Consider the following 283463-nt stretch of genomic DNA (forward strand, 5'->3'; position numbering starts at 1 on the left):
CTGCATTTGAATGGCTGCTGTTGAGAAACATTATCTGAACTAGTTACTGAGGTCCTTGAGTTACAGCTGAACCTTGCTCATTTATGAGAAAATGCCTTTTATCTGCAAATAATGTTCCACACCTCTCCCTGCCCCTTCACACTTTTGCACAATTGTTTATCTCTGGAAGGTTACTGCATTTCCCCATGGCACAATGGAAGAGCTATTTTCCTTCACAATGCATGCTCTTTGTTTCACATGAAAATATCAACAAGGAAAGTGGAAAATCACGGCCTTTGTCATTCTATTTATTCTGGAAACCCTGATTTAATTTCAAAGGAAAGTAAGTTTTCCTTGAGGTGCAGATCCCATCCATAGTCAATAGCACCTAAGCTTCACCTTTCTACAAAGCAGCAGCACCCTGTCCGACTGAGACTATCCCCCACATTCCCTTTTGCTTCCTCCGTTGCTTCCAGCCTGGCACCTCACCTTCCCTATGGCTCTGAGATCATCATGGGGAAGGAGCAGGACCTGAAAAAAACATCTCCTTCAGTTCTGAAGTGTCAGTAGAAGCGTCTTTGCTCTGACAGGATGCTTTGCTTGATCTCCCACTTTATTTCCTGGTTTTGTGCAGTGTGAATTACAGTCATATAACCTTTACCTTCCTCCTCTGAGGGGGTGGCAAAAGGCCCGGGGCTCTCTGTGTGGTTTACTACACTGTAATGTTGATAGTTTGAAAGTCTGTGAAACTTCTTCACAGGAAAGATAACTCTCCTCAGTCACACAGTTTAAAATAGAGGCCAGCTCTCTACGGCTTATGATGTAGAACTAGCAAACTGCACTATTTGTGTTTAAAAAAGTAGTAGTAAATTAATTTAATCATGGGTTTCTGTACATTGTTTTTTGTCCCAGCCAGTAAATTAAAAATATCAAGACAGTTGGCTTGAAATCTCCTACGAAGCAGCCCACAGTATTCCGTAAATAGCCCCACAAAAATACTTGCATTGTAGGTTTTTGGTGACACAGAAAAAGAAGCAAAACTTCTCATGCTTTTTAAGGCTGGAAATTTCAGATGACTGAAGAGCATAACACTCAGAATGCTCCAGGCTTTTATTATCTATATTAATAAAATTCATTCAAACAGCTCAATTTCTGCTGCACAATCTGATCAGAATGTGACCAGCGCTCAGTAAACTAAGAGGAGCTCACTGGGTCCTGGTCCCGTGGTACTTGGCACTCAGCCTGAAAGGTGGGCAGCCAAAAGGCATCAACAGATAAAGGGAAAGGCTGGCAAACAGGATGTGCCCCATGCTGTGGTCTGGAAATGGTATGGAGGGTTAGTCAGAAGTGTTGTTTTCTTTTTAATTGCAGAAAGTATAGGACTAACCTAACACCCACTGACAGGGAGACTGCGAAACGGAGCACAACCACACGGCACAGGTTGCCCACAAAGGATGAAGCGAGTGCCCGTGGGATAGGCGGTTGGATGTATCACTGGAAAATTACCTGGGAAAGAGCTCCTTGCGTCACGGCAGTTAAACGAGAGCAACCAGTTCACGCTTGGCCTGGCACGAGGCGCACTTGTACACATCCTCTCTCCTCTTCCATCACCTCCTGGGGATGTGCCCTTCTGCTCTGGCCACGAGGATGCCAGGACCTGCAGTGGGGAATAGTCTCAGTAACACTCCTCTTCCCCGACCCAAGGCAAACCCCTGGAGAGGCGATGGGACCTGGGTGACCCAAGGGTTGTGGTCCCCTTGGGTGCTGAGGGGTGAGGCTTCCTGGGGGCTGGGTGCATGGAGATCCCACTGCAGGAGAGGTGCCAGGTGGGAGATAAACCAGGTGGGATTTGGAGGCACCCTCAAGGGTCTCAAAGGATACAGGGGTGCAGGGGCTGGTGCCTTCCTGGGGCTGTGGAGGCAGGGACAGATCGCAGCACCTCTCTCCAGCACCCGCAGAAACACCCTCCTGGAGACACACAGTCCTCAGCGTGGCAGTGAGCCCGAGGACACATCTGCCACACCTGAACAATTCAAGCGATGGGAACAACTTCTCCCTTAACATTTGTAACATAAGAAAATGGTTTTTTATAAAAGAACCTATTCATCTGAATTATTTTCCCTCCTCCTCTCGCTCATTTGCGGATATGAACTATAATCCTAGGGTTTAGCTGAAAGTTTGCAATGCAAAAAATCACAGACTGCTGAGATTTTCTTATGCCTGCAATGGATTCTAGTAAGGAAAAGAAATCAACATTGAAAGCAAGGCATAGCAATTAATGTTTGGATGCACGCTCATTATTAGCTCTCTACAGTAGGCAAGGCAGAACTGTGGCGATGCCATGAGCTGGAAAGCATTGCTAATACAGCAGAACACTAGACAAGTGGCTGCCTCAGCAGAGGGCGAGGTTGCTGTGTACGCCATGTAAAAAGGCAGTAATAAGAGGTGTGCGATTCATGTAGAAATACTGAATTGCTACAAGCAGCATGAAGATTACACGCTATTACGTGAAAGAACATTAGAGCAGTAAAATGATTTTGAGGAACTGGCTCTGCGCCAGCTTGTTAGCAAGAGATAAAATAGCTTTTCAGAGATTTGCACAAAGATGGAGAGAGAAGGGGAAAGACTGCCAAAAGAAGACTCAGAACAATCTGTGGGAAGAGGCTCCTCCACCACCAGTAAAAGGTGCGAAAAGGCAGAAGGGAGGTCAGCACCAACAAGAAGAGAGAGAGATGCACTGCGTGGGGATCGACGCACCTCAAATTGCCTTCAAAATGGAGACTTTGGCACAGGCTAATACTCCATTTTATTCAAGTTCTAAGACAGTGAAAACAAAACCGAACCTGTTGTCTTATCAGTCCTCATACAGACAGTTCCTTTTATCTGTCTTCATAGCACACTGTTCATTCTGTGTTCAGTCTCTCTTGCTGGTTTCTTAGACAAACTGTTCAGTCATCCAGGAATCGATTTAGTGATCTCAATTGCAACACTCAGTGGAGGAGAAAACAAGTTTGCAGGCTGAACATCATCCCTCCAGGAAGTTTTCAGTCCTACTCTGGTGCCTGGGGAAAGGCATTTAGGATTTTTTTTTTTTTCCTGTAGAACTGAGAACAATAATAATGTTAAATTCTTAAGCAGAAGTAATTGATATGGCAGTGGAGACAGCTTCTCTCTTTATAAAAAAGAGGTCTCCCTTCTCCAGGTGTGCATGAATAGATGTGGGCACGTTGTAAAGATTTCATCACTTATATAGATACACATATCTACATTGTAGATGCAATAGAGATAAAACACATATCTAGAACAGGTATGATAATATAGTATCACATAGAGTTGAAGGTATTTCAAGAGACTGACCCATCCACCTATTTTCTGACTTATTTTGGCCCAGAAGAACCGCAGCTCCCGCAGAACATCAGAGGCTTCTCAGAGAACAGAGACCTGACTTTGCAGGGTGATTTCTAACTAAAGCTGCACCACTTACTTGCTATTGCAACAACCAACCAACCAACCACTTTAGCAAGTTGGAAGAGGAGTAAATCAATGAAGCGTTTGCCCCTGCCTGAGGAGTCTCCGAAGAGCTGATATACATGATCTTCCCGACACGCGTTCCTCAGTTCCCTGAGGGGGACACCAGTAGCGAAACGGGACCGAATCAGGCCGCCACCCTCCCTGCCCCTCACCGGCTCCGGGGCCCGCAGGGCTGAAGCCGGGGCCGGGGCCGGGGCCGGGCGGCTCCCCCCGCAGCACCGCCCCGCGGGCGGAGACAGGCGCCGGTGCAGCTCCGCTCCCTCAGAGGGAGGTGGCGGCGCGGGCGGGGCGGGGCGGTCCGATCACCTCAGCGGGAGCGGCCGTGGGGGACTCGTTCGATCGCTCGCCGCCGCCGCAGGTGCCTCCTGCCTGCGAATCGCGGCGAGCCCCCGAGGGCTGGCTGGCTGGCAGGGGGGCTCCCGGGCTCCCTCCGTCGCGGGGACAGTCGGCGGGCGCGGCGGCGGTGGCGGCGGCGGCTCCACCACCTGTGGCGGCGGGATGGCGGAGCTCGACATCACCCCGGCGGCCGTGCTGGGCTTCCTGCGGGAGCGCGGCGGGCGGGTGCGCAACACCGAGCTGGTGAGCACCTTCCGGCCGCTGCTGGAGGCCGGCGGGGACGCGGCGGCGCGGGCGGAGCGGCGGGAGCGGTTCAAGGCGGCGGTGAACGCTGTGGCCGTGGTGAAGGAGCGCGACGGCACCAAGTTCGTCGTCCTGCGGCGGGAGCTGCGCCCTGCCCCGCCGCCGGGGGACGATGGCGGCGCCCCCGTTCCGGCCCCCGACCCCGTCCCCATCCCCGACCCCGTCTCCGTCCCCATCCCCGACCCCGTCCCCGACCTCGACCCTGTCCCCGTTCTCGACCCCGTCTCCATCCCCGTCCCCATCCCTGACCCCGTCCCCACCGGGCGGCTCTCGCCGGCGCCCCCCGAGGAGGTACCGTCGCCGCGGGCCGTGTCCGAGCTGCGGGGCCTCTTCCAGGGGGGCGGTGGTGGGGTGCCCCTGCCCGCCGGCGGGGGGGGGTCCCGGCGGGAGCCGCCCTCCAAGCCCTGCATGCTGCCGGTGCGCTGCGTGCTGCCCTCCACTGCCACCACCACCGCCGTGGGGCCGCCTGAGGAGCTGGGGTCCCCCTTGTCACCCCCACAGCCAGAGGAGGAGGCCGGGTCCCGCTCGCCCGGCCTGCGGCGGGGGCCCAAGAACCATCGGGCCAGTGAGGAGATGGCGGCGGTGCCCCTGGAGGAGGCCGAGCACCAGTGGCTGGTGATGGTGGCTGGTGGGCAGTGGACCCAGCAGCTCCACGGGCTGCTGCTGAGCGACGCCAGCCTGGCAGCCCGGAGGGACTTCATCTCAGGCTTTACCGCCCTGCACTGGGCCGCCAAGAGCGGCAACTGCGACATGGTGACAGATCTCATCAGAGTGGCTGAAAAGGGGGGAGTCCACGTCAACGTGGATGCCAGGTCACACAGCGGCTACACGGCACTCCACCTAGCTGCCATCCATGGCCAGGAGAAGATCATCACCATGCTGGTCTACAGCTACCATGCCAAGACCGACCTGAGGGACTACAGCGGGAAGAAGCCACACCACTACTTAAAGGAAGGGACCTCTTCTGCAGTCAGGCGTTTGCTGGGGGACCCCAGCCTTTCCCACAACGTGGAGCCCTCCGTGCCCATCAAGAAGTCTACAAAGCTTGCGGCTTCAATCTTGAGCTCCACTAGCACTTTCCTAGGGGTTATATCTGATGACATGGCTTTCTATGATCTCACCAAAGGTTTAAGGAAGCCCTCGTCCTTAAACAAGCTCCTGGCTGCCACAACGGGCCCGAGGAGGAAGCCAAAGACCAGAGGGGGCTTCCCTTCGTATTCCTCCCTCTCCGAGGTGACGGAGGAAGAGGAAGAGGAGGTCGTCGTGAAACGCAGACCTGTTTCTGAGCTGTTCTTTGGCCACTAGACTCTGCCTTCTTGGGATCAAAATTGTTCAATAATGTGACTGGGGCTCTCGATTTTCTCGTGCAGAAGCAGCTTGGATTTCTTCTCTCCATGTCTGTCTTTTTGGAGGTTTAACTAAATCAGTGACAGGATCTGGCTCCAAAGGCCACAGGAGGAGAAGCAGCTCAGACATCTGTGGAAAGGGAGCTGCCCAGGGAGTGTGCGTACCATCATGCCGATGTATTGGTGGAGACCGCAAACTTTATACTTCACAGTTGAAAAACTAAAACAACCTCTGTGTGTATAGACAGGTTAAATCTTTAAGGTACAGCCTTCTTGATCTGTGTTCCTTGGCTGGACAGCAAAAGTAAGGTAAAGAATTGCATATTCTACACTGTGAACAGCAAGCTGGTAGCTGGCTACTTTACCATGGCTTGTTATATAGCAGGCTTAAATTATTAGAGGAAAGATGCATAGTTTTGTATGATGTTTCTGATTATTTTGGTAACAGAAGAGGAATATTTCTATTTAAAAATATTGTGTACTTTTTCAATACAAAGTTTCTCGCTATCAGAAATACTAACATGACAATCTCAATTGTTGCCTAATGCATTTTATTGAGTGAACAGGTTTAAAAAAAATTAAAAAATCAACCCTTAGCACTCAAGTCACCATGACCTGTCTACCTCAGTTTGAAAGCTAGGTTAGCATTTTTAATTTTTTTGTTCTCTTCCTGAAAGACTTTTTGACCAGGTGGTACTAACCACGTGTCTTGATACTGTGAACATTTAAACTTGACTATAGTTCAATCACTTAATCTGAATAAAAACCTTGTTGATATTTGATAGTGAAAAACTGAACTGAAAAACTGGGAATTGGATCCTGCAGAGTTTCTGAGCAGCCAACTGGAAACAAAGTTAGGCTTGTATATTTGATTCTTTTTATTTAAAACTTGGCCTTTGATTTTGAGCTATTTACAATAAATATTTATAAAAATTGGGCTTTATGTTATGTTAGGTGTTTGATGATGGAATGTCTGCATGACCTCTTAAAGCAATGTTTATCTCAACAGCATGAATCATTGACCTAAAACTAACTCTTCTTCTTCTTCTTTTATATTATAAACATAATTGTTCTATATACAGAACTACACGTAGCTCCAAAAAGCATGCTAACTGCAGGTTAAGTAATACATTTGCAGTGAGATTATTATTTTTTTAATTACTATTTGGGTAAAGTTAATGTGAAGAGGCAGAGCTAAGACCAGAAACTGTCTGACTCCTGGGGCCAGTCTGCTAAACCATCACGCATCACGTTTTCTCTAAAAATGTATCTAAAACACCTGTATAATTCAGAGGTGAGGACGGTGATGGCAATACTGCGCTTGCTCTGCTTTTCAGCCCCATCAGGTATTTCAGTTTCTGTACTGAAACACTGGTTTGCATTCTTTGCCTTTCTTTCCAAGTCAGTGACTTCAGGAATGTTTTTTTTTTCAGCCTTGAATTAAGCCTAGCACTTCTAATTGGCTGTAATTGGCTTCTCCCAAATGCTCGGCAAGGAATGCTGTAGGACTGTGCTGAAGGTGGAGGCACTGCCATCTTTGACTCTAAAATGTTCCCCCTGGAGTTGGTGACTTTTGTTGCGAGCGTAATCGCCGATTGCAGAGGGGTCTGATCCACCTGCTCTCGGAAGAGACTGGATTATTCTGCACCAGTCTGCTTCCGTATTGAACTAATTAAGTTGTTAAGCAAACGTTAATGATCAAGCACCTCATGACTTCTATATCTGGAGTAGGGTTTAAAAAAAAAAAAAATCCTATTTGCTCTATCGCTGTTGGTGTGACCATTGACCAGTGTGGTCATTTGAAACCTTGGTTTGTGCTGCATTGTGTCAGCTTGCAGAGTTCCAGGAAAAAAAGTCTGTCACTCTGTTTTTAAAAGTCTTTCCAACTTTATTGACATTAAACATTTTTTTTTTTTCCTGCATTTTCTGAAACCACAGAAGCATGCGTGTGTGTTCGCGTCATGTCTGAGGTGCTGGCAGGACTGATGTTGCCTGGTAAAAGCATTCCGTCTCTGTGTGAATTGGAAACACTCTCCGGTTTGACCCGGCCTTATTGGGAAGTTTGTTCATTAGTTATGGATATACGCTTGATACCTGTTCAAATTACATAGCTGAATTTTTAGTGCTGATTCTGAGTTAAGCCTACTTGAGTCGGAGGCAAGGTTCAAGGATGGAGTGTTTTCTGTTTAAAAAAAGCCAACCGACCAGCCTGTAAAGCATGGCTATGACTTCACCATACGGAAAGTAGGGAGAAGGTTTGCGTTGCTCCTGTATTGTTGTGTCTAAGGAAGAGTAAGAAGTCACAGCTGAGATAAGACTTCATTGCAACATGTATCATCAAGGAAATCCTGCGCTACTCCTTCCTCGGAGGCATCACGGTGATGAGCTAGTGTGACAGAAAAATGCCCAGCAACAACAACCAAGCCCTTGTCCTTCCACCCTTCCCCCGGGGAGGTGCTCGGAGGCTTGGTGGGAAGGTTGCGACACCAAGGTGGGGAGCTCATGAGGTTGGGTGCTGTGGGTGGGGTGGGCCAGGTTGTGCCAACAAGTTTGTGCAGTGACTCAGCTCATTCCTCCGCCTTGTTGAGCAGATGAAAGAAAAGATAGTATTTAGGCAGGCTGTGATTACTATACCCAGTGCTCTATGACTTCAGGGGCAAAGAAACGCTGAGAGGCACTGTAAATGCACTGCCGTAATCTCACAAAAACACAGACTGCCTCCGGTTTGAAGTAAAACCAGTCTCTTAGCCTTTCTGGGCTTTGCTTTTGTATACTGCCGCTTACGCTGCGGAAGGGATGCTGTAGGACAATCATGGGAGCATTTTCCAGGCAGAGACTAAGGCTGGGACTGTGGTATAAATCCCTCAGCTTGATAGATTCTCCTTAGTTTCACTTTGTCAAGCCCAAATCCAGCTGAACGCAATAGGATTTTCACATGAACCAATGAGAGCCGTGAAGTTTAGCCGAGATGCTTTCACAAGTACGCAACCGACAGAGCCGAGAGGACTGCGGCTCCCGTGAGCACCCCGGCCCCGGGCTAGAGGCTGCGCGGCAGCGTGCACCACGGCTGGGCCAGCAGCCGTTGGAACCTCTGGCCCAGCCCAGAGCTGGGAGCTGCCTTCCGCACCATCAAAGCTGATTGCAGGAGAGGATAAAAACAAAACCCCCTACCCTCCTGGGCTGCGCTCCTGCCGTGGAGATGGCTTAGTGGTGGGGGACGGCGAGAGGTGGCAAGTGCAGATAAACAGGACCGGGGCTTGGGGTTGCAATTTGCCTTGGTTACTAGCCTGCCTGCTTGCCATGTCTCCATTTTCCTGCTATAAAATGGAGATAATTGCCTTGGTCGCTTCTTTAAAGCACACAGTTAGTACTGATATTCCAAATTGAAATCAAGATAATTTTTTTTAGACCTGTAGGCAGCACGAGCAGCGTCATCCACAACCTGTGAATGCTGCGCATTCAGTGGAGCGCCTACGCAAATAAAACTCGCTCGGAGTTTAGTTTAGCAGCATCAGAGATCAGCAAAGCTAATGTTTATCTGACCCTGGCTCAGTCCGTCTTTCTAAAGATAACTCGTTTCATCCATTCCTCAGGACATTTTGTTCTAAGGAATATCAGCTCAAAAACCTGCACTGAAGAGCTTTGCAAACAAGCTTCAAGCCACGTTTGTACAAAGAGACAGACTTTGTCCTCCCGGATGCGGCTGTTTGCGCAGCGTGAGGCAGTGCCGCCGTGGTCAGGCTCAAACAGACTTTTGGCCGTCTCGGTTCCCCTGCGAGTGCCGCGCAGAAACACCTGTTCTACCAGCGCCCCGCGAAACGCTGCTCCTGTGCTGCAAAGGAGGCTTTACGAGATTTCGGCTTCATCGCAAGCCCAAGGTCTGGCAGAAGGGTGGCAGAATAACTCCAACAGCCCAAGGGGAGTTGCACCCACCAGCTGAAGGCAGAGGAGGCCTTTTGCAGCAGTCCCCTAATTCCCCATTGCTCGTCCCTTCTCCTCCCGCTCTGCACGTTTCCACCATGACCTACATTCCTTGGACGCATTTGCTCCTGATTTGCATGTTAATTTGAGTAAAATGGCAACGTGGCAGTTTTTGCTCTTTCCACTGATTTGCACCAATGGGACCCCCCCCAAATTCAGCGGCTGTTAACAGGGACTTGGCCGGCACGTAGCATGGACACGAACAGCACGGTGCTTGTTTGCTGCGGGGGGACAACAGGGACGGGGCAGATCAAAAGCTCTGCATCGTAATGAGGGACATTCATTTCCTATTCCAGTTCCAAGGTTTATTTCACTAATTTATAAGACAAAGCAAAGCATTAATCACATCTAGTCCTTATGCTGGGCTCAGCTTCTGTCACTGACCACAAGCAGTGTCTTAATGCTTGTCTGCAGCCAGGAAAATACCATATAACACCCAGGGACTATTTTTTATCCCCAGGAGGAAGAGCTACGGCCAAAGAGATGCTTCCTCCTCCCTACTTCCCATCTCGTCTTCCCTCTCTGGTCGTTACAGCTGGAGAAACCCGTAACGAGCTGGGAGAGCCACAGCGTGACAGCTGCTGTATCAGCTGAACAGCCGTGACCACGTGCACAACCCTGAACCCAACCGTCACCAACCGCTGGTGGTTGAACCACGGTGGCTGGTCACCTACTGCTCCTTTCCGAGTCAACCGCCAGAAAATCCTTTCAGCTCAGTACATTCAGTCTGGGTTTGGGTTTTGTTTTTTTTTTTTAATTATTACTGTGATGAAAAAAAGCTCTGATCTTAAATTAAAACAATAATCTGCCTCTAAGCCCAAGCAAAATAGATCTATACTGTTAACATTAGCACAACTTTAGTATGTCATCTTCCCTTTCTGTGAACAAAAAACTATGGATGCGTGCAACAAAAACAGATGCTGGCAGCGTTCAGCTTTCCCTTCCTAGGTAGGACTTCAGGTATTAGCCCCAGGTAAAGTGTTAATCTTCTTCATCTGAGAGTACAAGTTTCCAGCCAAAGCCAAACCACCTTTTCCCGGGAGGAATTCCTTTCATCCTGTTTCCTTCCTCCAGCTCCACCCCCATCACCTTGAGACTCTCCAGACGAGGTAGGAGACCCCAGCAGAGAAGCGCAGCGGGCACTGCGGGCTCCCTGCTGACACACACCAAATAACCTTCATTTTCAGTGCGTAAAACACAATGCCCCAGTGCACAACAAGTCCTTGACACAAGGTCGTGGTATCGGGGGGCCGGGCCCTCGCTCCCCAGTGTGACTCCAGGCACCACACTTGTCCTCACCTACTGCCGAAAGCGTCCCGACACCGGGGTGCTCCAGGGAGCGGGGGGCTCTCTGCAGCCCCCGCTGCTCGAAATGCTCTCGCAGAGACCGCAGCCCACGAGCTTTTGCCCCATAAACAGTGTTTTTAAAGAGTGGGCAGATGTGGAGGGGAACACATGGAAACACACGGCATGGCACAGAAACACCGAGATGTTTAGGCTCCCGTGGGGCTCGTGCGGAGCACGGTGGTGGTGAGGCGTCACCCGTGCGCTGCGGGGTTGCTGCCGTTCCCTCTGCCAAAGGCAGCACTGCTGGCTGACCTGTGTCCTGCCTGCAGGAGATGGGCTCAGCACGGCCCCGCCAGTAAGATCCACCGATACTGTCACGACGACACACTGCAGTGGTACCAACAGACTTTCTCACCGCATTTTTTTGTTGTAGTTTCTTCCACCGCTCTCCTGCGGTAGTTTTCTCCTTTGCAGCAAAGCACGACAGCTCCGCTCCGGGCTCGGGTCAGCTCCGGCTGGACCAGCTCGCTGCTCTCCAAGCGGCCGGCTGTCCGTGTGCCTCTGCTCTCTGTTACAGACTCTTGCCCGTCAGTGAGAATCACTCAGATCTCTTTTTCTCCTACCACCGGCTCCTGCTTCCCTCTGCGACGTGGGGCGACACGGCCCTCGTGCCCAGGAGCAGCTGAACCCCGGGAAGGGCTGCTGAGCCAGCGGCCATCCCAGCAGGAGCTGTGCCGGGGCAGGGACCTCAGGAGGGATTGCTTCACAAGTGGTTCCTTCCTGAGGAGTTTGGGGTGTTCTCGTTCTTACGTCATGGGCTGAAGGCCATTAGAAAGACGCCTGCTTGTTTATGCACATTTTTTAGAAGTGTCTCGTATTCTCTAAATCAAGACTATCAGCTCAGCCCATATTTTCTCTCTGTGGATTTATCCATGAGATGAGTCAGCTTCAAGGCTCATGTGACATTTAAGAGTCTCCCCGATAACCTTTAGTGCCTCCATTTAGCAGCAAAATTCACGTGCTGCTTCTTGAGTGCGTTTTGTGAAACCCAGAGGTTGCATGATGCCTACAGCCTGATTATTCTTTAATGTATACGTGGGCTCCCTTCAGGCGGAGAAGATTAGCTTTGCAATGCTGCTCGGAGTTTATTTTTAAAATTTTATTCAGATGGTTGCCATGAATTCCCAAAGCAGAGAGAACATCTTTCTACTTATTAAATGCAGCTCTCAGAAGCAGCGAACAGATCTGTTGCAGAGTACATTTACACTGACCCCTGCACTCCTCCGTTTCTCAGTCAGCTCCACATGCGAAAGTCCCACAGTGTAACGCCCCAGTGAAGAACACGAGGCATGGGTTTAAAAAAAAAAAAGAATTAAAATCCTTCAGTTTAGTGCCTGAGACGCTGAAACAGCAGCTCCTGATCCAGCAGCGACTCCCACACATTGCAGTGGGTGTTAAATCAAATTCTAAATGAGCTGCTGCTTCTCAAAGCCCCGCCGTTGCTGCCAAGACACCGTCAGACAGGGATGAGGCACTGTCTGCCTCCACTGACCGCTCGCTCCGTCCCACACCTGGACGCTTGCTCATCGCTCTGGCTCCAGGCAATAAAAGGGATCTTTTCGTCCTGAAATCAGGCCCACCTGCTTTTGCTTAGCAGAACATAAGCTACCGCAGTTTCTTCCCCCAAGCTGCTCGTGCGTCGATGGCCAAACGAGTTACAGAGATTGTTCCTGGAATCCCACCAGCCTCCCCGCAGCCGGCACCCCGCGGGGCAGAGCCGGGCTCCCGCGTTTTGCCTATTTATTTCACCTTCTCTTTCTCATTGGCACTATTATTTTGCTTTCTCCTGGACGTAGCTGGAATTAATTCACACAGACAGCTCACCGCAGGTCTGCGACAACAGTCCTCTCATGGTGGTGGGGTCACATACCTTCTACCTGGGATGTGAAGAAAGCATTAGGCTTGCAGGCTGCAACCGGGAGACTCCGAACCGTTCCTGTTCCCGCTGGGGCAGCCGCGGGGGTTTCCTGCCCGCCCTCCCCCGAGGATCAGGTAGCAGGGAGCTCCTTCATTCCTCACATTCCCCCACCACGCACGCTGGACTTTGCCTAAGCAGCAGCTCAGCAGGTCTCAGCACCGGTGAACTGCCAAGTCCCTGAAGCCCCTGGAAGCCAACAGCAGCGGCTGGGAAGAAGAGCAGAGCGTCACGGCTTCCCCGGTCAGAGGCAACTCCGTATCATCGCTGGAGAAGTCACAAATGGAAGGCTCGTGAGAAGTGGTGTTAACAGTAATAACGTACAAGCACTGCACAGGGTTTCAGTTCCATAATCCTTACATTTGCAAGATTTGCTTCCCCAAGATGACCAGTTGTTGCTATTTACAGCTCAGGTGTTCAATTTGTCTTCTGCCTGTGCAGGGTCACAAAAACCTGTCTGGAGCAGCGTGGGATCACAGTGTTGTAGAAAGGTGCTCTGCAGTTCTGGCCATCTTGGTTTCTGTGCTCCAAGAGGCAGGAAGGGAGGGCAGAGAGACGGGGAGCTGCGTCAGCAGCGATGGCAGAGGCGTGCGGGTACGTGGGGTTTTGTTCTCACTGTTGGTGCAAGAACCTGTGGAAGGAGGCACCACGGCTGGAGAAGGGAGAGCTTGGGACAGCAGTAGGAAATCTGTTTATGGAGCTTTTCAGGCAGCTTAGGCTGGAATATGAAGTCTTCTCGTGTTACTCCCCAGAATAAAATTAAGGGAGTATCAGCTAAACTGCATGACGTTCTCCTGCAGGTAACGGCTGTGATTTTGAGCAACCAAAGAGCCTTTCGCCAGTCTCAGAGGTACACAGGGCTGCTCCTAGCTATTAAAAAGGACTCTCTGTGAAGCTCTTAAGATGGGAGCAGATTAAATCCTTATTTGCACATCAGACCGTGATTTTAAAAGCCCACATCTAAGTACGTCAGTGTGCCAGGAACGCTGCACGTGACTTGGGTCCAGTGTGAACTACCACCGTTACCTTGGGCTTGGCCCCGGTAACAAACTGATGAAAAATGATCAGTATCAAAACCGAGACCCACCTGACAATCCAGACCTGCTGGTGCTTTGGAAAGGGGGTTTCTGCTCGCCAGCAAGGAGGTTTCGATGTCACCGCTGCATCCGTTTTTCACCTTGCCTGAAATTCACAGTTCTAACAAAGTAACAAGGAGCAAAGATATGTGACTTTTTTTGAAAATAGAGTAAAAGTTATTTCTAATTGTTACTCTTTGAAGCATACTGGAGAATGCCAGTGTGGTAGGAGCAGCAACCATCCTCCCCGTGACATAAAAGACCAAAAAAGATAAGAGAAACTAAACAGGCCAGACCCATTCTTCCGCTTACAGGCAAGCATTAGCTTCAATTATCAAACATTTATTCCCAATCAGGTGGATTTTCCTCAAACAGGAATAGTAATAATAGGGTGCAACTTCAAGTCAGGCTTCTCACATAATGCGAACAGCTCATTTAACATAGCTCATATTTTTTAAGTTCTCCATTGATTCCGTTAGCATCACTTCTGTTATTTTAAAGACCATTTTCCTAAGGCAGCTTTCAGATTTAGGTATTAACAGCCTGTATTTATGGCCTTTGAGGACCACTGAGCAGATCTACTCACAGGACGTACAGCGTCTGGCCGTTTTCCCCCAGATATTAAGGCAATAACCGGAGTACACAGGGCAGCCTGGTCACTGCACTCCTGGCCTTACTTGTGTCCAGTGAAACAGTGTGTTCAGCATTAAGCTTTTTTGTTCAGATCACTGGAACAAAACGTTAATATTCACAAAACTACATTTTGCTATATACTATGTTATATATTTACCGATACTTGGTACACATCATAAAACTTCTGATGCCAAGCCTTTGGAGCCTTACTCAGGGTACTGTGTGGTTTCTCTTGAAACGCGATACGAGTACTTCTGCATAAATATGCAAACTTAGAACAGAACAATGCTTCTTTGTTGGAGTCTGGAGAGCACCTGATGATGCACTCCTTTATTCTGAAGACAAGTACAGAGCAGCTGACAGCCTCCGAGTCTGGCAAGCTGTTTGTGCTTTACTGCACCGCCGTGTACCTCCCAGGCCACTTCTCAGTTTGCTCGCAGGGAAGTGCAGCACGCTGTACCCAAATCGGTGCCCTCTTTCAGCAGGCAGAGTGTTGGCAAGTTATCCTTAACAAACCTCGCTTGGGCGTACAGTGGTCTCCTTTCCGTACACAGTCATTTCTCGATCACATCAGTCGTGCTGCCCGGTGGGCAAACTCAGATGAAGAATGCGATCTGAAGTAAAACGAACCCAAACCATCAGTTTAAACCCACGTCGACTCCCCATCCTGTGGTTATTGAGAGCTCACGGAATCCCAAAGGAGAAGATGCCTCAGGAGCAGGACGGTTTCTCTCAGTGGTGATGATACTTACTGCAGTCAGGACACGCACCGCTGGTAAAACATTTCCTCGTGTAGCCTGCCATCACGGAACAATGAACATCTATTTTGCCCATGGAAGAAACCTGCGTTCGATTAGTGGCTGCCTTATTCATGGTCTAGGTATGTAGCTCAGATGGAATCTTCCTCTCACTGAACACTTAAAAACAAATAAACAAAACACACTCAAATTTTAAATACAGCAACATCGCTGGTTTGACTCAACACACAACATTAGTCTAAAAGATTTTTGCCGAGGGATTTATATAAAGCCTCGTTGAAACCGAATAATTTCCTCTGCTCGTCCCACCTACCTCACTCTGCCGCAGAGCTTTCCCCCCACGTTCAGCACTTCTTCGGCATGCTGACAACTGAAAACTACCTAAAAACAAACCCCTGGAGGTGCTGCTTGCAAAAGGAACATTTTAAAAGCATAGCGAGGACTTTGCAAATGACTGTGCAGGAGTAAGTTCAGAGTTTATCGTTCCCCAAAGCATTCATTTAAGCTGGCTTCATCACTGACCAGGTCTGTTGGATGCCAATGAGAACCACCCTTTTTTCTGCCCCCCTAAGACCTGCTACTGATCAGCCTACCGGGATTATGCAGAGCCAGGAAAGACCCATGGATGGCAACTGCCAAGAAAGGAAATAATTATTTTCTTCCATTACAGTGTATTTTTACTGTGTCATACATATAAACAGTAGAATCGAGTGCAGGAGTTTCACTGAAATGGTCCGTAACATTTCCTATGGCTTTGTGCAGTCTCCAATTCAAATTTGCACACCCACATCATTTTTCATTTCAAACACTGAAGCCACCCACATGAGGAAAATATTTCTATCGTTCTTTTATTGAGATTATGTCAATCTGGAAACAGATGGACAGACAACAAGAAGGGGAAATACACGCCAAGTTAATAGGAGCAACGCATCCTATCAGTCATCTCCAAATTGCAGTCAGCTACACATCTAAGATGCTGTCAGTTGGCCCGTCCAAAGGGGAAGGCACGTCCAGCGTGTGCCGAGAGCATCCCCAGAGCAGCTAAGCACTTGTCAGTACTGTGGCACTAACGGGATCGCAAGGATTCACCAAACAGAGCGCGTGGGGATTTCCAGGGAAACGTCCCAAATTACGACGTGTAAAAACGGATGGTCTGTTGGTGGGTGTTAGAGGGGGATGCTTTTCTCAAGATTTTCTAATTGTTCTTCAGAAAATTTAATCTGCTCTTCGAGGTCCTTCTGCTCAATCAGCAAGGAGGTCTTGACTTGAACAAAGCGTCGGTAGTCCTGGAGCTGCTGATCGGTCAGGTATTTGGCAAGGATCCCGGAGACCACTCTTTCCCTGCGATCTAGGTTCTCTTTCAGGTCCTTTGCATCTTCCCGCTGTCTAGACAAGAGCTTGTGCCGTTCGTTCAGCGATTGCTAATAGGACAAAAAAACAAAGCAGCATGCTATGAAAACTCATAATTCCTGGCAGACTCTAGATCTTCATTTGGAAGCCACAGTCGATTTAGTTTAATTACTTCCTCTTGTGGGCTTTGTGTTCCACATGAGTTTTTTCTCGATTGAATTACTCGTTCTTGTGGCTTGTAAGGTAAAGACACCCAGTAAACCCCAGCAAGGCTCACTTCTTCCATGCTGCCCTCAGGAAAAAAATCAATATACTTGACAGTCTGGTAATTTTAGAGTATCCTGTATTTGTCTTCATTCAATTAGAAGCTCTTTAAGGCACATATCTCTGTATTTTGCGAGTCACATGTAGTCAGAGCGCCAATGTCATATTCAAAAGATAGTGTGACTTCTATTAGAAAGTACACGCGATAAAGTAACTTCGATGCAGACAGTAACTGTTCATCAAAAGCTTCTTTTTAACAAACCCACGAGAATCAAGCCTTGCCTGTTCTACAGGATTTTAATACCTTTCGCATTTTAGCTAATTCTCTTTCAGCTGTAATGATTTTCACAGGGATAGCACTGCTGGGCAACATCCGGTTTCAGGACAGCGTCCATAAATATACCATGGAGCAACGGTCACCAGCGACACCCTAAAAATGGAGTGTTGCTGGTTTTGCTAACACTGGGGCCATTGCAGCCACTGGGAGACCGTTGTAAAAATGCTGGCACGTAACCCAGTCTTTATTGAGCATGTTATTCAAATTTTTGAATAAATTATTTTAATGTTTTTAATATGAAGAGTATAAGCATAACACTAAAGAAAGAGCAGCCCCCCTGCCAACCACAAAGCCAAAGTCAGCGTGAAATACTGCTCAAAATTATTCGTGTTAACACGACTGACATTTTGGAGCGGGTAGATCCTGATTCTCCGTATCACACTGCACGGCAGGACTCTCTTAGTGCCCTTCTGCACGTGAGCTACGATAAACCTCTAGAGCTACAGGTCGGCAGCCACACAGCTCCAGGAAATCCCAGTTTTTCTAACTCTGTGCTTTTCTAATTTCCAAATGACAGATAACAGCAGGTATTGTATTGATAAAAACCTATCTAAAAGCAATAAGGACAGCAGGAAAGCATGATTCCTGGGATCAGTTTGGCTTGTCTTCTCTAGCAAAAAAAAAAGCATATTTCAGACTTGAAAAGATTTCCTGGTGAAATGAGACAATTCCTAATTTTCCAGCAAAACTGGCTAGTTGAGTTAAAGTAGTTAAGACAAATGAAATAGGATTTCAAAGGCAGTAATTACTGCATTGAAATTACCAGTGGGGGAAAAAAAAAAATAACGAAGGGAAAAGCCCTGTGGAGCAGAGGCGTGGAGCTGTTCCACAGGGAGCAGCCCGAGGGTGTCGGACCCTCGCAGGGAGCACCCCGTGCAGAGCTCACCCTGCACTTCGGTTCTCCAGCACAGAAACCAGGGTGCTCCCCAAAGGTCCGCTCTGCGGAGACACAGCCCGTCGCGTGGCACTAAACGCTGGGCGGGATTCGTGAATATTTTACAACTTTTGTTTCGAGCCGTCAGACAAATGAGGTGAGCACAGCCCCACCTGGAAAGAAGCGAACAAAGCAAATTAAATACCCTGCTCGCTTCTCACTCACCTTCTCCTCAGCATCCGTATTGCCATCGATCCTCCTCATGGCATTTTGGACTCGGGCGAGGCGGCTGGACAGGCAGAGCAAGAGGCTCACAACCTTCTCCAGGTCCCCGATGAACATCATGTACCGCTCAAACTCGTTGGGCTTGCAGACGTCCCGCACCGTCGCCTCCAGCTCCTCGCCTCGCTGGGCGCACTCCCTGGCTTCAGAGAGGATGAGCTCCCTCTCCTCCCACAGGGTCTGCAGCTTCGACCGGAGGCTGGAGATGAGTTCCAGCTGCAAAGGGGGGGGAAAAAAAAAAATCACAGAAAGCTGTTATTGCCAAAGAGAATCTGCATCATTTCTATTGTGTGGATTTTCCTCACCTTGTCTTCGCTAAATTCTGGACTTTTAAAATAATTGTAAGCTCTGGGAAAGAAAAAAGGGAAAAAAAGTAAAGATTTCCTAAGCTGCACTTAATTCTCATACTCTGAAAAGCAAATTGCTGGTAATCACCTTAACTGGTGATATAATCCCTAGCTCAGAGAGCTTCCACTCAGTCAGAGTGAACTGCAATAAAGATTACAACGTGATTACACGCAGTTATGCTCTAAGACATGAACATGAAGTCACAGATCCATTACCAAGCTTTACAAGAACCGACTGGAATTTCATTTATAATATACGCAGAAGTCGTCAGTCCCACGGGTGATTCGAGCAAGCCGCAGCGCCTGGGTAGCAAAGCAAGCGGGGGAGGCTGTTTGATACGGAAACGTTGATAGGGAAAAAGGCTCCGAGAGCGGAGCGGGAGAAGAACCCCATCAGCATCTTCGGAAATCAGCCGGCGGCACCGTGACCAGGAGCGGCAGTTGGACGGTGGGTAATGGGGAATGTCACCGCACGCGCAGCGGGAGGAAGATTGTCATTACCTGGGATGGAGCACGGCCAGCTTTCTACAGGAAAAAAATAATCTAATTCTTCAAAGCTACGTACTGCCCTTCCAAGCTGCCGTATTTCTATCGTAGTCCAGCCATGTCCCAGCCACCCCTATTCCCTGCACGTACGGAAGTTACCAGGGCACTGCAGCGTGCAGTTCTGCTGCCAGTTCTCTCAGAGTGAAAAACATTTCTCATTTAGGCTGCCAGCTGTAATGAATTTTACAGATTTTGAGACCAGATTTGAGTGTTAAATTGTGAGTCAGCTGCTGCACAGGAGCTGGCCTTGCAAGGAAATGCATAGCCAGGATAGAGCCCATCCCCATGACCTGCTGAAGATAACTGTGTGGGAGGAGAGATCTGAATCAAACCAGGCAGGGCTTAAATACCGCTTGTGATCAATATGCCAGTTTGCCAGGACTTCCCCTACTGGAAAAAATGGATTGAAAGTTATCTGCGAAACGTTATCACTGGGATAAAATTTTAACAAATAAAAATATCCACAGTAATATTTGTGTGACATAACAACTTCTCTGTCGTGGTGAAGAAACAGCAGTTCCTCTGATGGTCATCTACATACTTTCTTAGACGTGATGTCATCCAGGTCATTTGTGCTGTCTCTGCTCCTGTTCAGGACTCGGCTTCCCTTCGAGGTAGGATCTTCGCTCCTTTGCTTGGCACCGTGTTCAGATTCAGGATGTTCTTCTGTTGCGTCTTTACTGCTTTTCCCACTATTGGAACAGAAAATAAATACCCATGGCAAACACAAGTTTTGTTCTCAAATATTATGTTCATAGATTAATCCATCTTGACTTCAGATTCACTCTCCTCTCTTCTCACAGCAGCAATTTTTCTAATTTTTTGACAGATACAGAGCAAAAGATTTGCAGCCCAGGTTTGTCACAGCCTGTTTTAGTAAGGTACCATTGAACCACATTTCTTCTGTCATATACCCACAGCCTCAGGTATTTCTTGACATATGAATCAGAAAGCTAAAATATTTTGCTAATGAAACAAAAATAAAAAAACATGCTCAAGTCATCTTACTACTAGTATGACATTCATAGTCTAAAATAGCTTAAAATACTAGGTAATTGGTTTTGTCTACTTACTCATTCTCCTGCACATGCCGTATGTCTCCCTTTTTTCTGTGTGATTTATCCAGCATGGAAATGTTAATGGGAAACAGACCCTCCATCAGGTCTAGAACAGTTTTTCTAGCAGGATGAGGCATGAGAATATCAACCAGAGAACTGTCTTTGGCAATGATCTCCATAGCTAGCTCTTCGTATCGCTGGTCTTCAGGAGACTGCAGTCTCCTTCGGGGAGGATCTGTCTCTCTCTCGGGGAGAATATCATCTCGGGTACTGTGCATGGACGTGTCCTTTGCAACTAAACCTTGGGCTGTGGCTCTGTCTCCGTGGTGAGGCTGAGCTAACGCCGTGTGGCAGGACGTTACTCGCTCCTGAGGAGCTGCAGGCTGCTGCTCTGGACACTTCATTAGAGCATTGCCATTCAGAGATGTACTTCTGCATTCCTCCTCCACCTGAGCATCTTCCTTGCTTCCGCTTCTTGGGATAGGAATAGAGGTTTCAGGAGTCAGCTCCTTACTATCCTCACAACATGCACGTCCAGTTATGTCGTTGTCTTTGTATTCATGATTCTTGCATCCATCTTTCTCGGGATCACAGAAACTATGAGAAAACAGACACTTTTTATTTCAGACACTTCCTCTAAAACAGACATTTTTGCAGAGTGTTTAAGCAGCTACAGGTAATTGTCATTATCTTTCCAGCTTCCTCTTTTTATTAAAGTTTTTAAAATTCAGGTTCCTTAATACCTATTTGCTTGGGAAAAAAGAGAGTATATAAAATGTGTAGCTGCACCCCTCTATGTGATTTGAATCCCCATTCAATTTCTCATTTCCTAATTACGACCCACACACATGTTTCCTGAAATAAGCCTGTGGTAAAGCGTGCCTGGAAACGCCACGCTGATGGTATTTCAGAAATGGATGACAAGCGCGCAGCCATCCCCCCAGCCTTCCTGAGCACCGTGCCAACGGGACGAGACGCTGGCAGGGACAGGGGTTTGCTGAGACCTTTCTCAGGCCACATCTGGGCACCACCTGGCAGTAACGGAGGAGGATGATTTGCATTTTGCATTTTCCTCCACCAGCCCTCTTGCAAGAGAGCAAATCTTTACTGTCTTGTTCCGTACACCTTCTTATTTCGATAGCGAGAATGTTTCAGCCCAAGAGTGAGAACCGGTTTGATGCTGTCACCGTCTCCTGTGCGTCACTTCTCAGTCCTTCTTAGAGAAGACGTCTAGTGCTTCCTTCTCTTTAGGCAAACCCAAGGCCAGCACAGAGGAAAGGCTGTTCATCTGAGGCTTCTGTTTTGAAATGGCCATTAGACTTAAGTAAAAGTTTTATTAAATCCTTTCAGTTAACCATTTTGCGATCAAACTTCTACCTCTGAGTTGGCCAATGCATGTCTGACCCAGTGCTTTGAGTTTTCTGATGCATCACTTCAGAAGAAACGTTGATGGAAAAAGCTACTTACAGAATAAGTAGACATGTAATTTAAAAATACACTTTGGGACAGAATTTGCAAGAATATAGGGGCACTGTTGAAAAAGTATGCATAGAACATCCTCTGCAGTCACTGATGTTCATATATACATCCATGTAACTGCTTGTGAAAGTAGTCGGTGCATCTGCATATAGAAATATTATTGTACTAATTGTGACTGAGTGAACAAACCTATTTTCTCCTCTAGCAATATTTTTTCAGAACCTAGCAGCATTATGAGGGGACAGTAGAGAGGAAAGCGAGAGGGATTAGATGGAAAGAAGATTTATAAGCCCCAATTTAACTATGTTACCCTGACATATGAGCTTCAATGTCGTAGGCACAAAGCAAAAATTTCCTCCCTGAAAACAGGTATAGAGAGTTCACTGCAGGTTTTGTCCGCTCCTTTCTCTAAGGTCCCATGTAAAAACGACGCTGCTGGAAGAGAACCGGTCCTTCCCTCCCCTAACGGTACTAATGAACCCTGTCTATGGATGGTGTGAATCCTTCCACGCTGTATGTGGAGAGATGAAGGTTGGCATTTTCTCTTCTGGAGGAGACCAGGGCAGTGGAGAGCGATGAAGAGACTCAACGTCTAACGGCGGAGGCTGCAGTACCCCCAGTGAAGATACACAGAGCAGCTTCAAGAAAATACCAGCAGATTTTGTTGTGCTAGGAAAGCTTCCACGTGCTTGGACCTTTGTATTTAATCCCACGAGCCCCACACTGTTTCCTGACGCAGACGTGGGGCTCTGTGGAGAGCGTGGATGGTTTGCAGCTGAGCTGCGCTGACCCAGCTCAGGCAGGCGCTGCCGAGACACAAAGCTTTTCACGTGGCCAGCCTGAGCTGTGGCTCAGCGATGAAAGGCTTACTGTTTCTGAAATGCCATCTTCTCCCATAACTTCCCTTCTTCCAGGTCTGCAGACCCTCTGCCTGTCGGCTTTAACACAGCCTTTTTAGCAGTTCATCAAAAAAGAGAAGTCAGCTTGGCAAAGGGAAATTCAGTCATAGATAGTGACTAACAGCGTCACTTAGATACAGTTGTTATGTGCACCTTTTCACTGCAATTAAAAACAAAAACTTCATTTGACCTTGTCTTGAACCACCTGGTTCTGGTGATTGAGTGACACCCTCAGTGCTGGAAAAGCCTTTCCATCGAAAAGGTACTAAAAATGCCCCCGGTAAAACACCACGGCATCGCAGTGTGATGCTGTACTGCGATACCTGCGTTAATGTGATGATGATGCAGTATTGTGATCACGGACTGACAAACATTTCTGGAATGATAGATGATGAAAAGAAGAGATACAGACACCCAAGAAAATCACTGCAAACATTGCCGGGTCTTATTCTTACTCATTCTGAGCAAAACAAACCATCTGCAGCAGTTATCGTGGAAAATGGACATCATCAGCGGAAACTGCCTCAAAATTGTCTTGTGCAATTGGATGGATGCAAAATACGCATAAGAATGTCCTCAAGCTTTTTTTTCACTAACCCACGGACACTGTTGTGTGGGCAACGATCACAGCTCGCTCTTCCTGCTGGTCCCAGTTGGAACTTTTATTTCAGTAATTACTACGGCACGCGCACCCAGTTTAGCCTGGATTTTCTACCACGGCTCAGCAGCACTTCGTTGTGGAGGAAAACAAAGAAGAAAAAGTGAGACACAACTAACAGAATGAAACCTGTACTTACAGTTCTTTCCCAAAGATGATCATCTAAATTAATTACTAATGAAACCAGTTCTGGATTCTCATCTTTTCATTACTTAGTACCTATTACAGAGCTATGATCACATACGTCTCTGATGTTCCTGTTCTGTCCACAACTTCCAGTGACCTGCTAAGCCTCTTAACTAAACTAGGAAATTCAAGAAAAACTTCAAAATCTTACTAAAAATACTAAAATATCTAAGATAATCAAGCCTCCAGAAACCATTGGGATCTTTGGAAATTCTATTACTACACAAGTGTCAGCGTCGCTGCCTTGTTGAGACAAAGTTCAGATCTTCTTCTCCCCAACGCTCCTCAAACAAGCAAAACAAACAGGGAGAGTTAACATACAAACTTTCTAGTTAGCTATGCGTAAACGGCCCAGTATTTTCTTTCCTTTAAAGAGTCACACCAAAAGCCCCTGTTACGCCACTCTGCGCACACACATTTTCCACACCCGAGCTGTCGCAGATGCCGTTTTCGCCGGAGCTCAGCTGAGGGAGCTGTGCTCTCAGATATCCGAAGGAGAGCGGCTGCCGCAGGGAGAGCGGCTCAGGTACGCTCTGCGCTTTCTGCTTTTGCTCCACGCAGTAGTTATGATTTTTAAAGACTGTCCCAAAATGAAACAACTAGCGTAGCGGATGAAGATTCCCATACGGCTAACGAGGGATCCCAGGAGACGAGGGCAGAAGCAGACAGCCGCGGCTGCCGCTGGAGTTCACGCGGCTTGGACGTAGGCTCGACCTAGGCGCAGCCTTACCTGGGGGTACCGAGGCAGCTCTCGCAACGCCGCGACGGTGCCGCTGCCCCACCGGCACATCTGGAAGTGTCCTGGAAATGAAAACAGCACACTGGGACAAGCAGCATTTTCAGGCTAGGCAGCGGTTTAGTTTGACTCCCACATCTGTTATCCCCAGAAACAGAAGCCAACAGTAGATCTCTGAGCAGGTACACAAGGGTTTCATTTCTGAGTGTGTCTAGTTCCTTTTATTAGTGAAAAGGCTATTATGCTCTTCCTAGGTAGCATCCATCTCTTTTTTCCTAGAAAACCAAAGAACAGCTAGCAACAAAATACATACTCCACTCTCGCTGACTCCCACAACAATTCAGAAAGCAGGCAGCGCTCATGGAAGTTTGTCAGCCTCTGCAGTTGGGTAATTTTCGTAATATGTTAGATTAGTTATTTTCTAACCCTTTTATCTTCTTTATTCTCCTTGACAACAACATTGACAGCTACCATCCTTCAAATTCAGGAGCCAAAAAGGTTGGTCATTTATAAAAATCTCTCTACCATAACCCTTTCTGGGACAGCGCTCTAACGCAGCTGCCGTAGTTAACAGCGGTGACTGCTGAAACGCGAGCAGCAGCACCCCGCGTGCAGCACGTGCTCTCCGCAACCGTGATGTCCAAGCGCAGACCCCGCGCGCACCCCTCCGCAGCTCTGGAAGGGACCCTCAGGCGCCGGGCGATGGCCAGCCCTCGAGCAGAGCCTACGGCGCTTGCAGAGCGTGTCCCCTGGGGCAGACACTCCTCAGCTCCCCTGTCTTTACCTCCGCACTTGCCCAATGACAACAAGCGACTCTGCCCAAACCCACTATGCGTTTCAGTCAGCTCTTCCGAAGTCTCCGTTCTTATGCAATTCTTAAAACTTTTCACATTAAAGAGCACCTCGTTTGTCTGCAATACTTTCTTACAAAATACTTTTCAGGAATAATGAATTGTCACCATTAAACAGAAATACGTAACATGTTAAAACTGGTAGCACTTCTTTCAGAAGTCCCCCAAATTATTTCTCCTGCACACTGCAAAGCAAACCATGCATTTTGCTTTGAAACAGCTACACAGCACTTCCCATAGATTAACCAAATGTGGCTTTCCCCCCGCTTCTGTCATCTCCCTACTACACGCTCAAAAAATAAAGTCCTAATTCCTCGATTGTCATGTTCAGCAGTTTTTCCTGTGAATAGTCCCACAGTTCTCTAAAGCAGTCATGAGTTGGATTCAAACCATAATTATTATCTTAGTATCGTTCTTACCTGTGTGGAAGGAGGAGTCGATCTGGATCTCTCAGGAGCTCTCCCAGATGCAGGATCACCCACCTGCGGGAGACTTTCAGCGGACACACACTTGCCGGCGCAGCTCCCGCCCGCTTCGCTGGGAGACGGGTCGTGCTTCGCGGTGGCTGTGCCAGCAGCAGCGGAGCTGGGATCGCACCTGCTGGCCACGCTCAGCGGGGGAACAAAAGCCAAAGGAGGAAAAACATCTGGCGATTTTTCTTTAGAGAGAACTTGGCAGGAAACCTCATTGTTTTGCACCTTCCTGCCCCCGTTTGGATTGGGAGCCTTGCCAGGAGGCCATTTGGGATGCGACAGCCTCGTCTGCAGGGGCGGCTTATGCAGCGGGAGGTGTTGTGAACTACCTGGTCTTTGATTAATCTTTCGTTCCATGTATTCGATAAGCGCAATATGCTGGATTTGTTTCAGCTCCGTCCTGGAGATACTTGAATTGGAAAGTGCCCTCCCTCTGTTTTCCAGCGTCTTTCTCCTAGCTGCCACTGTATCCTGCTCAGCGATTTCATCCCTGACTTGACTCCATGAAACTTCCTTATCTGCCAGCTGATCGAGTTTCTCAGGCTCCGAATAACACAGTTTCTTTTGCTCCTTTGCTACCCTTTTCCTTCGCCCTATTTGACCTATTTGTGGCCTCTTAATTTCTTCATCTCTGCTGACACTTTCCAAGGATTCTAGGTGACAAGGGGAACAAGGAACAGGTTTGGCATCCTCGCTTGCACTGGATAATGAGAAAGACCTAAGGTGTTCGATTGAAGGCCTTTTAGAGGGTTTCTGTCTCAGTCTAATGGGCAAACTCATCTGTAAGTCTTTTCTTTTAAAGGATGTTTCTCTCAGAACCCTTTTTTGAGCCACTTTAAGTTTCTCTCTATAGTCGTTCTTGAAACTCTCATCTGTGGATGAAACAGGACTGCCGAGAGTGAGATCTTCAGCCTCAAGCAGGTCATCAGCAATGCACCGATGGCGGTGGTCGGTCCTTTGAAGCTGATTGCCTTCCCTTTGTATCTCTAGGCACCGCGCTGAGGCAGAGTAGCTGCTTGCTGGAAATTCCTTTGGTGAGCTCCTTGAGTCCTCCTGACATTGGGTGAGCTTGTTGGGGTGCAGGATATCGGTGGTTTTCCCCCCAGAAAGATAGTAAAGCATCGGAGTCGTCTGCCTGGTTATTTGTTCAGCAGCAAGATCATCCCGAAACTGTCTGAAGAGCTGTTTTTGAAAGTCAGGTTGATATCTCTGAACAGGAGGTTCCTCTTGTTCTACATGCGTGCTAAGGTCAGGACTGCTGTTATTAGCCTGTTTGTCTTTTTGGACTTCATGTAAAAACTGAGATGTGGAATCTTCCTTTGGTCTGAAAAAAGACATTTGGGTAGTATTATCACAGCATTGCTCGTTTGCCTGCTCCGACTCCTCACAGTGAGAGCGCTCCACTTCTACAGTATCGTAGCTGCAGGACAGGGATGGTCTCTGCGTTTTGGTTTGCTGATTCAGGAACGGTTCCCTAACATCACTCCCAATTTTTCCTTCAGAGTCATAGCACTGATTTTCATCGGTACAACTGTTCAGCTTCCTGGAAGCATTTTTAATTAGAAGAGCATTCTCCGTGTATTTTAGGTCACGACTGTCCTCAAACACATCTTGATCCAAGTCTGAACGCACCTCGGCACGGAGCGGGCACTGTTGGCTGGGTTCTGGCGCTGCGCTTTGCAGATCTGCTCCTCTCAAAGTTGGCTTACGCACACCGCAGGGATGCTGTTTATCTTCTCGCGTATCATTAACAGTGCCAGGGCTGGTACGCACTGCGTGATAGGACCGGGAGTTCATCTCTTCAGGAATTTTGTAAGCATGACTTGAATTATAAGCAGAAAGTATTTTAGGGACATTAGCCACAGAGTCAGTCTTTAAATATTCCTGAAAAATGAATGAAGAAGGTCTGCTGAAAATGTGTGGATTGCTTCTCTTTAGAGGTTGCTGGGGTGGGCTCCACTCTCCATTTTCCTCTGTCTTTAACCCCTGAATTTTTGATGTAGATACCTCATTTGTAGAATCAGACTTATTTTCCAGAGTCTTTCTCCTAGCAGCCACTATATCTTGCTCAGTAATTTCATCCCCATGTTGACTCCGCAGTACATCCCTATCCGCTTGGTGACTGTCCTGCACACAAGGAGCTGGCTGCACACTACGCTCACCGTGACCTCCAGAGTTGTGTCTCCCTCTTGAGTTTTCAAAGTGTCGAGTGACTTTATAGCTATCGAGCCGCGTGGGAGGAGAAGGTGGAGGTGCAGCCAGAGGCTGATTCGAAGTCCCTCGGGTAGGAGTGCTTCCACAGCGTTCAGCGAGGCTGGTGCTGTGCGAGTGATTATGGATGCTCAGGTCTGGTGCCTTGTACGGATGCAGGCATCTGAGGTCAGTTGCTGCACTGAGATTATAAATACCTCTTACATATTCTGAGTCCATGTACGGTACCTGCTCTGGGGGCAAGCAGCAGTTTCCACCATAGCACGAGGGGGTGGGATACTCTGGAACATTTGATCCCCCTGAGAAAGAGCTGTAAGCAGAGTCTACTCTTCCAGGGAGGTGCAAGAGATGGTCTACACTGCTGATCGACTTCACCGGCGAAAGACGATTACCATTTTTAGGAGAGGTCACAGGCTCTAACAGCTCTCCAATTCTGCCACCTTGCCTGTGAGTCCATCTTTCTATCTCATTCCCGGATGAAGCCATGTTGTAGCATTTCCGGAAATCAAAGTCTGATTAAACAACGTCCACAAATCAGTTGTTAGAAAAAGCACATTTTTCTCTGTTGCCACATTCCAATAATATCTAGAGGATCCTAAGAAGAAAGAGAAACATGTGAAAAAGACTCAGTGGGAGGATTCTGATTGCGCCTGGGGAGATCAGGCAGCGAGCATTGCACACGTACTCAAGATGAGAACCTGAAAATAGTATTTAGAGCAGCCAGAAGTTTCTGGCTTCAGTAATTATCAGGACCTTGGAACGATCATTTCCTCCATCGCAAACAGAGCAACTAAGTCTTTAATAACAAGAGTTCTCTAGATCTTCATTACATCTAAAAGACTATACATACAATTAGAAGATGCCCTCTCATTATGATTGCAAAATATCAAGGGCCAGAGTCAAAACTAGTTTCTGAATCTGCCTAGAAATAAATCCGAGAGGTTGAAAATCCCAGCTCAGATGCTGCCTAATCCTGGAGGTGCTGAAATACAACACGCACCTGGCTGGTTGAAGTTTCAAAGCGACTCAGAGTTGTGCTTCCAAAACCGCTCACAACTGCGGATCGGTGCCTCGCTCTCATTTGTACGGATCTAAGCAGCACGCGGGGCTGCAACTACACGACTGCAATGACATCACACAAAGCGTGCCCCAAACCCCACCAGTGCCTCCACGTTTCCTTTCAGAAAATCTCAGAGAGATATGAACACACGGACAGTCGGTTGGACACATCAGTGCCCCATGGATAACTGTACCAAACAAGCAGTGCACAGATTAACCCAGAAGAATTACCAAATAGGAAGAAATCATGATTATAATCAGTCTTATCAGGCTTCTCCCCACTCCTTAAAGGCTTATGTTGTTTCTTAAAGAAGCAAGAACCAAATCACACTTTATTGTATGAACATAATAAAAATGGTCTGTCGTTTAAATGAGCTTCCATGCCATGTCCATCCATGCTCAAAAAAGCACATCTTGGAAAACCTCTCCCAGAGGCTTATAGAAAGTGGCTTGATGAGAGATTGATAAGAGTATCTCGATGAGAGATTCTGCTGTCAGTAACAAATCACAGATTTTTAAAAGACAGCCAAATATTTTTATGGCTGATGCTAAGAACTCCCCCGCAAACGTACCAAATGTAGTAGAAAAAAGCACCAGCTTAGAGTTCATGTACGACAAATACACAATGTTTGCAGAGTCTAGAAAACAGCCTGTGATTATCGGCAGCACTTGACGCTCGCTCTGAGTGTTACACACGATGCAGGTTTAGTTTAACAAATGCAATCTCTACAGGCAGCCCGCTTCACGGGCCAAGAGAAGACACGGAGGAGATGGTCGCACTAACAGCGTGACCCCCTCACCCACCTTGGCCAGCTCTGAACCCCTGACACACTCACCGGCAGCACGAGCCCCTAATAAGTGACCTTGTTTAGTAATTCTCACTTAAACCAGTTCTAAAGACTTATTAGTCATTAGAAGAAAGCAAACAAACAGCCCTGAAAACCTTCGGTGACAAGCTGCTCCAGTGACACACCTTCTGAGGAGATGCAAACCGTTTCCAAATCCTACCAGAATATTACATGGCTGATTTCTTCAAAAGCATCGAACTCGCTAGACCTTAATCTGCCATTCCCAATGCTGCGCTTCTGCCGCGGGGCTTCATAGAGCTGGTAGAAAGAGAGGTTTCAGGGGTCACATTGCTGTTTAATCAAAAAACTTCACATTCCTGCCTTGTTTCAAAGACGGTCCTGGTATCATTCATTTTGAGCCAAAGGAAGAGAAGGATAGGAGCCAAAATACACAAGTTAATCTACGAAGGAAACTTGGACCGGTGGGGCACAGAAAATGAACTAACTAGTTTCTGGGAAAGGAAAACGGCATAACACTGCGCAGTGGGGATTTCTGCTGGGCTTTTTTTGAAATTTCAGTAAGAAACCGACTCAAGGACGCCTGGAGAAGTTCTCTCTCTTTAGAGATGATCTAAAATGCAGCTGTGAAATTTAATTGTCTATCCCTGAGTAACAGGGTCACATAGGAAACACAAAGCATCAATGGTTGATGACGGCATTCCCCATCCTTTTCACCGTGGCGTACCGAAGAATTTAAAAAAATAAAACCCTTTGCTATCTGGTGAAAGGAAAACCTTGGATTTTGTGAAGCTACAGAGAAAGAAAAGCAGCCGAGAGAACAATTGCCCTGACACTAAGCAGAATCAGACTGTACCACAGTTGCGATCACACCGGTGTTCGTTAAACGACCAGACTGGAAACCTGGAACCCGCAGCGACTGCTGGGTCTCGCTGAGCTGCACAAGGCTTGGTGGTCTCTGGAGGTGCTGGGAGCTGCACAGGATCAAACCCCGTGGGAGCCACATTCCACAAGAGAACCAGAAGGCAGATACTGTCATTCTTATCTCCTTTTTTTTTTTTTTAATAAAAATTTTATTCCAGTGGATCTTCTCCAAGCAGCTCCGCTACTCGACTGGTGCTATTAATAGACCGGGCCAAGTCTGTCTGGGATGGGCTGGCACTGTTCCACTGAAGTTAACGGAGCCACCTTGATTTACAATGAGAATTTGGCTCTAACTTTTCACACTTACACGTAGAATCTAAATAAAAGTTGTGCTCCGGTTCATGTGTATCAATGCAAGTACTCTCTTGGTTTCCTATACCAGTGTTTCCCAAAACGTCTTTTCCCCCATTATTTCAAGCTTCCTGTTTGGGATTTACAGCGAGGTCAGCAACATAGTGTGAAGAATTTTTGCCTCAGGTTTTTATGATGATGCCAGAAATAATAGGAAATACACTTGCAGTACCTAGAAGACTGAGGGCAGAACATCGGACTTGGAAACAGCAGCAGCAAGCCCCGAGTCCCTCTTTGCGCCGGGTGCAGGAGGACACTGCAGCTCGTAGGACATTCGTGCCCTCCTGCACAGTCTCTCCGTCGCCTGTCTGAAGCCACCTCCAGCCCTTCAATCTGCTCCATGGAGAAGTGCCAGATAAGCAGGAGGACTTTTTGCCCCCACTGGGTGCCCTCCGGTCCCGCTCTTGCCACGGCTCGCGTTTTGCATACCTGTTTTGCTTAAGATCAAGTTTGCAATTTCACATCCTTGAAGTGACAGAAAGATTTTAAGAACTGAAGTAATACACTTAAGAACAGTAACACACTCTTCTCCAGAAGTCTCTGCTAAAATTTAAGTAATACGATAACGACACACATCTTTGGGAAAATCTATCCTGTTTCTTTGGGGAAGATGTTTCCTAAACCCTGGAAGCAGAATTGTTGATCTCCATGTGTTTAAAGAACTGTGTGAAAACTGCCTTCTCTTTCACATGGAAAAGAAAAACATTAATATACGTAAAACTCAGCTGCCATTAACGATGATGTCGTCGTTCTCCTCAGCCGGTACGTAGGGGAGCACCCTCATGGTCTACACTGTCTCTGGGTCTTAGAAATGCCCTGGTGAGGCTGTAACACAACGGGCGCATTCCAGACAGGCTCACAGTATTTTCATTGTGAACTTCTGTAAGCAAAGAGAAAAACGTTAGGGTAAAAGTATTTGAGAACTAAGAACACCAGAAGATGAAGGAAAGCATATTAACAGTGTGTCACTCCATGCCCAAGGAAGAAATAAAGCCACTAACAACATACTAAGATCCAAAGTTTTGCTTTTGTGTTTTGTTTTTTGGTTTTGTTTGTTTGGTTGTGTTTTTTTGGGTTTTTGTTGTTGTTTTTTTTTAAAGGCTAATGACTTCCGTCCGCTTATTTATTATATCCAGTACTACCTAGGAAAACCCACACAGGGCACAGCCCTCTATGCAAAGCAGTTTGCAAAAATAAACCACGCATTCCTTGCTCTATAGAGCTGACGGACTAGACAGATGAGATGAACAACAGCATGGAAGAGGAACAGGGACGGGACTTGCCTGATGCTTCACAGCAGGCTGATGGCCACGGAAGAACAAAACCCAGATGACACAGGACGCTGTGTGCACTAGGCTGGGCTGTCTCTGGGCTAAGACAATGATGTCTTACGTCTCAAAACAAGATTTGTTCCAAGTTTCCACCATAATAATAATAAATAAAATAGTAGTGGCAAGGCAGTGCCAGGAAATTCACGTCACAGCCCATGCTGTACGTTTCCTCAGCTCGGGTACCAGTGCTCACACTAAAACTTCTTCACCCAAACATTTATCAAAGCCAGCCCCCGAGCATTCAGTGCAGGTTTGAGTCCTGCTGAAGCCTCCAGTCCCTCACAGCCCGCTGTTAAAATACCAGTCATCACCTCAACCTCTTAATTCTAGGGAAAGGTGGTTTGTATTGCACAACTTGAATTCCTTGCAACCATCTTAGCAGGTCAAAGCCTCATGTCTCCAGCAAATTAACTCTGTACAGAGAAAACTCAGCGACTCCAGGCTGCAGTCAATTAACAAGTTACGCATCTTTTAAGGGCAAGCTTTCTTCTGCCTCCAGCTTGTTCATATTTGGCCTCATTAGATTGTATTAGGTGCTGCTCATTAATCCCCAACTCACCTGCAGTTACATACGATGCTCGCCCAAACAGTGTCACCCATCTGAAACGCAGGTATGTTCCTTACCAAGTCTCTGGTTTCTCCTCAGCAGCCCAGGACAAACCGCCCCCGGCACTGAACACAGCCACGCAGTACGTTTGTCTACTTGTGCAGTTCCCTTAAAATTTCCCAACACAATCTTTCCTTCAGAGAAGCAAGAACTAGCATTTTCCTTCATAAACACAAGCAGAGTTCAAACCTTTTGAGACCGGGCTGGTGGTGTTTATGGGTGAGGAATTGTAACTTTGGAAAACCAAGCAGGATTTCTCCTCCAAAGCACTCTGGAGACGAAGGCAACACCCCGCTAACATGTTGGCATATTTCTGTAAAAGTGCCCTTTTTGGACAAATGGTTCCATGGAAATAAAGGGGGAAAACACAGCTATTAATCCGTATCAAACTACAACACGCAACCGTTCTTTCTCCAAGCAGTGAGCATAAGTGTGGGAAATGCAAAGCAAACACCGTGACCGACCAACCTACCAATATTATGTCATGTACATGTCTGTGAATGACCTGTTTCTTATCAAAGGGTAAACACCTGATGTAAATATTAGCTGAAATTCTTCAGATTCCAATCAGTTGCACAATCTGCGGCACTGACCCATCTGCTTCACAGACCATGGGATCTAGTTGCTACCCAAAATAGCATCGGCGAGACTCTCGCTTTAGCAGGCAGTCTTACTGGCCGTCCCAGGGAAGCCTGGAGAGCCCCAGATCCTGGGGAAGGCAAGCGCAGAGTCGCTGGTATCACAGGCACCTTCGGCACGTCATCGCTCGGTGATCTAGCACCGGTTCCCAGATCTCCACCCACGTCTTCCTGGACAGAAATCTAGGCACATGCACAACATGGCTGCATTCTCAGTGACTGTATCTCTGAGACATGAGATGTCTGGAAATGAGAGCTGCTCCTTTGACCAGACTGAAATATCCAGAAATTCCAGACAAATGTCTGAAGTCTTCAAATTCCATCACTTTCATGTGACTGTTGAAAGGGTGACAGAAATGGGAGGATACAACACCCAGGGAAGTGGCTGGCTGACCATCTTTGTGCCCATCATCTCTGAAAGTCACTGGTTTTCTCTTAGCTGCTTCTTTTTTCCTTCCCCCCCCCTTTTTTTAAAAAAAATCAAAACATTCCCTTTATTTTTTTCTAGCTTATAATCAACAATTTTGTCCCCTAGGACTTTCAGCTTTAGGTTTCAAGCAGGAAGGCAAACGTATCAGATGACATCTCCTTTAGATGACTGGAAAACACACGTTCTGCTAATCCGTATTTTTCTTGCAAAGATTTCTGAAGACTCTAAAAACCAGATTTCTCATTTAGTGCGATTCCAGAACTACCATACAGGTAACGGTTGCCAAGGATATCGTACATCAAAACCCAAGGACAAACTTTAAGTTTGGCTTATGCAGCCCAGTGGGAGACTTACCCTGCTACTGAGAGCCAGGGAAAGTCGAAGTGTCAGACATTCTCAAAACAGAGCCTACGTGGGATTTCCATGAGGTTTATGCCTTGTGTGCACAGAAATAAATTTCACCATACTTTGAGGAATATAAACATTTCCAGTAAAAAACATAAATATAGGCTTAAAGCTTTCTGGAGCTATGAAAGCGTCTTGAATAATTTAGAGGAGGATTAAAATAATAATGCATCTCAATATCCCCCTTTTTTTGGGGGGGGGGAAGATGGGGATAAATCTTCAAAACTTCCTTACCCGGCTGTGCCTAGCTCTTGAGAGAAGGAAGAGATTCCTCCTGACCAGCGTGGGAGCTTTGCTGGAGCCACCACACCAGAACTGGTCCGTCCTACACCTTCCCCAGTCATTTCCCATACAGCGATGGCATCTCACTGCTGGACACGAACGTTTGGCATTTCAATAACGTGCACACTTGGCTGGTGAAAAGCTGTGGCCCAAATGAAATGCGTTTGGACCCGAGAACCATGGTCCGATCTCTGGCCGAGGATTTAATGAGGAAGATCAGGTTTGGCAAGTCTTCACAGCCCTGCGAGAGACCTTTTCTGAGCACCCAACAGAGTCTGACCTTTTAATTAGAGCAGTCACCCGCCACATACTTCTCCATTGTCCTTGAATTCCCTGACTTCCCTTATTCAGCCTCAAAAATTTCTCTTGGCTTCCATCATCATTACTCCCTAATCTACTAAACACCAAACACTTAGTTTTGTTTCTACCTCTGAAAGCACGTCTCACAAAATGCTTTTGCCAGAATCACAGCTTCATCCCAAACATATGCATTTCTTTCCAATTGTTTCCATTTCATCCCTTCTTACTTCATCACAATTTTCCTTCTTTCTTTTTTAAATCTAATCAAGTTCATTCGATGCCATAAATTTACAATCCATACTGCTTTTACAGGCTATAAGAACAGACGCAAAAATATCCAAGGGCATTAAAGAATTACAGACTCTGAAGAACTCAAAATTTCAGAAAGAGAAAAAACCTAATGTCTTTAGAATTAGTGTATATAATCCAGTCCCCAGAAGAAAATTCAAAGTAAAAAGTCTTCATCGGTCTCCAACCTCTCCCAACAAGTTTCGGAAGAAGCTTCTCTTTAAGGACAGAAAACTACTTTCCACCCCCCCACTTGACTCAGGACAAATAGAGAGGCAAGAAATCCCAAAGAGACCAGAGTCAGAGCACTGCTTTCCCCCCACGGATAAACCATCATATTTCAAGAGATAGCAAGGAAAAAGAGATCCGATTTCCAGGAACAGGGCAAGCTGCAGCATGAGCTCGTGCTCACGGACCAGTGGTAAGAGCAGCCTCAGAAGATGTTTTCTCATTTCTACCTTGCTGACTGCTTGCCAGCAAGGCTGTCCAAGAAACTTCAGAGAAAAATAAAATTTTCATAGTCCCCCTGACCTGCTGCTGACTGCACCACGCTTCCCACAGCTCAGGCATCAAGTCGAGCCCACAAGAGAAGAAACTGGCCACAAAATAGGTGAAAACCGGGCTGCTCATTCAACATCGCCTTCCACAGACACGTGGTTTGACTCCAGAATAACTAACAGTAAGAGCTGGTAGTACTCCGTGCATGACAGTTTTAGAAATATGTCCATTATTAACAGCCTGTAATTAGAAAAAGCCAAGCGTGTATAACAGACAGCTCCAGCAATTGCCACACATCCCCAACCAAATGCATTCACAGCGTTCTATGGATCGAATTTGCCTTTCCCGGGCTTTGTTAGAGCTCTGGGAGAGCTAACTCGCTCTCAAATTCTGAGTGAGAGTTGGCTGGCTGGGAAATGCCATAAAGTCACCTTATCTTTTGAAGAATAGTGGTGTTCTGGCAGCTGTACAGGCTTTCTGCTGTTATAATATAAAACTATTCTCAGAAGCGTAACGGATGGCTCTGTAACTGCAGACACAAAAAAAGCCCCACGGACTCCAATTCCTCTGTGCTGTAATTACGTTTTCCACAGACAAAACTGCCGTGAGGACAAACATTGCTGCTGCGGCTCCAGCTTTAGGCCAGATGGATCCGGAGGCACCGGAGCAGGCAAGGGACAGCGTCCAGTGCGCACTTAATCAAGTAGGACTATATATATTATTTATGTATATATGTGTGTGTGTATGTTTGGATTGTGGCCTTTAGATGTAATAAAGACGGATTAAACAATTCATTCTCTGCTCCTTAAATGTAATGACAAGGTTTCTGCTGAACTTGAGCTTTAGAGCACGTGCTATGAACTTCATGAACGACACAGAAACACTCCCGGTCCCGTCGCTACATTCCCAAGGTCATTCCCATCTAGGCATTACCTACACCGTTGGGCAGAGGATCCTACCAGATCTTCCCAGAGCGGAGGGACGGCATGGCCAAGCTGGCTCGCCCAGATTCTCCCCCAGAACAGGAGAGCACAGTCATCAGCTTGCGCTAATTGGAAAACTTCGTAACACCAAACACCGGCCAGGAGGAGACTGAGCACGTGAGAAAAACAGACAAGGAGAGAAAGAAAGCAGAGATGGGGCAAGGGGGCTTCACACGCCAAAACAACCTCCTTGTACCTCAGAGGTTATCTTACAAACCTTAATCGTACACTGTCACTACCAGTAGTAGTATTTGCCTTACCACAAAATCGGTTTAAAGATGGGAACAGAACCCGGCACTCTTGCCTCCTAAGCACTTCTCCTTACTACAACTGATTTTTTTTAAATAACTTACTACCCTCAATACAGCTTCTAACTTTTCCACTCTTTCACAGCACATTGCCAGTCTAACATGTAACTAGCAAACAACATTAGCACTTCCATTTTCTTACATACAAATTGAGGATTATGAATTCATATTAATTAATTTAGTATTTTAAAAGCCATTAGCTCTTTAACTTTCTTATTTCGACATAAGAGACAGAAACTATTCCTTTCCCAAGGATGTCTGCTTTCAGTCTAATTCCTCCAGATGTTAAACATAACCGTGCCTGCCTTTGGGCTGAGGGAGACAGTAACGTAATACTCAGTTACTGCAGAACATTCCACTGGAATAAGGGAAACCCACCAAATATATACAAGACATAATATTTTAGACCGGTCCATTCCTCTGGCAGGTATTGCATTCGAGTATTTTCCCATATCTTTCATTTGGGCAGAATTTATAAGCATTTATTCTTAATCTCACTAAACATTACCATCGCTGGGTTCCGTAACAACCAGTGAGACACTGCAGTGGCAGTTAAAACCAATCTGGACGTATCTATGAGTCCTAGCAGTGCCGGTGTAACGCAGCGGTGCAAGTCGCTCAGAATCAGGGGCAGAGATTTAACACCCGCGCTGCAAACAGCATTCAGACACGCTGCAAACCTGAGAGGAGGCGCTGGAGGAAAAAGTTTGGGGAAAATGAGATGTATTTTGTTCTGGGAAAAGGCAGTGCTTACAGCAATGCCGAGAGACGGTAACAGAGCAGCTAAGGCCAGGGCAGTTATTCCTCCTCTGACAACAGGCGAGTTATCCAGAGAGAAGTGAGGTTTCATTTAGAGGATCGCCTGGTTAGCATACAAACGAGAGACGGAGCGATTCCCTGTCCGTAGTCCCTACCCAAAGGGAACGGTGTGAGTTTTTCCAGCTACGGCTTTTGCTCTTAACCCGTTCTACAGCATCTTCCCCTTCCAGCTCCCCAGTCGGTCACCTCTACCCCGCGTTTCATCGGCAGCCTCGCCACTTCAACGTGCCCACGCTGGAGGATCGTTCAGTGCGTTTGTACCAAGGTAACTATTTTCTGTGTAAAAATGTCTAACTGCCAGACCTCTTACCTCATCTATTTAACACGGACTGAGATTTTATTTATTCTGCAACAAAATACCTAATCTGCACGCCCACGGATAGAGCAGAGCTCCTGTGTTTGTACTGGGCTGATGGTCATACCAGAGGTGACGCAGACCGTCCATGTCCATGGGAGGCTGGTCCCTTACGCGTTATAATTTGCATTTTAAAGAGAAATTTTCTGATATAAATTCAGTTCTGCCCTCGTTCAATTATGTGGTTACTTTCACGCATTTCCCTATAAAAATGTCATCTTTCACACGCAGATACAGAGGACAAGCCCTGAAGTCCAGGCTGCCTCGAGTAATCGCATGTGCCTAAGGCTGCTTTCAACCCTAGGTTAAACATTTCAAAACGCGGTTTTAATATTTCCCAAGACTATCCCGCTCCTTCCTCTGTTTTCCTGCTGCCTGTTACAGAAACTGCCCCCGGACGGGAGCAGACGGACTTTGGCAGCGGATGCTCCCAAGAAACCCGAGAGCCGAGTCAGTCCTTGGCAGGGAGAAGGGACGGACAGGACACCCAACACCGCCACGCTTCGTTTCCCGACGTTACGCTCCCTTCTCCTGCCACCCCGGGCGGGTGATGCCTGGGTCGGGATGCGCTCTGGCATCGCCATACGGCTCTAACCATCCTCTTCCTGCGCAGCCCGCGGCTCTGCCCTCCCCGCCCTGCAGAGGTGGTGCTGAGCACGGACCCTGCACCTCCCGTTCCGCCAAGCCCTGCAAACCGCCTGCGAACTGCTGCCGCGATGCCCGCGAGCACCCGACCCGCGTAACACCGCACAGACTCTGCGTTAAGCCCCGTGAGGTCCGAGGACCTGTGCGGCATCCTCCAGCTGCTGGGACGTGCGTCAGGGGCCGCTCTCTGGACGAAAGACAATCTGCTTGTAAGGAGAGACTAGCGAGGCCATGCACAGCGTAGTATGGACACGGACGCTGCGGCCCCTCAGGTCTGCACCCCGGGCTTCACCGAATCGCTCTCCCTCCACAAACGCGCTTATCCGGAGATTAAGGAGCAGTTACTTAGAGCGCGGATCAGCAGAACCACTGTTCCTACCAGCTTTACAGCAAACAAGATACGAGCACCACGGAGTGACCAGAATGTTATTTTCATTCTTATCTTGCACAAAGCAAATATACAGATAGGCATCACAGCAACTCTTGAATTAGAGAGACGTTATGTACCAGATTCAGCTGTCTAAAATACACACACGCACACTGAAACGATGTTTGGCTTAGTTACCTCTGGAGACCCGAAGGCACGTTCACAGTAAGTATAGCTAACGTCAATGTTCTATCTCCACTTTTCTCTTTAGAGAACAAAAGCTGATGCTTCGATTCCACGTTCCAGCTACGTCCGCAGAAAAGGTCTGAAAGTCAGTGGAAAAGAACTTCTACACATCAGACCCTGAAGTGTTTTCAGTGCAACTCGCACACGTCGGAGGCGATTTCCCCGATCTCACCTGGCCCCACCACGCGGCCGGGACGTCTCGGAGGCAGCGGGCGGCTCCACGCACAGCACCGGCGTCAAACCTGCACGAGTGACTTTCACACACAAACCCTCCGCCTCGCCGGTGGAAACTGCCCTTTGGTTTATTGCATTCCGCCGCGCACGGCGTTACAGTGGCGGTGGAAAGGAAGAAAAGCAAACAGCGGGCTCGGCTATTTCATTATCTCACCAGTCAATTATTAACGACGGTGCTTTTTCTGCCCAGTCGCTGGGCAGCGACCATGACTCCTGCGTGGGCACAACTGAAAAATTCCATGAAGATGCTGCCGAGGCCACGGCGGAGCGAGCAGGCGAGGCCCTCGCCCCCCGGGACCCAGCACACCGCCCTCCTCCGCATCGCTCCGGACGGCATCGCCAGAGCAGCATCCTTCTCCCCGCCGCGCCTTGTCCCATCTGTCCCCAGCCCGGGGTCGTAGCGCACCGGCCAAGAGCCCTCGCTCCGGGGCAGCTGAGAAGCGCTCCTAGACAAAAGCCAGTTAAATCCAACTGAAAGCAGCCAGATTTAATCCAACAGCAAGGTTAGATCTGATTTTCTTACAAAGCTATGTACTGCTTTCAGAGAGGGAGACAAAAAGGTTCTACAGTGAAAGCGAATACAGTTCAAGGAAACACCGAAGCTATGTTTGATACACTGCAGGTTTTTTGGTGGGCTTTGGGGGTTTTGGGGTTGGGTTTTTTTTAAGTGTTTCGTTCACAAAAACAGCACAGAAGACACACAGATCGAGGCTTTCATCTATTTTCTGTGACTCTGAATCAACTCAAGCCTCCACAATAAATTCTTTCCTGCCTCCAAATATGTGTGATGGAGCTTGATACAACATTTTATAATATCCTTATCCGTTGAGATGAATTCCCTCTAGTTTCCAGCTGGGCTTAAAAAATAAGCCGATTTTATGCCACTATTTTTTTCCTCAAACTAAGCTGCCAACAGGATAATGCCATGCAGGCAACAGCTCTCTGATTTGTTCTGATGTATTGTCTCTCAAAGGAAAACTGGGGATTCCTTCCACGCTTTCCTACAAAAATAATCCGCTCGCTGGTGGCTATGTTCAGTTTTTCCATGGTGGCAAGGAGCAAACTATTGCTCAGTGGGTCACAGATTCAGCCTTTGGGTTTTGCCTGGCTCCACCGCGCTCTCTAGCCGGGCGGTGCCAAAGCCACCGCAGAGAGTCCAGAATCTGTCCCTGGTTTACGAGGACGGGGATCGTTTTGTCGGGAAAATCTCAACTCCACATCTCCTGTGCGGGAGGAGGATACAGGAGCCTCTGGAAAACAGCTCACTGGTGACTCATTTAACCCGTGTTTGAGGTTTTTCTGCGAGCAACCCTCCGGGTTCCTCTCCAAAATCCTGTACACAAACAGGCCATCCCTATGGCTTATTTTTTTCACCAGCACATAATGTGATCAGTAACTCCCAGGTATAGAGAAGGCTCCCGGGAAGTTACTCAGTAACGAACTCGGTGTTTAGTCACCGCATTAAATACTGTTTTCACAGAGCAGTGACTCGGTATCTGATCAAGTGTTCTGCAACAGGAGGCGAGGGGACCGTTTCCAATGGGCCAAGAAACGAGAAAAAAAAATAAAAATCATGCGCTGCACGATGCCAGCTTGGAAGGAAAAGACAAACCCGAGCAGCTCCGCCTGCCAGGCCAGGAGCAAAGCTCTCGTTTGGGGCCGGAGCTGGCGACGCTGGTCCTGCCTCCTCCGCACGGAGGTTTTGTGCCGGTTTTTTGTAACGGTAAGTTTTGTGCAGGTACGTCAAGATGACCGGTTTGTTGAAGCGCTGCAGACAGAACACTGCCCTTAGTCCTACATGAACAACAAAGGTTCAAACGTGAGAAAATACCGAAAGCTGAAGTCATCATTTTCCCCCCTCCGCCCCAGAGATGCTCTAACTCCGGCCCCCCCGGGCGCAGCGGGACTGAGCCGAGCTCAACAGCGAGGCTAGTAACTTCGGAGAGTTTGGCTTAACGCAGAGACTTGCCACAGATCTTTGCAAGGTTTGGCCTTTGTATTAGGATAAGATTTTTATACTTTTTTTTTTTTTTTTTAAGCCATTTGAACACATCAAGGTTTAGTGTCCAGACTTTTCCAGACACAACTTCTGTCTCCTGACCGCTCTGGACAAGAACTGTACAGACGCTGAAGTTCAAGGGCCCTTAAATGAAGTGTCTCTTGTACGTAAACGGGGGACAAGCAACGCTCTCCTTGCCGCACTTGTCAGGACAAATCCATTAAAAACTGCGAGACTCCCAGCAGCAAACGGAGCTTCCCTCCCAACCCGAGGGCGCTGAAACCCTCTGAGGGTGCAGAGTGTCAGCAGCGGCTCGGAGAAAATCACTTGAAACTTTGCAAAACAGCGCAAAAGCCTGAGGCAAATGGCCTTGTCAGCACAGTATCGCGTAACCTGGAGCTCTAAACCAGCAGAAGTGTCACTAGTAACTCGCGATAATACACAGTCTTTTGCACACAATAACAGCATTCACCAATTATGAAATTATTTCAAGTATAAATCACAGGCCTCCAAATGCTCCTCCTATATTATAAACCAGTTAGCCTTGTAAGGAAGTTATTAAACGTTATATAGGGTCCACAGCTCTAATGATTCCTATCTCACAAAGGCAAATTGTTCCGAGGCTGGATTCAGCTGCGTTACGACCGGGGAGGGCTGTGCGGCCACGCTCGCCGCCTGAAACCACAAGTGTGCAAAACCCTGGGCACGGCTAATAGTGAGCAGGGCTAATAGTGAGCAGGGCTAATAATAACAGAGAGCAGGGCTAGAGCTCCTCCCGGCCCCAGCGGCCCCAGGAAATCCATGTTTTCCAAGTGTTAACAATAAAACCTTCCCGCTGCCTTTGGATGAAGCACTGCAGATTTGGGCTCAACAATTGCCCTTTGCTGCGTCCTCAGGCTCAAGCCCAGCGCAGCTGCCGAGCGGCACGGCGCAGTCCTGGGAGACGGGGGTTACCCGCAGCCCTGCCCTGGATGCGGTAATATCTCTAACGACTAACAACGACTGAACGAGATGTGACGGAGAGACCCCGAAAGAGAGGATTCACAGCTGCTCCTGGCAATTAAAAATGCGACACTACGTTAGAGTCAGAACACGACAGCACCGAGGCAGACACCTTCCTCTCGCGGCAGCCACGAGCACGCTGGCCATTCATTCCCCATCGCTAGGGAGTAACTAAAGTATTCTCGGGAGATCTACGAGTCATGAGAACGCATGCTGAGGTTTGTTATCTATAAACTTACATGGTAACAATAACAAACAGGGCCAAGAGTAAAAACAATCAAAGGATTTTGTAAAAACAACAGAGCTGAGGTTCATTTTTTGTCCTTGGGTTCCTAAATATTTAGAGTGCATTTACATTATGTTTTCAAAGTCTTCTTCACAACCAGAAACATTGATATACACGGTGGATTTCTTAACTGAGAGCTAAGACTTTCAGGGAATCTTTGAATTTTTACAGCTAATGCTTCCAGAGATGCACAAAATCTCATAATACTCACGATAGAGATGGCAGTAGTTGCCATCAGTACGCCTGTCACTTCCGAACACTGCCACAGTCACTGCACAAAATCGCTTGGAAGTAGAAAAGCAATAATTAGGATTACGGGCCCAAACTTGCCTGTTAATGCTGCTTTAAAAATCTTCTGCTTAATCGTTAGGACGCGTTCTGCGCTTGTGTGCAGCTCCCGAAGGCAAGGACCTGGAACTGGCTAAAATGCAGCAAACATCAGCCATCAGCAGCCACCACGGGAGATAATCTGCTCACCAGCATCTCGCGTTCTGCCGCTGCCCTTTCAGCTCTAACTGTGCCGTACCAACGCCACGAAAACATTTACAGAATAAACACAAGGTTAAAATAATTTCTCGTGGCTGTGACAGCCCCGAATCCACCCGATCGGTCCCTGGTTACTGGGGTGAGCCCCTTCGGGCAGCAGGACAGCGGGAAAGCCAGAGCTGCCTCGGTGGGAACGAGCTGCGGGCAGGGCTGAGCGGAGCCCCCTCGCATCTATCTGCCTGCCCGGCCTTTTTTACTGGGTGTTGGAGAGCGAAATCCAAAGGGGAAGCAACACAAACAGCAAATGCTGCCCATAAACCCCCCCATCGCCCAGCGGGCTATTACCTTTCCATGGTTTTTTCATTACTTGGCGTCAGCTGGGATGCAGATGGCTGCTCGGAGTTACTGGCTTCACAAACTAGGTCAATGGTGGCACAGATATAAAGTAAAAATAAAAATCCTGGGGTTTACCCACCAAACCCATCCAAGTAACAGCAGCCTAACAGGTAAAATAATATTCCTGAGAGATCTCATCAATCCCAGACATCACAGATGTGGCTGCCCTACCTAGTAACCACACTAGCTAGCAGGGCAGAGGACTGAGACAGTGTTATTGCAGACACAGAATCCCTATTTTTTTCACTAGAATCCAATAATTCCTACAGGAGTTAATCCTTTTGCATGACACTGCAGCAGACAATCAATATTTTTTAGCATTTCCTATTAGTTCGTTAATTGTTTGGCAATGGTTTACAGAAGAAAGGTAACACAAAGCCAGTACTATTGTTCTAAGTCGTACCGACGTACCGTGGATCAAAGGTCCCCGCGTTCCTCCAGTCCCTGAGCTGACACAAAACGTCCTGCAGCCAAAGCAGGTTACAGAAGTTCCCTTTGCTCACGCTCCTTTTGAAGCTGGTTTCCCCATTCACAGCAACACAAGCAGTTGCACGGAGCAGGGTTTTCTGCGGCACTGCGGAGCAGAAACCAGCAGCTCTGCTCTTGCCAAGAATTACCTTAAATTGGTATTGCTGCCAGATAGCACAGCCACGCTTTTACTCACATCAGTCCTCCCTGGGAGTTTTGACCGAGTAAGGTTACAGGATTTGTCCCTGATAAAATATATAATTGTAGATCCTTAAGTGAGCAGTCAAATCATATTTGAAAGCCTCATTAGAAAAATAAAACAATATTTAGCCAAACAAGGTTTCCAGCTGAAACCACCTTGTAAGCACATTTAAATCCTCTACCACCAGCGTCTGAGCTCTTTGAACCCATAGAAAAATCTTTTGGGAATGCCACGCGCCGTGTCACACAACAGCGGGGCATTTTAGTGTCTGAACCAAGGGGCTGTGCCAGCCTGGATAAGTGGGTTTAATTTTCCTGCTTAATATTGTTTCTCAAACCAGCTGAACTTCATTTTGTGCAGCTCATAGATCACCAGTGATCCCTGGGCCCCCGCGTGGAATCTGCTGGAGCCATGTAAGTGGAAACGCAGCTGAGTCAATGTTGGTGCTGAAAGGGGAGATGCTGCCCTCACCCCGTCCCGTCCCCGCCCTGGACCCAGCTGAGCCGGTTCGGTTTGCTAAACCTGGCCGGGGCTGCTCTGGGGTTTTATTCCGTTTTCTGACGGTTCATTGAGCTGAAGGAGTTCACAGAGGAACTGGGTGAACAAGGAGAGGCGGCTGCCGGGCATGAGGCCCGGTGCCATCCCGGCACCAGGGGCCGCACCACAGACATCCATCCCAAGGCACCTCATGCTCTCAGCGCCGCACCGAGCGTCCCGCGATATAAAAAGGGGTCTGGGTGCCAGGCACAGAAAGCATCAGGGCCTGTCCCTCCGTCCTGCCATGGCCCCAGCTGATGGCAGCGGGTGTGCGGTACCCGAGATACGAGCGCGTGTCCGGCGTCGGCCAGCAACCAGACCCCGAGAAATCCGCTTTGAGCCTGGGTCCGATTCCACTCAAATCGATGGCAGAACTCCTTCTTTGTCCAGGTTAAACGAAAGGGCATTCCAAAAACAAACGGGGCATTCTGTTTCAGCAACGTGTCACTCGTCAGAAGACGCACGCTTTCTTTTTTCACAGATAATTATAAAACTGGAATTGAAATGAGACTCGTCACTACACGAACAGAAGGGTTGGGGAATCACACTTGTAGCTAAGTATTAAGGAGCAGCGCAGGATGCTCGTAAACAGCCCCCAGGGAGACGGTGACCCGTTTGTTTATCTTTTAAGCCTTGTAAAATGTGAGAGAAGAAGGAGAGGGCTCCCGTGGGCTGCTGCCTGCTTTTGCCATGGGGTAGTGCTCCTCTGCTGCACTTCAACCCAAACGAGCGGCGAGCGCTCCCGGCGCTGTGTCGATCCAGCTACGGGCTCTCCGCTTTCCCTCCCAACGCTCGACTACAATGGTGCCTTTGTTACGGGGAGGCTCAATAAATAATGTGGCCATTGGATGGCATGAAGAAAAGGAGCGTCACGCGATTAAGTTCCAGGTACGGAGCGGGGCAGAGCTCCCGGATAAACCAACGTACGGCGAAGGAAGCCGCGGGCTCTGCCAGCAGCTTGGTCCGGCAGCGTGCGGGGGTTTTCAGGCAAAAATTACAGGGGGTCAACAGAGATAAAGAACGTGAAGGTCTGGGCAGTAAGTACAGTTCAGAGCAATGACTGATAACAGGTATTTCTTTCTCATATGCTTTTGTTTACTGCAGTGGAGCTTGTAAATGTATAAAGCCAGCAGGATCTGAACTAATGGCTCTTAAATGTAGCTTCTGAAAAAAATCTGCCTGTCTCACAGCGCAACTTGAGCGCGTATTTTCACAAGTAAAAGCAATATTATTCTAATAATCAAGCACTAAAAAAGAGTTTCAGAGTTCTCCAGGCAAACCCGGCTCATTAATCACATAACTTCACATTTGGCAAGCATTCATTTGGCCAGTAGTCTGGAAATGCCAGTTAATAATTTAAATTCTGGAGTCTCCCTGAGCTTCAGAAGGCATTAGGATGACAGAATAATATACAAAGCCATTTTACATTTAAGATTACTATTTTAGGAAGCATACATTTTCTTTTCTATGAACCCTTTCTGCTAATAAGGACCTAAATCTGCAAGCTACGCACAATGGAAATTTCACAACAGCTTTTGTGAGAGTTTTCACTATGGAAAAAAACCTCAGGAACAAGCTTCAAGATGTTTTTCATGTGCTAAAGTTATAAGAAGTTATTAACAGAAAACAGGAAGCACAGAAGGCCTCTGTTCTGGAAATTCCTATAAGTGGATATACAGGACACGACAACTGGTCTCTGCTTTTGAAATCTGATTTTCTATATTAAAAGAAACAATTTTCCTAGGTACGCAACGTGAAATTCTGTGATCCTCATCTAATGACTGACAATTCACTAACAAACCCCACGAACCAGGAAAGGGTTTCTTTTTTATTTAATATGATCAAATCTTTCTTGTTTTACCAGTCTGTTTTATATAATTTAGGCAAAATTACTTGCAATATATAAAAAAAAAATATAAAAAGGTGCTCTGAACTCAACGCTTCTCAGCTGTAGAGCTGACAGAAGATATTCAAAGGACAGATTTGGGGCTACACAGTGATTTAGCCACGTTCATGCAGTAAGTCAACGGCAAAAGTGGGAAGAGAAGTGTTCTATTTCCCAGTTGCCTGCTCTGTCGCCCAGACCAGATTTCCCGCGTTGGACCGTCGTGCCACAGGCAAGCTTCACGGGTGCGTTCCCAGAGGTGGGCTCTGGTGATGGTCTCAGGTCCTTACGCCCAAGAGACCCGAGGGCGCACGCGCAGGCTCACATCCATTAGCGTGCCAGGAGAGGCACCTCTGAACCGCCGCAGAAGGGATGCCAAACCCCATGCCGCTCACCACGGGCCCTACTGTGGATTTGTCTCCCCTACCTTAGCGCGTGAGATCTGCCGTGCGGAAAAGGAGAGCGGCTGGTGTGAAAGGAAGGGCAGGGAGGGACCGACACGTCCCGGAGCCGCTCTCACCCGTGGAATTCCGAGCTCGGTTATGGTTCTGCATCCACATCTCAGCCCTCGCTGGAGAACACCACGTGGCAGAAACAGCAGCTGAGCTTCCCCAGGAACAGATGCTGCTTACGGAGAAAGTCAAATTCTCTGGTTAGACAACTTATTTCAGTCAAGAGTTTGCAGGGAATTCTCATGAGATTGGGACTAGAAACTCAAAATTTCACACCGGTAGAAGCGTCAGAGCTGTGAACCTTGCCAGCCGAGGTCTGCCGGGAACAGCTTTCTGGCGTTGTCCCATCATAGATATTTTCAGTTTGAGAACTGAATCAGTTAAGTTGCTTCAGTTCACATCAAAATCACTTTTTCAGCTTTTCTACAAAAAACTTCAAAGTACAATTTATTGTTTTCTGCCAAGTAAAAAGTTCCAATTCCACCCAAAATTAAACATTTCATTTCAAGGTATGCGGGACATGTAAAACCATCAAAGAACCACCAAACTGCGGATATGGTCAGCAGCGTAACGGAACAGCACGGAGCCTGCAAGGGCTGCAAAATGCATCTGAGAGCGGGATACTTTCTCGGGCAGTTAACTCCTGCTGAGGTCTCCTAGCAGCCCCAGACGTAGCTAAAGCAGCGGTCACCACGAGGACAGCGCTCCTACCCCTGTGATCTTACAATTCAGTTGGCTCAGAGCTTGTTCTGCAAATGGTCTTCAGCAGCAGGGACGGGGGAAGGAATAAACGGAGGGAGGCCGGGACAGGTGCAAACCACACACTTGCCACAAGCAGAAGGACCACGCTACGCCGGGATTAGACAAAAAATACAAATCGTATGAACTCATCCGACCTCCAGCGGGAAGGATCCTTGAATGTAGAAATCTCTCAGCTACGTGGAATACGTGCGTACGGCCGTCGTGGGGAATCGGCACGGACAAACTCCTTTCTGCCTCCACGAAACATTCCTGAGACGAGCCAAGCTGTTACTGCGCGAGATTCACCGTCAGCACTCGAGGGAGCGGAGGATTTCAGCCCTGCGAGATCCCGGGGCATCGCATCGCTGCTGCTTTGAGCATGCCGAAGCGGGGTGGGCACCACGGTCTAGGACTTGTGTAAATCTCCTAAATCAGATCTCGTGGTACTGGGAATATTGTTCCCTTAAAAGGTTTGACTGGGTGAAGAGCAGAATGGGGCAGTTTGGAGAACTGAGACGTTGGTCATGTCTCAGGACAACGCTGACAGTGCTGGTTACATACAAGCAGCTTTACATCGCTGATGCTTGCAATTCCGCACTATATGGTATGAAGTCAAGGCAGCCTTGAGTCTTCAACAAACGGTCCCGTAAAAATGGCTTGTGATATTTTAGATACCAGAAAATTCCACTTTAGCAATAAATACGCAACGTGATGTGACGATTTCGAAGACAGAACAGTCAAACCCCAGAGATTAGCGTTACGGTGATTAGTCACAGAAGTACGACAAACCCCTGGGTCAAACCTTCACATTTTACAGGCTCTAAGATTATCACAAAACCCAGCTCAAAGAGTATGTTTACTATCTAAATCATTTGTTTTACAACTCATAGAAAGTTTGTTGAGAATTTTAAAATAAATGCTTATTTGTAATTTTATATTAGTAACTTTTTTCAGAAAACAAAACCAAAAGCCTTGCTGATTTATATTTATTATCATTAAAAAAATTAACGAATCCTGCTTCAAACTAGGATTGAAATTTTATTAGATACAGGCTCAGTGGACAGCACAATGCATAATTACTCCTGGACAGATGAATAGCAAAAAGATTATTTTCAAATTCTGATCACATTCCTTCCCTGTTGTTGAAGCCTGTATAGCAACAGGGACAGGTGCAGAAAAGTCCATGATCCAAGAAATAATCTTTTATAGCTCCACACATGGAATGCTGCCCCAAGAATAAACTCCCAAAGAGAAGAGATGTCATTTCACACTCGGGATGAAAAATAAATAGGTTCGTGTATTCTAGAAAGGTCCTGTGCGTATCAGCATTGCTTCACGTTTCCTGCTGTAGGGACTTGTTGTGACAAATGTTTATCCATTTGCCTGGGATGTTCCAGCTGGAGATATGTTTATGGGGTTTGGGTCATCTTTTTTTTTTTTTTTTAAATTGTCAGCTGAAGTGTCCCAGCTGTTTAAGAACAGGTCTCAGGGCAATACATTGTCTTCTCAAGGTTAAAAATATTCTGACAATCCTTTATGAAACAAAGCAGAGTTCAGACTAAAAATCTGGCAAGGAACAGCTGTTGCACCAAGTACTTGGGTTTGATTTATCTGTGAAAGCCAAGTAATCTAAATTTGGGACCAAATTGAAATCCCTGAACAATCGCTTTGCATAATTTCAGTAGAGGCTCGATGTATTAACATTTCCATGCAGTCAATCCGCAGCTTCCAGGGTTATTCTTGGAATTTCTTTTGGAATTGCAGCATCACCCACAGCTAGTGAAACCAGAGCATCGCTCCGCTCGCAGTTCTGCGCTGCTCGGGTCACGGTCAGGCGGAGCAAAGGAATCGCCACATTCCGAGAAGAGTTAGAATCGGGTGGAACGTAGTAGAGTAAAAGTGCGTTGAGGTTGGACTGGTAGGGAAAATGATGGATGAGGTCATCCTAGCAAGGAGGCTTGAAATAGGAGCCAGCAAAGGAAGTTAACTGGGGGACACCAAAAAAACTTTCCCAAAACCAGAAGTGCTGATTTGGAGGAGGATGAAGAGGAAGACAAAGATCAGATGGGAAACTGGGGGAGTTTGGACTGGTTCGGCAAAGAGATTGGGGCGTGGAAGTAAGCGAGTGACGAGAGGAGCTGCAGCAGGAGCCAGGAGAACGGGGCTGTTTGGGCAAAGAGAAATGGACAAAATCTGAAAGCCCAAGATACAAAATGAAATTAAACTCATAAACATGAGTATTAAGTACTCTTGGCTCAACGAGAGGAACAGCATTCTTGCTACATAAGTTGGAGTCTTTGTTCAAAAGGCCAAAACTGAGCTGGTCATTACTGAAAACTATCACCGCAGTCCAAGACCTCACCCCGGCGCAGGGACAGCCCAGCTTCGACAGCCGAAGCAGGTACAGCTCCTCCTCAGATTGCCCGAGGCTGACAGACTTCGCTCCCGGACATTGAACGGCCTGGTTAAAGCAGCTGCAGGACTGTGTTTATCTGAGGGCTGGTGGAAGCTGGTCACGTCACAGAAAACAGGAAAAAAGGCAAATAAAATGCCTGTCAAAAGAGGGTAAGAGGAAGGAGACAGCATCTGGTTGGCTTAACTTTGATTTGACCTTGTCTGTTGTTGACAAGTCCACGTTTTGAAATAGTCTGTTAACTTACAGTTGCTTGTGATCCGTTCATTTGATTATTTACGTCCACTCACTTTGCACATTTTCTGCACTTCATTCGTTGTATGAAGATTGTCCAAGCTCAAACACTTTGAATACTTCCAAACTACTGTACAGGAACACGGATTCTCAGACCGCTTTCTTTCATCCCTCATTGTTCTGTGAGTCCTTCCAGCATCAGAGACGTGAAGTCTTCGGGGACAGCAAAAGGCTCACGGTAGATCCCCCCGCTAACCATGCAGGTCGCCTAACGCGGCTCTGGCACACAAGCAGCACGTGTTTTACCCTGACCCCAACACCGCCCCGAACTCACCGCAGCTCTGGCAGGAAGGCAGGGCTGCTTGTATTTATAGAACGATGCATTTCTGAGAGAGCAAGTACAGGCACTCCGTTAATTTGCATATGAAAAAATTATACATCCTATTGAGACATATAGTCTACACCCATACACGCACACAGAGCAAAAAATGTAAATTGTGTGTCATCTGTGCTGATGCACAGGGCTGTACTGGGGGCATCATTTTCTAAACGTCTGGTTCCCATTCTGGCTTGGTGTGCCTTGTACAGCCATAGGAAGAGGAACCCCCCTGAATCAGCAGGAGCATCCTCCTCAGTGTTGGTGCAACTGATTTCACTTCCCGTCACGCTGTCAGATGTTCATTCTCACGCCTTAGCACCCAGCATCATTCAACACCAAAAACTAAAACCACGTTGAGCCATAAAATCATCACCCTCTTGATAGCAAAGGATCTTCTAGGTCACCAGAAAACACGCTTGTCAGATTGCTTACGGAATATTTAAGTACATTTATTCACTCTTAAAGATGTACATAATTTGACATAATGTTACGTTCTGCTGCTATCCTTTAAAAAGTTTTTTCAAGGCCCACTGAAGTAAATGGCACCTTTACATTGATTTTATTGCTTGTTATCAGACCCAAACAAACGGGCAGGAAATATCCAAAGCAATTAATCTTTTGCATACCCTTGAGATAAATACATCCCTTGTTTAAAGAAAGTTTACATTTGCCGTCTCTTGTTTGAGTGTGCAAATGATACACTGAAAAAAAAAGGGGGGGGGGGGGGGGGACAAAAAGCTGTGCCGAAAGGCAGCAGGGTGGCACCCAGGGGAGCCCAGTGCTGCTGGAGTCAGCCCTGGGCACCGCGGTCTGCTCTGCCCTGCGCTCGGCCAACGCTTCCAGCGCAAGCAGTGGAAATTTGGAGCTCCAGAATATTCTGCACGACACTGCAGAAACACTGAGCCGACATTGCAAGACCAAAGAGATGAAAACCCAGGTAACAGAAATCAGAGGGAATTTTTCAAAGAATAAAGTTTACGAGATATATTCAAATTTGGCATCAATGATATTTCTAACACAGTTTTTCCTTTGTAAATAACTTCTGAAGAAATTAAAACTTCATTTGAATAACCGAGGCAAACATTATAAACAAAGAGGACCTAACTCTGATTAGTTCTTTTTCCCCTCTTCCCTTTGCTTTTTGTTCACTCTGTATTAAAATTCTACACATATGAAATTAGGTTAAAAGAACCCTCACAGAACTCCTATTCCACTTCTGCATCAGCCCCACCCTGCAATTACTTTACAAATCCATTTTCACTGGTTTATGGCAGCGAGTCTCCTGCCCGGTCAGCACAGCGGGCTCAGCCAGCACCAGCTCTGAGCTCCGAACTGGAAGCTCTTGGAGATTCCAGTATGTCGAGGACAGAATTCTCAGACATTTAAGTTACTACAACAAATCAAAGTGTGTGTATTTTTCAGAGATTTATTAATTGGCCAGACTTGGGAAGATTTTCAGAGAGAACAACAAAAAGCACATCCCTCATGCAAATTCATGCAAAACAAAATTTAGTTCCTTTCTCCAAAGCGTGGGAAACAAAGTTGTTCAGTGACAGGTCAGAAGTACTGAAAATAGGCAAGACATTTTTCTCCCTAAGCTTCTGTCGTGGTTTAACCTGGCAGTCGGCTAAAACAACCCCACAGCTGTTCACTCACTGTCCCCCCAAGAGCGGGATGGGGGAGAGAACTGGGGAAAAAAAAAAAAAGGTAAAACTCACAAGGTGAGATAAAAACAGTTTAATAGGACAGAAAGGAAGGGAATAATACTAATAATTATTATTAATAAAATCACATACAAAACAGGTGAAGCACAGCACAATTTCTCACCACCTGGAGCTGATGCTCAGCTAGTTCCTGAGCCGTGCCACCTCCCGGCCACCCCCCAGCTATATATGACGCCATATGGTATGGAATATCCCTTTGGGTAGTGAGGTCAGCTGTCCTGGCCGTGCCCCTTCCCAGCTCCTTGGGCACCCCCAGCCTACTCGTTGGCAGGGCAGTACGAGAGGCTGAAAAGTCCTCAACCGCTTGGCAACAACTAAAATATTCGTGTGTTATCAATATTATTCTCATCCTCAATCCAAACCACAGCACTATACCTGCTGGTAGGGATAAAATTAACTCTATCCCTGCCGAAACCAGGACAACTTCTTCTTAGAAATACAGGATTCGGTTTGTCCACATTTTCCCAAAGTTCTGGGCAAAACAAACACCCAGAATGCAAATTCTCAGATGAAAATCTCTGGCAAAGTCAGCATGAGGAAATGAGTGTGTCAGAGCTGGAGGTACGAGCACCTGGCAGCACACGGCTATCCGGGCGGGAGCTCCAGCCGCCTCCTGACGGTCCTTCCGCTGGACGCTGGGATGAGGTTTCCCGTTCCCACAGCTCACCCTGGACCGTGCGTGCGGCCAGCGGGACCCTGGCAGCCCTGCGTAGCCCTGTCAGCACGGATCTGGCCCCTCGCAGGCCTGGACTTGCACCTTAGCACTAAAGAAGGCCAAACAAGAGACAGTACCAGAGCGTACAAACCCCTCTGGGGCAAATTCATAAATAAATACATTTGCATATTCTCTCACCATTTGTAAATGGCTGGAAAATATTATGTGATTCCCTCCCACACACACTTGAAAATACTCTTCTGTCCCCTCCCCTCGTTATTTGACCTGGATTTCTGTTTTCTAAATGCACATTCACATTGTTTTTCAAGTTTTAACCTTAATATTTTCTCACTAATGTTCACACTTAGGTGCATACCATTTGGAGATGTTTCTCTTTTTTAAATACATCACTTCACAAACATTTTGCAAAACACTGAATACTCTAGAGTTAAGTTTGGAATTCTTTAGAATACACTTCTTCACTGAAATACATTCAGCTTCTACCTGCCACTGCTTCATTCTTGACATTAAATGCTGCTAAGGAGACCTTTCTTTCTGAGAAGAATCCTATTAACAGGTCTCTGCACAACAGGAAAAGAAGGGTCCAGGCAATTACTGCCCCTGTGATTTCTGCAGGAAATAATTATGTAGCTCAGGTCTTTAAATTAATAGAAAGATTAAAAACCCTCCTGCTGAAGACGGCACAAATAAGCCACATTGTTACACATCAAACCCACTGTAGTACTGTAATCCCACATATGCTGAGCTACGACCACTGAAATAACATCAGGTTCGGTAAAGTCATTTTTAAGAACTCCTCTGTTCTTAGCAGAGGACAGTGCTCTGCCCGGCAGCGTGTCCCTACCGCGGCTAGCCGTTACACACCGGGAGACACGGCCAACCCCCCACTTCCACCCGTGACTTCACACCCGGAGACGGGGGGGGGCTGCACCGCATCGGCAGCACGACCTTCTCGGGTAATTCAAACACCAAGGGCGGGGAAAACGCGGCTTTGTGAGCTTTCCAAACATCCCAAGGGCTCATTGAACTCTCAATGGCTTCGCTCCCCTCCTCCCTCTCCCGAATTCCTGAGCCCCCCCCCCCCCCCCCCAACACCCCCGCAGAGCCGGACCCTTTCCACGTGGGCGCACACGCTCACAGCAGTTAGAAGCAATCAGTGTAATTTACGGACACGGCTCATCACCGCCAGCATTCGGCACACCGGGCTGTGGCCTCCTCCGCCAGCTCCGCAGGGACCCGGCCGCCCCGAGCATCCATCCCCCCCCCGGCACGGGCTTACCTGGACCCCGCTACGCTCCCCCGGGCAGCTGCGGCAGGCAGCGCTGCCCGCACCGGCAGGCAGGGCAAGGCAGGGCAAGGCAGGGCATTTCTCCCGGGCTCGGACACGGAGCAAACTCTCTCGGGCCCGCCGCTGCCGGAGCTACTTGTAGCCTGGAAGGTGCCGGGGGAGGTCCCTGCCCTGCCCGGGGGAGGCACGGAGGTGGCGTCAGGATGATGAACCTGGACCTCTGGCGTCACGGGAGAAGCGTTTCTCTGAGCCACATCTCCTTCTGCAAAGGGAGGGAAAAACACCCCCCCACCCCCCCCACCCCCCAAATCACTGGAACGGTCGAGATTTCGCTCCAGCCAAGGGCTCACAGGGCAGAATCACTGAGGTTGGAAATGACCCGTGAGATCGAGTCCAACTGCAAACCTAACGTGCAGCTGCACACCAGGAGTGTATCCACATACGGAACGTGAGAACAGAGACTGAAAAAGAATATCATTCTGGAATTTATTTTCCTGCAATTTTGGAATTTATTTTCCTGCAATTTTAAGCAGCTAAATTATAATTTAGTGGTTTTCTCACTAAGGGTCACATAAGGACTTGCATCTTAACCATATCTGATAGTAGTGTAAACTAAACAAGACCCTAACAAAATGAAAAACAGTTTCCTGACTCCAACCTTGCAGCCACAACTGAACCCTATGGCAGAGATGCTGTGAGAATGGCCAGAACTGCTATTTTATTTAGGAACAATAAAAACATTTTGGGGGGAAAAACCCCAAACAAACCTCACATCTGGTATACAGCAATCTACCTGCCCTGCATGCTGCCTGAGGTGAGGTTTGGGGTAACAAAGAGCAGCAGGCTCTCCATTTTGCACAATTTGTATTCTTCAAGGCTTTCTTTGCTCTCCAGCCTGTAAAGAAGAGCTTGCCAGGCAGGAAAAAACACCAGGAAAGCTGAAGTGGTAATAAGAAGCTTAGCAAATTCAGCTTTCCACACCAGCACACCAAGGCAAGAGGAGGAATATCCAACATACAACCCTAGCTTCCTAGTGTTTAAAATAGTTTGATCCACTATTTTCTTTCTCTCTTCCGAAAAAAGGGAAGGGAGATAACTCCTGCAATCCTGCCTGCATGTTTATGAAGAGAAGAAAAAAACCCCAATAACCCCAAACAAAAAATTCAACTAGATTCTATCTACCCATTTACATTTTGTCACTGAATCTTTCTAGATACCTTTAGTATCCAAAACGTACCTGACTATAATACTGTATAATTTCACATTACATCTAAACTACGCTATTAGATGCTCTCAAAAGCAACAAATCACTGTCTCCAACCTCCCTCCTCAACAAAACCACACACTGGGCTGCCCCACAACTTCACATAGAGGGTGCAGCTGGGGAGTGAGGCACTCAGCTCACAGACCAGGTGAAAACTATTCTGCCAACACAAGGGAAAGGCCAAAATCAAGGAGGAAAAGGCAAACCCCAGCCCTGATAGCAGTAGCCCTCAGACTGGATTAAATGTGTTCTGAAACTTAACCCGAGAGCCACAGTTATGGGTGCGTGCGTAGCACCTCCCTGTAACAGAAAGAGCATGCGCAAATGACAGTTCTGTTGATTAACTTCAGAAGTTTTATTTCAATAAAAAATTAACTATATTAAAGGACTATCTCATCCAGGTTCCACACGGGCAGTCATATTTGTAGCTGTGCACAGAACTTTCCCTGTGTGAAAGCTTTTCAAAGACCTATGTGAAATAAGTCGATGTCACAGATTTTGCTCTTTGCAGACAGTGCAAATCAAAACCTTAACTTTTTTATTTTTGCTATGTGCCTACTGGATGCTACGCAGCCTAGAAATAATGTAAACGGAGGAGTCTTAGAAATAACGTAAATGGAGGAGTCTCTCTGCTGAAGGGCCCCTCCAGGAACCTTGCTCTGCTACCTACGGTAGCTCTTTCCTGCAGCTCTTGTTTCTTTTCAGAGAATGAGCTCTCATTATTTTTTTAAAGAATATCTGATTACAACAAGGAGAAACCTACTAGTTTCCCATGTGATATTTGCTTAGTAGGTAAAATTATGAGTGCCATACTTTAGCATCAAATATCTACATTCTTCCCCAATCATCACATGGATGATGAAAAGTAACGTGTGAATGAGTTGTAAACTAAACTCTTGATAAAAAAGAGCTCTAAGCAAGCACTCCAGAAGCACGTACCCTCACGCCAGTAAAACTGAAGAGGTTTGACAAAGATACCGCACCGGTATCCAAACGGCCACCAGCAGCCTAGCAGCAAAGGAAAACCTGCGCTCATTTTCAGCGGCTGAGGGAGGCTGCTGGGTTGCTCTTTGCTCATCGTTTGTTTTCACAACAGGACAAAGGAAAACTTTTCTCACGCTGCTGGCTGTTAAGCCACTAAACTCATGTACTAAATGAACCAACTAACTGATTACCCTGTCAAGAGCGGTTATTAATTCTAGTTGTACAAAACGTTGACAAGGTCACTTCTCGGTGTTATTACACGGTCAGTTTATGGCGACGCCATGTAAGATAACAGGAAGGTGACATGCCCAAAGGAATGGCAGCAAGAGCTCGGAAATGTACCACGATTCCGGCTTGGCACTACCTTCCTCTGCATCCTTGAAGAAACCGTCATGTTTATCTTTATTGCTGTGTTTTGGTACAGCAAACTCCATACTCAGACAGAGCTGTTTCATCTATCAGCTAATATTCTGAAAGACTTGAAAGAGTTATTTATTTTTATTGACCTATAAATAGTACGATAAACCAGAGATAAGGTTTCACTTTTGGTCAGAATATCCTAATCCAATATAGAGTGCACGAGATATTAAAATGTTTAGTAAAATGATACTTTTATAAATCTAGAATTTATTTTCATAAATCTAGAAACTCTATGTAGAAGAATTGAGTATTGGATCATCTATAGCTAGATCTTTTAGCAACAAAGAACACATACCTACTGTGAGCAGTGGAAGTACAGCTATGATATACCTTAAGCACCAGTATAACACAATTTTTGTATAGTGGGAATCCAGTACTTTAGACACGGATGCCTTAGAGAAGCAGGCAGAGGCAGAGGTTTTTTCTTTTTGGTTGACTCACAACTGTTCCCTTGGCAGAGGAATAAAACAAAATATTATTATGCCACTGGATAAATCCACAGTATTTGCCCGGACCCCTTAGCTCTACAAGGATATAGTAGAAGACAGTCTTTTTTTAGCTAAGGCAGAGAGAGGCCACAGATGGCAATTTGGAAAGCCAAGGGGGAGTGACCCGTCTTGCCGCAGCCCCCTGAGCCAGCCAGCACCCGCACCACTAACCGAGGGCAGCTCAGGTTCCGGTTGTCTTCAGGTACAGAGAAAGGGAGAAACACCCCTGGAGGGGGTATTTCTCTTCTGAGCACTCCTTGCTGCCAGGTACACCACAAAGTTCATCTCCTTCCTCTTCTCAGCTTCCTCGCCAGAGTCAACCACCAGGGAATGATCTTTCCTCATCCTGACGCTTTGGGGATCTTGGTGGCCGTGTAAACAAAGAAAGATGCCCTCTTGGGCATGTCCTCCTCATGCAGGCTTTTCCCTTGCCTGAGGAACCGAGACAATTCTAATTTGTAAGTTTTGCATTATTTTAGGTTCTAAAACCTAATTACTGTGGGAAAAACAGTGTTTCACCATCTCTCTGAAGCACATCATCACTTCATCTTACCTACCTATTACAGCAATATCCCGCAGACACCAAAGAATACTTGAGGTGCAGTCACGGTTGTGGCTGCGTGCCTTGCTATGTGCATCTATGCCAGGTCCTTACAAAACTATCATTATCTTAGTGCTAGAATGGTTCATTAGTTTGAATATATTCATCCTCAGAGCACCCCTATGAGGTATGGGGCATACCAGTGTACCCTGCTGGCTCCCTCTCACAGGGCCAGCTTCCATTGTTCACCCATTCCATTTTCAAACAAATCTGCATGCTGCCCCTGACGCAAACAGCAGCAATACTCTCTTATAATCTTCTTTAAATCCCTAAGACTCTACTCTTCTATGATGCCACCAAATACAAATAACCATTTGTGTGCTAAGTCACTTCTCTTGCCCTAATTTAGGTTATAAACTCTCTGGGCAGTTCAGTCCCTATTTACGCAGCCCACAAGAAAATGGGCTTATGGTCCATTAGGGAAATTTCTAGGTTCTATAAATAATGACAATAAAGTGATGGCAAATTAAAACATAAAGAAAACAAATTATATATGCAAAGCTGCATAGGTAGGAGGAGAAGTAGTTTGCAAGAAAAAACAGCAGAAACTGTAGTTACATTGGTTGGATACTAATGTAAAGTGGGACTAATTCAAACTCTCAAGGGAAGGAGCAGATGAGCTTGTTTGGTGCAAGCATGCCTGGCTGAAGGATGTATTTTCAAAAGGAATCAAAGTACAGATCACCTTATTCAAAACAGTTTAAACATAGCTGACCTTAGTAGTGACAGTATCCCACTCATCGTAATCAAAACAGCTTTATGAAATCTAGCAGGAAAGGTTATATTGTTTCATATTATGGATTGTTATCACAACTGTCATGAAAACAGATTTTTTTCCCCCCTGTATTTTGCTACTTAAATAAAACTGAAACCCATCCCTGTAGTTATGTTCAGCTGCAAGAGTTTCTGAGTATTTCTGATGCAATCAATATTACTCCATGTGGAGTCTTTTGGAGCAGACTCCACCGATGGCTGACACTGACTGAAAAAAGCACTCTGCTTTTTGGATGCCTTACCTCAGACTGGAGGTAAATACGTGCTGTGTACTGGAAAGAAAACAAATCTGACGGTACTGTAGTCACAGTTACCGCTCTCTCAAGTGGATATTACTGTCTACAGAGAAGTGAAATGTGAGAAATACGTTAACAGAAAATGAAAAACAGTTTCTTTTTTTTTATTAGCTTATCATTGCTAAGATCAGTAATATTTAGCTTTATATATTTCTGCAACTAAAGATGGATTTAGTTGGTTTAGCTAATACTACCTTGTCTCCCCAGCTCCCTCTGGAGGCTGGCACACACTCTCGTTTTGTCATTTACCAAGTGAAAAAGGTTAACTCTGAGAGTAAGGATTTTGTTAGAATACACTGTCATGTGCAAAGGCTCTAGCCCAAAGGCAAACAAGCATGTGGTTTCAGTAGCCAGCTGCAGATCTTTCCCTTTGGTTTCTAATCAGAAAGAAACCTCCCTCCCATTCCACAGCTGCAACATATATAAGGGATGGGGCTCAGGCACTCTTTTTTTCTTGAATATTTTAGGGGAGGCATTTTTTTGGCTGCAACCCCAAAGAGCATGGAGAGTACTTGGAGAATTTGTGTTTGTTTCTATTGCTGTCTCCACTGGCTTTCTTCTAGCATCCAGTGTTCCCCCCACTCCAGGGGTCGTGTAGTCTCTGACAAGACCTCCGGGTTTTTGGTAGCTCCTGAGGATGCTGCCAGTGAGCTAAATCCGTTGTTGCGGCTGCCGAAAGGTGTGAGACGTGGATATGCCCTCCTGCCTCCCCTTCTCAAGGTGCTGTCTGACCGGGGAAACCAGAATTGGGAAAGCGAGGCCCCCAGGCTACAGCCAGACTCCAGAGCCCTTCGGTACATGAAGAGGCTATACAAGATGTCTGCTACCAAGGAGGGAGTCCCAAAGGCTACCAAAAGCCATCTCTATAACACTGTTCGACTCTTCACTCCATGTTCTGAATGTGAGCACCACCACGGGGACCTAATGAAAGGTAGGTTAAATCGGGGTTTTCCACGTGTTCTGTGCTTGCAGCATAACATAAAACTGTCTTCTTTCTTTTGAGTTGCTGCTATTTTAATCCTGATGGCTTTTCTCTTAAACTGTAGGAGTTTTTCATAAACTACTTCTCCTTGAATGGCATTAGATGTAGACTTCCCCCCAGTTTGGGAACTGCCACACAAATGGTACTGTGTTTGAGAGGATACTGATGTTTCAGGCTGACTAATCTTAGGATGAGTCAGAGGAAGCTACAATCAGTTCTAAGTAAAGTAAGAAAAGTGGAAAAAATGGTTAGGCATAATGGGCATCACATTTCCTTCTCCTGCCCATCTTGGTTTTGCTTTTTCATGGCCATAAAAACACAGCACTGCAATGAGACAACCTGCCAGAATCCCACTGCAAGATGACTTTTCTCCTTGCCTTGTACGTTTGCTAGGGAAGAATCCTGCCCCAAATGTGTGAATATCCTGAAAGGAAGAGTAGAACCACTTGTAAATCAGGCTCAGGACTGAAAAACTAGGATGTCTGGGCACTTTGTAACATACCGTGCTTTCATGGTTTTCTCCAATGTGGTCTGGTCACAGCCACAGCAGCTAGAAATCCTTGCCCTTTAGCTCAACTTATGTGACTGCTGACAAGTGATCTCAGTGCTCCTGACTTGGATTTTTTCCCACCCAGAAAGACAGATAACCTTAAACACAAACATCAGACTTGTGCATGGTAACAGCACTTTGAGACTGAGGTGCAGTTAAGAAGTATTCACTATGGAAAAATAAAATTAAAAACAAACCAATGTTTATGACTAAAATTTGCTGGCATAGTATAATCTACTGATTATATGTATATTATATGTATATTTCTGTATATGATTATATACAGAAATATAGTCACCATTAGCAGTTAATCTCATGATTATATATCCTAAACATAGTAACAAAGTAGCAGCACCAATCTGAACCAACTTCTTACAGTTATTGAGGCTAGTGAAATTCATGATCATAGAAAAATTCATAAATATAGGAAATATAAGTTTATCAATGCCTACAGAGCCCTCATCTGATTTCTTATTATTTGGCCTATGAGTTTGAAGAGATCACTTAATGCCTTTGCTTGGTCAAAAATTAATAACTTGCAATTACAGAAAAAAATACAGTGGTGAGTAGTAAAAACAGCAATATATTAAACATATGCTATGTCCGTATCTGGAACACAGGCCAGGAAAGGGGTTCATCAATCTCCAAATAAGATGGAAATTGGAGCAAATTCAACAAATGCCAGAAAATGCGTAACATCATGGGAAAAGATACGAATAGTGTATTTTTCCATAGGGGTGAGTGAGACAGAAATGTGCATTCAGAGTAACTTGGAAGCTCTGGTGCTGTTTCACAAAAGAAAAGTGACACTTATGAAAGAACGATCACTTTTTTAAAGTAATGCCAATAAACAAATTTCTGCCTTTCTATTACTCAGACTTGCTGGCAGCTGTTGGTCAAGAGATTTAAATAGGGGAAAAAAATGTGAGTAGGAAGACTAACTAGACTTAATGCTAAAAAGCTCTGAAAGCATTCATTTTAAAACTTTAGCTATTTCATTTCATGGCTTGTATAATCTGGAGTGCCTAGTTCCTGTTTCCCCACAGCAACACTGAAGAGACAACTCCTAACTTCCTCCTGTACTGTTTTTTAATGAAATGAATTCTACTACCTCTTAAAGGCATGGGTTTTCTTGATTTTTGTTGTCCTAACTTTTAAATCTCATGTCCCTGACAAAAATAGAAATTCCATACAATAAAACAAGGGAGGGCATCTAAATGGGTTTCTTCTGCTGCTAAATTATTTCCGCTTATCCACTACATGATAGTATTTGTATCTAGGTGGAAAATTAAGATGCGCTAACTCTACAGGATTTTGTTTCCCTTCTCAGGAGATGTTCACTCGGTGGATTTACTCTTCAACCTGGATCGTGTTACTGCTCTAGAGCACCTACTCAAGTCTGTCCTGCTCTATTCCTTTGACACATCAGTTCCCATTCCTTCTTCCATTACGTGCATGTGCCATTTATCTGTTAAGGAGCATGATTTTTCTAGCCAAGTATGTCCCAGCGTTTCACACTCTATAGCTTTTAGCCTGCACTTTGAAGTTAGAAAACGCAAGTGGGTTGAGGTTGATGTGACGTCTTTTCTCCAGCCTCTAATTGCTACTAACAGGAGGAATATTCATATGGCTGTGAACTTCACTTGTCTGATGGGCGATCCACCACAGAACACTAAACTGGAAAATCCCATTAATATGGCACTGGTTCCCCCTTCTCTTCTTCTTTATCTGAATGATACCAGCGAGCAAGCTTATCACAGGTGGAACTCACTTAGACACAGAAGGAAAAACCCAGTGCGGCCCAGGCAAAGGAACAGTCTGCGTGTTGATCCTACGGGTGACAAAGGAAAAGAGAATTCACAGGGTAAAAGGGCCTCTCGATGGCGAAGAGCTGAGAATCTGAAAGAAGCACCAGCAACTCCACCTTATAACTTGAGCGAGTATTTCAAACAATTTCTGTTCCCTCAAAACGAGTGTGAGCTTCACAACTTCCGTCTAAGCTTTAGCCAACTAAAATGGGACAAATGGATAATAGCACCACACCGGTACAGCCCTCAGTACTGCAAAGGTGACTGTCCAAGGGTCGTCGGGCACCGTTACGGTTCTCCTGTACATACCATGGTACAGAACATAATATACGAGAAACTGGACTCCTCCGTCCCAAAGCCCTCCTGTGTTCCTGCCGAGTACAGCCCACTGAGCGTCCTAACCATAGAGCCCGATGGCTCCATAGTCTACAAGGAGTATGAAGATATGATAGCTACCAAGTGCACTTGTCGGTAGTGGGTGAACCCTGACTGGTTTTACTCCGGGTTTGGGTATTCTTTGCATTCTCAAAGCATCTGTAACTATAATCAAGTGAATAGCGTTTGTGTAATTCTAATAGCTCTATAAAATCGGTTTGGATTTAGCATGGAGTTAGTAGAAGGTGTTTACATCATAGCACTTATTTTTGTAGCCACTCAGCCTTTCTAGCATGTGAAATTAAATGTAAATAATATCTTTTTATTGGAATAATTTTGCATTTAAAGTATGAAAAAGGTTTCACCTACAGATGTCTATTTTAAGCTGTTTTGTTATAGATTTACAAAAAGAAATAAATACCTATCATGCATACCACTAAAATTCAGTGCCTGCTAGTCTTCCTTTTATATAAATAAATCTTTGGGATGCTGTCTCCAGCAAGTGAAATTCTTCAATGTTACAGTTACTTTCTCAGTTTTTCATTCTTTTTCCCTAAAGCACTTCCAGTTTCCCTAAGCAAGATGACAACTCTTCCTCATGGTTCCATAAAAAGTTACAAGCTTGCTTCTTGCTTTTCTGTCACACTCTTTGGCCTTTCTCACAACAACAGGTGGTAAGAATTTAAGGACAGCTGTGTGGTAACTTGTGAAAACCTAAATCACTGAACTATTTGAGTAAGACCTGGCACCAGCTTACTGGTGAGCTGTTAAAACCAGGAAGGCTTGGTTTAGTTGAAGAACAAAGCACAAGCTGTTCCTCAGGTGAGGGCACAGGATTCTACTTGTGGAACCATGCTGCTGCTTGCTTCTGAATTATGAAGAAATGGTCAATGGTGCCAGCTTAAAAAAAAAAATTAAAAAAGCTTTTAGAAGCCTGCTTTAAATTAGTTTATTTAAATGCTGTTAAATTGGTTTAGTAGGCTGAAAATGTGGGGCCATAGCCTCATTTCCTCTTACAATAAAATTGTAGGTAATAGTGCTTTAATTCTATATGCTTTCAAATAAAATTTTTACTAGGATTGATTTTATTTTCTCCTAGACTTTCCTAGTTTTAAGAACTTTCAAATAGTGGGAATTCAGCTTCACTGAGCTGCCAAGGAGGAAAACAAACTTAATTTTTTTTCTTTGGCACTGATGGAAAAGCCTGTTTAGGACAAAGCGCTGAAGTCAAGCTAAAGAAACTGCGGGTTTGGGTCAGCTATAAGCAGCTTCAGAAACACACAACCTCAGTAATGGATCAGAGGTCCCGATCACGTTTTCCAGAGCAGACTGGTATCGCTACACCATTTTTAGTCTGCAGCGACACTTAATTCTAGTAATAATTCTAATATTCGTTTGCTGTAGAGGCAGGAAACCTTCATCACCACCACAAGGTCGCCTCTTCTATGACGACAAACTTATACCTGGTATTAATGAGCGGATTTTTAAAGTGTTTCCTCCTCCCCCCCCCCCCCCGAAATCAAAGCGTTACTGACCCGCCTTTGCAACTCCGCACTCAGGGGTTAAATAATCACAATCGCGGTTTATAAAGTGTGATTTTACAGGGGCGGCAGCGGTTACAAAACTCCTTCAGGGCATGAGGGAGAAGCGACTGAGGAAACGGCCGCCGCCCGCCCCCGGAAGCGGAAGCGGCATCGGAGATGCCGCTTCCGCTTCCGGGGGCGGGCGGCGGCAGCAGCGGCCTTGGTGAAGAAGGTGACACCTCGGCGCCATGGGGCTTCATTTCGGTAACCTGGCTCGGGTTCGCCATGTCATTACCTACAGCCTTTCGCCTTTCGAACAGCGAGCTTTCCCCAACGTCTTGTCCCACGGCTTGCCCAACGTCTGGCGGCGTTTCAGCTCCCAGGTCTTCAAGGTGGTGCCCCGTGAGTACGGTGGGAGATGCCTCAGGCCTGGTCTGTGGGATCAAACTCCCCCCCCCCCCCTTTTTTTTTTTTTCCCCCTCAGTATCGTTATTTTAGGGGTGGGGGGAGGCCGGGACAGGTGTGTGTGTTACGGTGGTTTTGTGTAACGCTGTCTTTTGTCTCAGCTCGGTGGTTCAGGCAGTGCTGTGTGATTTGTGAGAGTGTCCTTTCTTTTCCAGCCTTTCTGGGAGCCTATCTCCTTTACTCCTGGGGAACTCAAGAGTTTGAGAGACTGAAGAGGAAGAACCCCGCTGACTATGAAAATGACCAGTAATCAAATTAATAAGGAGAGCGTTACCTCACTGTATTATCAACTTGGTCGTGCTGAACTTGTTCCCATGACTAGAAGGGTATTAAGGGGGAGATAAGTCCTGTCTAATAAACTTTAACTTTGCCCTATGACTTTGTGTGACATCTATGTCTTGAGATGTTGAAGCTGAGGAGCATCAAACCTCTGTTTGGTTCGCTCCGTGCAAGGAGATAATCAGGCTAAAGTTCTGTGTGCTCAAACGTCTTTATGTGAGAGTGTTTCCAGCCTGTCTGACTCCTTTTTTCTTTGAAACGTGTCTCAATATAACTAACTAGCGCAGCAAGGGCTGCCTTCAGCTGGAGATGACTTGCAGTAACAGCTCATTGCTCCCTTTATCATCACTGGTCGCTTCTTTTTCCTCTGCCCTTGAGATCTGTGAAAACCAAATAGCCCAGCTGATTTGGTATTGCCCGAAATGGGATGAGGTGGCTGGCTGCTCAGGATGGAAGGTGGACCTTGACCTCTGTTCAGAGGCTAGCCTTTCACAAGGAGCCCTGTGCAGAAGACAAGAGGTTTCAGCTCTGTGTAAGAAAGGAATTTCTTACTGTGAGAACTATCAGCTGCTGGAACAACCTCCCCAGGGACAAGCGAGACCCCGGCTGGAGGCTTTCAAGACATGAGTGGACAGGGTGTCAGATAATTGCATCTGGGCTCCTTCCCACCAAAGGTTGGACCAGATGATCGTTTGAGGTCCCTTCCACCCTGGGCTGTTCTGTCACTGTGATTCTGATTACTCAGTTGTCATATTAATGTTAGCTGGATGATTAACTGCAATTCTACTGTCTGATTAGCGTTAACAGGCTGGATTAGAAGCTGCTTCTTGGGAACTGCCAGGAGAAACAAGACTGTTTTCTTCAAGAAAAAACTCCTGAAGATGATTTAGAAACAAATGGTAGTAGTAAAATTACTTCAGTATGTGACAAGGAAATTCACCCTGTGGCTCTCAGTACAAGCTTCACTGTTTGAAGTCCAAAACATCTGGCTGGTTCCTTTATCCTTTTTTTTTTTTCCCTTACAGTCTTCAGCTGACTGTCCCGAGCTCATGCCCCACGCAAAGCCACATGGTTATCTCCCTGTTGTGCTATTCCTGTAGCTGGTACTGAGGGTTTATCTTATCCGCGGGGCAGGACTGACGTTTCCCTATGTTAGTTTCTCGGTGTGCTCGGGGCTGGGCTGTCTGGAAGATGAAGATGCTCAGTCTCTCACCTCAGGGAGTTGGGGTTGTGCAGGTTTTATAGCTGAACGCTTTATTCTTTTGGGGCTCTTAACATGTTTAAAAAGCACGTGATGCTAAGCTCAGTCTTAGGGCTGTTCCTCCTGTGCTTTTGTTTACTCCAAGCACAGCCTGAGGTTGGCATAAACAGGAGTAACACAAGTCATCCAGTGCTGCAAGTTGTGCCAAAAATATTCTGTGCTTAAATTTAACTCTCAGTTCGTTGGTATTTTCTCCCCTGCAGCTTAAGCAAGGGGGGAGCAACGAACTGGCTACTATGATTGCAAGAGCTGGCAAAGATGTCCAGAGGCAGATTTATTCAAAACTTGTACTTGTGTCCTGCTCATTTAGCCTCAAAGAGCACCCACGGCAGCTGGCGGGTACCCTCAATGACAGCACGTGTGAACTTGTATGTCAGTAGCTTCCGTAAATTCTCATTTTTTTCAATGCATTTTGTGCCGGCAGCTCTGCTGAAGGTGAGCAGCTCACCTCGGCCTCTCTCACGAGGTCTCTGCCCCTGTTCGCAGACAGCTGGACTGTGTCCGAGCCAGCTGACAGACGACTGTAAACAGCGTGGCACCTTCCCCTCAGCCAGCCAGTGCTCGGCCGGCAGCTCAGCCCTGCTGCGATGTCAGCAGCGAGTCAGCAGGCAGGCTGGGCCTCCTCACCCTTTGCTCCACCGCCCCGCCAGCCCTGCCGAGCCGGCCTGCACCGCCGGCACCGCTGCGCTCACCCAGCCCGCCCGATGCAGAACCTGTCACCAGCAGGGATGGCTCCTGCCCCACGTGCGGCATTCGGCACTGCAGAGTCTGAACAAGGTGTTTAGAAACGTCTCAGGCATCTGATTTATTTCTGTTCTCCCTCTGGTAAATAAGTGGCAACAAAGCAACATTTTGGGTCTTTTTTTGTTTGGGTTTATTTTTGGTTTGTTTTGGTTTTTTTTTTTTTTTTTTTTTTTTTTTTTAAAAACAGCATCTTTGCTGTAGCTTTTTACTGGTGTGCTCGACTTGGAAACAATTGGTTCAAGTTTATTCTTTTTCTCCCAGTTTCTTGTACAGAGTAAACAGATTGCTGCCTGAAAGGGATATGCTGATGTCATCAGTAACCCAGAAGGACACACAATTTTGACCTATCATCACAAAGCACTAGTCTTACCTAGCCAAAAATGCGGAGACACGATGACTTAGGGCACTGCTCTCAGTTGAAAGAGCTGTCGTTTCAAATCCTGTGCTCCACAGATGAAGTCAAGGCTGCTGCCGCCGCCTCTTGTTTGCCTTTCTCTGTTCTATAGTACTGCCTGGCAGAAATAACGGAAATTAGAACTCAGACGCATGGAAAGAAAGGACTTCATGGGGAAAACAATTGAGAGATTCACAGCCAAATGTAAAAGAAACTTTTAAGCTTGGCTATTTGATGTGCCACTATTTACTGTCCCATTTCCTTCCCTTCACAAGACCGAGGAAGGTGAAATAATGAAGGGTTTGATTCCTCCTCCCGGGGAAGCACGACAAACAGGGCAGAGGAAAGGGTGTAAGAACCACAGGAACAGGTAGGAAAGGAACAAATTTTCCAATAGTGGTTGTAGACAGTGTGCTGGGAAGGGTTTTTATTTAATCCCAGGGAAGTTTGGGCTAAGGGGTAATCATCTGTAGACAGGAACCTGACAACATGGCATTATCTTAATCTAAGTAACTTGCCTTGCCTTCCACGCTGGCACTTATGCCTCCATATTAAGCAATCACAGAAAATGGGAGCCTATTGCATCCAGACTTGTATTTATTTACAATTTAGCTAAAACATAGGTCACCATTTTATACAGTAGCTTCCTACTTGAAGTAACTCAAAACATAGCGTGCTCCAAAACCTACACATACTTGACACACATAAATTGGTATCTTGTTATGTTGCTCTGTGGTACCAAAAAATCTCATACCCGACAGACACGCCATACGTGGGACAGATGCGGGAGCCAGATGCGCAAGATCTCATGGAGGAGGAGGAAGAGCGAGGACCAGCAAGGTTACCAAGACTGGTAACCTTACACATACGCTTCTCCCACTTGTCCCCATGTGTGTAAGCAGAGAGGATTATTGAGAAGAGGAGAGGTAGCTGATAGCTGCTGTTAAACGTTCTTTTCTCTAGGCCGTCACAATCTCAATTCACAATGGAAAAAATTAAAATTCCTCTTAATTACAAACCACCCATCCACATCAAGGGGAGCTGTCGGCACCTTCCAGAAGACTCCTGGTGAGTCCCACTGTGAGGTACGCAGGCAGACTGGAGCAGACGGCTCAGCCAAAGAAACCACGGTCCTGCCGCATGGAGCAGCGCAGCTCCAGAAAACCCTCGCAGCAGTCTCTTCTACTTCAGGGATTAGTTATGTCGAGATTATTATCTTTTAACTACACATTAGGATCTGTGGAAGAAGAGGTCTATTATTTATCGTGCATGAGGGACTTTTTACATTCCAAAACCCATCTGAAAAGCATTATGTCTGCTTTTCAAGCACCACGTGCACAGAAAGGAAGGTTAAGTAACTTCCTTGTGATTCTTTCATGTACCAAGAATGAGAAGCAGAATCAAAAGCATGAGTCTGCTCCAAATAAGCTTGATAAGACAATAGTTGCCTCTAGCCGACAACTCAAAGCTGCACACACTGTGACTGTCGCAGAAGTTAAATAAGGTTATGGCTTTTGATCTTTACCATAATAGCTTGGGCCAACCACCCTTTTGCTTGCAAATACTCCATGGAGTTCTGGTAACACGTTAGGTAGGTTTTAAAAAAAGGAACAGTTGGCACAACGGGTAAGCTGACCAGACAAAGTACAAGTGGAAGGAGAGTAAATCATTAGCTAGATAGACAGGCCTTGAACTAGATCACTTCAGCAGATGCTAACTTAGTAATTCCCTCTTGCTCCAAAACGAACTTTGTTCCTGTAATGACTGACAGCTGATGCAACGATAAGAGAATGGAGTCTATAAAAATCTAGCTGAAGCTTGGGAAGTTCTATTTGGGGCTCTTCCTACCTCCTCCGCCCAAGGCTGGTCCTGTGGTCGAAGTGACAGCTCATACCGTGAAGATGCACTGTTGGAAAATGATGGCAGTCTTGTTGCTCTGCTCACTGCTGCTCAGCCAGGTAAATAGAGATAACCATTTAACGTGCTAATTCAAATGGTCAGGTAGTTAATAAAAAGCATTAGGATTTGCATGAATAAGAATAACTGGCAGGAGTTTGAGGTGACAGCAGAGCTCTTTGAGAGGACAGCAGTAACTGCCTAGTGAATGGTGGGTTACTCAGACATACCTCAGCAAGTCATTCTGCCTTCCCTCCCAAGAAGATTAAAACACAGTTAATTTTTATACTTCTTTGGGGTTAGGATACAAACAACTATACTTTAATGCAGCATGCTATGATCTAGAAACAAGAAAGATTTCAAGTTCCTCACTTGGGAGTCTTGACCTCAGCATCAGAACGAGCGAGTGCCTTGAGCTGCTGCGCGTTCTGACAGTCACACTCCAACTCTTTCAGACAGACTGTGCTTCCTTGCACCACCACCAGCCTCGGCTAACGAGACAGAGGCGGATGACGCCTTTCTGGAGAGGAGTCTCGCTGAGACCCGTCGGAGCCTCGTGCAGGGATAACAGCGAATGCATTACAATGCTGTGCAGGTAACTCATCCTCATCAATGCTCAGGCTCAGCGACACTTGGAATTCTGTTATGCAGAGGAAGTTCCCACTTCTTCTCACCCAAACAAGACCCAGAGTTAAGTCTGCGCATAAAAAGGATACCAGGAATAGGGATGGGGCAATAGATTTAGACCTCTTTTGTAAGCAAGGCAAACAGAGCAGAGTCCAAGTGCCCCTGATTACGAGCCTTAGTCCTCTCGCTGCAACCCCAAATAACCCGTCTTTTCAAAAGAGAACACGGGATTCCAGACAGCTAAGTAATCACTTAGACACCTCAAAATAAATCCCTCTTAAAGCCAATACTGTTCTCTTTAAAGCACATATTAATTTGGAGCAGTATCTTATCCTAAATTAATTCCTTTGTGATGATCACTTAAGCTCATAGTTTAAAAGACAACTAAAATATCAAAAGCAGTTTAGCCTCATGAACACTAGACAGGAGCAAACTGTCCAGCTACGTATAGCTGATTAGTTAAAATTACTACTTAGTTGCTGAAAGCCGATTTTGTGTGGCACCTACTGTACACACACCAGAAAGCAGAGAGAGACGGGGCAGAAAATATCGGTAAATGTAACAGGACACGCTGGGCAGGCTGCTATTTTGCATGCATTTAAAATGCATCCTTTGGCTCTACTGAGTAACACAGGTGAACTGTAAGAGCAGCTACAGGAAGGGAAGGGCAGAAAGGGATTTCTAGCGCGTGTAATCTCTACGCTGCAGCCTGACCGTGCAGCCCTGGCAACAGGTGTTTGGGAGTCCTTACGCAAAGCAGAGAACAGAAAATGAATCGATACAACGAACAGAGTTAGAGAGGCGAATACAAAGTGCTCGGCTACACGAGCTGAACGCCAGCCCTGCTGTAACGGCTGGGCAAGAGGAGCGCTGCTAGGGATGTACCTGAGGATGTCTGTCCGAGCCTGGCACAGCCGGCAGTCCGAGCCGTCGGCGCTCATGGTGTTTTGTTTTCCAGGAAGAACCGCTGTTTCCTGAGAACAGCCTCAGAGTGACCTGCCACGATGAAGAACACCATCACTGTTACTGCTAACAATGCTCCACTCTACTTGGGAAATATTTATTGACCGTTGGAAAGCTAGGACAGTGAATGAGCAATAAGTGTATTTAACATTTCTGTCGTATGAACCGATAAAAGGACTTCAAAGAGCTTGAGAGCGTTTTCTAACCCAGGCTGTACCTCTGCAGCTCACCCTTCAGGATGACTCTCTGGCCAGGCTCAATAAAAGGACTCTGCATCTCGTGTTCGTTTTGTTTTTTTGTAATGGTTCCTTTTTTATTGTTTTTTTAAGGTGTGAATTAAAAATTTATATTCAGCAAACCACCTTGGTTTTCCTTGTATCCTGTGAGCAAAGCGTACGGTGAGTGCACGGCTGGCGTTTCAAGTAGGAGGGCTTAATTCAAACCGGACTTTAGACATTTATCCTTCAACCTGGCAAGTGCACAAAGTAGATCATGCTTCCATCTCATTTCAGTCCCAACCGCTGAACTCTTATCAGTGCTTCAGATAAAGGCCTGTCAGAAAGAGGGAGCCAACAAACTGATAATACTGATAGCATTTTCAATATCCCAAATATAGCTGGCGATAACTGGAAGGAAAAGTATTTACTTTTAATTACTTCTATCAAATTTACTTAAATAACTGTCCTAGACCGACTTTTGCCACTGAAGCATCTCCCACTTTAAAATAAATTGATCAAAATCCCATTTTGATCTGTTGCACATTAACTCGGAGGGCTGAAACAAAACAAACCACTTTTGATTAGACAAATATCAACCAGTCTGGGACACAAATACTTTCAGATACAAACAGATATCTTCCTTTTGTTATACATAGAGCACTGGGGCCAAAAAAGAAAACTCTGCTTAAAAACGCAGTACCGGGGAGGAGAATGCCCAAGCAACAGATACGAGCACAGGGGGTTTGAAGTTTAATACAGAAAATCTATTTGATATTTATTAAACTTAGTTTCTCCAGTTACAGTTTTGCATTGTACAAAGCATTTTAATGACACAGTAGTTAAAAAGATCTTTACAAATTGAAATGTGATACCCTTTTCTCCAAATATTTTAATTGCCATAAATTTGTTTAAAAATACACATTAAACGCATGTTTCAGACACTAAACTTTCTATAATCTCAATACCACAAAATACATAGAATATACTATACAGATGTGGAAAAAATCTAGTTAGTATATAATACTTTGCTCACCATTAACAGCTTTATTACGTGAAATGCACATACTGACTTAGAAATCCTAATTTTGAGCCCCAAAGTACCCTTTGAAATTTCAAATGTATTGCAACAAATAAAATCACAGTTTGTTTTTTTTTTTTTTTAGGTTTTGGTTGAAGACAGGTGCCTAAATATTTTGATAGAAAACAAAGTGTAACACATGGACTTGTCATGTACAAAGCGTATAACAGAGACATCCCATCGGTTACTAACAGTACCTTCCTGTAGGATTAATAAGGGCTTCATTCAGAAGTGACAGGTTAAAAGTTACCTTCCCCCCCACAAGCCCTCCCCCAAAAGAAAAACCCTTCTGCACCAAATAATAATTTCAAATAAGATAAAGGATTTTTTAATAAATATATAAGCACTTTATCCTCCATATACAAAATTTCTTAAAACAATTTCAAAGGGGGGACCAGATACAAATGTCGGGAACTGTGCTTGCAAAAGTCATGCCTGGTCCTTAGAGTTGAGTTTTGGGGCGTGTAACGCCAACGCAGCCCAAGGCAGACGCTGCAGGAGTACTGTGCGCCCAGCCGCAGCAGCGACCGGGGCCGCGTACAAAGACCGAAGACGGGGAACGCCGCATTCCGGTTTGCCTGTATCAGCTCCGTTAGCACGCGTGGAGACTTACACCAGGAATGGATACACTTCCGTTAAGTTTCAGATGAAATTAAGACAGGTGAAGCACTGACATAAAGACAGCCTACATAAACTCCATGCTGTACCGCAGCATTTCACATTGCTCCGGATGGCGTACTCGAGCGAAGCTCCGCCGGGCGCTGGCAGAGCGCGGAGCCGAGGCGGTGCCAAGGGCTGACCCGGCACAGACCAGAGCTCTGCGCTGCCACGCTCGACCGAGAGAATTCACCCACCCCACAGCCGACCCTTCCCTCCCCGCGTCCCCCCGCCCCGGCGCCGCTGTTCGCCCCGGCATCGCGGCAGCGGAGACCAATTCCTCGAAAAGTAAAGGAGCTGCACACGCATCACGATTCCCTGATTGTTGGAGTTTACGTAACTTGCCTACTTAGGAAATTTGTCTCCTGGAATAGGTCGGGATTTGCTTTGGCTGCTCTTTACAGTAGCTTTGGCTACTATTTACGCTTAAAGATGCCTAACGTGAACTTTGTTCCATGGAAACACGAGGGTTTCCGTAACACTGATTCCTCAGATGGAGTAATTTAAACCCTGACCAAAGTATTTGTCAGAAATCTAAGAATTTGGAAGCTGCTTACTCCCCCAATGGGTAATTCAAACTCGACTTGCTCAGGCCCTTTTGTATCTGCCTCAGTATAAACGCTGCAGTGACAGCACGGATCTGGTAGGTACGTGAAATATTAAATACAGCAAAGGTAGTCTCTCTTTCCAGCAGTTTGCCACTTTGGCAAACTACATATTTATCTGCCTACGGCTTTATTTTACTTGCCCCAGGCAAGCGCTACATTATTTCCATAAAGTACTGACTCTCTGTATGTTGGGGCCATTCATAAATACATTTCAGGGCATTTTTTTGTTATCACAGCAATCAAGCCTCAGCAATCTAAAGGAATATACATTGCACTCCTGTATAATATGCAAGATTTATCACCGATAAGATGGTGATTCAGCACTCAATAAATAATATATCAATATAGTCAGTTGCACCATAATCTAAAAACAAGTATAACATATACTTTGGACAGACTGAGTTCATATATATATACATATATATTAAAAGACACATACAGTACAAATTGCATACTGCCATCAAAAGCCAAGAAGAGCCGTCCGTATGCTCTGCTTTATGGCTAATAGTTTCAAATCAAAATAAAAGTCTCGGGCTGTTTTACTCTGGTGTCCTGAAGATTTGTTTAGAATTGTAAATGGTTGCACCTTATCACCTAGGAACCTGCAAGTTTGACAGCAAATTCAAATAGTTTTGATATCTGAGCAAGCCTAGTCTGATTAAGCCATTTTTAAGATTCACCAACTGGGACCGCGTTCAGTGAGGGAATTAAAATTACGGCGTTGATATGTATTGAATATACAATCGTCTCGGGAATCATTTCGGAAGCCAGGAGTTCGGGATTCCCTCGTTAGTCACTAGTGCGACGTGCGTTAGTCCTGAAGTGACGTGCATTTCCACTGCGGTTGTGTCGAGGTACGAAAGGACAGGTTTAGACCGTTCGCCTGCACTTCGGCAGAGGGATGGAAGCCTATTTCGCCTTTTTGCATTTTTTTTTTTTTTTTTAAGCTAAGAAATCTGACAAAGCACATAACTCTCGGAAACAACGGTAAGTCCCAAATTAAGATATGCTTTTTGGAATCGCAAAGTTTAAACATCTCTGTTTGAAATAGCCACAGATGTGTAAGGCATTTCTTTTCAGTTAACAAGACCATTGCATATCTCCGTACAGACAGAAGACCCGGGACAGTACTCAAGAGGGTATTTTACTACGAAGTATGTACTATTTAGGTGGGACACTTTCAACCAGTTCAGGTCCACATTTTGACACGATGTAAAAAGTCTTCCGGTCACTTGAAGACAATTTTGTAAGATCCACTGATGTAGGGACAAGCGATACATTTTTCAGAGACCAATTTAAGCGTGACACCAAAAGGTATTTGTGGGACTCTAGCTGAGGAAAACAAATTCCCAGAGATGAGACCATTCCTGCTACCAGTAATGGTAACTGTGCACAAAGGAGCAAGCCAAAAAAACAGCCATGCTGGCTAGTGCAGCACTACACAAAAAATAAACTATGGATGCAACTTCTAAGAAGGTATTTTTTATATAGCGTCAAAAGTGTGCTAGGCACTTTAGAGTATTAAAGGAAAAGTAGTTGACAGTGTCCCATTAACCAAGATGCGGAGTTTGAGGGTACAGAGTTCTGTCTCGAACAGCAAACACTAACAGAAATGTGACCTTGCACAGTGATTCAATAAAAGAATGCTCCGACAGACCTGCCGAGTAAATTCAGCTCTCGTGGAAAAAGTCACAGGTCTGTTAACCGTGTATCAATTCGTACGTAGCAAAGCTTTTCTGGAAGTACAAAACACACTGGAACGCAAAGGAAGCTCTATGAATATGCAGCTACCTTTTAGTAGGTTACTAATTTGCAAAACTTCTAAACTCTTAAAGCCCATAGGACATACTGCAGTACTAAGTAGCGTAGAATTCTATTCCTTCTCTCGAGGTTGCCGTGATTTTGGCACTTAACTACAACTACACAAAAAATTTAGTGCAATAATTTTCCTGAACATGCACGTTCATATCTGGTACAGAATAAAGGGTTAAATGGGAGAGAAAACAAAGCAGCATTCCACAATCTCACTCCAAAGGATTCAGAGTTTGACTCTTCGAAAGGAGACCACCGCAATGAGAAGTCAGGTTGTCTGACAGACACTAGTTCTTTTGGAAAGGAAATGGAATTTTACCAAAGTACTGCAGAAGACCACTGCATACAGTATACCTGGTCCTGCTGTAAAACATCTTGTAAACAGTTCATAAAATCTTCATCTAAAAGTAAGGCATAAGGCACACCAGACATGTTAGGGGCACTAAGCAATACTGAAAGCAGTAGCATTTGAAACCTCTTACTCGGACAAGCACCTTACGTGGAAAGGTACTTTGGTTTACACGTTTTGAGAGCAGTCAGCTGCAACTCCACGAACCACTTCTGTTGCACCGAGTCGCTCCCTTGCGAGTGTTACGCTCCACCAAACATTAATGGGACCTTCATTAACACGGGGTAAATACAAGTTTTAAATCCATTCTGCATCAGAACAGTCGAATTCCCTGGAATAGCAGGTGTGCTCCCACCCCACCGCGGCTGTTGCACTCTCATCCTGTAGTGTCCATCACCTATCAGACCCTAAAAGGAAAAAAATGGACCTCGATTTCTACTTAAGATTCCTGGTTTCTCAGTCAATGGAAAAGATGCAAATGACAGTTCTGGTAGGAATTTAACTACTGTTGGTTTTTTAACCACAAAGTTCACGGATTTTGTAAGCGTCTAGAAATGACAAGCAAGGAAAACAAAACGTATTTTAAATGAAAAGACACAAAAAAAGCACAAGATTGTCCGTTTCAGAAGCCTTTCCTGTATGCATCGCACCTATCAGACTGAAGTTCATTCCTACACCATTACTTCGGTATTACATTAAATGCAAATTACTGTAATGTTTTGTGATTCTTATAGTGTTAATTGACGTTTCGAAACTGCCTTGAAAACAATCCAAGACAGATCCAGCTAAATACTTTTCCATATAAATTTCTTTATAATTAATTTAAATGAAGCATCTTAATACGTAGAAGAATATCTGAAACTTTTCTATTTAGTACAAATTCTGCAATAATAAATCTGTAGTTGTCATTTATTAGTTGACTCATAGGCATTAGGCATGAAAAGTATGGTGTCCCTACACGTTAGAACCTATCAACCCTAGTTCCTTTTACAGGCTCTACCACCACAAGACATTACAGAGTAACAAAGCTCACAAAGTACTTAAATAAAGTGTCTATGTTTAATTTCTGCTAAGTACTCGAACGGGTAAATTTAGGGAAGAAATAGCTAAAAACTGCCCCAAACTGGGCTTTTCAAAATTAAAATTAAAAAAATTAAAATAAATAGGATTTAAACGGACTATTTATGCATTATGACTGGAATTCCAATGATCTATCCATGATAGATCAGCAAAACTACACCTTTATATGTAGCAAATTTTAAAATATTTAAATAACTTAAAATGGGAATACTGAAGAAGTCCATTAACCAGATCATTTGGGGTTAAAACACAAAACACAAATGAGGATGGGAGACGTGAAAGCATTCCTTGCTCTTAGTGTCAACTAAGCAATGTGTTATGGCAGTCTTCCTTATTGACATGACACAGTGTTGTGGAGATAAATCAGAGGCAGCGAGAAAAACGTGTTCGATTTTCCATTCCTTCAGTTCAAAATATCACTTGGCATCCAGGCGCAACCAATGTAATCCCTGACGGGTGTAACGCACTAGGTCTGTCATGATGCTTGAATTAAAAATCAGAGGGCCCATAACTTTATCCAGTTCAGCAAAGAACTCTAGAACAACAGAAACACAGGTTAAACTATGCACGTATTTTTTATATGGGAAATATTACACCCAAACTCCCCACCTTTTCAGTACGAGCCTTTTAGATTCAGACAGACAGAAGAAAAGACAGACGGTCAAATGACAGAAGAATAAAAATAAAGGGAAAAGGTCCTTTCTAATCAATTTCTTTACTCTTTTGCAGAAGACTGGTTGATAAGAATAATTAAGAGCATGGTTAAACTATTGTAAAACTTCCCTGGCCTTCCCCCTTAAATGGGGGAAGAATTAAGAATTTCATAAATGGAAATGGACCAAGTTCCTCTTCCTACACCTAATATTCTGCAGGAAACGCAACAGAGATTTTTATCTTTTTTTTTAAACACATAGCTGGTAGGAAACATTACATCTCCAACACCACCTTGAGAACCAACACAACCTGGACGGGGTATCGCTGCAATCGAAGGTATAACTTTCCATCTTAGTTCTGCAGAGGACCAGAACTTCTGGTTCGGCACCCTGTGCACCATCAACCAAAGATTCAACTCCAAAACCCAAAGCCTATGAGATTTCAGCACACTCGGGTACATCTGATGTTACAAGCCACCTGTGCCAGCCCTTACCTTTCTGTTCTTTCGACAGTTGTTCGGCTTGGTCCCAAATTTCAGTGGCATAGAGGAAGTTGGACGTAACTTGGACGTAGCTGGCTGCCATCTGATGGATCCTCTGGGGGATCGTCACTGAAGACCCGCTCCCTGAAGGGTTGGCTGCCCCGGAAGAGTAATTTCCTGAATTCCCTGGAGACAGCTTTGGAGAGACTGGAGACGGCATACTGACAGGCTTGCTGCTTATCCGAAGAAAAATATTAAATTGTAAAATGAATATATATCTATGTACTTTAGGCACATCACGCTGTAAGATGCCCTCTAAGGCCTCTCTTCCCACATCTCAGGGTGTGAGATGCTGAAGCGCTCCCACTTTACACATCAAGAGGTCAGGATTTGCCCTACAACAAATGAAACGCGTGAGCTGGTAACAACTGCTGAGGATCCTCCAACTCTTTACGTTTTAACGTCCCGGCCAAAACCTAACCACCAAACCTCATTGTCTTTTAATTCAAGAACATCTTAAAACTCATTGTTTAAATAAATGGAACCTTAAAGAATGACAATGAAAACATTACAACTACATGGGAACTATTCTGCCGTAATATTAAACTTTCAGATAACATGATGCAAACCTGAAATGCCCTAAACCTCAGAGTCATCTGTCAAAGGTCCACTGGCAGGTTTTAAAGAACAGAAGTAAACTGCTATGCTATGGAACAGGCAGCCCTGAAAGTACCTGCAGCTGTCTGGGCTTGCAGCATTAACAAAGCTGTTGTTTTGAGGGAAAAAGCATTAAATGAAACAACAAAACTCACTGAGAGAAGTGCCTTGTGTGTTAATGACACACTGACCCTTTGGTTTTTTTTTTTTTTTTTTTTTTTTTTGCAGCAAGGAGTCGCCTGACAAACTCTGCAGAGCACTACCACAAGCAGCGGTCTTCCAAGGTTTTCAGCAGTATAATTACACAAACAACTGAGTCAAAATCTGTGCCCTCAGAACAATCACCCCAACACTTCAAAGAGTGAAAAGCTCCTCTTTGGGCACCTCAGGCACACAGTTTATGTAGCAAACTAGCTATAAGTTGAGAAATACAGGTAACAGCTTTTCCTGCTTACCTTCCCATGCCAGGTGATGGTGCTTGAGAATTATTATAGGAATTCTGTTTGGGGAAAAAGAAATTTGTCACCTGATTTATGTTTATACTTTAACAAGTTATATTTTATCTGGTTATTTAATTAGTTATTTTTGACCAAATTAATTTTTGTAGTTTTTCTTTTAAGCAATAATCAACATTCTGAATAATATCCCAGTAAACTTCTCATCTGCGACATCTTGACTAAAATAAATGTATTCAAAGGATGCGTCTCAATCTCCTTTCCCTGACAGCACTTTTAAATCAGATGCACGGGAATTTAGATAAATTCAGGGGAGTGGAGGATGGAAGAATAATAAGAAAGTAATTTAAAAAAATCACACATCCCATTGCAAACAACAAAAATCCAGAAAGACCAAATTGGTTTTGAATTAGAAGCCGGCGCTGCTGCCAGCTTTTGCAAAGGCTGAATGGCTGCAGCCCATGTAGTCCACCCCTGGATCCTGAATTCCCTTAAGCTTAAACATGCCAGTGAAGTTTTCAGCTTGTTCTATCTGCAGCAAGAAAAACATTTTTCATAAATTTAGCAGACTTCAAGGAGAATTTAAAGAAGACAAAAGCTAGATCAAATTACTGATAGAGATCTATCATGCTAGGACCAGCAGGGTCATGACAGCCACACTGTCTCTTCCCAGCTTTAAACTTTAATATACTTTCAAGGTCCAGTTCCAAATAGGGTATATTCCACATTCACATGTAGCTGTCTGAAAACTGGATTCAGGAATTTAAAGTGATGTAGAGCTTTAATTTGTTTAGGTTTTAATATTCTAAGAAAATAGATACGTAATTACCTTCAGATGTTCAGTCAGGGTTTTAGAATATTTCAATGCACTTTCCTTTTTCAGTTTGAAAAGCCTTAGGTATAGCAGAGATTGACACCGAAGACTGACCAAAGACAGAATAACAAAACATACATAGTTAAAGTCAAGTTTATTACAATGAGTGAAGTTCAGCAATCTAGTAGCTGTGTTTTTAAAGCTTTCTCTGCCAACTGTCAAGTTGTAGGTCTACCAAAAAATCCGTAAGCACCTTTAATTTCCCAAGGAAACCAAAGCATAACTTTGTGTGCCCTAAGCTGAAACTCTAATTTTCAATGACCTTGCCAATATAACATTTCCAGTTCTCAGCTTGGCAGACAACACAAAGCTACTTCCCAGACAAGGCTCCCGTTCATCTTCCGCCCGTGGCAGGCCATGCCGAGTCGAACGCATTCCGCCACGGCCTCCCCTTGTTTTCCACCTGACAGCCCGGGGTTCTGGTCCCCCACGCCTGCTGCAGCCATTTCACTAAGCAAGGGGGCTAGGGAGAATTCTTTACAGCCAGTCCAAATTTGAACTTATCGCTGGATGAGTACGTAGGGAGGCCCCCCATCCTTTCTGGCGTTACTCCATACAAATCTAGTAATTTCCTAAATATTTCAAAGACTTTGACCTCACCGTCAACAACCCCTCTGCCCCAATTTACAGTAATCAGACATACAGCATTAATCTTTATGTACAGCCATGTGGAAAACTCATGTATTTGCTTCAGAAACCTGACAACTCAGTGTAATACATCACTTCATGCAGATAAAACATTTGAAATTAATCAGTGTGTTGTGTTGAGTTCAGACTACACATACCAAAGCACTGCTAGCCTTTTATCTGCAGCCGTAGCATCCGGTGCCAAGTAATTCTTCAGTTTCATAGTGTATCTGCAAAGATAGACATCAAGTAAACAATAAAATAAAGATTACAGTATCATTTATCAATCACAAAACACTCAAATCGTTATGAATTTCTAGTTTCAACCATCTTCACCATTTCAAGAACCTCCCTCAGATCCTAAACAAAATGCTGACTAGGTAGTAATTGGAATAGTTTTGCTTCTCATGTGTTACGTGCTGTAGATAGACTTCAAGAGCCTTAGCAGAAAGGACCTCAACCTTCATGAAAACACTTTAAGCCTCAGCCACTGGAACAAACTGGTAAGTGATCCAATTTTATTAGAGAATGATAAGACATTTCAAAAGTTGGTGGCAAAACTTTAGTAAATCTAGAGGCTCTGATGTCCAGACCTCTTTCCCACCCACTTGACTTTTGTACCCGCTTTGCCATGCTTACTTGATTAATTCCACAGTTTCTGAATACATAGGGAACGGGGACTTGGATTCCTGAGCATTTTTCTCCAATGCATTCCCACACTCAATGAACGACACGACAGCATCTAGGTAGTACACAGCCTTCTCAAACCTGTCAGACTGAGGAGATTGGAAAAAACTTTTAAGGACAACAACCAGACAGGAAGCACAAGAAAGCTCCAGTAGAGAAGGGCAGCAAAATGGCAAAAGCAGTAAACAAACCTCAGTATAATCACAGAATCATCGAGGTTAGAAAAGACCTTGAACATCATCAAGTCCAACCGTAAACCTAAACCTGGTGAGTCCACCACCATGCCGTGTCCCGGATAAATATTGGGAATTTACTTACCAATGCATCTGCATTGTGTTTTAACTTCTTCGCTTCTTGTAAATAATGATCAGCTGAGTAAGTCCTGCAACAGAGGACACAGATTTATGGACTCAGCCCCACCTGTACTGCGTTTCCTTGTGTGACTGAAGCTTCTTAACGCTGCCCAATTTTATGAGTTTTTTCTGTCTAACTCAAGTTACAGGAGCTATGTTATGATAAAACTGTTAAAAAAGTGGTTAAAATAATTAACTAGTATGATTAGTTCCAGTATGATAAAATTGTTAAAAATAGTTTAAAGTTAGTTTTCTAGTTTCAGGTAATTCAAAACAGTACTTCAAGCAAGTTGATAAGTACACATGACTTGGTTAAATTTATTTTATTTATTTATCTGACAGTCAAGCAAACCAAACACTTGACCAACAGGGGCAGGTGAAGAAAAAAACCCACAAATTTGAGGACAAATTAATCCAGTGCCTCCACAACTGGCATTACTGAAGGTGTGAAATGATTAAAAATTATGGTAATAATACAAAATAAATCACAATGCATTCAGGTGTTAATTGCTTTTGCTTGCCCACCTAAAGCAATCAATGCTAAATGACTTTCACAACTAGATGAGCAGAAGGTAATGATAAAAGTGTAATTATACACTTCAATATATTAATATATTATTATGAGTTGATTAAAGTTCGAAATAAATTCTCCCATCCACTCTATCTTACTTGTCTAAGAATTAAAGTTATTTAAAGTCAACATTTTTAACAGTCCACTTACAGGAGATTGATGTCGTAACAAAGCAACAGTTAATAGTAAAAAGATTATATACCTACAAAATTAGTTCGTTCAGCTCTAGGCCCAAGAAAACCTAAACTGTCTCAATCACAACCGCACGGTTAGAACATGTCGCTATTCCAAAACACACTTACTGCTCCTCGGAGGGTGTGCTCGTTATGTCTTCCTGTCCTTCAATATACATTCAGATTTATTTTTTTTTTAAAAATTTGACCTTATCTCAATTCCTTGGCCCCGTTTTGTCTTAGAATAATTACAAAATCCCCATAAACTATTTTGGCCTAAATGATTGATAGCGTACTCTCATCGTTCATCAAATTCACTTGATTTTTTTCTTTTTTTTCTTTTTGTTTTTCTTTAAGGAATAACTATCAGGAGGAAAACACTGACCAGCTAGCTTGGCCACTTTCAAAGAGTTCTTAACCAGGGAGTTACTTTTACATTTGGTATAAACATACTTTATCTGTAAAGTGAACTTAAAGAACAACAAAGAGAAATGCTTTAAGAGCAAGCGTTGTGCCAAGATTTGAATGTGTACAAGTGAAACCTAAAGTCTGCACAAGATGGTAAAATATTTGTTTCATTTTCTTTCCCAGATATTTTCTTTGACCCCACAGGACTCAATCCCAATCCCAATCCCACTCTTGTGGATCTGGAATTTCAAAACCGAAGGCTCCTCTCTGCTATCAATGACCACAACTCCTGACTCTCGAGGAGAAGCGAAGAGGCGAACAGGTAGCAGCAGTGTCCTGGTAAGGTGAGAAGGACCCACCAGCATTTAAAACCAGAACCACCCTGAGCTATTTAAGCTACTGCTGGTCCTCTTCTGCTTGGCGGGAAGGCACAGGGCAGGCTACAGCTCCTTCGCAAGGCCTGTGCTGTCTGCCGAGTAAAGGGTCCAGGGAGCAGTCAGAGCAGCGCATCCCTGCAGGAACAACGCGCAGCTCTGCTGAGCGTGAGCTTGTACCGAGCATCCATTGTGAAGCAAAACGGCAACTCTCACCAAGTTATTGGCTAGGCTCCCAGATGCACAGCCCCACAAAGGGAAAGGCACCTTTTGCTGTTCTTACCTATCATCAAAAGCAAGTTTTGCTCTTCTTGACTTTGAACCTTCTGTAGACTGAGCAGATGCAGGAGGGCAGTTTGAGGAATTGTTCAGAATCTTTTCCTGAAAGGAAAATTGTTGCCAAATAATAAATGTGAAGAACTGTTACATCGTCTCTGTTTTCAAGAAAAGCATTTGTTGTATAAATGTCTCCCATGACATTTATACAACAAATATATATACCCATTCTATGCAGTAAGGTCAGCTTTGCAGCTGCCTTAGCTGCCACGCTCCACAGACAGTAACGCAGCTTCCACGAGGCTTTCGCCTCTCGCTGGTGCAGAGGAAGACGCAGAGGCTATAACCAAGTTGCTCCCTCTAATACACCAGGAGATTCTGTGAGTCACAAGCAAACCTGTTCTCAGGAGCTAAACAGTATAAAACTACTCCCCAGCTTCATACGTGTTTTCCGCTCTCCTGATTTATCATGACTGAAGGCCGTCCATGTAGATGTATTTCATAACCTACATTTATCAGATTATTGCTAATCAGAAGGATCCTGGAGTTGCAGGGCACCAGACAGTGCATTGCTGTGCCAATCTGCCATTGTAATGCAGATGGAATAACAAAACATGCAGTGGAATGCAGGAAGAGCAGGTCCTGCTTTGAGAAAGGCATGACTAAGCATATCTGAAGCATAAAACGATAAACATCGCCCAAATTAACAACTGGCTTAGGGACATTTCTACACCGACGAATAAAGAAAGGGCAGAGCCTCAGCCTGGAAGGGAAATTCAGTGTCTACGGTTCCCGGAAGTGTCTTACGCAGCCACTGATACCCACAACCCTGCCAGGCTTCTACAGTCTCGTGGCGTTGGCACCTCGTGGATACGGCATGTCTCCCAGTTCAGGTATTCACCAACTCCACCCTGATGACTAAGTTATTCTCTGCCATTGCTAATGTCTATCCGCTGCTTGACTCCTCCCCACATCAATTACTCCTCCTGAACATTTTTAGACTTTGCTTCTAAGCTTTTCCAAGACTGCAAATCCAGCTACCGAGGTTTAGCAGTTGCTTAAACCACCGGAGCTTCCACAGCCTGAGGGATGCTCTGGGGCTTTGCTGCAGAGCGCTCAGCCAGCCGCGCCAGCACCTGCAGCACGCGTTGGAATCGCAAAGACAAAGGTGAAATCCCTCCCAGTCAAACACACGCTGCTCAACAGCTGGCTATACAATTGAAACTGCTCATCACAGGCATTCAGCAACACACTCTTAGATGTCCTCACAGGCTAATTTCTGTCCAGTAGTACACATTTATATACTGATGAAAAAGCACATTACAATTTAGTGACCTAGGGGTTTCATCTTCCTATAATATTTCTAAATTCCACCATTTAAATATTTTCCTAATCTAAACATCTGAAAAAACATTCTCTGCACCATCTTTCTAACCACGTTTTCTCCACTTCAACCAAAGAGAGCACTGTACATTCCTGAGCTGGAGTTCAAATAATCTTTCTGGGGTCCCACAATGTCATAAATGAGAGCTACAGCTTCGCATCCTAGCGCTGAGCATGGACTGAGCTTCTGCTCTCCTGTAAAATCAGGACAAGATCTGTACTTGCTCCAATGAGATAAGGAGTGACCTCATTGTTCCATTTGCTGTTGTGTAAACAGCTTTCTAGTGGTATTTCTTATTAACAAATTAAACAACAAACAACTAGCATCAGTAATCAGAAGATGACTAAACACATTTCACTAATTAACATAAGAATTTGGTAGGAATAAGCATTAGTATTCCACGATCTTTCCCAGGTTATTTTCTAATTTACAGACTTCCAAGGTACTTAAGCGCTACGACATGAAACCATGCATATCTAAAACTAATCACATTTTAACTTGAACTGCAAATCATTGTTCAGATCACACTGAGCATGTCAAACTGCAAAGCACAGAAATAGGTTCAAGGCGTTTACAGAATAAGCCCTTTACCTTGGTTTCCTTAGCACTGCCAGAACCCTTCCCCTCTGTCTTCTTTTGTTTAGAAGACGAGCTGCCTTTACTGCCACCGCTACTCTCCTTGCTGAGGTTGCTGCTGGACTTTAAGGTTGACGACTGACTGACCGTCCTCTTCCGGGACCCATGTTCTTGCTTGGAATCTTTCTGCAGGACCGGGGCAGCAGGAGACGGCAGTAAATCCTTCTCTTTAACAGTACTTGGCTTTGAAGACCTGGACAAAATTAACAAATTCAGGTTTGGGGTTTCTTTCCTTAAAAAAAACAAAACCAAACAAAAAAAACAACCCCAAACCCCAAAAAACCCAAACCAAACGAACAACCAAACCCAAAAAACCCAACACCACAAAACTTCTATTTTTTATTTTAAATAATTTTTTTTTTAAGCAAACAAGATTTTTATTGTTAGACATAGCAAAGCAGATATGGAGGAAAAGAAAGAGAATAATCATCTCGGTGAGTAGGTTTCTACGAAGCCAGATTGAACTCGTTTTCACCATTTTATTTGTTCTGACCTGAAAACACAGAAGACAAGTTCTAACCATAAAACCACATCCCTACAACAGTTCTTAAAAAAACCACCCTAAACACTTACAACGTAAGAAATTGATGCCAACGTCAGCGCCAGGCTGTCTGTTGCAGCCTAACAGCTCAGAAAAAGAGATGGTCCAGATAAATGTTCTCTGGAACCCAGGAAACTGGAAAGCTTTCCCAGCATAGCCTCTTGTCTTGGCTGCCGAGGGTTACTGTGGACTATTTTTGGCTTCCTAGAATTATTTCTACATATTATTTTTATAAAATCATATAGTTTCATTTAATTAAATGTCCTTCAGATAACTACACTGGCCAGCAAGCAAATATCAGAAATAATAAGTAAAAAAGCATAATTAAGATAGAAATGCATTCATTTGTTCTACGTCTGTTTCCTAACAAACAGTAAGACACTGTTTAGTCAGAACGGGCAAACAAGATTTCTAGCATCTGATGTGCTGCAGCTTCTCGCAATTACTCACTATACAGAAATATTTTCCATGACATAATTACACCACTTTTCAGTTACTTGATGTGAAATAGCAGAGTTTTAAAAGGCAGTGGGGAAAAAAAACAACCCACCTTACTCTTTCCTGTGGATTAACACGGACCAAGAAATAAATCAAATAAAATCATAATAGCTATTACAAAAAGTATGGAAAATTACAGAAATATTGTACAAGTAAAAGAGTATTAAACAATGTTACTGATTTGCTCCTTCTGTAATACTACGCTTTTGTGTCATTCACACTTTTCTTCAGCTAATCTATCAAGCAAACGTGAGGCTAAATCCATGGATGCAAACCTCACTGCCATCGGCTTCCCAGACAACGCCAGCTAAGGAATTTGTACTCAGTTCACAAACTTGCTAAACGGAGAATTACCAGATTGGGTTAATTTAAAAGCACAGATTTTTGCAAGATCAAAAAGCTAGATGCACAGCTGATTTCTCAACTAGAACAAAACCCCACTGTATATTCGAGAAAAACCAGGAAGCCTCCATTCCATAACGCACCAACCCTTCACATGAGGGTTTACCTTATTTCTGTTAAGTAAAACAATTGTCCTTGGCCAATTGGTTTTTGTTATAGAAATTAATTTCTACCAACTACTAGTAGAAACTCTGAAGTAAAACCATCTGAAGGGTAAGAAGCCATGAAATTTAACCCATTGAGTAATAATGAGGAGACACTTTGGTTGAGGGGGGAGAAGAGGAGGAGGGGGAAGATGGGCACCCATCTCCTTGATCACCCTGAGCCTTCAACGTTGAAAATATATCCAAGATACTCACTCCCTACTGCTAGAAGTCTTGTGTCCTGATGGAGCTTTTTCTTCCAGTTTCGTTTTCTTGCTTTCACTGGCTCTGTTTTCATCCTCATTCTGAATAAAGCAAACGAGAAACACATCTAGGCAAACGTCCACATTTACAGCTTCACCGAGAGTGACAATGTTTCACATTAAGACACTGAATTTAGCAGGCGTTTTGCAGTGTACAGATATCTACAGACCACAGAGATTCCCTAAAGCATCTAGTCTGTATCAAACATTTGAGCAGACCCTGATATTGGAACATAATGAAAAACAAAGTCTGGCTTCTAAATTACCAACCTGCATAAAAGAAGTAGCAAACATATTATCACCATGAAATACCAGAAAAGTCTGGGAAAGGCTTCGATAAGAGATCAGGAGACAGATTTTTTGTTGGGAAGCCTAACAGAGATGTCACGAATGCCATAAAAAAGGTGAAAGTCTTGCAGTCTATTAAAGTAAGCTCAGAGATGGTGAGGACTAGATTTCATCAATTCTATAAATGATACAAATTTAATTCTAAAGTCAAAGGATTTTGAAAGCGAATTTCTAAGCTGTCTTCAGCAAGCACTGAAGTATTAATGCAGTGAATAAAATGGAACGTAGGGCCTCGCAGAACAAGTCATCTGCTAACATAACCCAGATTCAAACCCAAAAGGTTTCATTTTTGTTACGCTGACGCTGCAACCCCAAGCCTTGCGAGCAAGGAAAGACGTGTAGAAATCAAGTTGCGCACAGAGCACTCGCAAACCTAAACACCGGAGAGGTGGGGAAAAGGGTTTTTTTCCCTTAGTTGCCTCAAACGGGCTTGTGTCTTCTCTGGCACGTACCAGTAAGCATCAGGGTAACCTGAGGATTCAAACCAATTAACCACCAGGCTATTTACTGGGATAAAGCCTACATTTAATTGGTCTTACCAAAGCTTTCTGGTTTAGATGTGAGAGCACAGATCTTTAATGCTGTAACTCCAAATGTGGACTGAAAGGTGTAACTGGTCAAGGAAACAGAAGTCAGTGTATTCAGAGCCACTGGAACATGTGAGTGTGTTCCATGAACGTTAGGAATTATCTAGTAACGCTTGCAAATAATAATCAGTCACTGTACTGGTCAGAGTTATTCCAGTTCTACAGAAAAGCTCATACTTTCTCAATTTCCTTACCCAGAGGAAATAAGAATCTTAGGAACAGCACAGGAGAAACCCCTGTTTGCAGTTACACATCAAGTCTCCTGGACGACACTAATTTTAGTAAGTAACCAAATTCACTTAGGTTGCTCAGTAGGAAAAATGGTTTAACTGAAATTATCTATCTCCTCTGGAGAGTCAAATGACTCTCTGGATGACATCATATAATCCTCTGACTCCGCATGTCAACAAAATCTTACAACCACTGCCAAATCCCTGTCAAAATGAAATTTTCAGAATGAAATCCAGAGCAGTGTGGCAATTTTTGAATCCCCGAGCCAGGGCTTCACACTCCTAACTTCATGGAAACCAGAAATTAATAAAAACTCATTGGATCACTGAGTCCTCTTACAGTCACAGGTTTGCTCTTTGTACACTCTGTCCATATTCTGAGGTGTCTAAAAGCAGTTTAAATTACACCAACTGCTTCTTACCATTCCCCCCACCAAGAGTATTACTCTGTTCAGCTCCTCCATTGATCCCTGTCCACTTTACTACCCCCAGGCATTCCTGCTTTTTCTTTGTAGTTGAAAAGATGAAATGCTTTTTTGGAAAAGATTAAATATCATTACGGAGAGATCCCTGTGCTCCCAGTAAAGCAGCACTCCTGAGATGAGGGTTCCTGCTGCTGCCATGCCCCAGGCCCATTTCTGCCCTGGCAATATGCAATTGCATGATTCACTGGTTCCAGGAGCTGATCCAGCTGAAAACTGGTTCGGGTTTTTTTTGTTTGTTTGTTTTTGGTTGGGTTTTTTGTTGGTTTTTTTTTTTTTTTTTTGGCCAGGTGAATTTTCCATTGGATCAGCTGCCTGAGCAGATCAGGGGGAGGCAGGGGAGGATGCAGTGCTCAGAGGTACAGACGCTGCGCTAGCTCCACGAGCTCTAGCTGCAGTGCTAACGCTCCTACAGTGCGACCTTCTCCCTTCCCCTCTTCACGCCAAAAGAAAATCCCAGTAAGTCCCTACTGTAACAGCACAGGGATGATCGATGTCTTCTACACAAAACAGCTAGCCAGGGTCATGGCTAAATCGCTCAGAGTCACTACACCGAGGTGTGATCTGGGCTGCTGGGCTACACGCCTGCCACCCACAGCAATCCACGAAGGGGCTGAGATAACAGGTAAATCTCTGTCTGCAAACTGATCACCTGCTTATGTTTCCTTTTGCCTTTTGTAGAGCCTTTGTCAGATGGCTGCTTCTGGGATTCTCTCGCGTGCTTCTCGGGCACGTTTTTCTTTTCCCCTTTGGGTGCGTCAGCATCCTTGTAAGGCTTCCCTGGTATTCTTGATAAGAGGCTCAGGTCAATCTTCACAATAAGTGGGTACCTTTCATCAGGATCACTGAGTGGTGAAAGAAGCTCTTTCTCTTCCATAGGAGAGAACATTCTTTGCCGAAAAAAGCTGTCATCCTCCTCCATGGAAGATTTAACAGGAGTCCTATTGCTCTCAGAGTATTTGGGTGTTTGTGATGAGGGAGGCAGGCTCTCGTTTTCATCTGAATCAGAGGATGAGGTATCTGTTTCTATGAATTCCCTGGACTTCTGGGCAGATTTGCTTGAAGCCTTGTATTTCTTTTTCTCTGTTGTAGGCCGAGGGGAAGATTTGGGCTCTTTCTTTATATTGGGTTTTCTGGAGCCTTTTGTGGCTGCCTTATGCCTGTTTGAAGGTATATTTGTTGCCATGTCTACTGGGGTTTCACTTTCTATTTTAAGACCTCCTCTAGGCTCCTCAACAGATGTCTTGTCTGCTTTCTTGGGCTGCTTTTTACCTACAGTCCTCCTCTGTGTCGAGCTGTCACTCTGGGCAGGTGATTTCTGCCTGCCCCGACTGCTCTCTGAGCCCTTTTGGGTGGGTTTGGAATCTCGCCCTGGTGTGGAAGAAATGGAATCCTTGGATCCGCTTTGATCAGCATACCCGCTGCCTGCCCCCTGATCCCGTCCCTCTTTTTTGTAGCCTTGGGAAGATGGGATATTGCTGTCCACGGAAGAAGCTGGTGAGACTTTATGGGAATTAACTTTGTTCAACCAGTTATCCAGTTGCCACTTGTTTGTTGGTGGTGGCTCTGGCTAAAAACAAATGAAAAAACAGCATTAGATAAAATATTTCACATTTTTTCCATCTTCTCCATGGGATAGCTGCCCTATGCTGCATGCCAAAGCAAGAGGTACATAAAAAACCCCAAGATAAATAATGAATGCAATATAGGCTGATGAATATAGGCACAAATAACAGCTCTCATTTTCCCTTTGTCTGGAGCAGCTGCTACCAACAGGCAGGACTTGCTGGCATAGCTTTCCAGATGAAAAGCCCACCGTTTTTTAAGCTACTGTTACTATATCTAATTTCTGCACTCCAACAGATAACTGGGGGTAAAAATCACCTCTCAAGTCAAACATCAAATGTGTGCTTATATAAAGACTCGTTACTGTATCCAATTACAGGTACTTCAGCAAAAGAATATTCCATCTTCACGGTGATCCCATGGTTGTCAGTCTTTTTTTTTTTTTTTTTAAACAGTTTGAGAATTTAATGAAATTTTTTTCTGCTTTTACAACTCAGGATTAACTCCAAGCTAACAAAGACAGCCCTAATCCATGTCAAATCCTACCTCTGGGGATGCACTCTGTGATGGTTCATTAGCTTCACTATCACTGGAACTGCTTTCACTTTCAGAGTCAGATCCTGAACTGCTTTCAGATCCACTATGGCTGCTCGAGTCATCCCTTGAATTATCTGCTCCTTCACTGTTATGCTGCGAAGGTTCAGAATTACTGAAAACGAAAATGAGGAAAAATAAACAAATGTTACCCAAGGCACTAATATATCCTAGAAGTCCTTTCATTAGAAAGTATAAGATGTAATATTTTAATTAACATTTACTAGAAAATTCAGCATGACTGAACACAGTTCACCCCAGAAACAAACAGCAGCCTTTGTTTTTTCCTCCCTTACCAAAACGGTTCGTGTAATTTGCAGGATATACGCTATTTAATCACTGATTAAATTCTAATCGTCTTTTGCTTTAACACAACACAAAAGACAAACACGGAGTTTAGAAATGAGATCAAGTCAAAAGTGCTGACTGGACTGAATATCACCCCTCTGGTTCCTATGCTGCAATCTTCCAGGAATGCCTACCTTCCAGGCGTGCTCCTCGGCACTGTCTTATCGCAGTCCTGCAATTAAGAAAAAGAGCATGAAGCTTCTGGAAGTTACTTTAGGATTGTATATACAACTAAATTGCAAAACATCAATTTAGAACCTTTACATTTTTGAAATTATTAAGCCTGAACAGCATCTTAGTTCAGTACTTGTAGCAGTTTAAATTTGTCTGTATTTTCCTTATACAGAATGGAAAACAAATCAGAGTTTTCTCCAAGTTTTCACCACAAGTACTAGCACTGCGAACAGGAAGAAAAGAAACAGAAGAGGAGCGTGGGTTACCGCTGGGTACCACAGACGGGTATTTTTAATTTCGCATGCTGAATGCCATTTCTGGCAGAAGCTGCACAAAGTTAGTATTGACAAAGAGGAAAAAAGAGACTTTTCAATAAAAATAAAGGTGCTGCTACACTCCCAGTTACAGGTACAGTATCCCTTATCACCCCAAACACAGTCCCAAGCGACTAATGCGCAGAGACATTCGTACCATGGGCTCTTTAGCCAGAGTGGCAGACCATGAAGGGTTCTGTTCTGTCTTTAAATGGCAGGCTGTTACATATGTTTTGAAGTGCACTATTGCTGTTTTGTGTTCAGAGAAAGCCTACCTGAAATCAGCAAACCAAGATTTTCTAGATAAAAGCATACCGCTTCCGCAAAACAGATGATTTTTCCCCAAATTTACATTTAGGAATACCTGAGGTTTGTCTAAAAACACGCCATTTGATTTTTGTTTCTTAATCATAACTCTTCTCTCAAGCTGCTCTGCTGTTAGAATATTGAAACTGCTGAAGTACTGAGTGAACTGTGAATGCATTTGCTACGTTTTTTGGAGACTGATTTAATGAACATACCTGCTCTCCATCGCTGTCTTCGCTACTGCTAAGTTTTAAGTCATCTTTCAACATACTAAGTAAAAGGGAAAAAGTGAGACAAGTTTTTCCACGTACTTTTAATTACTTTCAAAGCATTCTTCTATATTTCAACATGCTCTTGTTTATACTACGAAGCGGGCTGCGTGGGTGAACTCCACAAGATGCCATTCTAACATTTAATGTTTAAGAATGGTGAGTTAAGTCATTCTTTAGAGAAGAATAAGGATTCTAGTACTTTGACTCCTTAGTCAATTCTGTTAAATTTAGAAAGGAAATTTGACACAATTTACTAACGCAGGAGGAACTACCTTGGGTATGTTCAACTTCTTATACACAATGGCCAAGAATACTGTTATTAAATAGAAAGCCAACACTAGTGGCTGTTTCCTGTCTCGTGGCACCAGTGCAAATGTTCTAAGTCATAATTATTTTATTAGTATTCAAAGCCATAATTATTTCTGGTAGTCATACACACACACGCACACCATTTCACAATACTGAAAATGTGTGAACACACTGAAAACATATAGCAGGGTACAGAGCCTTTGTGCTTACTGAAAAACACCTTTGATTACAAAAATAAAACATCTTACTCTGTCTGGTTCGAGTCACATCTGGAGAAAGAAAATGAGAAAGGATTAAAAGTTTAATACTTCTGGGTTCCACAGTACAGCTGTTCTGCTGATGATCTCAAAAGAAACACCAGCCTCTAGGATCTAGTTCCTGAAATATATTTCAAAATTTCGTTACAAAAGATGCATTTATCTCCCTTTTTATGTTTTTTGACCAGACCACAATCACTTTTTTAAAAAAATTACTTAAAACGGTATTATCACAGTACACATCATCTCAACTTTCTCCCTGTGCATCCCAGTTCAACACGTGTCCAACGCCACCTCGTGCTCCCCAGCGCTGGAAATACCACAGCTCCTGCCTAGCGATCTATAGCGCTACGACTAAAGCAAAGCCAGATGGTGAACTTGGATTTCTACCACTTGTTGAACTGGCTGCATATGAGCATCTTCTTCAACTAAGTGGTTAGGCTATAATAATTCAGGGGGTTTTCTTGTTGTTCTATTCCCTTCCCACAGGTCACGTGCTTTTTAATCTTGCTAATGCTGTAACACGCGCACGGACAAACAGAAGGACCACATATGGTGATTGCATCACAACAAATGTTAATGTAGATAACGAGTTTTCAGAATCTACAATCGCTTTTATTAAAAATACAGTCAGCTGGCAAACCTTTATTTTCATGGACATATTTGTTTGGAAGCAATCTTTTAACAGCATATAAGCAATTTTCAGGTACTTTCAGGACTACAGTCATCCAGTCGCTTTTTATTTTTCCTCCCAGCTGCATGACTGACAAAGTAAAATGTTGGGTCCATGTGAATAACTAATAGAAATGGTTGCCAGCAGTTAAGAGACTGAGTAGAACGAACGTAACTAGATCCCAAACGCAGTTTGCTGGCTCCTCCAATACAAACCAGTCCCTTCTCCTGTCTAATTGTGCAAGTGCTACAAGCTGCTTCCAAGCTGATGGCTCAGCAACGCATGCGTTTCAGTCCCGTCCCACCCTGCCTGTCCTTAGGTGCCGACACTTTTCTGGTTCGCAAGCCAATTCTGAGGTCCAAACTCACACACACCTATCCTGACAACTGACAAACAGGGGAACGGGAAGGCAGCACAGTGTACTTGTTATTCCCTCCAACGTGCCATATTTGATCTATTGTCCCAGAAAACGGTTGCTTAAAAATGATCCCCTTTTTCTGCCAGTCAAGGAGAAGTGTACTAAAGAGTCTGTGCAAGAACTGACACATCCTAGTAAAAGAAACAGCTTTTTTCCAAGCCTCTTAAAATTCAACTGTTGTTTGAGAAACATTTTCTCAACAGCCACTTACGATTTGGATTGATGACCATTGGATGTTTTTGATGAAGGGTTATATCGTTCTAGAAGAAGAAAAAAGAAATGCGCAGTTGAAAACTCAGCCAGCAAAGTAAGTCGCTCTCGAGTTGCCAGAAGTACATGGTCTCAGATAAACCAAGAACGGCTGAGTAGACGAGGAAAGAGCTAACTAGCTGACACCAGGTACAATCTCCCACAGACTGAAGGAGTGAGTGGATGCAGAGACAAAATACTAAACACAGCAAATAATTTAATCAAGAAAATCCAGAAAACTATTTAAATCATTGCTGTCTAAAACAATACACACTCAATTTGGTATTAATGGTCTGAAAACCTGTTTTGCTTCTATCAAGATTAATCTATTGCCTTCTACATGCAGGACACAGGACAAATCAGCCCATCAAGCTCTGACTTGTTTCAGCATCCCTGTTTATTAGTGGATGAGCAATCTTTAGATCCAGAAACCAAACTCAGAAAGCAATTCTTACAATAGGAATACATACTGACATAATCCGCTTTTTCCTTCCCTTGCTCTAATTCTGGCAAATTGCACAGTTCTCCAGAAACAAGATCTAGGGCTGTTAAAAGTTTCCCAGAAAACTCAAACAGGAGTTAAAAACTGGTTTTGTGTTTTGACTAACCTTGCCTCTCCATTTACACACCTAAAGACCAGTTGCTCCTATAACATAAGCCTATGGTTTAGCATTATGGAATTAAGTTTTAATTTGTTTCTGTAATTCCCCAGTGTATCAGGTGTTTAGATTAAGCTGCTTGTGAATATCTAAGAATAAACCATTCTTCTTTTACTATTTAATCTGCTTAATCACTTCGAGAGGGAATGACAAGACTTTTGGAAGGTAACAGCACGAATCTAATTCAGTTCTACCCAGTATGTTTCCTGTGTTAAATTATTCATTTCAGTAACGTTCAAAACAACAATACAGTTAAAGGGAAATAAAAGCTGCTTTTCTCTAAAATCTGAAAGTGTTTCTGGAACGAAAAATTGAAGGATATTGCTAAGTATATTACCCTATGAGTTCCTGACCAGTTCTCTCGATTTTAAAATGATAACGTGTAAACGAACAGTGAAACTGCAATGTGTTTTTTCTACTGAACTACAACCATAAGCACTACTTTGGTTTCTAATATGTCCCCCAGCAGGGATTTGGATTTTTTAAAGGGCGTTTTGCTTTAGTACTCAGCTATTTTCAATTAGATCAACCGAGGCGGCATTTTTTCAAGAATTAGAAACGTGACAAATTATTTTTTTCCTAGAAGACAGTAGCAACCTTGCAACCCAGTCATAGCTGTGTAGATCTCAACAAGAAATGCATTGTTTTATAGGCTAAAACTTGAGAGAGTACAGAAAATGTTAACTTAGACTCCATCCTATGACCAGTCTGGAAAATCTCATTCTCTAAAAAGCATGACATCTTAAGAGAGACTAAAAATACCGAATCACAACAAAAACATTAAACACATTACAGGAAGCTTCATGTACTTACTCTGTTCTCCGGTGCCAAAACTGGACTGTTGGGACTCCTAAGGGAATAAAAGATCACAAGTGGTTTTTCCACTGCGAATTTTAACATATCAAAACCCACGCTGCAATCAAGATATTCTTTCCACTTAGAGGATGGCACCTAACCTCTAAAAAAAGGGAAAAACCTAACAAAAAAAGAGAACGAGTGATTCTTTACCTGGGCCCCAACCCGTCTCACCAGCCGCAGCGGCCCCGCCGGCACAGGGAAGGAGTGCTTCCCGCTCCTCTTCCTCAGCTCTCCTGCTTGCTCGGTTGTAAAAGCGCCACATGCAGTTGTACTACGTGATAGCTGAAACTCCCAAATCCCTATGTAACTTCCATAAATCCCATCTTCATGCATGCTTAGCATGGAGAGGAACCGCTCAGTACGTTTTTCTTTAACTTCATTATACATGGAAAATCTTTGCTGCTAGTTTTATGTATTTTCATTCAAATTCTTTTCTCTGCATTTTTCTTTTTCAGACAGACACAGCATCATGGTGGACAAGCAATGAGTAGAGTGACAACCTATCAACAATAAAAAATTGTCTCGGCTACAGAGGAGTCCAGGAGACAACGAAATTCAAAATCCGAAGAGCTCTGCACACTGTGCCCCAAACCCCTTCTCGCCACGGCTCCAGGCGAGTAAGGCTGGTAAATGTGACCCGGCACGGGTGACCAACACATCCCTCATTCCCCCAGTGCCAGGTCTTCATGGAATCACAGAATTCACTTGTGCAAAAGCCAATAAAACAACGATATGTAACCGCTTTGATTATACATCAACCTGTTACCTATAAATCTAGCCTTGAAGGATGCAGCCTTGCAAATTTTAGCTTCAGTACTCCTATTCCAGAAAACCCAATTCTCTCGCCCAAAACACAGTAATTAATTTTTTTTTTTTAAACACTAAAATATTGCGTTAACAAACAACTATGCAGAGTTACTGAAAACCTACTTCTAGGCTAGAGTGCCATTTTAAAATAGGACCTTCCCGACCTCGTTTTAAAATGAGGACAAATGCTGGCCCCATAAATAAAAATTGAAAACGTTTCACCCAATTCATAAAGTTATACACACACTTTTTACTTAAATGCTCTGGCAACGGCAAACCAGAGTAACAATTCAGCAAGGAAATCCAGTTTTTTTTCCCCTCTACCTGTGAATCAGTCTTCCCAAACAGCCAAGTCAGTGACATGCAGCAGTTGTACATGCAATTCACAAAATCAAATTTTTAAGCACACTAAGGCTTTACACAGCAAAGCACTCTTAGATATTTCTAATTTCCCTTAACTTTTTATTTCAAAAGTGAAAGCAGTTGCAATAATGCACTGAACAAGTATTTTTTTGATAGGGAACTTTCCTTGTAAGGGGTTTCAAATGCCTCTAATCTTTACTAATTGAAAGAAAAGAAGGGACAATAAAAATAAAATTAACCTATGTTTAAAGTGCAAAGTGAAGATGAAGTTGGAGAGAAGCCTCGTGACTTCAACAGAAAGCAACAGCTACACTTCCTTCAAAAGAAAAACTGATTTTTATCTTTTACATAGGTACGAGGAGTGCAAGTGTGATTCCCTGACTGCCTTTTCCCATAGTCAGCTCACACAAGTTGACAAACCGTAAGTCAGAAAAGTAGTAAAGACCATGGTGTAATCAACCACCACATCTACAGAGCCGCTGCACTGGGGTGAGCACCAGATGAGGAACTGGCACCCTTTTCTACCAACGCACGTATCACAAATTCTGCAGAAAGCACCTCCCGAATTGCTCACTTTAGTCAACTTCCTATTTCCAAGGCACAGTGCAGTCTTTCAGTTAAATGCACTTTAACGAGGTGTTACGTTTAAATGTGCAACTTTTTCCAACTCTCTTGCCATCTATTTTGTCTCTGAAAACATATTTGTTTAAGAAACTCAAGAGGTCAAAAAAAAAAGCTGTACTTTCACCTCTGAAGTTATTTATAGCAGTATCTTTTAAAGGTCTACTTCAGAAAGAAGAAATTAAAAACAACTTAAAGGAAGGAAACCCTTTTAACTAAAGCATAATTAGATAGTGAGGACACTTAAGCAGGAAACAAAAATCGCAGCTTGCACTCAAACACGAGAACTGTGGAGAGAAAAACACTCGCCAGCTGGATGGAACAGCAGTCGGGTACCAAATTCTCATTTGGAGGCGACCAGCTTGGCTGTAGTCCCAGCTGTGGTGTGTGGGACCCATTTCCATTTAATGTTGGCAGTCTCGGGTCAGATCTGAGTTTTATTTCTTGGAAGAAAGTTTCTGCACCACAGCGGATCAAGGGACTCGACTGCTGGCCTTCTCGGTAACCCCAGCACAGGGCAGATGCTGAACACACCTGGAGACGGGATCCACCTCTTCAGCGATGCCTCTCGGTCGCTGCACAGGTAGGCAGGTACAAAAACTGCCAACGCGCTCACGGTGCTTTGAAACGAAAAACTTCCACCCTCTAAGAAACAGCTGGGGGTTTTAATATATTTTACAAACAGGCCAGTATTTTTGGAGTTTTTGACTGGAAGCCCATGGCTTAAAAAAAAGTTACACAGGATAAAAATACAGAGTGTTAGGTCATTGGGTAACATTTTTCATCATGGCTCAGGAATCTACATTTTTTTCATAGCATCCATAAAACTTTCCCTGACCTATTTTCATGAAGTTTTATCTTATGATTCAAAGACTTCCTGATAATTCTTAGATATAGTTATAGTAAATGCAGAGAGGCCCCGGTCAGGAGTCTGGGTCCCTGTGCTCAGCATCTGCACATGGGGAAAATCACCTTATTCCAACGGTCTTACAAATAAAATTGACTGGTCCACCAAAGGGAGCTTAATTTTACATGTGCAGGCAAAACCCACCAAACTTCTCACACAAGAGGAATGCTGTGAAACACTGCCGCATATTTCTTGTAAATAAATCGAGCACAGTATTAAATAGAGCAAGCTTTCCTCAAACAGTACTGCCTGATTAAAGTAAACCACTGTTTTGTTTTGTTTTCTGAATTCCGCTCTGGGCCCAGACTGCACAAGCCTATGGCTCGCTAACTCACTGGAATTCTGAGAAGATCCTGCTGCCAAGAATGACAGAGGGGAGAAGGCAGAGGAAATTACAGGCTTTGGATGCAGAGAGAGAAGTTGACAAAGTTCCATAGCTAAGATGTGCAGTCACAAAATAAAAAAGCTGGCACAAAGTCAAAAGACTCAGAGAAGCCATAAATGGAATTTTTTTTTGCTAACTGGGTGAAGAAACACAATCCAGGTCGATAGGCTCAAAACCCACAACCTACCTTTTTTGTCCAAACATCAATAAGACTGTGCAATCTTACGGAGTTTCTCTCTGCGTCACAAAGACACACATATCTCTGCACACATTCTTTCTTTCCAATCTGAGTCAAATGCTAGAGAAACACAGAAAGAAGCAGTTCCAGCAACCCCATGATCAAGTGCACTTAGAAGTGGGTGAAGGGAAAACACCTCCCCAAAGGTTCAGGAATAAGTATCCAAAACGGTGGAGTACGTACCCTTGCTGATGAGGAAAGGTGTGGAATTTCTTGCTTTACTATAAAAGGTAAGAATTATATCCAAGCTCACAGTTTTATATAACGTAGGAAATCAGCCCTGACCGAAGGTAATATAGGCAAGATTAATAATGACTGAACTTGTCATGATAACGTTAAGAAACTAGACAATGACATCTGTTTTGAGCTATGCCTTCAAAGGTAAAGCTGAGAACTGTAAAGGATGTTCTACGTTTTCAGCTCACTGGAGAAGGAAGCAAGACGCAGTGAGACAGGAACAGCCACACAGAGGGCGATGACAAGAGGGCTGCCCAGAGCTCTGGGACATCTCGCCACGACGAGAGCTGGAACTGTTTAACCTCGCTCCAGTCTACGGAGTTTTGTGGATGTGCAGTTACAACACGGGACCTGGAAGCTTTGGCCAAGAAAAGGTGATGTCAAAGGACTCGCATAAGACAATCTGTTTAGACAGATTTACATTAGAGACCTCAGTGAGAAAATCTTCTTAAAATACTTCACTGTGTTTTGGGGACCAATTTGGATCAAACAGGAAAGTGATAGCAGCAGTCTTGTCAGAAAAAGCGTAGTCTTCATTATTATGAAGGTAACTTTTAAAAGACAAAGGGCATGATTTCTTCACTCTGAAGTTATGCCAAATTAGGGGTGGAGTACCCCAATCCATATCAGAGATATGTTGAGTCTGGAGACAAATTATATTGTCGAGTTAAATCTTTTGCTGGTAATCAGTAGATACAGGAAACAGAACATGAATTCTTGAATGAGTCAGCTATCACAAGCTGAACTGTACTCGCTAAAGTTGCTACCCACAGCTATCTGCCCTGCCTATCTCTACCCTGCCTACCCATCGGCTTCCAAGATCCTGCAGATTGCAGAGCTGTGTTTCAAGGCAGACAATCACCGGTGCCAGTTTGCCTTGAACCCTGCAGCTGGGGCGGCCAGATCCAGCCTCAGGGGAGGGAGCAAGCAGCCGAGAGCAGGAGAACTCCTTCCTCGGAGGTGTCAGCTCAAGCAGGTCTCCTGGAAACATGTCCTGTGCTGTCAACAGCAGCAAAGAGCGACTGATTTCTCTTTGGAATTAATAGCTTAAACACTCCAGCAGTTATTAAGTATATGGGAGGTTAGGAAGAGATCGTTTGGAACTTTTGGATCTGAAAGTTTCTTTAGCAAAACATCTGATTTTAAAACAGTTTTCATTTTTTGGTAAGTGAAAATATAAGATCTAATAGAACTATTAATGGACTTCAAAATTATGAGGAAAACTCAGCGTATGCAGAAAATTACATTTAAATTTCTTAGCATTTACCAGCCAGTCTCCGTGGCTTTGCTAGATGGAGGTAAACACAACGCTTGCTTGCTTCTACACAAAATGGTGCAAAGCGTTTCCCTAACATGGAAAAAAGCTCGATGGCACTTTCAAGCTTTAGAAGTATCCTGGAGAAGGTTTGAATTTATGAAACAAAAATTAGAAAGTATAAGGAAAGCTATATTAAAGACATCTTTGCAGACTGCTCTGTGTGTGTAAACCAGAGGAAAAACGATGACATTCTTCATAAGGCTTCTGCTGACAAATGTTGTGCAGCAAGATAAAGAGATACAAAGCACTGAAACAAACCCAGAACTATAGAGAATTGAATTTAAGAGAGTTCCAAAACCCTGATCTTTAATAGGAATTACTCTTTCAACAGCATTCAGTATTTGACTACAGGACTGACCTTTGTTGGAAAAGGAAATTTTGACGGTTCAGTTTTGCATGGCGTATGAATAGCAGTCAGTGGAGGAGGCCAAGAATGGGTCATCTCCTATCCAGAACAAAAAAGAAAAGCTATTAACAAAATTAAAGCAAAGACTTCAAGTTACAATCTTGATTCAAATGGTATCCCTGTCTCTCAATTTTCAGTTCATTGTCCACACTTCACTAAGCTTTATATTCAAATCTTAATTTCCCAAATGTGTAACAGAAATTTTACACGTAAACCTAAATCTTAAATTGTTACCCATGAGAACAGATAGTTAAGACATAATAACAAGCAGAAAGGCATAAATCAATAAAATTGGTTGGCCTGAACATAAGCTGCAGTAGAAGTCAGAGTCTGATCATTTCAGACTGCGAAGAGCACAAGTAGGATTCAGGGGTAGAAAGAAGAATCCTCGGAAAGGGAAGCCTATAAAGTTTGAGGAAAAAGGGGAAAATCAAATGCCTGAAGCTGGAAAGGAAGAGCCTTGTATTCCCTCAGAGCATGTCCCAGAACCATGGAGTACTGAGGCTCAGAGCAAACGGTAAGCCATGGAAATGTTCAAGGGGAAGCTGGTGATTCTTGTGTGATAGTTGACCTACGACCAGGGGATCACATGAGGATTAAAGAGACTTGAGAAAAATGACCTAGGTAGAAGAGAAGGGAAAGTTCTGCCATGGGGTAGCAAAAAAATTACTGTAATCTAAAAAGATATCAGAATGCAAGGACTGTATTTTGGTGGAAGAAATGGGTAATTCTGGTTAGGTTAACAGGGAGGTGGCCCAGAGGAGGAATGCAGCGAGGATATCCAGCAGATGATGCGCACACCCAGCAATGCCCAGTGCCCCGCTCGCACACAGCTCTGCTTCCAGTTTTCCCCGGTCTACCCGCGCTGGAGGAGTAACTGAAGAGCCCTCCTGCAATGACTTGCAGCCAAGTCAATTCAAAAGGCACTAATCAACTGCAGAGCACTTTCCACCTCCTTAGTAATGTTTGTGTTTTCAACAAGCAAGTTATGAACAAAAGCACAGAGAACTTACTTTTAGAATTTCATCCACGCAGCTCACATCACCAGATGCTGATGCCTACAAATCAAAATTCAAGATTAACGTCTCCTAAAGTACATATTCCTTAAAAGATCCCAGGGGCTAGAAACAGTTAAAAATAAACCTCAATCCTTATCGTGATTCATATGGACTCTATATAGATACAAACAGGTCTTGCTAACTAATTCTTTTCAGCAAAAGTAATTTTAATATCAGGTAGATCCATATTTTTATAGTATGAATCACATCCAGTTATGAAAAGCAAATACATGAGATCTATAAAACTGCCACAATAATCTCTTCCTTTTCATTTGGCAGTTAAAGTGATCATAGGCAGTCAGTGATATTAAAAACTTCTAGATAGAGGAAGGAGAATCGTAGCTTTCAATCATTTCCTGGAAGAAGCCACTGGATAACATCTGAAGTCAAATCCACGACGGTGAATATACAGTAACGACAAGCTGCATTATGAAGTAAAACAGGAATCTAGAAACAGCAATAATTACCAGACTATGAATCTTCTGCATGCCTGGCTGCTACGAGTGGAAAGGAAGCAACACTACCATACGATTCACTGCATCAGCATTAGCAGGTCAAGTCTTCATGAACGAGAAAATAATTTATTTTCAAATTTCCTTAACCTGTGTCCTGGATCTTATTTTGCCATTTGTTGAAATCCCAGGAACAAATGCTTTTCTCTAGCTACCACAATTCAAGCAGTTTAATAGGAGATGCAATGACATTTTATTATTAAGGCACTCTCCTTGTAACTGAGTTGTAGTCAGAGTCTGTGCCTCAACGATTCAGGAATTACCAAACTACTAAAAGTTGTTAACTCAATAGTATTTTGTATCCAGCATACCTGTGACAAGTTCTGAACCTGTTCAATTTGGTGTGCTTTAGGGTTAGCTCATTTTCCCTAGGTGAAGGTATAATAATCACATCTAATAATTGCTACACTTCAAAAGAAAATCTGATATATGCAGATAGTATCACTAGGCTCCCAGTAACGGCAATATATGTATCTAGCTTGTCAAAATATTTGTGAATATCCTACTATTTCACTGACTTCTGACTACAGAAATGCTCCACGAAAATTGGCCTCTCTGGGTTAAGTTAGCCCTTCTGAATGTCTCATAGCCTTTATTTAACAAAAATCACAGTATCCGCATGGAAGAAGTGAAGGAAAAAGTAATTACTTTTGTACATTCCCCATTTCAAATATAGGTCTTCACTGCGTAAGTTTAAGATGCTTTGCGTAACAAAAAAAACCCCCAACTGTTTACTAAAAACTAAATTTTGGTTATGTAGCTTGGGATTTTAAAGCAGCTGGAAAATCCCAGCCCAAAGGGACTTACATTTAAGAAGCCAGGAATCAGACAGCAACTTACATCTAGTGGTTGAGAAGGTATTTTCAGCTTGGTTAGATGCGCTTTGCTGCTAGGCTTCAGCTCATTCACGCTGCTGCTGTGAGTCTGACTGCTGTAGTGTTCGGAGGATAACTTTGGTTCCATGGATTCCTGTCCATCCATTGGCCTTACGTACGCAGTGGGTTTCTGCAACATTGAACTGGACTTGGACATGAGTGAAGGTGGAAAAGACTGATTAGAGTGTTGTCCACTTGAAAACGAGGGTACACGGGAGGGAGAGTCCCAGTTGGCATCAGGATCCCGGGGAGATTTTGAACGTTGATGTTCTTTGCTGTGGTGATCATTTCCATGAGATCTCGAATGGCTGGAGCTCAACGAAGAAACAGCAGATGGTTTTCCAGGGCTGGAAGAACGGGGTTTGGAGTGTTCGGACCCATGCTGGCTTTTTTTGCGGCTGCTGCTGCTACTGTATGAGTCACGGTCGTGCCTCTGGCTACCACTGCTAGTGTTATTGCCACTGCTACGCTGACTACTATGTCCGCTCTGTAAACCTGAGGACCTTTTCTGAGATTGCGAGGAAGTGCTAGGTGCTGGTCCTACAGGAGTCCATTTGCTGCTCTGATGTGAGCTAGCATTATGTCTCTGATCACCAAAGAAACTTTGGTTTGATTTTTCATCTGGTGTTGATGGTACAGTTGGTTTGGGAATTCCAACAAGCTTTTGTAGCGATCTGTCTCCTATAAGATCCTTCATTTCATCATAATTACCAAGCATGCTCTGAATACGACTAGACAATTTGTCTTCTTTGCTGGTCTGTGAAAATAATTTAAAAAAATAATGCTTTTAAAAAAAAAATCACAACTTCAGTTTCAGTTAATTCATTTGACAACTACTGCAGTTCATCTAAATTTCAGCGCTAAGATCACGGCTAGCATCCATGTTTGTTTTGCCATTGTTTCCAATTCACAAATTTAGTTCTTAAAGCAATAATTTAACCCCCTAAAACAAAAGGAAAATATGTACTTCAGCAGCAGGAACAGTTGAAACAGCACTAAGCACTGCTTCAAACAATACGTTGGTGAGCTGGATGCAAGTTTAAAAACTGTAGACGCCTACTGTCACCTTAAAGACTATTTCTCTAATACAGAATGCACCAGTCCTAAAAAGTTTTAATTAATGGTAAAATAAAATCAGCTTAACCTCACCACTGTATGTATTTTTTAATTGGTATTTATGCTGGCATAATTCTTGTTACCAACAGTTATAAGGGTTCTTTCTCATATAAGCAGTTTGGTTTCCAAATCGGGCATACTGTATCATTCCCCGTGCATCCCAACCAGCTTCACTTAACTTCATACATGTGAGATTTGGTTATCAAGCACCGTAAAGTGATGGGAGGACAGGAATTAAAAAACCCACAAAGCATTTCTCAGCTTTCCTCCTGCAGGAAGACAGTTTTCAGTCACAATGCTTTACTTCTTGCAAACCAGCTGAAATTGCGATAAGGGAATGGGTTTGCTTTCAAAGTGAGATTTGGGCTACATAATTAAAATCTTAATTGGTACTTTTTTAGCTATTCCAGAATTAGGTTATTTTTTCCAGTTCTGTTCAGCAAAGGAAACCTGGAAGGAAACCTGGCACAGGCTTAAAGCTGTACAAGATCACAGAGTCAACTCCTTCAAAACAAACTACAAAAAAATCAGATACAAACTACTGGCCTACTAGTTAAAGCTGATAATTCCATCATATCAGGCATTTCAGCATTTAAAATTAACCTCCTAGTTAAACATTCTCTTTCTGAACTCACCCAGTCTCGATTACATTGACTGAAGGTTAGAAAGTCTAGCAACAGGCTAGAGCACCCCCCAAAAAAAGCAATTTGGCATGTCACAATGGACAGTTTAACTGTTTTTAGTCACTGCAGCAAAAGCTGAAGAAAAATAATAAATTTATGGTTTTATCATCCCTTTCTCACTCCCTCCAAAGCAGCCCCTCCTTTGTATGCATTATTATAAATCTGCCAGTAGAGCTGGTTAGTAACTGTCCATCCTTATTTTCAAGCCCTGCTTAAATACTTGGTTGACATAAGAGCTGTGGATCTAAAAAGAACACAGATAAATTTAAAATACGAATTTGCATACGACTTCTGCTACAAAAACCGCATTTGGAGAAACTGCATAAACTCACAACTTTGTATGGTTCGGCAAAGAGAGGAGAGTTAGGTGGAAAGGCTTCTTCACCCTGCTGAATTTCTTGATTTCGCCTTTCCCTTTCTTTCATACGCAGCACATTCCGATCTTCACGGTTCATGTTGCTACAAACAGAAAAAAAAATTCTGATCACGGACAGAAATGAGGAGGGATGCAGGCACACACAGGTAGCCCCTGTACCTGTCTGCGGAAAGAACGATCCTGGTTAAGAACCCCCTGATGACTGTAACTCTGCAAAACTGAGAAGACATTTGTCCAATGTAAGACACCTCACACTTGGAAGAGCTACAACCCACCATCCCCAGCTAGCTTCTACCAGGGAAAGTTTATGCAGTAATAAAATGAAAAAAATCCACAAAGTCCTCAGGCGAGTAACTATTTCAAACCATTTCACCTGCTTGAATCATGTAGCTATTTCAACCCACGCTGTACATCTCCCATTCATTTCTAAAATACTTTTTCTCCTCCACATCCCCCAGATGTTCTGCAATGTTACACTCTCATCCCCCCTCCCATTCAGTGCCTGGATAGATTTGGGGTGATGTTTGCTGCTGCCATACCTTTACCGGCACCCATTCTCCAACACATTCTAACCTCAGGCTTTGATGTTGTTTCCAGGTCTCCCTCCCTCCCTGACTCCCAAAAGACATTTCTACCCAAAGCAGTAATTTCAGCGATCTTGCACCTTTTACCTTAGACCAGTGCTCTCCTACTGCAAAAATGCAGATTAAAAACCTGCCAAATTTCCCCTCTTGCAAATTTTACTTCGCAGTTTGGTCTTGCCGCTTGAGTTAGCAGAAATACGTCAAATTGTTGCAACACACACACACAAAAAAAAAAGTTGGAAAAGATTCCCTTTGAGCTTGATAAATCATCGGGACTTAAAGAGGCAAACAAAGTAAGACGATAAATAAGGTGGTACTAACTCTTTTAACATGTGCTGTACTTCATATCAAGAGATTTACAAATGTGCCGTGCTGATCTGCAAAAAGCATGGTAGGTGCTTCCAGGAAAGCAATAGATGTTCTTCCACATAATTTGCAGTCTAAAATGAAAATGTTGTCTGCTTAGAAAATCATTATTTCATGTTTTCAGACAGCTGTCCGATTATTAAAAAAAAAAAAAAAATATTTGCTACAGCATTACTCTGAAGGCTATGCAAAACCAGCTATTCCATGCTACACAAGACGACTTCAACTTATCACTCAGTTTTTTAAATTTTAGCCTTTTCACCTTAACATTTGAGCCTCTTACTGTAATTTCTTACTCATTTGGCTTCATTTTGTCTACTACTCTGAATATAGTGAAATCTAAGAGGATGCCAAAACCAGAATAAAGCCATAGTGTAAGTTTAAATCTTTGACACTTTTTAAGGCGAAGGGCTTGTTGAATTTCCCTGCGCTGTAAACAAGGTAAAAGCACTAGCCTAATCCAACTCCAGGCTGCTATCAAGCCTATGAGTAAAATAACCTTAAGTTACATGTGAAACATCACTTTTTCCTCCAGTTATCCTGTAATCAGCTGAACTCATGTAACTGCAAGTGAACACCAAGGCTGCCTACGCAGAGAAGGACCTGCACTGGAACCTGCCAAGCAAACTACCTGGAGCATTTTCACATTAATGGCAAACTTTTAGAACAAGTTTGAGGCTTAAAAAACTTATTCTTCTGACTGCAGCCTGATTTCTTATACATACAGGATTTAAGGAGACAAAAATCAGATTTAATTACAGATACTGATCAGTTAAAGCCAACTGAATCGTTTGAATCTATGCCATTTTACTATTAAAGGCAAAAATGCGAGTAGTTCTATCTTTGAGTAGTTGATTCATATATGCTAAGACTGTGAATTATATACAGCTAGATATTTAGAAGATTATAATCTTAACTAAGAATTTTACATGTACATTTTACAAATAGAGAGTTAAATATTAACAAAGACCTTTGCTATTTTTTACAGAGACAAGCATCATCTTTCAAAATTGTATCATCATCTACTATAGCTCTTGGGACTGAAGAAAAACCCAACATTTATACCAACACTGTCACGTGAAAGGAACGTTATAGCAAAGATCCGCTTGAGATCAGAGTTGGAGCAAAACCAGAGCTGATCTGGCGATACCTGCCAGGTTAATATAAAATTAGTCATCAGAAACATACCTGCTAATCACACTTTTTACCACTCCTCCCCAGTCTTTTGTAGCATAGTAAATGCTAAATATCTTCGTGGGTAGTCATTTTGACTGTATGGGGATTGGGTTCAGGGCTTTTTTAATTCTTTTACATTTTTTATTAGAGTCAATACTTTGAATGTGATTCAAGTTAGACTTGTTTGTATCTAATCTTCTAAATCTCTACACAGAGATATTTTAACTGTCTACAATGTGCACTAAGCTATTCAAATCACACCAGCATTAAATGTGTAAATAAATGAAGTTAATGGGGCTTCCTTAACTCTGGACTTGACAGCTTCCCAGTTAAATTCATATCTTCCACAGCCACGAAACATAACAGAAGATAAATTTGCCTGTGTTCAGGCAACGTAAGCAGCAGAGGTACTTTGAAAAGCAGAAGACTAAGGTACACCAAATCAACATTGCCAGCAGTTAGCTTCGGCATAAAGGAAATTGCAAAACTACATTTTCAGACTACTTGTTATTATAACAAACCTTTAAAATCCACTCTCTCAAATTTACTACTCTGATCAAAGTTATGCAGTATTTGCTGGTCCTCAGGGTTTTTTTGCCCCAGTCAGAGCGGACACCAGCCCCTCTCACGCTGGCACGAGAAGCTCCGTTCTCTCCCAGTTGGGATGCTGACCGGTAGGAAGGAGCTCTGCCCCGCCACCGCTCCCACCATCGCTGCAGAGTCAGAGGTGCATGGAGCCAGGACTGCTTCTCCCCCTCCCACGTCCACACCCACATCCCAGATTTAAACCTTTTCCCACAAGATAAAAGAGCCCGGAGCAGCTCGGTGCAGCCGAGCTCCTGCCACCCTCTGGGCAAGAGGACAGCATCTCTGCTCCTCCCTCCCTGCACACCAGGCCTGGAGGTGGAAGACGAAGAGCTTGTTGACTAGTAGCTGCTGCTATCGAGAGGATCCTGCTATAATTTCCCCTTCCCTCGTCCCGGGAGGCCTGAGCAAAAGTGTGAACTCCTAGGATGAGCAGAGCCAGGCTGATGGGGACAAAACTAACGTCCCCGCAGCAAGGACCAAAGTCACCCTAATTTCCACATCTGGAGAAAGAAAAGTTCAAAAATTAAAAGAAATCTGAAAACAGGTCTAAAGTGCAGCATAGTATTTCCATTTTTAGAAAGTCTAGTTCTACCTGGTTTGAGTCATTATTTGCGCACAGTTAGCCAGGCTGTACTCTGCACAGCCCATTTCGTGTGTGATTTCACTACACAACTGACTGTTCAAATCTCATGCCTCTTCTCCAGCTCAGTACAAAGAGCTGAAAGAAAGAAGGAAATTCAGCAGGAAGTTCACGGGAACTTCTGATACAACATCCACTTGTGTGTATTCTTCAACCACTGTTCACTGCTGATCTGGACGTACTGAGCACGTGAACTAGCCGAGCGTCATTCGAACCATCCATACCAGAAACACAATTTTCATTTCTCATTCCAACACCTTACCAAATCCTATTTGGTATTTCTGTTCATCCTTAATCCACAAAGGGCAGGTTTTGGCTGGAGTTCACTGAAGCAATCATCATCTTGGACTTTCTAAGTGGCACTATGAAATCGCAGCGTTGCTGCTGCCCTGCCCACCCGCTGCAGCCTTCTGCTTCCCACCTCCCCAGCTCCGGGGTGGGGTGGCAAATCCCAGGGACGGGACTTTTGGGCCACATTTTCGGTTAAAAAAAACCCCAACCAACACGCCCACATTGCCCAAGTTTTACTGGCAACGCTGTTAAAGGAACAAGGACTTTGGCCAAGCCCTGGGTACAGGCGCAGGACTATGAGCCTACCTTTCTCCCCCGTCTTGAACCACCTCAGGCATCCAAGAGCCCGTCCTTGCCCACGTTCACCAGCACCTCACCAGCATCACTCCACCTTCCCAGGCACCGTAAGGCAAAACCATCAAAGGTGAAGGTCCGCCCAAGGAACCCTCCACACGCAGCCCAGCACAAAGCGATCCAAACCCACCACTTTTCAACCAGCCATCAGTGGATCTTCAAAGCCTGTTTACAACACCTTGACTTCCTTCAAGACATCCTCATTTAACTCAAGGGCTTTCTTCTATCTGAACTGGTTTCATAAGCAAGAGAAATCAAACAGTTCGTTTATCCAGTGGTGGGTTTTTTTATCAATTGGCTGTGATGAAACACAAACTTTGTTTGACAATATTTGGCCACGAACGATAAACAGTCTTCAGAGAGAACACACAATATCTAGCGCTCCATGCAGGGCACACCCAGCCGCACAAAGCACACACAACTTGTACGGGGGGGGGGGGGAGGAAAAAAAGGAAAAAAGCTGAAAATCCTGCCTGTAATAAAGAATGGCATGTTTGTGGAAGGCATTTATGAATACCAGCAACTGCCTGAAAGCTGCATCCCTCCTAAAGATACCTGTTTTATTTCAAATAGTTTTTGACACATCACCATGAACAGCAAGGAGCATCTAAGGAATTACCCATTCTCCCAACTTATGCATCAAGTATGGCATCGTAACTAAAGCTGTCACTAAAATCACCTGCACAATGCTAAAATGCTACTCTGTCAGCTTTTAGTACCAATGCACTCACACAAGAGCTGTTACAAAAGGGAGAAATTAAAAAAAAATAACTGCCCTGCAACAACGAACCAAACAAAAATCCACCAACACACAAGCCAGGAACAGGCTCTGGTGTCACCAATAACTATGTAACAACATCTATCATGTAAAAGCGAATGTGTAGTCTTTTCTAATTTTCAATGTTATGGTAAAGAAAAAAAAAACCTGCAGGAGAAAATAAAACATTTCCTACCAAAAAGACACAGTTTTGCACAAAAGAATACGTTTCTCCAGGTGCAGCTGGAAGGGCAATCACAACGTTGCAAACACAGAAGCAATCATCAAAGTCGTCTTCACAGAGTTTTATAACACGGAAATAAGGCACAGAACAAGAGTTTACAGAGAATTCAAGTAATATCCACGTGCCAAGAAAGAGGAGAAAACAACTTTTCAAAAGGACAAAGTATTCCACTTTTTTTACAAAATATTATTTCATAAATGGTGATTCACCATTAACATAAACGTTTCTTGTTCCTGTAGTATAAACAGAACTGTTTCTATCCCACCCTTCACGTCGGGGATTCCTTCCGCCCACTCCGCGGCGCGCTGGAAGGCGCTGGAAGAGCTGGATGCCACCACCTTGGCTGGAACGGGGAGCCTGGGAGAGCGCTCAGCCAAACAAACAAACAAACAAACAGGCCAAGCTGGCCCGGGTCGGGTTAATGTTCGATGAGCAATACCGGGGAGGGCAGAGCTCGCAGTTTGCTACAGGCGCTTCTCCTTCCTGCCCAGCTCCCAAACACCGCAGAAATCCCCGAGAAAGCACTATACGCCTGGACTTGCCGCTGCTTCTCAGACAAACGAGCGCAAATCCCTCATCGCCGTTAGTCGGGAGAAATTGCGCTCTACTTTTTGTAAGAGCGCGCTGTTAATTCCAGTGTCTCAGTCAAGTGACGATGCAAGTAATTGCATCCTGCTCTTTAGTTTTACCTGCCGGATTGCCCCCGTCGCTCCCCGAAGCTCTATCGCGTTACCCAGGGATCAGCACCTTCTACCTGAGAAGCCACGAGACCGCGGTGATGGATTTAAGAATCACGGTGATGATTTGTAACTCAACACTAACTACTGAAAAAGGGCTTGGGGATCCTTTAGGGCTAAAGAGGCTCTGTAAGTGTAATGTCTCATTAAACAAGTTCAGATGAGAAATGGTGTATTTTTCACCCTACACGAGACTCAGCACAGAGAAGCAAGGACTGCATTCTGACCAAGGTAAAAGTTAACACCCAGTAACTGGATTTTAGAAGCCAAATTAGGATGGTAACTTTGAACTTCAGCTGCAACACAGCTCATTTAAAACCCAGTTTTAAGTCCATTTCTAAAACATACTACTAAAATAGCTTAAAATTGTTTATATCCAGGAAGAATTTGCAAGACTGGCTTGATGTAATTTACTCAAGGGATCTTAAGAGATGCAAAACTACCCGTTCTTTAAAATGTCTTATTTTTGTGCAAACGTATTACAGGGTAGTGAAAAAATCTGGTCCCCCTTCCTCCCTGATTAACCTCACGCAGGTGTCAGTTCTATTTGGTGTCACTATGAGGGACAAGCTGTTAACAATACAGCCGTGACTGCAGAACCACGAAGGGACCACGCTGCACCACCCAGGCTCTTCTGCAAGGCTGGTAGCTCCCACCCAAAGAGCTGTTCCAAGGAAATAGTCCTTATCTCCTCTGAAAACAAGCACACCTGAGGCTATTGGCTCTGCCTGTTTTTCTTTTTTCTATCCCATTTATGGACAGGAAGAGGCAACAGCCGCCTGGCTCTCAGAAACAAAGTTCTCAGCTCGTTTCCTTCGAAGAGAGCAGAGCTGCTCACAGGACACCAACTTCAGTCCTTCCTTTTTGTCCCGGCTCTTCAGCAAGGTAGAGAAGTGGGGAGGTCTAGCGGTGGCAGCACAACTCCCTGCTCTCTCCTCCTCTCTCGGTGGACGCAGACAGCAGAGGAAGGTTCATTCCACCATCAGCTGTCCCTCTATCTGCCACAAAGCCAGGGCACGCGTTGGAGGGCACAGACCCCAGAGGAATGGCCCATCAGTGCCGTTACTGATTCTCAAAGGAAAAGAGTAGCTCCAAGATTGAACGCCGTGATACAACAAAGCCATAATTTACAAAAATTGTTATTTTCTGCACCTACCACATCACCAAGTCAGCTAAGACAGAGGAGCCTCAACGTATTCGAGTTATCAATAACTGAACCCAAGCCAGAAGAGGGAAGGAAAGCTCATTTCTGCTGTCAAGCGAAGCAGAATTTCCATGGTGCCTTCCCAAGTTTTTGCATTTCTATTTGCTTCACCTTGCAATACCAAAACTACTTTCAGGGACAGGAGGCTTTCTTCACCAAGGCAAAGATACTTTTTAACATCATCTGAAGCTCAAGCCCTGATGTCCTAACACTCCAGAAGATGACAAAACCAAAAGCACTAGAGTGAGACCGAAGTCAGCGGAGCTCTGCCATCCACTGGGAACACAAATCTGTTTCTCACGCAAATCTCAACTCAGCAAACTTCAACCCAGTTCAACCTCGCACTCAAGGGATGACATTCTCCTCAACCTTTCTGTTCTCCATCACTGTCAGGTTCTATAATTTGCACGCTGCAAAGATGGAGCATCACGAACACAAAATTTTTACCTGCAATCTTTTCATGTCCACACAGGCTAACCAAAGCACATTCTAATACTGTTTCCCAACAACATTCTGCACTTTAATTGGGCAGAAACTTAATAACCAAATTCCTGTGCCTACATGTTCTTCTGTTTAAACTTTGAAGCCAAGACAATTGGTGTTTAAATTTTATTAAGCAATAGTTATTCAGACATCCAACATTTATCTGGCTATTATAGTTCTGACTTCCTCACATTAATTTACTTTCATAAAAGGCATCATTACATTTGAGTGTTATGAACTCTATGGCATTAGGATTAAGAAAGGATTCACTTCACAGAAATTCTCTGATAAATATGCTCTGTGTAAGATTTGAAACAGTAGACAATGTTTTAATGAGGTGCCATCTAAACTGAAAGAGTGAAAAGGCAAGAGAGAAAAATCACATTCATTTCAAGGTTCACATCCTTCTCCCATCTTAACAGAACTACAGAAGAAGCAAGGAGAGAAAAAGTTTATCGCATACATTACCCAGGTTTAACTGCCATTTCCTCCAGCCTTATTGAAAGCTCATCTGTCTGCACCGTCTCACAAGACATTTATCTTGGGCTTCCTATCGTACCCACGGTTCACGCGTTTGGCTGCATAACATACTAAAATGAACATCAGGGTTTGAGATAATAAATTCCACCACTGTATAAACCACTTAGGTCTTTTGTAAGTGCTCGTGCGAGTAAGGTCTCTTCCACATGACAACGCTGTGTAAACACTGATAGTGTCTCTGCCTCTTCCCCTTGCTCGCTCAAGCACAGCTCGTTTTCTAAACACAGCTTGTTTCATGCATCTTCACAACACAAGTATCAGTAACAAAATATTTTGGGGCTATTAATACATCCTGTGCCCGGCTGTACTTGGTACTTAAAGCAAAAGGCAATTTTTAAATGTGAGCACGTAGCACGAGTGTGCTTCCTGGCCCCCGGTCAGGGCAGACGCCCACGGCAGCTCCCACCCGTCGTGCTCCTGCCCCGCACCGCTCTCCCGGTTGTGCCGACACAGCCATTCCTTGGAGCTGGTTAAGCTGAATTGGGGAAATCCGTGCAGGTTCAAAATACCTATTTTGGGAGCTGGGTTATTTTTAAACACAGACAAGTTTGAATGCTCCACGCCCCCCCAAACACTCACATCAGCATTAGAGAGCAGGAATAAGCGACCTGTTTGCAACAAAGCAACAACAAAAATCCTAACAAACAAACAAAACCCCCCAAAATCCACAGAAGTCTCATTAAATTGCTGCCCATGTTTTTTGCATCGCAGTGCCGTAGGTGGACTTTGCAACAGTTGACAAGCAGGGTGGTCACAACTGATGAAGCAAGAGCAGAAGGATGCTGGAGAGCACGTTGGCAGACTAGCCCGCGTTAAGGAACTTCACCGTTTTGTGATTTAACTCTTCAGAAACATGGGAAAACACTCGAGGTATGCTACAGAAAGGCTGACTAGCATAACAAAGTGAATTATGTTTCCAGACCGTTACCGGAACAGCCAAAGGGGTGGAGGGGAAGCAGAAAAAAGCCAAGTGAGTTCATGCATCTCGGCATGTAAAGATCCTCTCAAAAGTGACAGCTCGAACTCACGTAGCACCAGTGGTCCCTGCTAGCAGTTACGGTATTTCCAGGATTGCTTTGCTTTTTGAAAACTGGAAGGGTTCATAGACTGCTTAAAATCCACAATTTTGAGCACCAGAAAAGAGAGAATAAGAATTTTAACTCCAGTTCCCATCTTTCAACCCTAACTCGTACGCACAACACTTAACCAAATTCATCACCATTTGCGACCTGTCTAAAACTGCTATTAATGTGTGAAATGACATGACAGCTCTGAGACCTGGGATATTTTCTGATAACTGAAAACTTTCTTTTGCAATTGAAGTACACTGAGAAGATGAAAGCGCATGTTAGTTAAACATTGGAAAAACCCACTAGAGAAGAGATTTGCAGACAAAAAATTTGAAGCGAGGGCAAAGGACCAGAACTATGTCCAGAGGTAAGCTGAAATTCACCTGGAAAGCCACAGCTTTGAGGTGCAGCGCTTCCCAACAAACACTAGTTAAACAAGTGGGAAAGTTTTAACCTTTCATCCTACCTATTAAACACCACCTGTACTTTTTAATCCCTGTAAGCAGATTGAGAAAAACATTACCATTTCAGCAGCCACCAAGTATCATGGCATTTAGCAGAGTGTTAATTACATCAGGAAAACAGTTGATAAACATTAATTTAGCTATACAAACCCTTTTAATAAAATTACTTTTTTTTTTTTCCTCCACAAATGCTGTTACCTTTCCCCGCCCCAAAGTTCTTGGGGCTTTTTATCCCCTTTCTGGATGTGGCCTCAAAACAGAAGTCACGCTGTTCACAGTTCTATCAGACTGAAGGACCCAAAAGAGACAGAGCCACCAAAGGCAGCCGGGACAGAAGGTGCCTGTCCTGGTTTCAGCTGAGAGGGTTCCCAGGGGTCCCATGTCCCAGGCAGGGCAGCCGGGAACCAAACTTCGCCGTCATGGGCACCCCTCAGAGCTCCAGCACCGCTCGGGTGCAACCCGCTGTCACCCAAGGACCGCGCAGTTACACCAGAGATGGGATAATTATGAGCAATAATTATGAAGCATCTTCCGCAGAAGATGTGTGAACAGCTTTTGGTCTACCCAGACCAAAAACTTAACTTCTGCATTTGATAAACTAGTAAAGGTGTTGTGCAAGCTGGCTTTGAACTGCTGCTCCTAACGTATTTTTAACTATAGCTAAAAGACTCGGCATAAACCTGCCAAACATAGAATCGTAACAACATATACAATTTAAAATCAGTGAGACTACATTAATCTTGCCGCTAGAAAAAAAACTTACGTGTTCTCCTGTATGAAATTAAAGAAAAACACAAGCAACCTTGCAAAAGTCTTGTCAAAATTCAGTTGAATTTCAAAACACTTAATGCAACAGGCTGGTTCAGCTCATACAGACTGGCAGCGTGTCAGTTTGTTACAAAGCTTAAACCTGGTAACATCTCTGTGAACAGATAAAACTGCTGTCAAGTGCTACTGAAATTACACGGCAAGAAATGCTTCTCACTGCTGCAGCTCCCGGGGATGTGATGGACAAACCAGCTGCAATTAAACAGTTTTGTTGCCTTTCTTTGGCACCCAGCACGGACAGCAACTCCGCGGTGTTGGTTGAATTAACTGAATTCTACCAAGTACAAGCTAAGATTAATTTTTATAAGGTATGATTCACTATTTACTTACACATAATAATTTAAAAAATATTAAGCTGTATAATGGATTAAAATAAATTGTAGCAATACAAAGTACACTCCTGATAGCAAGAAACCCCCCCTCATACCAGCCAACGAGACCCAAATTTTGTACTCATCTTCTCTTAAATAGAAACTGAGATTAAACCACACCCATTTTGGACCATCTTTAGTTTTCGAGTCTGTCAGTAAATCATGACTGAATGTATTTTAACATTCCTCTGAATAAATACGTGCTGGCAGAGCAGGAGGAACGCCACGCAGAGCAAGTCCCTGCAGTCACCGGTACCCCCCCCACCCCCGCACACCATGCGGCTTCTGTGCAAATGGCAATTGGACTTATCCAAAAAAACCCCAAACCAACCAAAAAAAATCAACGTGAGCTATTTGGGCCAGTTAGGTAGGTGAAGAGGACACCATGAAAACATCTTTAAATGTCAACACTGTCAATTCAGCACGGATCATGCTTCATGTGGCCGTAAAAGAATGCAACGTTTTTCTTAAAAAAAGAGGGAATTGGAGGAAAAAACCTAAGAAAGAAAAGTCCTTTTTTAGGAGGTTATTAGTGATTAACAAATTTAAGCTGAAGACTACTTGTGTAAAACTCTCTCCTAGTAAAACATATTTCTGGTAATTATTGGCTAAGAATGTGTCACAGTACAAACTACTTACTTGTTTTTTTTCCTCATTAAATATAATTGGTGCAGATATTTCAGCAGAAGAAATCACTGCTCCAGGAAAAACCTTTTCACTCTGTATCGACACCATAGTTTTCACTGCGTGAGATCAATGTTTTAATATGATGCTAATTTATCCTATCAGCATCCTAAGGACAAAATTAAATATAGTGGTCCCAAAACTTCACCAGTCAATTTACAACAAGATATCAAGCAGGTACAGTGGCCACACTGCTTTCCGCCTCAGCCAGCGGGGATTGCAGTAGCTACACACCAGCACCAGTCCCTGCCATACAAACCACATGTGAACTGGAAGGTTTAATGGTAAATGACAAACAAACAGAACCCCCACCCACCCACCCAAATATACAGAAACCTACTCCAAACACACAAACAAAACTATCGGTGAACTCTTTTCCATACAGGACCACCCAGCACATCAAAAAAAGACATGAGTGAGATAAAACAGACCAATATTTTTCCTATCTTGGCGAATCTTTATGCTTCAAGGCCCTTGAAGTTACAAGGATAAAGTAGTATTAAGACATCCTTGTAAAATCAAGCATTTTTCAATCACAGCAACTTCCATTGGGTTACTATTCCTACTTATACCAAAACACAGCACAACTTGCTAAATTAAATTTACGATGTGTTCCTCCATTAAGTCCTTTAACCCGTTTCTTCATATTCAGTTTTTCCTGAAATTTTCATCTTAATGCCTCAATTTTTCAGATTTGGACTTTGACCAAGCAATTTTTTTAATTATCTTTAAATAAGGAAATGCTTATGCTAATAGTAATGGAACACTGGAAAATTAGATTGGCACATTTCTGGTTTTTTGTTGGTTTTTTTTTCCAGAAACCGGTTACTACTCTGCCCACAAAATACATAACATCACACCAAAACTAAATTCCCATTTTGATGTGGCTTTTTTGGGTTTGATTTTACCCTCCCCTATAGGAAAATACTCCCTTAGTTGCTCTGCAGCCAAACTATACAAAGAGAATTGTGGACTCTTATCTCCTCATCCTACTTGCTTTAATGATTTGTGCACATCAAAGCCTAATTAAAACCATTTAAGCACTTCCATCACTGAAATCTCTTTAACGTCTTTTGAAAATTAAATTCAATTAAATGCAGAAACAAACAAAAAAATACATGTGAATGTACAAAGGTGTACAATTATGATCAGCTATTGAGCTTTTATAGTAACGTTAGCGTAGATGGTGACATACGTGGAAGTACGCGTTTAGTATCTTGAAGCGTAATTTATATAAAAATACTGCAGATAACCAATATAAATATTAAACATTCGTTTAAAAACAGACACTTGCAACAGGACCGCACTAAGGAAAGCGCGTTCTACATTTCTGACTGTTCTCCATGGCCCTGCAGCACCAGAGGAAAAAAGCCCGGAGCACAGAACTGCCTGCTGGGGTGAATGAAGCTATCACAACTTGTTTCCAGATATCCCGATGCTGGAGGAGCAGTTCCACTAACATTGCCTTATATGGCCCCAGGGTGGCTGCACATTTATCTATGAGGACGTGTCTATCTATGGGTAGGTGCCTACTACCTCGGGACCTATACGCTATATGCTGCTGGAGGAGCAACAAAACATCTGCTCTGTTCTTCTCGTATTTCTTTGGTTTCTGTATTGGAAACTCACTTTCATTTCTCACGCCGCTGCCCAAGGACAGATCGTGATTCAGCTCTCCAAGTAAAGATTCATGTGGACCTGCTCCACTTCAATGAGAAAGCAGGAGAGAGTAACGTTCAGTGGTGGGAAACTTCAGCAGGAGTCAAAACTCTTGAGAAAAGTATCTAATAGGGAGCAATTTACCCTGGTGAAATCTCGGAGTGTGAGCTAAGGACAAGTTTAAATGGTTTTTCCTGTCTGAAGGGTACTTTTTAACTGACCACTGGTTAGAAACACTGTTTTCCCAATGTTTGGTTCTAAAAATGAAACATACTATTATTTTTTCCTTAAAATTGGGAAATGTATGTAAATAAATTATCTCTGATCCAACTATAGTGAGATATCAAGTGCTCACCTCTGTTTCCAGGAGACTACGACGCCCCAGCATACCAAAACCTGGGTGCCCTCTCGTTTTAACACCACATACAGTAAAAGTTACGGAGTTATAAAAGCACTAAGTTTAGGGATCCACTTTGGTTTGACACATTCTCCGACACTGTTCCCGATCCCAGAACCACTCCCGGGAGCTTCAGGATGGGCACAGGCACTTCCAGGGCTCCCTTCCGCCCCGTCACGAGTAAGCCACTAAACTCAAATGCTGAGGGGTTTCGAGTGCAGTCCAAAAGGCGAGCATCTTACAGCTACTCTTGGAAACAGCAGATAAAGAGGGAAACATCAGTCCTTTGCAGCGCTAACGCTGAAGAGAACCACAGCGTTACTCTGGGCTGCTGTCTGCTACATCTAGTCTTTATGCCCCCAGCGTAGTGATGGGAATAAAGAGCGTGAGGCTGCAGAGGAGCACACCTCTCCACAGGGAGAGATCTGGAACGACAAAACAGCCTGTCCTGAAAAACACGATCATTACAGGATTACCGTATTAGTAAAAGTACACTCTATATTTGTTTAATTATAAAACATGGAAAGCAAAACATTCAAGTAAATTATCAGTAAATGTTGTGACATGAATAAAAACTAAGATGAACTAAAAACTAAGATGAACTAAAAACTAAGATGAACTAAAAACTAAGATGAACTAAAAACTAAGATGAGAGATCAGTACATGGGGGCAACGAACTGGCTAGTGACGAGGTGTTGTTGGGACTGGGTACCACAGCTCAATGGAAAGAGGTGCAGGAAAACTTTTCTTAACGAGCTGTTAACAGAAGAAAATTAGTTCAAGACTTCAGGGCAAGAACTTCTCTTACTCAATGTTTGTACAGTACCAAGCACGAGGAGGTATTTTTTTCTTCTTTTCCTGTTGGTACCTGGCACTACTGCCAGTTAATAAACCAGGTTTTACATTCATCAGCAAGAATTAATGAATCAAGTGAGAACAAGAGACATGACAACTTGAAGAACTACAAACTAATGCACTTGGGGGAAAAAAATATAGTTCACTACATTAGGGAAAAAAGAGGTATGAAACACAAAGTTGGAGAAAGAAACTTGGAAAGTAGTAAGAATTTGAGAGCCTGGAGAGATGGCAAACACCAAATTAGACACGAGTGCATGAGGCAAACAATATCACAGCTACGGGGGAAATGGAATTTTGGACAGCACGTACGAAGCTGGCAGAGGACCAGACAAGGAAGCAAGCTGTGCTACACTGCAGCTACGTGCTGTGCTCGGCACCGCTGCAAAACTCGTAGACAACATCGAATTTTCATTTCAGAGAGCACCGATACAATTATTCAAAAGGGGAAACCTTAATTCAACAGGAATATGTACATCTAGTTCAAGTATCTAAAAAGAGAATAAATCTCTTAAGAGAACAGTAAGGGCACGGTACTACTTTAAAAATTCAGGCTGACTAAACTTACGAGAAAAGCTTTATGACAGGAAGGAGCACGAGGCTGTGCAGTTCTGTTTCCTAGCAGTGACAGAACCCCTATCCTCTCACAGCCTGGAGAGCATCGTGTTAGTCATTAGCAACTGCAGAGAAGGAACAATCCCACAAGAGAAGAATAACTGCCAGGTAAGTTCTTTCATCTGTAGGTTTGCAATTCTATGAACCCGACTTCTTATATTCTTATTTTAACACAGTTAGGAATATATTTTACGTACATCTAACCCTCCTCTATTTAAATGTAATCTGTCAAAGTTTCCTGACTCATTTCCAGACAGTCCCCCTTCATCCTACGGCCTCTCCATCTCCCCACAATTTGGGGCGTTCTCTTCTCACTGCTTAGTGAAGGGGATATCCACACCGCTTCTTTCTTGATACAAACTCCAAGACAGACATTAAAATCAAACAACAAGGAAGACAGGTGGACTCAAGTTCAGTAATTTCTTTGCCTCTGTTACAGGTGACTGTGAGTCTATAGTAACACTAGAGAAAAGAAATATGCCTGTAGAACAAACCACACGTGAGTAACAATCTGAAATTATGTGGCTGAGAACAATTACTGCAGCAGAAAAGAAACCTCAAAGTCACTAAAATCTCAAGACTATTCTTACATCCTCAGCCAGGCAGATCCCAAATACGACACTGCGCGACTAACTTTCCTCCCACCTCCACATACCCACTGCTGCTGGGAGAGGCGGCCTCTTGGAAGATGCTCGTACTCTTTCCACACCCCAACCAAGGCAAAACCTGCCCACAGGACAGTTGCTCATCCTGTCTCTCAACTCTCAAGATTCAGCCTCAGACACGGGTATCACTGCTTAAAACTGCTACCCTCAACAGCGTACGTTTCTGTTGATCTGGAGCAAAGAATAAGAGAAGCGGTGATTAAAAAACTCACAAAAGAAGAGGATGAGCAGGAAGGAAAGGCAGGCGGGCATGAGAAACAGCGATGAGCAGTTACAGCAACTCTCCTAAGCACTGAAAATACGGGGGACAGCAGTGCCACCATCCCTTGGTCACAGAGTCCCGTCTGCTTCCAAAGCTGCAGTGAACTGCCCTCTCAGCCAGCAGCACACCCACCATGTCTTTAGTCACATCCCGCATCCAGGAGCGATCACGCTGGAAAACAAAAGTGCAGCAGAACATCCTTGCCAGCAGCTGTGAGCTAGAAAAGGAAGAAGGAACTAGTACGTACGTGCCAACTTATCTACCAACTGTAATGTCAGGACAGATTTCTGCTGCAACTATTTATCTACAAAACCCGAATAACACAAAGTCTGTGGCGTTTGCAGATAAAAATATGTGGCTTCTCATTAAGTAGTTGGGTCATAACTATGCCAAAACATTTGTACATTCCAGCCTACTAAAAAGACAAGCTAGAAGTACTGTTTCACTGAAGTTTTATCATGCTTTATCAAGTTTAGATTATAACTAGGAAGAATGCAAAGCACACAAACATGAACTGCTTTTTTTCTGGTTGCTGTGTGCCTTCTTGCTCAAAAACCTACCCCAGGCGCTCAGTCTCGCTCACTTGATGTTTGAGACACGAGACAAAAGTCATAAAATGAGAAGTGCAGAGATGTTTAAAGGAAATATTAGAGACCTGAAACCGTTTTTGAGACTACAGTGGAAATTTACTGTTTTCTTTCATGTTTGTTAAAACTGTTCCACAGAGGAGAGCTTGCTCTTGCCCAAAGCTGCAAATACATTGTCTAGCAGTTCAGAAATCATAAACATTAATACCGATACATTAATACAGCCAAGATAGTAATAATGCCAAAGGGTAAAATTTTCTTTCTTGTCATTAACTGACAAGAACTGCCCGATTACCATGACGAGCCGTTGTACAACTCCAGAACAATGCCCACGCACAGTACCTACGCGACTACGGCTGTATACAACACACCTCGCCGAGGCGGACGACACAACTGTAGCACTGTGACTTTAATGATGTTTCTCTCGTTAGAGGAGATAACGAAATTACAAATCCAGTCGCCAACCACTCCTCCAAAGCATTTGACCAGACCTTATTTCGCAATAACGCCTCCGGGGCTGCAAAGCACTCCGGTCCAGTGACTTAAGAGAAGTATTCAGAAGTTGTAAAGAAACGTAAGGAACTAGAAATACACCCGTGAGGAGAAGTCCAGTAACGAGGAGGGAGCTGGCAGTAAGGTGACAAGTAAAAGCACGGACTGGAGCAGAACAAGCTAATTTCAAAGATGACTGATGCTGAGTAAGTGCCTGTTCAGCTCACGCAGAGGCAAGTGGGAGGGCTGACTGACATCAGTGGCAGCACGCGAACACTTAAAACCGTCACAGTCTTCATGAGTAAATGATCAAACGGGACTGTAATAAGCCGAGGAGATGGGCTTGTGAAATGGAGAGGCCCACACCTGCCGAAGGGAGCTCTCTTCATCAGAGCATCATCTTTTCAGGCCGTATTTGAGGGACGGGTAGAAGCACTCTCTGTTTTCCCCCCAAATGAAGTTAATCCCTTCCTCATTGAAGAAGTGAATGAAAGACACAGCAAGTGAAAGCACTAATATCTGTATCACACGTCTCAGCACTTTCTCGCTTTGTTTTGTTCAGAGGAGAAAGAAAAAAAAAAACCAAACACCATTTGTCAGCCCAGGCTCAAGAAACATTAAGCGATGGGACCTTTGATTACAAAGTATAACCCAATCCTCATCGGGACGACGCTTTACGTAACCACCACCTCGTCGCTCCCCAGGAGGATGCGATTGCGTGCCAGTAACCCCAGGGTCTCCCCTCTCCTGACCTTGGGGCAGCACCTCCCCGAAGCCCTTTCCTACGACCCCCGCGGCACCCTGCCCGCTCCCTGCCCAGAGCGGCTCAGGGCCTAAACCGCCCAGAGCAAAGGGGAAGGAACAAAGCCCTGACGTCAATTACTGGAAAAGGATTAAACCCAAGAGCTAAGAGAGGGGATGCACCCCTCGGCCAGCACAGGAACCGGCCCGAACGCCTCTTTTACCCGGGTTTTGCTCCCCGGTGAGAGGGACAGGCCGGCGGGGAGCGGTGCCCGGCCCAGACACCCACCGCCGTTCCCGCCGGGCGCGGGGCTCCTCTCGGCGTGTCCCTCGCCACGTACGTGTGCGGGGCAACACCGCGGGTTGAAGCGGGAGAGACGCGCCGTGAAACGGGCGATCCCAACCGTCCGGAGCCGCAGCCCGGCGGGGCGGGGGCGGGCCGGGGCCCGCGCAGGTAACGCTGGCACGGAGCGCCGGACGGCTGCGGGCGCGGGAGGGCAGGGCGGGCCGGGAAAGCTCCCCGAGAAACCAGCCGGGGAAGGGCGGGGGGGACGACACAGACACACACACACGGGACCGAGCGGGGTCCGACGGCGGCCGCTGCCGGCATCCCGCCCTTCCCCCCACCGGCGGGACCGCCGCGGGGGTGCCGGTGTCGGTGGGAGGGCGTGCCCCCGCGGCGGGCCCCCCTGCCCCGCGGCCGGCCCCGGCGCGTCCCCACCCCCGGCCGCGTCTCACCTCCGTTCGCCGCTCCGCTAGGCCCGGACCATTTCCTGGCTGCCGCCACCGGCCCGCCGGGCGGGGAGGAGGGGGGGGGGGGGGGCGGACACGAAGAGGCCCGAGGGAGGAAGGGGCACCGCCGCCGCCGAGTCACCGACCACCCGGGGAGCGCAGGGGCAGGTCCTGCCCCCGGCGGGGGACGAGGCCCGGGGGAAGGGGGAAGCGGCTCACTGGCGGGAGGCGACGTCGGCTCCCCAGGGGTCCCGCCGCTCCATCGCGGGACGGGGCCGGGCTGGCGGCGAGGCGAGGTCGGGGAGGGCCGGCGACGTCGGCCTGGGCAGCCCTCGGCCCCTCGCCCGGCTCCGGCCTCCCTCCCTCCCTCCGCCCGTCCTGCCGGGCCGCGGCTCCTCCCGCAGCCGGGCACTCGCGCTACCCGGCAGCCCCCGCGCCGCCGCAGCCCCGCCGCCGCTCACGTGACCCGCGACGGTAGGACTCCGTGAGCACGTGACCGCGGGGAGGGAGGGCGGGGCGTGCCGTGGCCCCGCCCCCCCGCGGCGGGCGTCACGTGGGAGCGCGCGGGGCTTTGAACTCCCCTCCACCGCCCTGCAGCACCGGTGCACCTTCACCGGGGGCCAAAACGAACGGGAAGGCAGTTCGGCCTTGGCTTCGTTAAAAAGTAATACTTTGTTATCTGAAATAAGTGAGGAAAGTGCAGCAGAATGGTGCAAAAAAAAAAAAAAACCCAAACACCTTTTTTTTTTTTTTCTTCTTTTTTGCATAAGTTAATAAACTCCAGAATCTAAATCTTCTTTTAAAAATACAGTCTCCGATACTGTGACTGCAGAGGCCCTTCGTACCAACGCGCTGTAAAAAGACACAGCGACAGCTTTAAGCGGAGAGCCGATCTGGAGCGGTTGGTAACTCTTCGCTGGCAGCCAGAGCCGACGTTTGTCACCGAAATAACCTCAACGAAACGCGAGCAAACGGGGCTGGGACCCCAACCCACCTGGAAGTTAAATGCACCTGTAACTTCCCGTCTCTCCATGGCAGGAAGGCACCGGCAGCTGCTTTGTGAAATATCACTGCACGGTAAATAACAGAGGAAAGAACGGGAAATAATAAAAATAGCCCGTTCCTATCAGGTTTCAATGATGTTTCTAAAATTATGTTCTGCCAGCGATGTTTTTGATATATCAAATCTCAGAAGTCAAACTTACATTCTGGTGTCGTGGTTTTGTATTACACACACACACACACCCCCCCCTTACACATCTCGATTAACAAAATTAGGCTGTGGAGACCTGCCTCGGACACAACCAAAGTCTCGCTGCCTGCTTAAAGGCAGGGCTTGGATAAATATAATTTCATAAAGCCAATTAAACCCATGGAGCTAAGGGATGTCGAATCGTTTCTTTATAAAGCAAATCCATTTGATAGCAAAAGTCCTATTTATTAAGGACTCCTCCCTTAAAAAAAAAAAATTAAAAAAATCAATCCATCAATCCACAAGAGACTGTATAATGCAATTTCATTGAGGGCACCCAAAAACCTGTTCCTGGCTGACAGATGTTGGATTTAATAAAGGCCTGGACGAGAAGATCAGGTTGTCTCTCCCCTCAGTTCGCAGTGTTTCTCCCTGCAATGCCATGCCTCTTCCCCAGGCTGTTCTTCTACCAGACTGCATCAATCACTTCCCTTCAAGTAGCAATAGCAGCTTTATTTGTAATTGGAAAGATTAAATTGAGGTTGTTCAGAGCCACACAAGTCTCACGTAACTGCTTAGTAAACATAACAATTCCTAGTTAGTGGGGATTTTTTTTTTTTTTAACATTAATGATCTTTTGTACTTAACCTAGAGCTTTGGAAGGCAGTTAAGTAATTAAAGAAATACCTTTCCTGTTGAAAAAAGTTTGATTCAAAGCATCCAGTAAGAAATCAGGATGGGATCTAGTGAAAGATGAACTGGCAAGGCTCTTGACAGGCTGGTGGGTTTTACTCTGTAAAATAAGAATATTTGGAGACAAGTTAAACAGAAAGGGCAATTTAAAAAAGCCAACAAAAATATTGACTCTGAAATTAAACATTTTTTTAAAATTCTGAGTACAGAGGGATTTATGGTTGGTGTCGGAGTTAAATCAGCAGTTGGCAGCATCAGCCAGTAAGAGCAGCAAGCCATCTCTCTGAATCTCCACTCACGAGCCAACAGCAGACCAGAAATTAAATTAAGGTTCCTTAGTATCATCTGTAATTCTGTTACCTTATCCCAGCTCCTGCTGACAGAACCCAACATACACAAGTGCTTCCTTTTGCCTTTGTGAACAGACCCAATTCGCCTGGCTGTAGACACCAAACATCAACAGATGTCCAAGAGACCAGCCCTCTGAACTGAATGACCAACTTTCGTAATTAGTTGTCCGAGAATCTTAAACTTCTCTTTTCTAGGCAGAGACAACTTAACAGGCGGAATATATGTCTGTGAGAAGCAGTGCACTTCTGGCGAAACCATCTACGCACAAACGCCAGCAGCGCTAAAGAAACAAACGTACAAGATGGTCTTAAGGGGACGGCCAGGGCAGCCAAGCCTCCATCCCCATCGTCTCCCTTCTGCAGGACCGCCTGTTCCTCACCACAACCCCCTGCACATCCACGCTGCTGCCCAGCCCAGCGCCTGCTGAACTAAAGCCTATATCCCTCGTAGCGTGGGACCCGCACCCAGGTGGGCTCCGCACCCCTTCCAGCAGCACCCACAGGACGACGAGGTCCCCGACAGCAAATTCGCCACCACACTCGCTCCAGTCATCACGTGGAGCCTGCTGGAACTGCTGGCGATGCACTTAAAAATTCCCATATTCCAAAGGACTTCCACAAACCTCCTTAACTATTATACAGCACTTACATTTGGATTTGCAGTAAGCATGAATGTAGCAACTACTGTTTAATAATTTATTAACTTTCCCATTAAATGGTACATTCACTCAAGAAGACTTAAACAATTTTCTGGTAATTTTATTTACAGTCTGCAGAGTGTTCTGTAAAACACAATAATGATTACAGACTAAAACACACAACATACATATTTTCAAACATTTAAATAAGCACAGTTTATTCAAAATTAATTCTACACACTACTTTCTCCATAAAAATATAAAAAATAGTTTAGTTACTATATTTTACCTAAACCAAGATATTCAAGAATTCTTCCACATGTGATGCCTCCTCCCCAAAAAAGGGTACTCCAATGATAAGAAATTTAGGAGACTGCATCACAAATTAAACTACTAATGCCAACTGCTTCAATTCACCAAAAGAACAAATAACTTCCAATTTGCAACCAGCAATACTTGTTCTGCAGTATGTTTGGATTTTGCTTTTGTTGGGTTTGGGGTTTTTTGCACTAACTTGCTTCTCCCATGCCTGATTTTCACAAACACGTACGCGCTCTTACATAAAAATAAGGGACTGATTATACCACAGACTATAATGCCAGTCACTGTGTGCCCGACAACACGGATTGGTAATCTTGCATTACGCAACCATTTTTTGCAAAAATATCAGAAGGGAAACACTTTCCTTTGGGACCTCTGTTTAAAGGCGACTCCTTTTCTTACTGAGCAGCCAGTGAAAATAGCCTTTTTCCTATCTCCTTGAAAATAGTGCCCATTTTCGTTCGTTACTACTATTTCTCTCGTTCTACTGACCGTATTCTGTATGGAAAGCTAATGGAGTTCTGAAAAACACCCACTCAAGCCCTTCTCACACTAGGATACATTTAATTTACAAAAAAGGCACAAAGATGAAACTCCTAAGCAGCATCAGTCATAATTCTTCCACTGTGCACTTTTCCTCTTTCTTACAGACACCGCTGCAAAAGACACTTTGTGTCTCAGAAAATACTACAAATGCATGAGCTAAGGAAACGGGCGAGTTGAAAAGACTAAAGCCTCTGTACAGTACAAGTAGTATATTGATCATTAACAAATGAACACTATTTAAAGTTTTATGTTGCAGTTAAGACTCGACCTGGAAGCATCAGGAAAAGCCGTCAGAAAAAAAGCTCAGCAGCATATAATACATTTGTTAACAGTGAGATGGAAGGCCCTCTGTGTGCAACATTGTGCATTCAGTTTCAACAATGACAGTGCTCTACAGCCAGCAGGGTAAAACTTTCGCTTCTAATAGTTTAGAGGATTTTCTAAATGTAAGTGAAGCTGTCATAAACAGATTAGTAGCATATGATGCACAGCATTATCTGTGATAAAAAGCTTTTGCTTTCCAGCATGTAAACATCCAGGTTAGTGGACCTTAGCTCATATAAACAAATCTGATGATAGATTTTTGAACTAAAAAAGTAAAATTTTCCATAAAAGGATAAACCACAAAAATACTCTTTCAGTAAGTCTCACGTGCCATTTAATACCTTTCATGTCCTATGAACAACTATGCAAAACATTTAGAAAGTTTTAGCAGTAGAAATGTTGACCAGTTAAACTGCTTGGCAACCATGTGCTCAAAACATCTTTGAAGAGTGTTATCATTCACTGAACAACAGTTCTACACTGTACCGCACTATTTCTTCTTCTTTTTCTTTGGTGGCTCATCATCAGAGCTACTGTCTGTGCTGCTGCTGCTACTGCTGGAGGAACTAGAATCTGATTCGAACTCTGAAGAGGAGGAAGTACTACTCGAGGATGGAGAAGATGAGGAAGTAGAGGAGCTCTCATCACTGTCACTGTCATCAGACGAAGAGGAGGTAGAAGAATCTTCACTGTCAGATGAGGAATCGCTAGCCGAACTGGCACTGCTACTGCTGCTGGAACTGGTGACGCTTTTAGATCTGAAAGAAAACAAATACACAGATGAGAACAGGCCTGCTAGAGACAGCATTCAATACACAGTGTTCTTTGTACTGTGCTGTAATCCAAAGATCAATTCTTTGGTCTGAAAATTTCCAGGCCTGACAATCTAGACAAATCCCTGTTCCTCTCCCCCAATTCTGAACGAATGCATTTTGGCCACTTGAGCAACAGCAGAGTGACACCACGTACATGAGGTAAGCCCAAACAGGACTGCATTACTGTTCACAGTAATGAGGAATGTCTACTGACGTGGCTAAATAGAAGAACAAGGCTGCAGGAGAAACATGAATGTCCTGTATTACTAAAGCCTTGGGGAAAAATTATCAAAGAAAATTTTTTGGTGCCAGCACCAGCACACCACTGTAATAAGAGGGGAAATTTTGGCAATGTCAAAATCAGTGGAAGTTTCATCAGCAATTTCACAAATGTCAGAACTGTACCCAACAGAAAATATTCTTAGATTACTCGTGGCAAGAGACCCCAAATTACCTGCCACTACAGGATGCTTATGTCTTCAGAGTGGAAGACAAGGAGTGGTAAAGACAAGGAGTCCAAGGTAAAGACAGAATTACGAACATAGCAAAGTAGGTATCTGTATCCTCTGCAATTTTTTTTTTCATGTTTAGCCCTTAGTGAGACAGCTTTTTTTCCAGATCAAGGTCTCTGATTATGTAAGGCAATATGAATTCCAAGAAAGTACAATTTAATTCTCCCATAGATCCTTCTCCAAACAAAGTGTAAAGTATTAATTCACCCTGCTTCCCACCAAGTCAACCAAACAGCATCCAAAAATGCTAGATATAACAACGCAGAATCTTCTTTCCATTGGAAAATTAAGGTAGTAGTTCTTTATCAGAGGGTTTGCTTAAATATTACAACTCAGGAAATGCCGATGTTAAGGCTATTAGAGAAAGAGCAATGTTTTTTCATCATATCAGCCATGGTCATGTCAGCTGACAAATCTGGAAGCATGCAGTAAGCTATGAAACCACTGATGTTTTTATAACATCTGTAATCTGTTTTCGCTGTGCATGCAGACACAATGGCTATTTATTACAGATAAATCCATAAGGGCTGGTTAAATACAGACTTAATGATTATGAAAAACTAGTCTTAAGATGAGAAAACAACAACAACAAAGGGCTAGTAGTTTAAATCAAAACAGTTTCATTAAGATGTACAAACCCATTTAGACGGATGAGAATCAGTCAGAGGATCCTCTGAACAACAACTTTGACTGAACTTTCTTTTCCTAATCACCTTGCACAGAATCCATAGGAGCAGTCCATGGACCTCCATTATTTAGGTTATAATCTGAAATCCACTCAGAGAAACATCAGAATATAACACTTAATACTGCTTCTCGTAGAGGAAGGCGATAGTAGATTGATGAGAGAAGAAACAAGCAGATACTTGTTATTGGGTGATGCAATATGCGGCCTGTTGGTGGTTACAGAAGGAGGATGGAGATGGGAGCAAGTAAAATTCACTAGTTCTCCTGGTCCTAATTAGGTGATGTGACAGCCCAGATGTTATAGACTGGTAGATCGAAGATCTTTGGGTCTACTACACCAATGTAAAAGCACAAGATTTCTCCAGCAGAGAAGCTTTCATTCTCCTCAGAACAAGTTCACAAATGTTACTATCTTGTATGATTGTAACACATGCTATCAGCCCTCTCTGAGACTTTTTGTCCTTTCTAATCCTATTGCAATCATCAAACAACCCCAGGTGATTTTAAACTTGCTACTTAGATCAAATCTACAGTTTTGGGCACAATCACAGCTGGGTGCCTGAAGAAAGAAGTGAATCAAGACATGATTTTACCCTTCAGACAGGTAGATTTAAGTAGCATGTGATCCAAGCATGAAGTGGGCTTTCAACTAATAACTAAAGTATGCTGCATGGGAACATTGAAGGCAACGTGCATCCAGAATACAGCTCCGTGTCACCTGAGGTCATAAGATTGTACAACCGCTGGTTTGCCTGTTCCTGTTTTTCTGGTTAAGCCTGTAGCCTGCTTATTACTGTTTATATCAAAACAAACATACAGTATGTAAAAGGTTAGTGCTCACTTCTGCCAGAACCCTAACTTTTGCAATTTTTTTTAATCTAGAACTTACATATTCAATGGTAACACTTTGCTCAATTTTCTGCATTTAATTCTTCCTGTATCATAATAAAAATATAAATAGCAAATGATCTGGAAAGAAATTTATATTGATGGATTCGGTGCTTGCATAAAAGCAAGATAACAATTCAAACCTAGAAGAGTTAAAATTTTAAGGAAAAAGTGACCATCCACCCCCTCTTCCATAAATTCTTTTGCTCTTTTTGGTTTTGCATTAGTTTAGACCTCAAATACTCTGAAAATCATTACGCCAAGTAGAAGACTGCAGCATATGAGAAAGCTGAGGAAGGAAGAGGTTTGAACTACGTTGTTCAGACATCAGTTAATTTACAATCTCACTGGTCCCATGTAACTCAAACAGTAAATGGACACTGAGAAAGGAGCCTTTGATAAAACACATTCTGATAGTAGAACGAAGACTCTCACCAAGAAGCATTCCAATAAAGCCACATTCCACATGACAGCCTAAAATAAAGGTGTGTTTTAAAAAACTGCTGTGGCTTATTTAAAGGAAAAGGCCTTAACAAATCTTCCAAAAACTGTTTTTAGAAGATTAGATTTAGAGACAGAGAACAGTCAGCTAAATGGGAAGAAATAATGAGGCGATTACTGGTCAGACATCCCCCATAAGTAGAAGTCGGGACCTGATTAGCAGGAGTACTACAGCCAGGGTTCCCGCTGATCCTGACAGGGTTTTGCTAATAAAGACAGAAGCGAATTCCCAAGCAAACGTTACTGCAAAGTGAAGTAGAAATAAAGGAGAAAGAGTTCTTGCCTCAAATTAGTACTTGGGGGGGTATTTCCTGAATTTTGTTTTGGTCTGGGATTGGGGGTTTTTTTGTTTGGTTTTGGGGTTGTGGGTTTGTTGGGGTTTTTTTAGATGCTTTCTTTCATTCTCTAGACAAATAGACAAAGCTTCTGGGAGACACAGCTGCTAGGAGCTAGGAGTGAAAAGGAAGAGCAAGATGGGTAGGTGAAGCGATTACCAACTGGAAAACAGTACGCCAGTCTCACACAATTGTTTAAAATATACTTGAACTTTGAGGCAGAAATAGGAAGATTTTTATTATTAAAGCAAGATCATGTAAGAGATAGGACAATCAGTAGGGAAAAAAGCAAAGGACAAAGAATTTAGAGTTTTTGGACAGGGAGGAGTAGACATTCTCCAAATGTCTGTGTACAAATGCCTGTAACAGGCTAAAAGCAGTAACATCAGAATTGTATTTGCAATATTGACTTTCCCCACATGCCCCTTCCACATTGCCTGCCGCAATACCCAGTGCAAGATCACACACAAAACACCTGCACAACTTGTCTTTGTTCCCCACATACCTTTTTTTCTTGGTCTTCCTTTCTGCAGTACTTTCTCCAGTGCTAATTAAGGGGGGGGAAAAACAATGGCTGTGATTAATACAGCAGGACAATTAAATAAATAGTAGCACAGTGGAGCTGAGTTTAATATTAGAAAACTGGTATCCCACCGGCAGAGAGCCACATCACCCAAAGTTCATTTGGCATCTATTCTCAGCCACTATTCAAACCAGAAAAACAACAATACTTACAAATGAGGAAAATAAATAAAAAAGCAGCAGCAATTCACCCCTAATTTTCTCTGTTAAGTATGCTTTACTCTTCATATTATATGGACAACAACATTTTGGGATGGAAAAAACAGAGGAGATAAGGATACCAAAAAAAGTTCTGTGTGCCTACATTTAGCAATAACTGAATCGATTGAAACAAAGGGTAAAACAATGAATTAGTCTGTAGTTTTAACCATGTATTTCTTTCAAGTGCAAAAAGACACAGAACAATCTATTTATACTGATGCTTTTCAGCTATTTGTCTTTCAGATTCCCACGTTCACAGGAAGTTGTAAATGACACAGAAGAAAGTTTCTTTTAACAAAACACTAAAAGATTTTCTTTTTAAACCAGTCTTCACTTCTGTTTGGTTTTTTTTTTTAAAAGAAAATAAAATTATTTCAGTCAAATGTACCAGTCACCTGCTCTTCTCCATCCACTGCAGATATACAGCACATAATTCAACGTTGGAATGTACATGTGTGATTAAAGTAGACCTTCATCATATACTTGTAACATGCTTAACGTGCAACTGATCTATGAGGAAGTTGTACATTGTTTCATAAACCAGGATACTTTATCCTCAACTGAAACCTATTACTGGAAGCCATCTTAAATACACAGAAATAAAAGCAAAAACTGCAAATATATCTCATTTAGAAATCAGACAACAGCATGTGTTGGAAAAGACTCCAGAAAAGGGTAGAAAGAAGAAAGTGTTAAGTGTAAACTATATTTCAATAAAAGTACTCAATGCCATCTGTATGCCAGAAAAATGGGACTTTTCAATTTTTTATTTTCATGCATATGGTATGAAAATATTATAGTTGCACAGAAGAGTTTTCCACACTCCTCTCAATCTCCTGTGGGCAAAAGGAAGATTCAGATTTTGAACCAAATTATAATCCCTCCTGACTGCTGAATGCTGTTAATATTTATACTCTTGAGGCCTTATCCCCTCACCATAGGTAACCAGGTGTTTCACAGATAGGAAAATCCCTGTGAGCAAACAGAATTAGCTCCCAAAGCACATTTCAGAAGACAGGATCTAATTCAGCCTTGCGTAACCCGGGCACAGGTCTTGGCCTCCCTCTAGCGTTTAACGTATGGATAAGTATAGGAGTCCACTACTCTCTGGAACTACGCAACTAGAGGGGTCAGTCCCCTGCAGGTCAAACAAATTTTTTTCATGGCAGTTGGTGGTTTTCCCTGTGGCACCACACTGTCTCCAGAACCATAAATAAGACTCGGAGACCGTGGGTTTGGTTCAATGCAGTAACATCGCTAAGGAATAAGCATTTTCTCACCATTCCTCCCCTCCCAACTCCTACTCTAGAACAGGCAAGCTGTGGGCTTTACTGAGGCCAGGAAGCGAAACCTCCATGATGTCTATCAGAATCACGGGGTCGATACTGGACAAACAGATAGATCCTGGAACAACTGCTGAAAGGAGTTAATGCTGAAAAATCTTGTAAGTGGCTCTCAAAAAGTAAATATTAACTTTATTAGACTATGTTTGCCTTCTGGTTAATGATTCATTATTAGACCTTTAAAGACGATGATACAAATACTTTGAGGCAGACCTGTAGCAGACCCAACTTCTCTGCAGATAAGAAATAACCTTCCAAAACAAGCTACGCAGTAAGTAAAAGTGTGACATTGGCATCTAAGGAATTGGATGCCTCATGGCACAGTTAAGGAGCTTCAGAGAGCTTATGATGATATAACCAGTATGAATCCAGCCCAGTTTAACCAGGATTAAAAACTGTTCCCATCAAGGATTACTTAATCTTTCTTTTATGAGATGACTGCACACCACATACCCATCGCACTGTGGACCGTTACACACTCAAAAACCTCCAGTCATGGCAGACGCTGCACCAGCCTGTAACTCTATAATATTATCCTATATGCAGACTCAAGCACAACAGCCAGGCAACAAACAATTTTGCCCTCAATTCACTATCTTCCAATGATAACCTGTAGAATTCAACAGAAATAGGGTAGAAAAGGAACAAGGAAGAGTCTTAAATTCAATCTTTGTCTTAAAAATCTTGAGTCTCTGCAGAACTGTTGCAAAGTCTGTCTCCAAATGGAGCAAGTTTTAGAGCCTAAGCGCTCCTGAGTTCATATCTAGACTACTAGGGGATTATAATTACTTCAGAACTACTCATTGGATCAAAATTAATTTCAAAACCAAACACTTTATGTCACTCTTAATACAAGCTAATGGGCTTCCACTTAAGTCAGTGTTTCAGCACTCTGATTCCTATTGCTGCCTCAGTTGACGCAGCTAAGTCAAACCAGACCTCTCTGCCAAAGGTCACCACCCATTTTCTTTCCCCATTAAGATAACAGAGCACAAGGTGTGAACATTCTTCCATAACTCACATCCTGGCAGCAGTGATGACCTACAGCCAACACACTGAGCTGCAAGTGGCAGCAACAGGGGGTATGTTTCCAAATCCTCAGCAGTTCTAGCTGCAATGGCTGTAAACGATACTGTCCCTCAGTGCGGCTGAGGCAACAACTCTTCAGCCACCACAACTAAATCTGAGTTGCAATGGCAGAATGGAGACCCTCACACATAGAAATATCATGGAAAACTAGTGCAGCACACTAGTTTTCTCTTTGTCATCTGCAGCTGCTTGTTAAAACAATTATTAAACTTGGGGGAAGCATTAAAGTCTACTCGGAGCAAACCGGAAAGGAAAACACATTACGCATGCAGAGTTTTGCTTAGATTTTTTCTGTTTAGCGGCAGGTATCTTTCACTTCCTCAGATGTCAAAAAGGGAAATAATTGTGCAATTCAGGGAGATGTTTTTACTTTATGCTTGAGAGTTAAAACCACCTGATAGTCCAACTCTCATTCACCTATTTAACCACCACAGCTCATACTGAACCATGTACAGGAGTTGTAGTGGCACAGACCTGGTGGCAGGTCGTATCCAGAAGACCCGGTTTTAACTGCACACTCTACCAGCAAACCTAAACAGAAGTGAAAGAATTGCTTCTCTGTTATAAATACATTTGCAGCCTTCACACACACCTGCTTGTGCTAGCACACAAACCTATGACATCAAGTAACCAAAGAATTCAGGAAACAGTACTCCATTACAAAAAAAAGGCTCCAACTATTTTAACTTTAGCTTACTGCACTTTTTTGTTTCACACAGTTCAAAAACGTTTAAGTGTATTTCAGACAAGCAGGTGTTAATGAACAACATTTTAATTTTGTGGGACCTGAGTGTACATATTCCACCTAACATACAAACCAGCTCTAATATTAAGCAAGCATCACACAGGCTGGAAGAAAAGATGATGGAAAATAGTCTGGGACACCATCTTTCCCACCCACATACAAAATTACCTTTTCATTAATAAACTAGACATTTTCATTCTGCCAGTCTTACCTTTGTTGCAGTAATAGCCGCTTCTCTTTTTCTTTAAGAATTTTCGCTAATTGAGCTGTCCTCGAAGGTCTATGCAGGTATTTTCTCTTCCCTGTACATTCATACGTCCAATGTCCAAACTCTAAACATTTCTGACATCTTACATGCTGCTTGTTTGCCTCCCTATAAAAATGCAGAATTGCTTAAGTGACTGATTCCAAGTCTGTTCTACCTATTGAAAAAGTATTTTTTTTTAATTATACGGATTCTTAATGGTTTATGTAGTTATGATTAAATCAGACATTCATGGGTGCTTTAGCTGTTATACATCTTAAATCAGGACAAGAACAGTAACAGAATTTAAGCAAACACATTTCCATTTATTAAAACATTCCCATATCAACTATTTATGAAAGAGAACAAAGAGACACTTTGCCTCTATTCCAGAGCATCAGCTTAAGTCTTCTTCTGCTAAAGCAGCAAATGCTGAACTACTGACATCAACTGTCAACACACTCATCAACTGCACCAAATTTCCCTTTCAGTTTTACCCTAGCTGCCGGTTAGCCTACCTTGCAGTCTTCCCTCACTCTTAAGATTCCACAATTTCCCACTCCCTTCAAATATCATAAACAACGCGAGCATTTTGAAAAACGCTGCTACGACCATTCATGTCAGTGAACAGTGATTAATCCTATCACCAAAATCACATTTTGATCAACTTAATTGGCAGAGCTTTTAGCATTATAGGGTAGAATTATACAACAATTATTGGGAATGATTACGCTGCATACAGTTTGTTACTATCCAGTAACTGCTTATGGTTCTAGCTTGCTTCAGATAACTAATTGAAATCCTGTTTTAGAATACTGTTAGCAAAAAGCAGGCAGCTTCATTTCCAAATCCTAGAATTTAACACAAGTACCAAACTGCCAAATTCTCACAGACAGCCTAGGATTCTGAACAGGTAAATCAGAGATGATCTTAGTTGTGGCTTATTTGAATTTATTAAGATTCATTAAGGGCTGGCACAAGGTTTACCATAAGACCAATCAGATTCTTGCTCTCTTTGCACAATGTAAATCAAACACTTCACTTACTACTCTGTACCATCCAAACACCTGAAGTATTTGGTGAGCATTTTACATCCACATTTCAGTTTTCATCCTGTGGTAAAATCCTTTGATCATTTTTAGAAGCCAGTTAAGGAAGAAAACTCATATTTTCATATTCTAGCTCTTACTCCACTATTCTGAAGCTTTGCAAAAGCTGTTTTGCTATCTTCTCACAGGCATCCTCCTCCTTTACAAATAAGGAAACTCATACAGCAGTCAAGTGACTCACTCAAGGTCAGAATCACAAATTACTTTTAGAGCCAGGACTGAAATCAGGACTTTGTAGCTTCCGTACAGTTCACTACAGCTGCTGTAATTTATTTCCACCTTCTATTATTTTTCCAAACACCAAACCACTAATTTTTCAAGGCCAGCCCGTCTAAGCTATCTGAAATTAACAGCTCTGGCTGAGGAGGTTCCAAGACTGTTAATTTAGTATTTAGAGAGCATGAAGAGCAACAGACTAGCAGTGAGCACTTTTCTCTCAAAAGGAGTGTTGCTTTTCAACACGAGGTGTGAATTGCTTCTCTTTCAACTCTAGCCATCACCTTTTGCGACAGCTCTACTATATCTTGAAGGGAATCTTGTTCTGAACATCCATGCCTTTTTCAATGCAAAGAGTATTTGGCTTCATAATCTAGCCTTAGAAATACTAATCTAAATCAGCACTACAAAACTAATTAAAATTGCAACCTATGCTGCACAATTAACTCAGACTTGAACAGGAAGCAGTATATCTAGTAACAAACAAAAAAAACCCCCAACTTCTTTGAATGGTTCACTTTGTTTTGCCTTGGATTTCTGGCTCTGCCGCAAGAGCTACACATAAACAGAATAACCATACCCCTTCTCTTCATCTACACAGAAAAACATTCACTTTTTTGGTTTTGTACTCCAAATTAGCCCAGAGCTGTCTCTGCTGGAACAGAATGGCAGTTTAAAGCAACAATAATATATTTCAGTATTTCCAGGGCTTTGGTACTACTCATACGACCTGGGCAGACAACTCTATGCAAACTAAAATGGTAAAATCAAGCCCTAGAAGCAAAGTAATTACCAGGAAAACAGATCAGAAGAGCTCAACAACTACAGATCTATAAAGACCATATCAGCACTAACAAGTTTTAACACTAATGAAAAGCACAAGACTGAAGTAAACTTTTAACAGAGATCAGTGATCACAACCTAGAAGCCAAGGCTGGCAGATGTACCCATGAAGAACATTGCAATATAACACAAAATGTAAGAAATCATTCCTTGACTCAGAACAAAATAGCAACTTAAAAGAACAAGTACTGCATAAGTACTTTGAAATTCCAAGCTGGTTTTCATTGGAAAACAGGAAAGAAATTATACTGATCAGTAAAAAAAAAAAGAAAGACAATGCAGAAGTCATCCATATTCTATCCAACTGTTATGATCAGACAAAAACCCAAACACACTCCAAAAATCAAAACACAAGAAATAAATTATTCTAAGGAAGACAAAAATAACCCAAACTAACAAACAAATGAAAAGCCTGCACAAGTAATACATGAGAGTGAACGCAGGCATTTGCTGTACTTAACATCAACAAGCAAAAATGTTCGCTGTTCCTCATTTTGGTGCTTGGCAATCAGATTCCTTTGGCATTGTCCTGGTTTCGGCAGGGACAGAGTTAATTTTTGTCCTAGCAGCGGGCATAGTGCTGTGTTTTGGATCGAGGATGAGAATAATGTTGATAACACACGAATATTTTAGTTGTTGTCAAGCAGTCAAGGACTTTTCAGCCTCTCGTACTGCCCTGCCAACGAGAAGGTGGGGAGGGTGCCCAAGAAGCTGGGAGGGGACACGGCAAGGACAGCTGACCTCACTACCCAAAGGGATATTCCATACCATATGGCGTCATGCTCTGTATATAGCTGGGGGTGGCTGGGGGGCGGCACGGCTTAGGAACTAGCTGAGCATTGGCTTTGGGTGGTGAGAAATTGCGCTGTGCATCACTTGATTTGTATATGCTTTTATCATCACTATCATTATTATGCCGTTCCTTTTCTGTCCTATTAAACTGTCCTTATCTCACCCCACAAGTTTTACCTTTTTTTCCCCCAATTCTCTCCCCCATGCCACTGTTGGGGGACAGTGAGCGAACGGCTGTGGGGTTGTTTTAGTTGCCGGCTGGGTTACAGTACAACAGGTATTGAGAATTACTTAAATGTAATGTCTATATCTGAAGAAAGATTGCTCGTTTGGAGTCCCCCCCCCCTTCTTTTATAGTTCTGTAAACAGATCATAACATGAACCTAGAACTTATTTTTTAATCTGTTTAAAGTCCACAAGGAAGATCAGTAAATGCCTGCATCACAAGATCTTACACACTTCACTGAAAACTATGGCATGCTGACACCTGTAAGGTAGCCTCTTCCCAAAGCGCTGCTAACTAGTGTTAACACCAGAAGCGAAAGTTTGATGATTTCCTCTCCTTTTCCACAATCCTTTCACTCCCACCATTTCACCGCAACAATGTCACTAACCGGGTCGCCCCAGCCGCACTTTGCAGCTGTTTCCTTACAGACGAGCGGCACTCTGCCTCGGACGCAGAGCACCTGCGAGGAGGGGGGCTCTGAGCCCTCAGAAAGCGCTACGGCCCCCCGGCCCCACTCGTGGGGGCCGCCCCCGGCCCTGTCCCGGCCCCGCTCCCCCGGGTCCCGCAGCTGCCCCTTCGCAGCCCTCTCCCCGCAAGCGGCTGCCTCAGGGTGCTGCCCCACAGGGTCCCCCTCGCTCGGGCTCGCCTGTGGAAACCCCCGCTCCGCCGCAAGGCCCCTCCCGCCCGCTGCACTCACGCCTGTCTCCGAGCGATGAGGCGGTGCATGGGAGTCGCCATCTTAGCGGCCAGGCCGGGAAGTGAGGCGCGGGCCGCGCTGCATGCCGGGCCATGCCCTCCGCCGCCTGCTCCCATTGGGGGACGGAGCGGCCGCCACAGAGAGGAACTCCTCTTGCGGCCAGAGAGGACGCGCTGGGAGAACCGCGCTTTCCGCCCCGGCTCGCCTGCTCTCGCGTTGCCATGGCACTGGCGGGGCGGGAGACTGTAGGCCGCGGTGGGGTCTGTCACGGCCCCGCCGGGCGGCACAGGGCGGCCCGCGGTCCCCGTTCCGGCCGCCTCATCTCTGCGCTTTCCACCTCGTCCAGCCAGGTTCCCGCTGTCCGCTCCGCTAGTCACGCAGCGCTCGGTCGCCACGGCGCGGTGCCCAGCGTCTCCTCAGGGTGCTCGGCCCTCGGCGGCCCGGCCCCACGCAGCTCTCCGCCGGGCCCGGCCGTCCCACCCTGTCAGTGCCTGACTGCTGCTTCTCTCTCTCCCTTCAGTCAAAGTGTTAGAAAAACCTGCCTCCCGCTTTAAAACTTGTAATTTTTCTTAGAAGGGATGTGTTTTAAATACCCGAAACCAGCAGTGGAACGGACTGTGAGACAGCCCATCTCTGACCGCGTGTGTGGCTGGGGGAAGCCGGCTGTTGAAGGCTTTATGGCGGGTGTCGGCCAGCAGAAGGGAGCTGGAGAGGTGAGGAAGAGGGGGGTCATTGGTCCAGGTCTCTCCTGCCGCAGGGCACCACATCGAGCTGCTTTAGCCAGCGAGCAGGCCTGACCGCCGGCGACTTTGGGATAGTTTCAGCTTCCTTAGTCCACATAAATAATTCAGCGTAGCTGCAGGTAGCCTGCTACAGCTTCTCAAGAGCCGTGCAACAAAGTTGGGAAGGTTAATAGCTCTCTGCTCATAACATGAAGGCTCCAAAAAATGATAGAAAGAGCTAGATTTCAGTAAGGAATAATTTAACTCATTATCACTCCTAAAAAGTTGCAAGCATTTACTAACATATTAATCTTTAGCAGGTCAGATTTTTATACCCCACACTGACAGAAAAAGAAATCTCAGTATAACTGAAAAGATTAATTCTTCTACTGGTACAGTACGTAACCACGGCTCGTACTCCATTAAACATGAATCTCAGGGCCTGAGGATACTGATAAGTGCTGTTCGTGTTGTCCCAATGTGTTCTATACTTGATTGTAAGGAAATACAGTTCAGATGTATCTAGGAATCATAAGGCAAATTCTTTCTCCCACTCCATTCAGCCCAAGAGACTGTAGTCTCCCAGCTATGCCAACAGCAGCTCGTATTTTTGGCTCCTATATCATCTCCTTATAGTCTCTGGCATGGGAGGAGAGGTCTAGGGATAGAAAAAAAGAAGAGTAGCAGCGGCTGGCGCATTCTGACGGCACATACCTGGCAGGCAGCCCCTTGGGAACCTTTGCCAGCTGGCACAAATAGAGCAGCCAATATCCTGAATTCAGGGAAGCGAGGAATCTGACTTCATGTATTGGCTTTATCAAAACTCATTGTTATCTCATGGCATCAGTTTTAAAATAGTATCTTAAATTTCATGACAAAAATCCTCAAGAAAACATTTTTAATGCTGAATTGTGATTACTTCTGCTATTACTATCCTGGAAGTACTTTATATCCAACCATTTTCAGTATCGATTCAGAACTATCGGAGGGACAATTGGTAGGCAATAAGTGGGCATTCCACTGGACATTTACATTTAGTGGAATAGATGAACTGTCACCGATTTGTAGTGGTTTAGTATCAGCTATGTAGCTCTTTCAAATGTGCTTCTCATGAGTTGGTGGCATTCATTTATTATATAAAATAAAAATACATATTATATTAAGTTCAGTAGAATCCAACTGTACCAGTTGGATCATTACTGTGTGCGGAACTGCAGAAAGAGGGTAAAAGGCAGCCCTTGCTGAGAAGAGGTCACACTTACCTCATACACGATGCAAGGTGGGAACATGGTACAACAGAATTTGGGGGAGAAAAAATAGGAATGTAACGGTAGTGAGAACAGATGGCTATACAAGTTTATATTTTAAGCAATTAATAGATGTATAAAAATATGTCATGTATAATACAGCAATAAAAATCTGATGCTTTCAGGTGATGAGTATCTCGGGTCTTGAATGAGCAGGCATGTGACATAGAGGTGTTTCACCTCTGCTGGTCCTCGATCAAGTCAAAGCCAGGAGATCCCCAAGTCCGACCTTCCCGCTGTGTGTCACGTCACAGTTACAGCAACAGGGATGGTAACAACACCTGCTGGGTACAATGGCACCAGTTACATACCGACGGGGAAGGTAAGGTACTGAGGGGTTCTGTTAGACAACTCCAACTCATCGGGATTAATTACCATATGACTAATTGTTGAATATTCTGGTAGATCCTGTCTCCAAACTCTGTTATTGAAACGTCTAAGGCTAGTGGCTATTCCTGTATGCATCATGTTTTCTTCTACATCTGGCACTTCTCGCGGTATCTAATCATTGTCCTGTTTTGGGTGATGCTCCACAGCAACCTGTGATTAATCCTATCCGGCACCTTAGCTAAATTCTGATCTGCGATGCTGGTATGTTATAAACACAGCAGAGTTTGGCCTCAATATTTGAATTTTGACATCTGGCATCTCACTTTTAATGGAGAAAGTCGGACAGAAGAATTTCCTGGTTTAGAATTGACTAAGAAATTTCCTCAAAAATGCAAAATAGCTAAGAGCAGCTATTTATAATAAATTCCTGTCTGCTGATCCCTTTTTTACCTCAGTATCACTTAAAATCTTGGAGTAAGTTACACCAATAGCAATATCTGCACTCTACCTAACAACATTTGGTGCTTCTGGCACCTCTGCAACTCTTCTAATGATAATGCAGCAGAATGACTGCATGTTTCCTAAATTTGCTGGTATAGCAAGATTTCCGACACATGTCAGATTACTCCATGGAGCATGTGGGCTTCTCCTTACACAGAGTCATCAAAGATGTACCTTTTATTGGAACAATCCACTTCAAATCCTTCTGCCTGAGGAGTTTGAAAGTGTTCTTGTGAGTTGAAAGTCGTCAGGTTCCTACAGCCTGAAATCTCTGTTTCCCAGCCAGTCTTTCATTCAGAGGTAATTCACCACGGGGCTAATGAGCACAGCAGAGGACGCAACTCTGAGACTCCCCGGATTAATGTGCAGAGTCATTGCACAGCGCTGGCTTCGCTCTCAGGTTCCAGGGAGCTGCTGCTGCTCAATGAACTGACTGTGCCCATAAATCCTGCTGTTCACATTCTGTTGCTATTTAAAGTTGCAGTGTCATTAACCTGTTTCTAAATATGCTGGGCAGGGAAATTACTTTCCAGTATGTGCCCCTCTCTAGGCAGGAAGGGGAGGAGGTATGCAGACATCACAGGAGAAGAAAATGGGGGAAGTACAGAAGGTTCAGTGGCACCAACACTGAGTTGCCTTGTGTCAGCTCCCAAGACCCTTCTCGCTACACTTCCACCCCCCCAGCACTTTTCTGTGCGAGCATATTACTTACGAAACCAAGGTGTCAGACTTTTTGTTAAGGGTCTATACGTGAAACTGGAAAAATGTTGTCAGAGCTTTCTTTCCATGGCTTGGGAAGGATTGAGTCCATGAACAAATGGTTAAAACTTCATTGTCAAGACTGCTGGCCAAGCGTGCCAGTTACCCAAAACTCTGATCAGTCTTCCAAAATTAAAATTAAAACACAATTCAAATTGGACATAGAAATAATAATAATAATTAAAAAAACAACAAAAAACCAAACCACACACCAACAAAAAAAAGCAACCAAAACAAACAACCCACACTGACTACCGAATTCCTGCATGTAGAGCTGTTGGCATTTTCAGCATCAGAGAAAACTAAAAGTGAGAGGCAGACACACAGAAGGTCCTTATTCAGGCAAAACTGTAGGCTGGAAAAAAATCTCTGTGATAAGGAATATAGTCAATAGATTTGAATCACTCCCTGTCTAGGATTTCCTGCCTCCACTCAGTTGTACCTTCAGTTAATGCAAGTTTACACAGGGTAGTACATTAAGGTAACACATTAGAGTTGGCCAGGTTGCTTTGCTTCTCTGCAGAGGAAACAAGCTCATGTGAAACTCTGTGTTACAGCTTTTGGGTACAGAAACCAGATCTTTTAAATTTGCCTCAGGTACTGCTAAATAGCACTACAGTCGTAATGTAGATGCAACCTGAGATACTGGCAAGTCTTTTGTTCTGCTTTCAGTGTTTCCTGATTCAGGACAAAAAGTAAAAACTTTGACACTGCCTATGGAATAAAATGTCTGAAAGAAACGAAGTGATCTTACCAAAATGGGTTTTATTTCTCTAAAGCTTTTCCTGATGCAATTCATTTGCCAGGGCACCTGGAGTTTGAATTTCCAGATAACAACCTAATTCTTGGCAAGAAACAATGCCACACCTGTGGTAGAGCTGCAGACTGAAATCCAAGAGCAGGGCAGGGTGTCTGGGGTGGCAGAGCTTTACGTCAGGACCTGACAGAAAGTGCTTTAACAGAAAGTCTGGGTCAGCGCTGAGCTGCTGCGCATTTCGGCTGGGTCTGAATCCACCAGGGGTTACTGAATCAAATTTAAATATGCAAAGGAAGGTTTTCTCAAAGCTTTTCTACCCTTTCCAGATACTGGTTGGCCTAATAGAATATACTGTCTCTACCTACAGAGACTTCCTTAAAAAAACAGCCAACCTATAATGAATAAAATCCCAACGTTTCTCTTTATGACAAAAGCAAAACCAGAACAGCCGAGTGAAACAAGCATTTCTATGATGGTCTTCTCACATTGTGCTGACTGGTGGATTTCAGTGAAGCGGCCTCAGCACAGCGTGTTTCAGCACATCAGGGTAGGGAACTCCAGGTGAGATCCCGTCTGTCATGGTATTTCAGATGACTTGCTTGTGAGAAGCAGAAATATGGGAATCCCTTCCTAGGCATAAAATAAAGCAACGCAAACTCAAAATCTTTCAGTTATGTTTCTCTCTCTTGTAACTTCCCAAGGAAGATGGGTTCCCTTGTTCCTTCTTCTGTATTTTCCTTGCAGTATGAATTGCTGAATGTATTATGACACGACATTTGCGTGGTGAAAAGGGTCTCCTCTTTGAGCAGTCACAAAAAGTATTTGTTTCAACTACTTAACAGGTAATGTAAGATCTGACAAAAGAAAAACACTTGTGAAATACATAAAATTAGTGCCAGTATGGATGTAGGTCTGTTCTAGTAAAATCGATGCAGAAACTCAATAATATCGGTAACTAAGAGCAGACCTTGGCTTTATGTATTAAAAATCTAGGCTTGCATAATATCAGACTCCTTTGGTATCCACCATATAAACAGGCAATTAGAGGACAGTGCAGAAAGCTGAAGGAAAAACGATAGCCACGCTAGTTAGTGTTCACATGAAGGAAGCTGTTTGAGCCTCAGATCAGATTAGTCTTCATTAGGTCAGCTGTTGTAAAAATAAATTGAAAGGGATAATGCACCCCAAAACTCTGTAATCTATATAGATGCCCAGCCACAGTTCCCATTGAAATAAAAAGTAAAAAAATAGGCTTTATTATTAGAATGCATTTAAATGAACTTAATTTATGATCTGTGAACTTGAGACAAATTCCCCTTTTCTAGGGCAGGTAGCACTGGTGTAGCGTTGCTAAGGGACTGGTGGTGTTATTTGGACAGTACCCTGGGCAAGGGCCTGCTGGGTGACTGCTCCCTGCTCCAGCCTACAAAACTCTGCCCTATTTTTAGACCCTCAGCTCACATTTCAGCGGACACTAAGTATCTCTGTGTGTCAACAGATCACAAACGTCTCCCGATGGAGCGTAAAGCACGTCGACGTAGCAGGGACGTCATTTGTGTGTGCAGTTTGTGGAAGCTTACATCATTAAATATGTCACTGGAATGTATTAAATCGATTTAGCATAAGTTCAGATGTTTTTCTTTCCTGGGCAGCCAGCCAGCAGACCGCAGTGTACAGAGGAGGCTCATCGGCAGGCAGAGGGGCTCGGGACGGTGCAGCCGTGCTGCCTGGCTGGCAGTCTGAACCCAAATGAGACAAGAGGCCAAGGCTGTCACCCAGACCAAACATGTTTGAGGGGGTTTGTGGATAGTCTGGATGGAGAAAATGGGGGCTGAGCTCCCATCCGGTGCCCAGCCATGGCCCTTTGCCCTTCTGAGATGGGCTCACAGGGCCAAACTCCAGTATTTGTCAACAGTACGAGTACAGGCGCCACAGGGAAGGGCATGACAAGGAGTGACAGCAGCCTCAGTCCTCAGTCTTTTGGGACTTTTGGAGTACAGAGTTCAAAGTTACCCACTGAGTACCACTGCCACTTCAGTTATCATGGAACCATTTCACAGGATCCCATCTATACACCTATGCTGATTCATCTTTAAAGCTGTCTGTTTTCTTCCTCCAAGCTCTCTTTAGCAGGCTTTCCAAAGCTTGATTGCTCCAGGATCCCCCTGATATCTGAATTAATTTATTAGTGATCAGTTTATCCATTTGTTCCTGTCAGCCGTTCTTTAGTACTTATTCCCATCCCCATTGTGTTTACAGGCAGTGATTGTATCCCCTTTTGTACTCATTCCACTCATACGAGGGCAATCTCCATCTGTAGTAACAACTGCCCGCTCCCCTGACCATCACAGTGTCCCTCCTGGGGCTCTACTCAATGTTTTTGAACGTGTGTGACAAGAACTAAGCCTAGTGTTCCTCCACATACAAATGGCACTAACGCTTTCCTGTCTCAGCTGGAGATACCTCTTGCATCTTAAGATACTTTTTTCTTCACGTTTGCACAATACTTTCCACCCACAGCCATCCTCTGATCAGCCAGGTTCTGTGCAAGTCGCTCTCCTCTGCCATTATTTCCTACTGATGAGCTTCCAGTTTCTAACAGATTTTTTTTGCTCTTAGTTCACATGTGCATGACGTCAGTCTTTGTACCACTGAATTTCCTTCCAGTCTTAGTACTCCAGTCATCAGGATCATGCAGTTTTCCATTGATAATGGCTCCTAATTTTGTGTGACATCAAAAAACTTCATCACGGGTTTAAAATTTCTCTCCTAAAGCATTGCATTCTGTGAAGGGATGTACACTTACACGTAGCATTGATAATTTTTTTTCTTTAATGTAGCCACTGTTTCATATTTTGAAATTATATGACACCATCTTTATCAATATGTTAAAAATTCTTTCTGCTGGACTTGCAGCTCAGTTCAGCACCTCCAGAATTCAGTGGGGAGGCTGACACCGTAATCACAACCTGTCTGAATAAAGCCTCTCACATTTTGCTGCCACATTTCATGAACCAACAAGCTGAGAAGTACCTTACCTGTTTAAAATCCGTTCACGCAGGCAGGCTGCCCTGAGGCACTAATTTCCAATGTTAGGAAGTATATGCAAAACTATGAACTAGCCTTAATTATATAATTACGATGAATGCGTAATACGCAACATCCAGGAGCAAACAGTTGTTTTGGGAAACATTTGTATATTCTTTAGACTTACACGTTTGTTGCTATAGTGCCTATCGCTTTCCCGTATTATTTTTCTTGTATCCATTTTCCCTCCTTTTATCTATTTGCTTTTGTTACGTTTCTTTGGGAAATTTTTGGTTGGTTGTTTTAGGTTTTCTTTGGTGGGCAATTATTCAGTTCTGATACTTCAGTAGCTGTGATGGCTGAATTTCTAAACATGTGAAATCTAATTATCTTTCAAGTTTGATGGAAAACTACAGAAACCAGAATAAGAGGGAAATTTATCTTTTCAGCATATATGTCACTGCAAATTGTTGAGATAACTGCACTGTTGAGAACAGGTCCTGAGTAACCTTCTGTAGCACTGAGCGGTAGGATTTTCTGAGAACTGTGTTATATGTGGTATGATTCATATCAGAGTTCGGGGCAACATGATACTACAGATACCCTCAGCTGAGGAGATTGCAAAGCCCATTTCTATTTGAATATCCCAGAATAGCACGATGACCCACCCATTAGATGACATACAATGACTATTTCCAGCAGGCCAAAGAATAGCCTGGGACAGAGAGCAGCAAGGACTTATTTTAAGCCCATATTCGTTTTCATATTTGCCTGGCATTAATGAATTGCGAGACATGCCACTGTAATCAGACCCTGAAGATACGAGGCCACTGTAGTTGCAGATTTGCAGTATGTGAGCACTTGCCCTTAAGTCGCACATCTATTTCGCATACGGCAATAGAAAAAGGAGGATGCTTAATCTGCCGGGCAAGGATTTATCGGTGAAGTTCCCCAGAGGAGTAAGTTTGGGGAAGTCTTGAGGCTGCAGACTGAGATCTGGACTGACTAAGGCACAGATCAAGTAAACCACTGAAGGAAAGCGTGGTGAGGATACTTCAAAGAACAGACTAAATCACCCATAGCATACAAATGAACAGCAATGCATCAGTCTTTTCCTCATTTTTTTATACCCATGGTTTTTGAGGATTACATATGTGTAATGCCTGCCACACTACAGAAGACCCGTTTGCAGCTCAGAGCAGTGAAATGGTATTGAGTATATCAACAGCAAATTATTCCTTCTTTAAAAAATGGCCACGAGTTTTAAGCCACGTATTATCATTACGTTTTGAATACATTCTCTGACTCATGTTTTCTTATATATAGCAGTTGTGGATCAAATATATAACTGAATTCTGAAAGTCTTGAGCATATGATGCGATTATGAAACTTCAATGCTTTTGCTGTTTTGTTTACATTATCTTCAAAAGTCTAAGGATTTCTGAGACATTTTGTTCTTAGAATAGTTGCCATCTATTTTAAAAGAGACAAGCTGCATCTTTAACAGCCCATTTTTGATGATTCTTCTTCTGGCTCTTTCTCCTAAATTCAAAAGAAAATTACTGATTGTGATGAGAGAAGAAAACAAAAAGTATTCAACTATTTATCACTTTACTGATAAGCAGCTAAGTAGCAACATGCACAATATTCAAAATGACAAACACAGTATGTTTAAATAAGGAATATTTATGTCTGGTTGGGTGTTAAAGAAAAATTCTACCAGACGTGAGTTACCCTGGGTTTGCTTTATTGCAGCGCTGGATGCACGGGGGAAATAGCTCCACCAAACGTGCATGCCAGGTGATCACCAACATACAGGTTATATAGAATCAAAATATACATATTCATTATTTTTCCGAGAAAAGTAGCAACATGCACAATATTCAAAATGACAAACACAGTATGTTTAAATAAGGAATATTTATGTCTGGTTGGGATTCATAGATTATGTATTTAAGTGCACAAGAAAATGGCAAGTTACTCGCTCAGAAGAAGACAACGTCTGCCTTGATGTAAGAAATGAAATTACTTCCTTAAATTAATGTGGCAAGGTGCTGTGCTACCTCATAGTTGAATTTTGCTTTGACATTTCTTAATTTACCAAGACATTTCTTCTACTCATACATCTCTGTTAAAAACAAATGCATCAGTGCTGCAAACCCAATTTGAAAATGTGCTAGAAAGCTTGTGAAAGCAATGATAAACATGCAGATTTCTCCCCATAATTTCCAGCACATCAGGTTTATTTATTCTTGATATTCATGGTCCAGGTCTTCTGGAATAATTAGATCCCATGACAGAGTTTTAAAAATATAATATAATAAATACCTCTGTTAATTAAAAGCTGAAGACCACTGAACTTCAAATTCATGAATTCTTGGCAATTCCAGGCCAGTGTTAACTCAATTTCAAAAGCTCATGGACAGTTTAACACAGAAAGACTTAAACAATCCAATGACTTCGGTGCATGCCCCAGCAGAGGACCTATATATGGGACCCCATGAAACAAATCCCAGCTTGGAAGTCATTTGAAACAAGTCTGCATGCTGTAGACATGCTCCTTAAACATCTGCAGAGAATTGCAGCAAAGTTTTCTGCCTCTGTATTGGATCTAAGAGTTTGTATTTGTTTGCCAGGCGAGGGAACGTGAAGCAGCAGAGTCGCTGGGGCATCTGACTGCGCTGCAGCCGGGCAGGGACACACATCCGTGCGCTCCAGGGCCCAGGTCAATCGTACCTCTGACTGAACACACCACGCTGCGGGTGGAGGGTACCAAACCGTGGCACATGGGTTATTACAGATAACTAAACTTGTGTCTCTTCTTTCTTTAGCGCCTTACCGTTGTACCGGGGAATGGACGGACATGCAACTGAAGAATGTGCTTATAGATCAGGCTGTGCATTATTCCAGACATTTTTTCTTCCCACTCTTTGTATCTCCTTTTTCCCCTCTCCCTTTTCACTTCTCTCTGCATTTTAACCACCACATTGGCATAGGCAGGCTCCACTTCCCAGTTTCCAGTTTGCTTTCCATGCTGACATAAGCAATAAAGAAATTAAGGTTTACCTTTTGAGTATCATGTTGTTTTAGATCACTCTTCTGAGGGTAATTGTCACTCTCTAATAGCAATTATCTCAGGCTGATACAAACTAGGCAGAGAACAAACACTGGTTTGTTCTGAACTCCCACTCGGAAAGATCACTGCCACACCGAGGGCTAGAAATGTTGACCAAGGTCTGATCTCAGCAGGCATATCTGTATTGGAAATTGGATTCAGATGAGACAAAGATGCTTCTGTTACTCCAAGTCCTTTCTGAATGCAAACCTTGTCAACTGTGTATAGCTGGTCAAACACAGGACCATATGGGAGCAGAAGAGCGGACGTTGCCCACAGCGCTCCCCCAGCTGCAAGGCACAGAGCTGAGAAGGGCGAGCTGGCTCGCAGCACCATTCCTGGAACCATCCACTGCACGGCTTCTTCCAGCCTCAGGGCAGGAGGCTGCTTCACCGTACTGACACCGCGGAGCGACACTCGCCGAGTTAAGTATAAATGCCTTGGTACTGGGAGACCCACGCAGTTTTCTGCAGGATTCTCAGTGCCCTCAGCAATGACTGTTTTTGTAACATGTTGAAAGTGAAAAATCTGTGGCAAAAGGAACAGCCAGTCTGAAGTCAAACAGGATTCATCAGAAGTTATAGAAGGGGGGAAAATATCAAAAAAAGCATGCATAGAATAAAAAAAAGCATATATAGAATCAGCTACTTATCATGCCTTCAAAAGTCAAGCACTGTCAAACTCGCAGGTAAAGTCCAGTAAGTTGAGTTACCCCAGCTGGTACTTTACTGTTTCATTTTACAGTCGTGCTCTCTACTGCAAATCAGTCTTCACCAGGGAAGAAGTGATAAAGCCTTATTAAAAAATATGTATTACAAGAGTTCAGGATAAGCTATGTGTCTTTCAGCTGTCATCAAATCCTAATTATTTCCTGGAAATATTTCTTACAGTCTTTTCATCTTTTGTACATTAGAAGTCTCATTTTTTACAAGAAAAAACGTTCAGAAAATAGAGGAGAGGGAGGAGAATCATGGATTCTGTTCCACTTGAGACAACTACATCACACCATCTCAGGTTTTGAATTGATGTATTTATTTTTCCCCCGGCTGAGGGGGTTGCATAGGCAGATCAGGCCAGTTTGGGCTGGCTGGGCCCCTCTCTCCCACCTCCCTCCCCTCCCCACGGGCAGCATCTCTGGTGAGGTGCCAGGGCCGTGTCCTAGCCCAGTGGCAGCAGCCACACGTGGCCAGCAGCTGGTGGGAGCCCGGTGGGGCTCCAAGACAGATCCCCTCCAACGCCAGGCTCTCAGCTCCCCGGCCCCTCCACTGGCAGGGTCTCTCCTTTGGAAAATGAAAGTGAAAAAACCCCCAAAAAACAAAAGAGGAAACTGAAACTGGGTGATGTTCCTTCTCGCTGTCCACTGTGCCGTGGGTTTGTGTTGTACAATATTCTCCAGGCGGAACAGCAGGCTGGTTTCGTTCCTTGGCACCTCGCTCTATGCTCAAGGACGTCCGAGGTTAAACACTTCATTATTATTCTGTCATTAGCACCGTGATGCAATTCCCAGCCCACCAGCAGCTGCCAGAGCGGCGTCACTCAGCACGCTGCCAGGAATCGCAAACACGCGGGGCTGAGGCTACTCAACAGTCTTTGGGGCAAGAGTCCTTCCTGCTTTAAATATTGGATTTCTCTGCCATGTGTTTTCTGTATCATTAAAACGAGGAGCAGCTATACTAAATATAGGGCTGGGAATTTGGAAATGCACTATTTATAACACATCACATTGCCATATTTTAGGCACCTTTTATCTCAGAATTAAAACCATTGCCAAACATTGTTTCACACCAGTCATGAATGTAAGATAAGTATCAGAATTAGGCTTGTGTTAGGATGAATCAGCCAATCCCTTGTGCTTTCTTCCCAAAACGCTCCCCTGGAAGAACCCTCCCTTACCTCCCAGCAGAGCAGTCGGCCCAGCCTCGTCCACCCTCAACCCACTTCCAGCCTCTGGGACTACAGAATGTGCTGGAGCCTTTAGGGATTTTTTTTTAATTATTATTATCTTTGAGCTTTTTAGAGATTCCTGATCCCTAAAAAGGACTTTTCTCCAGCACGCTCAAAAGGCACTTGGTGGCCAAAGGCTGCCCTGAAAAACGTACATAATGCAGAGAGAGTGGCCCAAGCCCCGAAGGCAGATATATTAAAATTTTGTGTGTTGATTAGACCATGACTGTACTGCAAATCCTGCTGGATATAAAGCAATCCTATGCTAAATTTTATCGGTAGCATAGGTGGAACCAAACTTTTAAGCACATTCTCAAACTATGAAACTACAAATCCAGCCTTGGATTTTCTTCTGTAGGTCAGAACAACCAGAACATGGGTTGGATCGCTCAGCGCAGCCACGCTGAACCCTGGAGGTCTCCCGTGTTTTACCAGGGAATCCCCACATGCAGAAATGCTTAATAAGGACTAAATACTTCTGTGTGCGCATATGCATGTTTTAGATGTGGCGGTTTTATCCCTGGACCTTCTGTTCAGCATTGCAGAGGTGGTCTAGGAAAAAACAGCAAGTGATGGTTCACCCCTTATTGCTGTAAAAGTCGGCAGACGCGTAGATGAACGACACGCAGACGCATCGGCGCACCCTTTAGCTACCCACCGAACATCATTGGCAGGGCTTCCTTTCGTTTCTTCAGTACTCAAGAGTGTTAAAATAGAGAAAGACGAAAGAGATTTCATTGTAATTTTGGGAGAAATCACCGCTGTGGTCCTCTTGAATTGGTAGGGCACAAAATGACAATATCCTAACAGCAAAAGATAATCACTCGGGAGGCGTTTAGGTCCTTTTCTGTAAAACCTGGGTTTTCAGATATTGTGACTATTTTTTTTAAGTCTCATGGCATGCTGTTTTCCTTCAAGCCCCATCTGTTCTAATCAGATGATTACATCACTGGGGAAGAAAAATAAATAAAAAGACCTATTTGCACAGAAAGCCACGAACGCCTTCTCAAAGCCTGAAACTCAAAAGGAAATAATAACACGAAGACCTTTGCAGTGTTGCCAAGGTCTGACTTGACCGCATATTCCTCCAATTCTTACAAGACCCCACAACAAAAACAGCTTCTGCCCGAGGACGAGGGCGGCCCAGGCCGCCGCGGAGCGCCCCCCCGAGGGGCGTGGCCACCCCTAGCTCCGCCCCCCCGCGTGCTCCCGCGCCTGCGTGGTAGCGCCCAGCGGCAGTCTCGCGAGAGCTCCCCCCCTCCTCTCAGCGCTGCGCCCGGCGGCGGCCCGACGGGATCTTTCGAGAAGTCCCCCCGCCCCGAGGAGGCAGCGCCCGCCGCCGCCGCGCATTTAAACGGGCCGAGCCGCTCTTCCTCAGGCGTCTCAGTCTCTTCCCTCCGTCGTAGCTATGTCGGTGGTGGGCATCGATTTGGGTTTCCAGAGCTGCTATGTGGCTGTGGCCCGCGCCGGCGGCATCGAGACCATCGCTAATGAGTACAGCGACCGCAGCACGCCGTGAGTGGGGCTCGGGGCGGGCCGCGCCGCTTTCCCGCCGCCGGGCTGAGGAGCGGGGCTGAGGCGGCCGCCGCCCGCTGAAGGGAAGGCGCCCGCTGGGCCCGGTTCGGGCCCGGTGCGGCGGGGCCGTGGCGGGGCGCTGCCGGGAAGGGAAGCGAAGCGAGGCGAGCGGGGGTCGGGGGGTGCGCCGTGCCTCCCACCGCGGCGGGTCGGGGGGAGCGGACTTTTTGATAAGTGCGCAAAGAAAGAGCAGATCCCGTGCGGCAGGCATGGGGGGATGTTCCGGGTGACTCTCTGCGCTCCTCTCCTTTTTGTTGGTGTGACCACTTTGTCCTCCCTAAAGCAGGGCTGTGGTTTTGATTAAAAGGGTAGGACCCGTGAATATAACAAAAAGCAACCGTATCCTTCACTGCTGGAAGTCACGAAGCTTAATTTCCTACGTGTGTAACAGCATACCTGTGTGTTCTCCTGCAGTACAAGTCCTGTTGCCCCCAGTGTGGCCGGACCGAGGAGTTGAATGCTGTGGCTGGTGCTTGGCTCTGTGCGAGCTCCTTGGCCTGCGTTGGGGCAAAGCTTAGGAAAGCTGCTTAGCAGCCTTTCCTTCAGCCTGGGCATTCCCTTGTTCAGCTAGGGCTCTCGAAAAATTTGCACTTATTTTGGGTATTGGCCACCAGATTGACAAGTTATTGGGATGGGGAAGTGGAATGTGAGTAGGCAGTACGGTGTCAGGCATCTGCTTTCCTGAAAGGGAGACTGACTAATAGAGCAATTTGCTGGTAGACTTGGTCTTAAGCGTGTTCTGCTTTACAATGTGTGTAGTATGTTCTATCTCAGATTATATAAATAGTCCTCCCAACGCATCTCTCAAGAAGAGTGTGTATTGTCTATTTCTAATAAGCAACTTGCTAAGAAGGATAGAGATAATTAGGATAAAATTCTCCTAAGAATGAATTACAAAATAAAAGTGGAGAAGGAAGTCCCGGTGCATCAGACCTGGAGGGGAACTGTTTGGAAAGCTGTCTTAAAGATGTTTCTACAGCTTACTATATAGCTTTAATTTAACCAGATAATAAAGCATATAGCTGTCTTGGTGAGACAATTGGATTGTCTTAGTTTTCTTGGGTTTTTTTATGATTTTCTCACATCCCTTTAAAAAGACCAGAGGAGTAAAATGACCTTGCTTCTCATTAGACAATACCTCAGCTCTGTCTGCTTGTTACTGTTTCTAAGCAATGAATAAATGGAGAAGGAAACTTTTAATTTGGTACATTAGTCCCTTAAGTATTCTCAATAATGAAAGTTTAAAGGTTAGATATACTAGGAAAATATTTAATGTAAAGAATTTTAAAGCAGTGTTCTAATATCTCTAGGTATCTGGCCCTCAGGGAGTTGAAGTTCTGCTTATACATTTGAGATATAAACACAAATTTCACTCAGTGAGGATTAGCTATATAACTATTTGTCACAATGCATCTTTCAGGAAATAATTCATTTATGAAAGGCTGAAGTGAAACTGGAAAAAATTAGCATAATGAAAATGATAGAGTTCTTAACAGGAGTTAATCTCCAAGTACTGCTCTGAGGGAATACAGAAAACTGTTCTGTAAGCAAACACATCTATTAAAAGAAGTTCTTAATGACTTTTAAGTGTCCGCCTTGGAAACAGCCTGGTTCAAAAAGTCAACGCTTAGCACCTCTTTACAGTGAGCTTTGGGGGAAGTCATGCAAGGTGTTGTGACAGGTTTTCTCAGGAATTGACTCATGGTCAGGGTTAAACACTAGGTTTTCTATGATGACATGCAAATTCTGGGAAGGATTAGCAGATATGTGTTATTGCGGTCGTTTGTATTAATAAACCCTACTGAATACATTGTACTTAGTTCAGTGGCAGAGATGACATTCTCACTGAATCTGCTTTCAGCTCTGTACTTGGATTCTTCCAGAATCCTCTAAAACTTGAACTTGTACATCCAAAAGCAGTGTAAAACACGTTTGTCTTTGAATACGATATTCTTAAAATGGAAAAGTGGCAGAGAGAAAGCTAGTAAAAAAAAAAAAAGGGGGGGGTGTAAATGTAAGCTAACTGTATTGTCTCCATAAGGATAAAGGGACTTAGATTAAGTGAAGTAGTTGTAACTGATCTTAAGAAGCTAGTGCTGCTTTTCAGTGTAGAGAAGTATTCTATCAGGGGATGTCTTCCAAGGAAGTGAAAGCCGGTAGGAGGGCAAGGGTGAAGAATTAGTGCCTGCAGGTGTGTCAGGGAAGTTAAAAGCTCTGCTTAAGTTGCTTCATTAGGCCTCTGATGACCTTCACTATGACTGTTTCTACTTAAAATGCTATGGTTCATTATGACATGATTTTAAAAAAAGTTGAATAGTATAATTTGTATTTAATGGGTTAACCCTGGTTCCCATGGTGAACAAACTTGGGGAATGAAACTGGCTGACAGTTCTTCCTTCCCTCCCTCTTGCCAGCTTAACTTACCCCTGCACTGGGTCCCTGTGTGGCCCAGTTGGGAGCCAGGGTTAACTTGGGAGAAGGGTTGGACAGGCAGAAAAGGAAGGAGCGGAGTAGAACTATCCCCTCTGTCCAGCTGCAGCTCCTTGGAGACAGGCACTTGTCTCCAAAGCCAAGCCGTATGCATGTAAAAGGCTTTGTTCCAGTGTACGATATGGAGCCCTGTATTTTTTGATTACTGTGCTGTATCCTTATGTTGAGACAGACTTTTAACTTGAGATTTTAGACTGGCAGATTTAAAGAGTTCTGTAATCTACATTAGTGGATTTGTGGTGAATGGGAGCTGATGGCTTGTGAATTTAGCAGTGAAATAGCTGGATTAGCTTTTTTTCATCCGGAAGAAAAGCACCGATTCATGTCTTAATTCCTTTCTGGAGACCAGAGTAAATGAATAACTATATTCTGCTCAGGGCTTGTTAGACTTTTTTCTGTATATTCTACAGCTCCTGTTCCCTTCGTATGGGCCTTGGGGTCTGCACAGCACAGAGCTTCCTCACTTTTTGTTAACTAATCCCTTGAATAGTTGTTTCAAATAACAACAGATTCATTCAGAAATGTTACTTCTATTGCAACATATGCTTTAGGGTGGGCCTTGTTTCATTAGTTAAGTTATTAATAATTGGAAGAAGATAAAACTAAATGCAATTATATTGCTCTAGTGTTCAATTCTGGTTTTGATAGTTTGTTTGGAAGACCATTTCTAAACTTCAGGCTGAGTTGGAATTTGTTTCTTGTGGCAGCCCTATGGCATAACCCTGCTGTACAGCAGTTTTTTGACTTGCTGCATAGAGAGCAGCTTTACTATTCACACAACACACTATAACAGTATAATTAAGATCTGCTTGACTAATAGCAATATCCCCCCCAAAGTTTACCTCAGTGGTATGAGGATCATGGATTAGAAGGTTGGATTTAATTTTTTAGGGCTTTTGCAGTTTAAATATGTAAATTAATAGGTTTAATACATCTAGGAGCTTCTCCAAAATGAGGATTTTTTAATTGTATCTCTTTTAGACCTGCAAGCTATCACAAAGTAGTTATAGTGAAGTATGATTTTTTTTTCTTTCCATAATTACATTATTTCAGTGAGTACAGATGAAACCCATAAACACTAATCTTTCTCTGCAGGTTTTGTCTTTCTGCTCTTGAAGGATTTGCTTTAAAACTGAAAAGCTTAGTTAGCCTTTGGTACAGACATGTAGGAATGATTTTCTTAATATCTGATTTACCTCGTGTATTTCTTCTGAACAGTTGAATGTTTCCCATATTACTAGCTAAAACCTTTTCTTTGAGTGGCTTAGATGGGTAGTTGAAATAAAGAGTGTCTACTTGGTTATTACTTAGATGTAAAACTTGAAGTAGCATGAATAAATTTTGGGTTTAGTGTTCTGCAGTGAGGAGCATTGCTGTTTTAACTTAACTTAGAGTACCTGTTTCCTTCCAGAATTCACAGAACATTCCATGCATGTATTGTAGTGGGTGAGGAACTTTTGTAATGGACCAAATACTGTTTAAAATATCTCCAGTATAATATTACTGACACTTTTTAACAAAAAGATATGCAGTGCAATTCTACCAGTCACTTACTAATTGGAAAACTTTATTCTCATTATAGATCATGTATAGCCTTTGGACCCAAGAATCGTTCGATTGGTGCCGCAGCTAAAAGTCAGGTGAGCATATAGTTTGGGTAAAAGCAACATTGGTAGTCAAAAAATCAGATTAGCACAATGCATTTTTTATCAATGAAGATTACAAATGTCTCTGAGCTGGCTTCCTAGTGTCTCCATAACTGTAATGAACAGCTGAGCTTTATTCAGCTGTTCTGCATGTAATGCTGCTTTGTCATCTTGGATAGAAATCTAAGGGTTGATAACTGTACATAATGAAATGTACAAAAAACCCCCCTTTTGCTTCTTAAGACATTCTGATAAATACTATTATTTTTTTTAGGTTGCAAATGTAAATTCTAAAGCTAAGCAGCAGTGTTTCATCTTACCTTAGCTTGTTCCATTATTATAGCTTTTATGTGGTTACATTCTATAGCATTCCATTAAGTGGATAACTTTGGCAGAAAGGCAGGTACTTGAGTGTAAATATATATAGCTTTCTTGACTCTTTGTGGTTGAATTACAACCTGAATATTTATCTTAGGCATTTTTGCTCATACTTACAGTTTCTGTTGGTGTAGGTAGGTAAATATGATTTAAGATCTGAGAAGAAGTTAAGCTGATTTGTCCTGCTCATGACATTTAGGTCCTGCTGTATCGTATCTTGTGTTGCTGTGAAACCCCTATAAAACATAATTTTTTTTTGAAGTCCTCTACAGGAAGTGACTATTCAAACACTTGGTTTTTCTTAGCCTAAAATACCTAGAGATGTGTGAAGATTCATTATCTAGAATACAAAAATGACTGGACACAACCATGTTATTCAAGAACAGAAGAACTGTACTAGAACTAAATACAGATGTTTTTTCTGGAATTGAGTGTCTGCTTAGCTTAAAGAAATTCATTGATACAGAGATCCAGTAGAGATGAGGTATGTCCTGCAGAAATTAAACTTACAGAAAATCAAACCCAGGTTACTTAGGAAATAGATGCTTGACTGAACCTGAATCACAGGTAAATGTTATATGGTACAGTGTTTGTCTGCTTTGTCAATTATTGTGGTTTTTTCAGTATGTGTCTTGCTCTAATATAAATGAAAGAATTAAACAAGTTTACTTGCACTACATGAAAGCAAGCTATAGTGATTTTTCACTTCTCCATTTGCACTGATCTCTGCTAGTAATAAAAGACAATCTACCTTTTGTCAGTTAAATCAAGCTGACAGTATCATCTTGCGGGCCCTCCTGACTTCTTAAAGCTTCATGACGAGGTCCTAGAGCTGTTTTGTGAGAATGTGTTGGCTGTCACATGCATGTGATGAATCTGAACTGGAGTTTAGATCGATATGCTTGTTCTGTTGGGCTAAAATACTGGCTGCACTGTAGTAGAAAGGTAGGGTGGTAGGAAACAGGTAAATGGGAAAGACACTTTGCTAACATTTTTATAGTGTTTTGTGCACACACAATGAAAATTGAGTGCTGCTTTTATCAATTTTTGATGGAATCTTGGCTCAGTTTTCTAGGGTACACTTTACTGAGCAATCAGAGGGAAGCTGCCTTCTAGCAATTGCCCTGATACTATTAAGATAGAAATGACAAAAATACTCTGGTGAGGGAAGCATGAGAACAAAACTGTCTTCTGTCTGAAATTCAGATGTTCCCCTGACATGTTGTATTAAAGATTTCTTTTCCTCTAGGTTATTTCAAATGCAAAGAATACAGTACAAAGTTTTAAAAGATTTCATGGTCGTGCATTCTCAGATCCCTTTGTTCAAGCTGAAAAAGCAAGCCTTGCGTATGAACTTGTCCAGCTGCCAACAGGCTCAACTGGCATCAAGGTAAGTCTGGCATATTTGAAACAGAGCCAGCAGAGGAAACTGATAAAGTTTCCTTTTATCTCCTTATTTTGGATCTGCTTGCTGTGGTTTCTGTTCTCTTGTGAATGGGAAGTCTTAAATAGGGAATAAAAGACTAATAATGCAGATGGTCTCTCCAGGTGTTAAGTGAGACTGATCTTGCACAGTTATACAGTTTCTCTGCCTTGCAAAGCTAGTCCCACACAAACTGTTCTAGTAGTAATTGGGATTAAAAGAATCAAACCTGTGTCCAGAGCAGCTTTGTGTATGTGAATTCTTAAATGTGTGTTCCAGTGTTTATGATTATCTTCTTGCAGTTGCTGTGCACAAGCTAGGCTATCAGAGAAGGTTGTGTAGAGCTGCATTACTTTTTAAACTTGCCTTTAGTGAAGACTGTTTCTTCTTGTAGTGCATGGTTTTTACTGTAGTGTAATATGTGTGTACACAATTTTTATTTGAAGGCTATGTATATGGAAGAAGAAAGAAACTTTACTATTGAACAGGTGACGGGAATGCTTCTTACCAAATTAAAAGAGACTGCTGAGAATGCGCTTAAGAAGCCTGTAGTTGATTGCGTTGTTTCTGTAAGTATGTGATAGTAAATTTTCAGTTTACATATTTGGTTGGTATCGTAAAGACTGCAGCATTAAATTGCCCATTAAACTTGAATATTCAGGTATTTGTCTCTTCTGTTTAAAACTGAATCTTGCTGACATCTGTCCTCCAAAATTAGACTTACTTCATTAACGGTAAAATACCTTAAATTGCTGCTGATTAGCAACATAAATAATATTTGATATCTCTTTCTGGTTCTCTGCTCTGAAAGTGAGTGGCTTGTGAGACAGAATGGAAAAAGATTGACAAAAAGTAACTTTGTCTTCATGTAATGTTTTCTTTGCTTTTCTCTATTGCAACCAAAATGAGCACACTAAATTTGAAGGATACCTCAGCTGTGCTCTGTGCTGACTCTTTAGACACACTTGTAACTATCTGCTAAAGATGGCTCTTCTAAATGTTAATATTGGTTATCTGATTGATCTTCTTGCAGGTTCCTTCTTTCTACACAGATGCAGAAAGGAGATCTGTGATGGATGCTACACAGATTGCTGGTCTCAACTGTCTGAGACTAATAAATGAAACAACTGCAGGTAATACTTTTCTTTCTCTCCCTCACTTAGTATTGTAGTTTTATTAGATAAAAGGGTTTTTAATCTGTCATTGATCAGTGCCCTCTGGAATTACTGCTGGTTTTGTAAATGTAAAATAGATTAGTTGATCATAAAGTTTCTTAAGCTCTGGTCTGGTTTTTTTTATTGCTTTACAGAGGCATAAAGATACTTCCTAGCTATCTGTTCTAATGCAGCTACTACTGCTTAATGTTCTTCCATGTTTCTTTAGCATTGGGAATTTTGTTTAATGAGAGATCAGTTTACTTAGCTTGGAAAGTAAGATGAAATGCTAATGCTGTTTACTGATGTACCATTAATTTCTTAAGGAATTACAAGACTGAAAGTCCTAACTGTACTCTTTGACTCTTGTTTTTGTGTAGTTGCCCTTGCATATGGGATCTATAAGCAAGACCTGCCTGCCTTGGAAGAGAAGCCACGGAATGTTGTTTTTGTGGATATGGGGCATTCTGCATATCAAGTTTCTGTTTGTGCATTCAACAAAGGAAAACTGAAAGTAAACAATCTGTTATGCATCCATTTTAATTACCAGTAGAAATATTCATCAGTACATACACGGCCTGTGACAGGCAAGCTTGCCTGTCTTTACATAAGCACATCCAGACAGCTCAATTTATTCTGAAAATTGCACTTTGGAGTTAGAAGCAGGGCAGGGAACTAGAGAGCTTTTGAGCAATACGTGGAGGAAGCAAACATGCCTTAATCAGCAGACTTTGGCAAGGAATAAAAAACCTGGAATAAATGATCTGTTCAGAAACTATCATATCTGACTGGATGCTGCTTTCAAAAAATACTCTAGTTCAGTCACGAGATCTAGCATTAGAACAGGCATTCCTAGAGTGGTGTAAGTGACAAATGCTTTTTTAACGCTCACTGTGGTGTGCATGTAAAAGAGTAAAACCACTTTAAAGCACTTTAAGCTGTGAATGGAAGCTAAGCAAGTTGCAGTAAACTTCTAAGTGTAAGTTGCCGAAGCATTACTGTTCTCCAGCAAATACTAACATTTCTTAGTTGACTCTTTTACAGTTACAATCTGGATCTTTGCAGTTCCAATAACTTTCTCTTAATCTGCTAGAGAAACAAACACAAATTCTAAAGCATGGGGTGGTGAAAAGAAGAGAAGGCAAGAGTTCTGAATACATTAGTTCTGTTGTAGGGTTTTTTCCTCTGGTGAGGAAATGTAACCTACTTTGTTTATCTTGGATTTATCTTTCAAACTTTGAAACTGTAGAAGTACAGAAGGGATACTTCTGAGTATAGAATAGAGAGCTGGATAGCAAGGCACTTAAGTGTGGAGACCAAACCTAATCTGCAGATGTATTGAGAATAATGTGATACTTCACTGACTTTTTTTTCCTTAAAAAGTTTAAAGAGTAAAATCAGCTGAGGTGGATGGGCTACAGATGTTGTTTACAGATAATTCCCTCATCAAAAATGAGCACCTATTTGCAAGAGTTAACAACATATATTCTCTTCATGTTTTATTTTTAGCTTGGTGCAAGCATGTTCCACCCTTATGAGGCATCAAATATTAAACTGGGATATGACTCAAACTGACAGTGGCTAAGCAGAGTTTGGAAACTAATGGTCTGCTTACAGTACTAGTTACTGAACAGATTGTGTTGCTAAGCCTTGCCTTATCTTCCTAAAGTTCTTTTAAAAGTTGTCACCTCATTACAGGAAGGCTGGGTGCCCAAGGCTGCTTTTTAACATTTGAGATGGCAGATGTTTCTCCTTAAGCTTGTAACAGCTGTGTGTATGCACAGCAATTCTTGTGAGAATTACCATTCACAAAGAGGTCCAATATTTGTGTAGCTGCCAGAATTTGTCCATGGTAATGGTGGTTTCTTCCAACAGCATTTGGAACATGTGTGATAACAGCTACAAAAGGCATAGGATAATCATGGTTTAGACTTGGTAGGCTTTACAAAAAAAAAAAAGCATCTCATAGGATGTGTACAACTACTACTGCAGTTGCAATTAACAAACTCAGATGCTAGTAATGTGATTGCTCTGAAATACAATAGCTTAATTCTTGCCAGCAGTATCTGTGAAATGTGAAGGATAAGTATGGGACGTAGCTTTATTGTTTGGGATGGGTTAGACTTCTAGACAAGGCTCATTGAAAGAAACTCCTTACAGGTGATGGCAAGGGCAGAATAAAAATGAGCTGTACCAGAATTTTTTCTGTTGTGGCTGCACCAGTATAATTCTTCCTCTGTAGTAATGTTGTGATACTTGCTTTGATTTAAAGTTGGACTATATTTGAAAGAAAGAAATGCTTTGACATTAACTGCTAAGTGGCTTCAGTGAACTAATGACAAATTGCACTATTACTGAAGAGTTCAATTTTTTTAAGGTTCTTGCTACATCATTTGATACAACACTTGGAGGCAGAAAGTTTGATGAGATGTTAGTTGAATACTTTTGTGAAGAATTTGGAAAGAAATATAAACTAGACATAAAGTCAAAGATTCGTGCGTTGTTGAGGCTATACCAGGAATGTGAAAAACTGAAAAAATTGATGAGCGCTAATGCCTCTGATCTCCCGATGAACATAGAATGCTTCATGAATGACATAGATGTCTCTGGAACAATGAACAGGTAATGTTATACTTTTACAAAGGTAAACTTTAGAGTGCCCTCCATTCAAGTTGCTTCAGTCAAGAAAAACTTAGTATAAAGTACTAGTTCTTGGGACTGGAGGGGGGTGGGAAATCTGAGAACGACAGATGCAGGGCTGCTGCTCAAAATGTTAATGTTTAGAGACTGGTCAGTGGCCTTGAGTTAGGAGGGAGGGCTGTCAGTGTTGCAAGTGTGCCAGATCACTAGAACCAAGTTTGGGAGAATATGCTAAATGAATGTAAAACTAGGATCAGGGGAGAGAAAACCCTACAGTACATAGTTAAAATGACATTCTTTCAATTCTGACATCCTGTTGCGTACCATAAGCAAGTTAATACTGCAAATACTATAGCTTTGTTTATGGCTTCTTCCAACAGAAGCAAATTTTTAGAGATGTGTGATGGACTCCTTGCAAGGATAGAACCACCCCTTCGCAGTGTGCTGGAGCAAGCCAGTAAGTGTATATGCATTTTGTATTTGGCATGCAGAAGAGACCCCCATAATGTAAGCTCCCAGTGGGTGTTGACAAGTGGATTTAGCACAGCTAACAATGCCTTGCTTAGCAGTTAAAAGCTTTTTAAAACTTTTTTGTACAAGCTAAGTTCTGAAATTGTTACTGCTTGGAGAACAAGCTCAAAATAATAGTTGGTCTAGTAAAACTTATACTTTATAATGTCAGCATATTAATGTAAAACAAACCATTTATAAAAACTAATGTCTGACTCCTTTCTAGAGTTAAAGAAGGAGGATATTTATGCAGTAGAGATAGTTGGTGGTACCACAAGAATTCCTGCTGTAAAAGAGAAAATCAGTAAATTTTTTGGCAAAGAAGTCAGTACAACTTTGAATGCAGATGAGGCTGTTGCACGAGGCTGTGCGTTGCAGGTAACAAGTGCTCTTTGTTTTAGCTGTGAGTGGTTTTTTTAATTGAAATCCATAAAAACTTGAGCCAGAGTCCACAGGTAACATGAAGGATACTTCATGTGTATCATAGAATGGTTTTGAATAAGCTTCAGGAAAGCAGAATAGAGTAAGAACGAGAATAGCAATTTTAAGTGATTCCTTTGTGCTGTTTGTCTCTGCCAAGTCAGTGGATCAGTGTAGCTTGCTGAAGTGAAACACGCACTCTGGTTCTGCTGTGGCTGGAAACTGAGAATCTGGTGAAGCTCATAGGATGTTTTCTCTTCTGGGGGGACTCAGTTAAACAGGGGAAAATTTCTTGCAGCACTACTGAAACTTGTGATACGGTAATTGCCTAATAACATGGATGGAAATGAAAGCTTAGGTTTTTGCTAATGGAAATCTATCACCCCAAGCTGGAATCGGTGACTGTTGAATGGCTTAAGCAGTAGTAAATATTCCATAGTTACTAGTGCTACCATCTCTTGAGTGCACCTTACTTTAGCTCTGATCATGTCACTTCTCTCCAGGTGTTTAATTACATTAGTAAGCTCACTGGTACAAACTAGCTATTGGAATCTGCTTAAAAAAGAGAATTTTGTGTTACAGTATGCAAAAAGCCTGGTACTGGGTCACTCTAAAAAGTAGCTATAACTGAGGTTTTCTGATATCTTATGTCAGCACTAAAAACAACTTAGTAGCCTAACCATAGCAAACCAAACAATATGATGACTCTAAACTAAAACTGTGTATTTCCATTTCAGAGTGAACAGATTATGACAGCTTCCTGAAAAGGAAGAGTATAAATGAGCTTCCAGTGCTTATTATGCAGGTCCCAAGCCCCTCAGTATTAGTCCTCCTTGACCTAGAGTAAATTCACATATTAAGCAATATAAATAGCTACTTGCTGAATTAAATTGCTATTCACCTGAAGTTTGAATGTTTGTAATATGACTCTTGTGCTCTTTCAGTGTGCTATTTTATCCCCGGCTTTCAAAGTGAGAGAATTTTCTATCACAGATTTGATACTGTATCCTATTTCTTTACGATGGAATTCACCAGCAGAGGAAGGGTTAAGGTAAAAAATTCAATCTTCTTGCATGATTACATACCACTTATTCTAGTTGTCATAATTTAGTTTTAAATAACACTTAGAACAGTGGCCACTTAACAACTCAAAATTTGATACTTTTTCTGAAGATAACAGTAGAAAACAACCAAGGATGGATGGCAGTTTGGCACTTCCTGTATGGCTATTGGCCTTATTTAACTTAAGAGGTTAGGAGACTCTTCTGTTACTACTTAATAGAAGCTTCTTCTTAAGGTATAGGAGTATCTGATAAAGTCAATAAAACTTTTCTAGATGCATTATCCTGCATACTGAACAAATGCTCTGTTTTCTCTTACAGTGACTGTGAGGTCTTTCCCAAGAACCATGCTGCTCCATTTTCTAAGGTCCTCACATTCTACAGAAAGGAACCTTTTACTCTTGAGGCGTACTACAGCTGTCCCAAGGAGTTGCCTTACCCAGATCCTGCTATAGGTTAAGATCATTCTGTAGTTTCAAGTTTTATTAATAAAGTCTGGAAAGCATAACTTAGCTGTAGAGACAGGTTACCAAAGTCATGGATCTGCAGTAAAATGAGTGGAGTAACATGAAGTTTATGGACCCATAGGCTAAACAAAGAGCATCCTAATACTGGAGTAAACCTGAGGGGCATACTCAGAATTGTGCAGTCTTTTACTTGGATACCAGTAACAGCAGCTTTTACAGCATACTGTAGAGAGTTTCTAATAGCCGTGTATCGTAGCATTGCTGAGTAAACTGAATTGTTTGACTTGAGTAGGATTTGATATCCTCTGAGTGTATTGCAGTGATCTGTTATCAGCAACAGTCAGGTTTTACTTTACCTTCAGTGATTAAGTTAATCAAATGATATGGTTTTTTTCCTCTCTGGGATTGTTTAGCTCACTTCTTGGTTCAGAAGGTCACTCCTCAAACAGATGGCTCCAGTTCAAAAGTGAAAGTCAAAGTTAGAGTAAATATCCATGGTATCTTCAGTGTTTCAAGTGCATCATTAGTGGAGGTTCATAAATCGGATGAGAATGAAGAGCCTATGGAAACAGATCAGCATGCAAAAGAGGAAGAGGTAATAGACTTCATTGCTCTTAGCTGCTTAGAAAACTGGGGAAGCACAATTGGCCAAGTTCTGGGACTTGTGTCGGGATTTAGATGTGTCCAGCAACTAAAATACAAAAATGTGATTAAGTACTAATTGAAGTATGCTATGCCAGTGACAGTTCTCTTGAAACCAGGATTGTGAGGTATAAGATGGAATTCTTAATCATGGAGCTGTTGCTTGCTAAGTAAAGACCAGAAGCTTGTAACTTATGCCTTGAGACTCCAGTTTTCAGTCTGCTTTTGCATGAAGAGCATTAGGTATAAGTGAGGTGAGCAGCCTAGGAACTGAAGCAATGATCTGTGTATGCATTGTTCCATATGTCAAATTGGATCTCTTTATGAATTTCAGAAGATGCAAGTAGACCAGGAAGAGCAACAAAAGACTGAAGAACAACAGCAGGCCCAACCTGAAAATAAGGCAGAGTCTGAAGAAATGGAGGTAACACAAACATTTGAGACGTGTATTTTCTTACAGGATACTTCTGGAAGATTCATGAGAATGTGTAGTGTGTGAGCATATCTGCTGGCCTTTGTCATAGTTCTGGAAGCTAAACTTTTATTTTAATATATTGGTATCTGTATTGTGATTAGAGCTTTAGAAGTACATAAATGGTGTGGATAACTGCAGACCTGTCAGGTGACCTAGTACTGATAAAATGGGTGAACTTTCCTGTTCATGAAGGAAACAATCATTTAGTTCTCAATAACTTAAATACTAGAAAAGTGTTCAACTACAAGCACCATCACCCCATGAATGTAGTCAGTGTGCCTGGAAAAGGTCAGTAGTTGCGTTAATTATCTGACTTCAGCAGCTGAAGTGTCAGAATGACAGTGTGCAGCTCTGATGTTGAGCTGCACTAACTCAATAATACTTTTTTTATTACAAGTCTTGAATAATCAACTGGAACTGACTGGTGATGCTGTTCTTACTTTGGATATTTCTTTCATGCAGACGTCTCAGGCTGACTCGAAAGACAAGAAAGTGGATCAACCACCTCAAGCCAAGAAGGCTAAAGTAAAGACTACTACAGTGGACCTTCCCATTGAGAATCAGTTGGTGTGGCAGATAGGGAAAGATATGCTGAACTTATTCATTGAGAATGAGGTAAACTCTTACTTGCCCAAGCTAAAAACTTCACTAGTTGATCTCCAGAAATTTTGCTGTTGACTAAATGTGGTTAATGGTGATCAAGGGAGGGGGGGAAAGGCAATATTTTCGGAGGTGAACAACAGTGCCCTGTGGAGCCAAAATACATGACTCCTGTTCAGTGAGTGCTGTAACTCTTGCTGAAGAGGTGTTCTGCAGGACAGCTAGTTCACAGGGTGACTATTTCCGAAATCACCTGCAGTTACAAGGTGCTTAATAGCTGCTACTATCAGGGTGAAGAAGGTTCCTCAACTGGAGCGAGATTGTTCTGTACTGGATACCTCACAAAAACCAAAATCAGTTTTTATTTCTGTGCTGTGCCTAGAACAGTCCTGTAAACCAGTGTTTAAAAATCCTTAGTCAAACTTAAGCCTTTGCTAACAAGGTATCTTGGCAATAAATGTTAAATAACTAGTTTTTAGCCAACTAATTTGACAACTTGTTCACAGGGTAAAATGATAATGCAGGATAAGCTAGAGAAAGAGAGGAATGATGCCAAGAATGCTGTGGAAGAATATGTGTATGATATGAGAGACAAACTCTGCGGTATTTATGAGAAATTTGTTAATGAAGATGTAAGTATTTCTAGCTTGTTTGTCTTCTAATGTATTTTGTTGCAATGAGCAGTTGTCTTTTAATAACCTTTGACCTGTATCAGATACTATGTTTATTTAGACTATGTTTGCAGACTTTAAATTTGGAGAAATAGCTTTTTAACATTTCTGGCTATGAAGATAACCTTGTAATGTGGCCCAAGTACAAGCAGATGGTATGCAGGATGTATTGTGTGTTCTCTTCCAAAACAGTTGCAGCAATTAAGATCTTATCAAAGCATGTATTTTCAGACTGGAACAGACTAGGAGCACTTGCACAATCATTTTAAGGCAACCTATTCTATTTTGGCTCTTTGTCAGTATTTAGGAATAGTTTAAGATTTTTTTTTTTTAAAAAATCAAACAACCCTACCTAGGAACATAATGGGGGAGTTAGTCTGACTAAATGTGGGCACCTGTATCTGAACAGGTTACCTAAAAATCTCTTGGTATTTGTGGTGTTAATTAGCTTTCCCTGTTGTACTAAAGGAGCTTGGAGCGTAATTAATATAACTGTAAGTTAGCTGACTGCATTAGTCAATGATCTTGAGTAGATCTCCATGGGTTACGATGGGAGCTGTGCCAGCAAGGTGTCTGCAGAGCCCAGGTACCTGCATCAGAGCTAAAACTGGGACAAGTCAAGTGAGATTTGTAGCACCTTTGCTAAAGATGAGTTTCACTCTGTTCTCAGACTTGCTCATAGTGATGATGAGAATGGGGCGGGGGAAGAAATAGGCTTTTATATGACAGTATTGATCTGAACTGTGGGTCTTGTAGATGGTTCTTCCTTGGGCCTGGTCTCCACCACTAAGCCATACTGAAGAATATTTTATTTCTTACTTTTCACTAAAATAGGGTAAAGAGTTTCAGAATTCTTTACTTACTTGGAACTTTTCTGGAAGGGTTTCATTTTAAGAATCATTTAATACCATCTGCCATCTAATAGAATTTTCACCTATGTATTTTGTATGGATTGCCTCAGGATCGAAATAGCTTCACGCTGAAGCTGGAAGATACAGAGAACTGGCTTTATGAAGATGGTGAAGACCAACCCAAACAAATTTACATTGATAAATTGACTGAGTTGAAGGTAAGTGGTTCTTACATTCCCATTGGAATTTGCTGAATCTAGAGAACTCTGTTCAAGTGGGGAGCTGTCTTGGGTCTACTGCTTCAGAGATTAGCACTGGTAACAGACTAATTAATTTGCTTATTAAGTGTCTGAGGAGCAGATCTCAACAGTAGAGGGTTGAGGGAGACTCTGTCCCTCCTCTAAGTGTTCTGAGGGTGTCAGAAATGTTTACGTACCCTGTCAAGTCTTGCAGGATCCTGTTGAGATGCTGCCTGGTTTTTGATAGCTGTTGTACTTTGTTTCAGACTCTGGGTCAACCGATTCAGGCTCGATTTCAAGAGTCAGAGGAAAGACCAAAAGCATTTGAGGACCTAGGGAAGCAAATTCAACAGTACATGAAAATTGTTCATGCATTCAAAGCAAAGGTATTGCCATACTTCTGGCCAATGTAAGAAATGGTACAAATCTTTTCTGACTTTTAAGTAAGCTCCTTCAAACAAAAAGCTGGTGGAACCTCCTGGCTAGCTTCTGAGTTCTTGGTATTTACCATATTTTTCAGAGATGGGTGGTAGCTTGAAAATCTGACAGTCTCTTTGAATCAGGTGTCGATTTCTTCCTGGAGGGGAAATATCAGCAGTGGTGCAGAACTTCAGTGCTCCTGTTAGAGCTGGGGGTGATCTCCTTAATAGCTCTGCTAACTACAACTACCTTCTGGCTAAAGGGGCTTTTGAGAAATAAGCATACAATTTAGATGTTCAAATCTTTCCACAATTACTACTACTTTGGCTGTTTCAGGATGAACAGTATGACCATCTAGATGAAGCAGATGTAGTGAAAGTGGAGAAGAGTGCAAATGAAGCTATGGAGTGGATGAACAACAAACTTAATCTTCAGAACAAGAGAAGTCTTACTTTGGACCCAGTTATAAAAGCTAAAGACATACAAGCTAAGACTAAAGTAAGTAGTTTGTGGAAATTATGTGAATTATGCAGAATCTTTCTGTTTCTTGGTCTGGTTGTTTGTGCTCAGAGAGACTGAGGTGAGAAATCTTTAATAGCAGGGCAGTGATTGGGTATTAATCTGTTAATAGTGTATTGGAGGGGGTCAGCCCTCAGCTCCACTATCCATCTGGTGTTTTGAAAAGTTAATTTGAGCAACTGGTTGAAAGTACAACTGTTGGTAGATAAAAAAATTTCTAACAGTGGTTTTTTATTTCTGTGTTTTCTAGGAATTGACAAGTACTTGTAATCCTATAGTCACAAAACCAAAACCCAAAGTTGAGCTCCCGAAGGAGGAGCAGAAACCCCCTGAACCCAACGGACCAGTAGCTGGGCAGGGAGAAGCCAGCGGTGGGGCCCAGGCCCCTGACCAGGAGGGGGGTGCTGCTGCTGCCCCTGAGAAAAAGCTTCCTGAAATGGACATTGACTGAATTTCAGCACTTGTTTATATTATTGCAAACTACAATAAAGCTTTAAGTTGTCAACTTTGTATGTTCTGAATACGAATTGAAGCAAGTGGATACCACAGGACTCTTAGGAAGTTTTGGAGAGGTTTGCTCAATGCATCAAGTTGGAACACTAAGTAGCTAACTACTCGGTCAAGTAAGCAGTGTTTCTTGCCGTTAGGGTTGTATTTAGAAGTGTTGGTATTCCTACTAGACCTCCAGCATCAGCCATAAGCTGATTCTCTGTTGTTAACATCCAGGGCGAGTCAATCTTACTGGAAAGTGGCAAGACAGCACCCCCTGAAGTCTAACTTGGCACTGTTGTCTGTTCCCTTTCCACTGGGGATTGCAACGCCAGCCATTGACACCAGGGCTGCGAGAAGACAAGGGCAGCGGGGTGCTCCTGCCTGTACCTTGTCTTTCGCTTCCTCATCTCACTCTTGCCCCCGTTTTAGTGTTAACACGCTGCCCTAGACTTACTGTGGTTTGCACTGGAACAGTTCATAGTTACAGAAGGGTTGTGAAGCAGTGGGGGGTGGTATCAGTATGATTCTTTAGCTGGTGCCCTGCCCTCGGAGTCATGGCCATAGAGTAGCGGCTCCTGCAGATCACAGGGGCAGGTGTATTCCTGGCAAACTTTCCCCAGCTAATTAGACTATGGAAACTGGTTTATCTCTAGTTAAATTAGCTGCTTGCAGAAAGAGAATGAATACTTGTATTTCAGCTGCCTACACTGATAGTTGATTCTGACTTGTTACTAACATTTTGTGAAGGGGTTATGCTTGCTGCCATGAGGCCTTCAGTTGGAATGCTTGGGCTTTGGTTTTGTTTTGCCTTTTCCCAGGAAAAGACAGACCTGACCCATTTGGCATTTTTTTTTCTATGAGCTTTATACAGTGATTTGCTTCTCGTACTGATTGTCATTAAACTTGCAAGCATTAATTTGTATGTGTTCAAAGCTGAAACACCCATTCAGATGTTGCAAGAAATAAACGCACTGGATTCTACTGGATGACCTGCTCCAGCTGTTGATTGCAATGAAGAGAAAACCAGGGGCGGTAGACAGAGGGGTGGTGCAGAGCTCTGCCCTGCTGTGCCAAGGCTTTAGTGCTTTTCTTGCAGACAAGGGTGAAGTTGTGCTCTATGTTAATTAGTGTAGTGCTAATCACTACCGGGGGGGGCTCTGCACCTGCTGAGCACGTGTCGGGGAAGGGTAAAGGGGGCGGCTAGTGGCAGCCCCGACCTTGGCTTCCGCCCGGGGCTGGGGCAGCTCCTCGGGCTGCCTCTAACGGCCGCCTGCGGGGGAACCTGTGCCTCGGCCCCGCCGCGCAGCGCTCCGGGCTTGGGCCGCGGCCCTCGGCCAGGCGCTGCCGTCCCTCCCGGCCGCCGGGGGCGCTGCGCCGGTGCGGGGCGGCCTGTGCCGGCGGGAGCGGAGCGGGGCCGGGCCGGGCCGGCGCCTCCGCCCGGCGGCCGTTCCCCTCCTCTCTCCTCCCCGCGTCTGCTCGGTCGCGCCGTGCCGTGAGGGGCCGGGCTGGGCCTGGCCGCGCCCTGCCTCGCCGTCCCACGGGCCGCGGCTGAAGTAACCGGTGAGGCGGGCTGGGCTGGGCCGGGCCGGGCCGGACGGGGGGGTGGCGGGCGGGGCTGCCGGGCGGAGGAGCAGGCCGCTCCGGGACGCGGGGACGCGGAGTGGCGGCCGGCAGCGCTGAGCCTCTGGGCTGCGGAGAGCCGGGCGCGGCCCGGGCCTCTCTCCGCTCCGCACCACCTGGCCCCGGCGTGCCTGGGAGCCCCGGGCGGGTGGGCCGGGGTCTGCCGCTCCGTGTCGCCCGAGCAGAGCCGCGCTGGTGCGTTGGGAGGAAAGACGGGAACGGCTGAAACCGAGACAATTCGTACAGCTGCTTGTGTGGGGGCCCTTGACCTGAAAATGTGTTTTTTCCACTGTTTCGCACACGGGTTTTTGGTTGTTTTTTCTTCCCCGCGGTGCTGGTTTGGAAGGGTGAGCTCCTCGCTCCCTTTGGCGGCGAATGGTCCCCCCGGCCCTGCGGGGGAGGCGCGTTGGCTGCGGCGGGGCCCGTGCCGGGCTCCTCAGTTTGTCCCGGTCGCAGGCGGAGTTGCAGCGATCACGGCTTATAATAACGAGCTCATAATAAATGAGCTATTAGAGCTGAAAACCCCCGCCGTGTTCTGAATTACTGAGTGTGCCTGCTCAAGTGAACTGTTACGAGTTCGTAATGGAAATGCTGAGGCGACTTTAATCCCTCCGAGCGTTTGTTTGGCTCCAGGCAGCTCAGAGGAACCGGTGCCGTAACCGTACCCGCTTTTGATGACAAAGTGGACGTTTTTCATGCCTTAACGTGAGAACAAGTTTACGACCTGCGGTTGTCCCGGAGGAATGACCAGGGGCTCTGCTCGGGCCCTGCTAACGCGGCTGTCCCTGCTCAGTGCGCGGCACCTGCAGCTTCACCTCTGCGCTGTTGAGAATCTAAAGGTAATCCATTAAACACAGCTTTATTGCCCCAAATCTGGAACTGAAATGGTATAGGAGTGCGTCTACAAGACGCCTGCGTGGGATTTGAAGCTTCTTATTGATATCTTCAATAACTTGAATCATAATTGGGGTTGTTTGCCTGTTTGTTTTACAACACTGGACAAGAGATACGGTTGCTAATTCCTTTTTCTTGGTTTTTTTGGGGTCTGTTTTCCCTTTCAAACATTACTGAAATGTCCCTGTGTCACTTCTGCCATCGGTGTATTTCACTATTTTGGCCCCCTTACAGCTGTCTTTAGCCACTAACATTTACAGACAGTTTGCTTTTTGACTTTTAAATGTTCTGTTCAGGTGGCGTTTTTTATTTTGTAAAGCTATCAATGTTTTTTTCGACCTGTAAAAAAGCTTAATTATATTTTACATTGTTTTATATCAGTTACTTGGGTTTCTAAATCTTCTTATACTGCTATAAAATAGATACCCCAAGTTGGTAATTTGAATAGGCTGCGTTAACTCAGTTAATCTTGTAGAGTGGTGTTAACTCCACAGAAAATTTAAATGTCTTCAGAAGACAAAGAAGCTCAGGAGGATGAGCTGCTGGCTTTGGCCAGCATTTATGATGAAGATGAGTTTAAGAGAGCTGAATCTGCCCAAGGAGGAGAAACAAGAATTTGTCTGGAGTTGCCCCAAAACTTCAAAATTTTTGTGAGTGGTGAGTTGAGATGTTTTGTGTTATCCTGAAATCAGGTTTTTCCAAGCTGATTTTTGGGCACATACTTAGAGAGCCGCTGCTCTACCAACCTGTAGGAGCGCTGGCCGGACAAAGCCGTGACCCTACGCTGTGCTTGTGGTACCCTGGGGTTTATGTCTGAGTAGGTGATTTCATCCTCGTATGTATAACTTAAAAATTAGAGATGAGTAACTGAATTATTCCAAAGAAATACTATTAAATTTACTTTTTTTTTTTCCTTGAGGGTATGTCTTTCCAGGCTCTTGGGTTTGTGCAGGATCTGATAGTTCACAGTACTGGTGTTTACTGATTTAACCATATACATACAACACCATGAGATTTTACTGCATTGAGAAGTTTTCTTATGTAGGGTTGAATAAATGATTTTAAACCCAGAAATTTATCAGATGAAAAGAGATGTATTGGGTGCTGTCAAAACAGTTACAGTTCATGAGTTCTCATTTTCTTGTTATCTCTCAAACTGTCTCAATTCTCTTTGATTCAGGCAATTCCACAGAAAGCCTCCAGAACAATGGGTTTGAATACACCGTTTGCTTTCTGCCTCCCCTTGTGCTGAATTTTGAACTCCCACCAGACTACCCATCTACCTCCCCGCCGGCGTTTACCCTCAGCGGAAAATGGCTCTCCCAAGCCCAGGTTTGCAAAATAGTTTTAACATTTTAACAGAGCTTTTGTGATCACAAATAAGTTCGTGATTAACAGTGCTCAGGGGGATGTTAATGCAGTAGATAAAAGTAAAACTGAGACATAAACGATGACATTGCTCTTTCAGTTGGCTCGTCTTTGATTTCCTACTTGTTTTTATTTGGTCACCATTCTGAGGAATGAAAGCTTGCACCTATGAGCATTAGTTTTATATGTATTTTATGTATATATAAAAACTCCAGAATCTCAAATCTAAATACATACTAAGGGGGACCGTGGGAGAGGAAAACAGTAACAAGTCATCAGAACGTACTGAAATCTGGAATTGTTTTTTCTTTTCTAGCTCAGTGCTCTTTGCAAACACTTAGACAACGTATGGGAAGAGAATCGAGGCTGCGTGGTCTTATTTGCCTGGATGCAGTTTCTGAAGGAAGAAACGCTGAGTTATCTGAATATTTCCTCCCCGTATGAGCTAAAAATGTGCCATCAAGGGAACAGGCAGAGCAGGACACCTTTGGCCCCTCTCGACGCTGAGAAGGATGGTGCTGGTGCAGCAGGCTCCGCAGCAGCTGAAGAAGAAATCATTGATGCGAGAGCCGTGCAGGATGTGGAATCGTTATCAAGTCTCATTAGGGAAATCTTGGACTTTGATCAGGCTCAGAGGAGAAAGTGCTTTAACAGTAAGATGTACTTGTGCAATATCTGCTTCTGCGAGAAGCTGGGCAGCGAATGTATGTACTTCACGGAGTGCAGCCACGTGTACTGCAAAGCATGCCTGAAGGACTACTTTGAAATCCAGATCAGGGATGGGCAGGTCCACTGCCTCAACTGTCCAGAACCGAAGTGTTCTTCTGTTGCTACTCCTGGCCAGGTAATAGAAGTGTGCAAGCAGTGACGGTAGAGTTCTGCTAACTTACCAGTAATTACAGAAGACAAGGTGTGGCCTTTCATGGTGAGCACTGTGAATATACCTGGGGACGGGGTTTTTTTCACGCTTGAGCCACACAGAGGCATCAGAGGTAAAACATGGCACGCTTTGCCCACTGTGTTAGTACTGGCATTGGTCAGAGGCCTGAATTAATGTCCCATTGCCTTTGATGCTGCATGATTTCATTTAACTATTATTAAAATAGCATTCTAGGAGTAATTTGTTGACCTATTGGAGAATACAAAGTGGATTCATCCCAGCTGTAGGTACCTTTTCATTGACTTACTGGTTTTTTGCTGAAGCTAGCAGGCTCAGAATTTCAGATGCACGTAATCTTTCTTTGATCTTTGTTTAGGTTAAAGAGTTGGTTGGAGAGCAGCTGTTTGCACGTTACGACCGCCTGCTTCTGCAGTCTAGCTTGGACCTGATGGCGGACGTAGTGTATTGCCCTCGCCCCGGCTGTCAGACCCCAGTCATGCAAGAACCGGGCTGCACCATGGGCATCTGTTCCTGTTGCAACTATGCTTTTTGTACTCTCTGTAAAATGACTTACCATGGGGTCTCCCCGTGTAAAGTTACTGCAGGTGAGTCATCGTATTTCATAAATGGATTGAGAAACAATGAAGTCTTGAGTAAAAAAGACTGAAAGTCACAAATTAAGCAAGGAAACTCATCACCGTGTGAGTTTTCTAAAACATTAGACAGATTTATTTGGAGTAAGTCTGTTGCTGGCAATTAAGAAGTATTTCTTTGATGACACTCCACAGCCCAGGAAGTCCCTAAACTGCCAATTGCCAAATTCTGAGAGGCCATAGCAGGGGAAGAATAATTTTATATGTGCCCTTTTTTTACCCTTTGCTGTGAATCCACTGCTTTCTGTTGCCAGAGTTGATATGGGAATCAGGTGGATGCTTTTCTCTGTGTTTGGCCTCAAAATTATGTGACAAAGTTTCACTAAATGTGTGTTCAGAAAAAATATTTTGATTTTTTCCGTTTACTTTTACATTGTAGATTTGTTGCAATTCCGTTGACTGGTCTCTTTTATAATGAAACAGTGTAAAACTGTTGAATTTTGAGGTAGAGGGGTTTTAATATTCCCATCTTTTTCTTAGGTATTCTAATATTTTACTTGCTCTCTAATTAATGGTGTTAGTTTCCTTCGAGAATACTTTATGCTGTTATTAGCTGGACTTCTTTATGTACTATATTACAAAAGCTGTTTTGGTTTTTTGTGTTTGTTTGTTTTATTCCCCAGAGAAATTAATGGATTTGCGAAACGAATATTTGGAAGCAGATGAGGCAACTAAAAGATTTTTGGAACAACGCTATGGCAAACGAGTGATTCAGAAAGCCCTTGAGGAGATGGAGAGTAAAGAATGGCTAGAAAAGAACTCCAAGTCTTGTCCTTGCTGCGGTACTCATATAGAGGTAAGTGTGGAGGAGAAAGGCTGAAGCATCATAGTAACTCTTACCAGAAACTAACATAAATTCAGTCAGTTCTGTAGTTAGGCCGGAACAGGGATTTATTTGTAGCCTCCAAGTTCACCAGGGAAGGTAAATTTCTAGGAACCAGTAAGAGAACTTTCCATTTCTGTCTGTGTTTATGGAAGAGCAGGGGATGTTTCTGGAGCTCAGGGACTTGAGTAAATACAGCAGCTGGTATTGTTCGGCCCCCAGTGCCAAAAAGATCCAAGTTGAATATGGATCCACATGAATCCCTCTGTTTTCCATGTTTTTCAGGCTACTGCTGTTTCAAACCACAACCAGTAAATAAAACTCACCTCTGAAGAGTACTGATTTCCATTGCTGTTAGTAGTATAGCCAGTTTACAATTCTGCGATTCTAGTTCCTAGTTCTCTTGAACAGTAAGAAAATACCAGTCGGGGTAAAACACATTCATTAGTTGATGTGGTTTTGAGGGCTGTTATCATAGAGACAGGCCTGACAACTGCCCTGGTAAGATACTACTGCCATTTCTCTTTTCCTTTCCCTGCCAGAAGCTAGATGGCTGTAACAAAATGACGTGTACTGGCTGCATGCAGTATTTCTGCTGGCTTTGTATGGGATCCCTGTCACGGGTGAACCCATACAGGCACTTCAATGACCCAGCCTCCCCGTGCTTTAACAGGTGTGTATTTACGGGTATTTCTTCTAGCCCCATACCACTTGCTCTTGGACTTTTTCTTACAGTCTCTCCCCGATCATTCTTACCTTGAAATTTGTAGCTATATGGTTTAAGACACAGTTTCTTCTCTCAAATATTTACACTTGCAAGGGCCTGACACTAACAATAATCAGGAGTGATTTGGGAATGGTTTTGCTTTTTAAGAACCTTTGTTTTAAAATTTTGGAGAGGTCTTCTGGGCCTATTGCTGCTGCTTTACTTGCTGCCTCTGGCTGAGAGATGGCCTGCAGTGAAACGTTTCCTTGCAGATGCTCAGGTATGTGATAGTGCAAGACAAGCTTTGGGCTAGAAAGCTGCTTCTAGAAAGCTGCAGGCTTGGCTTACATCATCGCTATTAGGGATGTGTCAGGAGACAGAGGATGCTGCCGCTGTCTGGACAAGTGAAAGGGCTGGCAGGTCAGAGGGGTGCAACAGCGGCACCCTCTAACCTCGTGTGTATTCCCTGGTTTATGTGCTCGTCGCTGTGGTATGTCATCCTGGACACAAAAGTCAAAATACCAATACTGTACTTCACCCTCCACCATCTGTTCTGCTAGAATAGATGTGGCTGACAGGATTATTTTTTTTTTCCTTGGCCCTTCTTTTTCAGCATTCCCTTTTCTCCCAACAGTAATTTTTTTCACTTTCTATTTTTCTTCTTCTGGTGTTTCCTGCTGTGTTTTTTTTTTGTTTTGTTTTAGCTTTGTTTAGCTTAACCTCTACCTATCTTGACTAAGCTCATCTGTTTTATAAAAAACATTTTCTTCCCTTTTGTTCCCCCCTTGCTTACACGTTATAGTTGTTTGCCCAGCCCAGTGCTGTCCGATTAGATGGTAAGCCGTTTGGAGCAGGCAGGCTCCAAACACTGCCTAAAGACCAACCTGGGATGGCAGCACGCTGGGTAACCGTTATTACATTTCGGATGATTAGTATTTTCAAGGATTTCTTGAGACATCACGCTTTTGTAAGGAACTGTAAAACCTTCTGGTGTAACATGCTGTGGAAGTGCAGAGTAGCTTATTTTAATCGACTTTGAGGACTGCAGCATGAGTGGGTGATGATACTGAAAAAAACGGTGAAACTTGCCGCTTTTGTATTGTTTTTTTCACATTTAGGGGTTTTTTGTATGTATTTTACTTTTTTTTACACCCTGATGTAAATTGTTGGCTGTCTTGCAGATTGTTTCAAGCCATGCGTATTGATGGTGAGTTCTGGGAGGTTGAAGATGAAGACCAGTAGCTCTCTCTAGCAACAAAAGCTGAACAAACCAGAGACAGATGCTTTCCATTTTTGTGTCAAGTTTGTTTGCTTTTCACTTCCATTACGTGATAGAAGAATGATAACTACCTTGCACTGCAGGATACTCACACTTCAGAGGCTGTTGCCAAAACCAAAGGAGACCATTTTACCCATCCTGTGGTCAGGATCACCACTGAAGGTCCTAATAATCCTATCGATTGTTAAAGACAAATACCACCAATCAGAAGTTGGAAAATTACTGGAAAAACGTACACTAAGAGGTGCCCCTGTTTCAAAAGCAAACAAACAAAAGTGAAGCCTCAAATCACAGAGATATTTGGGGGTTTCCTTCAGGGAGACTGACCTTTCAAGGGTCTTGGCTCATACCCATCATGAGGTTTAGGGCAGTTTTATTCTTGCCACAGTGCTGTCGAGCTGTTCAGTGATGCTGCTTGCACAGGGCAAGTTTTCTGATACGATACAGAAAATTTCTTCTGTATTCAGCAACTGAGCCTGTTGCTTCCATAGCACCTCCTGACCTGTTTCTCTGAAAAGCAGCTCCTTGCTCTGGCGCTGACACAGTCTAACGATGGTAAACTTGATTATCCCTAACCCCCTTCTTGCTGGGTCTTTGCATTACTGAATGCTTCGGCAGAAAATGACCAACAACCATTTCCAGGAATTTGAATCAGTTTGCCGACTCATCTCAGCGTTGCTGGTGTATTAACTTATATTGCCTCTCCTGGTTTTGACAGTGATGAGTCTAAAGCAATGAACTGAGTACATGGCCAGTGAGAGGATGAAAAGTATCAGTCAGATATTGAAACACATTTTTATGGATAGGTAATTAAGATTTAACTTGAATTCTTTGAGACACTGAAAGTTATCTTGTCTTCTCAGATGATGAAGTAATTTATTTTTTACTAATTCTTCATATGAGGAATTTGACTAGTTGATAGTTTTGCTTCTGGACTAGATCCCTTATTTCCACTGTTCTTGCACTTCAAATTATTTCAAAACCCAAATTGTTTCCCCTAAAAGCTCAGTAAGTAGTTTTGTGAGCATGAAAGTAATTACTGGAGGGAACCACTAATTTTTTAGAAGTTTTTCCACTTGCAGAATGGTCTAAAAATTTATTTTGAAATTAAAACTGTGTGTGCTGTGTTCAAAATAACTAGCAGGGTCCAGATGGATAGCTCAGGAGCTGGAAGACTCTTCAGGAAAACTCAAGGTGAACACCTCTCACTTGGTTTTGACTGTTAGTAAATAAATTTCTACTCGGATATCTGGCCAAAACGAGTGCTGATTTAGTTCCTTTCACAGAGGATGAAAGTCTAATTGGCAGCGATTAAAAAGAGAAGAGATGGTAAGAGCAGATCTCGTCTTGATTTAGGCTGTAGGACAGTGTGTAGGGAAAGGTTCCATTGTGTATGGTTTAAATTGTATTTCCTGCACCTTTCACATGCACTAAATTCACTTTAAGTCAGCAAACATAGTTGTCTCCCTGGTTGTCTTCATTGTGGCACGTGTGTGGCAGCACAGTCGGTGTGGGGGACAGAGCTGTTCTGGGTGGCGATGGCCTCGAGAGTTGCTGGGCTGCGGGCCGGGGTGCTCGCTCGGCTGTGGGAGGACACAGACCGGACCTCGCGAGCGCAGGTGGCAGGGGATGTGTGGTGCTGTGCCCAAACCCACCTTCGGCCAGGACAGGTAGGCTGAGTGCAGGCCGTGTGGGATGAAAAGCCATGACCAGAGCAGATGGTGAAGTATTTGAAGATGTTGCAATGAAACCACCTCTGCTTCCAAGAACATGTGGAGAGAGGAGAAGCGGTGATGCAGTTGCCACAGTGCCTGTGAGTTCTGGGCACTCGGGGAGCCCTGGGCTGGAGCTCCCCTGTTCTGCAGTGAGCAGAGGACAGAGCCTCAGGAGGGGACAAGCAGTTGATGTTTGAAAGGTGGGACAGCTAGAACCAGAACCTGCCTTCACGTACAGAGAGCAGGCAGGCAACTCTGGTAACGTGGCACAGAGTTTCCTCCTCATTTGTTTTTTCCCCCTCTCGTAAACCTCTTTCTCCATTTCTTTGTATGCACAGAAGGAGCATGAGGTTATATGCAGTTGCTTTGTGGTACTAGGTAGAGAGCTGTGACCTCCCCTCTGTGACCTCCCCCTTTCTCCTTTAAAGATCTCACTTTTTTATATGAAATGGCTGCTGCCTGGCAGCAAAGAAAACCTGCCTTGTGAAAACCTGCCAGCCAATGCTGGACAAGGCAGGGAGCTCCTGGAGTAGGGAGCAGTAGTAGCTATTTCTACCAAACCACTTTCAATACAGCTTTGGTTCTAGGCGATGGAGAAATTTTGCGTGAAGTAACAGGTTTTTCTCAGGCTTTGAAGGTTGCAGTGTTGCTGTTCAGAGCTGGTATTACAGGTCCTGTTTAGCCACGTAAACTGTTCCATGTTTCACTACCACACTGTGACTGAGCAGCAGACACAGCCACTGTGACCATTTAGAAAAAAGACATTTACTGGAGAAAGTTACATTACACCTCAACAGCTTATGCAGAAGTTTTGTAAAGAAAATAAAACGGTCCCTAGCACCTCATGTGCTAGCATTTGATGGGAAACCCAGGAATCAAGTTTCAGAATTGGTGGGGTCATGCCGGTGGGGGGCTTCTGTAATTAAAGATGGGCTGCAGCCAGAGGGAACAGCATTTCCTCTGAGGTGTATTTGGCATTTCCTTGTAGCGATGTAAAGCACTGGGAGGGGGGAAGAGAGAATTTACTGCTTCAGGCTCTGCCCTGACACAAATAACAGAAGCCTGAGCAGCACTGTGAGAAGTTGTTTCTGCGTAATCATCTGAACAAATCCACCCTCTGTAGTACATGATAAAGCACCAGGGCATAGAAAATTATACTCTGAATGTGTAATGCTTCTTGTGTGACAACAAATAAAAATCATACAAGTTATGAATACCGTGCTGGTGAATGCTGCCTGGAACCTCTCCTTTGCAGAAGTGGGCTCAAGTCCAACATCTGGCTCAAAGTCAGGCCTTGCAAACCTCGTACGGACAGAGACTGCACCACCTCTCTGGGCACCCTGCCATCCTCCTTGACCGTCCCCACAGGTTGGTTTTTCCTTACATCCAGTCAGAGCATCTTGTCTGAACTCAAGCCCCTGTTGTCTCTTCTCATCCTCCCGTGCGCAGGAGAGCCTGGCTTCGTCTTCCTCGCAGCCTCCTTGGAGCTGTGAAGCACGCTGCCATTAGGTCATGCTGAAGCTTTCCCTTCTTTGGGCTGAACCACCTCAGTTCTCATTTAAAAATGTCTTTAATGTCAGACTGTGTTGTGGAGGGGGAGTGACACAAAAAGGTACTTGTCGTAATTGCAAGGAATACAGCCCAAAACGATTACCCATTTGGTTTCTGCAGCATTGTACTTTCCCAGATCTTCACATTTACATTTTGGTGCCTTCAGTCCACATCGTTACAGTTGCTTTGTAGATTAAACAACTTCCTCTCCATTGACTTTACCTTCAGAGAATAAGCTAGTGGAACACAGTATACAGGATCCCATCCTCATCTGGTTAATTAAGGCAGGTGTTACATCTGTCTAATGGAGAGAAGCAAGCACATAATCATTTTGCTAATTTAAGAACAATTATGAGATGAGTTTCTGCAGCAATTCCCTTTCTTCACAGCTGGTTTCCAACAGAAAAGCCAGTTCGGCATTGCTCTGAATGGTGAGAGATTAATCGCTGTATGGCTTCTTGGACTGGCTTCTTTCTGCTTCTGTCTCCTTCATGCTGTATAAGGGTTCCACAAGCTTGTTGTGAACCAGCATTAAACCTAGCGTAGCAAGTAAAAAGATGACTTAAGTAGACATAATAAAGCAAAATTCTCATTCATTGGATGCTAATGAAATTAGGTGTTACTGGAGTCCTTACTCCTTTGCTCCCATGCCTGCACAGTTAAGCATTCCCTTTGTGCTTTTATTATCACTGTACCTCTTGGCTGTTAACACTGAAGAAATGCACTCCTTTGGGAGCTGATTAAACAGAAACATCTAGTGCACAGCACTTGTGCCACTTAAAAACTAACTACAACAGCAGCCTGGTCTGGTCAAACACTCACCTTTAAAGTATTTCACCGTCTTAACTTTGAGTTCCAGCGTGGCGTCCTCATCGCACACAAACACAGTGTTGGGGTGCTGCTGGAAAGCAGAGACTGTCCACATGTGGTTGACGCCTTCCTCAATGGCTTTGTACAAAGCAAAGGCTTTGTGGGCTCCCGTGATAAGGATCATCACCTGGACTCACAGACACAGAGGATGGCAGTCAGGGTCTAGATGGGTTCAGAGAGAGCACACCCACCCCCTGCTGAACTGAGAGCTGCCCGGTCCCTAGCAGGGCGTATCTCCAGCATCCTCCCCAGAGGCACTTCACTGTATCACAGTTGTTTGCTCTGGCTGTGTTTTGTCAATTAAATCATAGCCTGGTGGTCACTGTAATGATGCAGATCCTCTGAGGTCCCCTGTTAAGCACCTAGACACCAAGATTAACAAGTATAAATCAAGATATAGACTCATCCCATACGGCTTTCTCGATCTGCTGGCGTAACATCAAGCCAGCCAGTGATTCTTTCAGCTCTTTCCCCAGATGAGCTGCTCAACCAAAGACATCCTCCCAAACCTTTCTAGCTCCCTGTGGATCACAACTGTGCTGCGGGGTTACACAAATTGTTAGTAGAGCAAAAATGGAAGACAGCGCAAGAGCCTTTCCATAGTGTTGCAGGACGCAAGAGAGCAGCAGGACCAGGTACTCAGCAGCCTGCGGCAGGAGAAGCGTAAGCTGGTCTACACCAGCAGGGTGCAATGCTGCTCCAGGACAGGACGATCTTTCTTTAGCTCCTCCAGGAAGCTCTGCTCAAGAGCTACCGTATGAAGTCCCTGCTCTTCTCCTAACCTCTCTGGCATCCATGACAGTGCCTACTCCGACCGTCAGAGCCATGGTGGGGACTTTGGAGAGGTCGCCATCAAAGAACCTGGCATTAGCCAATATAGTGTCCATAGCCAAGGTCTTCACTCGTGTCCTGGATACCAAACTTGATCCAGGCTCGTTGAAGGCAATGTGACCGTCTGGGCCAATACCTGTGACAGAGAGAGTGTGAGAAGTAGGTCAGCGGCTGCAATGGTGGCTGGAGGAAGCAGAGCCAGCAGCACTCCTATTAGAAAGACATTCAGTGCTTCCAGAAATAGATACAGATTTAAGAAAAACACTTGCAGTTCAAATTCAAGTTCAAATTTGCTTCAGGGAGGAATGATAGCAAAAGCCCCCTCTGAAGCCAATGAAGACTCTTCCCTAATTGTGCCAGGACAAGAAGATGGCAGAATCTTAAGGCAAACTGAAGATCAACTTGTGTTGAGCTCCTGTAGGCTCAAAACTCTGACTACACCTAGCAGTTTCCCATTAGCACTGGCAATTGATTGTACTACATTTTGTATTCGAGCAATTCCAGCCCTGCATGCTTCTCCTGCTAAACATTTCCTGAACAATTCACTTACTGGATTGAAATACTTAAAACTGGGGGAGCTGGAAGACCAGGCTGCTAGCACACGAGCACCTAGGGCAATGGTACATGGTTGGCTTTCACTGCAAATCCACTGAACTGCATTGAAAATTAACTCTCCTGATAATAAATGAGATGATAGCTGGTGAGGAAAAGGCAGTGCTTCCTGCCAGCGTTTAGAGACCGCTAGTCCTTTGGGTTTTCACCTCCAACAAAGAGTTCGATTCCTCCAGCTGCTTTGATTTTATCCTCAAATGCGTCGCACTCTGCCTGCAGATCAGGTGCGTTTCCATCCAAAATGTGAACGTTTTCTGCTGAGATGTCAATGTGCTTGAAGAAGTTATTCCACATGAAGGAATGGTAACTTTCTGGGTGATCCCTTGGGAGACCTGGTAACAGACCATGCATGGGACTACGATCAACTGAAAGAATATCACACATAACATAAACCACCTTGCACTGGCTTTGGTCACAGAGCACTGTCATTTGTGACTCCCTCAGCTTTCATGAGTTGTTTTTAATTCCCTAAATAGCAAAATTAAAATCAATCAATCACAATAGCTCCTATAAGATGTGTGCTCACATTAATGTGATGGATGTTCCAAAAAAGCAGGCAGGCACTGTGCCTCATCTGTTACTACCTTCTCAGCCTTCCTCCCAGTTTGTATTAACAAAGACAATTAAAAATAAACTGTGCAGAAGCCTGAGAAATAACTTATTGCATTTTTTTTCCCCCTTGAATGCTATAAACCCACACTGGACTGCCTACTCCCTAATGCAGCTTGATTAGGATTATTCACAGAAAATGTCTTGACCAGAGTAAAATTAGCATTAGCAAATATTTAGCCTGTGTCTTTTTCACCTTTGGAGCTTTGGGCTTGCCCACTAATCTCACTGTACTCTTTCTTCTGAAGGGGCTATTTCATCACAGCATCATAAACGAAACAGCCCCCTGCTATCTTAGCAGGAGCTCACGTGTCGGATAGGTGACACGTTGGTCCTTGTAAGAGACCTGCAGCTAAAGCGACCTTTACAACCCCAGAGCGAAGGTGGCACTTAATGCTGCCCACTATCTCAGCCTGCAATGATAAGAGGGATCCTCAGCTGGTCAGCACCTAAGTCCAGGTGAAATACAGCAGTGTCTGGCACGCGTATGATACTCCTTAATATTTCTTATATAGGTTTTCACACGGTCCCTTTGCTAATGCAAGCGTTACTCTTCCTACCGTAGATCTTTAGCGGGTGGGATTTCCGCACCCACCGCGGGGAGCCGGGGCCCGGGACAGCCCACGAAGGCCAGGCACTTCTCGTGTGCGGGCACTCACCCACGTACTCGTCCATGTTGAAGGTTTTCACGTACTTGAAGGAGAGGTCCCCGTTCCGGCAGTACTCCACCAGCTTCCTGTAGCAGCCCAGCGGCGTGCTGCCTGCGGGGAAGCGGCCGCTCAGCGCCGGGGCCCGCCCGGGGAGAGCTCCCGGCCCCGCTCCCGGCCCCGGTACCCACCTGTGGGCAGCCCCAGCGTGAAGAAGCGCCCGGGGCCGGGCCCGAAGTGGACGATGCGGTTGCGAATGTACTTGGCGGCCCACTCGCTGGCCTGCGCGTACGTCTCCAGGATGACGAGCTTCATGGCGGGGCCGGGCGCCGCCTGGGCAGGGCGGGAGCCGAGCTGACGAGCGCCGCTACGCCGCCATCTTACCGTCGCCGCCGCCCCGCTCGCTCGCTCGCTCACCCACCCACCTACCTGCCTGCCTGCCTGCCTGCCGCCGCGCTCCCGCTGCCGCCGCCCGGGATTCCCTCAGCGGGCGGGGCCGAGGCAGCGGAGCCTCCCGGGCCGCCCTGGGCGCCCGCCCCGCCGGTGGGCGGTGAGCGCCGGGCCCGGCCCCCGCCGCAGGAGCTCCGCGGGCGGTTGGGATCGCGGCCCCGGGCCTGCAGTCCCGCGGGCGGGAGGAGCCGGCCCCGCCGTGCCCGGCCCCTGCGGGCGGGGGGGATCGCGGGGTGGGAATTTGGGGTTAGAATTCAAAGAAGCGGTTAAATACTCCCAGTAATGAAGTGCGGGGGCTGCTGGTGACCTGTTCAAGTGAATCGGAGTTACCAACACTGGGCATGTGCTTTATGCCCCAACAAAGCTTTTGGGAAACAGCGTTTTCCCCAAATACGTTAAAAAGGCAACAGATCTTTAAATACCCTTTTCCTTCATGCTTGTGCTGGGGTGTCCCTGCCACTGCAGGGGACCCGGCCCTTCAGCCGCTCTGGGTGCCTGGCAGCGACCCGTCACCCCCGAAGCGAAGCCACGAGCCTGGTCCCAGCCAGAAGCAGCAGCTCCTGCACTTGGAGCATTTTGTAGGGACCCGCTTCGGGGCATGTTGGGGTCGTTCTGGGGCGTCGGCTGCAGGGACAACGAACAGACCATGACCTGCCGATGTTTGTGCTGTACCCACAGCAGCGGTATCCCCAAAAGATCTTTCTGCTGTTGCTCCGGCTGCCTTGAAGCTGTGTCGGAAACGTGCCCGACCTCTCCTCACAAAGTCTTGGTTCATTGTTGAGATGCAAAGATCTTACCTCAAAGTTAGACAGCTTTTCACTTTCATTAGAAGAAAGAATAATATACAAATTGCTTTGCTAGGATCCAGCCCGTGCACTTCCTTCTTATTAAAATAATTTAAACGACCTGGCTAGACTGAGCGCTGCTGATATTTTCTCATCGTGGGTGCTGAGAAGTCCTGGTTTGGTTTGCATTTGGATAGGGAATGATGGGTGTGACAGGCCGTAGCCAGACGGCTGTGGTCAGACACGGGAAGAGTTTTGGGCCACAGAGACTAAACAGATTGACAGTGCCACGTGTTTGCATCAGCAGTGGTTAGCCAGCAGGCAGGAAAGTATTTGGGTGGCTGTAGTGCTGGATCCAGCAGCATCCTCTGCTCTCCTGCACTGCAGAGCAGCCTGGGCTTTGGCTCGGCGTGAAACAGCTTTTCCACTTTACCCATCGGTGCGTTAGACCCGTGGATCCCATGGGCACTGGCAGGAATTACAGCGTCGTGGGTCCACAGGCACAGGGCAGAGGTGCTGAGCTGAGCTCTGCTGGGATGGAGGGGCAGCAGGGACCTGGCTGAGGTCTGAACACTTCCCGTCCCAGGGCGGCTGCGGTCCGTTTACCAGGTACTGCCGGCACACAGGGAATCTGCTGAGCATCCCTCCTGACCTGCATGCTGACGTGGGAATGGCGGTGAAGAAAACATCCCCGTTACCGCAACACACCTACAGCGTCTGGTGCGCAAAACCAGAACTGCTGCAGGGCCGGGAAGGGAGAGTGCACCAGCACTTCCATTCTGCAAATAACCTACATTGGATCGCTCAGCGTTACCACGGAAACACGGCGAGGGCTGGAAGATTTCTGAAAAGCAAATACTGGAGGCACAGACTGCATAGGAATTGATTGCAAGAGGCACCGTGGATGCCCCACAGCAGTGAGCTGTAGGGCAACCACCATGTCACTCCCTGGGGTGACTTGCGGGCCGTGGGGTTTGTCTGCCGTCGGAGCAGCCTGCAGACAGCCATCCCCCATCCCCGGCTGCCTGCCTTGCCTTCTTTACTGTGCTTTTGCCCTCCGAGGTACAGAGATTTGAGGATCAGCCTACAGCATCCTGCCACGCTGCTGACACAGCCCCCGTGCCAGGACTGGCTTTGGTTTAAATTCAAATGCTGTGGGTCTCTGTCGATCGCAAAGGGTCTGGCTCTCGCTTTAATCTCCTGTGCAAGTGGCTTTGGCAGATACAGTGCACAGAGACGTAGGAGGCAGCCGGCAGCTCCCAGTAAAAGCAAAACATGTTTTGATGAGAAGAAAAAAACTGCAACGGTGCAAGAGAGCCAGGCACGTGCATCTGCCGCCCCAGCTGCCCTGTCCTGCCCACATCCCGTCTATCTGCGTGCTTTATGCAGTCTTATGTTACTCAGGAATTGCTCCAGGCCTGGGTTATATGTGTGACTAGCATGCAGGGTATTTTTAGGTATGATAATTTATGCATGTTATTGTTTCTGCATTTACAGCTAGCTGTTCAAATGTTGAAGAACTTCCTGGTATCTGAACAGGCTGATTTTCCTCCCTTGCAAAGGCAGCAGATGGAAGGAAACAAACACTTCTCTTCTGCAGAAGAAGTTGAAGTTTAACCAAGGGGTTCTAACAAGCACAGCATTTTCTTTTTCTCTGTGATGAAGTGATGAGAGTCAGCAGCACTCAGAGACCAGGGCTTTCACTACTGGGAATTGCTTGGGAGCACTGGGATTTTTTCCCTAAAAAAGCAACAATTAAAAATTTATCTGCATAAAGGACCTTCTCTCCAATTCCTGTAATTAAAGTGTTTTTTTAATATCCACCATCTGTCACCTCTTCCTGCTCCAGCATGTCCCACTTACTTTCTCACCCCTAGTTATAAGAAAAGGAGAAACAAGATTCCACCTTGGCTGGATCTGGAGGGAGCTGCTCTTTTCTGCAAGCCCTGCTCCCTGCTTAGCTTCTCCCAGCAGCACCCAAATCCCCGGAGGAGTTTGCTGGGGGGTCACAGCAAGCTGACACGCTGGGGCGGTGCTCTGGGGAGCACACACGCCAGCCCCTTCCCGTTTTTGTAGATGAGGCTCCCATGGGAAAACTGGCAGGGCTTCACTCCTCACCAGGTTAAAACTGCTAGTCTATGCAGTAAGGGATTTAATCTGGATAGCAGGATTAAATTAACCATTGGTTAATTGTGATTTCTCCAGTAGGCTGAAGAAATAATGGAGCGACAAAGATCACTGGTGAAATCGGTGAGGCAGGGCTCCAAAAATCAGGCTCGGGCAGAGTGGGCTATGCTAGATGAAGGCGACTGGGAGCTCGGCTGTCTGCCTCAGCCCGTTCACGCTCCGGCATGCCAGCACAAACTCAGCTTCATCACGCAATGTCTGAACCTCAGTTCTGCTGCTGAGTTTCAGGAGAAGTCCCGTTGGGAGAGTCTTCCATCTCAGTGCCGCTATCTTCATTCCCCTTCCTCGTGGCTTATTGGGGCTTAATTTTCTGCACCAGTAAGCAAGGCACTGCTCACGAATAGCTCTGCTTGGGCTGTAAGAGCCTGTGCGGTTGTGCTCTCCATGTAGGTACTCCTCGTTGCAGCAGACCCGACATGACCGAGCAGCTTTTGTTGTTACAACAAACAGTCGCTGGCAATTCCTGCTGCGTGCGTGTTCAAAGCTGCGTACAGAGATCCACGCCTGCATCTGCCGTGCCGGGGAACCCGACCTCTGCAGAGGCTGGACGAGGTGCGGTGCGGCCAGGGGCTGTCACGGGCCTTCGGGCCAGGGCCCCGGCAGAGCACGCTTGGCCAGGCATGGAGGCAGGCACATCCAGAGGTGCGAAGCCACGCTGCCTGTGAAACAGCTTGCACAGGCTGTGGTCACTGACGATTCTGTGTCTCTGAAAAGGTGGCAAAAGACCCGGTGAGGCCCTGATCTACTGTAGATACATCTGGAAAATGGTTTTAAACCAACTCGAGATGAGAATAACACTACACTGTATCGATAAAGCTTTGAACTAGCAAAAAGCTAAACGAACATTCAAATACAAAATAGTAAGAAACTGAAGAACCTCAAGGCATATAGTGGTGTCTCAAAGTATATCTTAAGACTAGTTTCGTATCAGTAAATTGCTAGAAACAATATGAAAGTTAACTACATACGAGAGACCCATCTCCCGCTTCTTGTCCTTTCTTTACATTTTCGCAGTTGCAGAAATCTTCTGTGATGTTTTGGGGAGGAACATCTGTTAGCATTTATTAATCCTTAAATCTCTTCAGCCTAATTATATAACTGTAATTCAGGATGTTATTCCACAGTGTGAAAACAAGACATGACATATATGTCTATTCAAACCCTATGATTCCATTTCTTGCGTTATAAGTATGTGTGCCTCTGGGGGCACAGAAATACCGCTCACTTTATTATTTATAGTTGATGACGAAAAAGTTTTTTCAATAAGACTGTGAACGTACAACCAGCGAACACTACAAACATCTACTGGGGCCGAAGGAGCCAAGCGGAGAGCAGCAGCCCAGCTCCCAGCCGGGTTCCCAGCACTCCGTTGAGGTTCCATGGGCAGCACAGCAAGGTTTCTGTCGATTGCAGCAGTCTTTGGGTCAGACTCGTAAAAAAGCTTCTGTCTTCCTTGAGCCCAGTGTTGTGCATGGGTAGATAATCCAGCCTTTTAGTGAACAACACTTCATCATCACTTCTACTTTTTCTTAACCTGCCATTTGCAGTCTGCTTGCATATGATTAAGCTATTAAACCAGAGAGCTTCAGAGGTCCAATCTGACCCATTAGCTTATGTGAACGTTTTGTCTTTGCTTTTTTCTTAATTGGGTCATTTATCACTAAAAGATTAGAAGAAAGATCTAGTTTAAATGTCCTGCTTATTTCTTATTAGTCTAGCTTTAAAACCTTTGAGGTTTATTCTTTAGCTTTTAGAGTTCAATATTTATTACAAAGCGTAGATTAAAAGTGTTCTCTTCATTGCTCAGTCACACACAATAATTAAAGGAACACTTGTACAGCGCTAGGATTTCAGAAGACTCACTGTACTGCAATGCTGTAATATGTTCTATTACTTTCAAATACTTTCACAGCACATCCCGTGCAGAAGTCACTAAAAAACAATGACTTCAAATTTCAGAATGTGTCTTGGGAGAAAGGACATTTTGCACTGGAAGAAGAGTCACAAAACTGGAGTGACTTGCCTAAAACTGTGTGGGAAATGAAAGCAGAACCAGTCATGCACTGTAACCACAGCATCATCTTTCTGCACAGCTTCCCCACCTAAAAAATTAAATACACAGAAAGCAGCTGGAAGAAATTGCCATTACCCCTCCTGAATTAGTCTTGCTCAGACTGGATGGCCTAACTAGGCAGTGATTTGCCTCCAGCTGGCCCCAAAATGGCTTTGACACAAACTGTTTCACCATGCCTTCTGGATCCATCCCAGCATCTTCTCTGAGGACGTGTACAGGTTGCTTCTTATTTTAGTCTCTACGATGTCCACGTTAATCAGTGTACAGCTAATTACCACTGTGGCTGCAGCCTTACTTAGAGATATAATCCCACCTCAACGACAAGTAAATCCGCGCACGTCATCAAAACAGCTTCTCACTGCAGAGAGGTTCTTAGTGCAAATCGTGAATCTTGTGGAAAGGTGAAACCAGTCAGTCCGTCAGTGCCCGCAGCTCTGATTCCAGCTCCTTCAAAGGTATCTGCGTTGCAAGACACCTGCGGTCCCCTCCCGTCTCCAGCATTTCTCAGGAGTCACTCTTTGAGCTTATTCCTGGCTAAAATGCTTTATGATTCCTGCCTCGCCTTCAACACAAGAACTATGATGTTCGTTCATCTAAGACATCAGTGAACTATCTACTCCTGCAAAGGCAACATACAGAAAAAAACATCCAACCTGATTATGGTACTAAAGAATGAGCGTTAAGGCACGTATTTGACTGAGTATGCAGTTCAAAACCATGTCTTCAGGTTTAAACACTTGTGACTCTCTGAATTTGCAGCTTGGAATCCCAGTGGGGCTGATTCAGCCTTCCTCATCCTAAAGCTGATATATTTAAGTCTCATCAACCCTAGGGATTCATGTGGTAGTTGTGTACAAGCCTGACTATAGCTGAACTGCGCACGTAGAAAAGAAAGGTGACACAAGCTGGAAAGTCTCTTAACCAATGCAACATTCAACGCAAAAACTCTGAATAAACGAACTTCCATCTCTGCGTGGTTTGCTACGTGTTCTTCTTTTGGAATGAGATTTTGAATCTGCGACGCCATCTGCTTTATGTGCATATGAAAGATCTGACGGTGCTTTCAGAGGAGTTGGCCAACATCTCATGTTTTTGCTTCAGCTGCAGCGCAGCACGTCGCAGGCCTCTTCTCTGCCCGCGCGGACACGTGTCGGCACCACGATGCCGTGTTGGGAAGCAGGATAGGTGATGGCTATCTATGACCAAGGCGAGGCTGACGTGGCTCAGGACAGTGCCGGTTTCTGAGTGTTGGCCCCGGCGGGTCCCCGCTGAGGCGGTGTTGTTTTTCAACGTGGGTTTACATCAATTTTCTCATTCCCTGCGTTTCTTTAGCACTTTCTATGGAAGCTTTCACTGTGAATAATTATACATGAAGCTTCATAATATCCATGTAGTGCACAGAGCTTGTGGGGTTACTTGTGCAGCTCCCACAAACTGCGGGCAGAGGTCACCGGGTCCCCCCGCACCCTGCTCCGGCGGAGGGGGAGCTCCCGTCGGTCCGGAGCTGGGCACGCACGCCTGGCTGCGGCCTGGCCTCGGGCACCCTCCGGGCACCAGCGGAGCCGGCCCGGGGCCACCCTGCCCTGGAGGGCTACCCTCAGGCCCGGGGCGGCTCTCGCTACCGGCAGGACGCGGCCCCTGGCCCGGCCCCCGCGGGCGGGCGGAGCGGGAGGCGGGCGCGACCGAGCGTGACGGGCGGAGGGCGGGAGCGGAGCCCGCAGCGAGGAGCGACCCGGCTGCCGCCGCCTCCGCCTCCGCAGCGCCCGTCGGGAGGCGGCCGGGCAGCACCGCCGCCGAGACCCCCCCCCCCCTCCCCGCCGCCCGCTCGCCCTTCGCCCCGCCGAGCGCCATGGCGGCCGCGGCCGCCGAGCCCAGCAGCGGCCGGTACCAGCAGGTGAGAGGGGTGGCGGGCACTAGAGCGCCGCGGTTCCGTAGGCCGCGACGGGGAGGACGGAGCCCGGGGCCGGGCGGGGACCCGCAGCCCCCGCGTTGTGAGGCCGGGGGCGCTGCTGCCGCCTGCCCCCGCGGCCGTGCCCCAGCGCCCGGGGAGCCGGCTGGCGCCTCCGCCCTGGCCCGAGGCCGCGCGTCTCCCAGGGCGGCGGGCGGGCCTGGGCCTGGGCCTGGGCTGGGCCTGCGGGCCCGGGGTCCGCTGTCCCGCTGCGGCGAAAGGGGGAGAGCGGGGCGGTGACCGGGCCCGGCCTCCGGCGGCAGCAGCGCCCGGGGCGGAGGCCTCGGCTGCCCGCTGAGGCGCGGTGGGCCCCGCCGGCGGCCGGGCTGGGCTTGCGCAGTGGAGCGGTTCCCCGCCGGCTCCGGGGCCGTGCTGTCCCAGGCCTCTCCCCCGGGCTGGGTGTCTGCCCGCTCCCCGGGCCGGCCTCGGCGTGGAGCGCCGGACAGAGCGCGGCGGAGGGGCCGGAGCGACCTTGTGCGCAGGGTGCTGTCCCCGCCGGTCGTGTTCCTCGCTGGCCCCCTGCGATGCTGCAGAGACGCTCCGTGGCCTCTCGGTTCCAGCCCACAGGGCAGCGAACTTGGCGTGGACTCTTACGAGGAGAGAACTTGTTCTGCATTGTCTTGAAATTAACGTTAATTTTATTTCACCTTTTACATGTGCACCCTCTGGCTCAGATTGAAATCCCTGTAAGGTAGAGACTGTCTAAGGACGAGCTCCCTCGTAAATTTGGGGCTGTTCTTCCTTCCCTGTCTCCTGAAGGAGAGGACATGTTTTGCCAGGAGTATCAGCCTCACAGGAAGGGTTGGGGGTCGGTCGGCCCCGCTGTGTGACCCGGCTCCCGCTGGTCCGTGTTGCTGACCTGCAAACGTGGAGAGTTACTTAAAGTAAGGGAGAGAAATCTCTCAAGGCGGTACACAATACCCTCCCGCTTAACGGCAGTTCTTACAAGAAATCACTGTGTTATGACTCTGCCTCGGTAGCATTTTCAATGTGGGTAGCTTTCTCTGTTCAGAATACGAGATGCACTTTTCCCTTGGGATGGGATATTAGTCTCATCATGACAGCTGGAGATGTCTGGTTTTTACATACTAGGAATGTAAAAGTTAAGTAAAACTTAGGCTTTTTTCCGTTCTGTGCAAAACAGATGTGTTCACTTATGAAAACAAATCTCCTTACCCTTGTTCTCAGAAATGGTAGGTACGGATAAGCAGGTCTCTTCGTTAATCGCCTTTCCCATCAGAGTCTTGCCGTTGGTGTTGACCCCAACGAACGTTTTCACAAATGTCTTTTACAAAGGCACCTAGCTTCATGCCTCATTGCCTTGAGCCCGCGGAGATCGGTGACAAAATGTGCTGAAGGACACTATTGCGTTGCTCTTCAGTGACTCCGTACCTGACCGATAAGCACTGTCCTGGTTTCCTTAAAGAGAAATGTGTAAAGCTGTCGTTTCGCCAGATCCTGCTAACACATCCGACAGACACATAGCAGACACGGCTGTTGCTGTAGAGCATAACTCTGCGTGGTACTGCAGAGATTAGGGAGGCAGGCTGCTCCCCAAGGGGTTTATATTGCTGAAGACAAACAGATAATGGAGACCCCATGAAAAGACTGGTGTAGCTGGAGCACAGTATCAGAAACTCGCATACAAATATATCTACTTCTGTGTAGCTCCTTAGAAATTGCTTTTTTCCCTCTCGGCCTCTGCCAGAACCCTGATATTTGTATTGTTGTAAAGTGTGTTGTTGCTGAACTGGCTCCTAATGCTTGTGTGGCTCCAAAAAACCCTGCAAGCTGTGGAACTGAAGATTCAGAGTTGATATTTAGATGAAGAGGACATGAGAGGGTGGGAGAGTCTTTCTAGCATTGAATGTGCCAATTTTTTTTCCGTACATTGAAACTTTCTGTGGGTATGCATGTACAATTAACGAATGTACTATGTGCCAATGGGGAGAGACCTTAGTGAATTGATAACCACAAGGGCTAGAGCTCAATACAGGATCCAGTACGTGGAGGTAGCCTGTAGAAATTCAGAACGAGCTCATTTAATCTTTTAAGTTATTGGATTATGAGGCAGTGGAGAACTGAGAGTATTAAAACTTGATAATTTCTTTGGGGGGTGATAGGGGTAATGCGTTAGTGGAGTTTGTTACGTAGCTGGGCGGTTCCTGTACAGCTGAATGTGATATATTGTCCAAGCGTGTCACGGTCGTGTAACCCATGCTCCGGGAAGTGTTATTGGTGTATTGACCTGTGTGTAGGAGCAGCGCTGTTGAGGTGTGGGCACTAGTTGAATGCGTAAAAAAATATTTGTAGGGTTCCCTGAGTGTGTGTATTTTCAGAAAAAAGGTGATGGTTAATGAAGGTAATCAAAGGACAACAGAAACTGGTAACTGAGTTTGAAACCTGCGTGTTTCTTCTTCCTCCCTGTTCCTTGCCCATGCTGCCTGCCGATGGGGGTGTGTGCTGGGCTGTGCACCCCCAGCAGCTTCCTTTGCTGCAAACTGGCAACCCGTATCTGTTCACTGATACATGCAGTGTTAAAGGGATGTACAATGGCATATGATTTTTTTTTTTAAAGCTAACTTTCTAGCCCTTGTCCTTTGTTCAGGCATTAGATAATCTGATAAAAAATAGCCTGCGATGACGCCTTTGGATGATGTGGCAGTCTGATCTAATATACTGAGGAAGTGAAGCTCGATGAAGAATAAAGCTAAAACTCCAAAGAAAGGATCTCGGCTTCCCCCGGCCCCTTTCCGTCGGGAGCCAGGCAGGGTGACCAGGGCAGCCCGCTGGGTTTGGGTCACACCTCCACCGTGTTGGAGGTGGCATGGGAGATGTCTGGGGGGAAGGAAGGCTGCGGCACGCCCTGGTGTCCTTACTCTGGGCGGTGCTGTGTCCCAAAACGGGACACTGGGAGCCTGTGCTCTTTTAGACTTGCCTTTGGGAACATTATACAGGCATGTTGTTAGGATTAGGTGGCTTAAGGCCATTTGAGTTCACCTCTAGGTTGTGAATTCAGTGGCAGAGCTGTATTTTGTCCTTAGAACAGAAACTAGCCTCCATTCTGAAAAAAACAGCCAGGCTTTTAATAGGTTTATTTACACTGTATGTTAACCAAGGCATGCTTTTACTTGAGGCGTTTGAAAATATATGTGATGTATATGAGTAATGTAAACCCACCTAGAAAATGGTGGGTGTGTTAAATAATGAAGACATATTCCTTTATAAGTGATATTTCTTCCCGTTCCAGTTGTTGAAGGCTTACATGGATCATGAATCATTTCTTAAGGGGAGGTGTCTATGGGAAACATAAGGAAGAAAGGTTTTTCCATTTGTTTGGTTTTCTTTCAGTGAAATTGTAGAAGAAATATATTGCTGAAGATACAATGTGAATACAGTTTAAATCTATGAAGGACCACAGTGCTTACTTAATATCTGGGAAGGCTGGAGTGAAATAGGGGATGTCATTTGCCACTTCGTGCTTACCTTAAGCTTGTATTTAATTTTTCAGTTGAAACAGGCAGGTAGACTGAAAGTAAAATGTGAGAATATACCATATTTTTTAATGTCAGCAGTTAGAATTAGTGATGTCAGTGGCTATTCGTTTCCTTGGTAGTGTGCAGAAGACGTGCTTGCTAAAGATACAGGCAACTGATACGAACGGTAAGGAAATTTCCAGAGCAGGTTGTTTTCACATTTTAATTTTTTTTTTCTTTTTTGTATTCAGACAAGTAGAATGGGAGATGTCCATTGACATAAACCCAGTAAAGATTTAAAACAAAGTTGCAGTGTGAAGTGAGGTCTCTTCTTGCACAGCCACTCTTAGGTTGTGCTGCAGCTGAGAGGGCCGCACGCTGTGTCTGAAGCTGATGGCCAGCCCCGTCTGTGTTCAGGCGGCTGAAGTCTGCTTTGTTCTGTAGGCAACGCTACATGTCAGGTGAGTTTGCAAGGTTTTAGTGATTCTGTGTGAAAAAGTAATTATAAAATTAAAACACATTCCATCTCTAAACCTCAAAGGACTTGGGAAAGGCAGTGCAACAGTAGTAGTCCAGTATCATCACGTAGCTCATGAAAATAGCCTTGCATGCAAACTTTTAAAAAAAAATTCTCTCTGGTATCAGGATTGTGTTGGACTCTTAGTTGGGCTTCTTTGGTGGCTTCGGGACATGGTGTAGTAGACCTGGTGGTGTTGGGTTGACGGTTGGACTTGATGATCTTAAAGGTCTTTTCCAAGCTTGAGATTCTGTGATTCTTTTCCCTCCTCACTACAATCAGTGGGGCTCAGTAACCCCGTCTGGGAAGCAGATCTAGGAACCGTCCCTCAGGCCTTTGGGTTGTGAAGTGGCTCGCAGGGGACGTAGCACCTCTTTATGTGGGCTTGGCATCGCCTTTTAAAAGGAGCCATACTGAAAGCAAGTTGCAAAAGGTTTGTGTGTGTGTAATTAATTCTTTGTCATTGCAATTAACAAGAAATATTCAATATTAAGATGTATCCATCCGTTCTGTTTCTGCCTCTTGTGAAATATCTAAATTTGATATATGGAGGCACAATGGGATTTTTTTTTTTTCAGGGAAGATACTCAACATTGTTCATATGACAAAAAAATGTGATATTTTAAAATGCTTAAAATATCTGGAATTCTTTCTGTGATGTCTTAGTGTCTGGAAAAAAGGTTAATGTGATCCTAAATGTTATGGTAAAGCCTTATGCTTTGTTAAGTGTTTGAAATTTAATTACAGCTATCTAAGATTAAAACCTACTTCTTCTGTGTTAAGACCTTGAACACTCAAACCTAAGGACAATCTGTAGGCACAGGTTTGTGCTGGCCCAAATGCTTGCTTACAGTCTAGCCAGACCAGTATAATTCCCCGTTTGAACAGAGCTGAGGGAATGAGATCAGCGTGTTTCCCCGGACCGAGGTGTATTTCCATGTTGTCAGGCCACTAACTGCAGTGAGTCAGTGAAGAACAACATCCTCGTGAGCACGGGCTGTGTTTTGATGGACAGAAAGCTGGTTTGATTTGTGTTTATACCTTGGTAGCTGGGAGGGTCACTGCAAACCTGCCCTTCAGGCGGATGCTCCCACTGGTTTCTGACCCTTGCTCCGTACATCCCCCTGCGTGGGTGCAGCTGTGTGCTTGCTTCGTGCAGGGAGGGGGGAAAAAAAAAAAAAGGCATTTTTGGGGAGGAGGAGTGGAGGCACGGTTTTCAGTCCTTTATTAAACCAAAGGAGTAGCTCAGGTTGGCAGAGACCTCGGGAGGTCGCTCCCCAGAGCTGGGCTGTGCTCAGGGCCCTGGGGAGAATCAGTTCCCCAGCGTGAGGCTTGGGCAGCAGCACGGAGCATCGGCATCTCCTGGTGCGGGGAGAAGGCAGCGGAGGGGTTGCTTAGACAGCGCAACTGCCAAGCGTGTCACCTGGGAGCCGTGCCAGCCGGAGCGCAGGTACCGGTGTCAGACACGCCGTTCAGGGCTGTCACTCTCCTTCGGTTAAATGAGCTGGAAGTGCCTACGGTAGAAAACAGTTATTTGCTCATCAAGGAGAGGGCTGATGCACGTGGGTTGACTTGTCTAATAGCTTATCATTATTCCTGCTGATTAATAAGGTGATATTAAGTGATAGGAATCTGCAACAGCATTGGGCAAAAGTCAGGATTTCGAATCAGAGTACGTTTAAAGTGAAGTGTAAGTCAATAAAAATGATTCTCCTCTGCTTTGGAGTTGGCAGAAGCTTCATTTGCTTCCAAAAGGCCAGAGATCTGGAAGAAGGGAAGTAAGGAGTGTTGTAATGGGAGTGAAGTGTAACCTTTTTGTGGGCAGGCTGTTGCCTTGCTGGAGTACTCTCAATTTTAGTAGTGATACGCTTTTTTTTAATTTTATTTTTTTTTTTTTACATTTGGCTTGCAAAGGTTATGATTTTTTCATTGTTCTGAAAAAATAAATCCTATCGCCTTTTAAAAAAATATTGATTCTCTTTCTGTCATTAGCCTAAATGTCCACCTTTTTGAAAACTCACAGAAACCATAGTAACAACAAAAATGAGATCTGATTAGAGTTATCTTCATTGCAGGATTCCTGTGGGATTTCTGTGCAGTTCTGCCTTGCATGCCAGAACATAAAATAAGAACTGAAAAGCAGTAAACAGTCATGATATGTGGCTGACTTAATATATTACTGATGGTACATTGCTAAGGTGAAGCTTGGAGTAATCCTGAGTTAGGATAAAAAAATATTTGCATGTAGCCTAAGGACTCAGGGCAAGGGGAGGTTAAAAAAAAAAGATCCGAAACTATGCCAAGTTTAGAAAATTTGGAGGAATTAACAAGTATCTTCAGTGGAAATGTTTTCTTCAAAGTTGACCTGGAAATCTTTCAAAACATTTTGTAAGTTTTGAACTCTGTGCTACTGTGCTGTGTTTCACGTGATGTGTCTCAAGCAGGGGGAAGTGGCAGAGGCGATGTCTTGCTCAGAGGCAAGCTTGTGGTGGTGTTTTTTTGAAAATAAATGTCTCTGGGCCTCACTCCGTTCTGCCAGGCAACTTTCCATTGTTTTAGTAATCTGGTGAAAAAATCACAGCCAAACTTTTGTTTGAATACCTGTGTGCATTGTTGTAAAGACACAGTTTTTAATGCCACAAAAATACAAGCTAAAATCCGTCAGTGAATCAAAGACAGAATACCCCACAGCCTCAGCAAAACAGGCTGAAGCCAAACACAGCTTTAATCAGGTTCTCCGGGTTCCGAAGACCCTCAGCAGCGGCGCAAGGGGGAACTGCCCGAGTAGCGCAGCCTTCCTCCTCCTGCGTCCCCTTCCTCATCCTGTACCGGTGCTGTGCAGGGCAGCTGGAACAGGCAGGGCGAGCGCAGCGCAGAACCGCGGGGCCGTGCGAGGCCTGATGACTCATTCTTCCTGTCACATGAACCCTTTCTGCTTTGCTAATAAGCACTTAGTTGAATTTTAGATGCCTGGAATCATTAAAAAGGCTGGAAGGCATTTGTGTACCTTGTCCATTAGAAGAAAAATCTGTTTTCTATAACTGTATACCTCCAACAGCCTCTAGCTCAACTTTAAAAAGTAACTAAGCTTTTTGTGGTACTACCTGAATTGCAGTGGTTTGAAGCTAGCAGTAAGTTCAGCTTGCTTTCTCCCACATGAGGCAGTTGTAAGAATATGAGTTTCTTTTTACTAGTGAAAGAAGAACATGGTAAGAATTCCAGCGGTAGGAATTAAAAGAGGATGCAGAGAGTTGAGTGTAATATTATCTCATCTCTTGCAGCGTTGTCACATCCAGTGCTTTCCTTGCCCCCTCCTTGGTGATTGTACTTTTAGGTTGGATATATCTTCTTTCGTACGGACCTCAGGGGTTTCGTTTCTGCCCCCCTCCCCGCTAGGAGAGCAGTAATGCAGGGCATGCGGTATCCAGGGAGTGACCCCAGCATGTCGGAGCCTTTTCCCCTTGGCTTATAGGGTCCTGCATAGGTAGAGGGAAAAAAAGCAGAGAAGTGTTGAATTTTCATGCATAGACTAAAAATAAGCATGGTGGAGCATTTTCTGAGAATTCATAGACTACAGAGCTGAGAGAGACTGAATCAGCTAGTTTACAGGATCATCCCTTAGCTTGCCCCTCTCATGCTGTGTGCAGCATGAGAATTGAATTTCTGCAGCAGTGCTCGCTTTTAATTTTTTTAAGCTTATTTTAATAGGCAATTACTTCATAAGTTAGTTTGCATTTTCTTCTAATGACTGAACACTATGGGGTTTGTAAAATAAGGCATTTTTGTTTCTTGGTTAGGGCGCATGCTGAGTTAGCTGGTTTGAAAAAGATGAAGATGCATTGGTGGTGTAGGAGCTGCTGCAGCTTATCGTGTTAATTGCTTGGCGCCTGGAGGCTAATTAAAGCAGCAGCCACGGAGGCAGGTATCTGCCACCTCCACCCTGTGTACCCCGCGGCCTCGCTCGTGGGGCGCAGCGAGGGGTTGGCTGGTGCGTCTGCGCCAGGAGGTGCTCTGGCTGTAATACAGATTAAATTTTCATCCGGATCACTTAATTTCTCCTTCTTCAAGGAAGTGGTTCAGCTTTGTGCCACGTGGGGAGTTCTTACCCAGAAAGTTTGAGGCTGACCAGCTCCCTCTTTTTCCACCTCTCTTGTCTCATGAATGTGAACGAGGAGAGGATGGAGGCTGGCTGTTAGAGCAGCAAGGTGATCCTCATCTGATGGCGAAACAAGAGTCCTGTTTCTGTGATGGTCTGTTGTTTGGGTACAGCTGTTGGGTGACAGTGTTGCTGAATTTCTTCCAGTGCTTCCCAGGGTCATTTCTTTCCCTTTCCCCCTCTCGGTCGACCCTTTGGACCTGCCAGCAGAGCTGCTCATGTCACCGCCTGCTAACCCGAGTCCTTTAAACTCCTTTAACAGCAGGTGTGTTTAAAATCTTTGTGACATATCTGGCGCAGGGAGCTGTGACACACCAGCTATGCCGGCAGCCTTCACGCCGAGGAGGTGGAAAGCCAGCGGGGATGTTGTGCCTGGCCGCAGCGCAGGGAACAACTGACTTGCAGGTACTCATCCTGTGCATGCTCGTGGTTGTGCAGCTGACGGAGGTGTGCGGCTGTCCAGTTAATGGCAGAGAAAATGAAACAATCCACGCTCTTCTCAGCAAGCTTGTAGGACTTGGCTGTCTCACAGTTCAGACATGCAGCTGTGGTTTGGATGCAAACATCCGATGAATTGCGCTTAAAACAGCTGAAAAAGTTTTAGCTTTGACTTTCACGGAGGACATGGATGTGGTACAATCTTAGGCAGCACAAGGAAGAAAAACCCAAGGCACGAAACAGTTTTATAGAAAACAAGACCTTCATTTAGAAGTGTGAGCTGATTTGGTTTTTTGGTTTTTGTTTGGTTTTTTCTTTCCTGATAAAACGTACAAGTTAAACAAGAACATATCCCCACCCCCCCTGCAGTAAATGCTTCGGAAGCATTTGAATGGTAACATGTCTCTCCAAAGAAAAGCAAGCAAACTATCATGGATGTCCTCAAGAGTATTAGCATGGGTGTGCAGGAGGGATAGTGCAAGTTGTTAAGGAAGAAGTTGCAAGGTTGCTGCTGTTTCGTGGTAATTACAAAAGAGGGTAGTACCTCTGTGTTCAGGCAGGTGGTTCAGTCCCAAGGTGCTTTTTTTTTTGAAATGAGTTGTCTTTCTGTGTAAAACCTCAGCTTCTTTGTTCATGAGATGATGAGAAATGGAAAGAAGAAAAAAAATTAGATGGCAACCGATTGGTAAATTCCTTTCTGGTGCGTTTTGCTTTGAATGCTTCTGGGCTAGCATTGTCAGCTTGTCTGATCAAAGCCTGCATTTGCGTACCTGCTTCATGCAAGTGACACTCTGTATTTGATAAGCGGTATGGTTATTTATACAGTCTGTGGGAAGCACAGTGCACAAAATAAACTGTCTCCTTTTCAGTCATGCAGTGTGAAAGGTTGAAGGGAAATGGCAAGATTCATACTTATATGTATCATTATGTAAGGTGACGTGAAAAATCCCTTCCATAGCAGAGCCACAGGCAGCAATGGAGTCTTTTGTTGGGTATCTCGTGGTATTTCTTCGACTAAAACAGATGCAACTGCAGCTCCTAAGCAGTGTGGGCTGAGGAAGTGCTAGGGAAATGGAAAGGTACTGAAAAGATACATGCTGTGCTTTGTCGAAGTCCAGGTGTGTGAGGATTCCATTAAAAAACCACATTAAAACTGAGATGGCATATTGATCATTTCAAGTGGGAGCGCTTCGGAGTGAAGCTGAGCAGCTGCTTGAGTGCCCCATGATGCCACAGAACAGTCTTCTTCCAGAAGAGTCTGCCGGGTGCAATTAAAACTCCAGGGATAATTTCATAGAACTCCAGCAACCCCGTTAACCCCTCTTGTGTGTGGGTCTGTTCAGCTGCAGAATGAAGAGGAGCCAGGTGAGACTGCCCCGGTGGTGAATGATGCCCCTCCGCCTTACAGCAGCATTTCTGCGGAGAATACAGGTAAATTTAACCGAAAGGAAATAGCTAGGTTTGCTCTCCTTTCTTACCTCCGTAAGCGTTCTCCTTATTGATGGATGGCATTGCAGCATCCCTACTAAGGCTGCAGAGGACCAGAATTGATCCAGAGAAACTGCCGTTACTTGTGGTTTAGAAGATGCGTTTTGGCTACGTTCATCTGATGTCATCCCATCAAATGGTGTTCAAGTTGCATTTCACAATGTTCTTAATAGATTGAAGACAGTTAAAATCAAAGTGCTATGAGGATTTGTGGTTCCCCTCTTATTATTTGCCATTTGGACGATGCTGTGCTCCTTCCAAAAAGGACTTGTTACTTAAAAGGTACTAAAGAATTCACTCTTCCTGCAGCTTTCAATAACTAAGGACTTGGTCATAAGGATTATACTTCTGATTCATCGTACTGTCATGTTGCTAATAGCTTTAGCAAAACAGCTTGGTTTGTATTGGTTATGCATTGGAGTATTTTGGCTTAGGTAAATCATCTCATTTTTTTTCCTCTGGAACTTTTATAGTCAATTGTCCAAATAAGATTGTGAATCAAATGCAACATGCTGTCAGTCTCTCAACCAGCCAGCTAGCTTTGGGTAGAAGCTTGAATACAGTTTCTCAAGCTACCTAGCGAGTATCCTGCCTTGGCACACCAACTGTAAAGGTGTCCCGTTAGTTCTGGTTCCTTAGTGTGTCTGAGTGACTGGGGCTCAGAAATGCTATGTTTGATTTTTGTTTCAGTCCCTTTCCCCTCCATCAGAAAACAATTTGGAGTCTCACTCTGGAAAAATTGGTCACCAGTGGCCTAAGGCGTGCAGTGATCCTTCTTTGACTCACTCAAACCACTTGAATTTGAAAATATGACTACTTCTGTTTACTGAAGTCAGGAGAGACACAGCATGTATCATTGTTTTAAAAATAAACACAGCCAGGCGTGTTAAAGTAGTGTGCTGCGTATTACTTTATAGTAGATAAGGTGCTCCCGTGTTTTTTTACTTTCTGTTTCGGGATGGCAAGAGGCTAGAAGGGAGGGGACAGGAGGGGAGGCTTCAGCATTCTGGGGTATCGGGGTCTTTGGAAGTCACCTGGAACGCTTCTCATTCCCAACACGGTGTTCTTGAGGAACTGACAAGTTACCTTCTCTATAACTTTTTTTTTGCAGCTTATTTTGACTACAAGGATGAGTCAGGATTTCCTAAGCCTCCATCTTACAACGTGGCCACAACACTGCCTAGTTACGATGAGGCAGAGAGAACCAAGGCTGAAGCCACAATTCCCTTGGTTCCTGGAAGAGTGAGTACACTTGGCTGGCTCTGTGTGTGTCCTTCACATTTCTTGTGTAGAATTTCTGGTTGAACTCCTGGCGATCAAGTATCGTTTCTTCTTCTTTTTTTATTTATTTTTTTTTTAAGCTTTCTGGGGTGGTGATATCACACACTCCCAAGAGTTCTGTGGCTAATTTTGTTTTTTTTTTTTTTTTTTAAATTTTCCTCTGGGCAGCTATGATGATGTAAGACATCTCAGTAATGCCAGCATGTGCTATCCAGATTACTTTGGCAAGCTGACAGAGGCACTGTACTGTATCCGTGTGCACTGTCACTGGATTTTTTTTTTTTTTTTTTTAAAGATTTAGGATTAATTGTTCAGCCATCTAGGATATCTACCCTTGATACTCCTGCTGCTTACTTAGTTGATTTTTCCAGAGGTCAGTGTGGCTGATACAAGGATGATAAAACAATTCTGTCAGAATAATTTTTTTTTCATTTTTTATTTCTTTTTGGTTTTTTCCAGTATTATTTCTTGTTCAACGTCTTCCTCCACCCCTGCTAGCATCAGATGTCCACTGCTTGTTATACTTCTTCATAAACCCAAATTCCTTGCTGAGATGATAAGTTTAATTTTTTTATGAGTAGGGGAATCCTTTACAGTGAGAACAAGAACTTGCTGGATCTGGTCTATATTAAAAAAAATATACTGCCAGTGATTTCATATTTCATGCCCTGCATCAACTCAGGATGAGAAGCAGGAATTTCTCCTGCTTGCATTTGTAGCCTTTTGAGATTAAATGTAAACAAAGCCTTTTGTATCCCTCTGTTCTACACTGCTTTTTTTGAGGGCTGTACAATTTGCTGGCCCGCTCTTGAAGAGCCACATGCGGAATTGGGATTGCTGTGTGGACTGGACTGACTTAAATCCACCCCCCATCTTGTCTCCTTCTGGTTTGCAGGATGATGATTTTGTGACACGGGATGACTTTGATGACACCGACCAGCTGAGGATAGGAAATGATGGCATTTTCATGCTAACATTCTTCAGTAAGTACTTGGTGGAACTTAGCTTTTTCTCAGGCAGTGACCCAAAATAGCTAGAGTTATTTTCACACTTAGGTTTGCACCAGGAAAAACCTGTGTGCAAAGGTTGTATGGTTGGGGTTTTTTTTTTTCCCCTGGGAATATAAAGAGGGCTTGACCTGCTGCTTTTGTCCTGCTTTCTCAGTGGCATTCCTCTTCAACTGGATTGGATTTTTCCTGTCTTTCTGTCTGACTACTTCAGCTGCAGGACGATATGGGGCCATTTCTGGCTTTGGTCTGTCTCTTATTAAGTGGATCCTTATTGTCAGGGTAAGTTGTGTAGTGCAAACCCACGTACATAGACAATGGTACTCTTTTTCTGTAGCTCGTTTTTATCTCACACTGAAGTTAGTTATAAATTTAGCTTTTTATAACAAAAGAGATTTTAAGCCCCTTATTCTCTGAGAACAGTTTTTCATCATTCTGTCCTGTTTATATGTTGGAATTATTATTGTAACAAAAGAGAATAAAGATTGTATATCCAAGTATGGCTTCCTCTGACAGAGCCACTGTACTGGATCAAAGTGTGTTTGTGTGTTGAGCAGTAACAATGATCTGATCTTTGTAAAACATTAATACAGATACAGCACAGGGATGTTTCTGTCCAGTATGATGTTCCTTAGGTGCTCCTCTGAAAAAAAAATAAAATTATTTCAAATGTGGGATAGCCGATGAGGAGATGCAAATAGGGACATAAAAATTAGGAGGTGTGAGGTTTGCTTTTCGCTGGAGGAAGAAGAGGCAGCCACGGCTTTGTCACACGGATGGGAGAAGCCCGCTGGTGCCCTCTGGTGCGACATGCCTGCGGCACAGGCAGGAGGGGATCAGGAGGAAGCGTGCTTTTCCGTTTTGTTTTATTTCCGTATAAACTCTGGGTATATCCAGACTGTTAAAACATCCACCGTGCTCCCCTCCACCAGATCGCACAGAGAGAGGAAGGGGATGATTGATCAGAACTGGTTTGTGTTATGGGAACCTGGATACGAAGGTCTGCCTACGGAAGCAAGAAAGGCTGACCTAGTATTTTTAAAACTTGGAGGGGGGGGGAAGAAAGAGAAATCTTTCTGGAGAAGAAAAAAAAAAAAGGATATAGATGTGCAGATGCTGGCAGGAATGGGGAAAAAAAAAAGGTCAAACTATTTAACTGTTTTGTGGAGGGACTGTGAGAAAATACCAGAAAAGCTTTATTTGGAGCCCATGAAAAGGTGGTGTCCATGAAAATGGCCTGCAGACATCCCAGGCCAAAGTTTGAATTTCAAGCAAAAAATCTCATTAGCTGTGCATAAGTAGAAGTGGAGAGCGTTAGTGTTAGGGCTGTCACTTCATACCTAATCTCTTTGGGCTAGGAACTGTAATTTGTAAATACAGTATCTGTTAACTTTTTCTGTTGAAAGTTAAGACTTTTGGGGTCATCTTGTAACAGTGGTGTTAAGAACTATTTGCTGGATTAAGTGGTATAATAGAAACAGGTGACCTTAACTGTGATTTTGATTTAAACTCTGATAGCAAGCTTACCTTTTGTTAGGTGTTTAAACTTGACTAGAATGAAAACAAAAAAATTACACTGTATTTACCACTGACATAGTGAACTTCAGTGCTCTAATGGCATCGGTGCCTTTCATTCAATAGGCAGTAATTTTCCCAAGAGAAAATCTTGTTAGAGGGCTCCACAGATCTGGGATTTCTTTTTCAACTGTACATTTGTTTGCTATACTATCCAGCCTTACAGTATAATTAACGTGATGCACTGCTGCGAACCTGGTCTTCCCTTCCAGAAACTACAGCTGTGGAAAATGGAATATTTGCCCAGTAGTGTCTTTCTGCTCCACTGATTGCAAGAGTTTATGGCTGGTTATTGAATCTGTTCCATTCCCCTTGGTTAGAGTTAGTCTGATGCGTGTAGAAAAACCTTAAATAAAAGTTTGTGGCGGTAGCTTGTTCCCTGCAGTCTGTGCAGTTGAGGAAATGTGGCATTCTATAACCTCTCTTGTATGCAGCGAGCTTGATCTGGTTACTGCTGAAATTGGTAAGAATGGATTTGGGTTCAGAAACTTCCACGTGCTCTAACTTGTATCTTTTTTTAATTTTTTTTTTTTTTTTTTTTTTTTTTTTTTTTTTTTTAGTTCTCCACCTATTTTCCTGGTTACTTTGATGGCCAGTATTGGCTTTGGTGGGTCTTCCTTGTACTAGGTGAGTGTTTCTGGTGGGGGGGGGAAGAGGGAATGCATGCTTAAAATCTCTGTAAAGTGCATTTAGGGATTTTGTGAGCATAGCTTTACTGGCTATTAAAATATGTGTGAATAGATGTGAAACAGAAATGTAACCCTCGTAGTACTCCTCCTCTTCCTGAATGCCTGCTAGGTTTTAAAGGTACACATAAACGCTGTCCTCGTGTTGTCATTTCTTGGGGGCAGCATCCTATTGATCATCCAGAAGAAGTACACAAGAGAACAATGCTGGTCTTCATAGTAACTGATGTTGTATCTGTTCTTCTGTCTTAAGTGGAAGAGTGGGTGGTGGTCCTTCTTTTTTTCTTTTCTTTTTCCTCCTTTGGAAGTGACTGGATCTCGTTTGGAGTCAAAAGTTTTGTGATTGCCTAAGGAAAGTTTGGTTTTGAGATTGCCTGAAATTGAAAGATTAGATGTCATTGATGGGAAAAAAAAAATCTTGTATTTAATCAGCTGTTGTGCATCCCAGTGACTTAGGTCCCTCTGTACAAGTAACAGTGAGTTGAACTGCTCCATCTGTGATTGAAGAAGCAACACTTGTGTTAACTGGAGAAATATGTTTCTTCCATCTAGGTTTTCTGCTCTTTCTCAGAGGATTTATTAATTATGCAAAGGTTAGGAAGATGCCAGATACTTTTTCCACTCTCCCCAGAACCAGAGTTCTCTTTATTTACTAAAGGTAAACTTTCTGCTTTCCTGAATTTGTTCTGTTTTGTTTTTAACTCTATTTAATGACCCTTTTAGGCTAGACTTATCTTTGCTTGAATATTTTTAGAACATGAGGCAGCAGAAAACAGTCATTTCTTGGTATCTCATACGCAGTTCCTGTTTCTACAGAGTCCAGACCGACTTGGTGGGGAGCGGAGGAATACTTGACATTTCTTCCTGAGTTTTTGCTTTGAGGAATTGTATATTCATTAGATTCCATTACTTGAATTGTAAGAACAAAATCTCTGCCCCTTGGTATTGCACTGCATTTGGCAAGTGTGTCTTTCAGAATAAATCACATGTCCGAAACATGAGTAAAGGTTACAAAACGTTGTTAGAAGACGGTGCCGGTATCTTTGGCTTACGTCCCAGAAAGAACAATTTGTCTGAATTTTGCATGCTGTTTGAATTTTCTGCCAAGTTCCTGAAGAAATTAAACTCTTGCACACCTTTGCTCTTTGAAAACTCCTCCCACATACTTGAGCACACTGCCTGAACATCTTTCCAAAACCTTAATGCCTAAAAGTCTCTCCCTTTAAGGCTGAACCTTAACACTGCTGCCTTCTTAATGGCACTTTCAAGAAGGAGGCTTAAGTAGTTGAACCCTTCTGGCATGATTTCCTGCTTAGGCAGATAATGGCCTTGCATTAACTGTCCCTCCCCGAGGGGAAGGAAATCCTGTAATAGGTTGCTTCCCAGATGGTGAGTGCAATGTGATGCTCCCTTTAGAAATACCATAATAACACTAGATTTCCCCAAGACAGGGTTGGGGCAAGTGCAGCTGGGACAGTGGTATAAAGAAACCAAACAAACCCCAGCTTGAAATTGGGGGTTGTTAAATTGTGCAGATTTTAAAACTGAGGCTCGATTTTCCAAATGTGCTTTCCTTTTATTAGAAACAGCAAATTGTGTAAGATTCTGCTTCATTTCTAGTCTGTAATGAGAACGTGCTACACAAAACAGTCATTGTGGAGTGTTTTCCAGCTTGAGTTTTCCACTGGTGATAGTGTGTAAAAATAGTTGTCAATTTATTTAAGTGTTTCAGTTGTGTTTAACAAAGTTATGGTTTATGACCTCCTCCAGTATTTGTAATATCCTCTCAGATTCCTGCTGAGTCACCAGAGGGTTTATTTCCCCCACTTGTATGGTCACGTAGTGCGAGCGTTTAAGCGTCAGCTTCATCATCAGTAGTTCGTTCTCACTGAACGTGGTTTTTTTTTTTTTTTAATTTTACTTCTTTACTGAAACTTAATTTTTTCATTTATTAAAGGAACTGTGTGGTTTCTTGTTGCACAGGCTTTTCCTATGTTCGGAATTTGAAATTAAAATTTTAGAAACCTCGCTTGACTCCTTGCTTGTGAGGATGGAGGTGTAGAGTTGTTTTTAAATTTTAATTTATTTGTTTGTTTATTTTTTGGTCATTTTGGAGCTTTCAGAAAGCCCTTTCTCTTTTAGATATATTGAGATAAATGTCCAGAATAATTTCTAAATATTACAACTTTGACACTTCCCCTGAAAATAAATCTTTAATCCTAAATTCCGAGCAGGGAAACCACAAAAGACTTGGATTTTCAGTCTATTATTGTTCTTAAGATTAGATTTCCTCTGCAGGGCATAATGAAAAGGGCATGGTGAATGTTTATTTTCGTTTTAGAGCAGGGATAATTTTTAGGAAATTAGGAGGGGAGGAAGAGAGGAATAATTAGTGCAAATCAGAAAATAATAGCTGGTGAAAACGGATCTAATCGAAAGCTTGGTGTTTACTGTTCAATCTGCGTGCGCTAGTAAAGGGCATTACCCGTGGTAGCATCTTAGGAGAGCACATCCACAAGCACGACAAGTAACGACTGTACGACAAGTAACGACTGTACGAGGAGTGCCGGTGTTTCGGTTGGATCTCAGGTTGACACAGCTCTGTCCAGCACGGCTGGAACAGGCAGCTTGTGAGGGCGAGCCGCTTGATGTCAAGAGACAAAACTCACAGTCGTCCTGGGCGGGCGCAGCAGCTAAAGACTGAGTCACTTTTTGTTCTCGTAGTGCAGGTGCAGTGTGATTTCGTACACCTTATGTTTTTACGCCAGTGTTCCTAGGAGCATTGTCTGACTTGGTGTCTGTTTCCCCCTAAGGAATTTTAACTCTTCGGAGCTGTAAAACATGCACAAAACTACTGAGTGTTTTGCTAGAGTCACGTCATTGTGTACCGAGATACTTCACAAGCCTTTAGACATCCTGCTCTCTTTGTGAGCTACATCCTTCTGTAATCCAAAATAACAATCTAACTATAGTTTCAATATTCAATATCCTTCTCCGACAGATGTTTTCTGGCAAATGTCTTCCTGCGTTAGTGAATTCTCCCTCAAGAAGCAGCAGGACACCTGCAGGAAGTGAATCAAGACTCTGGAGCAGAAGAAAAAAGAATCACCTGCTTTAAAATAAGGAAATAAATAAAAGTACTGTTGGAAATAAAAAAAAAAAAGGCATTTCTTTCTATTTGTTTCTAGGTGTAAAATTTTAATAATTAATGCAGAATTCTGTAATCATTGAATCATTAGTGGCTAATGTTTGAAAAAGCTATTGCAGTCGAGTCTGTGACGTGCTAATAAAGCCTTATATCGATAGTTTCTGTAGTGATTTCGGTAGCATGAGCCCTGCCCCTGGAGCCAGCAGGGGACAGGCTTGCTTTATTTCCTCCTCCGTCCTGGGAGCGGGTTTGGGCTCTGGTCTGTCCTGCACAGCCTGCGAAAAGCCGGCGGCCCGAAGGGATGACTCAAAAGTCGGAGTGACGGCAGTGACGGCATTGCCGTGTCGCACACCCTGCTGCTCCCATCCTGCAGCTGAACGGAGAAAGGGGTCGGTGCGGTGCAGGTTCTCGAGGTGTGATTGGGAGAGAGTATTGTGTTAAAAGTGGCACAAGTATTAATTTCTTTTTAATAGTCTGTATTCTCAATGTTGTAGTATACTTTACTTTCATACTACCTACTTTTTGGACTATATAGGGATTTACGCGGTACACATTGGTAGTGTAAAAATGAAAGATCACCTTGCAACTTTGTATAAAAAATTACCTTGCAAAACAAAGGCTTTTTTTTTTTTTTTTTTCCTTCCCCCCCCCCCCCCCCCCCCCCCCCCCCCTTTGGCTTGGGACTTTTGGGACATTTCCTGACATATACCTGTAATTCTTGCTTTTATAATTTGTGTTAGCAGAGACTATGATGCGTTATAAATGTAGATTTAATGTGCACTTTTGTGCTTTCTGCCAAGTGGTAATTCACTTTGGAGTTTTACTATGTTAAAACTGTAAATACAGCAGAACATTAATAAATGTCACTTATGTAGCAATTTTTGCTGTAGAACAGTGTTTATTTTAGTTTTGCTGCTTTATTGCACTGCGTTATTGATTACAAATGTAGATTAGCTGTGGGAATTTCATGACTTTTCCATAGAAGGTGTAACACAAGTCTCCAAGGTGTCTGTCTCCCTTTTTGTAACCAGGTTTTGGAGCCCAAGACAGACTGTAGTGCCAGCCAGTTTTGGGGGGGCATGCTGGGTTTTTCTTAGCCTCACGTACATAACTTATGTGCCTCGCGAAACGGTTTGCTCGTGGTTTTGGTTTGGCCGATCTTCCCGAATGTATAGTCCTCACAAACAAGCAGTGGGGCTGACGAAGATAGATGGAACTTAGACAGAAACTTCCCTTTTAAACAAGAGTAAGTGGACGCAGCGAGAATGATGAAGTTTATCCTGCAAGGCAAAATCTGTAGCGTTAGGGAACTCTGATTCACATTTGCCCAAACTTGGTAGATCAGCCTTGTGTTTACTCTCTTGGCATCTGGGCCTTATTTGGTCTTGTATATTCGGAGAACTGGAATATTTGGCATTCCTGTTTCTCTTCGTTCGGTGGCCTGAAGCTGCAGACACCTACTGCTCAATCGTTCCTCTGCAGGCAGCGGGTCTGGGAGCGCAGGGGAGGGACGAGCTGCCGACAGCGGGTGGGTGACACCGACTCCAAGCTCAAATAATTATTTTGGGTCTGTGACAGCTCAGCCACTTTATACCACCTAAGTGGCAGGTCTGCGGTGATCTGCAGTGACCAAATAAATACCTCTGGCCTTCCTGCCTGCAGCGTGTCAGCCAGGTTGGTTCCTCCTTCCAGCACTGTAACTCTCTGAGCAGGTTCAGACAGGACTCAGACTTAATCTCCCTGAAATGGGTTTCATCTCCTGAGGGTGGAAAGCAGCATGCTGCTTCCGTCCTTCTCCGGAGAGGCGGCCGTGTTGCCAGGGCCAGTACTTGTGATTTCCAACGCCAGTTTAGACCGTGCTGCCTCCCTCGGTGACCTTTGCAGAAGACCCAGCAATGTGGTTTTCCCAAGGCTTGCTCGGAGGGGAGGGTTTGCATCACACCTTTTCTGGCATCTCTGAACCTTCAGCGTCACAGCGCTGCTCCCCCTCGCTCCCCCGTTGTAGATTTGCTTACGTGTTGATAAATCCCCCCGGGATTTCTTGGTCTGTGACCATCTGAGTCGTGCTGGGGTCGGGCTGTGATTAGTGCATTGAAATGCTGGGATGCAGCCGCTGAGGGAGGGAGCGACCCCACCAACCCAGCACCTCTCCAGCGGCCGTGGGAGGGGATAACGAGAAATGCGAATAGAGATTGAGATTCTGTAGTAAATCACTCTAATAAATCTCACCGTTTCTATGCAAGAAGTATCAAGCTCTCTAGTCTTAGCCAACCGTGCCTGGAAGAGGGACCTTCCTGCGGCGCTGGGGCTGCAGCCGTCCTTGCGCTGGACGCCGGGGTGAGCAGACTCCTGCAAACGTGCCGGTTGTTCCTGATGAAGGCAGAGGTTGGCGTGTGTGAGGAGGGGGAGCTGCCGGCCGGGATGTCCTGGCTGCTGGCACAGGTTATTCCATGGGAAGTCTCCAAATGGTTAAGCTATTTTGCATTAGCAACAGTCTTATGCAGAAAAGCTCGGCTGTGTTACAGAGGAGTTGCTTCTTTTTTGCCCAAATACCAGAACTGTTTGTACAATCGATTTTTTAAAATGTTTTGCAGTCATTTGAAAGTTGCTCCAAGGTTATTTTTCCAGGTATTGCAGGAAGCGCATCTTGAGATCTTATTTCCAGTTGCCATGAAAGAAGGAAAAGCAACCCGAGGGGAGAAGGATCAGATAAAGGGAGAACAGCACGTGCTGGAGGAAATCAAATCTGCCCACAGTGAAGGTAGGACCGCCGCAGAGGAAACGAATGGGATCTGTCCATTGTCCGCGTTCTTCCGCCCGCTCCGGTGGGAGCTCGGCCTCCAGTGAAAAGATTGGTGCTAATTGTCCGTGGCATCCATGTGAAATAGGGGATTAAGCTGAGGAGTAAAACCACTAAATGGGAGACCTCCCACTTACTTTAAAAAGGCTTTTTCCTCCTCTCCTCTTGCTCTACCCGATACACAATTATATTTCCAAGAAGCTGATAAATATTTCTAGGTTCACTAATGATTTCTGTAAACCTTTCTGCTTTACTGCCAAAGTCCTTTCTCACAAGAAAAATGCTGCAATGAATTCATCGCCTTGTGTTTGGCCACACAAAGCCAAGGACTGACTCATTTTCGGTGGCTTCGTTAGTGGAAATGATTCACGGGCTGGATTACCACGACCTCTTCTCCGGGCTGGTGCACTCTCCTCTTTTAAGACGCTTGTGACGGCGGAGGGGATGGCCCCGAGATCCTGAAGCAGAGGGTGGTAGGAAGCACCTGAAAGGGCCAGAAAACATAATTCGGCCAAAAGCTCGAGCGCAGCCCACGCCAGCACAAGGTTGTAGTGCCTCCGCGTCCCCAGACCGCGTCTGGAGGGGCCGTGGGACTTGCTGCCCTTTTTTTACACGATGAAGTAAGTTTTCATAGTGCCTACTGTTGTTTTCATTGCCTCGTGTTCAAAAGATGGCATAGCTTTAATTGGAAGGAAAGAGAAACAAATGTGTTGCAAAAATACATACGATAAGCCAAACCTGGTAGCAGTTGGATTAACGAACCTTTTTAAAATCTCCTTGAATGCAGAACATTTACAAGGCCGTTTTAGTGGTGATACTTATTACTCATCACATAAAACCATTTCACAGGGCGAGTACTGGCAGGGTCGTTACGCTCACCCAGCCTGGTCCTGTTAACGCCTGAGTCCATTCACTGCTCCAATTAGTCAGTTTGCATCAACTCAGCATCTGCTTCCCAACAGTAGGTCAGTAAAGTTACGTGTATTTTCATTTTAGGTATCTCCTTTGTCCAATGGGTTGTATTAGGAGTCATCCTTATCACGTGTATCGCTGAGAAAATACTATGGTGAGAGTTACCACGACCTTGCACAATACAGAGTTTCTCCTGCAAATAGTTATTAGCTGGTTTCCTTGCAAAAGAATTGTATATAATTTTTTTTTTTTTTTTTTATAATCCCTTGTGTGTAAACACCAATCAACTTTTTGGTGTGGGGTTTGGGTTTGGTTTTTTTTTTTCAATTCAAACTGACGCAAGTCATGCTCAAAGTATCAGGTGCGTGTGTTATTTTTGCAATTTATCCGGTTGAGTATGTCTGCTGTAGAGCAGCGGAGCTCCTCTGGAGCAAGGAGGGTGCATCAGCTGTGTCCTGGCGGCAGAGCGTGCTGACCGTGTGCGAGTGTCTCAGCCTCGTGCCCGAGTGTCCTCTGTCTGTGCGCTCTGTGAAGAAACACCCTTTAATTAACGTCCTAGGCTTGCTTTACCTTCCTGAGGCCCATAAATATATGAAAATGCAAGAGAAATTAATAGCAAAGTCCATGGTTTTCTCTTTTTTCCGTTAACTGTTGGATCTTTGTGGCAAGTTCCCGTTCACACGAGGTCCCAGGCTTCCTGAGTCGAGCTCCGGCATGGACGTGTCCGTCAGTGTTCCCGTGGGGAAGGCAGAGTGACTTCCAGGCGATCCCTGCGTCCCCAGGAGAAGCGGCTCGGGGCTGGTACGGCTTCCTCCCGCAACGCCTCGGTGGCCTCGCAGGGTCGTGCCTGTGAGTGTGGGCGTGCAACACTCACTGCACGTCTGCGCCTGGGCTTTGCCCGGTGCAACAATCAGTCAGCTGGCTGCGAAGAAGGGGCTCCGGACAGAGAATGAGGCTTCCAGAGTTTGGGTAATGGAGAAGAGATGCAGGAAACGATCGCTCGGAGGCTTCCCCACATGACAGCGCTCCCATCGTGTGGCTACCAGGGGTAATTAGAGACAATCCAGGTGACCAATCTGGTCAGATTTTGCTGAGGTTTACAGTAAAATGAAAGGCTGATAGAAGCACTACGCGACGTGGCTGTGGTTGTAGTCGCCCTGCCTCAGCCTGTGGTTCGATCACAGCCACGCGTGGGGGCACGGAGCCTTTCCCGCGATGGGACTCCCCTGCCCTGCTCCATCTCTGCAGGGAAGTTCCTGCGCCAGCAGCTGGGGAGGGGAAACGAGGTGCCAAAACGCAGACTTAACCCGCAAGCAGCTGAATAACCCAATCCCCTGGTAACTGCAACTCGGAGTACGTGAGAGAGCCCTACCCGGCTGGTGGCAAATTTCTCCAGGTGTTTAAATACAAAATCTGGCCCGTGCGTTTGTCTTTGCGCTTTGGGTTTCTCTCTGCCTCGCTGCACTGAAACTCCCAGGAACAGGGAAGGGCTGGAGGGGGTCGGGTCGAGCTGCTTTCGGGTATCCCCAGGTAAGGGAGGTGCTGGGGCGAAAGAAAGCGCCTTTGGGAAACGGGAGCAGAGGTGCTGCCGGAGAGGGGCTGTGGGATGACCTGGTCCCGGAGAGGTGGGCAGGGGACCAGCCCCCACGGGACCCCTGCGCTCAGCCCACTTCAGCCGCTTCCCCGTCCCCACGCTGCTGAGACGCTCAGGACGAGGATTTCCATTTTGCCTTTTTCCTGAAATTTTGGGGGACTGGACAAGAGCCAGTCAGGGAAGGAAAATATCAGAGCGCAAGGGTTTAGTTGCTGTTTAATGTAAAAAATCAATCACAGGATGTATCTGAGAAAGTATTTTTAAATCACAGGATTTATACAGACACAAGCCCTGTTTTGCTAAGCTTGAAATATGTTAATAAAACCTAATAGAAATGGATGGAAGAAATAAAGCAAAGGGGTCTGGAGTGTCAGAAGGGTCCATGCCAGGAGTCAAAAGGTGCTGTGGCCCCAGCGGCGAGTAAAACACCGTCTGTGTCCCAGGGCCAAGTGGAGCAAAGTACAAGAGTGCTCTGGACTGCTTTTTTTAAAAATTGAATTACTCAATAGAAGCAATGCTGAGTAAGAAATCAGTGTTTCCAAAATACCCATCATCTCTCAGTGAGCCCTAACAGGCCCCCGAACCGTAACCTCGGGGGTTTGTTGGCTGGAGCTCTCTGGGCACCAGGAGATGGAGAATCCTTCAGGCAGCGGTGGGTGGTGTGCCGGGACACCGTGCTGGGATGATGGGCGGTGTGCCGGGACACCGTGCTGGGATGATGGGTGGTGTGCCGGGACACCGTGATGGGATGATGGGCGGTGTGCCGGGACACCGTGCTGGGATGATGGGTGGTGTGCTGGGACACTGTGCTGGGATGATGGGTGGTGTGCTGGGACACCGTGATGGGATGATGGGCGGTGTGCTGGGACACCGTGCCGGGGCGGTGGGCGAGGGCAGCGTGCCTCCTGCCCATGGGATTCACCCCGGAGCGGTGTCCCCTGCAGCAGTCACCAGGTCTGGAGGCAGCACGAGGGGCTTCGTGGGCCAAAATGCCCCATGGCCGCAGTCACGCAGCACATGGACAAAGACAGCGGCAGATCAGAAGGCCGATGAGAAGAAAAGCCCATCTTTGACCAGATTTTGTGTTTGTTTTTGTTGTTGCCTTAACTGAAGTGTCTGGAGCGTGGTAATTAAAGGCTCAGTAGCTCTAATTGGAATAGGTTTAAACTCGAGGTCAAAATCCCTTCTGGCACTTCCTCTGCCTAATAACCATCAACAGAAATCAAACAAATCCAACTGGCTCCAGCCACTAATCTGCAACCAGCAAAGGTCGCGGCGGTGATAAGGGAGCGCAGCAGCCGCAAACAGCCTGCGTGGAAACACACGCTCCGGTGGGTCCGACAGCCAAGCGCCGAGGGGCACAATGCCCAGCCCCCACTCGGGGGGCCAGGGACGATCCGACGGCCACGTGTCGGTGCCGGGGGACGAGTGACAGCGGGGCAATCCCTGGTCCCGTGCGATGGGTTGGAGCCGGTGGGGCACCTTGTGCACGAGTGAGCAGTGCCAGCGCGGCGCGGGGGACGGGGCGGGTGCTCAGCATCGCTCGGCACGGCTATTTCGCCAAAATGCCTGTTTTCTTTGAGCAGGTGAAGAGACTGAAGCTGCAATGGGAGTTGGAGAAGGAGCGTTTGCAACTGAGTGCTAATTCCTGGGTGCCTGTCGGGTGTTGTGCACAGGGCGGGTGCGGGGCTGCACCCCCAGCCCACCCACCGCTGCCGCTTCCTGCCACCGCCAAAGGTCACTGCCCTCGCCAGGTCGCCACTTTAACTGCTCTTCTAATTATGCCCTAATCTGGACCTTTAAAGTGATCTGGGAGGGGAAAAAAAGAAAAAAGAAAGAAAGAAAAGGGGTTGCAGATGTGCAACGGTCAAGCACTGGTCCCTCCCTGCTGCAGGTCTGGGATGCCTCCAGTAACTTTTGCCCACAGATTGTACCGTTTTAATGTTTTCGGGCTCCTTGTCACCGCTGTTCTCCCTGCCAGCCCCCGTACACACACGTGTTGTGCTGGCTCGGTCAGAGGGACCTGGTGCTGAGTCACTGCACTACGCCCTGGGCTCAGCCCGGAGGGGTCACTGTCTGTGCACAGACAGACCCTGCGCTGCGGCCGGCTGAAAGCTGGGGCTGCCCCCGGCCGTTCACCAAACGCCCCTGCCTGGGATGGAAACACAAGGTCCTGGGCTGGGGGCAAGGCCCCGGCTGCTCCGTCAAGGTTGTGGCACGTGGCTCCCCTGTGCACCATCATCCTGCCCCAAAACGCGCCGTTCTTGCTGCGGGCGTCGGGATGGAGGAGCTGAGGCCGCCCTCCCGCTGCCACCGGGACAGAGGCTCCGGCAGCACAAAGAGCACGGTGTGCCGCGGTGCCAGTGGCGCAGCGCTGCCATTGCAGATGTGGCTCCTGCTGCTGCCTTTACCGCTTCTGATGGGTGCACGGAGCGGCCAAAAAAGGGAAACAGAGCGAGAGCGGTGCTGCCGTGTGCTGCCGTGTGAGGCCACGCAGTGCCATGCCATGCAGTGCCATGGGACACCGCGCAGCGCGGCAGGATGCTGTGCAGGGCCACGCCACGCTGCGGGATGCTGTGCAGCGCCACGCCACGCTGCGGGATGCTGTGCGAGGCCGAGCAGTGCCATGGCTGGAAAGCGGTGGTTGGAGCCGCCCCGGCTGAGCCCTGCAGCACTCCCTGGGCAGCAGCTCTGGCCGGAGCCGCCCCGGCCCCGTGGGAGGATGCAACTCAGCTGCAATCGCTGCCGACTCCCTTCCACAGCTGTGACCAGGGCGGGAGTGCCCAAAAGCCCCAGCCGTGCCGGGGCCTTACTTGCTTTGGGGCTTCCGTGCCTGCAGCAGGTAATGGGAAGCCCTGCCTGGGGGACAGCCCGCTCCCCCGTGCCCCAGCCCGGCTCTGGGACCCCCAAAGAGGCTGTAGCCTGCAGCAGCCTGTGCTGGGGGTGTGCCCCTTGTTTGGACAAGGGCATGCCTGAGTTATTGCATTAGCTTACTGCTAACGTGGGGCGTTGTTGGAACTCGCCCCCCTCCGCACGGGCGCTGCTTTGGGTGGTGAAGCTATCGATGGGGCTGGGTTACTGCTGGGGGAGCGACCGGGGGCAGCACCCTGTGGGCCAGGAGCGGGGCAGCAAAACCACTTTAACTTAACTCTAACCAAAGCCCTAACCCTGACTTTGCAACAAACCTCAAAACAAAAACCCCAACCTACTGGTGGCCAGCAAATCTGAAGATTGGTCGAAGTCTGCAGGTGCAGGGAGCGTAAAGAGTGACCCAGAGCTTGGCTTTGACAAGATGATGTTTTAAAACTACCCCTAAAAAAAGTAAACTCAAACTGCTGAAACAGCTGCAGGTTAAAATATAAAGTACAGGACAGTGCCTGCAGCAAGGGTGATAGAGCTGGGGTTCACTTTGGAATAATTAGCCCATGTAGACATGAGCTGGTTCGCCGGAATTTGGCTGGGAGCTCTTTGTGCCAGCGCTCTGCGCTGCAGCCGGGACTGGTCTCTCCTTGGGCTGGTCCTTGGTTCAGGGGGACTGCGGAGCCTGGAAGGGTAAATCCTCTTCCAGTTGCCAGAGGAGAGGTGAGGGCTGGGATCTCGCCCTGGCCAGTGCTTGGTTTGGGCTACCAGTGCAGAGCTGCGGCTCCTGACAGCCTCCTGTGGCTCTGCCCTTCTTCATTGCTGAGGGATGCTACCAGTGATGTCACTAATTCTTTGTTTTCAGGTATCTCCACGTCCCCACGCGAGGTGACGGGCCGGGTCCCGGCGGTGGAGGCTGCAGACCTGCCTGGCTTTGCCAAACCCTGCTGAGCTGGTGGAGGTGAGCGCACCACCGACGCGAAGGGACCTGAATGTTTGGTTCGTAGAAGCAGCTGTCTCTGCTAACGAGTACATCAAGGCAAATTAGGCTTGGCTTTAGGGCTGGGGTTTTAGAACAGTGGGGCTGCAGACGCTGCAGCGCTTTGCGAGTGCCCAGGGTGAGTGAGAGCTGGGTGCTTAGGTGCGATGACGGACCCGTGATTTCTAGTCAGCTGTGCGACCTGGTGTCTGCAGCTCTGAGCTGCGCTTTGGGTCCTTTGTGAAAATCCATTTCTCTGCTCCATCATGGCTGGGTAGCACGACTTTGGATCTAAATATTCCTGATCAGGTAAAGTGATTTCGTCCTTTTATCAGGGAACTGCGAAGCACATTCAGGTAAATTGTATCATCGCTGTTCCCCAGGATGAGAAGCCGAGGCACAAGCAGAGGTGCTGGCACAGCGAGGCAGGGACAGTCCCCATCGCCCTGTCCGGCTGCTGCTTCGGGGTGGAAACGCCGGGGTCTTGGTGCTGTTTCCCGACGCCGGGGTGGTTGGCAGGGGGGCAGCGAGCGCCCGGGGCAGGGGCTGCCCTGTCCGAAAGGGGCTGCTGCTCGGCACAGGCAGGAGTTTCAATTGTAAATGATTCCTAGGGAATGGTTTGCCTGTGGCGTGCGATGCAGAGCCTGGTACCTGGGCTTCTGGATGAGCTGCTTGTGCTTCATTCCTATGGTTCGCGTGGGCCTTCCCGTTGGTGTCCTTGTCTCTTGCTGGCTTTAGTTTGCAGCAAAAGTAAAATTCTTGGAGGAATTTTACTGCCCTCTCCATCTGCAACTCAAAGGACATAAAGCAGCTCCAAAGCGCTCGGGATAAACCCCGTGCTGGGCTCTGGCGCGGGGCGGTGAGATGGGGAGCAGGATGTATCGGGTACCACACGCGCCTCGTCCTTTGGTCCTACCTCATTGCCGGTTTTGTAGAAAGGCTTTTATCGGACAACCCGGATCTATTACCCCAAACTCTCAGCTGGAAACAGGGATGAAGCAGCACTTTGAGCCCAAACTTCCCAGAGCCGCTGGGAATGACCTCATCCATACGTACAGCAGAGCCTGAGCCAGCTGAGAGCAGGCGAGAGCAGCGTGGGCAGGGCTCTGCCGGGAGGAGGAGGAGGCAGAGGAAGGCTCTGCTTGCTGCCTTGTTGACATGTGCCCTCCTTATTGGGACGTGGCTTAAACCTCCCAACAGGAACGTGCCCGGGTTACTCTGCTGAAGGTGTGTGCGCAGCAGGCAGGACCGACCCGAGGACACCCCAAGGGTTATTTCAACCCGCCTCTCGTAAACCGGGCTTTGAAAGTTCAGCAAGTGCCAAGAGGAGAGATGCAATTAGGAGAGGTCGCTTCTTTTGGAGATGCAATACTTCTATTAAGCAAGCGCTCTGTTTATGCCTCTGCTAATTGAAGTAAATTGCTTTCTGCAATCAAATTGGGAAGTTCCCCTTCCGATCACGATGCGAGCTGTGCTTTAGTGCATGATTTCCATTACTTAGTCTGCTTTTAGAGTTCTCCCTTTAATTAATTTCGTGCATTCGGTCGATTTCTGCGAGCCTGCGGTGATGGTGACCGAAGGGCTCAGTTGCTTTTCGGACCGCCCCGCAGAAGGCAGACAGGCTGGGGGCTTTCCTTGTCTCGCATTTCTTTGTCTCAGCCCCCAGCCCGCGTTCCCCGGTGCATCGCTGCGGTGGAGCTCGGGTCGTTTCGAGCCTGGCTTCGTTCAGCCCTTCGACTCCAGCAGCGGCTGGTGCTGAGTGTGGGCTGCTGGATCCCTACGGGCGAGGGGCTCAGCAGGAGGAGAAATAATTTTAATCTGCTCCATCAGAAAATTACTATTCCAGATTAGAAATTAAGACCATCAAGTGGGCGTGAGTCATTCTATTTGCTGTGGTCACAGTTTTTCCTCTCATTAATCTTACGGCCTGTTTTCACTGCTGCTTTCTGAATGGGAGAGGAGACTGCTAACCATACTGTAAATGCCGTCTCCCCAGTCCAGCAGCTCTCGTCTGCTGCTCCTCAGGCCGTGCACAATTGCCAGTATCCTTTTTTTTTATTTTATTTTAATTCTTTCTGTTGTGTAGAGTATCTCAACGTTGTCCCAAGTGTTTTACAATAGCTGTGTTGAAAAACAAGGCCATATCTACAAGCAAACATACACCATTTTGATTTAAATAGTGCAGAGCCCTGTTTCAGATTAATGCTGGTTTATTTTGGTGAAGTTTAAATCGCTTTCGAATTGGCATAAAACTTGAAGCACTCTGAACCGAAATCAGAAAACTCACAAAACGTTTCACACCTACAGTCGCTTTCGCTTCCGAAGATAAAGCGGCGTCAGCCTCTGCGGGTGCGACCCCCCGACGCAGCTGGACTTGGCTGGCTGAGCCGTCTCTGGAGGGGCAGCGGCACAAAGCCGGGGAGGGGACGGTGCCCCAGCCCGCGGTCCCCCGGCCTGGGCGGTGGGACACCGAGAGATCAGCGAGGCTGTGGGGGTTTGCACTAGCAGCAAGTAAAGCAATAATAAAGTGTGTTTCAAAGACAGTAAACGCGAAGAGGGCGGTTTGGGTCGTGGCAGGGCTGCGTGCCGGGAGAGCTCAGCCTGCCCAAACGCCGCGGACCTGCCCGAGCCCTGGGCCACCCCTGCGGCATCGCTCCCCGGGCGGGCACAGGGGCACGCCTCGCCCCGCGGCAGGAGCTGCATCTCTGGGTGGCATCGGTTTGACTAAGAGTGCTGGGGGGCTGAGGGGTGTACGTGACAGCACCTCCAAAACCGCAGGGCGTGCAGGCACGGCTGGCTGCGGAGGGACGTGGCCGCACGCCGATCCGGTAACCGGCAGGCAGTCAGCCGTCCGTCCCGCAAGCGGCTCTTCCCGGAGCATTTCAGTGGGCAGGAGGATTTAGAAGAGGGGCAGGGGATGGCCGGGCTGGGGTCACTTCTGCAGCCAGCGCCGGCTTTGTGGTGGCTCTCGGCTCGGCACGGCGCTCGTGGGGCCACGTGAGCTCTCGGTCTGCCTTACAAGCAGGTTGTATGAGTTGAGGAATTCAGTTTTGTCCTGCAGTTTCAAAGTCTAAAGCCAAATCCATCGCTGGGACAATCCCGCTGTAGGCATCGAAGCTGAATAGGCACGGCCCAGGCTTCTGCTTTTGCTCACGGTAAGAGCAGATTTGAGCTGCTCATGGTGACTTGAATTACTGTCTCTGTGGCCAGTAGTCAGAAGAGAGGAGCCAGTTGTATTCTGGACTGCAACTGCTCTGTACTGTGATGACATGATCAAAACATTAAGGATCCTGCTTCTTGGGGAAATGCAGGAATCCAAAACATCTGGTAAGTTTGTTTGTGCTTGTGTTGCCTTCCTTCGTGCCTTTGTTCATCCCTTCCAATTACTGCTTCTAAGTATAAACTTAAAACAGAGACTAGGCTGAGTTTGCGGGGAACATATGGACAAATGGAAAATAAACAGCATGAGGAATTCCTGGCTAATGAGCTCTTGGATGATAAGATACCACCAAAAAAAAAAAAAAAAAAAGAAAGAAAAAGACAGAGGTCTGAGCTTCAGCTCTGTCGTATCATGAGAAGAAAATTTCACTAATGATACTCAACAAGACTTTGATGCTGTGCTGCAGCATCTCTCTCTTACGGTCTCCTCAGGCTCCAGCCTGCTGAGCACACGATTTTCTGTTGTCTGCACCGAGCCCGTACCGTGCGGCTCGTTCCAGCTGTGCAGGGCCCACAGCTGGATTCGGGCCACGGCGATGCCCTTCAGCCACCGGCGCTGCCAGGGCCCCCGGAGCCTCGGGGCAGAGCTGCAGCTGAGGCCGTGGCTGTCCCTGAGCCCGTCCCGCCAGCCAGTGGCCCCGGCTCCACGCTGGCTTTCCACGGAGAGCACGTGGCTCCCCTTTTGGCCTCTCTCGATACATATGCAATTAATTACTCCAGCTGAACAACAGGAACCCGGTCCTTCCTCCTCGAGTTCAAGGTTCGCATCTCTTTTTCTTCCTGGCAGAAGAATAGATGCTTCCTTAGGCTTGAGGCAAGAGTCACCCTACTAGCTTCGCTATTTATTTGTGGTTAGGCGGCTGCTTGCGTTATTTTTGGTTGTAGAGGTTCTGATGAGCCGTTACACTCGCTGCAAGTCAAGGTGTTATCTCTGCTCAGAGCTGACCCACAGCGCTTCTGAAACGCCCTTGCCTTACTCTAATGACTGTTAAAAACTCCTGGAGCAGACTGAAGGCTGGTGCTTCACACCTGAGTGCGTATCTTGTTTTTCAGCGCAGTGATTTATACTGACAGATTCTTTGCAAGTTCCAGGAAATGGCATTTTCCTGCCCCGACCCCACTGGGGACAGTGGAGGACACAAACACGGGAGCTGACCAGGCATCGCCCGGGAGCTCCCGTGTCCCCGCGGGGCGAGCAGGGACCGCTGCCTCGCCGAGTGTCGCTGCTTTTGTTCCCGGCTCCTTCTGCCGCTGCCCGGAGCTTCCACAGCGGTCACAGACACCGGTGGAGGCTGCGGGGCGGGGGATGGCCGGGTCGCTGCCTGCGGGCGGTGGGTAGAGGAAGGGGATTGCGCCGGGGGACGAGCCGGCAGAGAACGTGCCTGGGGATGCGAGGGGGAATCCAGCGAGCAGGCGGAGAGCCGGGCAGGGAGAGGGAGGTCTTAGCGGGCGGCAGGGATCAGAGCAGGCAGCGCAGCAGGTGGAAAAGGGAGACAAAAGGGCAAACCCCCTGAAAATAAAAGCAAAGAATAGAAATGTTCCCCAGGAGCGCGTGTAAGCCTCGAGGAGTTTCTGCCCTGGCAACCGGTGCGGGACCACAGGACCGTGCTGGGCACCGGCTGGGGCTGGCCGTGGTTTTGGGGGGGGATCTCTTTCAAGCTGCTTTCTGTGATCCAAAATAGCTGCTGTTCAATAAATGCAGCACTAGACCGTTTCCTTCCAGAGGGCAGGAATGCAGTTATAAATGCCTCTATCATTCTCCTCTCTCTGGCCAAAATACTATTTAAGCATTAAACCACACCGACCAGAATGGGGTAGCAGGTTTTGATCCAACTCGAAAACAATTAGTTAAAAATCAAAGAAGCAAGGACATTGTTTGTTACCAGTTTATGCTTTTTTCCAGGGGAAATTGGGATTCTTTAATTGGCTCAGCTGGAGAAAAAGCCCCAGATCAAACAGCGAGTGAGCTGGAACAACAAAGGAATGTCCTGGTATTTCTTTTTCCAAGTTTAGAAATGGAAGTCAGGGCAGCCTTGGGATTTGTGGAAATTCCTCTGTGCATTGTTAGGAGGTAGAGGAAGTGGTTTAAAGTTTAGCTACTGGATTTTGCATTGCAAAGCGGAGGCCGGTTTCCCCTTACCCAACCCAGGTTGCCCCGGCCCGGCTGGCAAGGCTGCGAGCGGCTGCCTGCTCTTTGCAGCGCGATGCCGTAAACATCTCCCTCCTGACCAAGGCAGTTGTGAAAACACCTGGGGATTGGGGGGGGGGGTCTCGCCGTGCCCCCCGCCCCGCTCTGGGGGCTCTGTGATGGCAGGCGGCCTAAGAAAATAAGTGGAAACATTTTTCCATTCCTGCTGGTATTTCTTTCTTGCAGCTGCTTGGCACAATCAGAGGCAGAAAAGGTTGTTTTCAGGCCACTATCAACTTCTCCAAGAACTTTTCCCATTTCTATACAAAGCTGTTCTTGTAGATATAGATCACACTTTTAAATTTTTACTGCCTGTTTCCCAAAGCCATTAGGGTCATTAGATAACAAAAATCCTACGACTCCCAGGCAGATGATAAATATACTGGGGGGTGAGCGGAGGAAAAGAAGAGAGATCCTGGTTTAAAGCGCACACGTTGTTTGTTTTCCCTGTTACAGTATAGATGTTTTGTTGGTGTTTTTTGGTGGGTTTTGGGGGTTTTTTTGGACAGCATGCCAATGTGGCTGGAGGGTAGAGCCTCTTCTCCGCTGGCCAGGCTGGAGTCAGGAGGCAGGACACGAAATGGGATGCGCCGTCCCCCCAGGAAGCGAGAGCCCCATCGGCTCCTGCCAAGAAAAACCTCTCCAGAACGTCCTCTCTGCTCTGCTGAGACTGGACGATTTTCACTCCGCCGTGGCCCCACTCCCCCCCACGGGACGGGTGTTATTTTCCCACCAGGGCTGTCCCCCGGTCGGGGACGGGGATGGCTCCTGCCCCCCAGGGCCACGCTGCTGCTCTGGTGTCGGGAGGTTTTATAGCTGTTGCCCCTTGCTGCTGGCAATTAGTGGGGTGATGCCCTGGGGTTTCGAAGGCAGGGGCAGATCCCAGAGCTGCTGAGCCGGCCGGGGCCGAAGCTGTGGGATCTGGCAGCTGCCCGCACAGAGCAGCCCCACCTGACACCACGTTATCCGCAGACGCTGCGTCCTGCATCGGGGCTGAGCGTGTCTCCCACCTAACCCCTGCGCAGGCTCTCGGGGAGGCTTTCCCCAGACCGGGCAGGGTGTCGGCGTGGCTGTACCGCTGTGCCGGGTCCCGGCAGGGCTCCTCCGTCCCCGTGTGCTCCCCAGAGCATCTCCCATCCCTGGACCTGCCCCGGCTCTGCAGCCCGACCCAGCCGCCGCCTGCAGCCGAGCGAAGCAGAAGTGTCCCAAGAGCACGAACTCTCTGGCCAAACAAGGGCTCTGGGTGAACCAGGGCTCCTGACGGATGAGCAAGTGGGATTTTTTTCCCTTTTTTTTTTTTTTCCCCTAAAGCTCTTGTGCCCATGGGCTCTGCTGGAGAGCAGCAGCGTTGCAGCTGCCTGAGTCTGTGTTTCCAGATCAAGGCCACCCCCGCGCAAAGGTGCCCCAGCTCTGCCCACCACCGGCCGTTTGCTCGTTGTCAATCCCGTAACAGTGGATGATTTTTAAGTGGGCATTTTTACGTTTGTATCTTTTCCATACATGGTTGATTTTTTTGTTCTGATGTTTCAGTGCAGTTTCTTCCTACAGCCAGTGAAGTGCTTTGGAAGTTAATATGAAACAGTATTACATTTTTGTGTGTTTTGGGTTATTTGTCTAGGCTTTTATTAGGCTTGTCATGGAAGTCATCACGCAAAAATGTAACAGAAAAAATTGTGTGTGTGTGTGTTCGTACTGGGGACCAAACCCAAGACCCATCAATACATGATGCAGGGAATTGTTCTTTGTTTTTCAGGGAAATTAAGTCCCGGTATGAGGAAGCCCTCGGGGCGATGAGTGGTACCTATTGTTTTATTCATGCTCTCTGTCAGCCCTGCCTTTCCCAGTGCCCACCACATGCTCTGCGTTACGGAGGTACCGAAATTGGGATGTGTCTGATGCCACGTGTGAGAGGGGCTTTGAGAGACGAGCAGATCCCAGGGGACCCACACCAGGGTTTTCTTCCACTGGGTTATATATAAATCTGGGACTGCGGGCACGGCTTTGATTTCAGGCTGGCCCAGCAATGAGGAAAAGAGCACAAGCTCGATGCCTCGCGCGAGGGTCTCCAGCAATGGCACCCTCGTGTCTGCATCGCGTGGGCGATGCCTTCCTTTCGTGTGCCGAGGAAGCAGGAGATGCATTTTCAGGTGGGCGACTTTCCCAGCACTTTTGCTGCAGGACTAACGCGTGATCTACTTTATATGAAATAGGAAAAAAAGCAAATAAAAACTAGAAGAAGAGGAGGAGGGTAGTTTTGTGCGTGAATAGTGCTTCAGCTGCCCTGCCTCTGGCTGAGAGGCAGAAAAGGGAATTATTGTGTTTCCACAGCTTAAAAATAGGCGGAAGCTGATGCTCGGTGCCAGGGGTGCCCGCACCCGCATCTGCTGCTCGCGGCCAGGGACGGGGTGCGTGACCCTGACGGCTCCCCGCAGACGCGGGTTGCGCTGAGCACGTCGGTGGCAGTTCGGGTTCTGGGGAGGGTTACGGGATCGGGCTCCCTGGCTCTGTCCTCAGCTGTCATACAAGTGATCACATGTTGAAAGACCCGATATTGGCAGAACGTGCCCGTTACAACACCCCAGAAATTGTAACTTGTGTAGATGCTGAAAAAAATCACGTTATTTTGGTTTTATTTTAAATACCTCTTAAATACTCCTGAGGAAATGGGGAGGTTTCTGTGACGTTTCCCAGTAAGTGACAGTCTATACAAGGTGGAAGTTTCGAGTGATGCTGCTGACTCTGCTGACACGCGCCCGTAGCTGCAGCGCTGCGCGTGGGCTTGGGCACCGGGGTGGGTGCTGAGGCTGTTTCTGCAGTGAATCGTACCCACCCCGGAGCTCTCGAGCCGCGGTACAGATTTTTACAGGGCACATATGAGTGAAAGAGGTTTTCTTGACATAAAGGGTCCAACTTTCTGAATGATTCAATCTGAATGAAAAATTCAGCTCCAGGCACCCGTCTCACGAGGCACTGTCCTCGCTTTGGGTACAGCGGGCTCGGTGCCCGCGAGATGCTCTGCTCCTTCTGCAGCCATTTGCACTGGTACAAAATAGCTGTAAAATTCCTGTTTTGCTTCCACTCCGTATCTCACACTGTCAGTACTGAATCTGTGTTTTTTTAATCGGTGCTTTTAACCTCGTCGACAGCGGGGTCCCTGCCTCTCCCCCCGCCGCTGCCCCGGGCGCGGGGCTCCTCCGGCAGGGAGGCGAGGGAGATGCTATTGGTGATGAAAGGGGCTGTTGAAGCATGTCCTCCGGTTAGTGCAAACATAAAATTATAACACTTATGGTTGACATTTCAGGGTTTTTAACTCCCTTGTTTCTTCCAAAGTATGTAATTTTGGGGGTAGCCTTTTTGTTGAAGCATAATCATTATTACAATAATTTTATTTCCAGTGCTTGTGGCGTGGAAACCAAGAAATCCAGAGGGAGCAGGAAAACTGTTTTGTGAACTGACGGAAGGAATCGTGAACTGAACAGAAATTTCAGTGGAGGTGTGCTGCTGAGAGCTCCCGACTCACGGGACCTGCTCCAGGCTGGGGACACAGCTCCTGCTCCGGTCTGCCCTTCCAGGAAAGCTCTAGAAACGACGTAGCTGGTCAGTGGCCAGCGGTGTTTCCCCAGGAAAAAGGCAAGGAGGGAAACTTGGCAGTAACCCCACAAGATTTAGTCTCCCTTGAGCTTTCGGTAGTGCTAGGCGCTGTCGTGTCGAGGCGCTGTGTAGGGCTACGTACTGCTCTCCCAAAGGCTGGGTATTGCGTTCTGCTATCAAATGCCATTTTAGAGCATCTTACAGTCCTTTTTTGTATTTTTATCTCTACAGGCAAATTTGGTGCCGGTCTCAAAATACGCAAGTGTGTTTAGCCAGTGCTTCGCTTGCAGCTTGGATGAGCTGTTCAAAGCTGGTCCTGGTTTGAGTGACTCTGGGTGGCTTCTCTTGAAGCCATCTGAGCTCCTCCGTTGTGTGAGGCTTTCACATAAAAATCCAAAAAAGCTTGCCGTTCCTGCTTCTAGTTTGTGTATTCCAGTTTTAGCCAGGAAGCACAGGCTGAGCATCCTTCCCTCGGGTTAAAGAAGGCATTTCCTCAGGCTCGGCCTGACCAGGGGCTGATGGTCTTTTTTGCTCCTGGAATTTTGTAGGTGTTTGGGCAGCGTCCGTCCTGCCAGAGGGGTGGGACTGCACCATCCTGCAAACCCACCAGCAACCTGGAGGGGAAACCTTGGCTCTGAAGTCAGAGCACAGCTCGGGGTGATGGTGGTGGTGCAAGAGGTGTGATGCAGCGGTTGGTGTCCCAACATCCCGGCATGGTGGAGCATCCTGTATGGAGCAGAACGGGCATGCTGGGAGAGGTTAAAAATGCTAAGATTAAAAAAAAATACATTTAAGAAAGAAAATCCTCATTTGCTGAAGGGAGTAAGGAAGGAGGATGGGGAGAAGTTGTTTGTTAATAATAAAGAATGAGCTTTTACAAAGACCTCGTGTCCAAAGCTCTTTAACTTTTCCTGGCATTTCCCATCCATTCCATTGTTAAGCCCTCCGCTGTCGGAAAACAGCGCCCGGCCAAGGCGCTCGGTGATCTCATCGCGAAGGCTTCTGCAGTCGCCTCTGTTTACACGCCTCGCAGCATTTGCTCCTCAGATTTGGTTTCCTACTTTGAAGAAAAAAAAAAAGAAAAATAAAAAAAACCCCCAAAAAATCTTTCATTTGTGCAGCGGTTCCCCCCGCCCCGGGCGCTGGGGCTGTGAGGAAAATAGCACCTCAGTGGTTTTCAGGAGAGGATGGACCACAGCGGATTCCCACAATTTATAAGAGGAGACAGGAAGGCCTTAGTGACTCATAAACACTAACAGATTCTGTGTATGAGTTTCTCTTTGTTGTTTGTTATCCTTAATTTCATGGTTTTCCTTCTTTTGAGCATGTTTGTATATTTTAGACGATGCCATCATTTTGTCAGGACACTTTGTGTGTGGTTCCCACACAGGAGCAATGTTGTCTGCCTGACGGCTGTGCTCAGAAAAATAAAAAAAGCAGCCAGTGGAAACCCTTGAGGGCTCCGTTTGGTGCCACATCCTGACAGATGGACCACGGGACAGTGAGAAGGAGCGGGAGGGATGTTTCCCTGGCGTGTGTCAGCCGATGCTTTGCACCAAGGGGGTCGGGACCTCACGAATGGGAGCAGCTTGGAGGCTTGACTCAAAGGTCCCCAGTTGAAGAACCCTAAATCCATCACTCCTTGGTTGTTCTCATGGTGCTAGGAGGGTAAGGGCACCGTGGCCAACACAACCTGGGCATTTAACCATCCCTCCGGCGGCGGCTGTGCCCTACCACGGCTCTCGGCATGGCGCCGTGGGCGCTCAGCCCCGGTTTCTCTGAAAGCACCGGAAGGTCGGGTGCATCTCCGTGCTGATAAAGGCTTGATGGGGAGGTGGTTGTCCCAGCAAAGGTTGCAGAGGTTCCTAATTTATTTAAAAATAATTCTAAGTCTTTGTCAGAGGGATGGGATGAGTTTCCCTTGAGCACTAGGGCTTTATTGCTTCATATAGACGTTTGTGTTGTCGGGTGCGTCCTACCTTACGCAGGAGCCCATTTCACTTTCCCTCCCACCAAAATCTCCCCCTCTTCTGCTACCGCAATGTTCGTGAGTTGATACCTGCACTTTGTCTCAGAGCTGGAGATAGCTCAGTCCTGCGGGGAAGCCAGCGTGTTACAAGGTATGTATGAGCCCCTTTTCAGAGGAGGCATTTCACTGATGTAAGATATTATTTAATTAAGGGACAGAGCTGTCAGCTTGGAGTCGCTGAGCCGCAACAGTCAAATCCCTGCGTGTTAGGAGCAGCTCTTGGTTGTTGGTGTGTCCCCGCGTATGCATTGGTCTGAAAGACCTTTTCATGCTCCCCTCTGGATTTGGGGACAATAACAGCGCAGCTGTTTAAATATGCTCGACATTTCAGAAACACGCAAGTAAGCACTAAACTTTCCCAAGGTGGCTGAGTAATCTTGTTTGCTTTAGCATTTTAGTCCCCCAATTACCCCAGTGAAGGATATTGCCTCTTTAAACAGAGTTCAAAAAGCCCAAGAATTTTTTATAAATAGCTCACATCCTCTTGATAACAACCAGGCTGCTATTTATTGCCCACTTCCCCTCAGACAGACAGGTCGGAGTATTTAAAATCGCACTTCCCATGAAATCCAGAGGAACTTGGTTTTTCAGGTTCCTACAATTGTTTGTCATTCTGCGTTTCCTTTGCAGTTTACAGCGTTTAGCCAGGCTAACCCTGAAAAGGAGCCGGCCGAGGCATCGTTAAGATATACTGCTGCCACGCTGGAGCCCTAACCCGCATTTCCCACTCACTTCTTTGGGACCGGCAGAAAAGCCCATCGCTTCCCAGCAGCATGGGGTCTTTCCAATTCTTCTTTTTTTTTTTTTTTTTTTTTTTTATCTCCAGACCTCAGCGAAACACTCTGTGGCCTTATTTTACATCCCCACCTCTGCGCTGGTGAGCTGGGATTTCTCCTGTCCATAATTCACAGTAACTGAATCCCACTCGGCTAGGCGCGAGTCCTTTGCTGTGCTTTAGTCGCTCTGAAATACGGCTGGGGTTTACTTAGCAGTGGATGCAGACACCCACGTAAAGGAAAAAATAAATTTGATAGTTGTCTTTATAAGGATTATTTACAGGAATATCAGGAGAGCTGGTTCATGCCAGCCTTGAAGCGATTTGCAATAGCGCAGCAGCGTGATGAGGATGCTGCGGAGGGAAGGGGCAGTTGGTGAACACAGAACCATAACACCTTGTCCTTGAACATGAGAGATGATAAAAAATTGGTTTTGGTGGGGCATTAGGCACTTTCGACCATAGACCACTGCTTAGACCCCTGTAGGGTCTAAAGTGGAGAATCTGTGCTAACAGCTCAGTCTTCGTGAAAAGCTTATATTCATATATTCATGCTTTGCCGTGTCTTTGGGTAAGGCGGCTCCACTGAAGAGACAACGTGAACCATTTCCTTCCCAGCTCAGAGCAGGACATTTCTTAGCGGAGGATTTTGCTGCTCCGCGCACGGTCGGATGCTCCAGTGTGGTAATTGGAGCGAAGGGACGTGGTGCAGAACGTCCCAGTTTCATGCTCCGAGAATATCACGTTTCTGATTAGGAAAACCCAGTTACATAACTGCATCACATAATCACAAACATACCTGGTGTCGAGCTGAACTTGGTTTTATGATTTATTCATAAGAATTTCTTCATGCGTACATTTCTATTTATTCCCTGTTGCAAGGGGAGAAAAATGTCAATGGAAGCTGCAGTGCCACGGAGCAAACGGGTAGCACACATTCCCCTCTCCCCTCTATTTAGGTATGCAGAAAAGTGAATGATTTCGTACTTTCTGTTGAGAAATTCCTGGGCCTTTGTGCTTGGGAGCACAAACCCCGCTTGGGTGGGTAGAGCCCAGCCGGGCTGGGAAGGGAGCGGGAGATGCTGGGCGGATGCCCGCCCTGCCCGGTCCCTCGCTGGGGCTGCGTCCCAGGGATGCTGCCCTGCTGCCTGCGCAGCTTGGTGGGGCGACAGCCTGGCAGAACCGGACGGAAACCTTAGAGACTTGAAATCCTGGCCGCTCGGTTCGGAAACTCTGCGCTCACTCCTTCGCTGTTTTCTGGGTTTAGCAGGCGGTGGGGATTGCTGTGGAGGGGGTGAGCTGTGGGTCCTGAGCCGTCATCCCGTCCGACGCTGCTGGGTGACTGTGAAGCCCGTGTGAAATAGCTGCAGCTGTCCTGACACCAGGGAGACCCAAAGGATTGCGGTTTGGGTTTTTTTATTTTTAAAAAAATCTTATGAAGGGTATCTGCTTGACTCGTGCCTCTGAGTGCTGTTTCTCAGCTCGCTGGTTGCTGGTTTTTTACCTGCCATAACATCCTCGGTGTGCCCAGGGCTGTTTTTCCCGGGGCCGCGACAGGCTCTGGTGGCCCAGGCATGACCAGCAGCTTCTGTGAACCCCCTTCACCCCTCTTCTGCCTCAAAACCCGGTGTCCGACTCGGGCCCCTGGGGTCTGTTGAGGGTGCGGGTGGCTCCGTGCCCCTCTGCCCCGCAGCCCGTCGAGGCTGAGCCCCGAGCTAGATGGGGTGCAGGAGGAGGGGGGAGACCTGCCTCTCCCTGCTGAAAGGCTTTGCCTTGACCTTTATGACCGTCTCCTTATTGCCCTGAAGAGGAAGCATTCGCTTTGTGCGGGGGCACGGATGCCCTCTGAAGGGTCGCGGTTGTTCTTGGCTCTTTGAGGAGATCTCTAAAGTTTTACAGCGCTCGGCGGGGGTCGGAGCGGGCAGCCCGGTGATTCACTGTCTCACACGTGAGGTTATTGTCACTAGGAAGTAAAACACCATGCGAAGGCAATTTATCTTTATCCCGGCCATTTGTCTGCCGCTCACAAAAGGCCAAACGTCATCCGTGCGTGACGTGCTGGGCTGTGGATCCTCTGCGAGGAGACAGCTCCTCGTCCGGCCGGGGCACGGGGCTCTCCCTCCTGGTACAGTCGCCATCGTGGCCATTCACAAGCCGCTGGCATCTAAGCCTGGTCATAGAACTTATTTCTTACTGGGAAAGGAGCGCTGGGGGAGGTGGTACCCGCGTGGGAGCAGCGCAGCCCTCCCGTGCCGTAGCTGGGCTCGTGTCTGCCATGCTTGCCCCAGCATCACACCTGGAAATTCAAGAAACGAAAGAAAAGTTCCTGTATCGGCAGCATGATCATGGATGTGGATCTGCTGACTTTTATTAAATTTTTTTTTTTTAAAGACAGACCAGATCTTGAATCCCTTATCTAGTTTCCATGTAAACAGAGCAGAGGTGCTCCCTAAGGAGAATGGCACCAAATAATCCCGCTCTGGCTCCATGTGTGCGTGTGTGCCTATCTGTGTACGTGCTGGCGTGTGTACTCACGGTGGGAAAACATTTGTATAATTGCAAAGAATTAAAAAAAATCCCTTACTGGAGAAGCTTGGGCAGGTTGGTGTTACGGCCCCCGACGAGCCGTCTGTGGTGGATGGGTTCTGCCTTGATCCTGGGGCTGAGAGCGAGTGGTGCTGTGCGCATGGCCGGGGAGGGCCGGATCCTGCTGGATCCCCATTGGCAGGGTGCTGAGCAAGCCCCGCACCGCCTGAGCCCCAGCATTCGAGTTGGGCATCCGCCGCCCGCCGCCGTTACTGCCTTGTCCTGGATCCCGTCGTGGCTATTGTTCCCCTCGCTCTTGCAGAGGCGTCTCACCATGGAAGAATGCGCCGTGCTCCCCAGCCAAAAACCCCACCTCAGAGCTGCCAGTGAATTAAAAGCCCCGTCTTCAGGGCTTTGTTTAGTTTGTGGTGTGAAGCCGTATTATCGCCGTGTTTGTCTTCGAAGTTGGATGCAACTTTTGCCCAACGCCGCTTGTTTGCTCTCCCCGTCCCTTCCTCCCGCTGCTGGCAATGCGACAAATCTCACATCTCATCAAGGGTGCTTTTTTAAACCCTTGGAAAAAATCTCAAGATGTTTATTAAGTACATATTTTAGCAAAATTGTTTTAAAGGAAATTTCAAAATTAGCTTTTTACCTAATTTCTCTAAGTTTCAACCCATTCACTCAGAATTAATGCATTGCTTGATGGGTATTTTGGATGCTTCAATTCGCTAGAAATTCCCTTTCTGGTCTGACCTCCGAGACCTGCGGTTGCCTTGGACTTGACAGTGAACTGGGAAGTCTGGTATACTTTTAGCCCTCTATCTCTCTCTGCCATCTTATAGCCTGCGCTTGTGGTGTTGGAATTGGCCTCCTTCAACGGTCAATTATTGAAAATGGTGTAAAAAATGTTTTTAAAAAGGGTGATAATTCTGATTGAAAAAATACTACTTTAACATCTATTAGTCAAATCAACAAGAGTGCTCTGGTTTGCTTCCAGCAGGGAGACGTGAACACCAAGTTGATATTTCTAAAGCTTTACGTGCAAGACATTAGTCAGTGTTGCCAAACTCTGATTTAAATTTATACATCCTGGCTCAGTCTGTTTGTTTTTTTTTAAAAAAAACCACCACCAGCATAACAAATTCAGCATCTTTTCCTTATTGCAAATTTTTTGGCACCAGATGTCATGATCTGTACGTGTAGTTATTGTCTCTTTATCTGATTCAGTGACTTACTCAACGTTATTGTTTCAGTAATATTATCTCAGGCCAGGTAAAGCACTCGGGTTACCTTTGCGGATGACACAAAACATGGCCTGTCTTTTAATGAGTTATAGCTCCACAGTGCGTGCAGATAAATAACAGGAATGGCGAAAAATAACCTGGATAACTTATTTTTAGCAGTCTGCTGTGATGCTGGTGGCACACGAGGCAGCGGCCGAAGGCGGGGGCAGGCAGGGTGGTGCGTGCCGGTGGATGGGAGCGGTGGATGCTCTGAATCCAGCCAGGGCCCCGGCGGTGCCCTGGGTAAATCATGCCGTAGGAGCAGCTCCGACTTTTTCTCTCTAAAAATAGATAACTGAGAAGGAAATGATGCCCCGCTCTTTGGCGAGGCGGCTGTAAGCGAGCGGCCGCTTGCGTTCGCACGTGAGCTGAAAATGACACCTGCCTGGGGGCACGTACTGATGGCGTTACTAACGTCGGGATGGGCGCAAGAGGCGGCGATGGGAGGGAGAGCCCTCCTGCCCTTTTCCCCTGACCTCCATCCCGATCCGGTCCGTCCGTGCTCACCCCGTCGGTGTGGCTGTGGTGTTCGGGCAGACCCCGTCTCTAACGGCTGGCTGTACAGCGCAGGCTGTGCTCCTAGGAATGAGAAGCACGACAGCAGGGAGTGGGGCTGAAATGTCGAGGGAGGCTCTCTGGGATACATGCGCCTCTGCAAAATCCCTCTGCGTGGCGGGGACCACTGGCTTTGGGGTTTGGCTGGGTTTTTTGGTTTTGTTTTTTTTTTTTTAATCTCCAGGCAGATTTTCATAGTACAAGCTCTAGTCCTGTGGAAGAAGCAGCCTGACTTCAGTGGAAGTCTCCCTGGCATGTTTCAGAGGCAGAGGGAAGGAGAGAATTGCTCCTACAAGTGGACAGAGTGGGGCATTCTCTCCGAGGAGCTGGCCCTTCCCCGCTGCAGGCGCGCTGCGGGCCATTGAAAGGATGTGCACCCCGATGAGCCAGGCCGTAGGGCAGGACAACCCCAGCATCGCCCCGAGTTCCTCGGCCGGAAAAAAACAGGGCTGGAGACCATCACGGCGAGGGGCCGCGTGCCTTTGGGGCTCCGGTGCCAGCGGGGCTCCCCTCGCTCTGGCTCTGGCTGTTGGTGCAGGAGCCCCCCGCCGTGCCGGGGGCTCGGGGTGCCCCTTCCCCCGGGAAGCTCTGCCCCGGCTTTCCTGCGTGGAGCCGGTGGATGGGGCGGCAGCCGCACCGTGTGTATCATCACAGCCGTCGGCGGTGTGTATCGGGGTCTGCGATTCCCGTTCGGGCGAGGGGGTCTCTGCACCCCTGCGCCGGTGTCCCCGGGGCCAGCGTGCCGTCTGTATTACGAGTTATCCCACCCGGGCTCTTGACTCCCTCGATCGCTCCTGGTGTGCGTAGTATCAAATAACTGATTTTGGGCTACTCTCTGCTTGTATTTTTAGAATAATTGCTATAAACATTCTTTGGGATTTTTTTTTTAAAAACCACAACAGCCACTTATATATTTAACAATATATATTTATATATATATATAATTTCTAGATCAGTACATTCATCAGTACTTGTTTTTCTTCACAAACAGAAGAACTCTTACAATAGTAGACTTTCTAAAATAAATACTATTTAAAATAGAGCTTCAAAATAAATATTCTATACAAAGAAAACCTTCTGTGGTAACTTTTCAGGGTGTATATGTGGTGGGGTGGTAACAGGAGAAGGGGGAAACCTTTATCAGTGTGTCCGAGCGTGGGAGGAGAGGAGGAATACGCAGTGCTGCGAAAGGGCGAGGGCTCGTCCGGGTGGGAAGGCCGGTGCCCAGGGAGCAATGACGTGAATTTAGTAGCTACTCCTTGTACGCGGCGGGCGCTGGGGCAGACGGCGCTGGGACGGTTTGCTCGGCTGTTGAAGCCACTCCGGTGACGGTGAGCTCCAGCCAGGGACGTGGCGTGGCATTGCCGGCGCCCCGTGAAGTCTCCCCCTTCTCGCTCTCTGGGCCTTTGCTTCTGTGTGCGGGCAGAGGACAAAACCCAGCAACGAACCCGCGACAGCACTTAGCAGGTCAGGGTGGTAGAGCTTAAGTGCCCTGCCATCCTCCTCCTCCAGAGCCGCTCCGCGGTGGCACAGTGCCCGTCCCAGGGGAACCTGCCCTCACCTCCCCTCTTGCCTTCGTGGTCCCACCCCACCGCGCCGACACGGCCGGAGAGCGCACGTCATGCCCGAGGTTTGTGCTAATTAGCAGCCGTTCGTCAGTTTGCAAGGGGGGGACACGACCTGCAGGGAGGATGGCCAGAGCTGCCGCCTCCGTGCCCTCGCTGGGGCTGAGGTTGCACAGCACCGTGCCCGTGGTACGTCTGAGGGGTGGCAGGGGACCCGAGTACCTTAAAAGGGGATGGGGGGAACGGAGGTGTTGGGATGGGGGAACAGAGGGGAATAAAGACATTATTGACCGGAGACGTACCCTCCGCCAGCCCCGCGGCACAGCGCCGCCGGCAGAGCATCCCGCTTCGGCCGACGCCGAGCCTTTCCAGCGCTCCGCAAAGAGCTCAGCCCCGTTGCGGCCGTGCCTTGGGCAGGAGCCGATGGAGCAGGGTCTGACCGTTGTGCCGGGAGCCAAGGACCGGAGGGAGGGTTGCTCTGCTACATTTACCACTGCTCTAACACATCCACTAACGCTTTACAGTCTTCCAGCATGGGATGGGCTTACACCATAGCAGGATTTATATATTAAAAGAAACCAACAGAGAAATAGTTTACAACTATGTACAATGAAAGGAAATCCATACGGGATTGCTGGGTGTATATACACGAGTGTAGATTGGCACGGTGGTGACCACTCCAGCGTTGTGTTTGCTTGCAATGACCATGCATCTAAGCCACGGGCTTTGCTATTGCAGGTTTTCAGCACAGATCCCCCAGGAACAGCCAAGGACAGAGGGTCAAAAAGGCAAAACAGCCATAGGTGGAGGCCATTTGGATATGTACGGTCCCAATAGAGGAGGGCAGCAGGTAAATACCCCTCCTGCTGCGTTTTCTAGCCTGTTTGCATCTTAGGAAAATGATTTCTCGTATTAAATACAAGACCTTATACATTCAACCAACAGTTCAGCTAGTTTGGGGTTGGTTTTCCTTTTACCCTTTCCCGTCTCATTTGTGCAAGGCAATATGTACAGCTCTGGGTTCCCACCTGCTTCCTTCTTTCTGGTGTCCCCGTATGGTCGACACAAGGATAAACTATAGGAATTGGTATCTGGTGACAGATGTAGTATCCCTTTTCCTATGATTTATCATATACAAGCCAGCAAATGTTATAAATATAGAAAGTTGTTGTGGTTTTTTTAAATTCCCCATTCAATAAATATCTACAGTTAAGCTTAACTAAACCCCAAGTCATCCAGGTTAAATGAATTCTTAAAACAAAAGACACCAGAACTCCCGTCACTACTCTCCTGCCACCCCCTCCGCAGCAACTGCATTGCAACCGAGCAAATGGGATTCCTGGAAATGCTACATGAGCTCTGCCTATTGCTTATCTAATTAGAGATGACATTTCACTGTCACTGCTGTGCATTTACTGAGGAAATTTCCTCTAATTAAAAAAAAAAAAAAAAAAGAGGGAGAGACTAATCAGTTTTCTGCATGCAACAGGTACCTACCTACTTATTACAGTGTTGCATGTTTGGACAAAGATTTGTATTTAGCACCTTGTAGTTGTCAAGAGAAAGGGGTTACTGCCTCTTAAGGGAACGCAGAACCAGCCCTCGGATGAGTGCATGGGCAAAGCCGGTGATACTCACTGAAAGCCAGGCGAATATTTCTTAACTACACTCTCTTCCTTCCCCTGGCTTTCCCTAGCATTTGTGAACACTAAAATAAACATTAAAAGCATTCTTTACATTTACAAGGACACCTTTTTGTACAGAGGAGGCAAAAGTCGAACAGCAGCAATAGAGATGGGGGAATGGGCTGTACTTCAAGCAAATGCCATTCTTCCCCAAGACAAAAACAAACAAACAAACAAAAATCTTAATATTGAATGAGCAAAGAAGAGCTTGTTCCAGGAGAGGAGGTACTGGATTGATATCCCTATAAAAATACACCTCTGTGTACCCTACACTTAGGTTTTTGTGACTTCTTTAACAGAGCTTGAGAGGTTTAGAGAAACAAACACCGAACGTCTTCACTTGGTGGCGTGAGTTAAGGTCCCCTTTGCTCCAGCACTGGGGGAGCAAGGACGCGCGTTGGGGAAAGGGGATTTGACCAACATCCTTCTGGAGCGGGTTTGTACTGTTGATGTAAAATTAATATTCCACTGAATGAAACCTGATGCTACAGATCAGCTTGCAGGCAGAACAACACGATGGTTATCCAACTGCCTGAACACATCCTGCTGCTATCCCTCCCAGGAGGGAGCAACCCTGCTACCATCTTGCTTTCAAAAAGAGGGTCCAAATCAATGTGGCCAGGTGGGCTCAAAGAAAGCAATATGCCTAAACGTTAAGAGACCCCTAAACAAATGAACTGTATCTTTACTTCTGGCTCAAAATCTTTGAGGGATGCAGAAAGCTTTTGAGAAACATGTACTTTGTGTGCGACTGGCCCTTCTAACGGTGTGCAGGTGGGGAAGGAGGGAGCTAACTCCTCACCTTCAACAGGCTGCTGGGAGCAAATCAGTCTGGAAGGCAGGCGAAAACAAGAAGCCCACCCTGATCGCGAATCCAGTGCAGCTTTCTGCAGCCGGGGATGGGTATTGCTCGTGCGGCCGTGCCTGCCAAGCGAGCAGTTCATGGTTCTTGTGGTGTGCAGGCATGGTGAGCAGCCGTCCATCCGAACCAGGAGTTTTTAAGCAGCTGTACTTCATGATCTACGTAGGTTTTCAGCCTTCACTCTGCATTATTAAGATTCCTCCTTTGGCCCCATCTGTTTAAACTCTGACCAGTTCCAAAACCCTGAATAACCCAAAGTGCTTCAGTTTGTGGAAACAGTTGCTTCTGCTTTCTCCGAAGGCAAAAGGCTAACGTTATCCTCAGAACACAGGTTATTAAAAAGAGCCAACGCCACCCCCTTCCGTGGAGCGTCCTCCCAAACTATCAAAAGGGCTTTTCTGGCCTGCTTCCTTTGCTCTCCGGCAACGCCTTGCAAATGACACTGTTTGTGTTTTTGCATCTGCATCCGGGCCGGCTCACTTGGTCGTAGCATCTCTGGGACAGCTTGACGCAGCCGGTGGCTGGCAGGTAGCAGAGCAAGCAAGGGAGCACCAGGGAGAGGGCACTCATGAAGGACCAGCGGGCACAGCAGTTTGAGTGGGAGCAGGAGCAGGGGTGGTCGGCACACGTGCCCTCATCGTCCTCGTTGGTGCAGTGGTAGAAGACACCCTTGACGAGACACATGCAGGTGGAGTAGTTGACCAGGTTCTGTGCCGAGCAGAGGCACTCTTGGTTGCACACCCAGCACGAAGGCAGCGTCCGGGGCAGCGCGCACTCCTTACACTTGCATTTCCCACAGGCTTCGCACAGTAGAAAGTGCTTGTCCAGTTCCTGAGACACAGGTCCCTTCAGGTCCAGGGGTTTGCAGTTAATCACCTTGGGCTGGATGCGAACCGCTCTGGGGGAGGACTGTTCCGCCACGGGTGCCGGGGCCATGTGGTCCAAGAGCCTTTGGTCTGAAGATGTGCTGCTGCTGCTGCTGATGGAGCTGGGGCGCCCGCTGAACGAAATCCAGGGGTGGGTGACATCCTGCTCACAGCGCTGCAGGTGCTGGTTGGTCAGGACCAGTTCATGGGGGCCTCTGGGACGCTTCTGGGCTGCAAGCTGGGAAGCGGTGGGGTTGTCGGTGTAATCGTTCTCTATGTGAGTTGTCTTCATTTGGTCAATCGGCAGGATGGTGAGCGGATGCTGCAGCCGCCCATAGGGGATCCGACTGTCCAGCAAGGGCTGGACCATCACAGAGTTGGGGACAACGGTGATGTTGTGGGGAACCCGGGGCTCCATTGATAAAGCAGTCTGATTAGTGGTGGAAAATCTGTTCTTAAGTATCCTGGGGGAAGGAAAGGAGAAAGAAAAGGGGCAGGAGAGAGAAAGAGCACATCATTATTGAGTTACCCTGCAACCCCAGCCCAAACAGGGCTCTTTGCTGAGGCTGGTTGTGATGCAGAAGGGCCTATAAGGTAAACTTGTGTCCAAGGGAGTCAGAGCACTTGCCCAGGTATAAAGTGCATCACTCCTCCTTTGCTACTCTGTTCCTCTCCCTAACCTTGGCCACGGATAGCTCCTCCGGTCCTGGGAGGGCAACCGTTACTGCAGGCTCCTGAGGTGCCCATTCATCATTTTTAATGAGGGAAAGCACATCTTAGGGTTACTGGTGTATATGCACATGTATTTTTACCAGCAAAGCGCCTGAAACGACTTGTTTAAGGTTTGGGGGTTTTCCCCAACTGACCCTGATCCCTAAAAAACCTGATGCAAAATTGTGGCTCGCAGGAGCGTTGGCCTGGTACAACGATGCTCCGGAGCGTGGGGCTGAGCACGTGTCCCTTGTCCCTGCTAACCCAGAATCTGCCTGTGGGAGGGTGGCTTGGCTTCAGCGAGGAAGAGTCCTGTGTCCATGGGGAGCTGCTGGTTTCAAAGGCTGCTTTCAACCCTCCTGCGGGAGGTGGAAGTTCTTGCTCAGCAGCTTGTCTGGCTGCAAACCAGGGTGGGAGCGGGTGGGTGCAGCTCACGGGGAGAGCACACACACGGGTCAGACCCGATAAGTCACCTCGTGCAGGTAATTAGGCACTCTTCGTCAAAAGACTAAGTGGACTAATATTTAGTTTAAGTGCTGTTTACTAGCTATACTAGCTAAGCCGTCTATTGCCGCAGTTTCTAATTTCATTGAAAGAGTGCAATTTATCCTGGAGTCGATCCAAAGATTCAGCAGTGGCGTAGGACAAGAAACCACAGGAAGTAACTAAACTTAAATCAAAGAACGGAAACGACTTGGTTCAAATTTAGAAAGTGCACATTGTTTTCTAGTAGATGTGCTATTTCCTCACAGGGTGACCTTTATTCATAAATAATATAATGTTGGAGATCAGTTTAAAGAAGCGGTGAGTAAAGCTTCAGAGCAAGTTGCGGGGCGGGGAAAAAGCTTCTGGTATCAAGAAAAAGGGAACAGTGAACAGCTTAAGGCATTGCCAGTTGTTTGTGTTCAGACAAACAAATTAACCTTTTCCAATAGCATGAAAGATTTTAATATTACAGCAGTCTGAAAAAAAAGTCAGGAAAAAACTGCATCCAGCTACACCCAAGTCACACACGAGAAGTCTGTGTGTGTGAGAGTAAAAGCGTGCGCTTCTCCTGCAAGAGCATCACCCCCCCCCCGCCTAAATTTAACCCAACGCTCCAAAAACTGGAGCATGAACTAATTGTGCATTTTTTGGACGGAGAAAGGGAAGTACATTATTACTGAAAAATGTTACTGGACTCGACTATGATACTTGTAAATCTTTTCTTTGACAGATCACTTGGCGTTTGAGGGGTTGAAAATCTGCCCGTTCTCCCGCGATCAATAGGCGAGCGGGCTGGCGGCAGGGAGCGGGGGCCCGAGCAGCAGCGCGTGGGCAGCACGGCACATGCCGCCGCCGCCGTACGCTGGCACCGCGTCCTGCCTGCCGGGCTCCTTTTGTCCACTGCACAAGGCGGGCAGGAAGAAGTGCTTTATCTAGCAGTAATGATGATTATTGTAATGCAGTCCTTATGCTGTTACTCTTCACCAGTTAAAATTATCTGCTGGGTCTTAGCCATTCATGCAATTTTTTTTTTTTTTCCATTATTCATAGCTCATTGACATCCTGGCTCGAGAAACAAGAGAGTTTTAAAGCATCCATTCCTATTTACTGTATTTAAAAAATAAAAAGAAGCAATTATTCTGACAACTATGGGGCATGCAGAGGGATAAAAACTCAATTTTATTTTGTACATCAGAATCCAGTGTCATGATATAAAAAGTAATTGCTCCAAGTTAGAGTTTAGCAAAATAGTTCTGTATCGGCTAGGTGTTGTTTGTAGGAAGACTTTGATTTCACAGGTTGGTGTGTTTTTTCTTTTCTTTTTTTTTTTTTTTTTTAAGGAGAGAGCTGCAGCTGTTTTGGCTGCCAAGAGTAAACGCAGCAGAGCTGGTATGAGCTGGAAGGTGCTGGAGGAAATGGTGGCACTGAACGATGTTCCGAGCCTATCTGTCTGGTCCTTCGTGGCACTGGCAGTGCTGCCTTCATTGCCTCTCCGTAACTGCTGAATAATCTCTGCCGTGGGGCTCTGTGTTCTGCCCTGACCTCAGTCCCACTTGTTACCAAGGCTCTGGAGTTTGGTCCGTTCGCAGTAGGTTTAGACTGGCCCTGTGGATCATTATTTATTTTAAGGTGCACCGTGTGCTGAGGAGAGCGCGCTTAGCCCTCGGGCAGCATCCGAGGCAGCGAGGCTGAGCTGAGGCTGATCGTCCCCGACATGGCAGCTCTGAGCCAGGCTGGCACATTGAGGGCGTTCTGCGTCGCTGGCGGCACCACACGGGGGGGGTGGCACCGCACCGGGGGTGGCACCGCACGGGAGCCCCTCGCCCCGGCATGGGAGAGCAGCAAGCGGGAGGGCAGCACCCCCGGGGACAGGAGCTGCACACAGGAGTTGGCATCTGGGCTTTATTTTAACTCTGTAGTTGCACAGTCTGCAATGGTCCAGAACTAGCGATGACATCACATGGAAGCTATGTCATCAGATTAATTTGGAGAAGGATGATAGCCACAGGCACTCTTGAAACACCCAAACCCCTGGTACACAGACATGGCCATATGCAGGCAGACGTTAAAGATGATTCAACTGTGATAACGCTAATCAGGATTTCAGAGTTAATTATCACAGAAAGGAGACGAACCCTGGACTAAACACCACGCTTTGGGATGGTTCATGTTGAAAATTATTCATAATTTTTTCATTCTAATACTGTTTCTAATTGCCTTTCTAACAGGGAAACTATTTCTGGAGAGCAAGGGGAGTGGAAGCCCTGACATGGCAAACTCAAAGACCCTGCAGATATTTGGGCACAGGATCTCCTTGGATGAAACCTCTGGAGCAAGGACAGCCAAATAAGACGCAGCTCTCCTAATTCCCCAATCCCTGCTCTGGACACAACGTCTCTCTCTTGCTGAAGACCACGTTTCAAACACCATAGATGATAGATACACACCCCCCGCCAGTTTTTGGTGCTGGTGCTACACACGGTCCTTCAACTTTTGCCCTGCTGTCTCACTCCTGAGCAGAAGGTTTCCACAGTTTACTGCTCTCACCTTTGGAGCTACACTTGAGCGACATAAATTTCTGATATTTATGGAATTTTCCAAGGACCGTGACTGTATTGCTGCTGATGGTCTTGTCACCAGCAGTTTCAGCAGTGAAGTAAGATTGCTGGTGACAGATCCAGGTCAAGCATCTCGAGTGCTGAACTAAAGAATGAGCTGGGTGGTATTTGTTCTGTAAGGAGGTTCTCCTTATAGAACAAATACAGTTCTTCTACAGAACCACTGGGATCTGCCCAGATGACAACAATGTCAATATTTTATGGTGTGGTTGCTTCAGTTTGTGTCTGTGTGCTTCCACTGGCACATGCCTTGAGCACATCTATTCCCTGAACTGCTTCTGCTTTGAGCTTTACATCTGCATCCCAGGAAAATAAAGACTTCAGCAAAAAGTACTAGGTAGCTGTGTATGTACACAGTACCCCATCTCTCGTGGTAGAGAAGAGGAATCCAGGAAAGTTCTCAGGTTAAGGACTTGTGCTGGATCAGAAGCAAGTCAAGAAGCCAGACTGCTCCCATGAAGTCTTCCAGGCTGAGGTGTGCCTGCCTGGGTACGTGGATGGATGCTTGGTGACTTCCCTGGAAGATCCCCAAAGGCATTAGAACTTGACCTGTTTTGGCTGGTGTGTTCCCCAGAGGGAGACATGCAGCTGCAGCCAGTCTGAAACTGTTCCAGGATGACGGGAACAATACAAGCAAGTCATCCTTTGAACTGCAGTGGGTTTGCAGGCAGATGTAAGGATACCAGATACTCCTGCAAACAATCACGAGGTAAGATGTCTGCTCAGCAGCAGAAAAGCTCATTCTCACTGCAGAAGCAGGACACGATGCCCTTCTTCACCTCCCCACCAGGAATCCATTACGCACACGGGGTGTTTGTCAGCAAGGACGACATTGCCTTGAGCAGCAACGTTGGTATTTTAGAAACTGCAGCTTCTGTTCCAGCCACATCTCCCATCAACACTGGTGTGTGGGGTGACCTGGCAGAACTTAAGACCTTGAAAAAGGACAAGAGCTGAAGGGGTGTAACCTTGGGGCTCTTGCATTGGCTCCGAAGCCTGTGCAGGTGAGTAAGGTGGTGTTCAGAGTGGTCAACTGTGTCTTGTAGTTGGCATTGGCATTGGCTCAGATGTTGAAGTGACCTAATTCAGCACATGGAACTGGCCACTGTGTGTCTGAGGCAGCCAAATGTGAGCAACTTCAGTGGGGAAGGAAGGCAAGAACAAATAGGCTGAGCTGTCCATCTCCCCCTTTCCTCCTTTGACTAGAGTGCCTGAAGCTGCCTGCAGCAGCCACGCTGGCTAACCAAGAAGGGGACGGTTACTAGAGATGAGCTGCAAATGTCAAACCCCCTCAGAAAGAACATTTCTGCTGTGGTAAGAAAGGATTGAAGTTTGTGATGGCAGTGTTGTGAACAGATCTTCTCTTTCTGGCAATGGCAGTTGGGTACTGCTTGCAGACACTGAATTAATTGCTCAGATTGAACAGATTTCATATAACAAGATGTGTCATTTAAAGAAAATTGTAGATTAAAAAAAGAAAAATAGAAGAAGAGATAATAATAAAGTAGAATAGGAAATTTAAGATACTTAAGCACCATAACTCTGCAAAGGCTACAAAAATTTATGTAGTGCCTTCATTGTCCACCGCACTCATCCAGCCTGACTGTAAATTGCGTTTTAATTGAGAAAAAAATGTCATACAGAATACTTGTAAACAAAATTAGTTAATCTTTGATCATCGATAATTACAGACATTATAGCATTAACGTAGGCACAAATTCACTGGTTGCAAATGTATGGGCGATTTTCTGAAAGTAGACAACAGGAAGAAAAATTCATGAGTATGTTCTTACAGTGGGATTTATTCATTCTTTAGAGGTAAGTGAAACAATGAAGTTCTTTTCAAAGCAGAAATGTCAACAAACTCCCATGTAGAGAAAATTTCACTTCCCCCATGCCATCCAGGGACGGTATGGTTGCTCACCACATACAATTTTCAAGTCAAAATATACTTCCTTCCAAGGGAGTAAAATTGGATTCAAAAGTCAAGTTCATAAATGTGCTGCAGTGCTTGTTTCATCTCTTCATCAAGATATTGCCAATTTAAAATTACTATTGTACTAGATAATTACAAGTCCTAAAGTTGTAGGAAACCAACTGTTATTTCAAAGTGTTTTGGTATTATTTCAGGCTCCACTGTTTTGCAAGATTCTTTAGTCATATGAAATTAAAACAAAAGTGATTTTACGTTTTAATAGGATTTTGGACTTGCCTACATAATTTCATAGAAAGCTGCATCCTTGTAGGCAATTCTGGGAGAAAGTCACATAAACCCCCAGGAAAGCTCAGTTTCATTAATGTCTTCAGAACAATTTTTGAAGCAATAAGGTTCTAGTATCTTTATTTTCAAAGTGGAGTTGCATAACTTGTCTTCCAGCTAGGGAAAAACAAAATGGATCTTGACTTAAATATCTAATGAGTGCAGACATAGGAAATGTTTATAACTGTCTCAGTTACCTATTAGTTAAAAATTTTAATAAGTTATTTCTCACATGTTTAACAACATTCTAGATGTATGCAGTAACAAAAAAATAATGAGACTACGGGACTCAAGAGTCCAGAATCGTGTCCTGTGTGGAGGCAATCCTGCAGATCCCGGCCCTGGGAAGCGCTGGTGTGACTCTGACACATCCCCAGTGCCACAGTCCCGGTGAAGTCAACAGGAATATGGGAAAATGTGCTCCCATGACCCAGCTCCCATCCACCCTGCTCCAAGTACAAGGTATCACAGTTTTGCCCAACCCATTTCTGAAAGATGCACAAAATTTCAATGATGTGAGATGCTGATGTGCCAACATCTGGACTCGGCCTTTAAATGTCATAGAAAAGAAGAGCACCAAACACAGTGCCTGGAGCTAACAAAGACCAGCACTATGATCAGAGAAGTAATGTAGCCACCAACAACTCTTTCTATCCTTTGTAAGCTGCAAGTATCAGATCAGGGGTCACTCTACCTCCTTGTAATGAGTTACGCCTTAATTACACCTCACGAGCAGCCTGCGCCTTCCATTGTGTCTGAACAGCGCCAGTGTCAGGGAAGAGCTGTTTGCCTTGGCAAACCAAGCCCTCTCCTGGGATTGCTGGGGCTGGATTGTCCTGTGCATGTTCTGTAACGTCGCTGGAGGCTCCTCTCTTGAGCCTGGACCTGCGCTCTGTAATGTCAGGGAGCTGCGGAACACGCAGTGCTGCCCATTGCTGTGGCGGTGGTGGCTGGCTCAGAGACATCTGTCATGGTTATAATGGTACTAGGTGGGATGGAGAGCAATGGTATGGAAAGAGCCACCTTCTGCCTTCTCACCATAAGCTAGAGAAATATTCCAGCAGAGTAAAACAAACTTGAGTTTTCAATAAGAATTTTTGATCACAAGTTTCCAAGAATTTTCCAAGTATTGAAGCATCACAAGCTTTTGTGAAGAAGGGGTGGGAAAACTACCCCAGAGAGATGACAGGCCAAGCCCTGGCTGATGCCAGGGGGAGCTGCGATAAGGCCTGAACTCGCCTGGAGTTTTGCTGTGGGTCCGTGCTGGTGAGGGCATAGAGCAGAGACCCCTGACACTTGTCACCTAACAGCTGGATCACACCTCCTCTTGGTTACTAATGATACCAGACCTGTTGTTACCCATGCACAAGCCGAACTGCAGTCTCTGGAAGAGATGTGACAATCACCCCATTAAGATTAACGTACGGGTAGGAACAGTTGCATAAATGTACTGCAGAAATTTGCCTGTTTTCTTTGCTATATGGGACACATGAATTTCTGAAACAATAGAGCAACAGGAAGAAAACAAAAAAAGCAATAGAATCTCTTCAGATAAATCTGGATACAAAGAAATTATCATAATTGAAAACAATATACTTTGAAGTAGTGTAATGTCAAAGGAGGCCGTATATTAACAGCCTGTGCGAGTCAACACTGTTCAGAATCGATGGTAACCAGTGCAAAATTCCTCTGATTTATCACTGCTTTTAGAACAATCATGGCTATTCTCTCTCCTCTGGTGGTTTGGTTACACAGTCTAGAAGACCTTATGTAGAAAGCGTTGCTCACAGCTGCCTCCCGTGCTCGGGGGACACGTACAAACCCTGCCTTGCTGGCTCTGGAGGCCAGGACTCACCAGCAATTTACAGCTTCTCCCTACAGCTCTTTGGAAAAGAGGGAAATACCCAGGACACGCATTGAAAACGAAGCCAGCGTGGCTGGTATCTGTCCTTGCTATCAAAAAGTACTTGCAAAGGGAAGATCTATAGGGCTTCATAGAGTGTACACGCCAAGCGGGGCAGCTGGGGCAGGCGTGGCGGAGCAGGGACCTGGGGAGGAACCTGGGACCGGGCAGGGCTCGCTTCCACCAGAGCGAACGAGAGGGATCGATAAAGGACTCTATTCCCCGAGTCCCAGCAGAGGAGGAGCTGATGATAAGGGAACAAATTCTGCCATTGCCTTTGTTTGGGATTAAGGACATCCTCTTGTCCAGAGCTCCCAGCAGTGACAAGGGACACGCCGCTACTGACGGAAGTCAAAAGGTTCAATAAAAGCTTTTAATGAGGGAAGACTACACTTGAAGTTAAAGGAGACCTTTCAGTAAGCACATGTTTTTCATGTGTGATGAAGAATAAGATATAATGTTGGAGTTCATTGAGAATGAGTTAAGCTGTTTGAATCTTGAGTCAAGCTGTAAATGCTTTAAAAAAGAAAAAAAAAAACCAAAACTCTTTTCCATAAAGTGTGTATTAACAAAATATTGATATTAATTCTTTTTTGTTCCCCTCCTTAGCAGCCTTATCTAAGGACAGCTAGAATTTTCTCTATGAGTAACAAGGAAAAAAAATTCGAAAGCTTATTAGGGAAACCTGCCATTTTTTAAAACGAGACACTAAATTCTTGCCAGAGCGTGGAAATTCAGAAGCTGGGAAATGAGACCTGTAGACTTCCAAGAAGCTGTCTCTGTCCAGCTAAAGTCTGTTCCTATGGTGCGAGTGAATAAAGCACATTTTGGCCCACTAACGTTCAGATCTCTAGGGACTCAAATTTCTTAGTCAAGGCTTTTTATTGGATAAGAACATTTATTTTAAGGCCAGAAAACTAAGCTCAGCTATGATCTATTAAGCTAACGGTACTAAATGATAACCATATTAGAAGGATTTTGTATTTTATTAAGGAAATACATTGCATTACATTTAAAAAGAATAAAAAACAAACAAACGATATTTGTGCAACTGTTTGCCTATAAAAAGGCAGTTTTAAGTACTGGGCTGAATTTTGAAAATTGTATAACAATGTGAGTAATCGATTTTTCGCTTTTACGGTTAATATTTGGAAAACTATCAGCACTGTGAATAAATTATTGCTGTAGTGTTGCAAAGTTTGTGAATTTTATTTCACTGAAGTCTGATAGCAAGATTTTTTTTGGGGGAGGGGGATTTATTTTTGAGATGTTGCATTTCCCAGTATGATTTGGGAATTAGTCATGATTCCATGAAAACAGCTTCTGTTTTGCTGTTTCAGGAGGAGAACAAATAATTTCTCCCCTGCACATACCTCATGGAGAATTTCAAAAGGACTGCAGTATTCAGAAATAGTCCTTTTAATTTTATAATACCAATATAGAGTCCCTTCTAGCAACAGAAAACACAGTAGCCCATGGAAAATGGCACATTTATCAATGAGACATCCCCAGCGGGGTTCCAATAACTGAGAACAACCCCTCCTCTCCTGCTATCATTCATTTTTATATGGACAAGGGGGAAGCTAGTCATCGGGATCATTGTGATTCAGTGCACAAATTGAAGCTTTATTCTTTAACCCAAAATAAAGAGAGAGGGGGGGAAGCCTTAATATTGGGAAAGCTGGGTTTCTCTTTACCTAATTAACAGCAAGCCCTGAGCTGGTTTTTTGACATACTGTATCCTTAGCATGCTATGGAAGAAAGGTAGCAGCTGAAGAAGTTTTAAAGAATGTAGAACATGCCTTTTCTTCTCTGGATAATTCAGGGATGATCTTTCTTTTCTCTTTCTTTTTCTCCTTCACCCTTTAAGGAAAAACTTGGGGCTATAAAAGGTTTAAATCAAGAAATCAGGCCCTTGGTCACTTAAAGAAGAAGAGTGAAGCCTTTTCCTCCTGTGATTAATGCTGATATTCATTTGCACTGCCATTACCAAGGTCTGCATTTCCAGCCCTGCTTTCCTCTAAGACCTTTGTGCCTTTTCTATGCCCCTTTCTGTTTTTTCCATTCCCCTTCTGATAATGAATTTTCAGAACATGTCGTCTCTAGGCTTGTCTTTCTCCTGTGACGCCAGGACTGGTACCAGAAAATAAAATCCTGGCTTATCTTTGCTACGCAGTTGGTAGAGAAGAGCAACCAAGACAGGTTTTTCATCTATATATAATGTATTTCATATACCTTTATTAAATGATTCTAGGTACACATTTTTATTACTTATCTAGCCTTTAAAATATGTAATCCACCCAGATTTAACACTGAAGCAACCAAGTGTACAGCAAGACAGGGAACAGAACAGTGATGGAATAAGGCACTGAGGCAAAAAAAAAAAAAAAAAAAAAAAAAAAAAGACAGTTGTATGAAATAAAATGCTAAAGAGCAAAGGTCATGCAGGAAAGATCTGACACACCAGTGGCTGATCTCTGAAGTGTCCTATTATGGAGACAGCTCAGAACTACTTGACACTAACAAGACATAGGGCTTTGGAAAAGAGAGGAAATGCGTAGAATCAGTTTTCATATTCCAAAGCAAGAAATACCCAATTCTTATTTGTTAGCCCAGGTGACTATATATTTATGCTCCCTTTTGGGGGAAGGAAGAAGGGTTGAAGGAGAGGACATCCCATCAACTGAAAGAGAAGCCTTATTCTGCTATAAAAGCCCTGCAAATAAACCCGACGCAAGTATGGTGAAACCTGCCTGCCATATACGTACACCAAATGCAGATGTTGATGAAAGAACACAGACGAGAGGTATAAATAAGAAACACAGAAATACAAACACAAATTCTGCAAGAAACAGGATATTTCTTCAGAATACAAAGTCTCCTTTAGGTTGTGAAGCACCAGGCAGCTATCCACTATATATAATTATAGATAACTGCTGTTAAAAAAGTCATAGCCAGGAATATTCTTATGATCAGTGATCTTTAAGGCACTAGACAAATACATCTAGAAAGAGCACAAGATTTTTCCCTCAAGGAACAGGCTCTATTTTTTTTTTCTACTTAAAAATATTTAATATTGGTTGGCAAACACAGATCTTGTACTTACTTTAAATAATTCAGCTACAACCATCTCTCCATAGGCGAATTAATCCTAAATCCGAGACGGACGAGAGGGGCCGGACTGGGAAAATCCTGGCTGGAGCTGCGGGAAGGGACCTGCGAGCGCGGCGCTGTCAGCGCCGGCCGCGATGCTGCAACCGCCGCTGCCTGGGAAAATGGCTATTTTATGAATGGGAGGGCAGCGGCTCCTCCTGCGCATGCGCGGCCTCCCGACTCTATGAATGGGTGGGCACCGGGGCGCTACCGCGCATGCTCGGCTGCCTTTTATGAATGGGGGGCTGGAGAGGAGCTGACTGTGAGCTGCAGAGGACGGATACGGCTCGCGCTTTTTTTTTTTCCTTTCTCACCCCCCCTTTTTTTTTTTTATGAATGGAGGGCAGGCGGCAGCTGCGCATGCACCGCGCCCCCCGCCCGGGGCTGGAGGTAACGGCGGCCGCCGCCGCGGGGGAAGCGGGGACGGGGGGTGCCGCGCTCCCGGCCGCCGGGGGGGCACCGCGCAGCTCCTCCGCTCCCCTGCGGGTTCTGCGGGCTCGCCCTGCCCCGGCCGCCCCGAGCCCCGGCCCCTCCGAGCCCCGCCGCTGGCGGGGAGCAGCCGCGAGGGTGCCCCGAGCCCCTCGGCAGAGCTGGTGCCCCCCCCCCCCCCCCGCCGCCGCCCCCCCCCAGCCGTCGGACCCCGCTCCCGCCCCGCGGCCCCGGGCGGCCGCATCCCGCCGTGGAGCGGGGCGAAGGGCGGCAGCTCGGGCAGAGCCTCTCGCCGGGGGTGGCTCGCAGCCCCTGTACGGTGCGGCCGGGGGCGGGCGGAACGGGGCTGCGTTAGGCTGGAGGGTTTGGCGATCCCGTTTTTGGGGGGTGCGAGCGTGGAGTGAGAAGACGCTCGTGAGTTTCCTTCAGCGTTCGGCTTCATTTTCCTGCGTTCAGACCTGCGGTTCGCTTTTCCCTGCAGTATCGTCACACACACACACACACACACGTCCTTCCACTGTGCGTTACAGCTTCGGCGATTTGCTGGCGGTATCTGTATGAGAACGCGAGCAAAAACCGTGGCTCTGCTCGCATGTCATACATGCAACATATAGCTTTATTTTATAGCTCTGGTCTCTTGAGGAGGTAGGGTAGAGCTGTGCGGGTTACACAGAACCACCAAGAGCAAGAAGATGGTCCTGCTTCATGGAACTGAGGTGATTTCTGCGCTATTCTTAGCTCTGCAATTTTTTCCATGTTTAGCTTTTGGTAAGTCCGGTTGGACCTGGGCTCTGCAGGCAGCGTGAGGCAGGCCTTCGGAGCCAGATTTTCAAATGATCTGTAGCAGACAACTGCTATTCTGCTGTTCAGTGTTGAGCTCCCCTGAAAACCTTGTCCTAACTGCACGCAGAGAGCTCTGAAATGCCCTTACGGGCTTCAGTTGCCATTCAGCAAATGGAGAATCTCAATTCTCAGCTGGTGCAGAAGTGGCTTCAGGCTGGGTCTCTGCGCACGGTGCTCCAGCATCTTCGGAGGCAGGTTGCTTCACACTGAAAATGCATTAATAATAATGATGTATTTTTAATATGTGTGAAGACTCGTCTTCAGAGTACAAGCCAAGCCCCTTCTCATTTCCTGCCATGTTTATGGTACATATATTTAAAAGCTTGCACAGCACTGAGAAAATGTCTGTTATTTATTTAGTGCTACAACGTTGTGTGTTATTGCAGATACACCCCACAGAACATATTTCTGTCTCCAAGAGCGTGTGCTCTAAGACTGATTGTTTAGTTACGTATCTGTTTGTCTCTGAGGGCAGAGACCTTTCCAAGTGGGAGCAGTGTTCATGGGTCATGGGCAAATGCAATTTAACAAGGAAAGGACAGAAGAAGGGGACTCTCTAAAGAACAGCTTATCTGAGTGGTACATAAAATATTACTAGACTTCGAATATACAAGACTGATGTTTGCTTTTTGAGAATAAATAGAATGTGGTTGTTAAAAATGTTGCTTTGTTACTGGTTGTGTTCTTTGGAGTATAATGCTGCTTGAAGGACAGGCAAGCATAGAAATTCTAGGTATGATTTTGAAAATTGGCAAATAAATGGATAATGGAAGCAAATGCAATTTAAAAAAGCTTATATATGTATATAAAAATCTCACTGTCTTTAGTGCTGGAAACCAGCTCAAAGCTGAGACGCTCAAAGCTGAGACACTCAAATGCCTGGGGAAAAAAAAAAATCTGCTCTGATCCCATCATTTTTCAATGCTAGCATGTGTACAAATTCTGAACCTTGGTTTGTTTTTTGGTTGGTGGTTTGGTTTTTTTGCAAGCGTGCTGTATCACTGCAGTAGTGTGAGAGTCAAGCATCTCAGCATTATTTTTCTGTATGAATGCTGAGTTCTGTGTTTCAGGGCCACATGTACGATACATACAGGGGAAGTCCTTTGTTGCAGTACAGCAAGCATCTCCTCAGGAGACCCTGGCCGCCGATGTGGCAACTGCAAACTGCTGTGTAGTAGCAAAGGCGGCTGACACTGTAATTAACAGTAGTTACAGGCAAAGCCCAGCTAGACAGTACGCTCTTAACAAAAACCCTAGCAGTGACACTGAAAAGAGAAAATAAAAGTTGTTATTTGTGTGTGTGTGGGTGTGAGGAGGAAATGGGGTCTGGCTGGAGAAATCTTGGAGTGAGAAAAGTCAGAATATGGCTAGTATCACTGCAAATGGTACGAAATGTTTTTAAGCATAGAATTCTGAAACGGTAAATCTTAACCCATCTCTTTTTCCTTCTGCCTCTTTCCCTAACACATTTAAAACGTTTTTGGCATTCTTCCCTACAGACAGAGGTGACTCTTGCTGGAGCTCATCGTGTTTGCTGCGCTTGAGCGTGTAAGGCTGCCTGGGACTGGAGCTGTGGGGGGTTCCTCCGAGCCGCTGTTCCTGTTTGTGCCAGCGGGCCCCGGTTTGGGTCAGGATTCAGAGGCTGAGCTGTGGGTCTCTGAAGCAAAACCCCAGCGTGAGAGCGGTGCGTGGGTTATCTGCGCTCTGGGACCTCCTGGCTCTTTCGGCTCCTCTTTGCACGCAGGAGGAGCTGAGGATGCGCACGCTGCCGTGCTGGGGTGGGATGTGCGCGGCAGGGCTGGCATCTCTCCCCACCTCTGCTGCCCGCCTGGGGCTCGGCTCTGCTTCCCAGATCTCCGTGTTCTTCTCTAAAAAGAAGATTGTGCTACTGCCTGTGAGGACGAGACTGTCTTTGTGGCGAGGGCTCTGTGGGGTTGCTAAAGAGTGCCAGGGAGGAGCGTCACGTTATCATCGTGTGATTCTGGAAGCTGAGGCTTTAAGAGAAATAACTTACCCTGAGAAGTGTAATATGTTTCTATGTGTTAGTAGTACCAGCGATACAGAACTCCACAGTCCTTGCTTGTGCAGGAAATTAATTGCTTATTCATTTCACGCACATTTAAACCCTGAAATGGCTGTAGATTTTTGAACGTGATTTCTTCACTGGGATGAATTGTGGTGCTGCCACAACTGCATTGCCTGTAAAGTAAATACTTTGGGTTTGTTCTTGCCTATCCTTGGAAAAGCTGAAAAGTTCCTTGTGCTTTGTAACAGAGGCTACATCCTTATCTTCTGTAGGGCTTTGTGTTACTTTGACAGTGAGGTTCTGGTCATATTATTTGTTTTACTGAAACTGTTTGGAGCAGCAAAATATTTGTCCAGCTAATGCTGCCTGCGTTTTTTTCCTTCCCAATGGGGACAGAAAATACTCACCATCGTCATCTAGATAAACACTTTGCAGTCAACTTTTGTATGTCTTGCAATTAGTAGAAGAGCTATGATTCTATGAACAGACTACAGTAAGATGAACATCTGAAATGGACGTTTTGTGCCCCACTCTGCCAACCGCCGGTGATTCCATAAGGTGCGTGTTATTAGTTACTGTCTATAAAGCCCTGAGAGTCCCAGGGACATACCAGCTACCACCCTGCTAAAACAATGGGGCGTGATAAAGGCACCTCTTCCAGCTGCCCATCCCGGCATCGCCCAGGCGGTGCTGAGCAGGCACCTGTGCTTCTGCCCGTCACCCGTGCCAGCTGTACGAGCCTGTTCAGATCTCAGATGCCCGTCTGGTCACATCCCTTAACCACGTTGTGCCTCACAAGGCCGTAATCCACCCACCAAACTGTGCACAAGGCAGGTGAAATATCCAGGGGGTGTGTGCGTGCCTGGAAGAGGGGAACGGGGCCGCTTCGGGGGCCGGGGTTTGTCAGTGTCTCGCAGCCGGGGACCGCTGGAGCACAGTTTTCTTCCCAGCTACCTGCAGCAGGAGATGATGTTGCACGAAGCCGCCACGTGTGTAAGTGAGCACTGAACAGATAGCTGGAGATACAGAATGTTTAAGGGGCTTTCGCACTAAGGCTGCGTAACCTGCTCTGTGCAGCATACACATAACCTGCCTCGGAAAGCACGCAGGGGTTTCAAGGCTCAGAAGTTGGGTCTGCCTTAGAGGAATGAGTGTTGCTACCCGTGTTTTTAAGGTTATATTCCTTTTTCCCTTCCTTTAAAAAACAAAAAAGTTCCCCTTACAGTCAGGCACTTTAAATGGAACATGCGCTTCTTCCTCTGGGCTTTCAAATCTGCACTTTTCAGTCACAAGATTATTGTATAAAGATTTAATAAAATGCCATAGGCTGAACCCCGGGCCTTGTTGAGAGGGGTCAGGCTACTCCGCCAAGCTTTCTTCTTTTTCACTGCGCTCCCGCCTGCCCGACCTGAGCGCTGGGTCTATGGTGAGTGCCTGGCAGTCGCAGGCAGCCGGCTCCTGGGCTCGCTGCGGAGCAGCTCACGGTGGAACGTGGTTCTCCAGATCTGCCTCTTCTGCGAGTGTGGGCTGGCAGGTCTCCAGGAAGGGCGTGTGTGTCTTGGCCAAAAGCTGGCGGTTTAAGGAAATGCATGGTTCCTAATCTACCATCAGAAAAAAGCAAATATGCAGGCAATTTAGTAAAGTGAAAGTGCAACCCCCTGGGGAATGCGTAACTTGTGCTTCTGAGATGTTTTGAATGTGTAGCCGTGTTCTGTCTTAAATCTTTGGTCGCTTGGTGTTTTACTATCTTTAAGCAGGATCAAGAGCACATGTGTAGGCTTTATCTGCTGAGGTTTTCCTGTACCTCCAAATCCTTTCTGGCTGGTGTTTGTAGGCTTACGGTAAGTCAGCATGCGAGCAGCACTCCTGCGTGACGAAGTAGCTAATTCCTTGTCTAAACTGATAGCACATGTGGAATTTTCTAGTTTGCTTGCAGTGGGTTCAGGTTATTACAGAAGAGATGTTTTTTAAGCTTGGCCTTGCCCCTTGAAACCAAAGGATGCCCTAATGGGTGGTTTTGCCATATGTTGGTGATACAAGGAAGAAAATTTTTTCCTTCTCATTATTTACTTAACCATTTCTGTGTATGTTATAAGGATGGAAACTGTAGATTAAAATTTCCTATTAAAAATGACAAAAGAGAATTTCAGTTTTTTGTCATCTAACTCTTAAGTACAGTTCATAAAACCTGGGTAGCCTGGTCTTTTAATCCACTGAGGTGATATGCCCCTTGCATGGAAATGCATTGCTGCGAAATCCATCTAGGGCAGGATCATATGTTTCTGATGTGTTTGATGCTTGTGATGCTTCAAGCCATAAGGCAGAGCAGGAAAAATTAGGTCTACTGATAAATTTACTGTGTATTGTGCCAGCTATTTGTCACACGTCAGATAAATTGTTTGGATGTTGCTATAGGGATTCTCCTCCCCCTGTGCATTGCTAACAGCAGTTACTGTGCTGGTCTGTCACACCTGGAAATAAATCGAGAGGGTAGGTGTGGAATGACAGAAACGTTGGCCAAATGGTGACCGCTACCTTGGCAGCGGTATCGTGGGCTACCGGTCACAGCCTGGGCCGGGTCCGTGTCGAGATGCCAGACAGAAATCGGGTGCTACAAACAGATGCCAAACAGAAACCAGAAGTGCCTGCTGAGGTGCAGAGATACCAGGCTCGGGTGCGACTCTTGCAGGGCTGTGTTTGTGAGTTTTTAAGATTAGCGGAATCGGGGAGGATTGGAAAGGACTGAGCTTATTGCTCCCCGGGAGCTAGCACTGCTCGGGAGCTCCCTGTTGGATCGCACCCCCCAGCCGTCGCGGGAGGTGAGAGAAGCCCACCGTTGTAACGCAGGGAGGGAGGGATGTCCAAGCAGACGTGTATTTCTGGGGGGCAGAGGGGAGCGCTGGGCCCATCCCCGCAGCGATACGTCATGGCAGCGCTCCTGAGCTTTATCCTGCTGCCTTGAAATGCCACAGCACGGACGCGGGGGCAGCGCATCCTCTCTTCTTGTTATGAAATTACTTCATGACCCTTGTAATCCACCCTGGAGGTAACTAAGTGTCGTTATCTCTGTTATAAATGAAGTTATCGCAGTTGTCCGCTTCTGCGGCACAGATGAAAGGTCTGGGTTTCCTCCTCTCTTATCGGGCACCTGTTGCTTGTATCCAGACATTACTCACATCCTTTAAGTCACATCTTGTTTTGCATAATTAACACCAACTGTGCTTCATTTCCTTCCTTCCCTTGCAGTTTTGCTCTGTGGCCTTTACCTGGCTATGGAAACACTGTTATTTTTGAGTATTAACGCAAGGAATGGAAATCAGCTTCAGCTTTGGGCGCATCAGCTCGTGAAAGATGAGGAGATTTTAGTCTGGTGTAAGGGATGCTCTTTAGTCTTGAACTGGTGTTGCAGCCACGGTCTGTGGTGGGCAATTCTGTACCAGTTCCTTAGGAGTGGTTTAAAAACCATGAAGCAGACCTAAACAGAAGTCTGCGCAGCAATCATTTGCTGCAGCGGGGAAGTTGTGCTCAGAAAATGGCAAAGCCTCCGTCTCCGACGGCTTTCCCTCAGAGCACCGAGCTGGGTGAGCCCCAGGACGACGGGGAGCCGAGCAACACGCTCCGAGGTGGGTCGGGATGGTACCGAGGGGAACCAGTTTCCAACGTGTGTGTCGCCGTCGGTTGTTTTCGGGTGATTTCTAGCACTGACACCTGGCAGCAGCCCGTACGTGCAGGGTTTGAGGTGAGAGCCGTAACGCCAGCACTTTTGCTTGCCGTGGTAATTCATGATTCACTTTGGTCATTCACTCCAGCTCTTCGTAACTATGGACCTGACTAACTTGGTGTTTATGAACAATTGTAGTAACTGAACCTGCACCACTAACTAAACTGTGAGCTCAGCGAGGTAGGATAAAAGCGCATGAAGTGAAAGGTGGTGAGGAGTTTGGAAAGACGGTCTACGTGAGGCCGATGGGAAAATGGGATTCTTCAATGGCGGGGGGGAGAGATCCTGAATGAGTGAAGAGCATCCGGGGTAAAATCTGTGCCTGTCCTTCCCTGTCCCATCAAACCACTCGTGATTTGCCTTCCCTCCTGAGAAGGCCACCAGGAGCTCTCTTTCCTTTGCCTCCTTGCTAGCCTGTTTCTTCCTTCACTTTCACTCAGATTTGGTAAAAGCAAGAAATAAAATGTAATTCTTGTAGCTATCAAGTCAAAAATCAACATCAGCACTGACCTTTATAACAAGCTCTAGCCAAATAGCTTCCCTGGTAAAGGGATTTTCATAAGCTGTGGTTAAGTTTGACTGATGTCACCACTCAATGGCAAAAATTATTTTACTATTTTTTTCTTATGCACTTAAATCTGTATATATAATATTTATCTTATACTTCAGCATGATATGTTAGGTGCCTACCACAGAACTAAGCAGAACCATGTTATTTTACCTGTAATCCCAAAGAATATTTAACTGCTCAGTATTAAAGTGCCAGGTTGATGCTGGCTCATTTAAATCTCTGGACACCTGCAGTTAACTGACACTGATGCAATAAAATTCCTAGTTGGGAAGTATTGGGATTACTGGGTTGCAGGTTTGTATATAAATTTTTTTGTAGGATTGGGTATTATACTTCTTTATTTTTTGCCGTTATATCTGACTTGTCTGGCAACTTTAATTCCACCTGAGTGTGCCATCATCTGCACTTGCTTTTCAAAGTTTTGCTGGTTTGGAGATGTTTTCTGATTAATGTTTGCTGTGTGCTTACTGGCTGCCTCTTAGTCTCAAAATCTGAACTCGGTATATCAGAGCGATTTGCCATTCACTGGGACAAAAAATTCCATTGAGGTAACAGTGACCTCTGAAGCTGGTACCTTCCCAGAATATGGATTTGAGACTGGCTGTTCTGCGTAACTGCAGTTCGCACAGGTAGAAATCCTTGGGGCAGGGAGCAGGTATGGCCTGGCTGTAATGAAGAAACAGGATTCTGAAGCTGCTGTGATCGTTCCTGTTGTCCAACTGGCAGAAAAAACAGCACTTGTTATCAGGCAGAGACTCTCTAAATCTGAGATACGGATTTTCCCATCATAGGCTCCAGGTCTGGAAGTGGATCTGTGGAAGGGCTGTGGGTTATTTACCGATCTCGGTAAATACTCGGCCACTTGATTGTAGATCAGTGAGGACCCTACAAGAGAGATTTCCAGCTCTTTCTGATGGAATAGATCATCTCAAGGACCATAAATTGTAAATCTTTCTATTTTTTTCCTGAATATTTATTTACAGTTCAGGTCAATAATCTCCAGAAACACAATTCTGCTTACAAACGGAATTCCTGGGCTGCATTCCCAGGCGTTCCCATGTGACTCAAGCATTTTTAGCAACTAAGTGAACAAATGCAAATATATTTTCAGGGCTGTGGAAGCGTTGCTATTCGCATTCTCGCAGAGCGCCTGGGAGCCCTGGCCCCAGGTCTCCTGAAACGCGACCAGGAGGGGGTCCCTTCTGCAGAGCATCCTGTGTCTGGGGGGGCTTCCCACCGAATGACTGGTCTGCGCAGGGCGGGCACGGGGAGGTTTGTCATCCTGCAACTTCAAAATGCCAACGTAATCCTTTCTCTGTCCCCTGTCCCCACTGGACACGTGGAGCTTCGTGTGCCCATGGCTGCATGGGGATGCAGGAGCACGGGGGCCAGGCTGTCATGGTCGCTGTTCAGCCCAGAAGGATTTGACAAATCTACTCCTGAAATACCTCAAATCGTGTAAACCCACCTTGGGCCTGTCTGAGGCTTTACTCTTGTCCCTTTTGTCACTGCCCCTTTGGGTGAATCTGCCCAGCTGCTGCCAGATGTGGCCGATGCTCCGATGAAGGAAGGTGGTCCCCCAGCATGGCACAGCCACTCGTCTCTGTCGGGTCTGGAACAGCTGGGGATTGTCTTTCCTAATGGATTTATAGGCTCATGATAGTCGGTATATATATTTTTTAAATGCAAAGGACAAACTGATGCTACCAGCCTGTTACCTGCTGGCACACCTTCCTCAAAACCCTATCAATTTACTTGTGACTAAGAAAATGAATTTTCATGTGGAGGAAATTGTGTTCCCTGGCAAACAAAGCAACATTGTGGAAAAGTACTGACATTAAAAGTCATAGAGACTATGAAGCAGTGCTTTGTGAGCCTTTTGGTGTTCATATTGCTATAGCAGACCAGTTCGATCCTGAAAAATCCAAGTGTTGGGATTGTTCTCACTTCGCCAGCACCAGTCCGTAGAGAGAGCTACAAATTACTGACAGCAGCCTGAAAAAATGCTGCATCCTACCCTGAAACCCTCACTAATACCCAGCTACATTTTTGAATAAAACCCTAACTCTTTCCTAAAAAATCATGTAACTTTTCACTGCAAGGCTGCATTTAGAAATGAGGTAATTAATGAACAGCAAAGCAAACACTTAAATATCAACTTTTTTTTTTGCACATATATTACAATAAAGTGATCAAAAGCAGACAGCAAATCCATCTTCAGTTTGGCAGGAATAAGATCTGATATAGACAGGGACACCAATCGCTAATAGCCATACTTAATTAATTGTGTCAGCCTAAAAACTCAAATAAGTTACTGTTATGTTCTCCCTGCCTCCATCTGTAGAATTGAGCTTTCCCTAAAAAAAAGTCTGCAGCAAAATGATCTCCCAGGTCTCTTCAGTTAAATAATTTGTTTTCAGCTTTAAAATATCTTTTTGTGGGCAATTAGTTTTGATTTGTTGGGTAAGATGTTGGGGCTAGTTCTTTAAAAAGAGCTAAAGTCCTACGATGCAAACGTATAAATCACTTCAGCTTACAAGGGTTTGATTGCCAAGGCACTGCTAATGTTTCTTTCCTGTTGCGTTTCTGGACTTAAGTTTACGAAACTTGTAGCAAAAAGGAACATATTTAATTCCACCTTAGCTACTGCAGTAGTTAACAGTATTTCTGTTAAACCAATTTCTGTTGTTTCTGAGGTTAAGGTTTAAAATGCAAAAACTTCACTGGACATAGTGTCTGTACGCTGCGGCCAGCTCGGTGGCTGTGCTGGTGGCAAACAGTTGGGGTTTTTTGGTATACTGTGAAACCGTTCTGTATTGTAGCTCTCTGCTGTTTCCCCAGGATTGGTGATGTTTAACTGCGTATTTTACCCATAGCTCCTTCGTGCCCTGCAACACTCATGTGGTTTGATGTGGCTCCTATTGCCATCCCCATGCAGTAATTTTTAACTGATTTTGACGTGATGTGTATATATAACCCGTATTACAATAGAAAAGGATGAAATGTAACATTTCATTAATGATTTATAACTCCTGAAGCAAGCTGCGAGCTAAAATCTTCCTCCAAGTTAAAGTTCCTTCAACGGAGTGACATCGCTCGAGCAACTGGTGCGAGTTTGCTCTCGGTTACCACCGAGTGTGAACTCTCGAGCGGGTCGCTGGGTGTTTGTTCCCTCCGGAGCGCCCTGGCTGGGTGATGGGCAGCTTTGCTCTTGCACCCTGCTGAAGGAAAGCCTCGGACAATGCTTAAATGAAAATACCTCCTTACAAAGAGGTGCCAAGCGAACGGCCGGAGCAGGATGCCTGTGCCCGTCCGGTTCCTTGCTCGCCCGCTGAAGGTACTGCCTTCCCCAAGCTTTTTCCAGCTGTATCTGTTGGTCTAATAAATTATCTTACCTCTCGCAGCCGCGCTTGCTTTAGCACCCAGCGGGTTGCTAAAACGAAGTCCTGCAGCTCGCTGCTGCCCTGGGGAGAGGTTTCCTAGCTCAGACCCGACCTTCAGCGGAGCCTCTGGGTCCTGATGTATCTCATCAGGTGAATTTACAGACAAGCCGTCGATAGAAAGCAGCCCGGGGATGTTGTTTTCACCTGCTGGTTCTGCTCCCTTCTCCTGAAGTGGGAGCCCCCGGCGCTGGGGGGGGGTTTGCCCCTCGCCCCCAGACCCTTGTAGGCGAGGCAGGGGGTGTCTGTCTCTCCCCGCAGGATCAGCTCCGACCCCGCGTTGCTCCATCCCACGTGTGTTCTCTCCCATGGGGTACGACAGTAGAATAAAATGAACTCGGCCCTTCCCTCTTTGAAGTATCGCTGGGTATTACAGAACCACATACTTGTATATAATTACCATATTCTAACACTTAAATATTTTCCTGACTAATTTCCTCCTGTCCCTGCTTTGAAAATACCCAGATTATATCCATTAAAAAGTTATAGACTGGAGAATATATGATTTCAAAGGATTTTTTTTTTTTTTAACACTTAAACTCCACTTTTCTTTGCGGCCTTAACCTGTTATATTTCACAGAATTACTGGGGTTTAGTGTTCTGTGGGGTTTTTTTGTTTTTTTTTTTCCTCGTGAAAACCAAACCCAACCACCAACCCACAGCACCCCTAATGTTGTATATCAGAATGTTATGACAGTTCTGTTGGGCTGAGTCCAGCGGTCTATGCTCTGTCAAAATACCCATCAGTTCCTGTAGTTTGGTCTAATTAATGGTGCGGTAATGTGGAAACTTTAAACAGCAACAGAAAGAAAAGTAAATGTTAAATGATTTGCCTTTAATGGATCTCAGAAAGCTTTTTTTTCCTTGCTTTGTTACTCGTGAGATCTTTTTTGGGCACCTTCATGTTCTTCCTTTCTGCTGTTCCTGGTTCTCTTCAGAGTTTTTCTGTCTTCCTGCACGTCGGTGATCTTATTGATGTCAGAGACTCGCAGCCTCAAGACGAACGGTCTGGGCAACATATTTCCTCAGCACGGTAATTAGCCCAGCTACTGATGAACAAAAGCAGATGTATTTGAAATTAAGAAGAGTTTGCTTTTGCAAGACCTGTTTCTCTGACCTTGCCGAAGGGAGGCAGGGAAGCACCTCGTTGGGTCTGGGCGGACGGCAGGAGGATTACAGCTCAGGACCCCGGCTGGAACCCGAATACAACAGAGGGGGGTGTGCGTGAGGCTGGCACCATTTGGGGGTCGGAAGTGCTCAGCTTTGTGTCACTTTGCCAAAGAAAACCGTGAAATGTTTGCACGCAGCATTCAGGTTCGGAGGAGGACGTGCAGAAAGGTGAAAACACGGGACTGCGGTGAGGGGTGCCGGCAGCTCAGGGCTTGCTGGGCTTTGGAGCTGCCGGCCCCGCATCGCCCCTCCGCAGGCGGCCGCTGCTTCTCAGCCCTTCCCAGCAGCTGCACCTCCAGGCCAGCCTCGGGCATCCCTGACGGCGGCTGGGTCTCACTGCCACGCCGGTCTTGGTCATTGTCCCGCACCTCGGTCCATGTCCTCTGCTGCAGCTGTTACATCTTGTTCAGTTTCCGCTTGCTAATTAATGTAATTAATTCATGTTGAGTCGATAGCATCCCTTTGTTCTGTTCTTTGGGTAGAATATGGGTAGTTTGGGTAAAGCGTCCTCCCGAACCTTGTTTTCCTGCTGGGACGGAGAGTTGAAGTGAGGCTGTAGAGTTTGGAGCACGAGGAAAGGTGGGCTTCTGTTTCTTTTAAGAGGGGAAGTTAAATTAAGTAGACAATGAACGGGATCTAATTGATGAAGAAAAGCCCTGTACAGACCCTGGTTCAAGGGGGGTTTCTCGCCCAGGGCGCCCTGGCGTTGGCATCAATGGGAGCCCCCACCCTCCACCAGCCCCAGGTCAGCGCCCGGCTCCAGTCGTCCGCTGGGACGTGGGGACGAGCGAGTGGAGTTTGCTGATGCTGTTTTACGGTGTTTTGGTTAGCTTAAAAATATTTTGTTGTGAGAAATTCCAGATGGATGTGAATGTTCTCAGGGGTGGAGGGAACAAGTGGAGGGAGAAAGTTAGTCATCGTCCTGGCAGGCGAGAGCCGATGAGGACAAGCGCTGAATGATGCACATGGGCAAAAATAGCCCGAATTTCAAATGTAATGGGATGTGATGGTCAAGTTCCTCTGAGGGAAAATACTCTGAAGTCCTTGTGCACGTCTTCAGAAACGCTTTGGTGCACAACGCGGTGTAGAAGCTTTTCTTATCTGTGGGACAAATGGAAAATGTTTGGGAAATGGAAAACAGAAGGAGAGAACCTGATGTAAAAACATGTAAGGGCTTATTGGCCCAGAGTTATGGGAATGATGAGATTTGTATTTCAGTCCAATCTAAACCTCCACTTTTTCAGTTTAAAAGCATCCTTCTAATATATGCTAATGCTTTCCAAGACCATTGAGTTATGTCTGATATTCCTTGAAAGGATTAATGTTAGAAGGAAAAAGTTATTTGTAGAGATTTTGACCTTATTAATTGTTTTTGTGAATTCCTTTTCATTAAAGTATGTGTTGAAAGAGACTTGAGATTTCACCTCAAAACTTGTCTTAATTATCAAAGTTATTAGAAATGGAACAGTTACAGTCTGGAAATGACCCTGAATTTTCATAATCAAATAAAATTTTGACCCCAAGAATTGTCGGGAATGTTAAATTCTGGTAGTTGATCTGCTAATTGATATCCCTGACAGGAGCTTGGCAGCTGAAGGGGCAGGGAGCCCTCATAATTTTTTTTGTCATATCTAGACAAATTCAGTGATATGATTAATCAAATCATGTGGATTTGTCCTACTGACAAGATCCCTGGGGTGTTCTAGACAGGGGCCCTCGTCCAGCTGCTGAGGACTCGGCTGAAGGGCTCCGAGGTCGGAAGTTCCAAAGGGTGTGGGGAAGGTTTTGCTGTTGCTCTTCAGCAATTCGTAGTGAAATTCGTAGAGCAGTGAAACCAGAGGTTGAGTGGAAACCACCACTTTATTCCACCTCTCCTGGTTTCTGCATCCCAAGCAGGACCTCACCACTCGGCCACATTTTTTCCTAAACCCCCCTAATTCAGGGGGATGTCACGCGTCTTGTCCCAGGCTCTCTTATTAAGCCTGAAATGACTTGTCAAAAATGCTAACGTTACTTTTGCTTTGTCCAGCAGGAACCTAGCGAGATTGTTTAAGGACACCCCTGAGTAGGGCCTGTCTGGCACTTGCACACTCTATTTCCTACGGTGTACCTGTGTTAGTGATGGAGTTTCTTTTATTACTCTCTTTTTGGTGACCTTAGTGCTTACAAACAGGAGTTATTTAATATTCTGCTGTATCCCAGAAAGTGCTCAGTGTTTTGTCAGTAGGGTATTTGTGATAGGCGTGTTCTGGACGTGGTTTATCCCCATTTAAGGTTTTCGTGCCTTAGGGATTGGACAGACTTTTTTAATGGAACAGTGTGTATCTCCAGTGGAAGTGTTTTTGTTTTCAAAGTCAAACAGCACATTGTGGACACATGGAAGTGTGTGGCTTTCAAAAAACAAACCACTATTTATGGATGCTTGAACAGCTAGCGTAGGCCAGCTTGGTGTATTTTTAGCAGTAGAGAGTTCACCATTTGATGGGGGGGGATTAAGATTTGATGAACTGAAGGCTGGAAATGTCAATTCCAGGTTTTGTCACTTGTTGCTTGTAGGTGAAAAAGCCCCGAACTATTAAACTACTGTCTCTCTAGTCCTGGAATAGCAAGTTAAAATCTCCCAGGAGAAATTAGGATCTCTTGCCACTCAACACACAGGCTCAAGCTATTGCATGGTGAGCTGATCCTAAGCTTGATCTGAGCCCAAAGGAAAGTCAAGTCCTAGTCTTTGGCCCTGTTAGTCACTTGCAGGCTATGAAAGAGGGTTGTTGAGATTGAAAACCTGTCTAATAAAAACTGTTTTTACTATTAAAATAATATTACTTGTCTTAATAATATTACTTTATTATTACTTCAAAGAGAATGCATGCCAACGTGGTCTCTTCATCTGTTTCTTTTTGGAGGAGGTGGTCACACTCCTAATTAAAATGTCACTGTTCATAGGCATACGTGTAGTCAGCACGTGACAGTAGCCTGGGATTTAATGTATGCACAGGTCACATTAACCTGTGATTTTCAGGAGAGCAGTGCATCAGTATCGCAAGATGAGGGGACGACTTCCTACGTGCCATTGTACTCTGGGTTTAGGATGAAGTGTTGGTTCTGTAGCTGTGTGAACTGCCAGTCGCTGTAAGCACGACGCTATGTGTGACAATGGAATTACTGTACAAACAGTGCTAGTTTCTTAACGTAAAAAAAATGCAGCAAGGAATTTTTAGCACGTTGTCATGCAGCACTCTGTTTCCTGGCTTGTACATTCAAGCTGTGTAATAATATTTATATACAAATGCTGACTGTGATTTTCCACCCCGGAAAAAGGAGATGCCATTTAAAAGTGCTGTGCATGATGTAAAGCAGAGATTTTTGACTTTGCGTACTCGCATATGGTGTGGGCGTGTATTTTAATTGTTTGAAAAGAGATCATTTAAAAAAAATATAACATTCTTGCTACATAAGCACATTCTCCTGAAGTAAAGGTCATTTTGCTCTTTAGCAGTTGCTCTTGGAAGGGACGGGAGGTTCCTCATGTTGTTTTGCCCTGTTCCTACCTTTTGAAATTTTCTGAAAAACATTAAGTAATTAATTGGTGGGCTGAAGCAGCTCTTAGACCCTGTTCAGGCTGGGATCCAGTAACATGAAAGCTGCAGTCATGACTAAGTCTGCACTGGCACATGGAAGAACATTTTTCCCCCGAAGAACCGTGCTATTCGATCTCCCCGGAACCGACACCTGTGTCCTGCAAACACGCAGACTTGTTTTACTGTGTGAATGATCACATTGAGTCTCTTAAGCTTTTCTGGAGCCAGGATTTATAAAGAGTTCCAGAGCAAAATCGCTGCTTTTTGGCTCTAGCCAAGGAAACTGTTCTGATATCTTGCCAGTTACCAGCACATTTCTGATCCTGGTGTCCTGGGGCCTTAGTTTTCATATCGAAATCTCTGCTCCTGACAATCTCTTAGTGGACTGTACGTATAGAAAGTAATGACACGCCAAGCTGAGATGCGTACATTTGTCTTCTGATCCACACTTGACCAAAGAAGGTTGGATCATAGCTTTGTTTTATCCTGCTACAATGATAGAATCCAGATGTGAAGATCCTAAATCTTTAAAGTTCCTGTTTTTCCTCTTTCATAAACTATTTGAAGCCAGGGCTGTCGTTCTGGCTACGCAGCTGCTGGTGTAGCAGGGTCCTACACCTCTCTGGCTCTGTCATAACGGAGCCATTGGGCTGCAGGCGTACTTACGCCAAGTTGCATTTCCAGATAATCCCTCAACAAAGATTGATGCTCTTTGACGACAGCAAAACACAGGGGTCCAGAGAATAATAAGGTATTGGATTAAACAACGGGTGGCATAAACCCCCATCTGCTGATGTGCCATGAGACCCACAGGTAACCCCCTCCGCTCTCCGCACCCAGGCAGCATGGCTCTCCGGCCAGCATTCCGGCTGCACCTCTGTCCGCCTGGTCTTAAACACAAATGAATGTGGGCATTCTCAAGTTGGACATCCCTAATCCTGAAAGGGCTCTGCTGTCAAAGTACTGCTGCAATGCACAGCTGGGGTACGTACACGAGTGTTCGTAGGCTCAGCCCAGCTCTGCCTGGCAATGTAGAGCAAGGCCAGTGCTTCTGGGCGGGCATACGTGCTTTAAACCTCACCAGCGCTGCCTTGAGTGGTGCAGCTTTGTAGAAATATGGCTGCTCTTAGGTAAGTAATCTTTACCCTCTGATCTCCTGGACACTCTCTGGACCTTCTTTGTGCAGCTGGACGTGGAGATGGCAGAGGATGCTCCACCACGGTGCTGCATCTGCGAGGGGTCGGTGGCAAGTGCCAGCTCCTGATGCTGGTGGCTTTTGGCTGGGCCCTTGGGTGCCTGGGGAGGTATGGGTTAACCACGGCAGTCGGAGCCTATTTCAGACATTTGTGGGTTTTTTTTGTTATACATTTAAATTATAGATGCTGCTTGATATAAAGTAAGTGGGATCCCATTTCCTCCATCTCCTTTCCCGAAAGAAAGGAAGCACCGCACCATTTGAAGGAATGCAGTCAAGCTTGCCTTGGCCCCAAGCATGGCTCATTTTGACAGTACTTTTACTTTTCTTCTTTAAACTTGGGAATTCTGCACTCTGGTAGTTTGTGTGACTAGATGTGTGACTTTGTCACATTAACAATAACAGTGTTGGTGCCCCCGTGTCACGGCAGGCATGCGGTTTGTGTTTTCCTTGGCTTGTCTGCGGACATCTTACAAATTTTCCGTTTTGTGAAGAATAAGGACACTTTGTGCTCTCAAAACAACTTCACCCATTAGGCTTTGCAGTGTGCTCCTTTTACACTAAAAGCCAGCCCCAAGCTCAGACCTGCTGTGAAACGAGCGTCTCTGATCGCTCCCTGCTCCTTGTAGCTATTTATTTTCATAAGTCTCACAATATTTAGCCAACAGTTTGTCTCAAAGCTCGTCAGTAAAGCCTGCTGGATGGGACTGCTGGTACCCAAGCACCTGCTGAGGATGAGGGTGGGAACGGTGGAGGTGCTGGGAGGGCGGGTGGGTTGTGCCATCGCGTTTTCCCGAGAACAAGTTGTCTTCTTCATCAACAAGGGAAAGATGCAGCAGCCGAAGTTTGGTGAGCAATAGTTGCATTAGCTGCTTTGCAGATTGCTTGATACTGATTCCCTTTGAAATGGTATTTTTAAAAGAAAAAAGTAGAAACAGTTTTATGTGCTAAGTTCAACATATATTGAGAAAAATACCCATGCAGGTCCACGTCACAGAAATGCTCTTTAGCAGAGTTGGTGCAAGAGCTGCTCGTTGCTGTTGGGGCGGCTGTAAGCAGGGTTGTGTCGTCAGCAGGGTTCAGTGCAGCAAAGCCGGGCCTGCCCAGGCGAGGTCCAGGGCTTTGCCCAGGATAAACACTGATTTGGTGGATTCTTGGGTCTCATTCCTGTCGGGATTCATATCCCGTGACCCGAGATGTGTGTTCACACACCGGGTGCCCATGCGGTGCTCAGGCTTCCTGGTGTGTCAGTGGAATAACCACGTGTTAAGGGACTTTCCAACCTGCATTATTTTCAAGTGTTTCTTTGTGCCTGCCAGCGCGGAGCAGGCTGCTCGCTCTTGCTTAACCTGTGTTCCCCGCTTTCCGCGGTTGAGAGCTTAGTTACTGGGGAGCCGGACAGAGCTCCAGCAACTCGTTAATTAGCGATCAGTGGAAACAGGCTGATTCTGCGATATTGCCACCACAAGTGTTCTGTCCTCTTTCGAGGAGTTGGGACTTTCTGGGCTGCCCCACGGTGATTGCAATAAGCCCCGTGGACGGGGCTGTGCTGACCCCCCTTCCACCACCGTCTAGTCGTGTGTTAGAAAGGAGGTGTAGGTGGCAAATGCCGTGTGCCGCAGCCTGGGAGGACACTCACAGGGATTGCCGTTCCCTTTCCTACTTGACTTTGGAGATGTGGAATGCAGTAAGCGATTTGGGGAGCTGGGCAGAGTGCGGCTTGGCTGGCGGGGGCCGGCGAGGGGACCCCTCCTCTCGCCATTGCACCCCAGCGAGGTGAGCTGCTCCCTCTGCTGAGAACGTGAGGCTTTCTTCAGGGAGCAAACGGGTACCCGAATAAAGAGATATATTAGCTGTCCATTTTAAATAAGCTTTATCTCTGGGCAGGTGTTTTTGGCCGAAGCAACAGCTGCTCGGGAGGGGGATACTGGTTTTTCACAAGCAGAGTAACACGGCTTTAATAACCTGGGCTGGACGGGACAGCGGGAGCCAGCACTTCCTCCCCTAACACATTCAAAAGCAGTTTTAAATCGGATTAGGATTTTAACAAACACTTCACGGTTTACTCTCTGCAGGGAGGATCAAAGCCCAAGGAGAACTCTTCAGCTGTTTGTTTTTCCTTTATGTAGAAACTTCACCATGGCTGCCCTAAAAAACCCCCACTAAATACAATTAAAAAAACCCCTCCACAGAAAAGCAAATTACTTGACCACAGCCTAAAATAAGGTGTTCATTATCTGCTGACACTTTCTTTCTCCATTCGCCGCTTTACTGAGCTCCCGTTCAGCGGCAGTGCAGGGAGCAGGTCTGCATTCCCAGCTCCAGCTGAACGGATCCCGGGAGATCCCAAACCGGACCATGTATTTGCCTTACCGGGCTCTGTCACCGCAGCTCCTGGGCAAAAAAATGAGGTTCAGCATTTACTCCTTTGAAAAATATAGTAGTGTGGTGTCTCGCTAGAAAGAAGGACTGCTGCAGTATTGCACAGATTCGTGTATGGACTTTCTTTTGCTGTTTGGTGGAAATGTTTTTCAAATAAGAGCAGTTTGTGTGCATATCCCTGTTCAAGATGACCAGGGGCTTATCCTGCTGGGGGGGAGACTCATAGACCTAAGTAGCAAGGTTTAAAAAAAATAGTAACGATGGGAGAGGAAAAATAGTTTTGTGGTTAAAATAGAGGACCATGTCTGGCTCTCTGGCTTCTTCCTGTTATCGTCCTGCAGACTTTTTCTGAAATAAATCACTCGGGACTGGTCAAGCTGGAAATTTGGAGCTGAGGTGCTGCAGAGACATGTGCCGGGGGGTCTCTGGGCTGGGGGGGGGCTGTGTGGCCGCAGCAGTGGGTGAGCTCCTCCTGTCGCACCTCATCTGTAGATGGAGTTTGCTGGGAAGTCCGTTTGTTAGTGTTTGCAGAAGAAATCGAGTGAGGGAGGGTCTGCTCGTGCCAATGGATTCCCAGGACTTTGACTAGAGAGAGCAGCTTGAAACAAAGCCCTGCATCTGATACCCCAAATCCGCCTCTGATACCCTCGGGCTGGTGAGCCAGTTCAGGCTTTGGTCCGAGCTCTGCGGGCCGTTGCCAGCCCAGCTGAAGACCTGGCCCACCATCCTGGGAGGATGCCTCAACCAAAGCCTTGGCTTATCAGAGCATGATCACGGATGTCTTAGCCATGCCAAAATGCCGAGGAATGTTTGCAAGGTCGATGGGCTACGATATCCCCCATTTGTTTGTAGGCTAATGCCTGTTTTCTCCTCCCCATGTAATGTGGTTTCGTTCAGAATGTGGACTAAATGCAGAATGAGGATTAAACTCAGTGTAAGCACTGATGGATGTTTTGTAGGTGATGCTTTGCAGAAAATCATTAGTTTGAAATGTTGGAATAGCAAAGAACATTTTTCAGGCTTTTCAGACATAACATATTGTGGAAAAGAGGCTTGGAACAGATGTACTCATAGTTTATTCCATTTATCATATTAAAAATAAAGAAAAGACAATTTCAGCTCATTTACTGCTTTATTAGTTCAAATAAACAGCTTTTCTAATCAATGTGTATGGCAAACACAATGCTTTCATAATTGGCAGTAGTGGTTCCAAAATTAATGAGACTGTCCTTGCTTGCTGTCTGGTAACAAGTCAGACTTAATACATTGGTCTAATCCCACCCTCCTCTTATTTTCATTTTAGTATAGCAAAAATAATAGTCGTGTTTTTAAATTTTAAAGCATTTGAGGGTTGTTCCCCTCCCTCCCCCCATCCATTTGAGAAAATGCAGCTAGAAATGAGAAGGGCTGTACAGGAAATGTTCATGAAGGCAAGCATCTGAACTACATCAAGGGGAGTCTTTTGCTCTTACTTATCTAGAGGTATTTATTGATTCCCCCCCCCCTTCCTTTCCAAAAATACTGATTTAATTTATGAAGTGATAGAAGAGGGTGGGAGAATAATTTTACATATAAGAGTGCAGCATTGTCCAACTAATTGCCCAGGAAAAAGAGAAAAGATCTGCTGATCTGCAGAAACATCACCTGCAGATGTTTCTCATCTGGAATACAGACCAATTCTAGCCATTTTTAAATTATTATTTATTTTGATGCTTTATTACACTGCCATTACCAGGAAGGAAACTGCACAGAAATCCAGCAAGATGCTGTTTGTACTTTAGTAACACTTATTCAATAATAATTTGGGGTTTAACCCCTTTCTCCCCCTTTTCTCTCCATAGTTGTGAGCCCTCGCTTCCATTCTTTCATTGGGAGCAATACAGCATGCTGGTGGGTATGTGGACTGACGCCCATCATGGCTGTTACTGAACTACCTGAAATTTTATAGTTACATTAATGCTCATTTCCAGAGCGCAACTAATAAGGACCTGTTGGCTTTTTTTGCCACCTAGTGCTTCTGTCCCTGCATTACTGTGAAAGGTTGGTATGTGCGAGGCGTAAGGAACCATATGCTGCCGCCTTCTCAGCCAAATGCGTGTTTGAGTTGTCAGAGAAGTTTCCTTGCACAAGTGGAACAAACTTAAACCTTCTCTGTCTCGTTAGAGAGCTACCAAGGACTGTGGCCAACCTTTCGTATGCCGAATGGGAAGAAGCAGGCTTATGTAGTACCTCTTGCTTTTGGAGTAAGCGTGATCTGGATCTTAAACCTGGTAAATCCTTCTTTATGAAGGATGCTAAACTTGCTGATATTTTCTGTGTTTCATAGGACGATATGAGTTCCCACTGTGGACAGAGCTTCAGATCTTTTAGCTGTGTGCATAGAGCATCTTTGTCCTCTGGATCCATAGTCAGTGATGCTCTGACACACCTAAGCTATCATTCCATGTGATTAAAAACGTCTGAAAAATTAAATATAGGGAGAGCCAACAATCCCATGCCACTATTTCTCCAGATTTCTACTGAAGAAATATAGAGATAATGTGTAAGGTGTGTGTGCCTACATCTGTTGCATGCGCTTGCATTTACACTCAGACACACGTGTAGTTTAAGGTGATGCTGTGCTTATAGTTGAAAGTGGCCAGAATCGCATCTGTACCTAAACTGGGTGGTTGCAAGAAACCCGGGCCGATGGAGTCGGGCGTGTGTTCGTACTGAGGGGCGGTGGAAGCCCTCCTTTCCCCACGCAGGTTCTGGCTTCAGCAAACCCTGCGGTGTAATGGAGCTGTTCTGCTCCAAAGGGGAGCAGGAAGGTGGGTGGATTAGGAAAAATGTTATGTTAGTAATTTTTTTCCACTGGGCCATGTCACATTCAAGTCCCACCATTGCTTTATGGCTTACCAGGCTACTCGCGCGTCCCTCTCTGCGAGCAGCGGACCTGCTGCTGTCCGTCTGTCCGTGGCTGCGTGGGTCAGCTTTACAGTGACGGCGGCTGCGGGTTAGAGCAGCGCCGACAGGCTCCTGCAGTGGGTAATATATTGCCTTTTGGTAATTGGCTATGGCATCCAGACCTCCCAACATTTCATAATCCACAAATGGAAAAGTGGCACTTAAAATGAATTTATTCAGGTGGGAGCACTGTAAAACATGAAAATAAGGCTTTTGAATTGCTGCACATACATTTGAGTGTCAATGAAAAGCTTTTTATTTGGTTTTAGAGCCAGACTTTCAGAAGCCAATGTGCCTTGTGGTCTGGATCCGGATGTTACGGGTAGCAGATCGGAGCGGGGCACTGCGCAGCGAGAAAGGAATCGCTAGCGAAGCTGCACAACGGAGAGGCAAGAAAACTTTTGGGCATCTCGCAGGAGAGCGTTTCCACAGGGAAGGCTGCAAATGGGAGGGGGAGAGATGGGAGAGGCAGAACCCAAACTGAAATTTCTTTGGGATTAGTAAGTAAGTTTTAATTTGCACGCCATCTTTTTTTTTTTTTCCCCTCACTTTTCTTCCCGACACATGGTGCACGCCTGCCAGCCTGCTCGGCACAGCCGTTGTGTGCCGTGCAGCAGGATCACCCAGCACACCCAGGCTGCTGCCTGCCGGGCAGCGCAGGGGCATCTGCTTCGGCTCAGCTCAACCGGAGAAGCTGCCTGTGCCCTGAAGACAAAGCAGAAAAGAACTGTAAAACAACGATGGAGATGCAGGGAGAGTGAGCAGGCGTGGTTTTCCTTTGGCTGCTTATTTTACTTGACACTGTCCTTAAACATAAGGTCATTTTATAGCCTGCCTGAGGGCTGCCAGGCGGAGGAAGTTACCTTGCGAAGGAAGGAACTAGCCCATACTGTCTAAATATTGTCGATTGTGTACTGAATGGAGGCCATGGCTTGAGGAATCTCAATAGTAGCTCTTTGTGCCCCTGGCTGCCTCCTGCCAAAGTACTTTCCATAATTAGGCGTAAACCATATTTACATTCCTGTTGTCTTTGGTCCCAGACAACACCTGTATGTGTGTCTATGTACATGTATGAGGTGCAAGCCTATATATTCCTATGCATTTAGAATATGCATTTCTACCCAGCGCTCGTGAGAACGGTGACCAATGGAGGTGACAGGGATGTGTGGTTTGAGACAGTCAGGGGTCATAACTGTGAGAGGCAGAAGAAATCCATTGGATTCATCCCTCTGCCAAGGAAGGGTATAATCCCCATATAGACAGATACTGTATTTTGTCTGAATTGGAAGGTCCAGGCTGAAAGCTGCCTTTTTAAATTCGTTGACGTTTGCATGGAAACCAGAAAAATGGGCTTAAGTCAAGAATGCAATAACCTCACTTAAAACTGCTCTCCGTGGCAGACACTCATCCGCTTACAGCCTTTCTGCTTGCGTGAAGATAAATGGTGGAATAAAATACTGTGTATAGCCATATCGCTAGCATATTTATAATACAGTGGTTGATGTACAACAGCTTTTCTGTGCGCGTTTCTCCCCCTCCCTCCATCCTCCATGATAACTAGCAGCCAGACATTGATTAGTTGAGTTTGGGGGGCAAAAACATCATGCAGGACAACTGGATACTTCAGTGAAGAGATTCCTGAAATGTGTCCAAGGGAGAACTGAGCGGTCACGTGGCACTGGCTTCGTGCCTGCTTCCAGCTGCCGAGTTTCGTTAGAAGACAGCCAAAATACATTAATTAGTCTTCTAACATAACTTTCTTGCGCAGGCAATGATACAGCTTTCACAGCCGTGCCATCGGGACAGAGAAGAGATGGTCTGTGCAATGCACAAATGATGGCCATGATGCAACCTCCGTGGTAGGATGTGTCCCCTTCCTGGGGCTCCCAGCAGCCCACCTTGGTGGTGGGGTCACGCTGGAGAGACGGGGCAGGGGAGGCAGCCTGGTCCAGATTTGGGCTTTGCCAGAGTTCAGTGTCGCTCCAGATCTAGGGCTGTTTCCAGTCTACCTCTGTATGAAGTCCCCTCTGACAGATCTTCCCAACAATAATTTGAGATAGATACTCTCAGACGGCGAAATGTGTATTCCTATCTGTATGGCAGTCAGAAGAGACACTCAAATTTACAGGGTAACCCTCACTCCTATTGCAAAAGCACTTGTAATAATTCTGCAGAAATTCAAGCGAAAAATTGTGCTGGGTCTAATCATGAGTTTACTTTTTCTCCGGATGCTTTCTGAGCTTTCAGGCGCTTAATGGAAACACCAGTGCTCACACTTGGAGGGCAGGCCGGAAAGTTTGCGTGGGCTTGCGTGTGTGCCAGGGAGTCACTTTTTTTGTCTGTTGGAAGCCTATTTCCATTTATGCTTTTGTCAGACTTTGCCTCTGTAAAGGGGAATTTGGACTTTCCGTGTCAAAGCGTTCTGCAAATGTTGTCCAAGACCTTTACCGCTAGTCAATGCTGTAGTTTGTACCAGGAACACCTACGAGCGCTTGACCCGGAGCAGGGACGGCAGGGCTAGCACTGTTTCCCTTTGAGGCAAATGTCTGATGATTTGTTTTTTTAATTCTTTCCTCCCTCTGCCTTCACCATTTTAGATGCACGCTCATGCACATGCTCTCTTTAACGGCCTGTTTTTCCTCTAACTACTTCCAGCTCCAAAACCTCTCTGCATCTTCTTAATGTAAATACATTTTAGCTTGCGCAGCGCAGGCTGGGGAGACAGTAGTGACCTTCAGCTGAGACCAAAGCATTTGAATTTGACCTAGTTTGCTGAAGAGTGGGTTTGGCGGTGGCAGCGCGGCCGCTGAGCTCTCTCCTCCCCTGCCCCCCTCTTGGGGAAGGTCCTCGGGAAGCTGAAGCCCTGGAGCAACAGGGCAACACGGGGGAGATGACTCTGGTGAGTGGGAGAGCAGGGCTTAAGGAGGATGAAAACATCAGCCAAAGCCCAAGCCCTGAGGTTTGGGTAGCTAAGGTGCAGGTAGGCTGGGCGCTGGGTTTCTCGATAGTGCCAGCTTTTATATTTGCAGCTTTAGATGTTTGAATGCATCTTAAAAGATCTGCTGTAGGTTAGTAACACAAAATGCACTTGAAAAAATACTTGGTTTTCATTTACTACCTAAAATTTTTCTCTTTGGTTGTGTTCCTCAAGCCTGCTTGTGTGAAGGTAGCTGCTGCGGGAGGAACAGGCTGCCGTGGCGCTTCCCAACACTACTTGGTTGCCCCAAGAAGAGCCGTGGTTGCTTTGCCAGATCTCACCCGTCCTCTGTAAGATCTTCTGGGCAGTACAGTTATTGGTTTGCCGGGGCGTTGGTAATGCATGGCACCACAAAGGGCCTGGCCTTTCTTCTGAATGCTTCAGGAGGACAATCCTAAGTGTGGAGGGGCTGTCAGCCCCCAAATCTCATTCTCCTATGAGTGTGTGTGTGTATATATATATGTACACTTAAATCAAAGCTTAACTGTGTTGCTGAGTCAGAGTTACGATTCCTTAATCCAAGACTTCTGAGTCTTGGAGTCAACTCTGTGGAGTTGTGTGTCTCCATGGCTTTGGACAAGTTATTTCTCTCTGGGGATTGAAAGTTTGGTCCCACTAATGTTGGTCAGGACAGTAACTTCTAAAAGGCTGTGTGGGGATTCACCAGAACTCACCTGTCGATGGCTGGAGTTAACGCAATATAATGCAATAGTTGTGTTTTTATCTGCGTTAAAAGTCAGCCAGTTATTGATATAAATGCAAGCAACTTTGCAGTGGTTTATGTAGGATTTAAGTAAGTTGGCTTAAAAACGCATCTTTGAGCAGTGCAGGCTGGCCTGTAGTGAAATTAATTGCTGCACATGAAGCACTTTGAAAAACTGAAATGCAAGGTTTCACGTGGGTGCGAGTGTGCCTGTGTCTGCTTACACACAGTTAATGAAGAAGCGGTGGCCAGACTTCACCTCCAGAGACCTGCGTTAGCTTAAATCACAGAGCGGAGAGTTTGAGCTCCTGGCATAACCAACAGGTGCCTGCCAAGTTAGACAAAATCAAAAGAAATCATTTTCACACGGATATTTTAGTGGGTTTTTTTAAGGACCAAGCAGGGAGGAGTGTATTCAGTGGGGATAATTTAATAAATGCACACTAGAATCATAGTAGCTCTGTAGATTTTGCTATTTTCTGCAGTACTGGTTTCTCAGAAACACTGTGGGGTGTCCCCTCTGGAAGTATGTTTGTCTTTTGTTAGGGGACATCTGTCGTTAAAATTAAATTCTCTCCTTATCTCAAGTTTAAAGTGCAAAATTCCCAGGTTGGAAGCAAGTTAAAATTTCCTGTTCCAGCTGCATCTGCATTCGGTCTCAGGAGCAGATACTTGGCTGTAATTTAAAAAAAAAAAAAAAAAAAGAAAGAAAGAAATTGATATTGCAGGTAAAAAGGAGCAAGTGAGGAAAAACATTCTTTCAAAAGCCCCTCAAGCAGTTTTCAGGATAATTTTCACTTATTTCCGAATAACTCCTGCCACTGGTCAGCCTTTAAAAATAACAAAACCAAACCCAACCCCACATCCCCCTACTGATAAACACCACAGACTTGCTTGTAGCTTATCTAGTGCCTGAACATCTGTTTCTCCCTTGCCGAGAGGTTCTCTTGTGATGAGTTAATGCAATTCCCTACACAAAGGTTAAATAAAGTTGAGAGGCTCCGACCAGTGGCGGCGTGCCATGGAGGCCTGCGCTGCAAAAACAGCTTTGCCGCAGAAATGTCCAATTCTAATTGAGAAAGAAACTCAGGAGGGGGAAAAAAAAAGTCACCTAACCTAAGCCTGGGCTGCAGCTCTGAGTTTTTTAGTTTGAGGGGAAGGTATTTCAATATGGAAAGGGTGCTTTGAACCATGCAGTTCTGCTGGGTCTGAAGAGCTGGTGCTGGTGGTGAGCTCTGCATCCGCTTCCTCCTGCTGCTGGCAGCTTCGTCGTCCTCCTGCGGGATGGGCTTGGAAGCTGAATACCCGTTTTTGGTGAATGTGTAGTATGTACGCGCAGGATTATTTAACACTGTTTTGATTAATACTATTTTGCATGTTCAACAGCAGGGCCTTTTACGACTGGAGCAGCCGGAGGTGTGAAGGGATGCGGGGTGATCCCGTGACCACGGAGTCCTGGAGCCGATGGGCTCGTCCGTGGCTGTTGGGTGTTGAGATGCTCAGTGTGGCTCGGGCACAAGCTGTTTCCCACGTGGATATCGCACGTGCGTGTGGGGGAACGTCGTACATCTGTAACCTTGCAGCGGAGCAGGACCACCGTACGCGGGGGGCGGCTGGGGGGCACACACAGCGTCCTTGCAGGCGGGGGAGCTCACGGAGCACGGCACAGTACGACTTCATCACTTCCTGACTTTCTGAAGAAGGGAAGGAAAGGAAGGGATAGCTTAGACCTTGGCATTTGGTTTTCCAAGTGCTGTCCCCATTTTCCACCTATAAATAATTGTCAGCTGATGTGTGGTGTTAGATTTTTGTGGGATCGGCACCTGGCGACTTGCCCATCCAACCATTTGTGGTACAGAACCACAACACATTTTCTTGTGCCAGGACGGAACCAAACAAATTTGGGTCTTGAGTGGAGGCCCTTTCCTTAAGATCAGTTCTGCTCAGAAAGTTACAGTTCTATGAAATGTTGTGTAAATTAAGGTGATACGTGTGTTTTTCAACTCCACCTTGTTTTCTTATTCCTTGTTTTCCCTATCCCGTTTCTCACTCCCCATGTCACAGGGCAACACCGCTGTGATGCACTTCGACACAAGATTGTGGCAGTCTGTAGCGTGTGATGATCTCATACAGGTAAAGAGTCCTGATACGGGCAAACCGCCCCGCTGTATCGTCCCGCGATCCTGCGATGGCACGTGCCTGTGGTGCCTTACCGAGTCCAGCAAGCAGGGGAGCTCTGGCAATTCATTTTTCAGCTAGGAAGCTGGGAGTGTTTGGTGTCGTAACTCCCCAGGGTTTGTGATGCTATTGCCGTGACGTTGGCTGAAATCGCTCCGGGTGCTGTGCCGGGAGCAGGGGCGCAGGGGCCGGGCTGGCTCTGCTCTGACCTGCTCTGCAGCACGGGATGTGCCGAGATGTGGTGCAGAAACCTTTGTGCATCCAACAGCGTTTGGAGATCATGGGGCCTTCCCGTCCTTGAGGAAACAGCAAAGCAGGAGAGCACCTGTGACAACATCGTCCTCCCTTTTCCCTATCTTTGGGGGAGTCACAAACCAGTTTTTAACCTCTCCTGCTTTCGTGGTGTTCCTCCCACTTATCGAGCCAGTGCCCTGTTTCCACTCCCCCGTGCCTGCTAGGTCTCGGCGAGAGGCAGGCAGGGCTGGTATCGCAGGCAGCTCCCAGCTCCGCTGCTTTCAGCATCAGTGGCAAGTGCTGTCCTCTCCTATTTAAATTTTGCTTCCCGCCGGAGTGTGAATTAGCCCTGTGAGAGGAGCTGCCGCGACCCGGGCAGGGATGCGTTAGCAGACGGTACGGCTGAGGTCACTCTCGGGTCCGGACCTGCGTGTCCCGCGTCCCGCACACAAACAGCCCTTTGGATGGGCGCGCGGGGGCTTGATAGCGATGGTGGTCCAGCCATGGTGGGTGTGAGACCGTTACTTTGGCATCTGAGTCCTGAAGGGAGACTGCTTGATGCTGGGAGAGATAAAGCGAGTGCGATTTGGTGAAGTGAAACCTGCTTGCTGGCAGAGTTATTCTGAAGGTGGGGTTTGGGTTTTGCTTTTGGGTTTTTTTTTTGTTTTTTAAGGGAAAAAACCTCCTTCTAACTGTGATGAATTACACAGTCTGCTTGATCCAGGAAATATCAAATGTATATAATCCTGTAGCACTGATTCAATATTTAAGGAGCTGTAAATGCAGAATTAGATGGTGGCATGTAATCCTTTCTTTGGTCTTTCTGTCCTTCTCTGACAGGCAGATCCAATAACATCCAGTGGCAATCCCAAAGCACGTGGCGCAGAGGCTGTCTATCGTGGCAAATAGCATCACGTTTGAACCATCCCTCTTCGGAAGGAAAAAAATCTCTTCCTCGCACATTGGAGTGGGGGTTTCACGAGAAGAGCCTGCCCGTCCCCATCCTGCCTGGCCTCTGGTGGCCGGGGACCCTGCTCTCTGTAAGAGGGACCCCCCTGCGGGGACCCTCGGGGCTCAGCTCGGCGCTTTGGGAGCGGGGAGGGACTGGCTGGTGACAAGGACTTCCAGCACAGCTTGTGGTGGCATTTCAGTATCACAATGCTCAAATACTGTGACTTAGGACATATCTCTGGGTTAGAATTCAAGGGCTGGAGTTTGTAAAGCTTAAATCTGCAATATGTTTCTATTTACTTGCATTAATTCATTATTATTTTTGTTTGTTTGTTTTCAGGCTTGTTTATTTCCAGTTGTTCTGCCCTAACCATTGGGTTTAGAAACCTTTTAAAAACTTAAGATTTTATCCATACCATAGGATCCCAGCTTTTGGGAGTTTAAGAACATCTCCATCTCCTGAGATTCAAAATAAAATTATGAAAGAGGGCACCAGGATTTGTTTAAAAACAGGTGACGCAGATTTGGAATAGAAACATCAGTGAATAGAGTTAATAGTACGGTAAATCCTGCCTCTAGCAACTACTCCAAAATAGCCGCATGTCCTCTCTCTTTAGAATAATCCTCTTGGCTGCCACAGACCAGTTCTTGCTATACGACTGATTTGGGCTGGGCAGTTGCCTTTGACCAACCCAAACAAATTGTCTGCGCTGT

The 283463-nt window shown here is 45.4% G+C and overlaps 11 protein-coding genes and 2 long non-coding RNA genes across 31 annotated transcripts; 8 read left to right on the forward strand and 5 right to left on the reverse strand.

Moving 5' to 3' along the window:
• Positions 1–3828: 3828 nt before the first annotated feature.
• Positions 3829–7424, forward strand: SOWAHA (sosondowah ankyrin repeat domain family member A). The gene has a single exon (XM_075766600.1). The coding sequence runs from the start codon at positions 4009–4011 to the stop codon at positions 5452–5454; it is 1446 nt and encodes a 481-aa protein (XP_075622715.1). The 5' UTR covers positions 3829–4008; the 3' UTR covers positions 5455–7424.
• Positions 7425–16037: 8613 nt separating this feature from the next.
• Positions 16038–65021, reverse strand: SHROOM1 (shroom family member 1). Of its 8 annotated transcripts, XM_075766244.1 has the most exons (9): positions 64878–65021; positions 64100–64242; positions 25492–28351; positions 24216–24286; positions 20279–20860; positions 19747–19897; positions 18748–18801; positions 18256–18528; positions 16038–16626 (listed from the first exon to the last, which is right to left on the reverse strand). In XM_075766244.1, the coding sequence occupies exons 3-9, from the start codon at positions 28240–28242 to the stop codon at positions 16372–16374; spliced, it is 4137 nt and encodes a 1378-aa protein (XP_075622359.1). In that variant the 5' UTR covers positions 28243–28351; positions 64100–64242; positions 64878–65021; the 3' UTR covers positions 16038–16371. The 8 variants fall into 8 exon arrangements, with proteins under 8 accessions (XP_075622359.1, XP_075622356.1, XP_075622360.1 ...); XM_075766241.1 differs by lacking the exons at positions 64100–64242; positions 64878–65021 and adding an exon at positions 54792–55051; XM_075766245.1 differs by lacking the exons at positions 64100–64242; positions 64878–65021 and adding an exon at positions 44213–44446.
• On the forward strand, positions 60129–63442 carry GDF9 (growth differentiation factor 9). The gene is made up of 2 exons (XM_010301168.2): positions 60129–60558; positions 62490–63442. Exons 1-2 carry the CDS (start codon positions 60129–60131, stop codon positions 63440–63442), a joined length of 1383 nt encoding a protein of 460 aa, XP_010299470.1.
• Positions 65022–65047: 26 nt separating the features above from the next.
• On the forward strand, positions 65048–65708 carry UQCRQ (ubiquinol-cytochrome c reductase complex III subunit VII). The gene is made up of 2 exons (XM_075766250.1): positions 65048–65267; positions 65486–65708. The coding sequence occupies exons 1-2, from the start codon at positions 65114–65116 to the stop codon at positions 65578–65580; spliced, it is 249 nt and encodes an 82-aa protein (XP_075622365.1). The 5' UTR covers positions 65048–65113; the 3' UTR covers positions 65581–65708.
• A 6746-nt stretch (positions 65709–72454) lies between these two features.
• AFF4 (ALF transcription elongation factor 4) lies at positions 72455–125130 on the reverse strand. Of its 5 annotated transcripts, none has more exons than XM_075766252.1 (22): positions 124905–125129; positions 106256–106382; positions 104090–104881; positions 102693–102737; positions 101632–101718; positions 96353–96389; positions 94843–94891; positions 93532–93552; positions 92918–92972; positions 92043–92080; positions 91513–91675; positions 90053–90970; positions 87707–87795; positions 85862–86099; positions 83894–83991; positions 82050–82113; positions 81684–81820; positions 81203–81274; positions 80373–80466; positions 79544–79587; positions 78444–78664; positions 72455–77831 (listed from the first exon to the last, which is right to left on the reverse strand). In XM_075766252.1, exons 1-22 carry the CDS (start codon positions 124946–124948, stop codon positions 77713–77715), a joined length of 3552 nt encoding a protein of 1183 aa, XP_075622367.1. In that variant the 5' UTR covers positions 124949–125129; the 3' UTR covers positions 72455–77712. The 5 variants fall into 5 exon arrangements, with proteins under 5 accessions (XP_075622367.1, XP_075622366.1, XP_075622368.1 ...); XM_075766251.1 differs by having other exon boundaries at positions 78444–78667; XM_075766253.1 differs by having other exon boundaries at positions 78444–78667; positions 124692–125129.
• Positions 99705–108473, forward strand: LOC142603813 (uncharacterized). 2 transcript variants are annotated; one of them, XR_012837688.1, is made up of 4 exons: positions 99705–99948; positions 100139–100329; positions 106355–106445; positions 108238–108473. It is a non-coding gene; the product is annotated as an uncharacterized LOC142603813 (long non-coding RNA). The 2 variants fall into 2 exon arrangements; XR_012837687.1 differs by lacking the exon at positions 106355–106445 and having other exon boundaries at positions 99710–99948.
• A 2533-nt stretch (positions 125131–127663) lies between the features above and the next one.
• Positions 127664–140632, reverse strand: ZCCHC10 (zinc finger CCHC-type containing 10). Its single transcript, XM_075766256.1, has 4 exons — positions 140575–140632; positions 136659–136820; positions 132993–133034; positions 127664–129507 (listed from the first exon to the last, which is right to left on the reverse strand). Exons 1-4 carry the CDS (start codon positions 140613–140615, stop codon positions 129240–129242), a joined length of 513 nt encoding a protein of 170 aa, XP_075622371.1. The 5' UTR covers positions 140616–140632; the 3' UTR covers positions 127664–129239.
• Positions 140633–140715: 83 nt separating this feature from the next.
• LOC142603814 (uncharacterized) lies at positions 140716–151862 on the forward strand. The gene is made up of 3 exons (XR_012837689.1): positions 140716–141287; positions 142729–142925; positions 150809–151862. It is a non-coding gene; the product is annotated as an uncharacterized LOC142603814 (long non-coding RNA).
• Positions 151863–154273: 2411 nt separating this feature from the next.
• On the forward strand, positions 154274–172695 carry HSPA4 (heat shock protein family A (Hsp70) member 4). The gene is made up of 19 exons (XM_075766174.1): positions 154274–154551; positions 158684–158741; positions 160375–160515; positions 160995–161117; positions 161582–161681; positions 162083–162216; positions 164080–164324; positions 164723–164799; positions 165079–165230; positions 166217–166323; positions 166655–166788; positions 167214–167395; positions 167777–167866; positions 168380–168532; positions 169024–169149; positions 170150–170257; positions 170545–170664; positions 171035–171196; positions 171468–172695. Exons 1-19 carry the CDS (start codon positions 154445–154447, stop codon positions 171666–171668), a joined length of 2520 nt encoding a protein of 839 aa, XP_075622289.1. The 5' UTR covers positions 154274–154444; the 3' UTR covers positions 171669–172695.
• A 387-nt stretch (positions 172696–173082) lies between these two features.
• RNF14 (ring finger protein 14) lies at positions 173083–181386 on the forward strand. Of its 4 annotated transcripts, XR_012837774.1 has the most exons (10): positions 173120–173269; positions 173963–174168; positions 174718–174880; positions 175404–175555; positions 175908–176435; positions 176848–177076; positions 177748–177920; positions 178490–178620; positions 179456–179557; positions 179835–181386. XR_012837774.1 is itself a non-coding variant. In XM_075766665.1 (9 exons), exons 3-9 carry the CDS (start codon positions 174727–174729, stop codon positions 179893–179895), a joined length of 1428 nt encoding a protein of 475 aa, XP_075622780.1. In that variant the 5' UTR covers positions 173083–173269; positions 173963–174168; positions 174699–174726; the 3' UTR covers positions 179896–181386. The 4 variants fall into 4 exon arrangements, 3 of the variants coding, with proteins under 3 accessions (XP_075622780.1, XP_075622779.1, XP_075622781.1); XM_075766665.1 differs by lacking the exon at positions 179456–179557 and having other exon boundaries at positions 173083–173269; positions 174699–174880; XM_075766664.1 differs by lacking the exon at positions 179456–179557 and having other exon boundaries at positions 173083–173269.
• Positions 181387–182396: 1010 nt separating this feature from the next.
• On the reverse strand, positions 182397–187355 carry GNPDA1 (glucosamine-6-phosphate deaminase 1). 4 transcript variants are annotated; one of them, XM_075766671.1, is made up of 7 exons: positions 187193–187355; positions 186959–187134; positions 186780–186881; positions 185661–185843; positions 184851–185035; positions 184021–184195; positions 182397–183735 (listed from the first exon to the last, which is right to left on the reverse strand). In XM_075766671.1, the coding sequence occupies exons 2-7, from the start codon at positions 187080–187082 to the stop codon at positions 183638–183640; spliced, it is 867 nt and encodes a 288-aa protein (XP_075622786.1). In that variant the 5' UTR covers positions 187083–187134; positions 187193–187355; the 3' UTR covers positions 182397–183637. The 4 variants fall into 4 exon arrangements, with proteins under 4 accessions (XP_075622786.1, XP_075622782.1, XP_075622784.1 ...); XM_075766667.1 differs by having other exon boundaries at positions 186959–187100; positions 187193–187323; XM_075766669.1 differs by having other exon boundaries at positions 186959–187121; positions 187193–187312.
• Positions 187356–193936: 6581 nt separating this feature from the next.
• Positions 193937–212861, forward strand: NDFIP1 (Nedd4 family interacting protein 1). The gene is made up of 8 exons (XM_075766672.1): positions 193937–194157; positions 204142–204229; positions 205398–205528; positions 206463–206550; positions 206732–206856; positions 208710–208776; positions 209388–209493; positions 211837–212861. Exons 1-7 carry the CDS (start codon positions 194113–194115, stop codon positions 209489–209491), a joined length of 648 nt encoding a protein of 215 aa, XP_075622787.1. The 5' UTR covers positions 193937–194112; the 3' UTR covers positions 209492–209493; positions 211837–212861.
• A 25387-nt stretch (positions 212862–238248) lies between these two features.
• Positions 238249–253521, reverse strand: SPRY4 (sprouty RTK signaling antagonist 4). The gene is made up of 2 exons (XM_075766462.1): positions 253359–253521; positions 238249–242738 (listed from the first exon to the last, which is right to left on the reverse strand). Exon 2 carries the CDS (start codon positions 242690–242692, stop codon positions 241793–241795), a length of 900 nt encoding a protein of 299 aa, XP_075622577.1. The 5' UTR covers positions 242693–242738; positions 253359–253521; the 3' UTR covers positions 238249–241792.
• Positions 253522–283463: the final 29942 nt, after the last annotated feature.

This window comes from Balearica regulorum, chromosome 14, assembly GCF_011004875.1.
Source record: "Balearica regulorum gibbericeps isolate bBalReg1 chromosome 14, bBalReg1.pri, whole genome shotgun sequence".
Taxonomy (NCBI): Eukaryota; Metazoa; Chordata; class Aves; order Gruiformes; family Gruidae; genus Balearica; species Balearica regulorum.

Coding starts and splice junctions, on each gene's coding strand:
- SOWAHA (XM_075766600.1), top strand. CDS start 4,009: ATGGCGGAGCTCGACATCACCCCGGCGGCCGTGCTGGGCTTCCTGCGG.
- SHROOM1 (XM_075766244.1), bottom strand. CDS start 28,242: ATGGCTTCATCCGGGAATGAGATAGAAAGATGGACTCACAGGCAAGGT. Junction 24,287..25,491: donor CGACTCCTCCTTCCACACAG/GTAAGAACGATA, acceptor TTTCATTTCCAG/GACACTTCCAGATGTGCCGG. Junction 18,802..19,746: donor ATGACATCACGTCTAAGAAA/GTATGTAGATGA, acceptor TCTTTATTGCAG/TTCACTCTGACTGAGTGGAA.
- GDF9 (XM_010301168.2), top strand. CDS start 60,129: ATGGAGAGTACTTGGAGAATTTGTGTTTGTTTCTATTGCTGTCTCCAC. Junction 60,559..62,489: donor CCACGGGGACCTAATGAAAG/GTAGGTTAAATC, acceptor TTCCCTTCTCAG/GAGATGTTCACTCGGTGGAT.
- UQCRQ (XM_075766250.1), top strand. CDS start 65,114: ATGGGGCTTCATTTCGGTAACCTGGCTCGGGTTCGCCATGTCATTACC. Junction 65,268..65,485: donor GGTCTTCAAGGTGGTGCCCC/GTGAGTACGGTG, acceptor TTTCTTTTCCAG/CCTTTCTGGGAGCCTATCTC.
- AFF4 (XM_075766251.1), bottom strand. CDS start 124,948: ATGGAGCGGCGGGACCCCTGGGGAGCCGACGTCGCCTCCCGCCA. Junction 101,719..102,692: donor GCGTGGATGAAATTCTAAAA/GTAAGTTCTCTG, acceptor TGTTCTGGATAG/GAGATGACCCATTCTTGGCC. Junction 82,114..83,893: donor AAACTTGCTTTTGATGATAG/GTAAGAACAGCA, acceptor CCTCTGTTGCAG/GACTTACTCAGCTGATCATT.
- ZCCHC10 (XM_075766256.1), bottom strand. CDS start 140,615: ATGGCGACTCCCATGCACCGCCTCATCGCTCGGAGACAGGC. Junction 136,821..140,574: donor CTCATCGCTCGGAGACAGGC/GTGAGTGCAGCG, acceptor GCATTTTTATAG/GGAGGCAAACAAGCAGCATG. Junction 133,035..136,658: donor CGGCTATTACTGCAACAAAG/GTAAGACTGGCA, acceptor CCCCTTAATTAG/CACTGGAGAAAGTACTGCAG.
- HSPA4 (XM_075766174.1), top strand. CDS start 154,445: ATGTCGGTGGTGGGCATCGATTTGGGTTTCCAGAGCTGCTATGTGGCT. Junction 154,552..158,683: donor TACAGCGACCGCAGCACGCC/GTGAGTGGGGCT, acceptor TTCTCATTATAG/ATCATGTATAGCCTTTGGAC. Junction 170,258..170,544: donor ATAAATTGACTGAGTTGAAG/GTAAGTGGTTCT, acceptor ACTTTGTTTCAG/ACTCTGGGTCAACCGATTCA.
- RNF14 (XM_075766665.1), top strand. CDS start 174,727: ATGTCTTCAGAAGACAAAGAAGCTCAGGAGGATGAGCTGCTGGCTTTG. Junction 177,921..178,489: donor GCTGCGGTACTCATATAGAG/GTAAGTGTGGAG, acceptor TTTCCCTGCCAG/AAGCTAGATGGCTGTAACAA. Junction 178,621..179,834: donor GCCTCCCCGTGCTTTAACAG/GTGTGTATTTAC, acceptor GCTGTCTTGCAG/ATTGTTTCAAGCCATGCGTA.
- GNPDA1 (XM_075766671.1), bottom strand. CDS start 187,082: ATGAAGCTCGTCATCCTGGAGACGTACGCGCAGGCCAGCGAGTGGGCC. Junction 185,036..185,660: donor AATCGAACTCTTTGTTGGAG/GTGAAAACCCAA, acceptor TCTCTGTCACAG/GTATTGGCCCAGACGGTCAC. Junction 183,736..184,020: donor GACGGTGAAATACTTTAAAG/GTGAGTGTTTGA, acceptor TTGCTACGCTAG/GTTTAATGCTGGTTCACAAC.
- NDFIP1 (XM_075766672.1), top strand. CDS start 194,113: ATGGCGGCCGCGGCCGCCGAGCCCAGCAGCGGCCGGTACCAGCAG. Junction 204,230..205,397: donor CATTTCTGCGGAGAATACAG/GTAAATTTAACC, acceptor TTTTTTTTGCAG/CTTATTTTGACTACAAGGAT. Junction 205,529..206,462: donor TTCCCTTGGTTCCTGGAAGA/GTGAGTACACTT, acceptor TCTGGTTTGCAG/GATGATGATTTTGTGACACG.
- SPRY4 (XM_075766462.1), bottom strand. CDS start 242,692: ATGGAGCCCCGGGTTCCCCACAACATCACCGTTGTCCCCAACTCTGTG.